Here is a 288,358-nt window from a genome sequence, read left to right on the forward strand (position 1 = left end):
GGTGTGAGCTTGTGCCTGTGCAGAGCGTGCAAAGAATACTGTGGCACATTAGCGGCTCAGTTCATACATGCGCACACTCAGACTTTACCTGGAGCCTCTACTGGGGCTCTAGCTGCATAAAGTTGGCGTGAAGTCCAGGGCTTTACTTTGGGCTGACTATTAATACTTCAGCTCTGCTACATATTTGGATGTAATTGTGATTTTTCATTCATTCATTGTCTGAAACTTTTTATCCAGTTCAGGGTTGCGGTGGGTCTGGAGCCTACCCAGAATCACTGGGCGCCAGTCCTTCGCAGGGTGACACACACTCACATATATGAACACTTTTCAGTAGTCAATCCACCTACCAACATGTGTTTTTGGACTGTGGGAGGAAACCCACGCGGACACAGGAAGAACACACCACACTCCTCACAGACAGTCACCCGGAGGAAACCCACGCAAACACAGGGAGAACACACCACACTCCTTACAGACAGTCACCCGGAGCGGGACTTGAACCCACAATCGCCAGGTCCTTGGAGATGTGTGACTGCGACACCTACCTGCTAATAAAATTAAACTCATGTTCTTCTGCCTAGGACCTCTGTTTTCTACTCAGACAAAAGTGAATGTAAATGTTCATTGTGGTTTTTGCTACTGTCATTTTACTGTCAAAAGAGCCTTTTTTCTCTCTCCATACTTCCAGATAAGACATTCATACATTGCCATAGGTTTGTGATCAGTAATCACTCCGTTGGTCTATTTGTGACCAATTTTGCTTCTACATTCCACCATAAGAGGGCGCCTACAGGACTTCCTCACCAAACTATTCCCACTACTCTCTGAATCACTGTCAGTTGCCATTTTGAGAGAAGAGGAAATGTAAGGAAAAGATGAAACCTTAATGTCTGCCAACAGTGGTTCCACGTGGCCTCCTGAAAAAAATTTGGTTTGTTGCTAATTAAAATTCTTAAACTGTAGAATGATAAAAAAAAATTATTTCTGTTATTAGTAATATCTTAAAGGCCCATATATGTTTGTCTTTGATACTGGGCCTATGAGAAGTTTATATAATTTTGAGACTTTTGGTTTCAATGTATAGATTGTAAGGATGGTATAAGGAATTTTGATAAATGTATTAAGATTTACAGCACTGTTAATTGCACATATTTTTAAACATAATTTACGATGTCATATGGAGTAGTACAAATATAATGTAAATGAATAGTGTAGTTCCATCCATGCTTGATTTATCTCAAGTTGAATAATTAGTTTAACTTCTTACTTGGTAATTATTTTGTAATTTTAATTGGCTCCAAAACTCTCATAAATGTGTAGTTTCTACTTTTTACATTGACAAATGGAAACAAATGAAAGCACATAACTGCAGCATTCTTTCCATCCCACCTTAAATAATGAGTTTCTATTACAGGTGCCAGTTTCAAGTGGTCTGAGACCAGGGATCAACAAGCAGTTTCCAGACAAAGGCAGATATCTGAAGCGCTTTGGTCAATACCACAGGCATGTCTGTGTTTTTTTGTGCCTTTGTCAGTGCTGGGCTCGTCCTTTCTCTTTCTCTCAGCCCTGCTTTAGTCGGATTATGTTTGGAGTGAATCACTGTGTTCCAGGTAGTGTCCCTCGAGGCCTGGACCTTAACACAGCTAGAACCACTCAGCTGAAAAATTGTTTAGATCATTAAGTGGTTCTTCAATTGTATTGCTCCAGATTGGGTTTCATTAACACAAAGATGAACTTTACAGTGGCAAACTCGTGTGTTTGAGAAAATGGATCTAGTGAGTGTTCCTTTTCCTTTATCACATGCATCTAGCTGCTCGTTACATTTTGTTAGTAATGGCAGCACCCACAGTGTATAACATGCCTTTTGCGTTCCTACAGTCGAAATAGTTGTGTTGCAAAACCTTTTGTGCTAAATGTCTCTATAAGAAAGAGATATTAGGCTTTAAGTCTTTATTAATAACTGCAAAATAAGTGAATCACAAGTTAATCTGATTGCTGTTGTCTCACATTCACACATTGCCTCCAATCCATCATATGATCCTTGTTTACATTCAGGCTGTGTAAAAGAAGCAACATTTGCTCAAATACTGTGACTGGAAGTACATAATTATTTCATTAAAAACTACTCCATCCCACCACACTCCACTTATACAATAAAATGTTTTGATAACCCATCAGTAAGGGCAATGACAGACTAAACAATGCACTTTCAGAAGAGTCTTTAGATAAGCTTTCGTCAGAGCATATGAATGAGTATTTTTTTTTAAAAAGGGCTTTGTTTCCCTGCTAATGCATCGTTCAGAACAGGATTACACTCTCACCCACCCAAATATAGACCAAGAGCCAAACCAAGTGTTGTATCTGATATTTAGTACTGTTGTTTTGCACAGGAGCTGCAAGGCTAGCATAGCTAACTACTGTAGCCAAGCTAAGAAATAGAAACGTTTAAATTGCTTATTAGTTATTAGTATTGTCTAAATCATTCACTGACCTAAAAGGATATTTGTGTTTTGGGTAACGTAACACAGACTTGTAAATATAATTTCTGATAGTTCTTAATTTGTGACCATTGCTGTTCACAAATCTTGAAGGTCTGTCTCCACAAACACAACTTCCGTCTCATAAATGGGATACGGGTGGAAAAGGGTGGAAATTTGGCATGTTTTCCATTCAGACACAACTCCTTGTTTTTTCCAACTTCTTGGACCAGGATGTACCTCTTTCCTCTGTGGCTGCAGCAGGGCAGTGTACAAAGGTCTGATGGTACTACTCATGCTTCGTAAGAGCCAACCAATTGATAAGGGATTTATAAGTCTTTTTTTTGAGGGAGGACCAAAATGAGATTATTTCCATAGAGATGGCATTAAGTGTGAGACGAGGTAAAATTACGTGGATAGATGGTAGCACAGTGTATTCCTGCATCCCGGGCGAAAGCGCCCTGATGCCACGTGATGTTTTTCTGCGTTCCTGTGGTCACCTGATGGGGCCGGACTCAATGCAGGGCTATGTGAACAAATCATATTTATGAAAGAGTTATTCTGGCCTGATTAAAAGAATCTCTTAAGCTATTTCACCAGGGTAGCATCTTCACCACTGCCAAGGGCCCACACAGCACCGATGCTGCTCCAAAGCTAGCTGTGCTTTCTGTGGTATAGGTCAAGCCTTGTCCAAATGTTTATGTCTTAAAAAACATAATTTAGATTTGAGATTTTACCTGGTTCTGACACTTTTCAACCAGATTAGCATTAGCATTCAAGAAGAAAATCTTGGCAAGTTTCAATCATGCATGCATTCATTATCTGTAACTTCCTCACTGTGGAAAGGTGTTGGGTCTGGAACCTACGCAGAGACATTGGGCATGAGGCATCACTTCATCGCAGGGCATCACACACTCACCCCGTCGCTCAAACATACCTACAGGCAATTTTACATTTGCACATTTTTCTCATCCTATCTAAACAGCTCTGTGTTAAATGGGGTAAGGGCCTGTTCCTTTAAATAAATTGGAGCCAGAGATCACCCCACCCTCAGAAACACTGCAGCAAGAGGCAAGCAAACAAAAGCCCATTTTCCTGAGTTTTCTCACTTATTTGCTGAAGTTGTACATGTTTTATGCTGACACTCTTTTTTGAGACTTTTGCGAGAATGTTTTTGTGTTACAATTTCAATGACTTCCATAATGAAATCACACGTGCCTGAGCTTTTCATAATATATCAACCCGGCCTCACACTCACTCGTGATATAGGCACATATAAAACATGGGAATTTCTTTTTTAGTTCATCCGAAAACTTACATTTACGTTTTGGCATAGCTGCTCGAGCTGAGGGTGGTACATGAGCTTTGCCTGAGGTAAACAAGGACTACTGATGTGCAGACTGACCAATTAAATATTTACAGAGAAGGTTATCGACCAATAACGGTAGCGCTACAGTCAGACCGTCCAATCAGAAGATTTTATGCTACTTCACCACGCCCCCTTCTCACTCAAGCGAACCAATCGGAGTAGGGGAGGGCGGGACTAGTTTGTGAACGAAACTTCTCGAAGTTCTATGTAAGCTCCAGAAAAACAAATTCCCGGACGTTTGTGAAATTCCGCCCGGACATTTTTTAAAGTCTAAAAAGGAGGACATGTCCGGGTAAAAGAGGACGTCGGATCACCCTAATATATAGGGGACTACAATTCGTGACATAGTCCCATATTTTTGACATTTTATGTGACAATATCACAATCATAAATGTATGGGTAATCACCATAGAAACACTATGCGACAGTAACACGAAAACTCTTCCTCATTACAGGCGTCATTACTGATATAACAGAAAAAGGCATAATGCGAATTTCATAACATAGGTTATTCCAACAAAGGCAAAAAGTATTTTATTATAATATTTATCCTAAGCAATGCTTATTATTGGTGTCCTACTTTAGCTTTAACAAGAACATTTCTTTCACTTAACGTTATTTTAACTAATTTTCAAAAGGTTAATACTGAAAAGGACATTTCTCTAGCCATTATTTGCTTTGATATTTATGCAAATAATGAATTAGTAAGGTTATATTTTCCGTAAATAAAAATAAGACTGTGGTATTAACAGATGGCGTCTTAATGAGGAAGAGTTTTCGTGTAACTGTCGCATAACACGGCGCATGGATATGACAGTTATGACACTTAGAATTGTGATATTGTCACAAAAAAATGTCGAAAATATGGGATTATGTCACAAATTTCAGTCTCCTATATATGTGACTATATCATGAGTTGGTGTGAGACCGGATTGAATATATTATATAGGGAGTGAATACTGAGGAGAGAACGATGCCTGAAGCACATCCTCTGTAATCTTACGTGGAGAAAATGAGACTCCTAACAACTATACAAGTTTTGGTCACTTGGTCCAAATAATTATTAAAAGCTTTTATTTTTGAGAAAAAAAAAGTAGAAAACCAATCTCAATTCTCACTTCAGGTACACTAAAAAACACCCTCTGTGCATTCTAATTCAAACCAGGAGTCACACAGTACAAAGTTCTCAGAGATCTCTCTTCTCTCTCTTTTTTTTCTAGAGAATACAACCTTTCTGAGTTCTGTGTAGTTACTGAATAGTAAGCCTCAGGATGCAAAAAGCTTCGGGCTTCAAAGGGTTAAAACTGAATTTCAGCGGAGTACTGATGCCTTGGCCTCCTGTTTTGAAGTGAGTCTGGCATTGTCTGTTGGAATATTGAAGTCACACATAGTAAAGACGACTGAGACTGTACAAGGTCCAAAATTTCCCTCTGAGATGGAAAAAAACCTACTTTAATCAGAAGCCCTTTAAATTATTCCTTACACATTTTCCTTACACACGATTCTCAAACAGGTCACACTGTAAATGCATTAAGCTCTAAGTATTTGACACTGTTTTTATATAAATCAAAATGCAGAAACCTGTTTACATAATAAAAGTCATAGGCTCCTGATCATGTGGAGAATAAAGTTGATGAGCAGCATGGAAGGTCAGATTTCAATATGATGGTAAATTAGCCCTTATTAAATTCCATATCTTATTTCCTAGACTGTACAGATGAACTACATTTCCATTTAACTGAACATTGCTCGTGTGCAGCTGATTCTGGAAACAAAGGCCACTTCCAAACTCCCCCTCTGCATTGGGAAAACCCCTGGCGCCATCTTGAAGGGCATTCCAGTTTCTAAAAGTGGTGAAAGAATATTGTAACAGCGGCCATTTAAACACTCAGGATGTAGATTCATGAGTAGGAGTTCATAAAGCTAGTATTTAGATGTACCATGTCCTGAGATGCATTTTGATTTTTCATCCCTGACCCAGAGCTGATGTTGCATGTAGTTTATGCTAACTTTAGTCTCTCTCACACACATATGGAGTGTGTGATATCTAACCTAGCCACACTGGCATGATTCAGTTAGCTGCATTCTAACTGGCTGTCCACACCTCTATTTATACACAATTCTCTACATTGTTTTTGTGATGATTCTTCTAAACATCATGCCAAAATAGCAAGCTTGTCATAGGTATATTTGGCAAGTCAGTCAAATGTGCTTTTCCTGCAATAATAATAAGTTTAGTAAACCAAACTGTTATTGTCAGGTTCAAGAAGGTATAGCTTGCTGAAATCAGATGCTAACATTACCCATGTAGCATGTTAAATGTCAGTGTACACAGATTTGCACTTCAAACTTACGGACATGATGTTGGTCATACTTTACTGTGGCTGTGTATTTATAAACTTTTTTGTGTCTTTGTGGTAGAGTAAAGTTTAACTTAATATAGCAGCTCCACAGGCCACAGTTCCTGTTCGTAATTACAGAGGGAGAAGGGTGTTTCTCTCAATGGAGAACCACATCTGTTCATTTATGTCTGCAGCCAGGGAAGTAAACTCTTCTGCTGCTGCATTGAAGAGGATCTGGCCAAAAGCAATCATAAAACAATCTTACCTGCAATACAGAATGTACTGGAAGTCTAATATAGCGTTTTACACTGACATTTACACTCGTATTAGGGCTCTGATGATTACTCAGGTGTACTTTATTGTTCTATAATAAAAGACTGAAGTACATCTGTTGGTCTGTTTTTCTTCTTCTTCTTTATGACTGCATTCATGGAAGGATATGAAGACATTACAGTAAAGTAGATATTCAAACAATAAAAAACAAACAGCATAAAGCATACGGGTAACTTTATTGCCAAAGCAGCAGCGTCTGTATACCACAGACAGCAGGTTTGCTAATAAAGTGAACCTAAACCCATTTCATCTCATAAAATCTGAAACCTAGGAAAAAGACAAAGTGAGCTTACATGAGATGTCCCCATGAGTAAATGGCTGCTAAAAGCATCTGAATCTCAACACATAAATAAACATTATAAAAACACTCAAGGACCTAGCTGTATGCTAAAGTGTCTTACGTGCTAGGCTAACTTGTGTCTGAAGGTTTTGGTTTATAACCTTTCTATAACTTTTATTTAAAAGATGTTACTTTATCGGGCGGCACGGTGGCGCAGCAGGTAGCGTCGCAGTCACACAGCTCCAGGGGCCTGGAGGTTGTGGGTTCGATTCCCGCTCCCGGTGACTGTCTGTGAGGAGTTGGTGTGTTCTCCCCGTGTCCGCGTGGTTTCCTCCGGGTGCTCCGGTTTCCTCCCACAGTCCAAAAACACACGTTGCAGGTGGATTGGTGACTCGAAAGTGTGAGTGAATGTGTGTGTGTCTGTGTTGCCCTGTGAGGGACTGGCGTCCCCTCCAGGGTGTATTCCCGCCTTCTGCCTGATGATTCCAGGTAGGCTCTGGACCCCCCGCGACCCTAAATTGGATAAGCGGTTACAGATAATGGATGGATGGATGTTACTTTATCCAAACTTAATTGTTTAAAAAATATATATATATAAGAAATAAAGTGTGATTAGTCCATTTCCATGAACCATATCCAAGACCCTAGCTCAGGGGGTCAAGAACAGAGAACGCTTTCAATCAGAAAACTCACTGTAAAATGACCAGAAGGCAATTGTTTTTTCAATGTGTAAAACCTGGCAGTTGTTGATAATTTCGTATGAAGAACAGATTATTATCTTGGTTACGGCTGCAGCATTTTGAACCTTACATAATATAGACAAAAGAAACCCAATCATTGTTACCATTATTGCGCAAGTTAAAAGTGTATGATTTACATTTGGATTAACTAAACGGATGTCAATTCCTGTTGTATTCCCGTGGAAATTATGTGCACATTTAAATCAAGTAAGAGGGTTGTTTTCCTGAATGAAACTTCAATGTCTCCGCCTACAACAACAACCAAATGTGGTGCGGCCAATCAGAGTGTTTGTGTGATCATACTTCGCAGAGTAACAGCGTGGGGGCATATTTCAGTCAGTGACATGGCTCAAGAAAAGAAAAACAAAAACCCGCCTGATAAACCGTCCAGCATTCCAGTGGGTGATGGAAAACATTCACACGGCAATGAGTTCTTCCTTCACGATACTCAATGTGTCAGAACATGCCCAGTTTGGTCCTGATGAAATGCAGCAATTCCAGGTTTAAAGGAACACAGGGTTGTCCTCTACTTTTACAAGCAATGAGGGACAAGCAGATGTAGATATGAGGATTTATACTTTGCTTACAAAAAATCTCCCTCTGTATTTCAGTGTAAAGCAGCCTTTGTCAGACTAGATACAAAATGACAGACATTAAAAATCACCATAGATAAACAGTCAAAATATAAAAGGCACTTGTTGGCTATATTTAAACTATCAAAGTACAAATGCAGGGTAAATTTAGCACTGACAAATTTAGCTTTGTTCAAACCTTGGAAGCATTTGCCAATTCCAGATCTCAGCAGATCTGAGAATGTTATTTTAAGTATGACTCTAATTGTTCTTCTTTTTGTAAAGTAAGGATAATGCAATTTATGACAGGTTTTATATAGGCACTTTTTTGCAAAGAATTAGGGGTGGGCAATATGAGCAAATCTTTATTACGATAACTAATGTCTTGCCAATTCTTCTGGAGTAGTTTGCTTGCATCATTTTGCGTTACCTGAACTCTAAACGCAACCCAAGCTATGGTTTCGGGATTTCTTCAATAATTCATTGGTCCATTTCATTGGTTCTTTTCTAAACTAGAATTAATTCATTTGCTGGCTAGATCTTAAATATAGTTGAAATTAAACTCCGCCAAAATTAATTGTTCCATAATACTTCTATAATATTTTTTGACATGGATAATTCCATGTCAGTGTGATAATTCCACATCAGTATTTTCAGTGTGGTAGCACTGCTGCATTCCTGTTCCAACTTACCCCATCATAAACACCAATATTCACTGCGTATTGTTTATCTTTTTGTTGAATTGCCCACCCCCACAGAGAAGCATGATTAGTGATTATCCATCAAACTATGCATAACTTGTTGGTCACTGTTTCTTGTCCCAATAATATGAGTCTCTATTCTGTTGGTGTTTAGGCAGGATGAACGAACAGGTAGAACTTCTTCTTGTACTCCTCAAAGAAGTGAAGCTCTTCTTTAAAGTTCCAGGCGTAGGCCATGTCTTTGCAGGAGTACTTGACGGTATGGACGACACATGCAGGGACCTTTTCAAACAGGAGTTCTGCAACATCTGTAATTGAAGGATTCTTCAGACCCTCGACCAGCTCTTGGATCTGAACTTTGTCTAGCGGTTCTGGGGAGGAACTGTAGGAAATGAATACATTCAATTTATCATCTGACGTAGGCACCTGAAACCTGCTTTTGCCCGTAGCGCAGTCAAAGTCTTTCTTACTCTTGAAAAGAGTCAAGCCTGTGGGTGAGTTAAAGACACGGACAGACCAAAACACCCAGTCATACTTCTTCCGCAGGGCTTCCAGAATCATGTTTGCGAGCTGCTGGTTGGGTTTGTCTTTGTTATCTCTCACCAGCTTCTTCATGTCAATCTCGGCTTGATTTGGAAAACTACTGATGCAGTCTTCAATCACAGCGCTCATTTTCATCTGAACCACCTTCATCTTCTCAGCCCACTCTTTCAGCAGGTCCTCCTCATCTTCGCTGCCTTTTAAGCCAGAGTATCCCATCAGGGCGATGAGACCTATGAGGAACAGCTGGTTCAGCCTGGCGCAGAAGTCCTCCACAGCTCGACGGCTCTTTTGCTCATAGTTGAGGGTGATCTCCAGCACGGACTCACCGGAGAAGTTATCTCCCGTTACTGCATTATACAGCGTGTGCAGGTTTTTGTCACCCCCTGTCTTGCTGAAGTGGTCCATGAACTGCTTCTTTTTGGCCTCCCTGAATTTCGGCTTGGCGTTGAGGATTTCCAAGTACTTGCGGAACAGGTTTGTCAGATTCTCTTCCACTGAGAAATAAGCGGCGTCTGCCCCGCTTTTCTTGACCTCGTCATTTATGCGCTGGATCTCCTCTGACATCACCTCCAGCCGCTCCCGGACCCTTTGGAACTGTTCCCTCATGTATTCCGCTTCTTTGCTCTCCACGTTATCCAGTGCCAGCTTCACAATGGGAGCTGCTATGGAGAAAACTGGAAACAGATCTCCAGCAATGCTGGCCACCACCTCCGCTCCTTGTTCAAATACCTCCATCACTGTCTCCACCACATCCTTTTTGTCTGCAACAAATTTCTGGAGCATATCCGCCATTTTTATGGATCAGGGTGAAGTCAAACTGCGTGAATGTGTGAGAAAACAATTAAAAAGCAGAAGTCAGGCAACAAATTGCAACACAAAATAAAGCAATACCTTAAACTGCATATTGCAAAATGTAATATCTCATACTAAATATTATGCAGCCAGAGAATTACTAATTACTAATTATATTACTAATTACTACTAATAATATTATTAATAATAATAATAATAATAATAATAATAATAATAATTCACACTACTCTTAATATAAATGTATAACAGATTATTAAACTAGCTGTGTACAGTGTTAATTTATCTGTAAGATTTAAATTCTTAATTCAGAAAACTGCATATACACTTGAGTAACAGCTGAGTTACTATGACTTGAAAATATTAAACAAGTAACTTACATATACAGTCCTTGATTGTGATATGTTTTGGAGCCTTTGAGCTGTGTGTTAGTGGAGAAAGATGGGTTCACTGTGTGGAAGAAAAAGAGACGAGCAAGTTAGCTCATTTATCGCAGCATATCACTCCGTGACGGCACACCCCATGAGCAGTGAGGCAATAATTCAGTAGAAACTCATACGGAAGGAGAACAGAATCAATATGGAACATAAAATATGACATGGATAAAGGTCTTAGTGATATCAACAATAAAAGATTATCAAAAACACTATTGTATTGGCAAACTACTATCAAATTTGACCCTCCCTTTTGGGCAGAGCTAGAGTGGAGGAATAGGTAAATAAGTAACACCATAATTTCCACGCCTCCAAAACATTAAAGCATAACACAAAAACACACTTGAAAACATTAATTAACCTGATGGTGTTAAATTAATGACCCATTCAGTGCACATACTTATAAAAAGGAATTAAATATACTTGATATACACTTGTCATATCATTTCCATATGAATAAATCAGATCTGTGTAATCCTTTAATCTTTGCTGACATTATGCCTTCACTAAAATGTATATCACAAATAGGCCAAGGCAGTGTCATTGAGCACGAAGCTGGAAATTATATGCATTTATAAAACACAAGCACTCAAAAATCAGGATAAATGAAGAAATGGATTATTTAAAACACTATAATATGCACACATACAAGTCAGAGTGTCCGTTCTCTATGTGTTAGTGGCACTGTGGGTGGGGAATGATTAATAAGGTAGTTCAACTTGCCCGGCAGGAGAACATTTTCCAAAGCAGCTCAGACGGTAACCATGGAAACTAGACAAAGGAAACCTGGCTGTCAGCTTTGCTTCTGACAGCAATTCGTATTTTGCCCACATTTTTAGGTTAGGGTCTCTGTCTCTCTCTAGTTGCGCAGCATATTTTCCTGAGTCATGTACATTGGTATAAGTATGAACCAAGGGTCTTTAAACTTGTGAATAGTCATGATACTTTATATTCAATTAAATATGTGTAACCTGAACTCAGATAACACTTTGGGCCCTGATGCAGACAAACAAATGTAAGCTGGGGATTCTAAAACCAAAACAAAAATATATGACTCACAAAATATATTACCACGTGTTATAAAATCTGAGGCAATGAAATATTATTACATTCCGCAACAAATATATTGTACCCTAAAATAATTAGAACACTTGTAATGTGTTAAACATTAACACTATGTGTTAAACAGAGGCTTACAATGTGACCGAAATTGATGTTGTAAAACCACAATGCCTGTCATTAGTTAGGGCTATTGGTCGACTGATTGATCAGTTGGCTGATTAATCGTGCCGATTAATGCCATTTTAAGATAACTAGCATTGACCGATGCCCCCTCTCAACGAGACAGATTATTTAAAAATGCCTTCAGGCACAGCCACAGGAAGCCCCATCAGTTGTATAATCAGACTAATTCTGGGAATTTAGTGAGAAAATGCAAGCAATGTTATTTGGGAGTTGTAGTGTTATCAAGCCTTTAACCAGCTAAACTAGCTAGCAAGCTTAAAGGGCTTAAAAATCTATTGTTGTAGATTTCAACTCAACAGTCAGCTAACATAAGTGATGGATCTGATAGTTAAGTTTTAAGATACCCAATGTTGCTTATAGTTGGTTGCATTTGCTAATGGGAGATTTCACTTGTTTTCTTAAGTTAACAGTACGAAAGCTTCTGTCAACATTATCAACTTGCCATCAGCGCTTTTGGGAAACGAACATTATGTAAACAATTAGCGAGATACTGCGAGGACTTTCAGTGAGGGCGGGGCTATTTAAAAGAAGACAGAAAACTTTGTTTACTGCATTACAACTTGCTGCTCTTAACTGGAACTGTGATTAAAGGCTAATCTGTTGCTACCATGTGCACTTCTCTAACATTATTTTGTTTGCAAGTTTTTACAATACACATTGCAGACAATAAAACAACAACAACAATGACAACAACAGCGTTAGAGAAGTGCTAATGCATCTCCCATTAGTAAAGATAAAGTAATTGTGATATTGGCATTATGCAACGACAATCGGTTGCCCTGCTCTTTAAATATCAACATTGGCCATTAAAAAACCCTTCTCGGTTGACCACTAGTTAGAACACACTTAACATTCATTAAAAGAAACGCACTCACTTTCTGAATTTCATGATATTGGAGGCCCATACTGTGACCATGAAGATGTCTACATTGCAATGAAGATAACCTAATTGTATATGTCTAATAACAGTCTACTGTGTTTTTCCTTTGCACCAAAAAGCACGAGACGGAACCAGTACAGCTTTCCTCAGCTAACCCCCTCCTCTAACGTCCCTTGAGTTTCTGCAGCACTTTTCTGAGAGAGGGCATTACACCAGAACACACCACTAATGCAGTGATAATACATTGGGTAGAGGCTGAGGTTTTAGACATCTTATAAGAAAATGGAGGAGCTGTAAAAAAGCTTCTACATAGACTTCTATCAATACTCAACACAATACTGAAAAACAGAGGAATTAGGAAAAAGTGAAAAACAATATATTATTATCATTTGTAAAGACCACAAAATTAGATATTCTGCTTAGTGTTTCAGCATTTAGAAATACATTTAGTGTTCATCTGATTTGAACCTTTCTGTGTTGTGTATGTAAATTGAAAAACAGCTGTTATCTGCATTAATTATCATTAGTACACATAATTTGTCAAAAAGGTTTCTGTCCATGTTCTGATTGGAAAATGCATAATCTTGTGATATAAAACAAAGGTGTTTAAACTGATTCAGCAATAGGTTACACAGTGGCATTAAATGCTATTCAAAAACATTAGTAACACCTGATATTATTAATGTAAGGTCCAAACAATTTGACCAAAAATTATGTGGTCAATCTGCAGGAATATGTGTAATTTATCAGAACATAACTTCACTAAACATTCATTAAAAACAATCCATTTTGTTTACAAAGCTCACAAGTAAAATTCTAGTCTCTGAGTTTCAATGCTTTATATCTGAGGCCTAAATTGTGAAACTGATGTCTTATTTAATGTTATAAACTGACCCTTATTTCTGAACCCCAGTGCTGAGGAAGGGTCTATCAGCTGTAAACATGTCATGAGTTAAGCCTAGCATGCTAGTGTTTAAAGAAAAAACAAGTTCCAACAAATACTTTCCAAAAACTTAGCATATTAAAAATTAGCATAAGAGCTAGCATAATCACTGAGCTATAGCTAAAGAATTATAATCGCCCATGTAAACTGTTATCGAGGAGGAGCCACAGATATTTTCCGTTCCACCTTAAAATCCTGCAGCAGTTACACAGCCCTGATCAGCCTTCAGAAGACAACTACAGCACAGTTTAAGGTGGTATCCGAATTTGGAAATATTACTTACTTCCTGGTTTTCCCAGAAGGAAAATGTAATAGTTTCCGTGATTTATAACGTATTAAAACGTTAAACGTCTTAATGAAGTTTTGTTAAATAAGTTAAATCCACTATAACACACGTACAAACGTATCTTTTGCCTAAATTCCATAACTACGGACTTCAGACAGAACAACGCCCTAAACTTATTTAAAACTAACTGAACGTCTAATCTACAAGTGGATTTATCCACACTGCCTACCTTTAATGTCTACACTGTGTGGGTTACTTAAGTTTATTAACGTCCTTGCAGACCACAAACTCACCTTGAATTCGTTAAAGTATAAAGTAAACACAGCAGTTTTACGCAGTCCAGTTTCGCACGCCTTCTCACCGTGTAGTTTCACTACTAGAGCTCAACTTCAGGCACACCCCATGATCCAAACAGAAAAACCTGCACTAGTCAGCCAACAGGCTTTTACAATACCCAGACTTTAAAGTGGGAATTCCACCAATTTTTCAAATTTTCAGCATATTTTGGTCGTTGAGGTGTAAACGTGGTCATGCAGAGTGGCTTCATGTGGAGTGGTTCACTGCAGAGAAACTTACCAACACAGATTGCTTCACAGTGGTATTCATAGGAACCAGAGATCAGTATATTTGTAACACTTTTATTGCTAGACCACCACCTACTGCCTGACTGACTCTCTGACTGACCCAGCCAACAGACCATGTGTGGTCCACATAGTTTTTCCCCACATACAGGTGTGCTTAGGGGTCATTTGAGATGATACAGGTAGTCTAACATGGCCCTTATAATGACACATGTACCAATGCACTCTATAACTATCTTGGACCCAGCTGCTTCAAGTTTAACCCATGTGGAACTCACTAAGGTGAGATGGCTGGGGATTTACCTTGTTTATTATTCAATGATAAATGTATTGTTATTTATCTCTCTAACATGAGTGGCTTTATCTCAAGATCTTATCTACGATCAAGATCTACGGCAACGCATTCATAACAATTTCATGTAATAGCTTAATGTGAGGTAGTGTTTTAAGGCGGTAAACATACTTCTGCTTCCTATCACCAGTGCCCACTCTCAGCAAAGTAATACATTGTAAATAATACGTGTAATTCTTTAAACTTTTATATGTTTGACGCTTAAAGCTGAATTTATAGTTTCAAATATTTTATTTTCTGAGACACAGATCTTGTTGTGTTCTAAATTTGATGTTTTCAAGCTTAAAATAGCTTTTTCAAACAAAAATCCACAAAACATTTTTGCATGTATTGTATAGAATTATACAGGCTAAATGACATAATACACATTAAAAAAAAACATTATAGGATAATAATTTGGTAACACAATGTAGCTAGGAATAGAAATGTAATGTCCCCCTCATATTGTTGCTAACACTAATATTTCATTATATCATGGCTGCCAGCATCATGTTTTCATTCAGTCAACAAATATTTTTTCATATTTGCATGTTTCACATTAACATGCTTTTTTTTTTTTTTACATAATACAATATCTGCACAGACACATAAATGCAGATAATTCTCTGCAATAGTCTTGAGTTAACATGTTAAAATAAATTCATATATTTTGTAATGCAGCCTCATAAGTGATTATACAGTGATTAAAAGCCATAAAGTAATTGGGTTTCCTCATGCAATCCCCACATTGCTTAATGCTAAGAGTTTCAGTAAAATTTTATACCAAAAAAGGAAGATTGATTGCCATTATGAAATTTTGCTGAAATTGTAATTGGATGTACTCAGCTATTCTGAATGAATGCAAATGTATGCCCTTTTGTGAATCCCATAATAATAGCATTCTGGTTGGAAGTTGTTGGTCTCCTCTACTCTCTTATAGCGACTGACAGCATGCACGAGGCAGTTAGGCATACTGTTGCACAGAGACTGTGCCACAGACACCATGTTGCCCTTGAGCCTTTGCTTCTCAATCTGATCATGCAGCTGGCTTTTGTTGAGAGGTTTTGGGTCCACGCTGAATGAAACCACGATTCGTATGCCGTTTTTGGTCAAAAGATCAAAATAATTGCCACCTCCTCCACTTCCATGGTACTTTTTGCCTGCCAACCAATTCCAGAAAAATATGCCACCATGGTTAAAGACCCTAATGGACCAGCAGACCCAGTCGTATTTCTTGGCAAGGACATCCAGAATGAATTTAGCAAACTCTGGGTCGACACTGCCTGCCTTCTCCAGAAGTTGGTGCTCTACATCCGTCTTGGCTTGCACAGAGAAATTGTCTATACATTCATCCACTGCTGCCTTCATGCGTTTCTCCACATCCTCCATGCGGTCTTGCCATTTCTTTACCATAGCCTCCCCAACTGCCCCATCCTTCAAGGCAGCGTGGCCCATCACTGCTATGATCCCGACCAAAAACAGCTTCTTCAGTTGGGCACAGAATTCTTCCACAGCCCTCCTACTTCGCTGCTCCGTGATCACCACCGTGTCCAGCATTGCATCTCCAGACGTATTTTCCCCTGTGACAGCATTGTATAAAGCATCAATGTTGAGATCGCCATCAGTGTTCTCATAGTGGCTAAGGAACTTCTCCTTCTTCTTCTCCTTGAACTTAGGCTTGGCGAGAATGAACTCTTGGAACTTCTCATACTGGCTGATCATCTGTGCCTCGCGGTCAAAGTTTTGCTTGTTCATCGATGTTCGCTGCAGCTCCAGAGCTATTTTGTCAATTTCATCCTGAATCCCTTCAAGTTTCTGATTGACCCTTTCAAACTGCTCCGCAAGGTACTTGGCCTCTTTGCCCTCAGGATTGCTGAGGATCTCAGCTGAGGCCACGAAAACTGCCTCCAGTATGGGGTGGAACTGGCCCACGGTGGCTGCCAGGATCTCACAGCCTTGACCCATAATCTCCACTCCTTTCTCAATCTTGCTCTTGTTCTCCAGAACCCATTCTTCCACACGATTCATTCTGGATGCCGGGAAAGAGGCCCTGTCTTAATCCTTTAAGGGCCAGGCAAGCTCTCTCTCTGTAACAGAGTGAGATAAGTCATGTAAAACCTCTTTGCCAAGTGATACCCACAATATAAAAATCAATGTCAGAATCAATGCAGGTCATCTCTAAGGGTCATATTTATTTCCCCAACATGAGACCTTTGAGGTAATCTGAGACAATGCCAGCATCTTGATCACAGGAACCAGCCTTTTCTGCATAATGCTGCCGGTTATACAGGTTCCACATTACCAAAGGCCAACAAAATGTGGGAAAATAAAATTCTGGACATGTACGGACATGCCCAGAGTCATAATACGCCACACCCTCCAATTGAGGCTTGGGCAAGATCAGGTGTCTACTGTGTATGAATAAGAACAGGCATACTGAACGTTTACTGTGGTTCAAAGTAAACATCAGAAAGCAATGTATGACTGCATCTCATTATGACAAAGAGGGTTATGAAATAATGCTGGACCAAAGTGGGGGTATTTTCTGTTCTAGTATTAGTCAAAGAGTATAGAACATCTGTTTTCAACATGGTTTTGCTGGAAAAGACATTTAAACACACAAGCTGTTGAACATTTGAGGACATTTCTGGGTAGTTTGATTACACAGGGGAGATGAGCTCACACATATCTCATTTCCCAAGACCCTGCGTACGCTACAGAAAAAAAAGGCACACCCAGATCTGAGAAAATGTGTAACCATTACACTTGTTCAATAATGTAAACCATACTCATTTGACCAATTATCAGAAGACAGTCTGAATTTATAATGAGCTCAATTTTTGGTATTCATGACATATACATATAATCAAGTACCTACCAACTGGTAAAGTAATAACGATTCCCATTATGACGTCGGGATTGGTGTTATTATGTTTATAATTAGGTGGTGTCACTTGCTCTGACAGACACTTAACATTAAGTATTTTCACATAAGGAACCTATTAATCATGCTCATGAAAGCAGTCTAGTAAAATCTGGATTCAAAATAAATCATACTTACTTAAATGATCCTTAATGAGGCTTGGATCAGATCCTCCTTTGCAACAATAACTCCAGGGTGTATCCAATTATAAGAAAAAAGTAAGCAATCTAAGAAGAACTATTTTCAAACTGTAATTGTTATGATTCACTGGATTCAGTCAGACGTAACTGCGCACCAGAACCGTTCACATCATGGCATGAAAGGGAAAAAAAAGAACTGCCTTTGATCATTCTCATTCCTGTTTCCAGCAACTAAGCAAATAACCTTTACAGCTCCAACCACATCCTTGGTTACTAATCCAGCCATATTTACCATGGTAGACAAAGTCTTATACTGGTCAATATTTACTTAAGCTCAAGACTCTTCATATATTCTGCATTACATCTGAAGAACCTTTCAGACAAAACAAGGCAAAATGTATGCATTTCAAAGACCACTGTCAGGTCTGTGTGTCCAAAAAGACTTGTTTTAAGCCTTTTGAACTTTCTTTAATATGATTTTTTGTTTTACAATAAAGCTGAGTAAATAAATTCACAAAAGCAGATAAAAAGAAAAAGTTATTTAAAAAATAAATAAAATAAAATAAACAAAGACTCAGATAAGAGAAGAGCTTACCGTTAGTTGGGTAAAGTGTACTGAGGTGCTCTCACTCTAATGTTCCAGCAGCAGCCAGCTGTGTCGAAGCACCAGCCTCCCAGGGTCCTCATGTATATATAGCCTCTCCCCCTCCTGGCACTCCCCCTTTGGATCGGCTCCATCCCCCTTGTGAACATTCCTGTGAGCCCACTCGGAGAGAGGGACGAGGGGCAGGCAGCGGAGACGGATAACATCCTGTAAACATTCCCTTCTTCTCAAAGCCATCTACATACATTCAGCAGAAAAGAAACTGAAAAGATGAGCGCAGCAGCAGCACTGAGTTACAAGATAGGGAGGGGGAGGGGGGAGGTGTAGGGGTGGTTTGGGGGGGGTTCTTTTGGCCACATACTCAAATGAACCCCTACTTATTATTCTGTGGAGGTTTCCACTAGTGTGGGTCCCTTTTGTAGCTTTTGAGATCATTGTAAAGGTGATTACTGGTTTAATATTAAAATAAAATGATTTATTGTGATTATTGATTTACTAAAAATAGATTTTAAAAATGTATGAAAACTCCACTGAGTAATGAGCATTTATTACACTTGATATTTGGTGAATTTTAAGATGAATCGCTTCCTAATTTAAATTGAATAAATATTGTCGCTTAATAATAACATCAAACTATGAACGTGTTTTCTTTGATTTTCCTTGAACACGTTTCCACTAACCCTTGAACCCAGGGATTTTTATTCATTAACTAAGTTTACACACTGAATCTCTATTACTGAAAATGAACATGAGAGTAAGAAACGCAAGCTATGGCAAGGTTGAACAATACCCACTGATATTCCCTAGAGGCTGCGACAGCCTTGAAATTGTTTTCAAATGGTTTCTGATAATGATTTTGACTTTAGTCTGAAATATGCAGCCATTCAACATCAGGGACAATCTATGAAATTGTTTTCCTGCTGACACTGAACTTGATATAACAAAGTTTCATGGGTCTGGTATTGAATAGCCCTCCATCACTCGAGAGAATGTAGTTTCCCTGCTTTAAATTCAGCAGAGAATTTCCATTTCAGCATCAGGTGATGTGTATCCACATACAGGCCCTTTAAGTTGCAAAAAACTCAGATAATATTCTTGCCAATGAGGAATCAGCCAAAAAAAAGCGGGTACACAGACCTTATCAAGGAATTAAAAAGACTGTGGCCCAAACTAACAGTCATGGCCTACTTTGAGTCACTGGGAATCATCAGTGGGAGCAATGTGAGTGGTATTAGTGCAAGCCCACCCCCCCCAACCCCCTGTGCTTAAGGCTTCTGGGTCACTTCTGTCACAGTGCTCAACAATGCAGTGAAAGGCTCCTCTGTTTCACCATCCACACCATGTCAGAGGCTGACCCAGAGCCTTTGTGTCAGGATGTTTTCTCTGCAACACGCTAGGCTAGAGTGACTAATCACCACATTTAAAGCGAGGTTTATATGAAATCAAATTTATGCAGTTATGCAGTTTCACCCGTTCATTCGGTCTGAGGAGAACCTTTAGGCCTTTGGAGAAATTCAAACGTTTCAATGAAAAACGCTGTCATTTTCAATTCATTTAATTTAATTCAGTAATAATGCGTGTGCAACTAATGTTACTCACTGTTAAGTTTTGTTCAGAAACGATCATGTTAAGGATATTACATTTGATACTTATCCAATCAGTATTTTTTAATATACACTCGTTTACCTAGCCAAGAGAGATCTCCCTTTGGATAGGCCTTCAGGAGCTGAACTGAAGGCTTTGCCAGTTAGATTACCAGCTGACATAATCTGGAAGGGACCGTTTTCAACCAATCACGCTTTGAGATCCACTGGACCTGATCTTGGTCTTGAACTACATCACTGTCTGTGCATAAGAGTGGCAGCATGACCAGTGTTTTTCAGTCAGACAGCTCTATGCCAGGCCTCTTTACAAAATGACTCACTTTAGACCTGCTAAATACAAGGTAAATGATGTTAATGTGAATGTAACAGGTTACAGACTCGAATGTAAATCAAATTTATGTAACGTATCTAAATGCATACTGGCTACAATCCTGAATTACATCTGTACATGTATCATTCAACATAATCTAGTAATTTTGACACAGTTCCCTTTACATAGAAGAGAACCGAAAAACTGTTGACTCAAACAACACTGAAAATAGAAGGCATTTCAGTGAACAGATGCTGAAACTGAAGCATTTCATCACTGACTTCTGTAATTATAAGTGTGTTTTGCATCAACAAGGTTTTCTTTATTGTGATTTAGGTAGGCTGTTTAGATGATACACAGCTCCAGTGCAAAACTAGAAAAAGGACTCGCCAAACCAGTCTTGGGTAATCTGGTATATTTGGGGGTAAGGAGGAAGTTGATTTGAATGTAAATTTGAATGTTTGTTGAACTTCTCACTTTACCATTCACATAAACAGAAGAAAGTTGGTGGTGTTTTGTGGACTCTGCAGAGAGCAGTGAAAGTCATTCGAATCTTCGTGTCTCTGCGATATCTCGCACTGTGCTAACGTGCTACCGTCCGAAATGCGAATACGCCTTTGCAGCAGTGTAACGGTATGTGATGTGAGGGGTGGTTCAGTCTTCAGGATCTTACTGATGCCTAGATTTGTTGTGGTTGTTTTCAGCAAATTACTGAACCTTTAAACCACATTCTTTTCTGAAATATGTATCTACTTTTGCAAAATTAGAATAAACAAACTAACCTATATACTGTAACACACAGACACTAGAGATGAAATGGATAGTATTCATATAACCACTCAGTTACTTAATGTTTGTCCATTAAAGGTTCCATAAATAAATGTAATTCTCACTGTTATGAAATAGGATGAGGTAGTGTCGCAGTCACACAGCTCCATGGACCTGGAGGTTGTGGGTTCGAGTGCCGCTCCAAGTGACTGTCTGTGAGGATTTTGGTGTGTTCTCCCTGTGTCCGCATGGGTTTACTCCCAAGGTCCAAAAACACACATTGGTATGTGGAATTAAAAGTGTGAATATGTGAGTGTGTGTCGCCCTGTGAAGGACTGGTGCCCCCTTCAGGGTGTGTTCCTGCCCTGTACCCAACCGCAGCCCTGAACTGGATAAGCGCTTACAGACAATGAATGAATGAAATAGGAGTCTAGTACCTAAACATTTCTTTACAAGTCTTTAATATATATGGAAAATTATTAGCAAAAATAGCACCATTTAAAAATGGAAAAAATTCACACTAGTACTAGTAATTTTACAGCAGCCCTGCTCAATCATGCTGAATCTACACATCTTCAGAATGAGGCTCGGTACCAACAGCCAATGAGAACACGGCTCATTAACCGTCTTAAAAGCAAAGCTTGTGGACATTACAATCAGACAAAAGATGTTGTCCCTTTACAATTTCTATACAGTCTTTTGACAAGGTCTGTGACACTGACACTAATATGCAAATAATGTGGTGCTATCTGACTACTCTTACTATTTTAGCTACATTACATAACTGTAATTTACATAACTTCAAATGTGCTGATGCGCTTTTAAAGGTAAGAAGAAAAACGCTTTCAAGAAAATACAGGTTTATAGAGCTGCCTGGCCATTCATTATTAGTAACTCTGAACTGATGGAAAAGTGGTTATTCTAATGGCTACCAGATGAGCAAAGGTGTGCCAGAAAAGCTTGTCAGCTGTCCATATTTTGCATGTTTGTGCTTAGATGGCTGTTTTAAGAATACACTAGGCATACAAATGTTTGTGGACACCTTTTATAATGAGCGAATTCAGCAACTTTAAAGTACAATCATGCAAACCTTAAATAGACCCCACCATAAATTAATTAAATCAAATGGGACTCTCTGGAGCAACAGTGCATGAGCCTCACATCTCCATGCTCAGTGCCAAGCGCTGGCAGTGGAAAATGACGCATAACCAGCATGGTGAAGCTCTATCTTATATTTTACATTTATATTTAGCCACTGACTAGAAAGTTAGATAGGGAAACAAATATCGTTCCTCATTTCTTTTCTGAGACACTACAAAAAAACAAAAAACAAAGGACAGCTTCAACAACCAGGCTAAGGGGAAGGTTATGAGCTGTGAGTTACATAAATGAGTCTTAGTGTGCGTATGCTGGCTGTATATTAGCACTAATGTAAGAGGATCCACATTATCAGATGCTAAATCTGTAGACCAGTAATGGTGGCACTTGACCTTGGCTTTGCTCGCACTTAAATGCACCCATTACCACAAGATGCCACTTTTGTTCACAGTAAATGGCATCTTTAAGTCAGATTGATTGTCAGATAAAATGATAATGTCGGCATCAAAAAGTTGAGGAAAACATAGCACTATTTGGGGTCATACTCTGTATTTACCACAGCTTTTACAAAGGCTCAGAAAAGCCACCAAACTACAGCATACTCAACCTCAACTTTGGTGGGGGTTAACACAAAGTGACATGGTGCATGTAGATGCTGGAGACAAACAAACCTTCAAAACCACACACCACGTATATAACACTATAAATACATGCAACAGAAGACTGTTGCTAATTTTGCAGCCACATCCTACTTCTGAAATTAATGTGGCATTGATGTGAATAGAGATGAAGAGGAAAGAAACACAAAGGGACATGATGCCCATTCTGGAGGCATACAAGGAGGCATACGTACACTGGTCAACTATAGTGACGTAACCTGCCAAGTCCTAGCTCACCACCACATGCAGAGCCCCAGCTCAAATGCTAGAGTTTATTATAGAGTTTATTAGAGTTCTACTACCTATGTTCAGACAGTATACAAGTGTACTCTACATCATAGCCATGTCCAATAGTAAACAAGCAGAGACAAGCCTCACATCAGTAAAGAGATGTTTTGTAATTGTCTTAGTAGTGTGAGAATTAGCTTCAGGCTAATTCATTATCACCATTCATACAGGTTTATCTTCTTAACTGACAATAATTTGTCCTGTGTTTTAGAAATTACAGAGAAGTCATTCATGTGTTTAATGAGTACCGTACTAACCTTCTGCTGAGTTCTACTTTCATTTCTTTTTGTTCACTGGAATATACTTGTTGAACATGAGTTTCAATGTGTAAACAATATAAGAAAGGTTATTGTTTTTATTATCTTTCAGTAACATTTTGAATATAGCTGATAATGTAATAAATAATATTTCATACATGAATTAATTAATGTTAATTAATTTTGTTAATATTAATTCTTATTTCCCTGTTGTTGTATGGGTGGATTGGCCTTAAATGCCTTTGAGATGATCACTTTTGCAGAGGCTGCATGAAGGATTAGCTGTTTCCAGCTGTTTCCAAGTGTCCACAGATAGCTCTAATTGAATCGGAAAGGTTGTGATACAGCAAAAAACTGCTTCGATGACTGATGTGATTTTTCAGCCTCTTTTCACCACAGGAAGCAGAAGAGGAAGCAGAAAATGCAGTTTCACCTTTTGACGGTTGAGGACACTTGCTTACAGGTCTGTGAGAAACTACATGGGAAAATAACAAAAAGAATACTGGAGTTCACTATGACATCACTAATTCTAAACAAAAGAGTTAATTCCATTTTCTGTAAATTAGAGGACTTTTATCTTGAAATTTCCAATAATACCCTTAACGTTACTGTCATCTGAGCTTTCTAAAATTATGCTGTCATCAATAAAATAGAGAGAAGTAAACTGCAGCCATCTTGAAGACTAAATATTTGCTAAATCTTTCTATTAGCTTAGCCTAGCCGGCACTTCCAGAAACCAAGTTGTGTGCTGACTGGTATGCTTGCATTTGTAGCAAGATGCAGCTTCCAGATTGCCTTCCAGCACTGACTTAGTAAATCAGTCAGACTTTCAAGATCAATTGCAAGCCTCAGGAAAAAGCTAAACGTCCAAAGCGTGTTAGGTTAGCCATTGATTTCACTCAGGTTCACCTCAGCACGACTTTCAGCTGCTCACGGCAAAAACAACAAAAAAAAAAAAACATAAATGACCGGAGCAACCACAAACCACGGCGCCTGGGCAGATTGCTAACGGGATTACGTTGTAGACCGTGATTGAAGGTGAAGGCCAATGCTTTCCAGTGCTTAATTAAATACTATGCTGCTTTGTGCTCTGTAGGTCACTGAGACTTATTTATGATCATCTGTCAGTAAGTCTGCACTGGTCACCTTAATGTTCTCAGCAGAGGTTAAAAACAATTACCAGACAATTCCCATAATATCAGACAAGACACTAGTACGACTAAGGCATTCAGCCTGGCTGTGTCTCCCTCTGAAGAACATTTGTTGTTAGTTTTATTTGGGTTTAATTGAAGGCCAGGGTCAGATCAGCCAGTAAGGACATTACAACATATGTCTGGAAAATACCAGACTAAACATCCACTCCCTTTAGAAGCCCCTTATTTTATATAGATATTGTATAATTAGCTTTTCTCTGAAGTCCTCTTAGAAGTTTGTGTTGTTTTATGTACTAAAACAATTCAGAGTGCATGTTTACACAACCATTTCCATTGTTTAAATCAATTACACTGCATGTTTACAACAAAATCAATTACATCAAAAACAACAGTTTTTGTTATTGTATTTTAAAGGCTGATATGTAAAAGGTCTCTATTCTGATTTGCTGTCCTGTCTTAAATCAAAAAGCAGTCTGACCTTAAATGTACCCAATCAACCTCAGAAACTGAGAGAATTCATGTACTTCCACACAACTAAGAAAAGCACAATGTTTAAGTGCTTTTTTTATATTTTTGAATGCAATGATTCTGCGCTATGGTGGTGAGGCCTATTGGCCACAGTCCACCTGCATCTTCTCAAGCTTGTGAGTGCCTTTGTCTTGTGTGTTTTTTCTGTAGATTTATCCAGAGCACCATGGTGATCTGTGGTAACCTGAAAATCTGAAAGCTGAATAACGGAATTGTGCAATCATGGTCCGTCCTCCTACACAGCAGAATGCGTATTTAAAGCCAACCATTGAAGCTTTGCACGAACCTATCTGAGTCTATTTAACTCTCCCCTATGTATTCCATTAAAATGGTAGGAGCCAGAAAGCAGTACATTATTGAAAATGGAGTAGAATCTAAACCAACTAGAATCAGTATGTAGCTAACAGCAGATGTAAAAAAGTTCATAATAAAATTACAGCAAAGGATTCTCTTAAATGAATATTATTTGGTTGTGAGAAACATGGTTCACAGGAACTGTGGGAATAGTGCAGTATTTACTTTAAAATGGGTTTGAACAGATTTTTAATGTCAGTATAATTCGATCAAATTCATTCAGAATGGTTTAATATAAAATCAGAACGGCTTGTTTTATGCTGATGTCTGGCTTAGTCAGAGCACCAAAACTGGGTTGTCTTGTTCCACAGTGTGAGGGTTGGTGGGCTCCATATACACACACTAATTTGCAAATGGAGGTCCCCATTAAAGCTCATTACAATTCATGCAAAATTGTTTTCAAAATGGCTAGAATTCCACTGTAAACTAGGAAAAAGCAGCATACGAACTTTATGAAGGTAAATGATTCCCCCCCAACACACACACAAACAGAGACCCACACACACACATCATCATCATCATCCCATAGGCCTTGTAATTGTTGTTTCACATGGAGGGAGGGGGTATTGGATACAGAAGAGCACTCTAACAATAGAAGCCAAGGCAAGATCAATATACAGATTACACTTTTAATACTCTAATGGTTCAGCGGACAGACAAACAGGCCTCCAGTTAATTCTCACTGTCTCAGAGCAAAATGGCTGCTATATAGTGCACTACATGTAAAGGCCATTAGTTCATGCTCCCTGGACAAGCCAATTCATACAGAAGAGGAAACCATTTCATCCTGGGATTTTTATCTTGTAACCCCACACAGTGGTGTTATTTGGCTCTAAGAGGCCACAATTAACTAGGGTCCCCAAAATTAACATGCTTTTATATTTATTAACAATTATTTGAATTATTTCAATTATTTGAACCTTTACATTTTTTTATGGTTGCCAAGTTAGCATCACGATCAGGGACCACTTTTACTAATTGTGAGATGCACAAATAACATAACATTGAAGTCCTGTCTTCATTCTGTAGTCAGTGTCATGCCCATAATAAGAATTCAGAGTCTAAGCTGGATTTCCCTGTGACGGATATGAATGGGATTTAAACACAGCTTTTGTGCCTTCACCTAAATAACAGAGATAAAAACTCTATTAAAATGAAAATGTAACCGAGACAGATGTTCAGGTCAATGTTACTGACAAGGTCAATATTATTAACAATTACTTTCCATGTCCCAGAGTGGACTGGTGGGTTATTTCCTGACTTTCACTTCCTCAACCCCACCCCCACCATTGCTCTCTCTCTCTCTCTCTCTCTCTCTCTCTCTCTCTCTCTCTCTCTCTCTCTCTCTCTCTCTATTTTGTTTCTCTATTTTGCTGAAGGGTGAATGACCCTCAAGTCGTTTCCATGCCCTCTCACAGCACACACACACACACACACAAACTAGCTCTGGGGCTTCTGGGAGCAGAGTTGTCTTAATTAAATGTCCTTGGAAAAGAATCTGTAATTTGCTGCCACGTTTGGCTACAGTTCACTTTAAGGATAACTGTAATCTTACTGAAATCCAAACCGACAGTGTTTTCTTGATGAAAGTGTTTTCTTAAAACATGTAAGTAATACGTAAACATGATAAAGAATATGTTAAAATTTTTTAAATACGTATATGTTTTTTGTGTTATTCAGGCATTCATTCATTGTCTGTAGCTGATTATACAGTTCAGTGTTGCGGTGGGGGTGGAGCCTACCCGGAATCACTGGGCACTCTGGAGGGGGCGCCAGTCATTCACAGGGCGACACACACTCTCACATTCACATCTATTGACACTTTGGTCATTTTAGACAGTCACCCGGAGGAAACCCACACAGACACAGGGAGAACACACCACACTCCTCACAGACAGTAACCCGGAGGAAACCCACGTGGACACAGGGAGAACACACCACACTCCTCACAGACAGTCACCCGGAGGAAACCCATGCGGACACAGGGAGAACACACCACACTCCTCACAGACAGTCACCCGGAGGAAACCCACGCGGACACAGGGAGAACACACCACACTCCTCACAGTCACCCGGAGTGGGACTCGAACCCACAACCTCCATGTCCCTGCAGCTGTGCAACTACGACACTACCTGCTGCGCCACTGTGCCACCCTATTTGTGTTATTTATTTCATCACATTGTTTGACCCTGAGGTCTGCGGGAATAACTAATCATCCAGCATCAGTTGCTGACCTCACAAATACTGTATTTATGTTCAGTGTAAGGCCATGTTATTACTGCAGTAAAGTGTCATAAACAACAAATTAATATACTGGTTTATGTGTCCACAAACTTTTGGCCCATGTAGTGTGTGTGTGTGATCCTGGCGTTGTAGGAAAGCAAGTGTGTGCATGTGTGGCTACAATACCTGTTACATTACAAATCCATATACAAATATGCTTATTTGTATAAGTATTCTGTGCTCTGGATATGTTTGCTTCATAAAGATGGAATGAGAGAGATAACACTGAGCTGTGTGGAGCAGAAGACAGAGACAGGCTGATATACTGCAGAGCTGGGAAGACTCTCTGTGTTTAGAGTCAACACAAGAGAGGGAGGGGTGGGCTTATCTCACCGTGAGAGAGTGTGTATGTGTGGGAGGATGAGAGAGAATGAGCAAGAGAGGGAGTTAAAGCCAGAGGGAGGGCGAGAGAGAGAGAGAGAGAGAGAGAGAGAGAGAGAGAGAGAGAGAGAGAGAGAGAGAGAGATGGAGAGAGAGAGAGAGAGAGAGGGAGAGAGAGAGAGAGAGAGAGTTAAAATCATAGACTGGGTGAGAGAAAGATTGAGAGACAGATTCCTCCATGCTGACGTGTCCCAAGGAGACAGACAATGAAAGATATAGACAAGGATTTCTGTGGTACTGAGAAAGACAGCACTGGTAAACAAAAATGTACAAGCCACAAGTGACAAACTGAAAACTGTGGTTTTAAAGGTGTAATATAATGAAAATACTTAAATAAATAAAATTAACATACTGTGTAAATTTTGTTTCAAAACATGTTCATTCTCATGTGGTCTGTATGTCCAGTAAAACAAGCTACAAAAGCCGCCAATTTAAACATTTTCATGGCTGTGATGTCACAAACATGGATTTTAGTCCCACTCATATAGGTAAAATTATTGGAGTGGAAGTTGGTAGGGGGAAATTATTTAACATTGTGTTGTTCCTGGCTGTCGGGAAGCAGATGTCCAAATGACATGATCTGAATTTCCTGAGAATTTCAGTCAGTTTTCTCTGTAAATGTCAGCCCCAACTGTTTTTTGAATGAAGTACAATACACGGCAAAATAAAGGAATTTACATAGCCTTTTTTGCAACACAAACAGAAAACTCAAGCGGTAGTGAAAGTTATATACATACATATATATATATATATATATATATAGTACACATAGTACACACACAGTACTGTGCAAAAATTTTAGGTACCAGAGATTATGAGATTTAAAAAGCTATTTATCTGAGCAGTGTTTATTTTCTAAACAACAAACAAACAAACAACAAATAATGGCCATTAATATAAAACCAAATAACATTATTCCTGTGATATCCTGTGTGTGAATGTGTTGGTTTAACTTTTTCCAAATCTCTCCTCGTAGAGTCCGTATTATTTGAGGTTATCATCCAATGCCTAGTTTTAGCGGTTAATAAACAATGATTTTAAATAATGTGTGCTGCTGATTTAACAAATTCATGCAGTCAAGGAGAATCTGAACAAAACACTGTTCTTCAAACTCACTCACACCTACTACTTTATAGAAAATTTTTTAAAAAATTATCTTTTATTTCTAATTTGTCTTATATTATTATTTTTTTGTATTTACTATGATTACATATAACTTTATACAAGTACCTTGCGTACTGAGAAGGCCTTAGTTTAAATATATATATAATTATCTTAGGCCCAAGACTTCTGCACAGTACTGTACGTATAAGTGGACTTCAGAGGAGGGAAAATTAAATGCAAAGGAAATTAAAATGACTATGGCCATTTAAAATATGCTATAGATCTTTGGCCAAAAAAAGTACTCCCAATCTATAGTGCTGGCCAGGGTGAGTTGCCGTGTGTCACAGAACAAATGTTTTAATGCTTTTTATCAGATCAGGCCACTTAGGGAGCAGCAAATGGGTCGATGGTCCACTCTGACGGATGGGTAATGTCATTAGCTCTGGCTGCGATTGGCAGACACTGCCGCACCAGTGCATCCTGGGATTGATTGACCGCCTCTAGCACACATCTCTAATGCTGGCCTTCATAAGATCGCTCATTTATGAAATATTGATATTGGCTGATATCTCTTCCTGGCGAAGGAGGGACTCGCAGAGGAATGGATTTGAAAACAGTGACTAAATCATGCTAACATGCTAATGCTGCAAAATCTCTGTTCTGCGTTTCCTTTTATTTTTTTAATGTTTAGACACACTTAGTGGTATATTGTGAGTGAAGTCACACAAACACACACACACACACACAGACTTGTCCATATACACACTCGTACACAGACACACATAAGAATCTCTATGGATTCAGGCATGTGTTGCTAGCGCCATCTGTCACCAGAGGAGGCACAGACACAGAATATAATTCAAACAGAAGGAAGTGGTTGATCAGGTGGGTCAGAAACACATTGTTTATCTTGAAGCAACAGCCAGGGTTAAAGCTAAGCCACAGGGAAACCTTTATCGGAGATAATGCTTTGCAGATCAATAGCAACAACCAGAGCAGAAGCCACTCAACCACTAATGAATACAAGAGTTTTTCCATTGGTTCAGCCTTGGATTTCCCCACAGTCTGTAAAACTGTAGAAGGAATGTGTCTAATGTCTTCACATATTCTAAAAGGAAAACACAAATTTTAGTATTCCACATACTAGAAATAATACAAATAATGTAATGCTAACTTCTGAGTATCTTTGCTAACTTAGCTGTTAGCACAGAGTAAAATAGCTTCCCCATTTGTTTTCAAAAACAAAACTTAGTATGATTTATAAAAAGTTGTAGAATAAAGTCTGACTGGTTTTACGTGATGACATTTTGGTAATAATTAGTAGCCCTATTTATCTAAAAGATAAATTATGTTACTAATATTTAAGAGATATTTAGGACTGGTCAGATTTAAAGATTTTCGTCAGATTTCAGTAAATCTAAAAAAAAAAGTGTTAATCTATAGAGTATTATTTTCTGATATTGATGTTAATTCATGATTCAGGTTAATGAGATGCTGGAAAGTATTTATTCATTTATTATCTGTAACTGCTTCATCTTGCTTTTGGTCAAGCATTGGACGTAAGGCAGAAATACACCCTGGACAAGGCACCAGTCCATTGCAGAGCTACAGATTACTCATGAAAATTCAATTTTAACTTAAAAAAAATACAAATCAGGCATACAGCACTAACCTTCAAACCTGAAATCCATCAGGAGTTCTGAAATTGAATCTATATGGATGGCCCATGTATGCTCTGTCTCCATCTTTAATGTTAGTTTCTTTGATTCAATTTAAAGAGGCAGGGCACTAAATGCAGAATGTTATCTAGGGAACTAGACCTCATTTTCAGTCCATTATAATTTGTCTACTTCGGAACGGTTTTGAGACGAACAAAATAAACCCATAGGCCAGTTTAACAAAGCACATGGTTCAACCAAAACAAGTCTTATTCATTTTGACTATATTGATTTACAGTAGAACTGCACATTACAGTAAGCCTTTACTATACCTCTCTTTCCTGACAAAGAACTGATGGATAGTTCTCCAGGTCTGCACCTCAGCAGCTTTAATGACCAGCTCCATTGAGCTGAGTTCAGCATTCTCTGCTTTGGCTGGCCTGCTCTAAAAGAGTTACTCTGCATCTATTAAAGCAGTGGGAAATGCTGACTTATGTGTAAATGCTGTAATTAAATTAAACACGGATTTGAGTGGTGTATGTGTCCACTGCGGAGATTTAACAGCAATCCATGTCAACAACGGTTTGTTAATCATGGTATTGTGAAACAATACCAGGAAATGGAAATTTTGGCATTATGTATACCATAAATAATTCTGATTGGCTGCTGTATCTGTATTCTGCAGCAATGAAGATAAATCACTGTAGGGCTATCAAAAAATACTGTTTGTACATTTTAGTTATATATTCGATATAGTTTACAATATGTAAACAATCCCTTAAAGAAACAACTTAGCACATTTAAACTATACAATTAAACTAAAGTAAAAGACACGGGGTCCATTTTGAACAAGTATTACTTATCCATGTAGTATGGAGTTCGTGATAGCTTTCAAAAAAATCACCATATATTTTTATCCACATCTTGAAGGCTTAGAAACCTCTCAAACATATTACTGTAATATTATAAATGAAACTGCACATTAATCATAGTGTTCCCAAAAGCTTTGCTTTATTTCTGCAGTCAGCAGGGTTTGCAGTATAAAGGGAGCTTGGAGGCATGTGCACAGCAACCCTGAGCTGCTGACTATTCACATTGGCTTTCCTTTTTACGGCTGAAAAGACATCTTTCATGCCCCCTTTCAGGTCTATATAGGCCAGCCTGAGACAGCAGACTTGGGCAGACAAAAATATGGCAGCATTTTGGCAGCCCAGACACCATGAGAGTGGCCAGTGTACAGTCTAAAGCAATGCTTCTTACTAGAGTCCTCTTGCTTACAGTAATATTCAACAAGCCAATATTAAATGTTTTTGCCCTAGTATTTTGTAAGTGAAGAAATCAGAGCTTCATGCATCACAAGTGAAATGCCACAGGACACTAGGGCTGTCAGGATAGCACACACACACACACACACACACACACACACACACGCATGAAAAAAGAAAACATCTCAAATAAAATTGACTTCTCACTGAATCAGCAGTTGTTACAAGTACACTTCATAATAATAATGCATATTTAACCATATCTTTTTGGTCTTAACATTAATTTTTTATAATTACAGCAGACAAACATGCTTAAATATTAAATATGACATACCATTGCTGGCCAGGTCCAACTGGTAAATGGTATTATAACAAAGAGCTTTTTCCAGTTTCCAAATTAATATGTGCACATTTGGTTGCAGGCCACAGCAATGTTCTTGTCACTTCTTAACAGTATTAAACATAAAAAAGCTTTCCTTAAAGCCTTTTGCTATAACAATGGTAGCATGCAGAGTTTAAAATTTTGCCATAATTGTATCTGAAAAAATGTGTGATGATCATAGACTGTGTGCACATTGTTTTTCTTCTTATATAAGATGTAAGGTCATGAGAACACAAGATCTCAATATTTGTTCCCCCATGTTGTCCTGACAATTTGTAATGTTCTCATTGGCATGGTGGCCTAAGTTTCCCCAGACGTCCAATAACTGATAATCAAATTCATTTATTCATTCATTCTACGAACACTTTTGAGTCGCCAATCCACCTACCAACGTGTGTTTTTGGACTGTGGGAGGAAACCGGAGCACCTGGAGGAAACCCACGCAGACACAGGGAGAACACACCACACTCCTCACAGACAGTCACCCAGAGGAAACCCACGCGGACACAGAGAGAACACACCACACTCCTCACAGACAGTCACCCAGAGCAGGACTCGAACCCACAACTTCCAGGCCGCTGGAGCTGTGTGACTGCAACACTACCTGCTGCGCCACCATGCCGCCCTCATAACCTACTACTGCATAAAGTAATTGACGGTGACAGCCCTATTGGACACATAAAGGACATAAAGTGCAATTCAAGGAGTGACACAAAACACATGCTAAACATTTATTGACAAACATGGATGTTATAATTTTGCTGTCAAGTCCTGAGTAATGGACACAGATTAGTAACAGTGACTAATAAGATTAATATATGCTATGTTACTATACAAGCTAAAGAATGCATTTTGCCCTCTGTCTATGTTTCCATACTTGCAGAAATTTCTAGAAAGTTGCAAACAGAAAAAACTAATTGAATCCATTAGAATGTAGCCTCCTATTTGCCATGAATACGGAGGTATCACTGTATTAGCAGCTGTTAGAATGGCTTACATAGGGAAGGATATATAATCACGTACCAGCAAAGTGTTGTAAGTGTAATATATATTATTATATATTTATATTTTGAATCTCACATGAACATCTCAAAAACCTGAAGATCGCGTTAGCATCACTGCTCATCTGAATGCATGCACAAGGCCACATTTTTGTATCTCTCCCAGTGATGGCAATCTTCTGGAAAGTTCCATGCAGCATAGCTTTCCTTATGACGGCTTACGGCATGGACTACAAAGCCAGGTAGTTGCTTTTCCAGAGTTTCCACCACTGTTTTGGCATCTCCTTTCTTAGCTGGACCTTCCATGATCTGTTGGATGCTCCCCTTAGGAAGGGGCTGGGGGTTGCTGCAGTAGGACACCACCACATTAGTGTCATTCACCTGCAACACATCAAACCAGCTTTGTCCTTTCATGTACTGGAAGTTGTCTCCAGCTCTCCAGTTGCGGTAGCTGCTACCTGACTGGTTGACAACTCTGACAGACCATTTGACCCAGTCATACTTCTTTTCCAAGAATTTGAGCAGCTCTTGGGCTGTATCCTGCAGACTTTGGTTTTCCTGCTCCTGGACCAACCTCTGGATATCCAGCTTTGCCTGCTCAGCGAAGCAGGTCACGCATTCTTCTATGGCAGCCTTCATCTTGGTCTCTACTTCTTGTATCTTCCCGCTCCATTCCTGGATCTTATCCTGCTCTAAGTCTTCTTCTTGAGTGAGGGCACAATGGCCCAACAAGGCGATCAATCCCAGGCAGAAGAGTTCTTTCATCCTCACACAGAAATCCTCCAAGACTCTTCTGTTCCTAGCCTCGTATTTCTCCACCACCTCTAAGATGGACTCTCCGAAGGTGTTGTTCCCCATCAAAGCGTCATACAGAATGCAAAGGTTCTTTTCACCACCTGTCTTGGTATAATGATCCCGGAACAGCTTCATTTTGACTTCACGGAACTGGGGCTTGGCATCCAAGATATCCAAGTATTTACGAAACTGGTTCCGTAGGTTTTCTTCCACAGAAAAGTACTGGGAGTCCACACGTCCCTTCTTAATCTCAGCGTCAAGGTCCTCAAGTTGAGAAGAAATCACATCAAGCCTGTTCCTCACGGTTAGGAACTGTTCTTTGACATAGAACACTTCTTTGCTCTGGACGTTGTCCAGGGCTAGCCTCAGGACGGGAGCAGCAGCTTCACACAGAGGGAACAGTTCCCCAACTGCACTTGCCACTACCTCCGCTCCTCTCTCAAGTGCCTCCATCGCAGCCTCGATGGCCTCCTTCTTCTGTGCCACAACTTTCTCCAGTGGACTCGACATGGCTGAAACAAGGACAACCAAGCAATCTCTGTTAGGAACATGTAGCACATGTAGCTATTTGGAATTCATCAATAAAATACTGAGGTAATAGCAACAGATATTTGTGGCAAAGATGCACTTGAAGATCTAAATCCTAAATGCTTTATAAACTTTGCTGAACATTATTCTGGTTAATGAATGGAATTTAGATTTACACAAACAGGAATATATCAGAAGAAAATGTTATTGCTCATAGGTTGCTCTGTAATAGCTCAGGAAACATAATGGTGTTTCTCCTATAATTCCCTTAGAGAAAAATAATGAGACACAAATTGGAGACATAAGACACAAAAGAGATAAAGGAGAGAGTAGCTTTAACTTATCTGGCAGATCTGAGCAGAGTTTATGACTTTACTGAGATCTCCTCTAAAACTCCAGAGGAGACACCTGTGAGATCGCTGAGGTCTCAGGAGACACATTTGAGCAGCAGGACAACTACAGTCTCTTTTGTCTTTCCATCTGATCTAGTGTAGGAGAAACTATTGAGATCTTAAGGTGATCTCGGTTTTGATCATTCTATCCTCTGGGAAATCAATAAAGTATTAAGATTTATACAATATTAATTTCAGAAAAGGCCCGCACAGCGTCGCAGCAGGTAGTCACACAGCTCCAGGGACCTGGAGGTTGTGGGTTCGATTCCCACTCTAGGTGATTGTCTGTGAGGAGTTTGGTGTGTTCTCCCTGTGTATGCGTGGGTTTCCTCTCTGTGACTGTCTGTGAGGAGTGTGGTGTGTTCTCCCTGTGTCTGCATGGGTTTCCTCCGGGTGACTGTCTGTGAGGAGTGTGGTGTGTTCTCCCTGTGTCTGCGTGGGTTTCCTCTGGGTGACTGTCTGTGAGGAGTGTGGTGTGTTCTCCCCGTGTCTGCATGGGTTTCCTCCAGGTAACTCTCTGTGAGGAGTGTGGTGTGTTCTCCCTGTGCCTGCGTGGGTTTCCTCTGACTGACGGTCTGTGAGGAGTGTGGTGTGTTCTCCCTGTGTCTGCATGGGTTTCCTCCGGGTGACTGTCTGTGAGGAGTGTGGTGTGTTCTCCCTGTGCCTGCGTGGGTTTCCTCTGACTGACTGTCTGTGAGGAGTGTGCTGTGTTCTCCCTGTGTCCGAGTGGGTTTCCTCCGGGTGCTCTGGTTTCTCCCACAGTCCAAAAGCACACGTTGGTAGGAGGATTGGAGACCCAAAAGTGTCTGTATGTGTAAGTCGCCCTGTGAGAGACTAGCGCCCCCTCCAGGGTGTGTTCCTGCCTTGTGCCCAATGATTCCTGCGTAGGCTCTGGACCCACCGGAACCCTGAACTGGATAAGCGTTTATAGAAAAATACTTTTTGCAATACACAAATGATCAAGTATGTTCACAGCCTATGTAATCTTTTGACATCCACTGTGTGCAGGCTGAGTTATCTGACTCTATAAGTCTGCAGACTCTTCCTTTAAACAAGAAATAAGGCCTATTTGCTGTTTTTTAGTGATATTTTAAATATATTGAAGTATAGGTTTAATATACTTTGTACATTGTATGATATATCAATTGCACATCATATAATGCAATATCTAACCCCAGATGAAACACAATACATTATCTGTAGTATTTCCAGCATTCAAAACCATACTTGAAAAGGTCCCCTTAAAAATCCTCACAGCAACAGACCACTATATCTCTACTTTCGTTCAATAGCAAAATCCAGGCAGGATTAGAATTTACAGTGTTTAAATGAGACTGAAACTGCCTCGGTTGTTTACCACTAGTGTCAGGACAAAAATGCAGGGGCGCTCAAAGGACACACCTTGCAAAGCTTCAGCCTCTGAAACTAGCAGAGGGTGTGTGAATATGTAAGTGCACCCCCTCCCTAAAACCACACGGACAGCAGGTTTTTTTTTACCCTCAGAAATGCGTAGATCCTTCTTCACGCCTGCGAGGACGAACAGCTGCTTCAGAAAATATCCCTTAAGTTTCAGCTAAATCAGAGCTCTGTTGATGACACACACAAGACTGGGGAAGAAGGGAATATGATGCATCTGTGACTAGTGAGAGAGAGAGAGAGAGAGAGAGAGAGAGAGAGAGTCGTGCGCTCTGAGCCACGAGAGCGCTCTTGGCACCAGATGGACTGAACCTGCTGCTGTCTGACAGCTGAAAACGAAAAGATGCCACGCTTTTTTTTAAACCACATTTCCTTTTCTTTTTCGAGTTGCTTCGTTTGGAAGAGCAATAGCGCACACAGTAGGATTGTGCGCAGGATAATGGCGCACAGTGCGCCACATCTAATCGTATCCAAACCAAGAGAGTGCGGTAACCAAACCCAAAGGTAAGCCCTTATTACATTGCGTCTGACAGATAGAAAGATATGGTGGAATATTTACTTTGTGTTAGATGTGTGTATTTTGGTGTGCCTTGTTGGTTTGCGGGCATGGTAATGAGGTCAGTCCTTTTTCCCTCCTCCAGTGTAAGTCTTGGTGATTACTGATTCATAGGAATTAAAATCTTATCGACCTGGGGTGTGTGTTGTGGTGAGCACCAGTTATTTAACACGTCTCTGCACAATGTGGCTTCCATTAATATCAAATGTGTAAATAAACTATGTGTACATGTCATTTAAGGACGTCTAATTTTTATCTTAATTTGTGAGTGTTTTTTAAAAATGACCAAGCAATGACTTTTTATATATATATATATATATTTTTTTTAATTTAAGTGAGCTAACATTGATACATTGTTACATTACAAACGAATATGGCTGATAGGTTAGTTGGTGCTAGCCTAGTGCTATCTGCTCTTGTCAGGAAAAGCTGGCCATTTTGACACTGAAGACCTACCTTACTTCGATGTTAAATGCTTTTGAAAACTTAGTAATAACACTCAAGTCATATATTTACAAGTAAACTAATTTTCAGTCAAATTTAAGGAGGGTTAAAACTACAAATTTCTGCCCAAGTGCTTGTCTCTAACCAAATTAGCTTTAAACAGTTATGTTAGTTAAATACATGTGCTATTTAAAGGAGTGTTAACACCGTTTATGTCACATATTAAAACATAAACACTAGTAAAATCAGCTTAAAATCCTATTTTCACCTCGCCATACCCCTGTCCTTTACCAGCGTGTATTTTATTTATATTAAATATTAATCTAATGTGTTTACATATAATTTATGCTATGATTAGTTTATCTTAATGTATCAGTTCACTAGAGTATGTCTGAGGAATGGCCTTTGTCCATATATTTTACCACTTAAGTGAGCTAAATGGATTTCCATCATGCACACAAACATGGCGGATAGATTTTTTGATGCCAGCCCTGATGTTGCTGTCTGCTCTTGAATTAAATAACTGGTTACATTCGACCATACAAACCTTACATATTTCAGTGAGAAACTTTCAGTGAAAAACATTTGAAATATATTTTTTATGTTTAAATAAATACAGAGGGATGACATGTACCTTAGGCTAGCTTAGCTTTCTAAACTAAAGATCATTAGGGGAAAACACAGACAGACGTTTTCTTTTCTGTTACTGAAACTGTCTGGGTTTTCTTAAAACAACAAAACTTTTCTCCATTTCCCTGAAGTGTGGTCCACAAACCTGTTTTACTTGATTTTATAGGAATGTTTGAGGGGCTTAAGTCTGAGTCCTGACCTGTACGAGTGTTTGGGAGGATGCAGCTGTTTAAAACATTACAATCATGGTTTATGGTTATGTAAATAACTGACATTTCTGTTGTATTGTGCTGTACATTAGTGGATAAATAAATCTGTTGGTGTTGGATGGTGGTTTAAAATCTGAGAAGGCTAGAAGTTAATCTCATATGAGTTGGGTATATGTAAGTTACATTATTTACTGAGACAAAGCTAACACTAATTTTGGCTAAAGCAACAGATGGTTTTATCAGTTTTTATATCAGCGTATGGCAGCACGGTGGCGCAGCAGGAAGTGTCGCAGTCACACAGCTCCAGGGACCTGGAGATTGTCGGTTCAAGTTCCGCTCTGGGTGACTGTCTGTGAGGAGTGTGGTGTGTTCTCCCTGTATCCGAGTGGGTTTCCTCCAGGTGACTGTCTGTGAGGAGTGTGGTGTGTTCTCCCTGTGTCTGCGTGGGTTTCCTCCGGGTGCTCCGGGTTTCCTCTCATGGTCAAAAAACACAAGTTGGTAGGTGGATTGGTGACTCAAAATTGTCCGTAGGTGTGTGTTGCCCTGTGAAGGACTGGCGCCCCCTCCAGGGTGTATTCCTGCCTTGTGCCCAATGATTCCAGGTAGGCTCTGGGCCCTCTGCAACCCTGAACTGGATAAGTGCTTACAGATAATGAACGAATATCAGTGTATACCAGTCAGGATTTACTGAATGTTGCATGGAATTGCAAAGGATAACTTATGCATTTGCATAATGCAAGATTTTTCTTTAGCAACTGAATGTTTTGAAATTTGGGAAAAACATAATCAGAATTTGCAGTTATTGTTGATGTGTGGCTGCATTGTGCCTGGCAATTGAAAGCACTGCACTGACACATTTTTTTACACAGGATATGAGAAGGGTGAATACCCATGGCCTATAGGGTAGGCAAAGTGGTTGAGTGAAGGAACAGCTTTTGCTGCTGCCTCAGCATCCATGGCTGAAGTGCACTTGAACAAGGCACCCAAGTGCCACTCCCTCTGTGTGTATGTGGTATATGACAGGAGTTTCATAATAATAAGAAACAGCATCATGTACAACTGATGAGAGATCTACTAATTTGGTGTAAAAATATATAGCACTTTGGGTGTCTATATGTTGCAAAAGTATTCACCAGAAGACATATGTATGGAGGAAGGTGCCCTTTTCATAGGAAACGAAAACTGAACTTTTTGGCCACCAAGGAAAAACGCTTTGTCTGGCGCAAATCCAACCCATCTCAACACCATCCCCACAGTGAAACATGGTGATGGCAGCATCATGCTGTGGGGACGTTTTTCAGCAGCAGGGACTGGGAAACTGTGATGTGATGTGAAACTGTGTCAGTGATGTGAAAGTGGGACGGAGGTTCATCTTCCAACAGGACAATGACCCAAAGCATACTGCTAAAGCAACACTTGAGTGGTTTAAGGGGAAACATGTAAATGTTTTGGCATGGCCTAGTCAAAGCCCAGACCTTAATCCAACTGAGAATCTGTGGTCAGTATTGAAGACTGCTGTTCACCAGTGGAAACCATCTAACTTGAAGGAGTTGAAACAGTTTTGCCTTGAGGAATGGGCAAAAATCCCAGTGGCAAGATGTGGCAAACTCATAGAGACTTATTCAAAGCGGTGTGCAGCTGTTATTGCCGCAAAAGGTGGCTCTTCAAAGTACTGACTTTAGTACTGAATAATTATGTACACTGATTTTTTTTCTTTCAATAACAAGAAAATACATTTTTTAAAGTTGTTCTGTAAATGAAATAATGCAAGTCCTCAAATCATCCATTTTAACTCCAGGTTGTGAGATAGCAAAACATGAAAAATGCCACAGGTAGTGAATACTTTATCAAGTCACTGTAAGCCAAAATGTCTGCTCTGAGAAACATAGAGAGTCATACTGAGGTCTGCTGAGAGAAGTATACATACAGTCACCAGACAACCATACCTGAACCTTTATAACAAGAGAATAGCTGATTTAAATTATGTCTATTTTCTTGAGTATGTTACGGAATTATAATATTAGCCTCTATTATACCTTATATCTGCAGCACATTCTGCACTCTTTACTGACCTCTAAATGCAAAGTGATCACAGAGCATCATCAGCACTAGACTTTGGCCCTTCAGCAATTTGAACCAGCTCTGAGTTAATTGTTCGCACATAAGGTTTAATTACTCCTTGAGCAAATTAATTTAAATTTGTTTACCTGTGCATAATACACAAGTACTGTAACATATGCTCTCACTGACTGCTGTATTACATACAACTACACTGTATCATCATCAAAGCTTATTCAAATATATTATAACCAGTATCTGTAACGATTGACCATTAAGTAGTTATTAACTAAAAGTGGGGCGCTTTTTTTTTCTTTTTTTGTGCAGGTCAAGTGCGGTCCTTTATGACATCAGTTGAAGACTTTTTTGAAGTTTCAAAGAAAATGGCTCTATCTAGAGGTGGTAAGTGGAATGGCATCATATGCCCAATCTGACGTCACACATCTGAAAACCACTGACACGGCAGCGATTCTATTTATAGCATCTGCCACTTTCTCACAACAAGACCCACAAGGTCACACCTATATTTAATATTTTACCTGAGAACAAGTCTGTATTTACCTTTGCTGATATTTAGTGATGGCTGTCTTGACAAAATATTTTTTCTTTATGAAAATAATGGACACATTTGTGTCAAGTAAATTCAGTGTATTATCCAACACTCTTTATTAACTCTTTGTATGATGAAACCGTCCTATGTAAATGAAATAGTTTGACAGAGAGTGTGTTATATGTGGTTCTGCTGGTTAAAACAGAATATCCCATTTTTTGAGGCTATATAGATCTAAAAAGGTGCTATATTTTTTTTTTGTTCTTGAGGGGTGGGTCATTTTCAGACAAAATGTGCTACTTCAAAACCTCTACAGATGCAACAAATGCATCTAGACAGCAAATCCTTATATCGATTTCTGTAAGGGTGTGCTTGGCCTCAGCATCTATGATTTAGGGCTGCTTCTTGTTTGCCAGTGCACTGAGAAGTTTAAGAAACTGTAACTGGGAAGAAATGAGATTGAATTACAGTCGCTGAGTAGGATGAAGCGGTTACAGAAAAAATGAATGAATGATTTTTATGTTTTGGTTAGAAGTAGACTCTAGAGGAAGGTAGATCTCCAGGACCACTGCTCTAGGGAATACACAAAGAGTCTGATGTGAGGAAAAGGAGGTGTGATCACTTGCACCTCCTCAGCACCTCCTGCATCTTCTCCTGCACGTTTTCCATCTTCTCTGACCATTCCTCGCTCAAACCTTCCTCGTCGTCCCCGATGATGGCGGCGTAGCCCATGAGGGCGATGAGGCCGATGCAGAAGAGGTAAGTGAGGCGAGTGCAGAGGCGCTCCATCACCCTCCGGTCTCCATGGCAGTGGGTCATGTACACTTCCAGGATGGGTTTGCTGAAGAGCTTGGGTTTCCCCATCACACCATCGTACAGCGTGTGCAGGTTCTGGTCGCCCATGTCTTGGGCAAAGCTCTCTTCAAATTCGTCTTTCTTGCACTGCTGCCGCTCAGGATTCACCTCCACGATCTCCATGAACTTGCGGAACTGGTTGCGGATGTTCTCCTCCAGGCGGCCGTACTGGTTGTCCAGTGTCTCCTTCTTGATCTGTAGCAGGGTGCTGCGGTTCTGCTGCGAGATCTCGTCCAGCGCCCGGTTCACGCTGCCGAACTCTCGCTTCAGAGTCTGGATCTCTTCGTCATCGATCTGGTGGAGAACCACGCGGATCAGCGAGCCCGCCACTCCAAAGATAGGGTTCACCACCGCTGCTGCTGAGGAGATTGCAGCAACACACTCCAGGACTTTCACCAGCCCTGTCTTCAGCTTGTCCCGATCCTCTAAGATCTCCAAGTCAGCCATGGCAATGATTTCTTCAGAATCCTACTATCTATAAAGAGAAGGAAATGTAGAAATAAAAATATTTACACATAATCTCAACTACTTTCAACACACTCAAACATCCACAACACCTCAGTGTCAGTGCAATGCTGGGATTAGTCCACCACCCAAATCACACCTGCCCTGTGGAGGGTCCTGACCTGTGGGGGCTAACAATGTATGCAGAGCAATAGATCAGTCTGTAATTGTAGAAATGTAAAGTAGAGTAAAGTTATTTTAATGTTATGGCTGATTGGAATGGTTACTTTACAACAGAAGGAACACCATTCTTAATATATACCAGAAAACAATGTAAATAAAGTGTGGAGCATCTTTTCACCTAATGGTTTTTAAAAAATTTGGTTAAAAAAAAAAGTAATTTTCATTCCATAGATATAATACTGCGCAAATGTTTGAAGATTTTTCACAAATTGCTGTATATTTACTAAAGTCTAAATATAAAAAAACAATCAAAGGTAAAAGCATATTATATATTTTTTGATTTCTAATATTTAAAAAAAAATGAAAAGAAAGAAAAACCTCACTAAAATTAGCATGTGGTTCTCAGAGTGTGCATATGGTCACTGTCCAAAAAGACACAAGAACAAAACAAATAAATTTATTAATAAAACAGTAAATTTATAGAAGGAAAATACCTTCTTAACCTTCAATGGAAGTCAGTGTAAAAAAGATTTTGGAGCATTTCTATTGGGCCGTTCAACATGAAAGTTTCACACATTGTAAAGGACAGCTGCTGTGTTCAAATGATACAACAGACTAACAAATCAACAAAAGTGGAGTTATGGATGTTTTTCTTTGGGCAGCGATGATATAACTGTACTTTACTTAAATGAGATTTCATATATGATTTGAAAAAGCAAAAATGAAGGCTTGGTGTACCTTAAAACCATGTATCAACAGATAAAAAGTATTAAGACAATGACTAAATGACTTTGCATGTGGCATGCTGAATCACAGTGTGGTGGAAAAATGGAACCAAGCTAAGAATCTTACCTGCTCTATGTCTGTGGCTGAGCCCTTTTTGATGGTGCTGCTTTCCCGATCACTAAACTGAGCGTCTTTCTCGAAATAATTAAGGCAGAAGTTCTCCAAACATTCTCAAACATAGGGTCTTCTTGAACTGCAAATGACACAGAGATGAAACTTAGGATTGGCTAGAAAGTAAAAAAACATTTAGAAAACATTTAGAAAATGCAAACGTAATCCAGATTAAGTATCATATCTCAGCACTTCAACCGGAAACTTGTGCAATAGCATTTAAATGGTGTTAATATCAGTCAGGAAGTAAACCCACCTGCTGCTTAATGTGGTAATGTTTTTTCCTCTGGAGTGCCTGCAGGGTTTGGTATATTCAAAACATGTAAAAACCAAGTAACATCCATCTAAGCATAGCCCATAGTACAAGCCCAAATGTTTGTACACCTTCGCTGCCTGCAGTAACTACTTCTAATCTCCTGGGAAAGCTTTTTTGGGAATGATGTGATGGCATTCTGAGGTCAGGGCTTAGAAAGCAGTGAGTTGAGGGGAATGAAAATAATCAAAACCTAATGTAAAACCAATAATCGTTTGGTCTGACCCTTTGGGGCCATATGTGCTTATCCTCATCATCCTCACAGACAGAGGTGTATGTCATCAGCACTATGAGGCCAAAAAATCAAACAAAAATTGAGAGAGAATAAAACTTGCTGAAGCAAATAAATATCATCTTAAATGTAATAACAGTGTCAACTACTGGTTTTGTACTAAGTTATTAATAGGTCCATTTGCTGAAAGGTTTCTCTGCTTGTTTCTCAATGGTCAGATTTTGAACTCACAGGTGTTTTTGTGGTTACGCTGCCTGGCGAATAGTTTCCCGTTCTGACACATCTCTGACACTTACGCAGGTTTATTCTAGATGTTTTTGAATGTAGCACATCTATTTATTTCTTCTGAGTCACTGAGCTGTCACTGAGAAAGTCATTAGCCAATAGGGACGCACCCCTGAAAAAGAGGTTTGTGCAGCGTAACCGCAAAAACTGCAGTGAGTTTATATCTGATTAGTGCAAAGCAAGCAGAAAGAAATTGTGCAAGCGGACATGTGAAATTAGTGAAAGACCAATATTTTAAATCGTTTTATCAGTTATAAGTTTGACCTTTGAAATGACGTTTTTTTACACTCTCAAATTCTTGTTTTTGTTTCAGAATTAGGACGTGTTATATCATTTATTTATTTATTTTTATGTTTTTTTTTTTGTTTTTTGTTTTTTGAGGGGTGGGGGGTGGGGGCATAAGTCCGGTTCAAAACAAAGTCCTCCATGTATCGGCTTGTGTTTTGGGAATCCACATTGATACTCTCTCCAGCTTGGAGTTGAAGGACTACCAGTGCTTGATGTATTCCTTGTATGTGTCTTATTGACCTCAGCTGCAGATCTGCATCCCATTTTTTTTCCTCTGTTCCCTTTCTGTGCTTCAACTTTTCCAGTGGACTCAGTATGGCTGTAAAAAGCACAGCTAAGCAATCTCTATTAGGAACATCAAGCCCAGGCTACTCAGCGTACTGGGAATTCATCAACAAAATATTGAGTTAATGGCAACTGACATTTTTAGCCTAAAAGCTTCATATATGAGGCTTTATGAAGCTTTTAGGCTACAAATGTCAGAGTTAAAGCTAACTGCCATGCATTGTTACAAATATATATAAAAACAGCAAAATCCCAGAGAATAATCCCACTATAATTAGCATGTGGTTCTCAGAGTTTGCATATCGTCACTGTCCAAAGAAGACACAAGAACAAAAAATTAATTAATTAATTAATTAAACAGTAACTTTATGGAAGGAAAATACCTTCTTAACCTTCAATTGAAGTCAGTGTAAAAAAGATTTTATTCTGAGTCATTTTGGAGCATTTCTATTGGGCCGTTCAACATGAAAGGTTCACACAATGTGAAGGACAGCTGCTGTGTTCAAATGATACAACAGACTAACAAATTAACAAAAGTGGAGTTATGGATGTTTTTCTTTGGGCAGCGATGGTATAACTGTACTTTACTTAAATGAGATTTCATATATGATTCAAAAAGCAAAAAGTAAAGCTTGGTGTACCTTACACCCATGTATCAACAGATAAAAAGTATTAAGACGATGACTAAATGACTTTGCACGTGGCATGCTGAACCACAGTGTGGTGGAAAAATGGAACCAAGCTAAGAATCTTACCTGCTCTATGTCTGTGGCTGAGCCCTTTTTGATGGTGCTGCTTTCCCAATCATAAAACCTGGCGTCTCTCTCGAAATAATTAAGGCAGAAGTTCTCCAAACATTTTCAAACATATATATACATGTATTACTTAGTCCTTCATTTCCTCGTGTCTGGCAAGTTCCTGTAAATACAAGTGGGTTGCTTATTTATATCATTCACTTTTTCCATGACTCAAAACAGTACACAGGGCTGGTTAAAGAATATAATGGTTGCAAAATGAGAAAATATATAAAGACACAAAACATAGTGGAAATTCTGTCTACATTCTTCTTCATTTTATGCAAAATTTGCTTTAAAATGAAGCTCCTGCAACTTTTGCAGCACCATGTGTGTGAGGAGGGTGCTGCAACAGTTGAAGGAACTTGTTATATATATATATTATGAATGGAAAATAGCTTGGAAAAAAGCAAACAGGAAATATTAGTAACACGTTATGATTGTGGAACTAAAACATGTACCAATGGAATCCTGCAGTCAACAAATATTAGTCACTGATTTTAATTATTTGCATTGTTTGAAAACAAATGCAATAAAGATTCTTACAAATTTGTCCCACAGTTGGAAACAACAGCCAGGTTGGAAAAATTTGAAAATTTGAATATTACTTAAGACCAATACAAAAAAAAAGATTTTTAGAAATGCTGGCCAACTGAAAAGTATGAGCATGTACAGCACTCAGTACTTAGTTGGGGCAGAAATGCTGCGTGGCATGGAGTTGATCAGTCTGTGGCACTGCTCAGGTGTTATGAGAGCCCAGGTTGCTCTGATAGCGTCCTTCAGCTCTTCTGCATTGTTGGGTCTGGTGTATTAAATCTTCCTCTTCACAATACTCCATAGACTTTCTATGGGGTTAAGGTCAGGTGAGATTGCTGGCCAATTAAGAACAGGGACACCATGGTCTTTAAACCAGGTACTGGTAGCTTTGTCACTGTGTGCAGGTGCCAAGTCCTGCTGAAAAATGAAGTCTGCATCTCCATAAAGTTGGTCAGCAGCAGGAAGCATGAAGTGCTCTAAAACTTCCTGGTAGACGGCTGCATTGACCTTGGACCTCAGAAAACACAATGGACCAACACCAGCAGATGACATGGCACCCCAAACCATCACTGACTGTGGAAACTTTACACTGGACCTCAAGCAACGTGGATTCTGTGCCTCTCCTCTCTTTGTCCAGACTCTGGGACCTTGATTTCCAAAGGAAATGCAAAATTTACTTTAATCAGAGAACATCATTTTGGACCACTCAACAGTAGTCCAGTCCGTTTTGTCTTTAGCCCATGCGAGGTGCTTCTGACACGGTCACTTTTTCAAGTGTGGCATTACACAAGGTGTTGGTGGTTCTTGAAGCAGTGACTCCAGCTGCAGTCCAGTCTTTGTGAATCTCCCCCACGTTTTTGAATGGGTTTTGTTTCACAATCCTCTCCAGGGTGCGGTTATCCCTATTTGCTTGTGCACTTTTTTCTACCACATCTTTCCCTTCCCTTCGCCTCTCTATTAATGCGCTTGGACACAGAGCTCTGTGAATGGCCAGCTTCTTTAGCAGTGACTTTTGTGTCTTGTCCTGCTTGTGTAAGGTGTCAATGGTCGTCTTTTGGAAAACTGTCAAGTGATCAGTCTTCCCCATGATTGTGTAGCCTACAGAACTAGACTGAGAGACCATTTAAAGGCCTTTGCAGGTGTTTCGAGTTAATTATCTGATTAGAATGTAGCACCAGGTGTATTCAATATTAAACCTTTTCACAATATACAAATTTTCTGAGATACTGAATTTGGTGTTTTCATTAGTTGTTAGTTATAATCATCAAATTAAAAGATATTAACACTTGAAATATATCAGTCTGTGTGTAATGAGTGAGTATAATATACAAGTTTCACTTTTTGGATGGAATTACTGAAATACATCAACTTTTTCATGATATTCTAATTTTATGACCAGCACCTGTACATGAGTACTATAATATATGCTGTCGTTGGCTGCTTTATTAAATACAGCTACCCTGTATCTGCACTTCTTGTGTGTTTAATCAGGTCCACGTCCCAGATAGTAGGTTATATATTTCACTGTGTAATGCATAGTGAGAGGCTATTGATTGCATATGAAACTATATGCATCACAGAAATCTTTAGCAAAGAGGCTAAAGTAAAGGTTATTTTATCGTGTATGTGAAATAATGACAGTGACGGTTTACAGTTTCAGCACTGACCTGACCTGATGCTTTTTCAAACTTTATTTACATGTCATCTCTTGAGCCTTGCCTAAAAAGCTTATGGAAATATATAATAATCAATATCAGTAACTATTAAGGATTTATCACATATTTTAAGTATTAACCCCAGTGAGGTTGCTTCATTTTATTTCTTGTTCTGCATAATGGCATTTGAAGTATGAGTTTTAAAGAGAATGGCACCATCTAGAAGCAGTACGTGGAATGGCATCAGAGGTCCAATCTGACATCACTGATCCGAAAACCACTGACACTGCATCGCTTCTATTTATAGCCTCTGACACTTTCTTACAACAAGACCCACAACAAGCATATTTCTCATGTTTTAATACACATAGAAATCCCTTAAACGTGACAGAAAGGCTAGAGAAGGCCTGGAGTCGGTCCTCATGTTTATTAACTGAACACACTGAAATGATTCAATTCAGTTCAAATCAATTCACATATGCTGTTTCCACATCAACAAAAATATGACATTTAACATTTTACATCAAATTAACTCTCTTTGCCCTTGTTTACACTGGCAATAAATCATCTTTATCATCTTTGCTGCTTAATCCATTTCAGTGTCTCTGTGATTGACAATACATTTTTTGATGTAATAGATTTCACTGAAGAAATGATGGACACATTTAAGTAAAATCAATAAATTTTCAGAAGGTTTTTTTTTTCTTTTTCAGTTTATTGCAGAAATCAAAGCCTATTTCATTTGTGTCAAGTAAATTCAGTATTACATTTCAATGTTTAATTATGCATCATTTAATTACCCGTTTGCATGTTGTATTAAACTAAACTAAAGAATGGTGAAAGTGTAGTGCAGGAAAATGTACGTTTTAATTAGTTGGCACTAGACTCTTCAGGAAGGTAGATCTGCAGGACCACTGCTCTAGGGAACACACATTGATTCCAATTTGAGGCGAAAGGAGAAGTGATCACTTGCACTTCCCCAGCTCTTCCTTCATCTTCTCCTGCACCGCTATCATATTCTTGGTCCATTCCTTGCTCAAACCTTCCTCGTCATCCCCAATGATGGCGGCGTGCCCCATGAGGGCGATGAGGCCAATGCAGAAGAGGTAAGTGAGGCGAGTGCAGAGGCACTCCATCACCTTCTTGTCTCCATGGCAGTGGGTCATGTACACCTCTAGGATGGGTTTGCTAAAGAGCTTGCGTTTCCCCATCACACCATCGTACAGCGTGTGCAGGTTCTGGTCGCCCATATCTTGGGCGAAGCTCTCCACAAAGTCGTCTTTCTTGCACTGCTGCTGCTCAGGTTTCGCCTCCACGATCTCCATGAACTTGCGGAACTGGTTGCGGATGTTCTCTTCCACGTGGCCGTACTGGTTGTCCAGCGTCTCCTTCTGGATCTGCAGCAGGGTGCTTCGGTTCTGCTGTGAGATCTCGTCCAGCGCCCGGTCCACGCTGCTGAACTCTCGCTTCAGGGTCTGGATCTCTTCATCATCGATCTGGTGGAGAACCACGCGGATCAGCGAGCCCGCCACTCCGAAGATAGGGTTCACCACCGCTGCTGCTGAGGAGATTGCAGCAACACACTCCAGGACTTTCACCAGCCCTGTCTTCAGCTTGTCCTGATCCTCTAAGATGTCAGCCATGGCAAACAGAGCTCTCCAAAGTCTTAATGTCTAAAAGAGGAGGAAAGGCCACAGTACACAAACAAATGTAGTCATGCACTGATCAACCACCCAAATGATACCTGCCCTATGGTGGTCCTGTCAGTTGAAGAACAGGGTGAAAGGGGGCTAACAAAATATGCAAAATATGCTGCCTGTTATACACAATAAAAATGGTTGAAAAAATGTTTTTAGCATCACTTGTAAATTTGTAACCATCAAAAGCATAATCATTTTTTCCTTCTAGTGAGGTGTGCTTGAGGGTTAAAAAAAAAGAAGCTAACATTTAGCTTCCAGCGTTGACCAGCAGGGATTAAAAAAAAATCTCATACCCTGATGAAAAGGAAGAAAATATATTTTGAGGCACTAGGTGCTAAAAATTAGCATGCTGTACCAGCTCTGACCACAAGGGCCAAATCCATACAGCACCCAGAGCCGAAACACAAGCAAACTGGTTGTCATACAGCCACAGGAGAGACAAAAGCTGCATTCCAAAGCCTAGGTTGCAGCCAAGGTAGGACGTGTCTTTGGTAGGTATGAAGACTCATTTTTAGTAACCCGATTACATATATGGAGCGGTCTAAGGAGGCTGCGCCGTGACGTAACCACACAGGTCTTATATGCTTTGAAGCACTAATATTACTAAGTTAAAATAGGTTGTATTTGCTTATTAATATTATTCTTTTTAATATTATTCTGAAGGTCTGTTTTTCACAGTGTCTGGTTTATTTTCTCCAATGTGTCATACGTGTGCAGAGAATAGTGGGTAACTGAGGGCCACGAAGGATCCGTCTGTTGCATCCTTCGAATCACTCTGAACGTAGGCTGCATTTCTTGGCTGTGTAAGATGCTTCACATTGGAGCAGCTTTCTGTGTTGTAGTGGCTGTAGGCTTTGGAATGCAGCTACATTGTTTAGCTGTTCTTAAGAACTGGGTATGAGGGGAAAAAATGTAAATCCCTGCTGGTCAAAACTGGAAGAGCATGCTTCCAGTTAGCCTTTTTTTAAGCCTTCATGTGCACCTCAGTATAAGGAAAAAAGTTGTTATATTTCTGATGGCTAAAATTGTAAAAGTGATGCTAGAAATATTTTATCAACAGTTTTTGGTGTGTATAACAGGCAGAAACAAATATAAATAATGTAGAACTTCTAATGTGAAAGTCTCAGGAATATACATTAAACTTTTTTATTCAACTTGACCTTGAGGGCGTCCATAAGTTTGTCTCTCCTACCTGGTATCGGCAGAATGGTTACTTTACAAGAGAAGGAAATAAGTTGTTAATGTATAACTGAATTCCATGCAAGAATATTTTTGTCCAAGTAATTTTGGAGCAATCCTATAGATCATTATATTATTTCATTTTCACAAAATATTCAGCCTGCATTATCTATATGTGTTTAAAAAAATAATCAAAACTACAAAATGACATATGCAAGATTTTTAGCAAATATGTGACCCTCTAAATACAATGCTGGACAATGCTAAATATAATTACCTGACTAAATTATACATACATACATACATACATATATATATATATATATATATATATATATATATATATATATATATATATATATATATATATATGTATATATATATATATATGCAGATCATATCTGCAGATTCCTTAATCAAAATAAATGAATACATTTACAAACTTTTTAATGCACAAATAGATATTTATTTGCTAAAGTTATGATATTTAATAAAATAAAAAATACAACAAAGCATAGTTTATATTTTATTCTAATATATTAAATGTGCAAATACTAAAGTGCCCTAAAATTAGACATTTAGAAAATTAAATGAGAAAATTCGAAAAATTTGCTAATGTATTTCCCAAGATTTTGCAATGTATTTCCAATTGCACTAAAATCAGATTACACAAGAAAAGCACAAAAATAAAGCTTGGTTTATCTTAAACACATGTTTTAAGACATAAAAGTATCAAGACTTTGACAAAATGACTACACTGGGCATGCTGATTGACAGAGTTAAGAGAAAATGGAGCCAAGGTGAGAATTTTACCTGATTTATGTCTGCAGCTGAGCCCTTTCTGATGGTGTTGTTTTAGATTTATATATATATATATATATATATATATATATATATATATATATATATATACATCTATCTTTCAATAATACTGAAGTTCTCCAAACATTCTCAGATATCAGATTATATATAGTCTCGTTGAACTGCTGATGAAACACAATTTAAAGCTTATGATTGGCTAGAAAGTAAAAGCTTACCATATTTGGACTACCATAATGCGAGACTTTGAAATGTTCTGTTACTTACAAAAACAGGCCTCTTGAGTGCCTACAGTGGTTGGTTCAAGCAAAACATGCAGAAACAACGTTACATGTCCAGCTAAAGTGAGTAGCCCAACAACAATGAACAAGACCAGTATGCACCAAAGAATACTGGAATTTATTGAGAGATTTCCACAATAGCTGTGTAATAGTATAGTTTCTTATTAGATCAACTGGAATATTACACAGCTTTTGTGGAAATCTCTGAATCTGTATCTTAATTCCATATTTTCAGAAGAAGTGGCTAATATAGATAAATATGTATCTCCCAAAATATCAACTTTACAGGAGATGAAAAAATACCTTCTTAACATTCAAAGGAAGTCAGTGTAAAAAGATTCTTATTCCAAGTCACTTTGGAGCATTTCTATTGGTCCATCCATCAAGAAATTTGAAAGTCAATGCTGTGTTCAAAATCCACAAAAATGGGAATGTTTTTAATTGGACAGTGACGATATATAATATTGGCAACTTCTTCTGGAATTAATGACAATAAAATGTTGATTGTCTCACTTTGCTGCAGCAACCATTTTACTTTTCTGCAAAGTGTTTTGGAGATGAATATGTTTTATTTTCTGTCATAAGAAATTTGACATTTAGACTTTTAATTTTACTGACAAGTTTAACAGCCAGGTACAACTCAGAGATGTTTCCTGGTGCCAGAAAGTCTCAGAGTCCACGGATAAGAGATTGGATTAGGTGGGGCCCTGGTTTATCGGAAAATTAAAAGAGTTGAGTCAGTTGCAAACAGTCCAAGGAAACTGACCAGCATGATTGATGGGATGGGCAGAGCCGTTGGCACACAGACTGGGACTGTGAGTAGAAGCTTGGATTCCATCAAGCTCAAGCTCCCATGTTTTTTTGCTTAAATTATTACCAAATTATGTGAATTGAATTACTAATGTCAAAAACTATATTATATCAAATGTTTATCATTCATACTTTCACGCTATTAATATAAAACACTAAAACAGACACGTCTCAATTAGACAAAAGGTCCAATCTCTGATTGTGAATTATTTGTACATGTGTGCAGTGAAACAACACAACATCAATAAAATATAAATGTGCAATATAAAAAGATAAAGCAGCATCCAGGTGACAGTCTGATGTTGTCTTATAAACAGAGGCAGCCATCGCACCATGCATGTGTGCTCACTGCACTTTAGTGTTTACTAGTGTTTGGGAAAATATGTGTTTCACTGCACGAATTGGGCTAAATGTGGAGAACAAATTCCTTCCTGTGTGCAAGCTCAGTGGCCAATAAAGTGATTCTAATTCAAATTCTAATTGGTAGGTGGATTGGAGACTCAAAAGTTAATGTGTGAATGTGTGTTGCCCTGTGAAGGCAACATAAATTCAAGCCAGTGATGTAGCGAAGGTATAGGCCATCAGCACTATAAGGCTGATATGGAAGAGATGGGAGCATCTGGTCTCCATCACCTTTCTGTTCCTGTCACAATGCTCCAAATACTCTTTCAGCAGGGGTCTTCCAAAGACAGATCCAGTCCCCATGATGCCATCCAAGCTCGGGTCTCTCTTGTCCCCCTTTCATAGATCTTCTCAAGTAATGGCTCCATATAATGGCTTGTGTTTTTGGGGTCCACCTTGACTCTCTCCACCAAGGTGTTGAAGGCTTTGTACTCGTACTTGTTGAAAGTCTCGTTGACCTCACCTGCAGATCTGCTCCCTCTTTCGTCTATGCCTCAGTGCCCTCCAGTGAACTCAGCATGAATTCAGAAGGGCCAACTTCAAATCTTTCAAGTATCAATCAATCAATCAATCAATCAAATTTTATTAATATAGTGCTTTTCACAACAAAACGTTGTCACAAAGCAGCTTTACAGAGATCCGTTTCCAAGCCTCCTATGAGCAAGCCAGGGGCAAGAGTGCCAAGGAAAAACTCCCTCAACACACGAGAAAGGAACTTTGGAAGGAACCAAGACTCATACGGGGAACTCATCCTCCTCAGGTCGACACCGGAGAGCACAACAGAGAACAGAACAAAAGTAAAAGTGAACTGATGACAGATGAAGGGGTTATAGTAATGTGAATGTAGAATATTAGTGAATATATGAGTCTGAGGAAGGAGGGGGTGGTCAGTGATTCTGTGCGAGTTAAAAGTAGGTGCAGAGTTAATTTGAGATAAAACAGCATGGCCAAGCGTGATAGTGTAGATGAGACAAGGCCAGAATCTTGTACAGAACACAGGGTCAGGGGCTGGATCAGGGCAACACATGGAAAGCAGCAGAACATCTCAAAGCATGAGAGGGATAGGAGAAAGAAACCAGACAAAGGGAAAAATACAAATAAAGAGGTTAGAAGGTTCATGGTAAAGCACGGGCAAAATTTTCCTGCGAAAAAAGCTTCTACGGGTCAGGCAAGAGAACCCAGCAAGAGACAGCAGGTTGGCGGTTACCAGAAAGCTAACTAAAATAGCTGTAGCTATGGTAATATGACAGGGTTAATACAGAGCAGTGATAATATGAAAACCAGCTTGAACACTAATAGAGAAAGAGTAACCTGACACTGAGTGATTAACCAAAAGCTTGAAAAGGTAGGTTTTTAATCTGGATTTAAAGATTGAGAGTGTGTTTGAGCCCCGAACAGTAACTGAGTAACTATTCCAGAGTTGAGGAGATTTGTGAGAAAACGCATTTTCTTAATGCGAGGAACCAAGAGTAGAGGGGCGTCCTTTGAATTAAGTGTACGTGACTGGCGATAAGGTATGAGAAGTTCAGTAAGATACTGCGGGCCTAAACCATTTAGAGGTTTATAAGCTAAGAGGAATATTTTATAGTCAATGCAAAATTTTACAATGTGACGAGAACTGGGGTTATATGGTTGAATTTTCTAGCTCTAGTGGGCCCTCAGGCTGCTGCATTTTAAACTAACTGAAGCTTGTGTAACCCTTTGCAGGGGCTCCCTGCCAGGAGCGCATTGCAGTAGTCTAAACGTGAATAAATGCATGCACTAATATTTCTGCATCTTTTAAGGATAAAGCATACAGAATTTTGGCAATATTGTGTAGGTGGAAGAAGGCGGTTTGGACTGTATTGGATATGTGGGTATCAAATGTGAGAGTCGAATCAAAGGCTACCCCTAAGTTTTTAATTATGGTACTGTGTTTTACTGTTGAATTATCAAGATTAATAGCAGTGTTTCTGAGTGAATGTTTCTCAGTATCTGTACCTAGGAACAAGACCTTGGTTTTATCAGAATTTAACATGAGAAAATTTTGCATCATCCAGTCTTTCATTTCAGTTAGACATTATGTTATTTTATGTAGACAAACAACATCATTAGGTTTGGCTGACATATACAGTTGTGTGTCATCAGCGTAACAGTGGAATTGAATACCAAGCTTACAGATTAGTCTACCCAGTGGCAGAGTGTTATATAGGCAGTGGTATAGAGTGTGAATAATACAGGGCCAAGCACTGATCCTTGTGGAACACCATATTTAACTAAAGTATGATTTGAGGATTTAGTATTCAGATAAACAAATTGATAACGGTCAGACAAATAGGATCTGAACCAAGAGAGGGCAGATCCTTTTATTCCTACCATATTTTTCAGCCTATCAAGTAGCATCACATGATCTATATTATCAAACGCTGTGCTAAGGTCAAGCAGCACCAGAATAGAGATACAGCCCTTATCAAATGAAAGGATAAGGATACAGCCCTTATCAAGTGAAACAGCTCTTATTAGAGCTTATTAGAGCTGTTTTTGTGCTGATTTGGTCTAAATCCGAACTGAAAAATGTCATGAATGTCTTTGTTTTGTAGGTAAGAGCACAACTGCTGTGATATGACTTCTTTCTAGAATCTTAGCAATAAAAGGGAGGTTTGATACTGGCCTGTAGTTTGCAAGCTCAAGAGGTTCAAGATTGGGTTTTTTATTAATTGGTTTGATTATCGTTAGTTTCAGAGGTTTAGGTACATATCCAATGTTGAGGGATGAGTTGTTTATTGTGAGCAATGGTCTAATGACTTTAGGTAAGATTTGTTTAAATAACTGTGTTGGTATAGGATCCAGTAAACATGAAGATGATTTTAGATGAGCTAATTAAGCAAGTCATTTTTCATTGACAGAATTGAAGTAGTATAAGTGCACCTCAGAGCTGGCGGGGGGTTCATCTACAAGAGCTGATACAACTTTGAACTGATTTTGGATTTAAAGTCAAATGCAATCAATTTTATTAAATAACCTCATAAAGTCATTACTACAGAAATCAGTCGGGACACTGGAGTTGATTTCCTTTTTGTTGGCAATTAGATTTGTGCTAAAAAGGAATCTAGGGTTGTCTTCATTGTTTTCTATAAGAAGAGATGTACTGTGATTTAGCTTTAAATAAGGCATGTTTATAATTGGTAAAGCTGTGCTGCCTTGCAATTCGGAAACATTTTAGTTTTGTATGTCTCCATTTAGGTTCATGGTTATAAGCAGCCAGTTTTAAGACATGTGTGCTGTCACTGTACCATGGAGCAAGCCTTTTCTCTCTAAATTTTTTGGTCTTGACTGGTGCAACACTATCTAGGTTTGTACACAGTAAAGTTTGTAGATTGTGTGTAATGAGCTCAAGGTCATTAGGGTGATTTGGAAAAGAAATGGTGGTAAGGTCTGGATGGTTATTGATAAAATCACTAACGGTTGAGGTTGTTATAGAGCGCTTTCTAATATAATGTGGCTGTGGACAGATATCATGGATTAAAGCAATTTCATATATGATTAGATGGTGATCAGAGATGGTCTCATGTAGCGAGAGATTGGATAGATTCTCTATCGCAATGCCCTGTGTTAACACTAGGTCCAATGTGTGTTTGCTTTGATGAGTGGGCCCAAAAACATTCTGAATGAATCCTAGCGCATCCAAGTGGATCATGATCCTTCTCAAAGTGAATATTGAAATCACCAACTTCTGAAATGATAACTACACTTGAGAGAAAATCAGCAAATTCACAAAGAAATTCTATATAAGGGCGAGGAAGACGATAGATTGTGATGAGCATAAAAGAGTGCTGTCTTTTTGATGCAGTAACTTTAAGAGTAGGCACTTCAAAGGACTTAGCGTCATAACCAGAATTTTTGTTTTGTCTATGGTAGGGTCATAAATTGTGGCTACACCACCACCATGACCAGATGTTCGTGGGCAACTGTAATAGCAGAAGCCAGGGGAGTGGACTCATTCAGGGCAATGTATTCATTGGGTTTAGCCCATGTTTCACAGAGACATAATGCATAAAGTTTGTTATCAGTAATTATATCACTGACAATGAGTGCTTTAGATGCTAGAGATTGTATATTTAAAAGCCCTAATTTAATACTGGAGGTGCTGAAACTTTGCGTTCGCTGCAGTGCGTTGGTGATATTTCTAACTAGGCAGTTAAAACTTATTTTTGGGCGTTTGTGATAACAAGCTTTGCGGGGATCAAATACAGTCTCAATGCTGAAAATTTTATTAGTGTTAATCAGAGTGGGTGATATGGACATGCTACTCATCATACTAACAGCAGAGAGATGGTCAGGTGGAACATTAGGAACTTTAATATTACTTACCTGCTCACTATTCAGTCCACCTACCTGACTGATCTGACTGGGAAAAACCAGTCTGTCCCGGCGCAGAACCACCTCAATGTTCTCAGAGCTACGGATCCTAGATGGCTCGGATGAAGCCCATCCCAACGATACAGGGCTGGATGCTCATGAAAGCACTCCCACTTGTTGATGTAGTCCACGCAGACAGTGCCGCAGCATAATAATGCATATTTAACCATAACTTTTTGGTCTTAACATTAATTTTTTTATAATTACAGCAGATAAATATTAAATATGACACACCATTGCTGGCCAAATGCTGGTAAATGGTATTATAACAAAGAGCTTTTTTCCAGTTTCCAGTTTCCAAATTAATATGTGCACATTTGGTTGCAGGCCACAGAAATGTTCTTGTCACTTCTTAAGCGTATTAAACATAAAAAAAAAAACTTTCCTCAAAGCCTTTTGCTATAACAATAGTAGCATACAGCCTTTAAAATTTTGCCATGATTCGAAAAAATGTGCGTGTCCACATTTATAAAGTGCAATCCAAGGAGTGACACACAACACATGCTAAACATTTATTGGCATACATGGATGTTACAATTCTGCGATCAAGTCCTGAGTAATGGAAACTGAGATTAGTAACAGTGACTAATAAGATTAATATATGGTATGTTAGTATGCAAGCTAAAGAATACATGTTTCCATACTTGCAGAAATTTCTAGAAAGTTGCAAACAGAAAAAAGGAATTGAATCCATGGGAATGTAGCCTCCTATTTGCCAAGTATACGGAGGTATCACTGTATTAGCAGCTGTTAGAATGGCTTATATAGGGAAGGATATATAATCATGTACTGTAATTAACAGCAAAGTGTTGTAAGTGTAATATATATAATTATTTATATCTCATGTGAACATCTCAAAAACTTGAACATCGCGTTAGCATCACTGCTCATCTGAATGTATGCACAAGGCTACATTTTTGTATCTCTCCCAGTGATGGCAATCTTCTGCTAAGTTCCATGCTGCATAGCTCTCCTTATGGCGGCTTACGGCATGGACTACAAAGCCAGGCAGTAGCTTTTCCAGAGTTTCCACCACTGTTTTGGAATCTCCTTTCTTAGCTGGACCTTCCATGATATGTTGGATGCTCCCCTTAGGAAGGGGCTGGGGGTTGCTGCAGTAGGACCACATTAGTGTCGTTCACCTGCAACACATCAAACCAGCTTTGTACTTTCATTTCAGACCATTTGACCCAGTCATACTTCTTTTCCAAGAATTTGAGCAGCACTTGAGCTGTATCCTGCAGACTTTGGTTTTCCTGCTCCTGGGCCAACCTCTGGATATCCAGCTTTGCCTGCTCAGCGAAGAAGGTCACACATTCTTCAGTTGCAGCCTTCATCTTGGTCTCTACATCTTGTATCTTTCCGCTCCATTCCTGGATCTTATCCTGCTCTAAGTCTTCTCCTTGAGTGAGGGCACAATTGCCCAACAAGGCGATCAATCCCAGGCAGAAGAGTTCTTTCATCCTCACACAGAAATCCTCCAAGACTCTTCTGTTCCTAGCCTCGTATTTCTCCACCACCTCTAACATGGACTCTCAGAAGGTGTTATTCCCCATCAAAGCGTCATACAGAAAGCAGAGGTTCTTTTCACCTCCTGTCTTGGTATAATGATCCAGGAACAGCTTAATTTTCACTTCATGGAACTGGGGCTTGGCATCCAAGATATCCAAGTATTTACAAAACTGGTTGCGTAGGTTTTCTTCCACAGAAAAGTACTGGTAGTCCACACGTCCCTTCTTAATCTCAGCGTCAAGGTCCTCAAGTTGAGAAGAAATTACATCAAGCCTGTTCCTCTCGGCTAGGAACTGTTCTTTGACATAGAACACTTCTTTGCTCTGAACGTTGTCCAGGGCTAGCCTCAGGACGGGAGCAGCTGCTTCACACAGAGGGAACAGTTCCCCAACTGCACTTGCCACTACCTCCGCTCCTCTCTCAAGTGCCTCCATCGTGGCCTCGATGGCCTCCTTCTTCTGTGCCACAACTTTCTCCAGTGGACTCGACATGGCTGAAACAAGGACAACCATGTAGCTATTTGGAATTCATCAATAAAATACTGTGGTAATAGCAACTGATATTTTTGGCAAAGATGCACTTGAAGATCTAAATCCTAAAGGCTTTATAAACTTTGCTGAACATTATTCTGGTTAATGAATGGAACTTAGATTTACACAAACATGAATATATCAGAAGAAAATGATATTGCTTATAGGTTGCTCTGTAATAGCTCAGTGTAGTGGAAATTATTATGCACACGTTGCGGTGGCATAAGCACAACATAGCGGAGTCAATGATAATTAATTATTTTATTAATAATTAATTATTTAATTCATTTTGCTAAACTCCATGTTTGGGAGCTATTAGATAATATGAAGTGTCTTTACCTGTCTAATTTCAGCTTAGACAAGTAGGTCATCTTCACATATTATACAGCAGAATTAGCTAGAATTAACTATTATTAATGAATTATGCTCATTGACCCGCCATGGGTTCTTGACTCTGAAATTGAATCTGAACTAGAAGTTATAATTCCATACAAGAAAGGTGTGCACACAAACAAACAACCAAGGATTGGTTTTATCACACAACTAGTTTATTAATTGTAAAATAGAATAATGAATATTAATTACACATTCATATAAAGAAATGGATTACAGCAATATATGAGGGAACAGGGAGATTAAGATATGAGGACACTTCTCTATGATAATTACTTTAGATTCTACAAACCGAATTCCAAAAAAGTTGGGACACTAAACAAATTGTGAATAAAAACTGAATGCAATGATGTGGAGGTGCCAACATCTAATATTTTATTCAGAATAGAACACAAATCACAGATCAAAAGTTTAAACTGAGAGAATGTATCATTTTAAGGGAAAAATATGTTGTTTCAAAATTTCATGGCGTCAGGTTGGGGCAAGGCCATTTTTTACCACTGTGTGGCATCCCCCCTTCTTCTTACAACACTCAACAGACGTCTGGGGACAGAGGAGACCAGCTTCTCAAGTTTAGAAATAGGAATGCTCTCCCATTCATGTCTAATACAGGCCTCTAACTGTTCAATCGTCTTGGGCCTTTGTCGCACCCTCCTCTTTATAATGAGCCAAATATTCTCTATAGGTCAAAGATCTGGACTGCAGGCTGGCCATTTCAGTCCCCGGATCCTTCTCCTATGTAGCCATGATGTTGTGATTGCTGCAGAATGTGGTCTGGCATTATCTTGTTGAAAAATGCAGGGTCTTCCCTGAAAGAGATGACGTCTAGATGGGAACATATGTTGTTCAAGAACCTAAACATAGTTCTCTGCATTAATGGTACCTTTCCAGACATGCAAGTTGCCCATGCCACAAGCAATCATGCAACGCCATACCATCAGTGATGCAGGCTTCTAAACGGAGCGTTGATAACAACTTGGGTTATCCTTGTCCTCTCTGGTCTGGATGACATGGCGTCCCAGTGTTCCTTAAAGAACTTCAAATCGTGACTCATCTGACCACAGAACAGTCTTCCATTTTGCCACACTCCAAGACCCCTGGCCCAGTGCAAACGTCTGAGCTTGTGGAGCTTGCTTAGAAATGGCTTCCTCTTTGCACTGTAGAGTTTCAGCTGGCAACGGCGGATGGCACGGTGGATTGTGTTCACTGACAATGCTTTCTGGGACCATGTTCTACATAATTATTAACCAACTACACACATAGTATGTGGCTACCTTGGTTCTACATAAATACATATAAAACAAAAATGATTTTAAACACATGTAAATTAATCCCACCCATTTTGATTGTCGAAATGGAATTAATTTCAAACAGTTGTGCCCATATGTAACTTCAAATTGTTTTAAACCAATGGGATTTAAGGTTTGTGATTAATTTGGTTAATAATCTTTAAAAATGTGTGAGAAGACATTGTGTGAGTTTCAATCAAAATTGAGTCTGTGTGTCTCTCTGCATTCTTTTCTTGTGAGAGATCACTGAGGTCTTAGGAGACACATTTGAGCAGCAGGACGATTACACTACAGTCTCCTTTGTCTTTTCATCCAAACATTTCAAGGAGAAACTCTTGAGATATTAAGGTGATCTCCTTTTTGATTTTTCAATCCTCTGGGAAAGCAATAAAAAAAATAAGATTTATACAATCTTAATTTCAGAAGCGAGTGGTACGGTGGTGCACCAGGTAGTGTTGCAGTCACACAGCTCCAGGGAACTGGAGGTTGTGGGTTCAAGTCCCCAGGTCTGTGAGGAGTTGTTCTCCCTGTGTAAGTGTGGGTTTGTTCCTGGTGGTCCGGTTACCTCCCATGGTCCAAAAACACGTTGGTAGGTGCACTGGTGACTCAAATTGTAAAGTTACATAATTTTGGGAGTAGGACCACGCCCGAACTCCTCCTCTCAGCCCTATATATACACCCCGTAAATTCACGTCATTTCCACGTCGGACAAACTTGCTCCCACCTCCACCCCATCTCCACCCTTTTCTCATATTTATTTATCCAATGAGGGAGTCCAGCTTCATACACATTCATAAGCCGCTCTGAACTCCTCCCCCAAAGACTTCTGAGTTCACCTCTCTGTTTTAGCCTCTACAGGTTTGGTCCGTACTAGCAAAAGTGTACATAGTTGTAAATGTGTGTGTGTGTGTGTGTGTGTGTGTGTGTGTGTGTTGCCCTGTGAAGGACTGGCGCCCCCTCCAGGGTGTGATCCCGCCTTGTGCCCAGTGTTTCCAGGTAGGCTCCAGACCCACTGCGACCCTAAACTGGATAAGCGGTTACAGATAATGAATGAATGAATGAATGAATGAATAAATGAATAATATCAGAACAGAACAATGTTTTCCCTTATACTGTTTGCATTTCAAAGTGAAGCTAACAGACATTAAGAACAAAAGAGTTAAATTTTATAAGAACGTAAATCTAACATAAATTAGGTAATTAATAAGGAAGAGCCAACAATTACTTTTTGGAATACACTGGTATACTACCAGTGACTTTGTCAATTTGTCTGATGTGGACTTTGACATTTTGTTTCTGAATGTGAACCCCAACGTGGTCGAGTGTTGACTGGCGACACTGTTTGCATTACAGTAATCCCTCGCTACTTCGCAGGTTTTTTCAAGGGGGCTTTTTTATCATTTACATGTATTAGACTAGGCCTGTACGTGACAAAATATATCATTTACAAGTATTTCTTACGTACAGTACATGTATTGTTCATGTCCACATCCGAGTGAAATTTACTTATGCTAAATCACAGCTTAGGGATTATTCTATTAGAGAAATTTGGACCGCATCCCCCGCGAAAAACGAGGGATCACTGTACTGTTAACATTACTGACCTGCGCGCTAGCCCCAACATGTTTTGCGTTGAGGTGGTAACAATGGTGGAAGTGCTCCTGTGATAAGCAAACTCCTTCCTGCATAAAGTGCAAATAACAACATTTTTGTTTGTACTTCGATCTGGAAGTTTCTTGTATTTAAATTTCCCTTCCACAAGCGTAGTCTCTTCCATCGTCTCCATCATTTTCATCACATTGTGCGTCGTTATAATTTGCATGCCTGGCACTTGTGCACTGAGAAACTTTCTATGGTGCAATGTGCGATTAAAATGCTTTAAAATTTTTAATTCGTTACTTTCCCCATAATTAATTAATCGAAATGAACGCGTTAAAGTCCCACCCCTAGAAAATATCCCCTAAGTTTCAGCTAAATCAGAGCTCTGTTGATGACACACACAAGACTGGGGAAGAAGGGAAGATGATGCATTTGTAAAAAGAGAGAGAGAGAGAGAGAGAGAGTCGTGCGCTCTGAGCCATGAGAGGACCCTTGGCACCAGATGGACTGAACATGTAGCTGAATATGAAAAGATGCCATGCTTTTTTACATCACATTTGTCTTTCTTTTTCTAGTTGCTTCATTTGGAAGAGCAGTAGCGCACACAGTAGGATTGTACGCAGGGGAATGACGCACCATGCACAACATCTAATCGTATCCAAACCAAGAATGTGCGCAGAGATTGGACCACTTGTTCAAAAGGTAAGCCCTTATTACATTGCGTCTGGCAGATAGAAAGATATGGTGGAACATTTACTTTGCGTTAGATGTGTGTATTTTGGTGTGCCTTGTTGGTTTGCGGGCATGGTAATGAGGTCAGTCCTTTATTCATATGAATTAAAAATCATTGATTCATAGGAATTAAAATCTTATCGACCTGGGGTGTGTGTTGTGGTGAGCACCAGTTATTTAACACGTAGCTGCACAATGTGGCTTCCATTAATATCAAATGTGTAAATAAACTATGTGTACATGTCATTAAAGGACGTCAAATTTTTATCTTAATTTGTGAGTGTTTTTTAAAAATGACCAAGCAATGACTTTTTATATATATATATATTTAATTTAAGTGAGCTAACATTGATACATTGTTACATTACAAACGAATATGGCTGATAGGTTAGTTGGTGCTAGCCTAGTGCTATCTGCTCTTGTCAGGAAAAGCTGGCCATTTTGACACTGAAGACCTACCTTACTTTGATGTTAAATGCTTTTGAAAACTTAGTAATAACACTCAAGTCATATATTTACAAGTAAACTAATTTTCAGTCAAATTTAAGGAGGGTTAAAACTACAAATTTCTGCCCAAGTGCTTGTCTCTAACCAAATTAGCTTTAAACAGTTATGTTAGTTAAATACATGTGCTATTTAAAGGAGTGTTAACACCGTTTATGTCACATATTAAAACATAAACACTAGTAAAATCAGCTTAAAATCCTATTTTCACCTCGCCATACCCCTGTCCTTTACCAGCGTGTATTTTATTTATATTAAATATTAATCTAATTTGTTTACATATAATTTATGCTATGATTAGTTTATCTTAATGTATCAGTTCACTAGAGTATGTCTGAGGAATGGCCTTTGTCCATATATTTTACCACTTAAGTGAGCTAAATGGATTTCCATCATGCACACAAACATGGCGGATAGATTTTTTGATGCCAGCCCTGATGTTGCTGTCTGCTCTTGAATTAAATAACTGGTCACATTCGACAATACAAACCTTACATATTTCAGTGAGAAACTCTTTTAAAACATTTGAAATATATTTTATATGTTTAAAAAAAATACAGAGGGATGACATGTACCTTAGGCTAGCTTAGCTTTCTAAACTAAAGATCAGTAGGGGAAAACACAGACAGTCGTTTTCTTTTCTGTTACTGAAACTGTCTGGGTTTTCTTAAAACAACAAAACTTTTCTCCATTTCCCTGAAGTGTGGTCCACAAACCTGTTTTACTAGATTTTATAGGAATGTTTGAGGGGCTTAAGTCTGAGTCCTGACCTGTAAAAGTGTTTGGGAGGATGCAGCTGTTTAAAACATTACAATCATGGTTTATGGTTATGTAAATAACTGGCATTTCTGCTGTACTTTGCTGTACATTAGTGGATAAATAAATCTGTTGGTGTTGGATGGTGGTTTAAAATCTGAACGGGCTAGAAGTTAATCTCATATGAGTTGGGTATACGTAAGTTACATTATTGACTGAGACAAATCTAACACTAATTTTGGCTAAAGCAACAGATCAGTTTTTATATCAGTGTATGGCAGCACGGTAGCACAGCAGGAAGGCTCCAAGGACCTGGAGGTTGTGGGTTCAAGTTCCGCTCTGGGTGACTGTCTGTGAGGAGAGTGGTGTGTTCTCCCTGTGTCTGCATGGGTTTCCTCTGGGTGACTGTCTGTGAGGAGTGTGGTGTGTTCTCCCCGGTCCGCATGGGTTTCCTCCAGGTGCTCCGGTTTCCTCCCAAAAACTGGTGGTCCTGGTCCAAAAACACAAGTTGGTAGGTGGATTGGCGACTCAAAGGTGTCTGTAGGTGTGAATGTGTGTGTTGACTTGTGAAGGACTGGCGCCCATTCCAGGGTGTATTCCTGCCTTGTGCCCAATGATTCCAGGTAGGCTCTGTACCCTCTGCAACCCTGAAATGGATAAGTGCTTACATATAATGAATGAATATCAGTGTATACCAGTCAGGATTTACTGAATGTTGCATGGAATTGCAAAGGGTAAGTTATGCATTTGCATAATGCAAGATTTTTCTTGCAAAAAAAATTTGGAAATTTGGGAAAAACATAATCAGAATTTGCAGTTATTGTTGATGTGTGGCTGCATTGTGCCTGGCAATTGAAAGCACTGCACTGACAAATATTTTACACGGGATATTAGAAGGGTGAATACCCATGGCCTATAGTCTAGGCAAAGGTTGTGGGTTCAAGTCTCGCTCCATGTGACTGTCTGTCAGGAGGTTGGTGTGTTCTCCCTCTGTCTGTGTGGGCATGCAACGATTCTGAAAGACCCCAGAGGCTGCAACACCATTAAGCAAGAGGCAACCCTAACCAAAGAACACCATGAAGACTAAGGAGATCATCAAACAAATCAGAGACAAAGATGTTGAGAAGTGCAAGTCAGGGTTGGGTTATAACCCTGGAGCACCATCAAATACATTATCACCAAATGGAAAGAATATGGTACCTCAGCAAACCTGCCAAGTCTCAAAAGGCATGTGGGAGACATATGTATGGAGGAAGGTGCTCTTTTCAGAGGAGATGAAAACTTTTTGGCCACCAAAGAAAAACGCTATGTCTGGCGCAAATTCAACCCATCTCAACACCATCCCCACAATGATACATGATGATGGCAGCATCATGCTGTGGGGATGTTTTTCAGCAGCAGGGACTGGGAAACTGGTCCGAGTCGAGGGGAAGATGAATAGTTTCAGTCTGTCAGTAATTTGAAAGTGGGACAGAGGTTCACCTTCCAACAGGACAATGACCCAAAGCATACTGCTAAAGCAACATGGTTTAAGGGGAAACGTGTAAATGTTTTGGCATGGCATAGTCAAAGCACAGAACTTAATCCAACTGAGAATCTGTGGTCAGACCAGACTTGAAGATTGCTGTTCACCAGCAGAAACCTTCTAACTTGAAGGAGTTGGAGCAGTTTTGCCTTGAGGAATGGGCAAAAATCCCAGTGGCAAGATGTAGCAAACTCATAGAGACTTATTCAAAGCGGTGTGCAGCTGTAATTGTCTCCAAAGTACTTATTTTAGGGGGTGAATAGTTATGCACACTGATTTTTTTCTGTCAATAACAAGAAAATACATTTTTCAAAGTTGTAGGCATGTTCTGTAAATGAAATAATGCAAATACTCAAATCATCCATTTTAATTCCAGGTTGTGAGATAGCAAAACATGAAAAATGCCACAGGTAGTGAATACTTTATCAAGTCACTGTAAGCCAAAATGTCTGCTCTAAGAAACATGGAGTCATACTGAGTTCTGCTGAGAGAAGTATACATACAGTCACCAGACAACCATACCTGAGCCTTTATAACAAGAGAATAGCTGATTTAAATTATGTCTTTTTTCTTGAGTATGTTATGGAATTATAATATTAGCCTCTATTATACCTTACATCTGCAGCACATTCTGCACTCTTTACAGACCTCTAAATGCAAAGTGATCACAGGGCGTCATCAGCACTAGAGTTTGGCCCTTCAGCAATTTGAACCAGCTCTGAGTTAATTGTTTGCACATAACGTTTAATTACTCCTTGAGCAAATGAATTTAAATTTGTTTACCTGTGCATAATACACAAGTAATGTAACATATGCTCTCACTGACTGCTGTATTACATACAACTACACTGTATCATCATGCGTTCATTTAATCAGGTCCACTTTCCAAATGTGTACAGTTTGTAGTTCTACAATTACAGATTCCAGACCCTCTATATCTCCAAATAATGCATGACATGAGGCCAGTGATTGTACAGTGAACAAGTAAATTTCCTGTAAACAAGTAAATTTCGATTTTTCCTGTGTTTAGGAAATCATGAGCTTGTGAGTAGCTGACTTTAACATTATTTACATATGATCTATTGTGCTTTAGTCTTGCCTAAAAAGCTTATTCAAATATATTATAATCAGTATCTGTAACGATTGACCATTAAGTAGTTATTTACTAAAGGTGGGGTGCTTTTTTCTTTTCTTTTTTCTTTTTTTGTGCAGGTCAAGTGCGGTCCTTTATGACGTCAGTTGAAGACTTTTTGAAGTTTCAAAGAAAATGGCTCTATCTAGAGGTGGTAAGTGGAATGGCATCATATGCCCTATCTGACGTCACACATCTGAAAACCACTGACACTGCAACGATTCTATTTATAGCATCTGCCACTTTCTCACAACAAGACCCACAAGGTCACACCTATATTTAATATTTTACCTGAGAACAAGTCTGTATTTACCTTTGCTGATATTTAGTGATGGCTGTCTTGACAAAATATTTTTTTCTTTATGAAAATAATGGACACATTTGTGTCAAGTAAATTCAGTGTATTACCCAACACTCTTTATTAACTCTTTGCATGATGAAACCATCCTATGTAAATGAAATAGTTTGACAGAGAGTGTGTTATATGTGGTTCTGCTGGTTAAAACAGAAGATCGCATTTTTTGAGGCTATATAGATCTAAAAAGGTGCTATATATTTTTTTTTCTTGAGGGATGGGTCATTTTCAGGCAACACGTGCTACTTCAAAACCTCTACAGATGCAACAAATGCATCTAGACAGCAAATCCTTCTATCGATTTCTGTAAGGGTGAGCTTGGCCTCAGCATCTATGATTTAGGGCTGCTTCTTGTTTGCCAGTGCACTGAGAAGTTTAAGAAACTGTAACTGGGAAGAAATGAGATTGAATTACAGTCGCTGAGTAGGATGAGGCGGTTACAGAAAAAAATGAATGAATGATTTTTATGTTTTGGTTAGAAGTAGACTCTAGAGGAAGGTAGATCTCCAGGACCACTGCTCTAGGGAAAACACAAAGAGTCTGATGTGAGGAAAAGGAGGCACAATCACTTGCACCTTCTCAGCACATCCTGCATCTTCTCCTGCACGTTTTTCATGTTCTCTTACCATTGCTCGCTCAAACCTTCCTCGTCATCCCTGATGATGGTGGCGTAGCCCATGAGGGCGATGAGGCCGATGCAGAAGAGGTAAGTGAGACGAGTGCAGAGGCGCTCCATCACCCTCCAGATCTCGTCCAGCACCAGGTTCACGCTTCCAAACTCTCGCTTCAAGGTCTGGATCTCTTCGTCACCGATCTGGTGGAGAACCACACAGATCAGCGAGCCCGCCACTCCAAAGATAGGGTTCACCACCGCTGCTGCTGAGGAGATTGTAGCAACACACTCCAGGACTTTCACCAGCCCTGTCTTCAGCTTGTCTTGATCCTCTAAGATCTCCAAGTCAGCCATGGCAATGATTTTTTCAGAATCCTAATATCTATAAAGAGAAGGAAATGTAGACATAAAAAATCTTGACATAATCTCAACTACTTTCAACACACTCAAACATTCACAACTCCTCAGTGTCAGTTCAGCGCTGAGATTGGTATACCACCCAAATCACACCTGCCCTGTGGAGGGTCCTGACCTGACCTGTGGGGGATAACAATGTATGCAGAGCAATAGATCAGTCTGTAATTGTAGAAATGTAAAGTACACCAATAGGATCATCCATCCATCCATCCATTATCTGTAACCGCTTATCCAATTCAGGGTCACAGTGGGTCCAGGGCTTACCTGGAATCATTGGGCGCAAGGCAGGAATACACCCTGGAGGGGACGCCAGTCCTTCACAGGGCAACACACACACTCACACATTCACTCACACACTCACTGCTACGGTCACATTTGAGTCGCCAGTCAACCTACCAACGTGTGTTTTTGGACTGTGGGAGGAAACCGGAGCACCCGGAGGAAACCCCAATAGGATCAGTGAAGCTAATAAAATGGACAGTGTGTGAAGGAACAATGTTATTTTAATGTTATGGCTGATTAGAATGGTTACTTTACGAGAAAACAATGTAAATATAGTTTGGAGCATCTTTTCACATAATGTTCAGCTTTTTAAAAAATTTGGTTAAAAAAAAGTCATTTTTATTCCATAAATATAATACTGCGCAAATGTTTGAAGATTTTTCACAAATTGCTGTATATTTGCTAAAGTCTAAATATAAAAAACAAAGGTAAAAGTATATTATATATTTTCTGATTTCTAATATTTAAAAAAAATGCAAAGAAAGAAAAATCCCACTAAAATTAGCATGTGGTTCTCAGAGTGTAAATATGGTCACTGTCCAAAGAAAACACAAGAACAAAAAATAAATAAATTAATTAATTAAACAGTAACTTTATAGAAGGAAAATACCTTCTTAACCTTCAATGGAAGTCAGTGTAAAAAAGATTTTATTCTGCGTCATTTTGGAGCATTTCTATGGGGCCGTTCAACATGAAATGTTCACACAATGTGAAGGACAGCTGCTGTTTTCAAATGATACAACAGACTAACAAATCAACAAAAGTGGAGTTATGGATGTTTTTCTTTGGGCAGTGATGATACTCGATGTACGATGAAACTGTACTTTATTCGAAAAGCAAAAAGTAAGGCGTGGTGTACCTTAAAACTATGTATCAACGGATAAAAAGTATTAAGACAATGACTAAATGACTTTGCACGTGGCATGCTGAATCACAATGTGGTGGAAAAATAGAACCAAGCTAAGAATCTTACAATCTATGTCTGTGGCTGAGCCCTTTTAGATGGTGCTGCTTTCTCGATCACTAAACTGAGCGTCTTTCTTGAAAATAATTAAGGCAGAGGTTCTCCAAACATTCTCAAACATAGGGTCTTCTTGAACTGCAAATGACACAGAGATGAAACTTAGGATTGGCTAGAAAGTAAAAAAACATTTAGAAAACATTTAGAAAATGCAAACGTAATCCAGATTAAGTATCATATCTCAGCACTTCAACTGGAAACTTGTGCAATAGCATTTAAATGGTGTTAATATCAGTCAGGAATAGTCAGTCAGCCCCCTTCCCCTCCCCCCTCTCTGTCTTTCTCTCACATGCACGCTCACAGATCACAACTGACAGACTCATGATTCAATGAATTTTGACTGGGGGGTGGACCCTCCAAAAAATCACCCGTAGCTCGAAAACTTTCCCGGGTCCAAAATAGAACGAAACATACCGTAGCGACAAGGAAAGTCTGGCGATCGAGATGGTGTAAAAATGTTTGGACTTTGAGCGAGAATTGATGGTGTAATGACGAGTTAAAAACAGGCAAAATTTTGAAATTCTGCATTCTGACCCGCTCTTAAAATACATTGAGCTCTATGTGAGTGAAACCCTCCCAAGTGTGGAACAAAAATTCATAACTCAAAAACAGTTTCAAATGATCTGCAACTTTCGTCTGCAACGATCTGAAATTTCTCTACCATTTAAAATTTGAATGAAGTCTGTAGGTGAAAGTATACGGAAGTTATGGCGAAATGTTTGGCAGAAAATTTAAAAAAAAATCATTTCAATGCATTCCTATGGGAGCATACCCATCCTCCGAACAAATGCTTATAGCTTGGAAAGATTTCCCCAAATCTGTTAACTGTATATAGCATTGCGACAAGGAGAGTCTGGGAATCGATCTGGTATAAAACATCTGCAGATTGAGTGTGAATTGAACGTGTTATGACGAATTAAAAACAGGAGAAAAATTTAGAAACCGCACTCTGAGCCGCTCTAAAAATACATTGAACTCTATGGGAGCCGAAAACCTCCCTAGTGCCGAACAAAAATTCATAACTTCAAAACCGTATTTTCAAAAATGTTCAGGTGCTAGAAAGGACAAGTGTCTATACCATTTAAAATTTAAATGAAGTTTCTAGGTGAAACTTTAAGGAAGTTATGGCGAATTGCTCGGCTAAAGAGTGAAAAAAACGGTTTTTGGGCAGAGAAGCTAGAGTGCGGTGACATCATGCACTCTAGCTGTCACCCATTCAAATGAATGGAGGGATTTTGAAGGAGGGATACAAAGGGAAGGATGAGTGCAAGAGGTCTGAAAACGGACGTGACGGGTACCAGTGCGCCCGGGCCTGACCGTCTGAAATCTCGTGTCCGTAGCTTGAAAATTGACTTGAAAAGTTAGAGCACTTTGAAAATTAATTCTATAGAAATGACTGGGGGAAAAATGGAGCGAAAAACGAGTGTAGCGGGCGAACGAGTGCGGGTATCAGCAAACTGTATACAAGCTCACATCGTCGCTATAAGACGCACGATTTCCAGGTAGAATGGAGTCGATAGCTCGAAAATTAGCTCGAGTTAAGCGGAAAAAGAAACGCGGAATAATAAGAATACTGAAAAGTAGAAGAACAATATATAAAAATAAATACATTAATTAATAAAACAGTAACTTTATAGAAGGAAAATACCTTCTTAATCTTCAATGGAAGTCAGTGTAAAAAAGATTTTATTCTGAGTCTTTTTGGAGCATTTCTATTAGGCCATTCATCATGAAATGTTCACACAATGTGAAGGACATCTGCTGTGTTCAAATGATACAACAGACTAACAAATCAACAAAAGTGGAGTTATGGATGTTTTTCTTTGGGCAGCGATGATATAACTGTTCTTAAATGAGATTTCATATATGATTCGAAAAGCAAAAATTAAGGCTTGGTGTACCTTAAATCCATGTATCAACGGATAAAAATTATTAAGACGATGACTAAATGACTTTGCACGTGGCATGCTGAACCACAGTGTGGTGGAAAAATGGAACCAAGCTAAGAATCTTACCTGTTCTATGTCTGTGGCTGAGGCCTTTTTGATGGTGCTGTTTTCCTGATCATAAAACCTGCCATCTCTCTCGAAATAATTAAGGCAGAAGTTCTTTCAAACATTCTCAAACATATATATACTACTTAGTCCTCCATTTCGCCGTGTCTGGCAAGTAAATACAAGTGGGTAGCTTATTTATATCATCCACTTTTTCCATGACTCAAAACAGTAGACAGGGCTGGTCAAAGAATATAATGGTTGCAAAATGAGAAAATACATAAAGACATTCTGTCTACATTCTTCTTAATTTTATGCAAAATTTGCTTTAAAAACAAGGGCCAGCAACATGTGTTTGTGGAGGGTGCTGCAACAGTTGAAGGAACTTGTTTTATATATATATATATATATATATATATATATATATATATATACAATGAATGGAAAATAGCTTGGAAATTGGGAAATTGGAAATTTGTGGAATTGTCCTGCAAAAAAACTACAACATGTACCAATGGAATTCTGCAGTAACCAAATATTAGTCACTGATTTTAATTATTTGCATTGTTTGAAAACAAATGCAGTAAAGATTCTTACAAATTTGTCCCACAGTTGGAAACAACAGCCAGGTTGGAAAAACTCAACAGTAACTGACAGTTTACAACAAATATACGAATATATAAAATATATAATTCCAATGACCCTCATTTAACTATGTATCTGTAACACATTCTGCACTCTTTGCACTCTGCACAGTTTATGACCATTAGAAGCAAAGTGATTATAGAGCCATCAGTATGTGAATATGGCCATTCAGCATTATGAACCAGCTGAGTCCGATGTGATGGTCATACTGTTTATTTCTTGCCCTGTGCATAATACAGGTACTGGTCATAAAATTAGAATATTTTGAAAAAGTTGATTTATTTCAGTAATTCCATTCAAAAAGTGAAACTTGTGTATTATACTTATTCATTACACACAGACTGATATATTTCAGGTGTTTATTTCTATTAATTTGATGATTATAACTAACAACTAATGAAAACCCCAAATTCAGTATCTCAGAAAATTTGAATATTACTTAAGACCAATACAAAAAAAATGATTTTTAGAAATGCTGGCCAACTGAAAAGTATGAGCATGTACAGCACTCAATACTTAGTTGGGGCTCCTTTTGCCTGAATTACTGTAGCAATGCGGCGTGGCATGGAGGTGATCAGTATGTGGCACTGCTCAGGTGTTATGAGAGCCCAGGCTGCTCTAATAGTGTCCTTCAGCTCTTTTGCATTGTTGGGTCTGGTGTATTAAATCTTCCTCTACACAATACTCCATAGATTTTCTATGGGGTTAAGGTCAGGTGAGATTGCTGGCCAATTAATAACAGGGACACCATGGTCTTTAAACCAGGTACTGGTAGCTTTGTCACTGTGTGCAGGTGATAGTCCTATTGGAAAATGAAATCTGCATCTCCATAAAGTTGGTCAACAGGAGGAAGCATTATGTGCTCTAAAACGTCCTGGTAGACCTGGTAGGCTGTGTTGACCTTGGACCTCAGAAAACACAGTGGACCAACACCAGCAGATGACATGGCACCCCAAACCATTACTGACTGTGGAAACTTTACACTGGACCTCAAGCAACGTGGATTCTGTGCCTCTCCTCTCTTTCTCCAGACTATGGGACCTTGATTTCCAAAGGAAATGCAAAATTTACTTTCATCAGAGAACAATATTTTGGATCACTCAGCAGAAGTCTAGTCCATTTTGTCCATAGCCCATGCGAGATGCTTCTGACGCAGTCACTTTTTCAAGTGTGGCATTACACAAGGAATGCGACAGCTGAAACACATGTCTTACATACGTCTGTGTGTTGGTGGTTCTTGAAGCACTGACTCCAGCTGCAGTCCAGTCCTTGTGAATCTCCCCCACATTTTTAATGGGTTTTGTTTCACAATCCTCTCCAGGGTGCGGTTATCCCTATTTGCTTGTGCACTTTTTTCTACTACATCTTTTCCTTCCCTTTGCCTCTCTATTAATGTGCTTGGACACAGAGCTCTGTGAACAGCCAGCTTCTTTAGCAGTGACTTTTGTGTCTTGCCCTGCTTGTGTAAGGTGTCAATGGTCGTCTTTTTGAAAACTGTCAAGTGATCAGTCTTCCCCATGATTGTGTAGCCTACAGAACTAGATTGAGAGACCATTTAAAGGCCTTTGCAGGTGTTTTGAGTTAATTAGATAATTAGTGTGTGGCACCAGGTGTCTTCAATATTAAACCTTTTCACAATATTCTAATTTTCTGAGATACTGAATTTGGGGTTTTCATTAGTTGTCAGTTATAATCATCAAATTAAAAGAAATAAACTCTTGAAATATATCAGTCTGTGTGTAACGAATGTGTATAATATACACGTTTCACTTTTTGAATGGAATTACTGAAATAAATCAACTTTTTCATGATATTCTAATTTTATGACCTGCACCTGTACATGAGTACTATAATATATGCTGTCGTTGGCTGCTTTATTAAATACAGCTACCCTGTATCTGCATTTCTTATTTGTTTACTCAGGTCCACTTCCCAGATAGTAGGTTATATATTTCACTGTGTAATGCATAGTGAGAGGCTGTTGATTGCATATGAAACTATATGCATCATAGAAATCTTTAGCAAAGAGGCAACAAGTAAAAGGATATTTTATCGTGTATGTGAAATAATGATAGTGACAGTTTACAGTTTCAGCACAGACCTGACCTGAGTTGCTTTTTCAAACTTTATTTACATGTCATCTCTTGAGCCTTGCCTAAAAACTTATGGAAGTATATAATAATCAATATCAGTAACTATTAACCATTAAGTATTTATCACATATTATTAGTATTAACCCCAGTGAGGGTGCTTCATTTTTTTTCTTGTTCTGCATAATGGCATTTGAAGTATGAGTTTTAAAGAGAATGGCACCATCTAGAAGCAGTAAGTGGAATGGCATCAGAGGCCCAATCTGACGTCACTGATCCGAAAACCACTGACACTGCATCGCTTCTATTTATAGCCTCTGACACTTTCTTACAACAAGACCCGCAACAAGCACATTTCTCATGTTTTAATACACATAGAAATCCCTTAAACGTGACAGAAAGGCTAGAGAAGGCCTGGAGTCGGTCCTCATGTTTATTAACTGAACACACTGAAATGATTCAATTCAGTTCAATTCAATTCACATATGCTGTTTTTCCATATCAACAAAAATATGGTATTTAACATTTTACATCAAATTAACTCTCTTTGCCCTTGTTTACACTGGCAATAAATCATCATCATCATCTTTGCTGCTTAATCCATTTCAGTGTCTCTGTGATTGACAATACATTTTTTGATGTAATAGATTTCACTGAAGAAATGATGGACACATTTAAGTAAAATCAATCAATTTTCAGAAGGTTTTTTTTCTTTTTCAGTTAATTACACAAATCAAGGCCTATTTAATTTGTGTCAAGTAAATTCAGTATAACATTTCAATGTTTTATTATGCATCATTTAATTAACCATTTGCATGTTGTATTAAACTAAACTAAAGAATGGTGAAAATGGCAGGAAAATGTACGTTTTAATTAGTTGGCACTAGACTCTTCAGGAAGGTAGATCTGCAGGACCACTGCTCTAGGGAACACACATGGATTCCAATGTGAAGAAAAGGAGAAGTGATCACTTGCACTTCCCCAGCTCTTCCTTCATTTTCTCCTGCACCGCTATCATATTCTTGGTCCATTCCTTGCTCAAACCTTCCTCGTCGTCCCCAATGATGGCGGCGTGGCCCATGAGGGCGATGAGGCCAATGCAGAAGAGGTAAGTGAGGCGAGTGCAGAGGCACTCCATCACCTTCTTGTCTCCATGGCAGTGGGTCATGTACACCTCCAGGATGGGTTTGCTGAAGAGCTTGCGTTTCCCCATCACACCATCGTACAGCGTGTGCAGGTTCTGGTCGCCCATGTCGTTGGCGAAGCTCTCCACAAAGTCGTCTTTCTTGCGCTGCTGCTGCTCAGGTTTCGCCTCCACGATCTCCATGAACTTGCGGAACTTGTTGCGGATGTTCTCCTCCACGCGGCCGTACTGGTTGTCCAGCGTCTCCTTCTTAATCTGCATCAGGGTGCTTCGGTTCTGCTGCGAGATCTCATCCAGTGCCCGGTTCATGCTGCTGAACTCTCGCTTCAGAGTCTGGATCTCTTCATCATCGATCTGGTGGAGAAACACGCGGATCAGCGAGCCAGCCACTCCGAAGATAGGGTTCACCACTGCTGCTGCTGAGGAGATTGCAGCAACACACTCCAGGACTTTCACCAGCCCTGTCTTCAGCTTGTTTTTATCCTCTAAGAAGTCAGCCATGGCAAACAGAGCTCTCCAAAGTTTTAATGTCCAAAAGAAGAGGAAAGGCCACAATACACATACAAATGTAGTCATTCCCTGAGGATGATCAACCACCCAAATGATACCTGCCCTATGGTGGTCCTGTCAGTTGAAGAACAGGGTGAAAGAGGGCTAACAAAATATGCAGAGAAACTGATTGTAATTGTAAAACTACAAAGTGCACCTATACAGTGAAGCTGACAAACTGAACAATGAGTGTAGAAACAGGTTATTTTAAATATTATGGCTAATTTGTGTATTTTGTATGGAAGCCCTGAAGGTCAAGCTGAATAACAAAAAAATGTATGTATGTTCCTGAGACTAAGTTCCACGGTATTTATTTTTTCTGCCTGTTATACACACCAAAAATGATTGAATAAATGTTTCTAGCATCACCTGTAAAATTTCAGCCATCAAAAGCATAATAATTTTTTCCTTCTAGTGAGGTGTGCTTGAGGGTTAAAAAAAAAAAAGATAACATTTAGCATGCCCTTCCAGCGTTGTCCATCAGGGATTATAAAAAAATCTCATACCCTGATGAAAAGGAAGAAAATATATTTTGAGGCACTAGGTGCTAAGAATTAGCATGCTGTACCAGCTCTGACCACAAGGGTCAACTCCATACAGCACCCAGAGCAACACGACCAAACTGGTTGTCATACAGCCACAGGAGAGACAAAAGCTGCGTTCCAAAGCCTAGGCTGCAGCCAAGGTAGAATGTGTCCTTGGTAGGTATGAAGACTCATTCTTAGTAACCCGATTATACATATGGAGCGGTCTAAGGAGGCTGCGCCGTGACATAACCGCACAGGTCTTATATGCCTTGAAGCACTAACATTACTAAGTTAAAATAAGTTGTATTTGCTTATTAATATTATCCTTTTTAATATTATTCTGAAGGTCTGTTTTTCGCAGTGTCTGGTTTATTTTCTCCAATGTGTCATACGTGTGCAGAGAATAGTGGGTAACTGATGGCCACAAAGGATCCATCTGTTGCATCCTTCAAATCGCTCCGATAGTAGGCTGCATTTCTCGGCTGTGTACGATCCTTCACATTGGAGCAGCTTTCTGTGTTGTAGTGGCTGTAGGCTTTGGAATGCAGCTACATTGTTCAGCTGTTCTTAAGAACTGGGTATGAGGGGAAAAAATTTTATTCCCTGCTGGTCAAAGCTGGAAGAGCATGCTAAATATTAGCCTTTTTTAAAAAACTTCAGGTGCACCTCAGTATATGGAAAAAAGTTATCATACTTCTGATGGCTAAAATTGTAAAAGTGATGCTAGAAATATTTTATCAACAGTTTTTGGTGTGTATAACAGGCAGAAAAAAATATAAATAATGTGGAACTTAGTCTCAGGAATATATGTTAAACTTTTTTATTCAACTTAATTTTGTCTCTCCTACCTGGTATCGGCAGAAAGTTTACTTTACAAGAGAAGAAAATAAGTTGTTAATCTATAACTGAATTCCATGGAAGAATATTTTTTTCCAAGTAATTTAGAGCAATCCTATAGATCATTGTATTATTTCATTTTCACAAAATATTCAGCCTGCATTATCTATATGTGTTTAAAAAAATAATCAAAACTACAAAATGACATATGCAAGATTTTTAGCAAATATGTGACCCTCTAAATACAATGCTGGACAATGCTAAATATAATTACCTGACTAAATTATACATACATATATATATTTGCAGATCATATTTGCAGATTTCTTAATCAAAATAAATGATTACATTTACAAACTTTTTAATGCACAAATAGATATTTATTTGCTAAAGTTATGATATTTCATAAAATAAAACATACAACAAAGCATACTTTATCCATCCATCCATCCATTATCTGTAACCGCTTATCCAATTTAGGGTCGCGGGGGGTCCAGAGCCTACCTGGAATCATTGGGCGCAAGGCGGGAATACACCCTGGAGGGGACACCAGTCCTTCACAGGGCAACACAGACACACACACATTCACACCTAGGGACACTTTCGAGTCGCCAATCCACCTGCAACGTGTGTTTTTGGACTGTGGGAGGAAACCGGAGCACCCGGAGGAAACCCACGCGGACACGGGGAGAACACACCAACTCCTCACAGACAGTCACCCGGAGTGGGAATCGAACCCACAACCTCCAGGCCCCTGGAGCTGTGTGACTGCGACAGTACCTGCTGCGCCACCGTGCCGCCCAGCATACTTTATATTTTATTCTAATATATTAAATGTGCAAATACTAAAGTGCCCTAAAATTAGAAATTTAGAAAATGAAATGAGAAAATTAGAAAAATTTGCTCATGTATTTCCCAAGATTTTGCAATGTATTTCCAATTGCACTAAAATTAGATTACACAAGAAAAGCACAAAAATAAAGCTTGGTTTATCTTAAAACCATGTTTTAAGACATAAAATTATCAAGACTTTGACAAAATGACTACATTAGGCATGCTGATTGACAGAGTTAAGAGAAAATGGAGCCAAGGTCATCATCTTACATGATTTATGTCTGTAAAAGGTCTGAGCCCTTTCTGATGGTGTTGTTTTAGATATATATAGACATCTATCTTTCAATAATACTAAAGTTCTCCAAACATTCTCAGATATCAGATTATATATAGTCTTGTTGAACTGCTGATGAAACACAATTTAAAGCTTATGATTGGCTAGAAAGTAAAAGCTTACCGTATTTGGACTACCATAATGCGAGACTTTGAAATGTTCTGTTACTTACAAAAACAGGCCTCTTGAGTGCCTACAGTGGTTGGTTCAAGCAAAACATGCAGAAACAGCGTTACTTGTCCAGCTAAAGTGAGTAGCCCAACCACAATGAACAAGACCAGTATGCACCAAAGAATACTGGAATTTATTCAGAGATTTTCACAATAGCTGTGTAATAGTATAGTTTCTTATTAGATCAACTGGAATATTACACAGCTAATGTGGAAATCTCTGAATCTGTATCTTAATTCCATATTTTCAGAAGAAGTGGCCAATATATATAAATTAAACATTAAAACACGTATCTCCCAAAATATCAACTTTACAGGAGATGAAAAAATACCTTCTTAACATTCAAAGGAAGTCAGTGTAAAAAGATTTTTATTCCAAGTCATTTTGGAGCATTTCTATCCATCCATCAAGAAATTTGAAAGTCAATGCTGTGTGCAAAATCCACAAAAATTGAGATGTTTTTAATTGGACAGTGGCAATATATAATATTGGCCACTTCTTCTGAAATGAATGACAATAAAATGTTGATTGTTTCACTTTGCTGCTGCAACCTTTTTACTTTTCTGCAAAGTGGTTTGGAGATGAATATGTTTTATTTTCTGTCATAAGAAATTTGACATTTAGACTTTTAATCTTCATAAATTTTACTGACAAGTTTAACAGCCAGGTAGAACTCAGAGATGTTTCCTGGTGCCAGAAAGTCTCAGAGTCCACGGATAAGAGGTTGGATTAGGCGGTGCCCTGGTTTATCGGAAAATTAAAAGAGTTGAGTCAGTTGTAAACAGTCCAAGGAAACTGACCAGCATGATTGATGGGATGGGCAGAGCCGTTGGCACACAGACTGGGACTGTGAGTAGAAGCTTGGATTCCATCAAGCTCAAGCTCCCATGTTTTGTTGCTTAAATTATTACCAAATTATGTGTAAAATGAATTACTAATGTCAAAAACTATATTATATCAAATGTTTATCATTCATACTTTCACGTTATTAATATAAAACACTAAAACAGACACGTCTCAATTAGACAAAAGGTCCAATCTCTGATTGTGAATTTTTTGCACATTTGTGCAGTGAAACAACACAACATCAACAAAACATCAGTCAATAAAATATAAGTTTGCAATATAAAAAGATAAAGCAGCATCCAGGTGACAGTCTGATGTTGTCTTATAAACAGAGGCAGCCATCGCTCCAGGCATGTGTGCTCACTGCACTCTAGTGTTTACTAGTGTTTGTGTAAATATGTGTTTCACTGCATGGATTGGGCTAAATGTGGAGAACAAATTCCTTCCTGTGTGCAAGCTCAGTGGCCAATAAAGTGATCTAATTCTAATTGGTAGGTGGATTGGAGACTCAAAAGTGTGAGTGTGTGTTGCCCTGTGAAGGCAACATAAATTCAAGCCAGTGATATATTTCCATGGTTATTTTTTAGAGGTATAGGTCATCAGCAATATAAGGCCGATATGGAATAGATGAGAGCATCTGGTCTCCATCACTTTTCTGTTCTTGTCACAATGCTCCAAATACTCTTTCAGCAGGGGCCTTCCAAAGACAGATCTAGTCCCCATGATGCCATCCAAGCTCGGGTCTCTCTTGTCCCTTTCATAGATCTTCTCAAGTAATGGCTTGTGTTTTTGGGGTCCACCTTGACTCTCTCCACCAATGTGTTGAAGGCTTTGTACTCGTACTTGTTGAAAGTTTCGTTGACCTCACCAGCAGGTCTGCTCAAAGTATGATTTGAGGATTTAGTATTCAGATAAACAAATTGATAACGGTCAGACAAATAGGATCTGAACCAAGAGAGGGCAGATCCTTTTATTCCTACCATATTTTTCAGCCTATCAAGTCGCATCACATGATCTATAGTATCAAACGCTGTGCTAAGGTCAAGTAGTACCAGAATAGAGATACAGCCCTTATCAAGTGAAAGGATAAGGATACAGCCCTTATCAAGTGAAACAGCTCTTATTAGAGCTGTTTCTTGCTGATTTGGTCTAAATCCAAACTGAAAAATGTCATGAATGTCATTGTTTTGTAGGTAAGAGCACAACTGCTGTGACATGACTTCTTTCTAGAATCTTAGCAATAAAAGAGAGGTTTTTAGTGGCAATTAGATTTGTGCTAAAAAGGAACCTAGGGTTGTCTTCATTGTTTTCTATAAGAGAAGAGATGTACTGTGATTTGGCTTTAGATAAGGCATGTTTGAAATCGGTAAAGCTGTGCTGCCTTGCAATTCGGAAACATTTTAGTTTTGTGTGTCTCCATTTAGGTTCATGGTTACAAGCAGCCAGTTTTAAGACATGTGTGCTGTTACTGTACCATGGCACAAGCCTTTTCTCTCAAAATGCTTTGGTCTTCACTGGTGCAACACTTTCTAAGTTTGTACACAGTAAAGTTTGTAGATTGTGTCAATGTCTCAAGGTCATTAGGGTGAGTTGGAAAAGAAATGGTGATAAGGTCTGGACAGTGTTGTCTTTTAAAATTTGTTCTTTTGTTCCTGCTTTCGTCGCTGGAAGTTGTTTTTCTGCTGGCAAGTTGTTTCTTGAAAATAGGAGAGGAGACTCGAAAAGTTGAGACGAAAATGAAGTTTATTGGGTGCGCATGGGTCTCTTCCTAAACAAGTCTGAAACTCTCTCTGTACAATACCCTTTTAAGAATAACACAGTGATCCTCCCACCCTTAACCACACCTAATCAATTACCATAGCAATCAGGTTAACAGAAATGGAGAACCCCTGCTGTGTTGGGACATCCAGTCTGTCTTCAGCTTGGCCCAAATGGTTGGAACAAAAGGCACCCCATGGTAATTACATTATACAAAGTCACCAAGGTGGTTGCATCCTGAATTATCTTAGAGTTCGTGTGAGGAAGAGAGTGTAAGAAAAATTATTTTCAACAACAGTTATTGATAAAATCATTAACAGCTGAGGTTGTTATAGTGCACTTTCTAATATAGTGTGGCTGTGGAGAGATATCATGGATTAAAGCAGTTTCATATATGATTAGATGGTGATCAGAGATGGTCTCATGTAGCGAGAGATTAGATAGATTCTCTATCGCAATGCACCGCAATGCACAGTGTTAACACTAGGTCCAATGTGTGTTTGCATTGATGAGTGGACCCGAAAACATTCTGAGTGAATCCTAGCTCATTCAAGTGGATCATGATCCTTCTCAAAGTGAATATTGAAATCACCAACAATTAAAGCCTTTTATGAAACGATAACTAAGCTTGAGAGAAAATCAGCAAATTCACAAAGAAATTCTGTATAAGGGCCAGGAGGACGACAGATTGTGATGAGCATAAAAGAGTGCTGTATTTTTGATGCAGTAACTTTAAGAGTAGGCACTTCAAAGGACTTAGCATCATAACCAGAATTTTTGTTGTGTCTATGGTAGGGTGATTAATTGTGGCTACACCACCACCATGACCAGATGTTCGTGGGCAACTGTAATAGCAGAAGCCAGGGGGAGTGGACTCATTCAGGGCAATGTATTAATTGGGTTTAGCCCATGTGTCACAGAGACATCATGCATAAAGTTTGTTTTCAGTAATAATATCACTGACAATGAGTGATTTAGATGCTAGAGATTATATATTTAAAAGCCCTAATTTAATACTGGAGGTGCTGAAACTTTGCGTTCGCTGAAGTGCGTTGGTGTTAATTCTAATTAGGCAAAAACTTATTTTTGGCCGTCTGTGATAACAAGCTTTGCGGGGATCAAACACAGTATAAGTGCTGAAAAATTTATTAGTGTTAATCAGAGTGGGTGATATGGACATGCTACTCATCATACTAACAGCAGAGAGATGGTCGGGTGGAACATTAGGAACTTTAATATTACTTACCTGCTCGCTATTCAGTCCACCTACCTGACTGATCTGACTGGGAAAAACCAGTCAGTCCCAGCGCAGAACCACCTCAATGTTCTCAGAGCTACAGATCCTAGGCGGCTCGGATGAAGCCCATCCCAACAATACAGGGCTGGACGCTCATGAAAGCACTCCCACTTGTCGACGTAGTGCCGCACCATAATAATGCTCATTTAACCATACCCTTTTGTCTTAACATTAATTTTTTATAATTACAGCAGACAAACATGCTTAAATATTAAATATGACACACCATGGCTGGCCAAATTCAACTGGTAAATGGTATTATAACAAAGAGCTTTTTCCAGTTTCCAAATTAATATGTGCACATTTGTTTGCAGGCCACAGCAATGTTCTTGTCACTTCTTAACCGTATTAAACATAAAAAAGCTTTCCTCAAAGCCTTTTGCTATAACAATGGTAGCATACAGCCTTTAAAATTTTGCTATGATCTGAAAAAATGTGCGTGTCCACATTTATAAAGTGCCATCCAAGGAGTGACACACAACACATGCTAAACATTTATTAACAAACATGGATGTTACAATTCTGCGATCAAGTCCTGAGTAATGGACACTGAGATTAGTAACAGTGACTAATAAGATTAATATATGATATGTTAGTATACAAGCTAAAGAATACATGTTTCCATATTTGCAGAAATTTCTAGAAAGTTGCAAACAGAAAAAAACAATTAAATCCATGGGAATGTAGCCTCCCATTTGCCATGGATATGGAGGTATCACTGTATTAGCAGCTGTTAGAATGGCTTACATACGGAAGGATATATAATCATGTACTGTAATTAACAGCAAAGTGTTGTAAGTGTAATATATATAATTATGTTGCGCCTGCTGCTTTAAGCAGTGGCAATACTATACTAAGCAATACTATTTTTCAGTATTCTTATTATTCCTCGTTTCCTTGTCTGCTTAACTCATCCCGCAGTTTCGCTCGTTCACCCGATACACTCGTTTTTCGCTCCGTTTTTCCCCAGTCATTTCTATGGAATTAATTTTCAAAGTGCTCTAACTTCCAAGCTACGGACACGAGCTTTCAGACAGTCGGGCCCAGGCGCACCAGGACCCGTCACGTCCGTTTTGAGACCTCTTGCACTCATCCTTCCTTTCAATATCCCTCCATTCATTTGAATGGGTGACAGCTAGAGTGCGTGATGTCACCGCACTCTAGCTTCTCTGCCCGAAAACCGTTTTTTCACTTTTTAGCCGAACAATTTGCCATAACTTCCTAATAGTTTCACCTAGAAACTTCATTTAAATTTTAAATGGTAGAGACACTTGTCCTTTCTAGCACCTGAACATTTTTGAAAATACGGTTTTTGAGTTATGAATTTTTGTTCGGCACTAGGCAGGGTTTCAGCTCCCATAGAGAGAATTTATTTTTAGAGCGGCTCAGAGTGCAGTTTAGAAATTCTTCTCCTGTTTTTATCTTGTCATAACACGCTCAATTCACACTCAATCTGCAGATGTTTTATACCAGATTGATCCCCAGACTCTCCTTGTCACAACGGTATATACAGTTAAGTGATTTGGGAAAATCTTTCTGAGCTATAAGCATTTGTTTGGAGGATGTGTACACTCCCATAGGAATGCATTGAAATGATTTTTTTTCTTTTTCAATTTTGTGCCAAACATTTTTCCATAACTTCCTTATACTTTCACCTACAGACTTCATTTAAATTTTAAATGGTAGGGAAATTTCCCCCTTTCTCACACATGTAAGTTTCAGATATAATAAATAAAATACTATAAAATATATAAAAAATACTCTTTTTGAGTTATAAATTTTTGTTCCACACTTGGGAGGGTTGCACTCTCATAGACCTCAATGTATTTTAAGAGCGGGTCGGAACGCAGAATTTCAAAGTTTTGCCTGTTTTTAACTCGTCATTACACCATCAATTCTCGCTCAAAGTGCAAAAACATCTCGATCGCCAGACTTTACTTGTCGCTATGGTTTGTTTTGTTCTGTCTGTCAGTTGTGTTCTGTGAGCGTGCGTGTGAGAGAGAGACAGAGAGGGGGGAGGGGAAGGGGGCAGAAGGAGAGATGGAGGGGGAGAGGTGTGAAGGGCAGAGAAATACATCGGCAGTCTCTAAGACTTTAAGGTCACTTTTAAGGTGGACGTCTTAATTATCCAGGGTTTCTTAAGGTGGAATTTTTTAAAAATACCTTGTTCAAAATATACTGGCTGTTTTTTCAAAATTTTTACCTTTATTTACAGTGGTCATTTTTAAATGTGGATATCTCAGTACAATTCCGGGTTTCTTAAGGTGGAATTGTTTTTAAAGGTGGAATTCTAAATTTATCATTTTTCATTCACGGCCTACGGAGCTCCATAGAGTCCAATGTAAACTGCTGTAGGAGACTGCTCTCTTAACATCCCACTACCAACAGCTTAGCAGTCAACTCCTTCACCATAGCGTCACCTAGGGATCCACGCGTTTACCGTATAGATGGCCTCACTTTAAGCGGGAAAGACGCGGATCGGGGGGACGGGGGTTTCTGCGGCTCAACATCTCGCGTTTCCTCCTGGAAATGCAGACCTCTAGTTATTTATTTATATTTTAAATCTCACGTGAACATCTCAAAAACCTGAACGTCGCGTTAGCATCACTGCTCATCTGAATGTATGCACAAGGCTACATTTTTGTATCTCTCCCAGTGATGGCAATCTTCTGGAAAGTACCATGCTGCATAGCTCTCCTTATGGCGGCTTACGGCATGGACTACAAAGCCAGGCAGTAGCTTTTCCAGAGTTTCCACCACTGTTTTGGAATCTCCTTTCTTAGCTGGACCTTCCCTGATCTGTTGGATGCTCCCCTTAGGAAGGGGCTGGGGATTGCTGCAGTAGGACACCACCACATTAGTGTCGTTCACCTGCAACACATCAAACCAGCTTTGTCCTTTCATTTCAGACCATTTGACCCAGTCATACTTCCTTTCCAAGAATTTGAGCAGCACTTGGGCTGTATCCTGCAGACTTTGGTTTTCCTGCTCCTGGACCAACCTCTGGATGGATATGAGCTTTGCCTGCTCAGCGAAGGTCACACATTCTTCAAATGCAGCCTTCATCTTGGGCTCTACATCTTGTATCTTTCCACTCCATTCCTGGATCTTATCCTGCTCTAAGTCTTCTCCTCGAGTGAAGGCGCAATGGCCCAAGAAGGCAATCAATCCCAGGCAGAAGAGTTCTTTCATCCTCACACAGAAATCCTCCAAGACTCATCTGTTCCTAGCCTCGTATTTCTTCACCACCTCTAAGATGGGCTCTCCCAAGATGTTGTTCCCCATCAAAGCGTCAAACAGAATGCAGAGGTTCCTTTCACCTCCTGTCTTGGTATAATGATCCAGGAACAGCTTAATTTTGACTTCATGGAACTGGGGCTTGGCATCCAAGATATCCAAGTATTTACGAAACTGGTTGCGTAGGTTTTCTTCCACAGAAAATTACTCACACGTCCACACGTCCCTTCTTAATCTCAGCGTCAAGGTCCTCAAGTTGAGAAGAAATCACATCAAGCCTGTTCTTCACGGCTAGGAACTTTTCTTTGACATAGAACACTTCTTTGCTCTGGACGTTGTCTTTGCTCTTCACACAGCTTCACAGCAGCTTCACACAGAGGGAACAGTTCCCCAACTGCACTTGCCACTACCTCCGCTCCTCTGTCAAGTGCCTCCATCGCGGCCTCGATGGCCTCCTTCTTCTGTGCCACAGCTTTCTCCAGTGGACTCGACATGGCTGAAACAAGGACAACCAAGCAATCTCTGTTAGGAACATGTAGCACATGTAGCTATTTGTAATTCATCAATAAAATACTGAGGTAATAGCAACTGATATTTGTGGCAAAGATGCACTTGAAGATCTAAATCCTAAATGCTTTATAAACTTTGCTGAACATTATTCTGGTTAATGAATGGAAGTACACAAACAGGAATATATCAGAAGACAAACTTGCTCCCACCTCCACCCCATCTCCACAGTTTTCTCATATTCATTTATCCAATGTGGGAGTCCGACTTCATACACATTCATAAGCCGCACTGAACTCCTCCCCCAAAGAGTTCACCTCCCTGTTTTAGCCTCTACAGGTTTGGTCCGTACTAGCAAAAGTGTACATAGTTGTAAAAATGTGTGTTTGTGTGTGTGTGTGTGTATGTGTGTGTGTGTGTGTGTGTGTGTGTGTTGCCCTGTGAAGGACTGGTGCCCCCTCCAGCATGTGATCCCGCCTTGCGCCCAGTGTTTCCATGTAGGCTCCAGACCCACTGCGACCCTGAGCTGGATAAGCGGTTACAGATAATGAATGAATGAATGAATAATATCAGAAGAGAACAATGTTTTCCCTTATACTGTTTGCATTTCAAAGTGAAGTTAACAGACATTATGAACAAAAGAGTTAAGTTTTATAAGAACAAAAATCTAACATAAATTAGGTAATTAATAAGGAAGAGCCAACAATTACTTTTTGGATTACACAAATGAGCAAGCATGTTCCCAGCCTACGTAAAATTTTGACATCCAATATATCCAATGTACACAGCAAATAATGTTATATCTAACCCCAGATGAAACACAAAACATTATTTGTAACACCTGAATGAATAATGGATATTTCCAGCATTCAAAACCATAAGGCTTGAAAAGGTCCCCTTAAAAATCCCCACAGCAACAGACCACTATATCTCTACTTTCTTTCAATAGCAAAATCCAGGCAGTATTAGAATTTACAGCTGAAACTGCCTCGGTTGTTTACCATTAGTGTCAGGACAAAAATGCAGGGGCGCTCAAAGGACACACCTTGAAAAGCTTCAGCCTCTGAAACTAGCAGAGGGTCTGTGAATATGTAAGTGCACCCCCTCCCTAAAACCACACGGACAGCAGGTTTTTTTTTTTACCCTCAGAAACGCGTAGATCCTTCTTCACGCCTGCGAGGACGGACAGCTGCTTCAGAAATCATTAGGGGTGGGACTTGATTAAAAAAAGTAATCGAATTAATTAGAAGCTTTGTAATTAATTAATCGAAAATTATCACATTTTAATCACATTTCAATATTTAGCATGAGAAATATTGATTTAAGTTTGGTTGATGTTGGTTTGATGAATCAATGAACATAAGCTTAAATTCAAAATCTTGTTTATTTTCCCATGGTCAGATTGTCTGACGTGGACTTTGACATTTTGTTTCTGAATGTGAACCCCGACATGTGTTCGAGTGTTGACTGGCGACACTGTTTGTGTTACAGAAATCCCTCGCTACTTCGTGGGTTTTTTCAAGGGGGCTTTTTTATTATTTACATGTATTAGACTAGGGGCTGTACATGACAAAATATATCATTTACGAGTATTTCTTACATACAGTACATGTATTGTTCATGTCCACATCTGAGTGAAATTTACTTACGCTAAATCACAGCTTTGGGATTACTCTACTAAAGAAACTTGGAATGCATCCCCCGTGAAAAACGAGGGATCACTGTACTGTTAACATTACTGACCTGCGCACTAGCCCCAACATGTTTTGCATTGAGGTGGTAACGAACAGTGGAAGTGATCCTGTGATAAGCAAATTCCTTCCTGCATAAAGTGCAAATAACACCATTTTTGTTTGTACTTCGATCTGGAAGTTTCTTGTATTTAAATTTCCCATCCACCAGCGTAGTCTCTTCCGTCGCCTCCATCATGTTCATCACATTGTGCGACGTTATAATTTGTATACCTGGCACTCTGTCACGCCTTCGTCCTGTCAGTCTGTTGTCCCCGCCATGTGCTTTATTAGCTTCTTTTCGTAGCTTCTTTTCCTCTCTCGTGCCTTCGTTTACTCTGTAGTCTGTCAGTCCCGTTTGCCCTGTTTAGCTCCCCTTGTTTAGTTTAGCCTGCTTGGCTCCCTGTTTTGTTTTCGTTTTGTTAAAGTCTCTTTGTTTTGTTGTTTTCCTTTATTAAATAACCCGTGTTTTAGCGAGTGCGTCCGCCTCCCTCAATCCACCCCTCGCTCCTGGCAGAATGTACGACGCCCAGGACGCAGCTAGCACGGACTATTACCTTAAGGGGTGTGCCGTTCGCCGGACTCCATTCCGCACAGGCCCCAAAGATCCTGTGGGGGAGGCCTTGAAAGCGGCCTCGGAATGGAGTCGCCGGCTCCAGCTCCTGCCTGGCGCTGTTCCGATTCATATACCGGAGGAGTCGACTCGTGAATCGAGTAGTTGCGCCAGCGGGAGTCGAAAGAGCCGGCGGAAGAAGCGTGCTGGAGTTCCCCCCTCGCTGGAGGATTACCCCCTCAGGTCCGGGGAAATTTTTGGGGGGGCGTTAAGGGTAGGGGCTGTTAGCCTCACCTCCGTAGCTCTGAGGTCGGAGGCTAACAGGGGCGCACCTCGAGGGGATTTAAAGGGTGCGCCTGTGAAACCCCCTAAACCCTTTACAGCTCCAGCGCGATCCCGGCGAGCAGCACAAACTCCTGTCCTCGAGAGCGCGGCACCTCCAGCCGCGCCTATCTTCGTGAACGCTTCGTGACTCCTCTGCCTCCGTGGTCGTCGTCGCACATTCCCCAGTCTCCGTGGACGACGGCGCAGATTCCTCTGCCTCCGTGGACGTCGTCGCACGTTCTCCAGTCTCTGTGGACGATGGCGCAGACTCCTCTGCCTCCGTGGTCGTCGTCGCACGTTCCCCAGTCTCCGTGGATGACGGCGCAGACTCCTCTGCCTCCGTGGTCGTCGTCGCACGTTCCCCAGTCTCCGTGGACGACGGCGCAGATTCCTCTGCCTCCGTGGACGTCGTCGCACGTTCCCCAGTCTCCGTGGACGACGGCGCAGACTCCTCTGCCTCCGTGGACGTCGTCGCACGTTCCCCAGTCTCCGTGGACGACGGCGCAGACTCCTCTGCCTCCGTGGACGTCGTCGCACGTTCCCCAGTCTCCGTGGACGACGGCGCAGATTCCTCTGCCTCCTTGGACGTCGTCGCACGTTCTCCAGTCTCCGTGGACGACGGCGCAGACTCCTCTGCCTCCGTGGACGTCGTCGCACGTTCCCCAGTCTCCGTGGACGACGGTGCAGATTCCTCTGCCTCCGTGGATGTCGTCGCACATTCTCCAGTCTCCGTGACGGCGGCACCCGCCGCTCCTGTCTCCGTGACGGCGGCACCCGCCGCTCCAGTCTCCGTGATGGCGGCACCCGCCGCTCCTGTGTCCGTGACAGCGGCACCCGCCGCTCCTGTGTCCGTGACGGCGGCACCCACCGCTCCTGTGTCCGTGACGGCGGCACCCGCCGCTCCTGTGTCCGTGACAGCGGCACCCGCCGCTCCTGTCCCCGTGACTGTGGCTACGGCCGCTCCTGTCCATGTCCGTAGGTCGGCCCGAAGGACTTCAGGGCCGATCCCCAGAACTGTGCCCAGGCTGGTTCCTCAGACTGCCCCACAGACATTAGCCAGTCCTGGGCACCCCCCTGTTATATTGGTTCCCTTGTCTGTCCCTGTCTTGGTTCCTGTCTCTGTCCTTGTCCCAGTACCCGTGTCAGCTTTTGTCTCTGTCCCAGTCCCTGTCACTGTGTTCGTGTCTGTCCCCCTGAATGTCTTGGTCCCTGTTCCCCTACCAAGTCCAGTCCAGTCTCCTGTGAGTCCTATCCAGTCCCCTGTCAGCCCTGTCCAGTCTACATTTCAACCCTCTGTCTTGTCTCATGTCCAGTCCCCTGTTAGTCCTGTCCAGTCCCCGTTTCAACCCTCTGTCTTGTCTCACGTCCAGTTCCCGTATCCGTCCAATGTCCAGTCACCTGTCTTGTCTCCGGTCCAGTTTCCCTTTCAATCCCCTGTCCAGTCTCCAGTCCCGTCTCCGTTTCAGTCTAGTGTCAAGTCACCTGTCTTGTCTTCTGTCCAGTCATGTACCTCTGTCCAGTCTAACGTTCCTATCCTGTCCAGTGTCTTGTCACCAGTCTCTGCTCCCGTCCAGTCCCAGCACCAAGTCCTGTCACCTGTCCCGTCTTCTGTCCAGTCCCTGTTTCCATCCAGTGTCATGTCCAATGTCAAAAACCCTGTCAAGTCTCATGTGTCCAGTCCGTTCCAGTCTTTTGTTACCTCCCGTTTTCAGTCACCTGTCATGTCCCATGTCCCGTCTCGTATATTTGGTTCTGTTGTGTCCCCAGCTCCAGTGTCTTATCCCGTATTGTCCTGAGTCCTGTCACCCGTTGGTTTGTTGTCCTGTCTTGTTTTCCGTGCCCTCTCCTGTGCCAGCTCCTGGGGGGTTTAGGAGTACGCGCCTGGGAGTTGCGCGTTCTTGGGGGGGCATCTGTCACGCCTTCGTCCTGTCAGTCTGTTGTCCCCGCCATGTGCTTTATTAGCACATGGCTATGTTTTGTTTATATCCTTGTCTCCGCCCTCGTCCCGCCTCCTAGTCCGTGTCATGTGTTAACCCGTTCTCGTTATCTGTCCAGGTGTTTCTCATTTGTGTCTGTATTTAAGCCCTCTTGTGTCACGTCCTGTTGGTCGTACATTTCACCTTGGTTCAGTCGTGTTGGTCGTTCATTTCACATTTAACCTATGTCTAGTTGGTCGTGTTTTCGAGTCTGTCCGTCTGTCTCCACAGTTTCTCCGTGTTTGTTTCCCTAGTCGTTGTTTCGTGTCGTAGTTTCTTTTCTTCTCTCGTGCCTTCGTTTACTCTGTAGTCTGTCAGTCCCGTTTGCCCTGTTTAGCTCCCCTTGTTTAGTTTAGCCTGCTTGGCTCCCTGTTTTGTTTTCGTTTTGTTAAAGTCTCTTTGTTTTGTTGTTTTCCTTTATTAAATAACCCGTGTTTTAGCGAGTGCGTCCGCCTCCCTCAATCCACCCCTCGCTCCTGACACACTCGTGCACTGAGAAATTTGCTATGGTGCAATGTGCGATTAAAATGCTTTAAAATTTTTATTTCGTGTTTTTCCCTGTAATTAATTAATCGAAATTAACGCGTTAAACTCCCACCCCTAGAAAATATCCCGTAAGTTTCAGCTAAATCAGAGCGCTGTTGATGACACACACAAGACTGGGGAAGAAGGGAAGATGATGCATTTGTGTAGAGAGAGAGAGAGAGAGAAAGGCACCAGATGGACTGAACATGTAGCTGAATATGAAAAGATGCCATGCTTTTTTACACCACATTTCCCTTTCTTTTTCTAGTTGCTTCATTTGGAACAGCAATAGCGCACACAGTAGGATTGTGCGCAGGGGAATGACGCACGGTGCACCACATCTAATCGTATCCAAACCAAGAATGTGTGCAGAGACTGGACCACTTGTTAAAAAGGTAAGCCCTTATTACATTGCGTCTGGCAGATAGAAAGATATGGTGGAACATTTACTTTGTGTTAGATGTGTGTATTTTGGTGTGCCTTATTAGTTTACGGGCATGGTAATGAGGTCAGTCGTTTTCTTTCCTCCTCCAGTGTAAGTCTTGGTGATTACTGATTCATAGGAATTATAATTTTATTGACCTGGGGTGTGTGTTGAACACCTTTCTGCATAGTGTGGCTTGTAATTAAAGATGTCTAATTTTATCTTAATTTGTGAGTGTTTTTAAAAATGACCGAACAATGACTTATATATCATATATAATAATGACATATTATATATGACTTATATATATATATATTTTAAAATGTAAGTGAGCTAACGTTACAATATAGATTTTCATTATATCCGAATATGGCTGATAGGTTATGGGTAGGTTGATGCTAGCCTAGTGCTGCCTGCTCTTGTCAGGAAAAGCTGGCCATTTTGACACTGAAGACAGGGAGAACACACCACACTCCTCACAGACAGTCACCCGGAGGAAACTCACGCAGACACAGAGAGAACACACCACACTCCTCACAGACAGTCACCCGGAGGAAACTCACGCAGACACAGGGAAAACACAACACACTCCTCACAGACAGTCACCCGGAGGAAACCCACTCAGACACAGGGAGAACACACCACACTCCCCCAGACAGTTACCCGGAGGAAACCCACACAGACACAGGGAGAACACACCACACTCTTCACAGACAGTCACCCGGAGGAAACCCACACAGACACAGGGAGAACACACCACACTCCTCACAGACAGTCACCTGGAGGAAACCCACACAAACACAGGGAGAACACACCACACTCCTCACAGACAGTCACCCGGAGGAAATCCACGCAGACACAGGGAGAACACACCACACTCCTCACAGACAGTCACCTGGAGGAAATCCACGCGGACAACGTGAGAACACACCACACTCCTCACAGACAGTCACCTGGAGGAAACCCACGCAGACACAGGGAGAACACACCACACTCCTCACAGACAGTCCTCACAGTGAAAACACTAAAAAGCTAAATGAAAACAAAATTTTCTACTGGGCTTGAGAAGGGTGAACACCTGTGGCCCATAGGGTAGTCTAAGGACCAGTTTTACAGTTTTAGTACTGATCTGATTTGAGTTGCTGAGTCTAAGTTTTTCTCTCATGCGTATCTGAAAGCTTATGGAAATATAGTATTAACAGTATCTGTAATGATAAAACATTATGTATTCATTAACTCCAGTGAAGGTGAGTTATAGATTTTTTGCAAATCATGTGCAGTTCTACTGTACATCACTTGACATTTTTGAGTTTTAAAGAGAATGGCTCTTAAGGCAGTAAGAGGAATGGCATCACAGTCCCAATCAGATGTCACAGATCTGAATACCACTGGCACTGAAACGCTTCTATTCAGTGGCAAATTTAGGCATGGGTCACATGGGCAGCCACCTGGCATGGCATCGTGCAGGTGGCGGCATGTGACGATGAGCCTGTGGGAGCCCTGTCATCATGATGTTCTCATGAGTCATGTAGCCTCCCAGTTTTTGTCTGTTTTTCTGTCAGTTCCACTATGTGTTTAGTTTACGTTATAACAGCACGAGTCTATTTGCCCCTTGATTTTGACAAGCACTATAGGAGAGAGGGAGGGCTGTGTGTCCTGTCTCTACACTGGAAGGCCGGTTGCATAGGGGAACAGGTAAATGAATCAGATGAATCTGTCCTATTGCACTCTTCCAGGAGAACTAAAACAAGTAAAAACAGGGAGTGACATGCTACCAAATGAACTGCAATTAATTAATAATATACATATTTATATATATTTACTGTACTATATTTAATGACATAATTACACAATTTTTTTCAAGGATATGTGAAGCCTCTATCAGGCCTGTATCACAACTTAAAAGTATATTATTGATTTGGTGAGGTGACATCATAAGGATTTCCTGTATTTGCATTAGCTTCTATGATGTTATTTAGCAAATATATCGCATTAGTTATTATTTTAATAAATGTACAGTGTAGTGTATCTGGCCCTGTAAGTCTTATATACTGTATTTCACTACAAATATAGGGGCACTTCTAAAATGTTTTGGAGCTGGAGCACACTCTGGCTGAGCTCAGGACACAATTCTGCAAAATCTGATTCAGTCCATTACTTCAGAAAACCTTTAAGGGATACCTTTAATTGTCTTCCTTGACCATTTCCCTTGACTAACATTATTGCAATTTATTCAGACTCATCTGTCTTGTATAGAAGTGAATTGGATGGAGCAAGTATTCCTGATTGTGGCTGAAGTAGGTCTGGGACCTGTCCGGTGAAAAAAAATATTTAATTTCATTAAAGAATCAGTCACACAGCTGAGTGGAAAACCTCCTTTATTCCAGCACTGGTGGGAAATTCTGGTCTAAGAACAGAAGATGACCAAGCAGTCAGTTTCCCAATCGGCTTACAAATTATTTTCTGCAAAGCGCAATGTGCTGTTTGATTCATGCTAAATATTTGATTAATATGAATATATAGCTTAGCATTTAATTAGAATATAGGATATTAATATATAAACTAAGGGTCCTTTTTTTAAAACTCAAGTTGGGAGAGGGACTACATAAGGCTGAAGGATTAATAGAATATTCATAATAATAATGATAATAAATGACATTTCAAAAGCGTTTTTCAATAACGCAAAGACACTGTTACAATAGGAGGACATGTAAAGGGCGATCACAGTTGGACAGTAAACAAAATGAAAGGAACAAATAATACATAACAGTACAAAATACAGCAGGAAAAACCAGCATTGGTTGTCCTGGAATAGGCTTCAGGAAACTTAGAGATTATAGGCAACAGAAAACAGGTGTGTTTTAAGGTTGGATTTGTATAGTGATAGAGAGTGAGACTGGAGGGAGAGAGTTCCAAAAGTGTGGAGCATATCTGGAGTCCGCTCAGTCACCAGTCAACACTGCGTAGGTTGGAAGGAGCAATGTTGAGTAAACAGGCTGAAGAAGATCTGAGAGTGTGCTTAGGTTGAAGAAAGTCAGATAAATAAGAAGGAACTAATTTATTAAGAGCTTTGTAGGTGAGCAGGAAGATTTTGAACTGAATACGATATTTTAAAGGGAGCTGGTGGAAGTTTTGGAGAACTGTCTGTTTTGAAACACTCCACGATAAGCAGTTAAATATAAAATGCATATAGGAATATATTTCAGCTTATAATATTGTTTAGCTTTTAATAAGTAATTTTCCTGCAGACTGTTTTTCAGGATTATTGATCATTAGCATAATATAATTTAATGCTTTAATTAGATGGAACTACACTCTTCAGTAAGGTAGATCTCCAGGATCACTGTTCTACACTAGGACAGTGTTTCTCAACTGTGGTCCTTAAGGCATCCTGCTCTTCATGTATGGCATCAAAATATGTTCTAAAGTTCTGAGAACCAAAGAACAGAATCCATAACCAATAAATGTCATTTTATAATTGAGAAAACTCTCATTAATATTGAGTTATAAAATCAGGTTTGTAACGAGGATATTTATGTATATAATCGTATATTATGAGTTCAAAATTCTTGAAGAATTCCTTTTTTACTTTCATTCTGCCTTTTCTCAGTTGTGCCTCTCTCAGTCTTGCTTTCACCTCCGGAAATTTCTCGCTTTTGACTTTTGACGGGGGTCGGGATCTAGACAGTCATTGGCTGCTGAAGTTAAGTCTTGCCCACCCAGCCCATTCTGCACACCCCACTACGTCAGCGAGAGCGTGCCAGTCTTACCCTGATTGGAAAAGGACTGACCGGCAAACACTGGTAAGCCATATCAACTATTTTTAATGATTATATTTTTTAGTAATGCACAGTTCGTCATAGAGGCTTAGAGTCATTTTACAATCAGGGTTAGGGTGTGCAGAATGGGCTGGGTGGGCGGGGCTTAACTTTAGCAACCAATGACTGTCTAGATCCTGACGACCAGCAAAAGCAAGAAACTTCTGGAAACGAAAGCGAGACTGAGAGAAGCGCAACTGAGAAAAGGTGGAGTGAAAGCGAAAACCTATTTATCAAGAATATTAAAATCAAAATAGATGATTATATACCGAAATATTCTTGTTACAAACCTGCTTTTATAACTCTCAGTATTAATGACATTTTTCTCAATTACAATATGCAATTTATTGGTTAGGGATTCAGTTTTTTGGTTCTCAGAAGTTTAGAACCTATTTTGATGCCATATGCACGTTTTAGTGGTTTCCCTGCAACTCTGAAGGACTTGTTTATTAACTGATTAGTTGAATCAGGTGTATTGAAAAAAGGAAAAGCAACAGTGTAGAGTGCCTCCAGGACCAGATTTGTGAAACACTGCACTAGGAGACTGATGTGAGGAAAAGGAGATGGGATTACTCAGACCTCCTCAGAAAGTCTAATATATTCTCCAGAAAGGTTTTTAATTTCTGGAGCCATTCTGTGGCATCATTTATGACGGTGGATACAATGAGGCCCATGCAGAAGAGGCAAGTGAGGAGACTGCAGAAATACTCCATAACCTCCTTGTTGCCTTTGTATTGGTACACCTCCAGGATTGGTCTGATATTTCCTTCTTTCCCCACTATGCCCTCAAACAGTATGTGCAGGTTCTGGTCACCCCTGTTGTTGGTGTAACTTTTCTTATAGTCATCCTTCTTGCGCTGCTGCTGCTTGGGATTCGCCTCCAACATTTCGAGTAACTTGCGGAAATGATTGTGGATGTGCTCCTCCACAAACCAGTAATTTTTCACCAGTTCACAAGTATTGGTCTGAAGGAGGGTCCTTTGCAGGTTCCTGTGCATGCTATCCCAGAACTGGCTTAGCTCATCTATTTCTTCCTTCAGAGTCTTGAATGTTTCCTTTTTGATGTAATGGAGAACCTTGCAGATCAGATACTTTGCGAATTCAGCTATAATTCCATACTTAGAGAGGATTTCAATTAAAGATTCCAGGAATTTCTTCAGCTTGTCCCAATTGTCAGACATGGTCAACAGTTCTCTTCTATGTCCAAAGGTCTAAAAGGGAAGAAAAGGCAACAGAATACAAAAAATGTAGACATAAACCCAACTACTTTCAATACACAAACACAACTACCAGATCAGTTTATACAGCACTGAGAATGATCCACCACCCAAATGATATCTGCTCTGTGGGGGTCCTGACAGAATGTAAAGGGGCTAAGAATGTATGAAGAGCAACAGGTGGACCACAGTCTGCAATTGTTAAGGATGACTGGTATATTTTGTTGTTTTATAGAAGAAGTTTTTAATGTATAACTGAATTCCATGTAAGAATATTTAAGTCAAAGTCATTTTTGACTTTTATTGGTTGTTACATTATTTTCATATAATGTTCAGCCTGTGTTATCAAGTTGTGTTAAAAAATTTGGGCACCCTTGGATTTTTTTATTAAAATAATAACTATTTATAATAGTAATAATAGCTAATTATATGCTAAAGTTATTTGAAAAAAACATGCAAATGTTAAAGCACATTTTATGTTTTCTAATACGTTAAACTGTGAATATGAAAAACTGCACTAAAGTTAGCAAATGTGTTTCCAAAAGGTTTGCATATAACTGTACAGATTACACATGAAAAAACAATAATAAGGGCTGGTTTATCTTAAGTCTGATATAAAGAAATAAATGCATCAAGATGATGACAAAATGACTTTGCACAGGGCATGTTGACTGATAGAGTGAAGAGAAAATGGAGCCAAGTGGAGGATCTTACCTGCTTTGTCTCTGTAGCTGGGCCCTTTCTGATGGTGCTGCTTTAGATAAGCAATAATTTAAGACAGAAGTTCTCCACACATTCTCAGATATCTGATTATATATAGTCTTGTTAAACTGCAGCTGAAACACAATATAAAGCTTATGATTGGCTCCAAAGAAAACCTTACCTTATTTGGACTACCATAATGCGAGACATTTTTAAATGTTCTGTTACTTAGAAAAACAATTTAAAAGTGTGAAAGGAAACCAGGATCCAGTTTCTTATCTCTGTGCTTTAAGAGGAAACTTCGTCAACACATCTTAAAAAAGGTTCAGTGTCGGTTAGTCAGTATCTCTCTGCAAATTATTTTAGTATTGTGTGTTCCTCTTGAGTGCATGCAGTTGTTGGGGCGTCCAAAACATGCAAAAACAGAGTTACATTTTCAGCTAAAGTGAGTAGCACAGCAGTTATGAACAAGACCTGTATGTACCAAAAGATACTGGAATTTATTTAGAGATTTCCAAAATGGCCATGAAATGATCCATCTGATCTTTTCTGAAACTATAATAAATGATATGTCCAAAATATTGGCCACTTCTTCTGAAATCAAGAACAATAGAATGTTTCTCACTTTCTGTGCAGCAACATGTTCTACTGTACTACAAATTTTTAGAGTAGATAAAGAAACGTCTGTAAGGATTTGAAAGCATTCCATCATGAGAAAATATCTGAGGTCAGGAACTGGTGTTGGATAAATACCTTTGGGTTACACATCTGAAAGGTTTTAAATGGAGCTCCATAATTTTAGAGAATGCAGTTCATTGTTACACAGCCCAAGGCCTGGGAGTGTTTATACCCCTCATGTCAACACTTGCTTTGTCTGAATGATATTATTTTGTGTTAACATATAATCTTTTAAGGCTCTGGATCCACCGCGACCCTGACTTGGATAAGCGGTTACAGATAATGAATGAATGAATAAATATAATCTTTTATATTACATCCTAATTAATCTCTCTCAAATATAACCTAAATGTAAACTTTCTTGAAATAACTATGGTCATGTGAGAAAACATTGTTTGATAATAATTGCAAAAGCATTATTCAGAGACTTTGGAAATTCATTCATGAAAAAGATTCCAGGATGCATTTTGCTGTTCCTTTGTCTTGTCAAATGCTGTAAAAGGAGCTCTTGTCACTTCTCTGGCCTTTTCCATTCCGCCACTTTACTGAGCTTGTCTGGGTCAGTTTTAATGCCTTCACTGGACATCACTGGACTTCTCGTCTTAGCAGGTTTCAACTTCAGGCCATACTTTCTCAGTCTGTTAAAGACAATCTGCAGTCTCTCTATGTGGTCCTCGAAGGTCCTGGAGAAAACTACTATGTCATCCAGGTAAATAAGCAAACTTTCAAAGTTGAAGTCACCAAAGCACCAGGTCATTAACCTTTGGAATGTTTATGGGCTGTTCTGTAAGCCAAATGGCATCCAATTTGTCATTCAATGGGCCATCCCCAAACTGTTCCCACAAAGTTGGGAGCATGAAATTGAGCATGAAAATCCCCTAGTACTAACCTGTGTGCTCGCTCTCTCTTTCTCTCTCTCAAATGCACACACATGAATGGATTTCCTTATTTAGCTATTTTCTCTTATGTTGACTGGCATGGTAGTTATTGCGTGATTATTATCTTTTTATACAGGGTATTTATGAATTTGCAGGTTTTTCTACATGTAATAATAATATATTTTGTTTATAAAGCGCTTTTCAATGACCCACAGTGCTGACAATATTAAGACACAGAACAAAAAACATCAAAGGATGAACGGACACACAGCAGTACAAAAAAGCAGGCTCGTTGGTCCACAGTCCCTGTGCACAGAGCAACGAAGGCAGCCAGGCACCTGCTGAACTGTGGCGATGGAAATGGCTCCCACAGTCAGCAGGCCCAGCAGTTAGCATCAGAGGTGGCAAACAGCTAACTTTCGGACAATGATAGGGGTTGCACTGTCATGACTGTCATGTTTGACTAACTTAATCAGGGGGTGAAAATCAGACTCTGCTTAATGTCATGGTTGTTCAAGGTGATCCACCTGCCCCACAGTTCCTGGGCCATTTGAAAGAAAAGGGGGGTGCTTGTAGATTACACCTGACCACAGTCCTGGAAAAGAAGTGTGTACAAGAAGCTCTCTTGGACACTGCAGCAGACATCACTTTGATGTCATCCACTCTTTTTGATGAAGCGCTGGTCGCAGCACACTGCACCACACAGAGATTGCAGCTACAAAACTGTTCTCTCCAAATTATGCCTTATTCCTACACTGGTATAATGTCTGTTGCAAGAGTCTGGTTCACCCTGTAAATATGTCCCCTATTGAAAACATTCCTTCCCTTATTGGCAAAGACCTGTTCAACAGATATCTGGGCACAGGCAAACCCCTGCCCTTCTCACACTAATCTAACCTTGAAGCTCAGTGCTGTCATCTAAATACAAGTCTCACCAGGGCCTTCTGCACCTTTCACACTTCAACAGTTGCAGAAAATGCCATGAGCCAGAGAATCTCAGCTCAAGATGAAAAAATGTCTGTCCACACAGTAATAATTCTTACTTTTAACTCACATCCGGACCTCACATTGTCTCCGGAAAGAGATCAACTAAAAGACCTGACAAAACAGGGTAACCACAAGAACACCCAATATGATTTTGATGCCATTCAATTCACAAATGCAGGACAAAATTAGACTAAAGCAAAACATCACGTAGTCCAGCAAATGGTATACAGCACACATCAGGATAGGGACTGTTTGCAAAACTCCTTATTTGCAGTCAGCCAGCAGAGACTGGGAAAGAACAAAAGGGGGATATGAAAAAGGTTATGACCAAAATGCTTCCATGATAGACTGCAAATGGGGGACAAGTTGCAAAAGTACAGCTTGGTTAAACTAGCCTGAAAGTCCATGAAATGTGAGAAATAAGCTCACAAGCTCCTGCCACATGGGTCAGACCCACACAGGGTCCTAGATTTCCCCCATGATTCATCAGACTAAAGTAGATAAAAATCACCACAGCCAGATGGAACCTCACCAAGTCCCTATGGGGAAAACTCACTTCAGTTAAAGAATAAAGAACAGTAGACACCCAAAACATCTTTAATGGTGTTAATCGTCGGATTACACAACCCAGTATAAACCAATAAACTTTCGTCTGTACTCATGCCGTGGGTGATGGAGGCAAGTCTTAATAAGTTTTTCTGGGAGCAACTTATGACATCTTTCCAACACCGCAAAATATTGGACAGTGGTAAATAAACACTTGAAATATATCAGTCTGTGCGTAATGAATGAGTATAATATACAGGTTTCACATTTTGAATGGAATTCCTGAAATAAATCAAATGGCTTGGAGGAGGGTGGGTCTGGGATGCCATACTTCACTGTTGAACCTCCTGGAGGTGATCCCTGTAAAGAACTAGTGATACAGTGGCTGGTTTGGGCACTCATGGGCTGGGTTCAATGAGTAACCGTAGTTGTTGGTTAGCTGGTTGCTGATTGGATCATAAACAGCCTCTTCAACATTAAGGTTGGGATTCAACAGGAATTTTGGTGGCTGCAGGTAGGAAGAGACTGTTGTGTGCCCTATGTGAAGCTCTAATGGATTGGCATAGGATATACAGGTGCTGGTCATAAAATTAGAATATCATGAAAAAGTTGATGTATTTCAGAAATTCCATTCAAAAAGTTACACACAGACTGGTATATTTCAAGTGTTTATTTTAATTTGATGATTATAACTGACAACTAATGAAACGCCCAAATTCAGTATCTCAGAAAATTAGAATATTGTGAAAAGGTTCAATATTGAAGACACCTGGTGCCACACTCTAATCAGCAAATTAACTCAAAACACCTGCAAAAGTATTTAAATGGTCTCTCAGTTTAGTTCTGTTTAGCTCCACAATCATGGGGAAGACTGATCACTTGACAGTTGTCCAAAAGACGACCATTGACACCTTACACAAGCAGAGCAAGACACAAAAGGTCATTGCTAAAGAGGCTGGCTGTTCACAGAGCTCTGTGTCGCTTTGTGTTAAGCCACTCTTGAACAAGAGACAGCGTCAGAAGCATCTCGCATGGGCTAAACACAAAAGGAACTGGACTGCTACTGAGTGGTCCACAGCTATGTTCTCTGATGAAAGTAAATTTTGCATTTCCTTTGGAAATCAAGGTTCCAGAGTCTGGAGAAAGAGAGGAGAGGCACAGAATCCACGTTGTTTGAGGTCCAGTGTAAAGTTTCCACAGCCAGTAATGGTTTGGGGTGCTATGTCATCTGCTGGTGTTGGTCCACTGTGTTTTCTGAGGTCCAAGGTGAATGCAGCCGTCTACCAGGAAGTTTTAGAGCACTTCATGCTTCCTCCTGTTGACCAACTTTATGGAGATGCAGATTTCATTTTCCAACAGGACTTGGCACCTGCACACAGTGCCAAAGCTACCAGTACCTTGTTTAAGGACCATGGTGTCCCTGTTCCTAATTGACCAGCAAACTCACCTGACCTTATTGTGAAGAGGAAGATGCAATACGCCAGACCCGACAATGCAGAAGAGCTGAACGCCACTATCAGAGCATCCTGGGCTCTCATAACATCTGAACAGTGCCACAGACTGATCGACTCCACGCCATGCCGCATTGCTGAAGTAATTCAGGCAAAATGAGCCCCAACTAAGTATTGAGTGCTGTACATGCTCATACTCTTCATGTTCATACTTTGAGTTGGCCAGCATTTCTAAAAATATTTTTTTGTGTTGGTCGTAAGTAATATTCTAATTTGCTGAGATACTGAATTTGGGGTTTTCATTAGTATAATATGTAAGTTTCACTTTTTGAATGGAAAAACATCCTATCTTGTTTATGATTGTAATAATGCTACTCATCCTAGGGTTTCCAAGTTACAGCCACAAAACTTCATATGATCATAGATCCTATACCTAAATATCCTGTGCTTTTTGGAGCGATTCAACTTATGGATTTAATAATCAAGCTTCAAAATTGGGATTTTTTCCTATAGGAATACATTGGCCAAAATTTCAACCTGCTCTAACTCTGTCAATTTTTAGTTATATGGTCTTTTTAAGCTTGTGGTATTTTAAAGGTAGTATTGGATATTGTTCTATAAATTTAACATCATAGCTATTAAGCCGTATCTAAGCTAATATTGCAATGATGCTAGCAATATGTGACAAGCCAAATTAAAGTTTGATCATAAACTTTCTCCATCTTGTTTTATTTGAAATCTTTAATTTCAAATTTAAATGGCATGGTCACTTCGGGTGGTTGTCTTTACTAGTAGAGGGGATAACATTCCTATTAGGACTTGGCTGGGTCTTGGTGGTGCTTGACACCCATAGCAAAACAGGAGCTTTGTGAGATGGCAGAGACAGAAGCTTTAGAAACAGAATACCCTGAGCTATTTATACTGGCCTTTAATAAATGAAGATGTGGTGGCATCTTGCTGTTCTTGTCATGCTTGTCAGATGGCAGGTAAGCTGAATCACTTGTTTCCGAAATCACCATTGCAGCCAGTGTAAGTTATGGAAGAATCTTTTACAAAGTTCCTCATTGATTGTGTTGGACCTCTGTTTAAAACCAAAAAGGGCAATGAATATTTATTGACTATAATGGATTTAACCACTATGTTTCTGGAGGCAGTGCTGCTGGAAAAAAATAAAGTTAGGAATATAGTCAAAGACTTAATTAATTTTTTCCTTTCATTTCTCAATAAATTAAAATATCATCAAAAAAATATTTATATCAGTAAATCAATTCAAAAAGTGAAACTCATATAGATAATTTACAGAGTGATCAATTTCAAGTTTTTATTTATTTTTATGTTGATGAACCATAAGGCTTAATGCCAATGAAAACCCAAAAGTCATCATCTCAGAAAATTAGAATAATCAGTGGTTTCCTAGTCTTTAAAATGGTCCCTTAGTCGGGTTCCGTAGACTACACAATCATGGGGAAGACACAGTCCTGTTGTATACAAGCATATTAATGGAAAGTTAAGAGGAAAGAAAAAGTGTGGTAGAAAAAGGTGCACAAGCAACAGGTATAACCACAGCCTTGAAAGGATTGTCAAGAAAAGGTCTTTGAAAGATTTGGGGGAGATTCACTAGGAGTGGACAGCTGCTGGAGTCAGTGATTCAAGAGCCACTACACAGTGTTGGTCCGCAGTGTTATATCAAGCACAAAGTCAGCGTAGCCGTCGACCAGGAAATTTTATAGCACATGCTTCCCTCTGCTGACAAGCTTTATGGAGAAGCTGATTTCATATTCCAGCATGACTTGGCACCTATTCACACCGTCAGAAGTAACAATACCTGGTTTAACAACCACAGTATCACTGTGCTTGATTGGCCAGCAAACTCACCAGATATAAACTCGATAGAGTTGAAGGCCACTATCAAAGCAACCTGAACTTCCATAACACCTCAGCGGTCCCTCAGGCTGATTCAGGGCCGTTCAGGGACAGCTTGAGGAAACTGAAAATTGATATCGGCGGTGGAGGACACTACGGCACAGCTCACAATCGATGAAGCAAACCATGGCAAATTGATCGAAACACTCTGGAAATCAACGTCAGACTGGTAGGATTGAAAGAAGGTAGAGGAGGTCAGACCAAATACATCCAGGGCATCCTCATAGATGGCCTGGGCATGGAGCTTAAAAGTGAGCTAGAATATGAGAGAGTCCATCGTTCACTTACCCCTCGAGCAACGATAAACCACCGTGTATGATTCTCATTAGATTTCTGAGATCTGGCACGAGGGAGAGGATCATTCGACTGGGAAGGATGCATATTATTGTTTTTTCCAGATATGTCCTGGGAATTAGCAGAAAAAAGAAAGTTTGCTATGGGAAACGGATGTGAGGTATGCGTTAGTGTACCCTGCAATTCTTAAATTCAATTGGAAAGGGGAACTCCAGAACTTTTGCATCAGCACAGAGGCAGAAGATTTCATAAGACAACACATTGGTGGGTGAATGTGTCATGTGTGGTAAGAGTGGTTTAATATAACAGGTGGCATAATAAGAATAATAAAACATATTTATATCGCGCTTTTCAAGAACTCAAAGAGGCTTACAATAGTTAATACATAGAAAATATTCATCCATCCATCCATTATCTGTAACCGCTTATCCAATTTAGGGTCGCGGAGGGTCCAGAGCCTACCTGGAATCATTGGGCGCAAGGCGGGAATACACCCTGGAGGGGACGCCAGTCCTTAGAAAATATTCAAAGACCTACAAAACAGAGCAAATACAGAATACAAAACATTAACAAACAGTACAAGTATGAACCAATTAAGTTTGAGGTGTATTATAAGCAAGGGAGAAAAGATCTTTTTTGAGGTTTGATTTGAATATAGAGAGAGTTGGAGAATGTTGGACTGAAGGGGGAAGAGTGTTCCAGAGCCGCGGAGCAGATCTAGAGAAAGCGTGATCACCGTAGCTGTGGAGGCTGGAAGGAGGGACAGTGAGCAGCCCGGCTGAGGAAGACCTGAGAGTGCGAGTGGGTTTGTAGGGATGGAGAAGAGCAGACAGGTGTGAAGGAGAAAGGTTTTTTAGAGCTTTGTAAGTAGAAAGAAGTATTTTGAATTGAGTACAGTAGTTTATGGGAAGCAGAGTGAAGATGTTGGAGAACAGGTGTGATGTGTTGGTGAGAGCGAGTGCGAGTGAGAAGGAGGGCAGTAGAATTCTGAACAATCTGAAGTCTGTGGACAGAGCTGATGCAGCAGATTGACAAAGAGATGGCCTGATTTTGGCAATATTACGCAGATGAAAATAAGACGTTTTGATTATAGAACTGATGTGGGCACAAAGTGAAAGAGTTGAGTCGAGGATGACACCCAGATTACGAACCAGGGAAGAAGGAGATACACATGAATTATTAATAGCGAGAGACAGGGAACCAACTTTTTTGAGAATTGATTTGGAACTGATTAGCAAGAGTTCAGTCTTGTTACTATTTAACATGAGAAAGTTCTGATTCATCCATTTCCTGATTTCTGATAGACAGGTCAGGTTTCTAACTGGTCAAGAGGTGGGTTATTAATGGATTTGGTACTAAAATAAATCTGGATATCATCTGCATAGCAGTGAAAATTGAGATTAAAAGGAAGCAAGATATGTCAGAGGGGAAGCATGTATACAATGATAAGAAGGGGCCCAAGGACTGATCCTTGAGGTACCCCTTGAGTAACAGAAGAAGTGTGACCAGAAAGGGTAATGAACTGTTTTCTGTCAGTTAGATAGGATGTGAACCAATTCAGGGCGGAACCATCAACGCCCAGCTCCTGCAGCCTGGATAGAAGAATGGGGTGGCTTACTGTGTCAGAAGCCGCACTCAGATCTAACAGTAATAGGATACAGAGAGAGCCAGAATCCACAGCTAAAAGAAGATCATTCAAAATTTGCATTAAGGCAGTTTCAGTGCTGTGGAAGGGACGGAATCCGGACTAGAATGGTTTCAAGAGATTGTTAGTTTCAAGATAATTATGAAGTTGACTAGCAACAGTACGTTCGAGGACTTTGGCCAGAAAAGGAAGGTTAGAGATGGGCCGAAAGTTAACTAGAGCCAAAGAATCCAAGCCAGGTTTTTTAAGTAGAGGAGTGACTGCAGCAATTTTGTAGACAGATGGAACAAGACCAGTACGCAGTGATTGATTAATAAGAGTTGTGAGATGAGGGACCAGGACAGAATGGAAGGCTTTAGTTAAAGATGAAGGGAGAGGATCTAGTGAGCAAGTTGTAGCTTTAGATCTCACTAAAATATTAGCAATGAAAGAGGAATCAACAGTATGAAAAGCAGAAAGAGAAAAGGAAGATGTGTTAACACCTGGAGAATGGAAGGTTGAGGTGGAAAGTTAAGAGTCATTATCAGCAGAAGACACAAAATCACTGTTGATCTTCGCAAATTTAGATTCAAAGAAATGTAGAAATGAATCACAAAGAGCTGAAGCAGCTATAGCACAGTCAGGAGGTTTAAATAGTTTGGTGACTGTTGAAATAAGATGCGGAGTATTTGTATTAGCATTGATAATAAGGCTGAACATCTGGCATCTCTGTAGGCAGCTAGGTGCTGCTTATAGACCTCAGCATGAACCAAAAGCTTAGATTTCCTGCAGAGTCTCTCCGGTTGACAGCCAGGCTGCTTCATGGTGCGAAATTCAATTAGTGTACCAGGGAGAAGAAGAAGTAAAAGTCACCATTCTAGATTTCACAGGGGCTAGTGTATTAAGAAACTCAAAGAGTGCAGAATTTAACAGTGTGACATGTTCCTCAGGAGAAGGGGGGCAGAATCAATAGGAAAAGTACTGGCAATAGAATGGTTAAGAATAAGAGGATTTACAGAATGTGTCTTACAGAAGAAAATGCATCTTTGATTGGAACAACGAGGGACAGCCATCGTTACTGTGAACAGAATAAGCCTGTGATCAGATAGTGGAAAGTGATGAGGACAAAGATTCAAAACAGGTAAGGCAGACAAACAGACAGGGTAAAGAGTATGACCTTTGTCATGTGTGGGAAAATGTATGTGTTGTATGAATTGAAAACAGTCAAGAAGTGAGAGAAAATCATTCGTAAGGTAGAGGACTAGATTATTCATATGAATAAATGTTCTGTTACTTAGAAAAACAATTTAAAGGTGTGAAAGGAAACCAGCATCCAGTTTCTTATCTCTGTGGTTTAACAGGAAATTCCGTCAATACATCTTAAAGTTTTAAGTCCTGGGTCTTCTTTGCAGTCTCCTCTTCAGTTCACGCCAAATGTTTTCTATTGGGCTGAGGTCTAGGGACTAAGATGGCCATGAGAGAAGCGTGATTTTGTTCCTTGTGAACCATTTTTGAGTAGATTTGGCTACATTTCATTATCTTGCTGAAAGACCCAGTGACGACAACATCTTCAGCTTTCGGGCATAGACCACCAGATTCTGATTCAAAATGTCAGATCCCTTGATTCCATGTGTCCTTACAAGGTTCCCAGGCCCTTAGGAGTAGAAATGGGCCCACGGCATCACCGATCCTCTCCCAAACTTAACAGTGGGCATGAGGTGTTTTTCTGCGTACTCATCCCTGGTGTTACGCCAGAGTATTTGTTGCGAAAAAACTCTAACTTGGTCTTATCTGACCAAAACACACGGTCCCAGTTAAAATCCCAGTACCGCTGTCAAACTCCACCTGTTTACGCTTATGAGTATAACTCAGAGAAGGCTTTCTCCATCCATGCCTCCCAAACAGCTTGTTGTCATGCAGATAGCACCTGATGGTTGTTTGGGGGACCACATAACCCCAAGATACTACCATTTGATTCAGTTCTCTTACAGTGAGCTTTGGAGAACTTTATACTTCTCTTACCATATTTCGCACTGTGCATGATGTCATTTGCATCTGCTTCCAGGCTTGTTTGTCACAGTTCCAGATGATTTGATGATTGCTCTGACTGTAGATAAGGGCATCTGCAGGTGAGTGGCTATTTTCTTGTAGCCATTGCCTGATTCATGAAGGTCGACACACATCTCGTTTATTTGAATTGTGTGTTCTCTTGTCTTTACCATGTTTAAGAGTGAGTAAGAGAAATAGGCCTCTGTGTAACGACATATTTATCCCCCAGGGAAACGGGAAGTGATGAATTACCAATTAAAGGTTCCTAGATACTTTGATCCACTTTATACACTACAGTAGAAATAACGTAAATGGTTCAAATACATTTATTTCCAAGATACTTTTAAGGGTGCCAATAATTGTGGAACAGGTCATTTTATGGGAAATAGTTATTTCTTAGGATTTTTTTTTTTACTTGAGTTGAAGGTTGCTTTTTTTCTCATTTTTTTTCAGAGTGAGATTATGCTTCTGCAATAAAAAAATTATTTATTTTAAGGCTTTTAACACATTTTAACTAGGTGCTCCAATAATTATGGAGGGTGCTGTAGTTAATTTACATCTAAACAAAATGGAGTAATAGTTAAACAAAAAAATAAATTTGGTAGGAAAGAAAAAGGAAATCAAGGACAATATGGAAAAGATTTAATGTATTGAAGTACTTATAAATGGTGTTAAAATGGTCCTGTGTAACATGTATGCAGCAAATAAGACAGAATCTAATTTTTTCCATGACGTAAACAAGATGTTGGGAGAGGTCAGTGGAAAGAATATATTGGCAGGTGATTTTAATCAAGTAATGGATGCTATTTTGGACAAAAGCCGTATGATAGGACCATTATTGCCCAAAGATAGGGCTGCAGTTCGTAAAATATCATGTGACTGGGGTTTAATAGAAATTTGGAGAATAATAAATCCAAAAGCGAGGGATTGCACTTTTTTCTCTAATTGCCATAAATCTGTTTCTAGACTCGATTACTTCTTAATATATAATTTCATGACTGATCAGATTGTACACTGCAGAATTGGAGTAATTTCTTTATCAGACCATGCACCACTGCACTTGGATGTACATTTATTCATGTTTTATTAAAAAAAAAAGTAAAGCAAAAAATAAAATATTTGCTTTGTCACTGGAGGAAGATCTTAATTAATTTTTTAGAATCAATATAGGAAGCACCAATATTTCAACAGTTTGGGAATCCTCAAAGGCATATGTTAGGGGGAAGACAAACAAACAATCAAACAATCAGAAAAAACAAACAATCATTAAAATACAGAAACTTGAGACCTAAATTTCCAAATTAGAAAAAGATCTCGACTGTACTCAAATACAATATTCAAAGAATTCTGTAAGCTTAAGTTCCAGCTAAATAAAATTTATAATAGGTAAGCAGAATATGCTCTATTCAGTTTAAAAACAAATTATTACGAAAGTGGGGAAAAAGCTGGGAAATTTCTTTCTCGGCATTTGAAGATACAAGACACATCCCATATAATACCAGCTATTGAAACACCAAAAGGTCTGGTTTACTCATTGAAAGAAATAAATGAAAATGTTTATCAGTTTTATTCAAATTTATACAGTCCCTCCTCTAATGCCATGCCTAATGAATTAAATGTATACTTACAAAAAATAGACATTCCAAAGTTAACATTGGAACAAATGAAGTTCCTAGACGCCCCAATAACACAAGAGGAAGTACACAGGGCTATTTTGTCAATGTAAATGAGGAAATCATTGGGAGAAGATGGGTTACTGGTAGAATATTTTAAAGCCTATATAAATATTGTTACACCAGTTTTGACAGACGTTTTCTTAGAAACACTAGAAAATGCTCACTCCCACCAACTTTTAATGAAGCACTAATATAGGTAATACACAAAAAGATAAGTCTCTTACAAATCCTGCTAATTATAGGCCCATCAGTTTAATAAATGTAGATCAACAGTAATAATAATTTAAATTCACAAATGTTTGTGTAAGATTTGCATTTGTAAACCAAGTGTCTTGAATGTGTCAATCAGTACCTTCTCAAACGGCTTAAAATGTGCAAGAGCAGACCTTTTTAAGGTTCCAAATGTGACAGTGGGAGTTTTTGAATGAGGTGGAAAAAATCCACACATTCGCCTTCTCTGCTACATGTGCGAATCTCTTTTTGCAGTTGCGGATTATTGATTCTGTTTTGACGGCCAATTGATGGACCAATAGGAAAGCTTTAGCTGGACCAATCGGATTGCGAGGTTTGTTTAACCAATCAGAACATTGATTTGTTACTCTGAGCCATAGCGGTTTCCACCAAATGAACTCCGGTCCTTGAACCGGTTCTGTTCCTGATTCTTGGAACCTTGGTTATTTCCAGTGAACCGCCATGCAACAGATCTGCTGAAACCCCAATTGCTGTATTTCTTTATTTCTTTATGCGTTTGATGGTGTAGAGTGGGGTTTTTTGATTGGAGCCCTAAACAGATTTGGTTATTACAAAATGGATAAGAATTATTTTTTTTTTGTGATCAATTTTTTATTGTTTTAACAAGAACAGTAACCAGTACTACAAAGACATATAACACAAACATAAATCTCACATAAACACACACACCAGAAACACAAATACAAGCATCAACAGAAAAAGGAACCTAACAGGGAAAAAAAAAAAAAAGTAGAGGGAAGGGGGGTTGTTTAACAGCATATTCTTCAGGGAGGCAATTGCATCGTAACAAATATTAACATTAGCACCATTAACTCTGGCAGTAGAGAGTTCTATATACATTATGTCCATGAAAGAAAAAGAGGTTTCCAACGAAATGCAACCAATTTCTTTGCTGCAGTGAGACCTGCTAGAATAATACGTTTCTTACTTTTGGAAAGAGAGAGTTCTGAAAATTATTAAGCAGCAGAGTAGGTATGTTTGCAGGTAACTCCAGCGAAACAAGGTTTGAAAGCCTAGTAGCAACCTTGCCCCAAAATGAAGCTACAGGAGGGTATTTCTAATACATATGTAGAAATGTACCACAAGCCTTTGTAAAACACAGTGTGCACATAGGGTTATTAGGAAACCTAGGGTTAGGGAAAAATCCTACGGGTATGTCCACAACTATGCCTGTTAATAAATAAGGTTGAATTTGAGCTCTTGATTACAGGTTTAGTTACAGGATCAAGAATAAGCAATAAATCAAATAAATTACCAGAGCTAAAGGAATGGTTAAATTTAATGACAGAAACTGCTGCTCATGACAATATGTTAGCTAGAATATCAGGCTATACAAGAAATGAGGCATGGCAAAACCTATGGGTACAAATAAAACTTAAGGGGTAGTGCAATTCGCAATAACCTCATCCATGCCCAGTGTCTCCACTTCCTGTTTCTAAATGTCTGTAATGGATGAATATATTCAGAAATATGTATTTTGTTCTTTCATTCATTTATAAATATGTACGTCTCCTTATATATTTTTTTATTCTGAAATTGTATGTATATATATATATATATATATATATATATATATATATATATATATATTTGCTCTATACTATATGTTATTGATGAAGTGTGAAATAAAAACTTTAAATACAAAAAATAAATACACGCTTGAAATAGATAATATTTATGTAATGAATCTATATATGAGTTTCATTTTTGAATTGAATTACTGAAATAAATTAACTTTTTGATGATTTTCTAATTTATTTATACACAGTACAATCCCGGGCAGGAACATCCATGGCTTAATATGCACATATGCACGGAAATAACAATAGTTTCTGTAATACAATGCTATGATTGACTGTATCTAATGCTTTAGATAGATCAGTGAAGACCCCAATTGTTATTTCATTATTATCAAGTGCTCTGGAATTCTTTCCAGTTAATTGAATTAGGGCCATGTATGTAGAATGTTTTTGCCAGAAGCCATACTGATCATGATATGACAGTTTGTGTTTATTGAGCTGAAGAATAAGTTGGTTGTACACAGATTAATGATGGCTGAAGTAGGGCTGGGGATTAACCTGTCAGGGGATTAAAAAATATTTAAACTCATTAAAGAAACAAGAAGTCACACAGTTGAGTGAAAAACCTTCTTTATTTCAGCACTGGTGAGAAATTTTGGTCTGAGAACAGAAGTTGACCAAACAGTCAGTTTCCCAATCTACTTTGTATATTATTTTTTGCAAAGCACAAAGTGCTATTTAATATAAATATATAGCTCAGCATATAATCAGAAAATAAGAGATTAATATATATTTAGTGGTTTTCCTGCTTCAACACACACACTGCAACTCTGAAGGACTTGTTCATTAACTGATTAGTTTTATCAGGTGTGTTGGGAGAAGGAAAAGCAACAGATGTGCAGTTTGGGGTGCTTCCAGGACGAGGGTTGACAGACATTGCACTAGGAGACTGTTGTGAGGAAAAGGAGGAGCGATCACTTGCACTTCTCCAGCTCTTCCTGCATCTTCTTCTGCACGTTTTCCATCTTCCCAGCCCATTCCTTGCTCAAATCTTCTTCGTCGTCCCCGATGATGGCAGCGTGGCCCATGAGGGCGATTAGGCCGATGCAGAAGAGGTAAGTGAGGCGAGTGCAGAGGCACTCCATCACCCTCCGGCGTCCATGGCAGTGGGTCATGTACACCTCCAGGATGGGTTTGCTGAAGACCTTGGGTTTCCCCATCACACCATCGTACAGCGTGTGCAGGTTCTGGTCGCCCATGTCGTTGGCAAAGCTGTCTTCAAAGTCGGCTTTCTTGCTCGGCTGTTCCACAATCTCCATGAACTTGCGGAACTGGTTGCGGATGTTCTCCTCCACTTGGTGGTACTGGTTGTCCAGCGTCTCCTTCTGGATCTGCAGCAGGGTGCTTTGGTTCTTCTGTGAGATCTCGTCCATCGCCCGGTTCACTTTTCTGAAATCTTGCTTCAGACTCTGGAACTCTTCATCATCAATGTTGTTGAGAACCAAGCGGATCAGCGAGCCCGTCACGCCAAAGATAGGGTTCACCACCGCTGCTGCTGTGGAGATTGTAGCAACACACTCCAGGGCTTTCACCAGTCCTGCTTTCAGCTTTTCCCTATCTTTTGATATCTCATTGACAGCCATGGCAAAGATTTCTTCAACTCCTAATGTCTAAAAGGGAAGAAAAGGCCACAGTACACCAAAAAATTTATTCATAATATAAACTGAACTACTTTCAACACACTAACACCACCACATCTGTTCCACTGCAGCACTAATAATTTTCCACCACCCAATTCATACCTGCTCTGTGGTGGTCTTGACCATTGAGGAACAGAGTGAAAGGGGACTAGCAAAGTATGAAGAGCAACCAATGGACTACAGTTTGTAATTGGAGAAAAACATAGTGCAACTTTAAAGTCAGTGAAGCTGATTAAACGGACAGTGAGTGTAGATACAAGGAGGTTATTTTAATGTTATGGCTGATTGGTGTATTTCATTTCTCTCCTAACGGTACCTGGTATCTACAGAATGGTTACTTTACAAGAGAAGGAGAAACGTTTTTAATGTATATCTGAATTCCATGTAAGAATATTTTTGTACAAGTAATTTTTGAGCAGTTTTTTATTATCATATCATTTTCACAAAGTGTTTAGCCTGTGTCATCTAATTGGGTTAAACAAGCAAAAATACAGAAAGATGCATACAACTTTCAAACCATGATTTGGCTCTAAAAATATAATTTTACAAATGTTTGGGCACCCCTGGATAAATTATATATTTGGCTGATTTTTTAACTAAATTAAAATAATAACTATTTATAATAGCAATAATAGCTAATTAAAAAGTTATTTGAAAAAAACATGCAAATGTTAAAGCACATTTTATGTTTTCTAATACGTTAAACTGTGAATATGAAAAACTGCACTAAAGTTAGCAAATGTGTTTCCAAAAGGTTTGCATATAACTACTTAAATCAGATTACACATGAAAAACACAATAATAAGGGCTGGTTTATCTTAAGTCTGATATAAAGAAATAAATGCATCAAGATGATGACAAAATGACTTTGCACAGGGCATGTTGACTGATAGAGTGAAGAGAAAATGGAGCCAAGTGGAGGATCTTACCTGCTTTGTGTCTGTAGCTGGGCCCTTTCTGATGGTGCTGCTTTAGATAAGCAATAATTTAAGACAGAAGTTCTCCACACATTCTCAGATATCTGATTATATATAGTCTTCTTAAACTGCAGCTGAAACACAATATAAAGCTTATGATTGGCTCCAAAGAAAACCTTACCTTATTTGGACTACCATAATGCGAGACATTTTTAAATGTTCTGTTACTTAGAAAAACAATTTAAAAGTGTGAAAGGAAACCAGGATCCAGTTTCTTATCTCTGTGCTTTAAGAGGAAACTTCGTCAACACATCTTAAAAAAGGTTCAGTGTCGGTTAGTCAGTATCTCTCTGCAAATTATTTTAGTATTGTGTGTTCCTCTTGAGTGCGTGCAGTTGTTGGTGCGTCCAAAACATGCAAAATCAAAGTTATATTTCCAGCTAAAGTGAGTAGCACAGTAGTTATGAACAAGACCTGTAGGTACCAAATGATACTGGAATTTATTTAGAGATTTCCAAAATGGCCATGAAATGATACATCTGATCTTTTCTGAAACTATAAGTGATATGTCCAAAATATTGGCCACTTCTTCTGAAATCAAGAACAATAGAATGTTTCTCACTTTCTGTGCAGTAACAGGTTCTACTGTACTACAAAGTTTTTGAGTAGATAATGAAACGTCTGTAAGGATTTGAAAGCATTCCATCATGAGAAAATGTCTGAGGTCAGGAACTGGTGTTGGATAAATACCTTTGGGTTACACATCTGAAAGGTTTTAGATGGAACTGTAATGTTGCTGAGGCATCTAAAAGCAGGTGGAGGCTTCTAGAGACCATTTCAATGTCCTGGGTTTCCCTTTGAGAAGATAGGTGAGAGGAACTGTGATGCTGCTAAAACCACATATGAATCTTTGGTTGAAATTCGCAAAGCCCAGGAATCTTTGAAGCTCTTTGATGGATTTAGGTTTTGAGGTCATTGTGTAATTGCTGATACCTTGTTCTGGTATGTAGCCAAGAAGGATTATCTGAGTTTTATGGAATACACATTTTTCCAGTTTAACAAACAAATTGTGTTCTTGAAGATGTGTGAGAACTTGCTTGACATGGTGAATGTGTTCTCTGAGGGTCTTAAAGTAAACAAGAATGTCGTCAATGTAACAGATCATCCATTTATTGGGCATATCTCTAAAAATCATATCTCTATCTCTGTGTCATTAATGAAAATTAGAAGACAGAGGGCGCATTGACCAATCCATAACTCATTACCAGATATTCAAAATGACCTGATGATTTCATGAATGCAGTCTTTCATTCACCCCATCACGAATTCTGATAAGGTTATATGTAGTGTTGCACCGATACGGATACCGTATCAGTATTGGCACCATTGCTGGCACTTAAACACAGTATCGTATCGGCTACAGAGAGCACTGATATCATAGGTGTGCTTGAAATGGTTCTCTACTCACTGTTCCCTACATGAAGTACACAGGGCACAGGACACAACCCATGAAGCAGATACTGACACGCATGCGCGCCACTATATGCAGCTCGAGTTTATATTGGAGCAGATTGTAAACAGACTGGATATTTCACACTACACGACTGTTTTTGTCGGTTTTAACATACTACATGACCCCAGACCCCCCAACCAAACACACAACTCACGTTTCCTAGGAGACAAGGATAAATACACTGTACAATCTGTACAAGTATGGTTATTAGTATGGGCACTGCTGTTTGTAAAGATTCACAAAGAAAATAACATGTAAAATTGGGTCGGGGAGGTGAAAATATGGTTAGTGTGGTCTCTACACATTGCACTGTACTACACAATAGTACACAGTTGTGGCTATGTTCTACCTTAAATGGTTCAGAAACTGTGCTAGAGGGAGCCCGTAGCAGTGTTCCATCATTTATGATGAAATGGAAAATTAGAATACAGTAGGAATAAAAGCTGTAACAGCATGTTTTCTGGCTCACTAGGTTCTCCTACAGGTAATGCTCATTACTTGGGGACATATGCATCCAGCACTATGTAATATATTGTAGTTTTTCATAGTTTTACTGTTTAATCTGTCCTCGGCTGTAGAGCTTCAATGAACGTGCCGGTGTTTACTTTCTATTCTCTGTTCTCATTGGCTGTTGAAGGGACTTGTTCAGCCTTGAGTTGGTGGGGAGTCTACACTACGTGACTACATCCAAAGTCGGGTACAAAAATTGTTTGATATACAGCGACTGGTCTGAATTGCAATTTAGAGGCAAAAAATATTTAGAATTGGGCTAAAAGTCATGTAGTGTGACACCAGCTTAAGGCGTGCCAAACACCACGGACTTCATTCAAGCAACCACAAAGAAGCATGCTAACACAGGTCAGCAGCAGTCCTTCAAGTGCATTTCACAGTTGTGACATATATCCTCATGACAGTGTAAAAAGCTGTGGAGCCTGCAACAGGGAAGCTGAGGACTGCTTTGGTGTTACGTCTAGCAGGGATGAGATCAATTTTATGGATAGCTGAACAAACTGTGAATAATTGATCTGGTCTCCTTTACATGATAGCTCTGTTTTGAGACTGCACCTATAAAGAGTGAGTAAAGCACTTTCATCCCAGATGCATTCTGCTGCTAATGTAAGAAACTCCAAAGCATGTTCTGCTGCTGTTTTTCTCACCTGTTTAAGTTGAAGTAATTGTTCTCCTGAATACTTACCACTAACAGAGTGGTCAAAAATATCACGAAAGACAGATACAAAGTTATTATATGGCAGGTCTATAGCATTCTGTGTACCCCACATAGCAGTAGCACAAGTGAGAGCTCATCCGTAGGAAAAGGGGTTCCTGCTGAAATACTTTGGATTACGTCAGAAAACCATTACAGTGACAAGGACTCCCACCATACTTCTCTGGAATGGCTAGATGAGGAGGGATTGACACTGTTTCTGTGAGAGCTGGTCCAGGTGGCAACAGATGTGCTTGCAGGAGTGAGATTCTGCAGCGCCACAAGCAGCTTACACACTGGACCATGTTATTACATCCATAAAATGTAGCTTTGGTGGTAAACTAACCGTTATAATCAGAGTGCAGCAGAGTCTCTATGATAACTACCCTAAATTCTAAAAAGATAATAGTTTATCCTAGCAAAGCATTCAGCACCAATCTCCTAAGCTATGAAAATATGAACCAGTGGCCTTACATGTCCCTGGTGAGGAGTGGAGATGGCTTGCAGGACTTCACAAACATGTAGGACTTTCTGAAGCTCCTGTGCAGACACAGGCCTCATAGCAGTTGAACAGCAGCCATTCTTCTTCTTCCATTGGGCTTTTGGTCAAAAAGGACATAGCCTTAGACATGGCGACCCCTCAGTCGGCGTAGGTGGCATTCTGAGAGTGCATGTGGGGATTCTCCTTTGCAGGATCTGCTTCCTTGTGCGAGCCACAGGCACATTCCGTGGTCTCTTTCATGTTCCAGGCCTGGCGTTGAGCTTTGCTGGATTGAAACTGTAGCTGCCTAATCTTAATTTCTCATTTTTTATTGCCCTGGGGCAACTTTACCATGTTTAAGAGTGAGTAAGAGAAATAGGCCTCTGTGTAACGCCATATTTATTCCCCAGGGAAATGGGAAGTGATGAATTACAAATTAAAGGTTCCTAGATACTTTGATACACTTTATACACTACAGTAGAAATAACGTAAATGGTTCAAATACATTTATTTCCAAGATAAAGTTAAGGGTGCCAATAATTGTGGAACAGGTCATTTTATGGGAAATAGTTATTTCTTAGTCAGGATTTTTTTTTTTACTTGAGTTGAAGGTTGCTTTTTTCTCATTTTTTTTCAGAGTGAGATTATGCTTCTGCAATAAAAAATTTATTTATTTTAAGGCTTTTAACACATTTTAACTAGGTGCTCCAATAATTATGGAGGGTGCTGTAGTTAATTTACATCTAAACAAAATGGAGTAATAGTTAAACAAAAAATTAAATTTGGTAGGAAAGAAAAAGGAAATCAAGGACAATATGGAAAAGATTTAATGTATTAAAGTACTTAGAAATGGTGTTAAAATGGTCCTGTGTAACATGTATGCAGCAAATAAGACAGAATCTAATTTTTTCCATGACGTAAACAAGATGTTGGGAGAGGTCAGTGGAAAGAATATATTGGCAGGTGATTTTAATCAAGTAATGGATGCTATTTTGGACAAAAGCCGTATGATAGGACCATTATTGCCCAAAGATAGGGCTGCAGTTCGTAAAATATCATGTGACTGGGGTTTAATAGAAATTTGGAGAATAATAAATCCAAAAGCGAGGGATTGCACTTTTTTCTCTAATTGCCATAAATCTGTTTCTAGACTCGCTTACTTCTTAATATATAATTTCATGACTGATCAGATTGTACACTGCAGAATTGGAGTAATTTCTTTATCAGACCATGCACCACTGCACTTGGATGTACATTTATTCATGTTTTATTAAAAAAAAAAGTAAAGCAAAAAATAAAATATTTGCTTTGTCACTGGAGGAAGATCTAAATTAATTTTTTAGGATCAATATAGGAAGCACCAATATTTCAACAGTTTGGGAATCCTCAAAGGCATATGTTAGGGGGAAGACAAACAAACAATCAAACAATCAGAAAAAACAAACAATCATTAAAATACAGAAACTTGAGACCTAAATTTCCAAATTAGAAAAAGATCTCGACTGTACTCAAATACAATATTCAAAGAATTCTGTAAGCTTAAGTTCCAGCTAAATAAAATTTATAATAGGTAAGCAGAATATGCTCTATTCAGTTTAAAAACAAATTATTACGAAAGTGGGGAAAAAGCTGGGAAATTTCTTTCTCGGCATTTGAAGATACAAGACACATCCCATATAATACCAGCTATTGAAACACCAAAAGGTCTGGTTTACTCATTGAAAGAAATAAATGAAAATGTTTATCAGTTTTATTCAAATTTATACAGTCCCTCCTCTAATGCCATGCCTAATGAATTAAATATATACTTACAAAAAATAGACATTCCAAAGTTAACATTGGAACAGATGAAGTTCCTAGACGCCCCAATAACACAAGAGGAAGTACACAGGGCTATTTTGTCAATGTAAATGAGGAAATCATTGGGAGAAGATGGGTTACTGGTAGAATATTTTAAAGCCTATATAAATATTGTTACACCAGTTTTGACAGACGTTTTCTTAGAAACACTAGAAAATGCTCACTCCCACCAACTTTTAATGAAGCACTAATATAGGTAATACACAAAAAGATAAGTCTCTTACAAATCCTGCTAATTATAGGCCCATCAGTTTAATAAATGTAGATCAACAGTAATAATAATTTAAATTCACAAATGTTTGTGTAAGATTTGCATTTGTAAACCAAGTGTCTTGAATGTGTCAATCAGTACCTTCTCAAACGGCTTAAAATGTGCAAGAGCAGACCTTTTTAAGGTTCCAAATGTGACAGTGGGAGTTTTTGAATGAGGTGGAAAAAATCCACACATTCGCCTTCTCTGCTACATGTGCGAATCTCTTTTTGCAGTTGCGGATTATTGATTCTGTTTTGACGGCCAATTGATGGACCAATAGGAAAGCTTTAGCTGGACCAATCGGATTGCGAGGTTTGTTTAACCAATCAGAACATTGATTTGTTACTCTGAGCCATAGCGGTTTCCACCAAATGAACTCCGGTCCTTGAACCGGTTCTGTTCCTGATTCTTGGAACCTTGGTTATTTCCAGTGAACCGCCATGCAACAGATCTGCTGAAACCCCAATTGCTGTATTTCTTTATTTCTTTATGCGTTTGATGGTGTAGAGTGGGGTTTTTTGATTGGAGCCCTAAACAGATTTGGTTATTACAAAATGGATAAGAATTATTTTTTTTTTGTGATCAATTTTTTATTGTTTTAACAAGAACAGTAACCAGTACTACAAAGACATATAACACAAACATAAATCTCACATAAACACACACACCAGAAACACAAATACAAGCATCAACAGAAAAAGGAACCTAACAGGGAAAAAAAAAAAAAAGTAGAGGGAAGGGGGGTTGTTTAACAGCATATTCTTCAGGGAGGCAATTGCATCGTAACAAATATTAACATTAGCTTCATTAGCACCATTAACTCTGGCAGTAGAGAGTTCTATATACATTATGTCCATGAAAGAAAAAGAGGTTTCCAACGAAATGCAACCAATTTCTTTGCTGCAGTGAGACCTGCTAGAATAATACGTTTCTTACTTTTGGAAAGAGAGAGTTCTGAAAATTATTAAGCAGCAGAGTAGGTATGTTTGCAGGTAACTCCAGCGAAACAAGGTTTGAAAGCCTAGTAGCAACCTTGCCCCAAAATGAAGCTACAGGAGGGTATTTCTAATACATATGTAGAAATGTACCACAAGCCTTTGTAAAACACAGTGTGCACATAGGGTTATTAGGAAACCTAGGGTTAGGGAAAAATCCTACGGGTATGTCCACAACTATGCCTGTTAATAAATAAGGTTGAATTTGAGCTCTTGATTACAGGTTTAGTTACAGGATCAAGAATAAGCAATAAATCAAATAAATTACCAGAGCTAAAGGAATGGTTAAATTTAATGACAGAAACTGCTGCTCATGACAATATGTTAGCTAGAATATCAGGCTATACAAGAAATGAGGCATGGCAAAACCTATGGGTACAAATAAAACTTAAGGGGTAGTGCAATTCGCAATAACCTCATCCATGCCCAGTGTCTCCACTTCCTGTTTCTAAATGTCTGTAATGGATGAATATATTCAGAAATATGTATTTTGTTCTTTCATTCATTTATAAATATGTACGTCTCCTTATATATTTTTTTATTCTGAAATTGTATGTATATATATATATATATATATATATATATATATATATATATATATATATATTTGCTCTATACTATATGTTATTGATGAAGTGTGAAATAAAAACTTTAAATACAAAAAATAAATACACGCTTGAAATAGATAATATTTATGTAATGAATCTATATATGAGTTTCATTTTTGAATTGAATTACTGAAATAAATTAACTTTTTGATGATTTTCTAATTTATTTATACACAGTACAATCCCGGGCAGGAACATCCATGGCTTAATATGCACATATGCACGGAAATAACAATAGTTTCTGTAATACAATGCTATGATTGACTGTATCTAATGCTTTAGATAGATCAGTGAAGACCCCAATTGTTATTTCATTATTATCAAGTGCTCTGGAATTCTTTTCAGTTAATTAAATTAGGGCCATGTATGTAGAATGTTTTTGCCAGAAGCCATACTGATCATGATATGACAGTTTGTGTTTATTGAGCTGAAGAATAAGTTGGTTGTACACAGATTAATGATGGCTGAAGTAGGGCTGGGGATTAACCTGTCAGGGGATTAAAAAATATTTAAACTCATTAAAGAAACAAGAAGTCACACAGTTGAGTGAAAAACCTTCTTTATTTCAGCACTGGTGAGAAATTTTGGTCTGAGAACAGAAGTTGACCAAACAGTCAGTTTCCCAATCTACTTTGTATATTATTTTTTGCAAAGCACAAAGTGCTATTTAATATAAATATATAGCTCAGCATATAATCAGAAAATAAGAGATTAATATATATTTAGTGGTTTTCCTGCTTCAACACACACACTGCAACTCTGAAGGACTTGTTCATTAACTGATTAGTTTTATCAGGTGTGTTGGGAGAAGGAAAAGCAACAGATGTGCAGTTTGGGGTGCTTCCAGGACGAGGGTTGACAGACATTGCACTAGGAGACTGTTGTGAGGAAAAGGAGGAGCGATCACTTGCACTTCTCCAGCTCTTCCTGCATCTTCTTCTGCACGTTTTCCATCTTCCCAGCCCATTCCTTGCTCAAATCTTCTTCGTCGTCCCCGATGATGGCGGCGTGGCCCATGAGGGCGATTAGGCCGATGCAGAAGAGGTAAGTGAGGCGAGTGCAGAGGCACTCCATCACCCTCCGGCGTCCATGGCAGTGGGTCATGTACACCTCCAGGATGGGTTTGCTGAAGACCTTGGGTTTCCCCATCACACCATCGTACAGCGTGTGCAGGTTCTGGTCGCCCATGTCGTTGGCAAAGCTGTCTTCAAAGTCGGCTTTCTTGCTCGGCTGTTCCACAATCTCCATGAACTTGCGGAACTGGTTGCGGATGTTCTCCTCCACTTGGTGGTACTGGTTGTCCAGCGTCTCCTTCTGGATCTGCAGCAGGGTGCTTTGGTTCTTCTGTGAGATCTCGTCCATCGCCCGGTTCACTTTTCTGAAATCTTGCTTCAGACTCTGGAACTCTTCATCATCAATGTTGTTGAGAACCAAGCGGATCAGCGAGCCCGTCACGCCAAAGATAGGGTTCACCACCGCTGCTGCTGTGGAGATTGTAGCAACACACTCCAGGGCTTTCACCAGTCCTGCTTTCAGCTTTTCCCTATCTTTTGATATCTCATTGACAGCCATGGCAAAGATTTCTTCAACTCCTAATGTCTAAAAGGGAAGAAAAGGCCACAGTACACCAAAAAATTTATTCATAATATAAACTGAACTACTTTCAACACACTAACACCACCACATCTGTTCCACTGCAGCACTAATAATTTTCCACCACCCAATTCATACCTGCTCTGTGGTGGTCTTGACCATTGAGGAACAGAGTGAAAGGGGACTAGCAAAGTATGAAGAGCAACCAATGGACTACAGTTTGTAATTGGAGAAAAACATAGTGCAACTTTAAAGTCAGTGAAGCTGATTAAACGGACAGTGAGTGTAGATACAAGGAGGTTATTTTAATGTTATGGCTGATTGGTGTATTTCATTTCTCTCCTAACGGTACCTGGTATCTACAGAATGGTTACTTTACAAGAGAAGGAGAAACGTTTTTAATGTATATCTGAATTCCATGTAAGAATATTTTTGTACAAGTAATTTTTGAGCAGTTTTTTATTATCATATCATTTTCACAAAGTGTTTAGCCTGTGTCATCTAATTGGGTTAAACAAGCAAAAATACAGAAAGATGCATACAACTTTCAAACCATGATTTGGCTCTAAAAATATAATTTTACAAATGTTTGGGCACCCCTGGATAAATTATATATTTGGCTGATTTTTTAACTAAATTAAAATAATAACTATTTATAATAGCAATAATAGCTAATTAAAAAGTTATTTGAAAAAAACATGCAAATGTTAAAGCACATTTTATGTTTTCTAATACGTTAAACTGTGAATATGAAAAACTGCACTAAAGTTAGCAAATGTGTTTCCAAAAGGTTTGCATATAACTACTTAAATCAGATTACACATGAAAAACACAATAATAAGGGCTGGTTTATCTTAAGTCTGATATAAAGAAATAAATGCATCAAGATGATGACAAAATGACTTTGCACAGGGCATGTTGACTGATAGAGTGAAGAGAAAATGGAGCCAAGTGGAGGATCTTACCTGCTTTGTGTCTGTAGCTGGGCCCTTTCTGATGGTGCTGCTTTAGATAAGCAATAATTTAAGACAGAAGTTCTCCACACATTCTCAGATATCTGATTATATATAGTCTTCTTAAACTGCAGCTGAAACACAATATAAAGCTTATGATTGGCTCCAAAGAAAACCTTACCTTATTTGGACTACCATAATGCGAGACATTTTTAAATGTTCTGTTACTTAGAAAAACAATTTAAAAGTGTGAAAGGAAACCAGGATCCAGTTTCTTATCTCTGTGCTTTAAGAGGAAACTTCGTCAACACATCTTAAAAAAGGTTCAGTGTCGGTTAGTCAGTATCTCTCTGCAAATTATTTTAGTATTGTGTGTTCCTCTTGAGTGCGTGCAGTTGTTGGTGCGTCCAAAACATGCAAAATCAAAGTTATATTTCCAGCTAAAGTGAGTAGCACAGTAGTTATGAACAAGACCTGTAGGTACCAAATGATACTGGAATTTATTTAGAGATTTCCAAAATGGCCATGAAATGATACATCTGATCTTTTCTGAAACTATAAGTGATATGTCCAAAATATTGGCCACTTCTTCTGAAATCAAGAACAATAGAATGTTTCTCACTTTCTGTGCAGTAACAGGTTCTACTGTACTACAAAGTTTTTGAGTAGATAATGAAACGTCTGTAAGGATTTGAAAGCATTCCATCATGAGAAAATGTCTGAGGTCAGGAACTGGTGTTGGATAAATACCTTTGGGTTACACATCTGAAAGGTTTTAGATGGAACTGTAATGTTGCTGAGGCATCTAAAAGCAGGTGGAGGCTTCTAGAGACCATTTCAATGTCCTGGGTTTCCCTTTGAGAAGATAGGTGAGAGGAACTGTGATGCTGCTAAAACCACATATGAATCTTTGGTTGAAATTCGCAAAGCCCAGGAATCTTTGAAGCTCTTTGATGGATTTAGGTTTTGAGGTCATTGTGTAATTGCTGATACCTTGTTCTGGTATGTAGCCAAGAAGGATTATCTGAGTTTTATGGAATACACATTTTTCCAGTTTAACAAACAAATTGTGTTCTTGAAGATGTGTGAGAACTTGCTTGACATGGTGAATGTGTTCTCTGAGGGTCTTAAAGTAAACAAGAATGTCGTCAATGTAACAGATCATCCATTTATTGGGCATATCTCTAAAAATCATATCTCTATCTCTGTGTCATTAATGAAAATTAGAAGACAGAGGGCGCATTGACCAATCCATAACTCATTACCAGATATTCAAAATGACCTGATGATTTCATGAATGCAGTCTTTCATTCACCCCATCACGAATTCTGATAAGGTTATATGTAGTGTTGCACCGATACGGATACCGTATCAGTATTGGCACCATTGCTGGCACTTAAACACAGTATCGTATCGGCTACAGAGAGCACTGATATCATAGGTGTGCTTGAAATGGTTCTCTACTCACTGTTCCCTACATGAAGTACACAGGGCACAGGACACAACCCATGAAGCAGATACTGACACGCATGCGCGCCACTATATGCAGCTCGAGTTTATATTGGAGCAGATTGTAAACAGACTGGATATTTCACACTACACGACTGTTTTTGTCGGTTTTAACATACTACATGACCCCAGACCCCCCAACCAAACACACAACTCACGTTTCCTAGGAGACAAGGATAAATACACTGTACAATCTGTACAAGTATGGTTATTAGTATGGGCACTGCTGTTTGTAAAGATTCACAAAGAAAATAACATGTAAAATTGGGTCGGGGAGGTGAAAATATGGTTAGTGTGGTCTCTACACATTGCACTGTACTACACAATAGTACACAGTTGTGGCTATGTTCTACCTTAAATGGTTCAGAAACTGTGCTAGAGGGAGCCCGTAGCAGTGTTCCATCATTTATGATGAAATGGAAAATTAGAATACAGTAGGAATAAAAGCTGTAACAGCATGTTTTCTGGCTCACTAGGTTCTCCTACAGGTAATGCTCATTACTTGGGGACATATGCATCCAGCACTATGTAATATATTGTAGTTTTTCATAGTTTTACTGTTTAATCTGTCCTCGGCTGTAGAGCTTCAATGAACGTGCCGGTGTTTACTTTCTATTCTCTGTTCTCATTGGCTGTTGAAGGGACTTGTTCAGCCTTGAGTTGGTGGGGAGTCTACACTACGTGACTACATCCAAAGTCGGGTACAAAAATTGTTTGATATACAGCGACTGGTCTGAATTGCAATTTAGAGGCAAAAAATATTTAGAATTGGGCTAAAAGTCATGTAGTGTGACACCAGCTTAAGGCGTGCCAAACACCACGGACTTCATTCAAGCAACCACAAAGAAGCATGCTAACACAGGTCAGCAGCAGTCCTTCAAGTGCATTTCACAGTTGTGACATATATCCTCATGACAGTGTAAAAAGCTGTGGAGCCTGCAACAGGGAAGCTGAGGACTGCTTTGGTGTTACGTCTAGCAGGGATGAGATCAATTTTATGGATAGCTGAACAAACTGTGAATAATTGATCTGGTCTCCTTTACATGATAGCTCTGTTTTGAGACTGCACCTATAAAGAGTGAGTAAAGCACTTTCATCCCAGATGCATTCTGCTGCTAATGTAAGAAACTCCAAAGCATGTTCTGCTGCTGTTTTTCTCACCTGTTTAAGTTGAAGTAATTGTTCTCCTGAATACTTACCACTAACAGAGTGGTCAAAAATATCACGAAAGACAGATACAAAGTTATTATATGGCAGGTCTATAGCATTCTGTGTACCCCACATAGCAGTAGCACAAGTGAGAGCTCATCCGTAGGAAAAGGGGTTCCTGCTGAAATACTTTGGATTACGTCAGAAAACCATTACAGTGACAAGGACTCCCACCATACTTCTCTGGAATGGCTAGATGAGGAGGGATTGACACTGTTTCTGTGAGAGCTGGTCCAGGTGGCAACAGATGTGCTTGCAGGAGTGAGATTCTGCAGCGCCACAAGCAGCTTACACACTGGACCATGTTATTACATCCATAAAATGTAGCTTTGGTGGTAAACTAACCGTTATAATCAGAGTGCAGCAGAGTCTCTATGATAACTACCCTAAATTCTAAAAAGATAATAGTTTATCCTAGCAAAGCATTCAGCACCAATCTCCTAAGCTATGAAAATATGAACCAGTGGCCTTACATGTCCCTGGTGAGGAGTGGAGATGGCTTGCAGGACTTCACAAACATGTAGGACTTTCTGAAGCTCCTGTGCAGACACAGGCCTCATAGCAGTTGAACAGCAGCCATTCTTCTTCTTCCATTGGGCTTTTGGTCAAAAAGGACATAGCCTTAGACATGGCGACCCCTCAGTCGGCGTAGGTGGCATTCTGAGAGTGCATGTGGGGATTCTCCTTTGCAGGATCTGCTTCCTTGTGCGAGCCACAGGCACATTCCGTGGTCTCTTTCATGTTCCAGGCCTGGCGTTGAGCTTTGCTGGATTGAAACTGTAGCTGCCTAATCTTAATTTCTCATTTTTTATTGCCCTGGGGCAACTTTACCATGTTTAAGAGTGAGTAAGAGAAATAGGCCTCTGTGTAACGCCATATTTATTCCCCAGGGAAATGGGAAGTGATGAATTACAAATTAAAGGTTCCTAGATACTTTGATACACTTTATACACTACAGTAGAAATAACGTAAATGGTTCAAATACATTTATTTCCAAGATAAAGTTAAGGGTGCCAATAATTGTGGAACAGGTCATTTTATGGGAAATAGTTATTTCTTAGTCAGGATTTTTTTTTTTACTTGAGTTGAAGGTTGCTTTTTTCTCATTTTTTTTCAGAGTGAGATTATGCTTCTGCAATAAAAAATTTATTTATTTTAAGGCTTTTAACACATTTTAACTAGGTGCTCCAATAATTATGGAGGGTGCTGTAGTTAATTTACATCTAAACAAAATGGAGTAATAGTTAAACAAAAAATTAAATTTGGTAGGAAAGAAAAAGGAAATCAAGGACAATATGGAAAAGATTTAATGTATTAAAGTACTTAGAAATGGTGTTAAAATGGTCCTGTGTAACATGTATGCAGCAAATAAGACAGAATCTAATTTTTTCCATGACGTAAACAAGATGTTGGGAGAGGTCAGTGGAAAGAATATATTGGCAGGTGATTTTAATCAAGTAATGGATGCTATTTTGGACAAAAGCCGTATGATAGGACCATTATTGCCCAAAGATAGGGCTGCAGTTCGTAAAATATCATGTGACTGGGGTTTAATAGAAATTTGGAGAATAATAAATCCAAAAGCGAGGGATTGCACTTTTTTCTCTAATTGCCATAAATCTGTTTCTAGACTCGCTTACTTCTTAATATATAATTTCATGACTGATCAGATTGTACACTGCAGAATTGGAGTAATTTCTTTATCAGACCATGCACCACTGCACTTGGATGTACATTTATTCATGTTTTATTAAAAAAAAAAGTAAAGCAAAAAATAAAATATTTGCTTTGTCACTGGAGGAAGATCTAAATTAATTTTTTAGGATCAATATAGGAAGCACCAATATTTCAACAGTTTGGGAATCCTCAAAGGCATATGTTAGGGGGAAGACAAACAAACAATCAAACAATCAGAAAAAACAAACAATCATTAAAATACAGAAACTTGAGACCTAAATTTCCAAATTAGAAAAAGATCTCGACTGTACTCAAATACAATATTCAAAGAATTCTGTAAGCTTAAGTTCCAGCTAAATAAAATTTATAATAGGTAAGCAGAATATGCTCTATTCAGTTTAAAAACAAATTATTACGAAAGTGGGGAAAAAGCTGGGAAATTTCTTTCTCGGCATTTGAAGATACAAGACACATCCCATATAATACCAGCTATTGAAACACCAAAAGGTCTGGTTTACTCATTGAAAGAAATAAATGAAAATGTTTATCAGTTTTATTCAAATTTATACAGTCCCTCCTCTAATGCCATGCCTAATGAATTAAATATATACTTACAAAAAATAGACATTCCAAAGTTAACATTGGAACAGATGAAGTTCCTAGACGCCCCAATAACACAAGAGGAAGTACACAGGGCTATTTTGTCAATGTAAATGAGGAAATCATTGGGAGAAGATGGGTTACTGGTAGAATATTTTAAAGCCTATATAAATATTGTTACACCAGTTTTGACAGACGTTTTCTTAGAAACACTAGAAAATGCTCACTCCCACCAACTTTTAATGAAGCACTAATATAGGTAATACACAAAAAGATAAGTCTCTTACAAATCCTGCTAATTATAGGCCCATCAGTTTAATAAATGTAGATCAACAGTAATAATAATTTAAATTCACAAATGTTTGTGTAAGATTTGCATTTGTAAACCAAGTGTCTTGAATGTGTCAATCAGTACCTTCTCAAACGGCTTAAAATGTGCAAGAGCAGACCTTTTTAAGGTTCCAAATGTGACAGTGGGAGTTTTTGAATGAGGTGGAAAAAATCCACACATTCGCCTTCTCTGCTACATGTGCGAATCTCTTTTTGCAGTTGCGGATTATTGATTCTGTTTTGACGGCCAATTGATGGACCAATAGGAAAGCTTTAGCTGGACCAATCGGATTGCGAGGTTTGTTTAACCAATCAGAACATTGATTTGTTACTCTGAGCCATAGCGGTTTCCACCAAATGAACTCCGGTCCTTGAACCGGTTCTGTTCCTGATTCTTGGAACCTTGGTTATTTCCAGTGAACCGCCATGCAACAGATCTGCTGAAACCCCAATTGCTGTATTTCTTTATTTCTTTATGCGTTTGATGGTGTAGAGTGGGGTTTTTTGATTGGAGCCCTAAACAGATTTGGTTATTACAAAATGGATAAGAATTATTTTTTTTTTGTGATCAATTTTTTATTGTTTTAACAAGAACAGTAACCAGTACTACAAAGACATATAACACAAACATAAATCTCACATAAACACACACACCAGAAACACAAATACAAGCATCAACAGAAAAAGGAACCTAACAGGGAAAAAAAAAAAAAAGTAGAGGGAAGGGGGGTTGTTTAACAGCATATTCTTCAGGGAGGCAATTGCATCGTAACAAATATTAACATTAGCTTCATTAGCACCATTAACTCTGGCAGTAGAGAGTTCTATATACATTATGTCCATGAAAGAAAAAGAGGTTTCCAACGAAATGCAACCAATTTCTTTGCTGCAGTGAGACCTGCTAGAATAATACGTTTCTTAATTTTGGAAAGAGAGAGTTCTGAAAATTATTAAGCAGCAGAGTAGGTATGTTTGCAGGTAACTCCAGCGAAACAAGGTTTGAAAGCCTAGTAGCAACCTTGCCCCAAAATGAAGCTACAGGAGGGTATTTCTAATACATATGTAGAAATGTACCACAAGCCTTTGTAAAACACAGTGTGCACATAGGGTTATTAGGAAACCTAGGGTTAGGGAAAAATCCTACGGGTATGTCCACAACTATGCCTGTTAATAAATAAGGTTGAATTTGAGCTCTTGATTACAGGTTTAGTTACAGGATCAAGAATAAGCAATAAATCAAATAAATTACCAGAGCTAAAGGAATGGTTAAATTTAATGACAGAAACTGCTGCTCATGACAATATGTTAGCTAGAATATCAGGCTATACAAGAAATGAGGCATGGCAAAACCTATGGGTACAAATAAAACTTAAGGGGTAGTGCAATTCGCAATACCCTCATCCATGCCCAGTGTCTCCACTTCCTGTTTCTAAATGTCTGTAATGGATGAATATATTCAGAAATATGTATTTTGTTCTTTCATTCATTTATAAATATGTACGTCTCCTTATATATTTTTTTATTCTGAAATTGTATGTATATATATATATATATATATATATATATATTTGCTCTATACTATATGTTATTGATGAAGTGTGAAATAAAAACTTTAAATACAAAAAATAAATACACGCTTGAAATAGATAATATTTATGTAATGAATCTATATATGAGTTTCATTTTTGAATTGAATTACTGAAATAAATTAACTTTTTGATGATTTTCTAATTTATTTATACACAGTACAATCCCGGGCAGGAACATCCATGGCTTAATATGCACATATGCACGGAAATAACAATAGTTTCTGTAATACAATGCTATGATTGACTGTATCTAATGCTTTAGATAGATCAGTGAAGACCCCAATTGTTATTTCATTATTATCAAGTGCTCTGGAATTCTTTTCAGTTAATTAAATTAGGGCCATGTATGTAGAATGTTTTTGCCAGAAGCCATACTGATCATGATATGACAGTTTGTGTTTATTGAGCTGAAGAATAAGTTGGTTGTACACAGATTAATGATGGCTGAAGTAGGGCTGGGGATTAACCTGTCAGGGGATTAAAAAATATTTAAACTCATTAAAGAAACAAGAAGTCACACAGTTGAGTGAAAAACCTTCTTTATTTCAGCACTGGTGAGAAATTTTGGTCTGAGAACAGAAGTTGACCAAACAGTCAGTTTCCCAATCTACTTTGTATATTATTTTTTGCAAAGCACAAAGTGCTATTTAATATAAATATATAGCTCAGCATATAATCAGAAAATAAGAGATTAATATATATTTAGTGGTTTTCCTGCTTCAACACACACACTGCAACTCTGAAGGACTTGTTCATTAACTGATTAGTTTTATCAGGTGTGTTGGGAGAAGGAAAAGCAACAGATGTGCAGTTTGGGGTGCTTCCAGGACGAGGGTTGACAGACATTGCACTAGGAGACTGTTGTGAGGAAAAGGAGGAGCGATCACTTGCACTTCTCCAGCTCTTCCTGCATCTTCTTCTGCACGTTTTCCATCTTCCCAGCCCATTCCTTGCTCAAATCTTCTTCGTCGTCCCCGATGATGGCGGCGTGGCCCATGAGGGCGATTAGGCCGATGCAGAAGAGGTAAGTGAGGCGAGTGCAGAGGCACTCCATCACCCTCCGGCGTCCATGGCAGTGGGTCATGTACACCTCCAGGATGGGTTTGCTGAAGACCTTGGGTTTCCCCATCACACCATCGTACAGCGTGTGCAGGTTCTGGTCGCCCATGTCGTTGGCAAAGCTGTCTTCAAAGTCGGCTTTCTTGCTCGGCTGTTCCACAATCTCCATGAACTTGCGGAACTGGTTGCGGATGTTCTCCTCCACTTGGTGGTACTGGTTGTCCAGCGTCTCCTTCTGGATCTGCAGCAGGGTGCTTTGGTTCTTCTGTGAGATCTCGTCCATCGCCCGGTTCACTTTTCTGAAATCTTGCTTCAGACTCTGGAACTCTTCATCATCAATGTTGTTGAGAACCAAGCGGATCAGCGAGCCCGTCACGCCAAAGATAGGGTTCACCACCGCTGCTGCTGTGGAGATTGTAGCAACACACTCCAGGGCTTTCACCAGTCCTGCTTTCAGCTTTTCCCTATCTTTTGATATCTCATTGACAGCCATGGCAAAGATTTCTTCAACTCCTAATGTCTAAAAGGGAAGAAAAGGCCACAGTACACCAAAAAATTTATTCATAATATAAACTGAACTACTTTCAACACACTAACACCACCACATCTGTTCCACTGCAGCACTAATAATTTTCCACCACCCAATTCATACCTGCTCTGTGGTGGTCTTGACCATTGAGGAACAGAGTGAAAGGGGACTAGCAAAGTATGAAGAGCAACCAATGGACTACAGTTTGTAATTGGAGAAAAACATAGTGCAACTTTAAAGTCAGTGAAGCTGATTAAACGGACAGTGAGTGTAGATACAAGGAGGTTATTTTAATGTTATGGCTGATTGGTGTATTTCATTTCTCTCCTAACGGTACCTGGTATCTACAGAATGGTTACTTTACAAGAGAAGGAGAAACGTTTTTAATGTATATCTGAATTCCATGTAAGAATATTTTTGTACAAGTAATTTTTGAGCAGTTTTTTATTATCATATCATTTTCACAAAGTGTTTAGCCTGTGTCATCTAATTGGGTTAAACAAGCAAAAATACAGAAAGATGCATACAACTTTCAAACCATGATTTGGCTCTAAAAATATAATTTTACAAATGTTTGGGCACCCCTGGATAAATTATATATTTGGCTGATTTTTTAACTAAATTAAAATAATAACTATTTATAATAGCAATAATAGCTAATTAAAAAGTTATTTGAAAAAAACATGCAAATGTTAAAGCACATTTTATGTTTTCTAATACGTTAAACTGTGAATATGAAAAACTGCACTAAAGTTAGCAAATGTGTTTCCAAAAGGTTTGCATATAACTACTTAAATCAGATTACACATGAAAAACACAATAATAAGGGCTGGTTTATCTTAAGTCTGATATAAAGAAATAAATGCATCAAGATGATGACAAAATGACTTTGCACAGGGCATGTTGACTGATAGAGTGAAGAGAAAATGGAGCCAAGTGGAGGATCTTACCTGCTTTGTGTCTGTAGCTGGGCCCTTTCTGATGGTGCTGCTTTAGATAAGCAATAATTTAAGACAGAAGTTCTCCACACATTCTCAGATATCTGATTATATATAGTCTTCTTAAACTGCAGCTGAAACACAATATAAAGCTTATGATTGGCTCCAAAGAAAACCTTACCTTATTTGGACTACCATAATGCGAGACATTTTTAAATGTTCTGTTACTTAGAAAAACAATTTAAAAGTGTGAAAGGAAACCAGGATCCAGTTTCTTATCTCTGTGCTTTAAGAGGAAACTTCGTCAACACATCTTAAAAAAGGTTCAGTGTCGGTTAGTCAGTATCTCTCTGCAAATTATTTTAGTATTGTGTGTTCCTCTTGAGTGCGTGCAGTTGTTGGTGCGTCCAAAACATGCAAAATCAAAGTTATATTTCCAGCTAAAGTGAGTAGCACAGTAGTTATGAACAAGACCTGTAGGTACCAAATGATACTGGAATTTATTTAGAGATTTCCAAAATGGCCATGAAATGATACATCTGATCTTTTCTGAAACTATAAGTGATATGTCCAAAATATTGGCCACTTCTTCTGAAATCAAGAACAATAGAATGTTTCTCACTTTCTGTGCAGTAACAGGTTCTACTGTACTACAAAGTTTTTGAGTAGATAATGAAACGTCTGTAAGGATTTGAAAGCATTCCATCATGAGAAAATGTCTGAGGTCAGGAACTGGTGTTGGATAAATACCTTTGGGTTACACATCTGAAAGGTTTTAGATGGAACTGTAATGTTGCTGAGGCATCTAAAAGCAGGTGGAGGCTTCTAGAGACCATTTCAATGTCCTGGGTTTCCCTTTGAGAAGATAGGTGAGAGGAACTGTGATGCTGCTAAAACCACATATGAATCTTTGGTTGAAATTCGCAAAGCCCAGGAATCTTTGAAGCTCTTTGATGGATTTAGGTTTTGAGGTCATTGTGTAATTGCTGATACCTTGTTCTGGTATGTAGCCAAGAAGGATTATCTGAGTTTTATGGAATACACATTTTTCCAGTTTAACAAACAAATTGTGTTCTTGAAGATGTGTGAGAACTTGCTTGACATGGTGAATGTGTTCTCTGAGGGTCTTAAAGTAAACAAGAATGTCGTCAATGTAACAGATCATCCATTTATTGGGCATATCTCTAAAAATCATATCTCTATCTCTGTGTCATTAATGAAAATTAGAAGACAGAGGGCGCATTGACCAATCCATAACTCATTACCAGATATTCAAAATGACCTGATGATTTCATGAATGCAGTCTTTCATTCACCCCATCACGAATTCTGATAAGGTTATATGTAGTGTTGCACCGATACGGATACCGTATCAGTATTGGCACCATTGCTGGCACTTAAACACAGTATCGTATCGGCTACAGAGAGCACTGATATCATAGGTGTGCTTGAAATGGTTCTCTACTCACTGTTCCCTACATGAAGTACACAGGGCACAGGACACAACCCATGAAGCAGATACTGACACGCATGCGCGCCACTATATGCAGCTCGAGTTTATATTGGAGCAGATTGTAAACAGACTGGATATTTCACACTACACGACTGTTTTTGTCGGTTTTAACATACTACATGACCCCAGACCCCCCAACCAAACACACAACTCACGTTTCCTAGGAGACAAGGATAAATACACTGTACAATCTGTACAAGTATGGTTATTAGTATGGGCACTGCTGTTTGTAAAGATTCACAAAGAAAATAACATGTAAAATTGGGTCGGGGAGGTGAAAATATGGTTAGTGTGGTCTCTACACATTGCACTGTACTACACAATAGTACACAGTTGTGGCTATGTTCTACCTTAAATGGTTCAGAAACTGTGCTAGAGGGAGCCCGTAGCAGTGTTCCATCATTTATGATGAAATGGAAAATTAGAATACAGTAGGAATAAAAGCTGTAACAGCATGTTTTCTGGCTCACTAGGTTCTCCTACAGGTAATGCTCATTACTTGGGGACATATGCATCCAGCACTATGTAATATATTGTAGTTTTTCATAGTTTTACTGTTTAATCTGTCCTCGGCTGTAGAGCTTCAATGAACGTGCCGGTGTTTACTTTCTATTCTCTGTTCTCATTGGCTGTTGAAGGGACTTGTTCAGCCTTGAGTTGGTGGGGAGTCTACACTACGTGACTACATCCAAAGTCGGGTACAAAAATTGTTTGATATACAGCGACTGGTCTGAATTGCAATTTAGAGGCAAAAAATATTTAGAATTGGGCTAAAAGTCATGTAGTGTGACACCAGCTTAAGGCGTGCCAAACACCACGGACTTCATTCAAGCAACCACAAAGAAGCATGCTAACACAGGTCAGCAGCAGTCCTTCAAGTGCATTTCACAGTTGTGACATATATCCTCATGACAGTGTAAAAAGCTGTGGAGCCTGCAACAGGGAAGCTGAGGACTGCTTTGGTGTTACGTCTAGCAGGGATGAGATCAATTTTATGGATAGCTGAACAAACTGTGAATAATTGATCTGGTCTCCTTTACATGATAGCTCTGTTTTGAGACTGCACCTATAAAGAGTGAGTAAAGCACTTTCATCCCAGATGCATTCTGCTGCTAATGTAAGAAACTCCAAAGCATGTTCTGCTGCTGTTTTTCTCACCTGTTTAAGTTGAAGTAATTGTTCTCCTGAATACTTACCACTAACAGAGTGGTCAAAAATATCACGAAAGACAGATACAAAGTTATTATATGGCAGGTCTATAGCATTCTGTGTACCCCACATAGCAGTAGCACAAGTGAGAGCTCATCCGTAGGAAAAGGGGTTCCTGCTGAAATACTTTGGATTACGTCAGAAAACCATTACAGTGACAAGGACTCCCACCATACTTCTCTGGAATGGCTAGATGAGGAGGGATTGACACTGTTTCTGTGAGAGCTGGTCCAGGTGGCAACAGATGTGCTTGCAGGAGTGAGATTCTGCAGCGCCACAAGCAGCTTACACACTGGACCATGTTATTACATCCATAAAATGTAGCTTTGGTGGTAAACTAACCGTTATAATCAGAGTGCAGCAGAGTCTCTATGATAACTACCCTAAATTCTAAAAAGATAATAGTTTATCCTAGCAAAGCATTCAGCACCAATCTCCTAAGCTATGAAAATATGAACCAGTGGCCTTACATGTCCCTGGTGAGGAGTGGAGATGGCTTGCAGGACTTCACAAACATGTAGGACTTTCTGAAGCTCCTGTGCAGACACAGGCCTCATAGCAGTTGAACAGCAGCCATTCTTCTTCTTCCATTGGGCTTTTGGTCAAAAAGGACATAGCCTTAGACATGGCGACCCCTCAGTCGGCGTAGGTGGCATTCTGAGAGTGCATGTGGGGATTCTCCTTTGCAGGATCTGCTTCCTTGTGCGAAGCACAAGGTGGTCTCTTTCATGTTCCAGGCCTGGCGTTGAGCTTTGCTGGATTGAAACTGTAGCTGCCTAATCTTAATTTCTCATTTTTTATTGCCCTGGGGCAACTTTACCATGTTTAAGAGTGAGTAAGAGAAATAGGCCTCTGTGTAACGCCATATTTATTCCCCAGGGAAATGGGAAGTGATGAATTACAAATTAAAGGTTCCTAGATACTTTGATACACTTTATACACTACAGTAGAAATAACGTAAATGGTTCAAATACATTTATTTCCAAGATAAAGTTAAGGGTGCCAATAATTGTGGAACAGGTCATTTTATGGGAAATAGTTATTTCTTAGTCAGGATTTTTTTTTTTACTTGAGTTGAAGGTTGCTTTTTTCTCATTTTTTTTCAGAGTGAGATTATGCTTCTGCAATAAAAAATTTATTTATTTTAAGGCTTTTAACACATTTTAACTAGGTGCTCCAATAATTATGGAGGGTGCTGTAGTTAATTTACATCTAAACAAAATGGAGTAATAGTTAAACAAAAAATTAAATTTGGTAGGAAAGAAAAAGGAAATCAAGGACAATATGGAAAAGATTTAATGTATTAAAGTACTTAGAAATGGTGTTAAAATGGTCCTGTGTAACATGTATGCAGCAAATAAGACAGAATCTAATTTTTTCCATGACGTAAACAAGATGTTGGGAGAGGTCAGTGGAAAGAATATATTGGCAGGTGATTTTAATCAAGTAATGGATGCTATTTTGGACAAAAGCCGTATGATAGGACCATTATTGCCCAAAGATAGGGCTGCAGTTCGTAAAATATCATGTGACTGGGGTTTAATAGAAATTTGGAGAATAATAAATCCAAAAGCGAGGGATTGCACTTTTTTCTCTAATTGCCATAAATCTGTTTCTAGACTCGCTTACTTCTTAATATATAATTTCATGACTGATCAGATTGTACACTGCAGAATTGGAGTAATTTCTTTATCAGACCATGCACCACTGCACTTGGATGTACATTTATTCATGTTTTATTAAAAAAAAAAGTAAAGCAAAAAATAAAATATTTGCTTTGTCACTGGAGGAAGATCTAAATTAATTTTTTAGGATCAATATAGGAAGCACCAATATTTCAACAGTTTGGGAATCCTCAAAGGCATATGTTAGGGGGAAGACAAACAAACAATCAAACAATCAGAAAAAACAAACAATCATTAAAATACAGAAACTTGAGACCTAAATTTCCAAATTAGAAAAAGATCTCGACTGTACTCAAATACAATATTCAAAGAATTCTGTAAGCTTAAGTTCCAGCTAAATAAAATTTATAATAGGTAAGCAGAATATGCTCTATTCAGTTTAAAAACAAATTATTACGAAAGTGGGGAAAAAGCTGGGAAATTTCTTTCTCGGCATTTGAAGATACAAGACACATCCCATATAATACCAGCTATTGAAACACCAAAAGGTCTGGTTTACTCATTGAAAGAAATAAATGAAAATGTTTATCAGTTTTATTCAAATTTATACAGTCCCTCCTCTAATGCCATGCCTAATGAATTAAATATATACTTACAAAAAATAGACATTCCAAAGTTAACATTGGAACAGATGAAGTTCCTAGACGCCCCAATAACACAAGAGGAAGTACACAGGGCTATTTTGTCAATGTAAATGAGGAAATCATTGGGAGAAGATGGGTTACTGGTAGAATATTTTAAAGCCTATATAAATATTGTTACACCAGTTTTGACAGACGTTTTCTTAGAAACACTAGAAAATGCTCACTCCCACCAACTTTTAATGAAGCACTAATATAGGTAATACACAAAAAGATAAGTCTCTTACAAATCCTGCTAATTATAGGCCCATCAGTTTAATAAATGTAGATCAACAGTAATAATAATTTAAATTCACAAATGTTTGTGTAAGATTTGCATTTGTAAACCAAGTGTCTTGAATGTGTCAATCAGTACCTTCTCAAACGGCTTAAAATGTGCAAGAGCAGACCTTTTTAAGGTTCCAAATGTGACAGTGGGAGTTTTTGAATGAGGTGGAAAAAATCCACACATTCGCCTTCTCTGCTACATGTGCGAATCTCTTTTTGCAGTTGCGGATTATTGATTCTGTTTTGACGGCCAATTGATGGACCAATAGGAAAGCTTTAGCTGGACCAATCGGATTGCGAGGTTTGTTTAACCAATCAGAACATTGATTTGTTACTCTGAGCCATAGCGGTTTCCACCAAATGAACTCCGGTCCTTGAACCGGTTCTGTTCCTGATTCTTGGAACCTTGGTTATTTCCAGTGAACCGCCATGCAACAGATCTGCTGAAACCCCAATTGCTGTATTTCTTTATTTCTTTATGCGTTTGATGGTGTAGAGTGGGGTTTTTTGATTGGAGCCCTAAACAGATTTGGTTATTACAAAATGGATAAGAATTATTTTTTTTTTGTGATCAATTTTTTATTGTTTTAACAAGAACAGTAACCAGTACTACAAAGACATATAACACAAACATAAATCTCACATAAACACACACACCAGAAACACAAATACAAGCATCAACAGAAAAAGGAACCTAACAGGGAAAAAAAAAAAAAAGTAGAGGGAAGGGGGGTTGTTTAACAGCATATTCTTCAGGGAGGCAATTGCATCGTAACAAATATTAACATTAGCTTCATTAGCACCATTAACTCTGGCAGTAGAGAGTTCTATATACGTTATGTCCATGAAAGAAAAAGAGGTTTCCAACGAAATGCAACCAATTTCTTTGCTGCAGTGAGACCTGCTAGAATAATACGTTTCTTACTTTTGGAAAGAGAGAGTTCTGAAAATTATTAAGCAGCAGAGTATGTATGTTTGCAGGTAACTCCAGCGAAACAAGGTTTGAAAGCCTAGTAGCAACCTTGCCCCAAAATGAAGCTACAGGAGGGTATTTCTAATACATATGTAGAAATGTACCACAAGCCTTTGTAAAACACAGTGTGCACATAGGGTTATTAGGAAACCTAGGGTTAGGGAAAAATCCTACGGGTATGTCCACAACTATGCCTGTTAATAAATAAGGTTGAATTTGAGCTCTTGATTACAGGTTTAGTTACAGGATCAAGAATAAGCAATAAATCAAATAAATTACCAGAGCTAAAGGAATGGTTAAATTTAATGACAGAAACTGCTGCTCATGACAATATGTTAGCTAGAATATCAGGCTATACAAGAAATGAGGCATGGCAAAACCTATGGGTACAAATAAAACTTAAGGGGTAGTGCAATTCGCAATAACCTCATCCATGCCCAGTGTCTCCACTTCCTGTTTCTAAATGTCTGTAATGGATGAATATATTCAGAAATATGTATTTTGTTCTTTCATTCATTTATAAATATGTACGTCTCCTTATATATTTTTTTATTCTGAAATTGTATGTATATATATATATATATATATATATATATATTTGCTCTATACTATATGTTATTGATGAAGTGTGAAATAAAAACTTTAAATACAAAAAATAAATACACGCTTGAAATAGATAATATTTATGTAATGAATCTATATATGAGTTTCATTTTTGAATTGAATTACTGAAATAAATTAACTTTTTGATGATTTTCTAATTTATTTATACACAGTACAATCCCGGGCAGGAACATCCATGGCTTAATATGCACATATGCACGGAAATAACAATAGTTTCTGTAATACAATGCTATGATTGACTGTATCTAATGCTTTAGATAGATCAGTGAAGACCCCAATTGTTATTTCATTATTATCAAGTGCTCTGGAATTCTTTTCAGTTAATTAAATTAGGGCCATGTATGTAGAATGTTTTTGCCAGAAGCCATACTGATCATGATATGACAGTTTGTGTTTATTGAGCTGAAGAATAAGTTGGTTGTACACAGATTAATGATGGCTGAAGTAGGGCTGGGGATTAACCTGTCAGGGGATTAAAAAATATTTAAACTCATTAAAGAAACAAGAAGTCACACAGTTGAGTGAAAAACCTTCTTTATTTCAGCACTGGTGAGAAATTTTGGTCTGAGAACAGAAGTTGACCAAACAGTCAGTTTCCCAATCTACTTTGTATATTATTTTTTGCAAAGCACAAAGTGCTATTTAATATAAATATATAGCTCAGCATATAATCAGAAAATAAGAGATTAATATATATTTAGTGGTTTTCCTGCTTCAACACACACACTGCAACTCTGAAGGACTTGTTCATTAACTGATTAGTTTTATCAGGTGTGTTGGGAGAAGGAAAAGCAACAGATGTGCAGTTTGGGGTGCTTCCAGGACGAGGGTTGACAGACATTGCACTAGGAGACTGTTGTGAGGAAAAGGAGGAGCGATCACTTGCACTTCTCCAGCTCTTCCTGCATCTTCTTCTGCACGTTTTCCATCTTCCCAGCCCATTCCTTGCTCAAATCTTCTTCGTCGTCCCCGATGATGGCGGCGTGGCCCATGAGGGCGATTAGGCCGATGCAGAAGAGGTAAGTGAGGCGAGTGCAGAGGCACTCCATCACCCTCCGGCGTCCATGGCAGTGGGTCATGTACACCTCCAGGATGGGTTTGCTGAAGACCTTGGGTTTCCCCATCACACCATCGTACAGCGTGTGCAGGTTCTGGTCGCCCATGTCGTTGGCAAAGCTGTCTTCAAAGTCGGCTTTCTTGCTCGGCTGTTCCACAATCTCCATGAACTTGCGGAACTGGTTGCGGATGTTCTCCTCCACTTGGTGGTACTGGTTGTCCAGCGTCTCCTTCTGGATCTGCAGCAGGGTGCTTTGGTTCTTCTGTGAGATCTCGTCCATCGCCCGGTTCACTTTTCTGAAATCTTGCTTCAGACTCTGGAACTCTTCATCATCAATGTTGTTGAGAACCAAGCGGATCAGCGAGCCCGTCACGCCAAAGATAGGGTTCACCACCGCTGCTGCTGTGGAGATTGTAGCAACACACTCCAGGGCTTTCACCAGTCCTGCTTTCAGCTTTTCCCTATCTTTTGATATCTCATTGACAGCCATGGCAAAGATTTCTTCAACTCCTAATGTCTAAAAGGGAAGAAAAGGCCACAGTACACCAAAAAATTTATTCATAATATAAACTGAACTACTTTCAACACACTAACACCACCACATCTGTTCCACTGCAGCACTAATAATTTTCCACCACCCAATTCATACCTGCTCTGTGGTGGTCTTGACCATTGAGGAACAGAGTGAAAGGGGACTAGCAAAGTATGAAGAGCAACCAATGGACTACAGTTTGTAATTGGAGAAAAACATAGTGCAACTTTAAAGTCAGTGAAGCTGATTAAACGGACAGTGAGTGTAGATACAAGGAGGTTATTTTAATGTTATGGCTGATTGGTGTATTTCATTTCTCTCCTAACGGTACCTGGTATCTACAGAATGGTTACTTTACAAGAGAAGGAGAAACGTTTTTAATGTATATCTGAATTCCATGTAAGAATATTTTTGTACAAGTAATTTTTGAGCAGTTTTTTATTATCATATCATTTTCACAAAGTGTTTAGCCTGTGTCATCTAATTGGGTTAAACAAGCAAAAATACAGAAAGATGCATACAACTTTCAAACCATGATTTGGCTCTAAAAATATAATTTTACAAATGTTTGGGCACCCCTGGATAAATTATATATTTGGCTGATTTTTTAACTAAATTAAAATAATAACTATTTATAATAGCAATAATAGCTAATTAAAAAGTTATTTGAAAAAAACATGCAAATGTTAAAGCACATTTTATGTTTTCTAATACGTTAAACTGTGAATATGAAAAACTGCACTAAAGTTAGCAAATGTGTTTCCAAAAGGTTTGCATATAACTACTTAAATCAGATTACACATGAAAAACACAATAATAAGGGCTGGTTTATCTTAAGTCTGATATAAAGAAATAAATGCATCAAGATGATGACAAAATGACTTTGCACAGGGCATGTTGACTGATAGAGTGAAGAGAAAATGGAGCCAAGTGGAGGATCTTACCTGCTTTGTGTCTGTAGCTGGGCCCTTTCTGATGGTGCTGCTTTAGATAAGCAATAATTTAAGACAGAAGTTCTCCACACATTCTCAGATATCTGATTATATATAGTCTTCTTAAACTGCAGCTGAAACACAATATAAAGCTTATGATTGGCTCCAAAGAAAACCTTACCTTATTTGGACTACCATAATGCGAGACATTTTTAAATGTTCTGTTACTTAGAAAAACAATTTAAAAGTGTGAAAGGAAACCAGGATCCAGTTTCTTATCTCTGTGCTTTAAGAGGAAACTTCGTCAACACATCTTAAAAAAGGTTCAGTGTCGGTTAGTCAGTATCTCTCTGCAAATTATTTTAGTATTGTGTGTTCCTCTTGAGTGCGTGCAGTTGTTGGTGCGTCCAAAACATGCAAAATCAAAGTTATATTTCCAGCTAAAGTGAGTAGCACAGTAGTTATGAACAAGACCTGTAGGTACCAAATGATACTGGAATTTATTTAGAGATTTCCAAAATGGCCATGAAATGATACATCTGATCTTTTCTGAAACTATAAGTGATATGTCCAAAATATTGGCCACTTCTTCTGAAATCAAGAACAATAGAATGTTTCTCACTTTCTGTGCAGTAACAGGTTCTACTGTACTACAAAGTTTTTGAGTAGATAATGAAACGTCTGTAAGGATTTGAAAGCATTCCATCATGAGAAAATGTCTGAGGTCAGGAACTGGTGTTGGATAAATACCTTTGGGTTACACATCTGAAAGGTTTTAGATGGAACTGTAATGTTGCTGAGGCATCTAAAAGCAGGTGGAGGCTTCTAGAGACCATTTCAATGTCCTGGGTTTCCCTTTGAGAAGATAGGTGAGAGGAACTGTGATGCTGCTAAAACCACATATGAATCTTTGGTTGAAATTCGCAAAGCCCAGGAATCTTTGAAGCTCTTTGATGGATTTAGGTTTTGAGGTCATTGTGTAATTGCTGATACCTTGTTCTGGTATGTAGCCAAGAAGGATTATCTGAGTTTTATGGAATACACATTTTTCCAGTTTAACAAACAAATTGTGTTCTTGAAGATGTGTGAGAACTTGCTTGACATGGTGAATGTGTTCTCTGAGGGTCTTAAAGTAAACAAGAATGTCGTCAATGTAACAGATCATCCATTTATTGGGCATATCTCTAAAAATCATATCTCTATCTCTGTGTCATTAATGAAAATTAGAAGACAGAGGGCGCATTGACCAATCCATAACTCATTACCAGATATTCAAAATGACCTGATGATTTCATGAATGCAGTCTTTCATTCACCCCATCACGAATTCTGATAAGGTTATATGTAGTGTTGCACCGATACGGATACCGTATCAGTATTGGCACCATTGCTGGCACTTAAACACAGTATCGTATCGGCTACAGAGAGCACTGATATCATAGGTGTGCTTGAAATGGTTCTCTACTCACTGTTCCCTACATGAAGTACACAGGGCACAGGACACAACCCATGAAGCAGATACTGACACGCATGCGCGCCACTATATGCAGCTCGAGTTTATATTGGAGCAGATTGTAAACAGACTGGATATTTCACACTACACGACTGTTTTTGTCGGTTTTAACATACTACATGACCCCAGACCCCCCAACCAAACACACAACTCACGTTTCCTAGGAGACAAGGATAAATACACTGTACAATCTGTACAAGTATGGTTATTAGTATGGGCACTGCTGTTTGTAAAGATTCACAAAGAAAATAACATGTAAAATTGGGTCGGGGAGGTGAAAATATGGTTAGTGTGGTCTCTACACATTGCACTGTACTACACAATAGTACACAGTTGTGGCTATGTTCTACCTTAAATGGTTCAGAAACTGTGCTAGAGGGAGCCCGTAGCAGTGTTCCATCATTTATGATGAAATGGAAAATTAGAATACAGTAGGAATAAAAGCTGTAACAGCATGTTTTCTGGCTCACTAGGTTCTCCTACAGGTAATGCTCATTACTTGGGGACATATGCATCCAGCACTATGTAATATATTGTAGTTTTTCATAGTTTTACTGTTTAATCTGTCCTCGGCTGTAGAGCTTCAATGAACGTGCCGGTGTTTACTTTCTATTCTCTGTTCTCATTGGCTGTTGAAGGGACTTGTTCAGCCTTGAGTTGGTGGGGAGTCTACACTACGTGACTACATCCAAAGTCGGGTACAAAAATTGTTTGATATACAGCGACTGGTCTGAATTGCAATTTAGAGGCAAAAAATATTTAGAATTGGGCTAAAAGTCATGTAGTGTGACACCAGCTTAAGGCGTGCCAAACACCACGGACTTCATTCAAGCAACCACAAAGAAGCATGCTAACACAGGTCAGCAGCAGTCCTTCAAGTGCATTTCACAGTTGTGACATATATCCTCATGACAGTGTAAAAAGCTGTGGAGCCTGCAACAGGGAAGCTGAGGACTGCTTTGGTGTTACGTCTAGCAGGGATGAGATCAATTTTATGGATAGCTGAACAAACTGTGAATAATTGATCTGGTCTCCTTTACATGATAGCTCTGTTTTGAGACTGCACCTATAAAGAGTGAGTAAAGCACTTTCATCCCAGATGCATTCTGCTGCTAATGTAAGAAACTCCAAAGCATGTTCTGCTGCTGTTTTTCTCACCTGTTTAAGTTGAAGTAATTGTTCTCCTGAATACTTACCACTAACAGAGTGGTCAAAAATATCACGAAAGACAGATACAAAGTTATTATATGGCAGGTCTATAGCATTCTGTGTACCCCACATAGCAGTAGCACAAGTGAGAGCTCATCCGTAGGAAAAGGGGTTCCTGCTGAAATACTTTGGATTACGTCAGAAAACCATTACAGTGACAAGGACTCCCACCATACTTCTCTGGAATGGCTAGATGAGGAGGGATTGACACTGTTTCTGTGAGAGCTGGTCCAGGTGGCAACAGATGTGCTTGCAGGAGTGAGATTCTGCAGCGCCACAAGCAGCTTACACACTGGACCATGTTATTACATCCATAAAATGTAGCTTTGGTGGTAAACTAACCGTTATAATCAGAGTGCAGCAGAGTCTCTATGATAACTACCCTAAATTCTAAAAAGATAATAGTTTATCCTAGCAAAGCATTCAGCACCAATCTCCTAAGCTATGAAAATATGAACCAGTGGCCTTACATGTCCCTGGTGAGGAGTGGAGATGGCTTGCAGGACTTCACAAACATGTAGGACTTTCTGAAGCTCCTGTGCAGACACAGGCCTCATAGCAGTTGAACAGCAGCCATTCTTCTTCTTCCATTGGGCTTTTGGTCAAAAAGGACATAGCCTTAGACATGGCGACCCCTCAGTCGGCGTAGGTGGCATTCTGAGAGTGCATGTGGGGATTCTCCTTTGCAGGATCTGCTTCCTTGTGCGAGCCACAGGCACATTCCGTGGTCTCTTTCATGTTCCAGGCCTGGCGTTGAGCTTTGCTGGATTGAAACTGTAGCTGCCTAATCTTAATTTCTCATTTTTTATTGCCCTGGGGCAACTTTACCATGTTTAAGAGTGAGTAAGAGAAATAGGCCTCTGTGTAACGCCATATTTATTCCCCAGGGAAATGGGAAGTGATGAATTACAAATTAAAGGTTCCTAGATACTTTGATACACTTTATACACTACAGTAGAAATAACGTAAATGGTTCAAATACATTTATTTCCAAGATAAAGTTAAGGGTGCCAATAATTGTGGAACAGGTCATTTTATGGGAAATAGTTATTTCTTAGTCAGGATTTTTTTTTTTACTTGAGTTGAAGGTTGCTTTTTTCTCATTTTTTTTCAGAGTGAGATTATGCTTCTGCAATAAAAAATTTATTTATTTTAAGGCTTTTAACACATTTTAACTAGGTGCTCCAATAATTATGGAGGGTGCTGTAGTTAATTTACATCTAAACAAAATGGAGTAATAGTTAAACAAAAAATTAAATTTGGTAGGAAAGAAAAAGGAAATCAAGGACAATATGGAAAAGATTTAATGTATTAAAGTACTTAGAAATGGTGTTAAAATGGTCCTGTGTAACATGTATGCAGCAAATAAGACAGAATCTAATTTTTTCCATGACGTAAACAAGATGTTGGGAGAGGTCAGTGGAAAGAATATATTGGCAGGTGATTTTAATCAAGTAATGGATGCTATTTTGGACAAAAGCCGTATGATAGGACCATTATTGCCCAAAGATAGGGCTGCAGTTCGTAAAATATCATGTGACTGGGGTTTAATAGAAATTTGGAGAATAATAAATCCAAAAGCGAGGGATTGCACTTTTTTCTCTAATTGCCATAAATCTGTTTCTAGACTCGCTTACTTCTTAATATATAATTTCATGACTGATCAGATTGTACACTGCAGAATTGGAGTAATTTCTTTATCAGACCATGCACCACTGCACTTGGATGTACATTTATTCATGTTTTATTAAAAAAAAAAGTAAAGCAAAAAATAAAATATTTGCTTTGTCACTGGAGGAAGATCTAAATTAATTTTTTAGGATCAATATAGGAAGCACCAATATTTCAACAGTTTGGGAATCCTCAAAGGCATATGTTAGGGGGAAGACAAACAAACAATCAAACAATCAGAAAAAACAAACAATCATTAAAATACAGAAACTTGAGACCTAAATTTCCAAATTAGAAAAAGATCTCGACTGTACTCAAATACAATATTCAAAGAATTCTGTAAGCTTAAGTTCCAGCTAAATAAAATTTATAATAGGTAAGCAGAATATGCTCTATTCAGTTTAAAAACAAATTATTACGAAAGTGGGGAAAAAGCTGGGAAATTTCTTTCTCGGCATTTGAAGATACAAGACACATCCCATATAATACCAGCTATTGAAACACCAAAAGGTCTGGTTTACTCATTGAAAGAAATAAATGAAAATGTTTATCAGTTTTATTCAAATTTATACAGTCCCTCCTCTAATGCCATGCCTAATGAATTAAATATATACTTACAAAAAATAGACATTCCAAAGTTAACATTGGAACAGATGAAGTTCCTAGACGCCCCAATAACACAAGAGGAAGTACACAGGGCTATTTTGTCAATGTAAATGAGGAAATCATTGGGAGAAGATGGGTTACTGGTAGAATATTTTAAAGCCTATATAAATATTGTTACACCAGTTTTGACAGACGTTTTCTTAGAAACACTAGAAAATGCTCACTCCCACCAACTTTTAATGAAGCACTAATATAGGTAATACACAAAAAGATAAGTCTCTTACAAATCCTGCTAATTATAGGCCCATCAGTTTAATAAATGTAGATCAACAGTAATAATAATTTAAATTCACAAATGTTTGTGTAAGATTTGCATTTGTAAACCAAGTGTCTTGAATGTGTCAATCAGTACCTTCTCAAACGGCTTAAAATGTGCAAGAGCAGACCTTTTTAAGGTTCCAAATGTGACAGTGGGAGTTTTTGAATGAGGTGGAAAAAATCCACACATTCGCCTTCTCTGCTACATGTGCGAATCTCTTTTTGCAGTTGCGGATTATTGATTCTGTTTTGACGGCCAATTGATGGACCAATAGGAAAGCTTTAGCTGGACCAATCGGATTGCGAGGTTTGTTTAACCAATCAGAACATTGATTTGTTACTCTGAGCCATAGCGGTTTCCACCAAATGAACTCCGGTCCTTGAACCGGTTCTGTTCCTGATTCTTGGAACCTTGGTTATTTCCAGTGAACCGCCATGCAACAGATCTGCTGAAACCCCAATTGCTGTATTTCTTTATTTCTTTATGCGTTTGATGGTGTAGAGTGGGGTTTTTTGATTGGAGCCCTAAACAGATTTGGTTATTACAAAATGGATAAGAATTATTTTTTTTTTGTGATCAATTTTTTATTGTTTTAACAAGAACAGTAACCAGTACTACAAAGACATATAACACAAACATAAATCTCACATAAACACACACACCAGAAACACAAATACAAGCATCAACAGAAAAAGGAACCTAACAGGGAAAAAAAAAAAAAAGTAGAGGGAAGGGGGGTTGTTTAACAGCATATTCTTCAGGGAGGCAATTGCATCGTAACAAATATTAACATTAGCTTCATTAGCACCATTAACTCTGGCAGTAGAGAGTTCTATATACATTATGTCCATGAAAGAAAAAGAGGTTTCCAACGAAATGCAACCAATTTCTTTGCTGCAGTGAGACCTGCTAGAATAATACGTTTCTTACTTTTGGAAAGAGAGAGTTCTGAAAATTATTAAGCAGCAGAGTAGGTATGTTTGCAGGTAACTCCAGCGAAACAAGGTTTGAAAGCCTAGTAGCAACCTTGCCCCAAAATGAAGCTACAGGAGGGTATTTCTAATACATATGTAGAAATGTACCACAAGCCTTTGTAAAACACAGTGTGCACATAGGGTTATTAGGAAACCTAGGGTTAGGGAAAAATCCTACGGGTATGTCCACAACTATGCCTGTTAATAAATAAGGTTGAATTTGAGCTCTTGATTACAGGTTTAGTTACAGGATCAAGAATAAGCAATAAATCAAATAAATTACCAGAGCTAAAGGAATGGTTAAATTTAATGACAGAAACTGCTGCTCATGACAATATGTTAGCTAGAATATCAGGCTATACAAGAAATGAGGCATGGCAAAACCTATGGGTACAAATAAAACTTAAGGGGTAGTGCAATTCGCAATACCCTCATCCATGCCCAGTGTCTCCACTTCCTGTTTCTAAATGTCTGTAATGGATGAATATATTCAGAAATATGTATTTTGTTCTTTCATTCATTTATAAATATGTACGTCTCCTTATATATTTTTTTATTCTGAAATTGTATGTATATATATATATATATATATATATATATATTTGCTCTATACTATATGTTATTGATGAAGTGTGAAATAAAAACTTTAAATACAAAAAATAAATACACGCTTGAAATAGATAATATTTATGTAATGAATCTATATATGAGTTTCATTTTTGAATTGAATTACTGAAATAAATTAACTTTTTGATGATTTTCTAATTTATTTATACACAGTACAATCCCGGGCAGGAACATCCATGGCTTAATATGCACATATGCACGGAAATAACAATAGTTTCTGTAATACAATGCTATGATTGACTGTATCTAATGCTTTAGATAGATCAGTGAAGACCCAAATTGTTATTTCATTATTATCAAGTGCTCTGGAATTCTTTTCAGTTAATTAAATTAGGGCCATGTATGTAGAATGTTTTTGCCAGAAGCCATACTGATCATGATATGACAGTTTGTGTTTATTGAGCTGAAGAATAAGTTGGTTGTACACAGATTAATGATGGCTGAAGTAGGGCTGGGGATTAACCTGTCAGGGGATTAAAAAATATTTAAACTCATTAAAGAAACAAGAAGTCACACAGTTGAGTGAAAAACCTTCTTTATTTCAGCACTGGTGAGAAATTTTGGTCTGAGAACAGAAGTTGACCAAACAGTCAGTTTCCCAATCTACTTTGTATATTATTTTTTGCAAAGCACAAAGTGCTATTTAATATAAATATATAGCTCAGCATATAATCAGAAAATAAGAGATTAATATATATTTAGTGGTTTTCCTGCTTCAACACACACACTGCAACTCTGAAGGACTTGTTCATTAACTGATTAGTTTTATCAGGTGTGTTGGGAGAAGGAAAAGCAACAGATGTGCAGTTTGGGGTGCTTCCAGGACGAGGGTTGACAGACATTGCACTAGGAGACTGTTGTGAGGAAAAGGAGGAGCGATCACTTGCACTTCTCCAGCTCTTCCTGCATCTTCTTCTGCACGTTTTCCATCTTCCCAGCCCATTCCTTGCTCAAATCTTCTTCGTCGTCCCCGATGATGGCGGCGTGGCCCATGAGGGCGATTAGGCCGATGCAGAAGAGGTAAGTGAGGCGAGTGCAGAGGCACTCCATCACCCTCCGGCGTCCATGGCAGTGGGTCATGTACACCTCCAGGATGGGTTTGCTGAAGACCTTGGGTTTCCCCATCACACCATCGTACAGCGTGTGCAGGTTCTGGTCGCCCATGTCGTTGGCAAAGCTGTCTTCAAAGTCGGCTTTCTTGCTCGGCTGTTCCACAATCTCCATGAACTTGCGGAACTGGTTGCGGATGTTCTCCTCCACTTGGTGGTACTGGTTGTCCAGCGTCTCCTTCTGGATCTGCAGCAGGGTGCTTTGGTTCTTCTGTGAGATCTCGTCCATCGCCCGGTTCACTTTTCTGAAATCTTGCTTCAGACTCTGGAACTCTTCATCATCAATGTTGTTGAGAACCAAGCGGATCAGCGAGCCCGTCACGCCAAAGATAGGGTTCACCACCGCTGCTGCTGTGGAGATTGTAGCAACACACTCCAGGGCTTTCACCAGTCCTGCTTTCAGCTTTTCCCTATCTTTTGATATCTCATTGACAGCCATGGCAAAGATTTCTTCAACTCCTAATGTCTAAAAGGGAAGAAAAGGACACAGTACACCAAAAAATTTATTCATAATATAAACTGAACTACTTTCAACACACTAACACCACCACATCTGTTCCACTGCAGCACTAATAATTTTCCACCACCCAATTCATACCTGCTCTGTGGTGGTCTTGACCATTGAGGAACAGAGTGAAAGGGGACTAGCAAAGTATGAAGAGCAACCAATGGACTACAGTTTGTAATTGGAGAAAAACATAGTGCAACTTTAAAGTCAGTGAAGCTGATTAAACGGACAGTGAGTGTAGATACAAGGAGGTTATTTTAATGTTATGGCTGATTGGTGTATTTCATTTCTCTCCTAACGGTACCTGGTATCTACAGAATGGTTACTTTACAAGAGAAGGAGAAACGTTTTTAATGTATATCTGAATTCCATGTAAGAATATTTTTGTACAAGTAATTTTTGAGCAGTTTTTTATTATCATATCATTTTCACAAAGTGTTTAGCCTGTGTCATCTAATTGGGTTAAACAAGCAAAAATACAGAAAGATGCATACAACTTTCAAACCATGATTTGGCTCTAAAAATATAATTTTACAAATGTTTGGGCACCCCTGGATAAATTATATATTTGGCTGATTTTTTAACTAAATTAAAATAATAACTATTTATAATAGCAATAATAGCTAATTAAAAAGTTATTTGAAAAAAACATGCAAATGTTAAAGCACATTTTATGTTTTCTAATACGTTAAACTGTGAATATGAAAAACTGCACTAAAGTTAGCAAATGTGTTTCCAAAAGGTTTGCATATAACTGTACTTAAATCAGATTACACATGAAAAACACAATAATAAGGGCTGGTTTATCTTAAGTCTGATATAAAGAAATAAATGCATCAAGATGATGACAAAATGACTTTGCACAGGGCATGTTGACTGATAGAGTGAAGAGAAAATGGAGCCAAGTGGAGGATCTTACCTGCTTTGTGTCTGTAGCTGGGCCCTTTCTGATGGTGCTGCTTTAGATAAGCAATAATTTAAGACAGAAGTTCTCCACACATTCTCAGATATCTGATTATATATAGTCTTCTTAAACTGCAGCTGAAACACAATATAAAGCTTATGATTGGCTCCAAAGAAAACCTTACCTTATTTGGACTACCATAATGCGAGACATTTTTAAATGTTCTGTTACTTAGAAAAACAATTTAAAAGTGTGAAAGGAAACCAGGATCCAGTTTCTTATCTCTGTGCTTTAAGAGGAAACTTCGTCAACACATCTTAAAAAAGGTTCAGTGTCGGTTAGTCAGTATCTCTCTGCAAATTATTTTAGTATTGTGTGTTCCTCTTGAGTGCGTGCAGTTGTTGGTGCGTCCAAAACATGCAAAATCAAAGTTATATTTCCAGCTAAAGTGAGTAGCACAGTAGTTATGAACAAGACCTGTATGTACCAAATGATACTGGAATTTATTTAGAGATTTCCAAAATGGCCATGAAATGATTCATCTGATCGTTTCTGAAACTATAAGTGATATGTCCAAAATATTGGCCACTTCTTCTGAAATCAAGAACAATAGAATGTTTCTCACTTTCTGTGCAGTAACAGGTTCTACTGTACTACAAAGTTTTTGAGTAGATAATGAAACGTCTGTAAGGATTTGAAAGCATTCCATCATGAGAAAATGTCTGAGGTCAGGAACTGGTGTTGGATAAATACCTTTGGGTTACACATCTGAAAGGTTTTAGATGGAACTGTAATGTTGCTGAGGCATCTAAAAGCAGGTGGAGGCTTCTAGAGACCATTTCAATGTCCTGGGTTTCCCTTTGAGAAGATAGGTGAGAGGAACTGTGATGCTGCTAAAACCACATATGAATCTTTGGTTGAAATTCGCAAAGCCCAGGAATCTTTGAAGCTCTTTGATGGATTTAGGTTTTGAGGTCATTGTGTAATTGCTGATACCTTGTTCTGGTATGTAGCCAAGAAGGATTATCTGAGTTTTATGGAATACACATTTTTCCAGTTTAACAAACAAATTGTGTTCTTGAAGATGTGTGAGAACTTGCTTGACATGGTGAATGTGTTCTCTGAGGGTCTTAAAGTAAACAAGAATGTCGTCAATGTAACAGATCATCCATTTATTGGGCATATCTCTAAAAATCATATCTCTATCTCTGTGTCATTAATGAAAATTAGAAGACAGAGGGCGCATTGACCAATCCATAACTCATTACCAGATATTCAAAATGACCTGATGATTTCATGAATGCAGTCTTTCATTCACCCCATCACGAATTCTGATAAGGTTATATGTAGTGTTGCACCGATACGGATACCGTATCAGTATTGGCACCATTGCTGGCACTTAAACACAGTATCGTATCGGCTACAGAGAGCACTGATATCATAGGTGTGCTTGAAATGGTTCTCTACTCACTGTTCCCTACATGAAGTACACAGGGCACAGGACACAACCCATGAAGCAGATACTGACACGCATGCGCGCCACTATATGCAGCTCGAGTTTATATTGGAGCAGATTGTAAACAGACTGGATATTTCACACTACACGACTGTTTTTGTCGGTTTTAACATACTACATGACCCCAGACCCCCCAACCAAACACACAACTCACGTTTCCTAGGAGACAAGGATAAATACACTGTACAATCTGTACAAGTATGGTTATTAGTATGGGCACTGCTGTTTGTAAAGATTCACAAAGAAAATAACATGTAAAATTGGGTCGGGGAGGTGAAAATATGGTTAGTGTGGTCTCTACACATTGCACTGTACTACACAATAGTACACAGTTGTGGCTATGTTCTACCTTAAATGGTTCAGAAACTGTGCTAGAGGGAGCCCGTAGCAGTGTTCCATCATTTATGATGAAATGGAAAATTAGAATACAGTAGGAATAAAAGCTGTAACAGCATGTTTTCTGGCTCACTAGGTTCTCCTACAGGTAATGCTCATTACTTGGGGACATATGCATCCAGCACTATGTAATATATTGTAGTTTTTCATAGTTTTACTGTTTAATCTGTCCTCGGCTGTAGAGCTTCAATGAACGTGCCGGTGTTTACTTTCTATTCTCTGTTCTCATTGGCTGTTGAAGGGACTTGTTCAGCCTTGAGTTGGTGGGGAGTCTACACTACGTGACTACATCCAAAGTCGGGTACAAAAATTGTTTGATATACAGCGACTGGTCTGAATTGCAATTTAGAGGCAAAAAATATTTAGAATTGGGCTAAAAGTCATGTAGTGTGACACCAGCTTAAGGCGTGCCAAACACCACGGACTTCATTCAAGCAACCACAAAGAAGCATGCTAACACAGGTCAGCAGCAGTCCTTCAAGTGCATTTCACAGTTGTGACATATATCCTCATGACAGTGTAAAAAGCTGTGGAGCCTGCAACAGGGAAGCTGAGGACTGCTTTGGTGTTACGTCTAGCAGGGATGAGATCAATTTTATGGATAGCTGAACAAACTGTGAATAATTGATCTGGTCTCCTTTACATGATAGCTCTGTTTTGAGACTGCACCTATAAAGAGTGAGTAAAGCACTTTCATCCCAGATGCATTCTGCTGCTAATGTAAGAAACTCCAAAGCATGTTCTGCTGCTGTTTTCTCACCTGTTTAAGTTGAAGTAATTGTTCTCCTGAATACTTACCACTAACAGAGTGGTCAAAAATATCACGAAAGACAGATACAAAGTTATTATATGGCAGGTCTATAGCATTCTGTGTACCCCACATAGCAGTAGCACAAGTGAGAGCTCATCCGTAGGAAAAGGGGTTCCTGCTGAAATACTTTGGATTACGTCAGAAAACCATTACAGTGACAAGGACTCCCACCATACTTCTCTGGAATGGCTAGATGAGGAGGGATTGACACTGTTTCTGTGAGAGCTGGTCCAGGTGGCAACAGATGTGCTTGCAGGAGTGAGATTCTGCAGCGCCACAAGCAGCTTACACACTGGACCATGTTATTACATCCATAAAATGTAGCTTTGGTGGTAAACTAACCGTTATAATCAGAGTGCAGCAGAGTCTCTATGATAACTACCCTAATAGTTTATCCTAGCAAAGCATTCAGCACCAATCTCCTAAGCTATGAAAATATGAACCAGTGGCCTTACATGTCCCTGGTGAGGAGTGGAGATGGCTTGCAGGACTTCACAAACATGTAGGACTTTCTGAAGCTCCTGTGCAGACACAGGCCTCATAGCAGTTGAACAGCAGCCATTCTTCTTCTTCCATTGGGCTTTTGGTCAAAAAGGACATAGCCTTAGACATGGCGACCCCTCAGTCGGCGTAGGTGGCATTCTGAGAGTGCATGTGGGGATTCTCCTTTGCAGGATCTGCTTCCTTGTGCGAGCCACAGGCACATTCCGTGGTCTCTTTCATGTTCCAGGCCTGGCGTTGAGCTTTGCTGGATTGAAACTGTAGCTGCCTAATCTTAATTTCTCATTTTTTATTGCCCTGGGGCAACTTTACCATGTTTAAGAGTGAGTAAGAGAAATAGGCCTCTGTGTAACGCCATATTTATTCCCCAGGGAAATGGGAAGTGATGAATTACAAATTAAAGGTTCCTAGATACTTTGATACACTTTATACACTACAGTAGAAATAACGTAAATGGTTCAAATACATTTATTTCCAAGATAAAGTTAAGGGTGCCAATAATTGTGGAACAGGTCATTTTATGGGAAATAGTTATTTCTTAGTCAGGATTTTTTTTTTTACTTGAGTTGAAGGTTGCTTTTTTCTCATTTTTTTTCAGAGTGAGATTATGCTTCTGCAATAAAAAATTTATTTATTTTAAGGCTTTTAACACATTTTAACTAGGTGCTCCAATAATTATGGAGGGTGCTGTAGTTAATTTACATCTAAACAAAATGGAGTAATAGTTAAACAAAAAATTAAATTTGGTAGGAAAGAAAAAGGAAATCAAGGACAATATGGAAAAGATTTAATGTATTAAAGTACTTAGAAATGGTGTTAAAATGGTCCTGTGTAACATGTATGCAGCAAATAAGACAGAATCTAATTTTTTCCATGACGTAAACAAGATGTTGGGAGAGGTCAGTGGAAAGAATATATTGGCAGGTGATTTTAATCAAGTAATGGATGCTATTTTGGACAAAAGCCGTATGATAGGACCATTATTGCCCAAAGATAGGGCTGCAGTTCGTAAAATATCATGTGACTGGGGTTTAATAGAAATTTGGAGAATAATAAATCCAAAAGCGAGGGATTGCACTTTTTTCTCTAATTGCCATAAATCTGTTTCTAGACTCGCTTACTTCTTAATATATAATTTCATGACTGATCAGATTGTACACTGCAGAATTGGAGTAATTTCTTTATCAGACCATGCACCACTGCACTTGGATGTACATTTATTCATGTTTTATTAAAAAAAAAAGTAAAGCAAAAAATAAAATATTTGCTTTGTCACTGGAGGAAGATCTAAATTAATTTTTTAGGATCAATATAGGAAGCACCAATATTTCAACAGTTTGGGAATCCTCAAAGGCATATGTTAGGGGGAAGACAAACAAACAATCAAACAATCAGAAAAAACAAACAATCATTAAAATACAGAAACTTGAGACCTAAATTTCCAAATTAGAAAAAGATCTCGACTGTACTCAAATACAATATTCAAAGAATTCTGTAAGCTTAAGTTCCAGCTAAATAAAATTTATAATAGGTAAGCAGAATATGCTCTATTCAGTTTAAAAACAAATTATTACGAAAGTGGGGAAAAAGCTGGGAAATTTTTTTCTCGGCATTTGAAGATACAAGACACATCCCATATAATACCAGCTATTGAAACACCAAAAGGTCTGGTTTACTCATTGAAAGAAATAAATGAAAATGTTTATCAGTTTTATTCAAATTTATACAGTCCCTCCTCTAATGCCATGCCTAATGAATTAAATATATACTTACAAAAAATAGACATTCCAAAGTTAACATTGGAACAGATGAAGTTCCTAGACGCCCCAATAACACAAGAGGAAGTACACAGGGCTATTTTGTCAATGTAAATGAGGAAATCATTGGGAGAAGATGGGTTACTGGTAGAATATTTTAAAGCCTATATAAATATTGTTACACCAGTTTTGACAGACGTTTTCTTAGAAACACTAGAAAATGCTCACTCCCACCAACTTTTAATGAAGCACTAATATAGGTAATACACAAAAAGATAAGTCTCTTACAAATCCTGCTAATTATAGGCCCATCAGTTTAATAAATGTAGATCAACAGTAATAATAATTTAAATTCACAAATGTTTGTGTAAGATTTGCATTTGTAAACCAAGTGTCTTGAATGTGTCAATCAGTACCTTCTCAAACGGCTTAAAATGTGCAAGAGCAGACCTTTTTAAGGTTCCAAATGTGACAGTGGGAGTTTTTGAATGAGGTGGAAAAAATCCACACATTCGCCTTCTCTGCTACATGTGCGAATCTCTTTTTGCAGTTGCGGATTATTGATTCTGTTTTGACGGCCAATTGATGGACCAATAGGAAAGCTTTAGCTGGACCAATCGGATTGCGAGGTTTGTTTAACCAATCAGAACATTGATTTGTTACTCTGAGCCATAGCGGTTTCCACCAAATGAACTCCGGTCCTTGAACCGGTTCTGTTCCTGATTCTTGGAACCTTGGTTATTTCCAGTGAACCGCCATGCAACAGATCTGCTGAAACCCCAATTGCTGTATTTCTTTATTTCTTTATGCGTTTGATGGTGTAGAGTGGGGTTTTTTGATTGGAGCCCTAAACAGATTTGGTTATTACAAAATGGATAAGAATTATTTTTTTTTTGTGATCAATTTTTTATTGTTTTAACAAGAACAGTAACCAGTACTACAAAGACATATAACACAAACATAAATCTCACATAAACACACACACCAGAAACACAAATACAAGCATCAACAGAAAAAGGAACCTAACAGGGAAAAAAAAAAAAAAGTAGAGGGAAGGGGGGTTGTTTAACAGCATATTCTTCAGGGAGGCAATTGCATCGTAACAAATATTAACATTAGCTTCATTAGCACCATTAACTCTGGCAGTAGAGAGTTCTATATACATTATGTCCATGAAAGAAAAAGAGGTTTCCAACGAAATGCAACCAATTTCTTTGCTGCAGTGAGACCTGCTAGAATAATACGTTTCTTACTTTTGGAAAGAGAGAGTTCTGAAAATTATTAAGCAGCAGAGTAGGTATGTTTGCAGGTAACTCCAGCGAAACAAGGTTTGAAAGCCTAGTAGCAACCTTGCCCCAAAATGAAGCTACAGGAGGGTATTTCTAATACATATGTAGAAATGTACCACAAGCCTTTGTAAAACACAGTGTGCACATAGGGTTATTAGGAAACCTAGGGTTAGGGAAAAATCCTACGGGTATGTCCACAACTATGCCTGTTAATAAATAAGGTTGAATTTGAGCTCTTGATTACAGGTTTAGTTACAGGATCAAGAATAAGCAATAAATCAAATAAATTACCAGAGCTAAAGGAATGGTTAAATTTAATGACAGAAACTGCTGCTCATGACAATATGTTAGCTAGAATATCAGGCTATACAAGAAATGAGGCATGGCAAAACCTATGGGTACAAATAAAACTTAAGGGGTAGTGCAATTCGCAATACCCTCATCCATGCCCAGTGTCTCCACTTCCTGTTTCTAAATGTCTGTAATGGATGAATATATTCAGAAATATGTATTTTGTTCTTTCATTCATTTATAAATATGTACGTCTCCTTATATATTTTTTTATTCTGAAATTGTATGTATATATATATATATATATATATATATATATTTGCTCTATACTATATGTTATTGATGAAGTGTGAAATAAAAACTTTAAATACAAAAAATAAATACACGCTTGAAATAGATAATATTTATGTAATGAATCTATATATGAGTTTCATTTTTGAATTGAATTACTGAAATAAATTAACTTTTTGATGATTTTCTAATTTATTTATACACAGTACAATCCCGGGCAGGAACATCCATGGCTTAATATGCACATATGCACGGAAATAACAATAGTTTCTGTAATACAATGCTATGATTGACTGTATCTAATGCTTTAGATAGATCAGTGAAGACCCCAATTGTTATTTCATTATTATCAAGTGCTCTGGAATTCTTTTCAGTTAATTAAATTAGGGCCATGTATGTAGAATGTTTTTGCCAGAAGCCATACTGATCATGATATGACAGTTTGTGTTTATTGAGCTGAAGAATAAGTTGGTTGTACACAGATTAATGATGGCTGAAGTAGGGCTGGGGATTAACCTGTCAGGGGATTAAAAAATATTTAAACTCATTAAAGAAACAAGAAGTCACACAGTTGAGTGAAAAACCTTCTTTATTTCAGCACTGGTGAGAAATTTTGGTCTGAGAACAGAAGTTGACCAAACAGTCAGTTTCCCAATCTACTTTGTATATTATTTTTTGCAAAGCACAAAGTGCTATTTAATATAAATATATAGCTCAGCATATAATCAGAAAATAAGAGATTAATATATATTTAGTGGTTTTCCTGCTTCAACACACACACTGCAACTCTGAAGGACTTGTTCATTAACTGATTAGTTTTATCAGGTGTGTTGGGAGAAGGAAAAGCAACAGATGTGCAGTTTGGGGTGCTTCCAGGACGAGGGTTGACAGACATTGCACTAGGAGACTGTTGTGAGGAAAAGGAGGAGCGATCACTTGCACTTCTCCAGCTCTTCCTGCATCTTCTTCTGCACGTTTTCCATCTTCCCAGCCCATTCCTTGCTCAAATCTTCTTCGTCGTCCCCGATGATGGCGGCGTGGCCCATGAGGGCGATTAGGCCGATGCAGAAGAGGTAAGTGAGGCGAGTGCAGAGGCACTCCATCACCCTCCGGCGTCCATGGCAGTGGGTCATGTACACCTCCAGGATGGGTTTGCTGAAGACCTTGGGTTTCCCCATCACACCATCGTACAGCGTGTGCAGGTTCTGGTCGCCCATGTCGTTGGCAAAGCTGTCTTCAAAGTCGGCTTTCTTGCTCGGCTGTTCCACAATCTCCATGAACTTGCGGAACTGGTTGCGGATGTTCTCCTCCACTTGGTGGTACTGGTTGTCCAGCGTCTCCTTCTGGATCTGCAGCAGGGTGCTTTGGTTCTTCTGTGAGATCTCGTCCATCGCCCGGTTCACTTTTCTGAAATCTTGCTTCAGACTCTGGAACTCTTCATCATCAATGTTGTTGAGAACCAAGCGGATCAGCGAGCCCGTCACGCCAAAGATAGGGTTCACCACCGCTGCTGCTGTGGAGATTGTAGCAACACACTCCAGGGCTTTCACCAGTCCTGCTTTCAGCTTTTCCCTATCTTTTGATATCTCATTGACAGCCATGGCAAAGATTTCTTCAACTCCTAATGTCTAAAAGGGAAGAAAAGGACACAGTACACCAAAAAATTTATTCATAATATAAACTGAACTACTTTCAACACACTAACACCACCACATCTGTTCCACTGCAGCACTAATAATTTTCCACCACCCAATTCATACCTGCTCTGTGGTGGTCTTGACCATTGAGGAACAGAGTGAAAGGGGACTAGCAAAGTATGAAGAGCAACCAATGGACTACAGTTTGTAATTGGAGAAAAACATAGTGCAACTTTAAAGTCAGTGAAGCTGATTAAACGGACAGTGAGTGTAGATACAAGGAGGTTATTTTAATGTTATGGCTGATTGGTGTATTTCATTTCTCTCCTAACGGTACCTGGTATCTACAGAATGGTTACTTTACAAGAGAAGGAGAAACGTTTTTAATGTATATCTGAATTCCATGTAAGAATATTTTTGTACAAGTAATTTTTGAGCAGTTTTTTATTATCATATCATTTTCACAAAGTGTTTAGCCTGTGTCATCTAATTGGGTTAAACAAGCAAAAATACAGAAAGATGCATACAACTTTCAAACCATGATTTGGCTCTAAAAATATAATTTTACAAATGTTTGGGCACCCCTGGATAAATTATATATTTGGCTGATTTTTTAACTAAATTAAAATAATAACTATTTATAATAGCAATAATAGCTAATTAAAAAGTTATTTGAAAAAAACATGCAAATGTTAAAGCACATTTTATGTTTTCTAATACGTTAAACTGTGAATATGAAAAACTGCACTAAAGTTAGCAAATGTGTTTCCAAAAGGTTTGCATATAACTGTACTTAAATCAGATTACACATGAAAAACACAATAATAAGGGCTGGTTTATCTTAAGTCTGATATAAAGAAATAAATGCATCAAGATGATGACAAAATGACTTTGCACAGGGCATGTTGACTGATAGAGTGAAGAGAAAATGGAGCCAAGTGGAGGATCTTACCTGCTTTGTGTCTGTAGCTGGGCCCTTTCTGATGGTGCTGCTTTAGATAAGCAATAATTTAAGACAGAAGTTCTCCACACATTCTCAGATATCTGATTATATATAGTCTTCTTAAACTGCAGCTGAAACACAATATAAAGCTTATGATTGGCTCCAAAGAAAACCTTACCTTATTTGGACTACCATAATGCGAGACATTTTTAAATGTTCTGTTACTTAGAAAAACAATTTAAAAGTGTGAAAGGAAACCAGGATCCAGTTTCTTATCTCTGTGCTTTAAGAGGAAACTTCGTCAACACATCTTAAAAAAGGTTCAGTGTCGGTTAGTCAGTATCTCTCTGCAAATTATTTTAGTATTGTGTGTTCCTCTTGAGTGCGTGCAGTTGTTGGTGCGTCCAAAACATGCAAAATCAAAGTTATATTTCCAGCTAAAGTGAGTAGCACAGTAGTTATGAACAAGACCTGTATGTACCAAATGATACTGGAATTTATTTAGAGATTTCCAAAATGGCCATGAAATGATTCATCTGATCGTTTCTGAAACTATAAGTGATATGTCCAAAATATTGGCCACTTCTTCTGAAATCAAGAACAATAGAATGTTTCTCACTTTCTGTGCAGTAACAGGTTCTACTGTACTACAAAGTTTTTGAGTAGATAATGAAACGTCTGTAAGGATTTGAAAGCATTCCATCATGAGAAAATGTCTGAGGTCAGGAACTGGTGTTGGATAAATACCTTTGGGTTACACATCTGAAAGGTTTTAGATGGAACTGTAATGTTGCTGAGGCATCTAAAAGCAGGTGGAGGCTTCTAGAGACCATTTCAATGTCCTGGGTTTCCCTTTGAGAAGATAGGTGAGAGGAACTGTGATGCTGCTAAAACCACATATGAATCTTTGGTTGAAATTCGCAAAGCCCAGGAATCTTTGAAGCTCTTTGATGGATTTAGGTTTTGAGGTCATTGTGTAATTGCTGATACCTTGTTCTGGTATGTAGCCAAGAAGGATTATCTGAGTTTTATGGAATACACATTTTTCCAGTTTAACAAACAAATTGTGTTCTTGAAGATGTGTGAGAACTTGCTTGACATGGTGAATGTGTTCTCTGAGGGTCTTAAAGTAAACAAGAATGTCGTCAATGTAACAGATCATCCATTTATTGGGCATATCTCTAAAAATCATATCTCTATCTCTGTGTCATTAATGAAAATTAGAAGACAGAGGGCGCATTGACCAATCCATAACTCATTACCAGATATTCAAAATGACCTGATGATTTCATGAATGCAGTCTTTCATTCACCCCATCACGAATTCTGATAAGGTTATATGTAGTGTTGCACCGATACGGATACCGTATCAGTATTGGCACCATTGCTGGCACTTAAACACAGTATCGTATCGGCTACAGAGAGCACTGATATCATAGGTGTGCTTGAAATGGTTCTCTACTCACTGTTCCCTACATGAAGTACACAGGGCACAGGACACAACCCATGAAGCAGATACTGACACGCATGCGCGCCACTATATGCAGCTCGAGTTTATATTGGAGCAGATTGTAAACAGACTGGATATTTCACACTACACGACTGTTTTTGTCGGTTTTAACATACTACATGACCCCAGACCCCCCAACCAAACACACAACTCACGTTTCCTAGGAGACAAGGATAAATACACTGTACAATCTGTACAAGTATGGTTATTAGTATGGGCACTGCTGTTTGTAAAGATTCACAAAGAAAATAACATGTAAAATTGGGTCGGGGAGGTGAAAATATGGTTAGTGTGGTCTCTACACATTGCACTGTACTACACAATAGTACACAGTTGTGGCTATGTTCTACCTTAAATGGTTCAGAAACTGTGCTAGAGGGAGCCCGTAGCAGTGTTCCATCATTTATGATGAAATGGAAAATTAGAATACAGTAGGAATAAAAGCTGTAACAGCATGTTTTCTGGCTCACTAGGTTCTCCTACAGGTAATGCTCATTACTTGGGGACATATGCATCCAGCACTATGTAATATATTGTAGTTTTTCATAGTTTTACTGTTTAATCTGTCCTCGGCTGTAGAGCTTCAATGAACGTGCCGGTGTTTACTTTCTATTCTCTGTTCTCATTGGCTGTTGAAGGGACTTGTTCAGCCTTGAGTTGGTGGGGAGTCTACACTACGTGACTACATCCAAAGTCGGGTACAAAAATTGTTTGATATACAGCGACTGGTCTGAATTGCAATTTAGAGGCAAAAAATATTTAGAATTGGGCTAAAAGTCATGTAGTGTGACACCAGCTTAAGGCGTGCCAAACACCACGGACTTCATTCAAGCAACCACAAAGAAGCATGCTAACACAGGTCAGCAGCAGTCCTTCAAGTGCATTTCACAGTTGTGACATATATCCTCATGACAGTGTAAAAAGCTGTGGAGCCTGCAACAGGGAAGCTGAGGACTGCTTTGGTGTTACGTCTAGCAGGGATGAGATCAATTTTATGGATAGCTGAACAAACTGTGAATAATTGATCTGGTCTCCTTTACATGATAGCTCTGTTTTGAGACTGCACCTATAAAGAGTGAGTAAAGCACTTTCATCCCAGATGCATTCTGCTGCTAATGTAAGAAACTCCAAAGCATGTTCTGCTGCTGTTTTTCTCACCTGTTTAAGTTGAAGTAATTGTTCTCCTGAATACTTACCACTAACAGAGTGGTCAAAAATATCACGAAAGACAGATACAAAGTTATTATATGGCAGGTCTATAGCATTCTGTGTACCCCACATAGCAGTAGCACAAGTGAGAGCTCATCCGTAGGAAAAGGGGTTCCTGCTGAAATACTTTGGATTACGTCAGAAAACCATTACAGTGACAAGGACTCCCACCACACTTCTCTGGAATGGCTAGATGAGGAGGGATTGACACTGTTTCTGTGAGAGCTGGTCCAGGTGGCAACAGATGTGCTTGCAGGAGTGAGATTCTGCAGCGCCACAAGCAGCTTACACACTGGACCATGTTATTACATCCATAAAATGTAGCTTTGGTGGTAAACTAACCGTTATAATCAGAGTGCAGCAGAGTCTCTATGATAACTACCCTAAATTCTAAAAAGATAATAGTTTATCCTAGCAAAGCATTCAGCACCAATCTCCTAAGCTATGAAAATATGAACCAGTGACCTTACATGTCCCTGGTGAGGAGTGGAGATGGCTTGCAGGACTTCACAAACATGTAGGACTTTCTGGAGCTCCTGTGCAGACACAGGCCTCGTAGCAGTTGAACAGAAGCCATTCCTCTTCTTCCATTGGGCTTTTGGTCAAAAAGGACATAGCCTTAGACATGGCGACCCCTCAGTCGGCGTAGGTGGCATTCTGAGAGTGCATGTGGGGATTCTCCTTCGCAGGATCTGCTTCCTTGTGCGAGCCACAGGCACATTCTGTGGTCTCTTTCATGTTCCAGGCCTGGCGTTGAGCTTTGCTGGATTGAAACTGTAGCTGCCTAATCTTAATTTCTCATTTTTTATTGCCCTGGGGCAACAGTTCTAAACTTATTCGAAGTAGATTCATCTTGGTGTAAATCTACTAATTCACTAATTTACATCTTCTGAACCATGCTATTGCAATTATTATCAAACAATGTTGCTTATACTATCTTGTTAAATACGTTATCACAAGAGCACAGTTGTTTCAAGATAGCCTAGAGTAAGTTGATTACATTTGGGAGATCAATTTATTAGGATGTAAAATAAAATGTTTTATGTTAACAAAAAGTAATATTATTCAGAGAAAACAATCTCTACACAATTCTTAACCAAATGGCACACACACAATATCTAGATATAACAGATAACTTCTATGTGAAGATGCTTGTGGTTCCTGAAGAAAGTTCATACAAAGGGTAATATTAAACACATAATTTTTGATTGTCCAACTGAAATTAAATTTATAATATTGAAACTTGTGAAATATAGATCGAATCAATTCCTCAATGGGAATAAAGTAATGTTTGATTCTGTTGTTTTAAGAATCTTTGAGGGTGTAAGAAAAAATAGGGAATTAAGGCTGATCTTTAACCTCTGATTGTAACAGTGTGTTATCATTAAGAATATACTCTGTTCATTAATTCAATCATTCATTCATTGTCCATCACTCTTTCATCCAGGCCATCATAGAGCATCAAACATGCACACTTATGGACACTTTAGAATAGCCAGTTCACATTGCTCTGGCGCTATCGTCCTCATTCAACAGTTTAAGGTTTTGATTCGCAGTTTCCTTTGTTTCCCCCTAACACTGTCCACTCAGATTTGTCACTTAAATATAAGAAAAAACTCCATGTGCACAGCCCACTGTGTATGTTTTCACTGTTCTAGTGTGTGTGCGTGCAACTATTGACCATTAAGTATTCATAAAGTATTATTAGTATAAACTCCAGTGAAAGTAGGCCATATTTAGTCTTCTGCAAATCATGTGTAGTCCTACTTTGTCACGTGATGTCTTTGGGTTTTTAAAGCGAATGGCTCTATCTTGAGGCAATAAGTGGAATGGCATCACAGGCTCAATTTGACTTCACAAATCTGAAAATAAATGGTACGGCAATTCTTCTATTTACTGTACCTGCTTCACCAAGAAAAGTGTTTCTCATTGTTTAGTACATATAGAAATTTATTAAACATAAAAAGGCAGCTTTCCACATAGAGATGGTCTGGAGTAGGCCCAATGTTAATTAAAATACAGTGAAATAATTATCATCAATAAATACACTACATTTAATATATTTAATTTTGGAAACAGTACGTGCATTTAGGTAACATTTTTTCAGTTAAATAAATAAATCAAAGCTAAAATCATGTTATGAGAAGCATGACATTCTTGCCTGTTTTAAACAGTTTAGACTTGATCAGGATTTCATTCCATTACCAATGTATTACTTTCATTCATGTTTTTATTTTTGTAAATAAGCACAGGAAATGGCATAATTTTAGGTTTTAAAATGCTATCTTTATTTGCGGTGCTGCAGTGTTTTATACAATTCTGAACAGCAACAAAAATAGCCACCAATACCAATATTTACAAGAAGCATCTTCATTTTCAGTTAACCTCCTGGTGTTTGCAGTGCAAACTCCAAAACTGATCTGCATTCTGTGCTGGAAAACTGAATAATGTCAGGACGCCACAAAGAGGCAATGAGATGTCTCATTAGAGAAAATGGTTTGTCTGAATTTGAAAGTGCATAATAATGCATATACATACGTTTAAGTGATTTGAAACCAAGCCTACGCAGTCTATTCCTGGACACTGCACCCACCAGAGAAGAGAGAAAGTAATGGATGTAAGCTGAAATACACAGGAGGCACTAGTGGCATGGTTTGGGAAATGGCCCACCAAAGCTGAATACACTTGGAGTGATATATCATAAATCTATATATGAGCAATTAGACCACGTTAGAGCTACTGTGCAGACATCACTACAAAAAAACCCAGAAAAATCCAAAAATATAAAAACCATACACAAATTTAACATAAAATACTATAGGGTTATCGTTTTTTATCAAGTGTAGGACCTCACAATGAAAAAAAAAAGTAACAGACTGAACATATAGACTTGTGATTAAAATTTCCAAATAAGCTGCTCCTCATGTTCTTCCTTTGAAAACTATAAAAGATAAAGATCTAGGAGCATTCTGTGCAAAAATAATAAAAATGCACAAGCACACTTTTTATTTAAATGATCATACAGGACTGCACAACAATCAGAGACCACTCTTTCATTTCACAATTTCCAGTGGCTTTTCAAATGTTTATTTTTATAAATGTATATGTATGCTCCCTTTCTTGTTGGGAGGCTTGTTTTGTTTATTTTTAAAGAAAACCGCATGGATATTTTTCACACTTTCAAAGTTCAGTCCAGGAAGTTGGTTGCAGTTTACAAATATGTTGTTTTGCAGTTTAGATGCACATCAGATAGAAATTTGTGAGGCAGCTGAGGAGTGTGGGGGCAGGTGCATGTGTGTTTGGATACACGAACAGGTAACATGACAGCAGTAAAAAATATAATGGATGGAAAAGGCTCGAAATTATATACTGATGGAAATGATCTGCTAAATATAACTTTCCTGATTTAATGATGATGCTGAAAAATGAACATTGAATCAATTTTTACTGAAAATGAAAAAGGTCTCTGATTTTTTTTGCACAGTACTGTAAGATTTTGATAATATATAAAAAAAATAATTGTCTGCATTTTTATAGCATTATTTATACAAGCACAGATACTCCATACAATAATGTTGATAATGAAATAAAGAGTATGTTATAAGATCACTGTGTAGCAGAGGCATCAAACTTGCAAATTAGCTTTTGGCCATTATAAATGTGTGATTTTTTTTAGTGTTATGGTATATATAGGTCAGGCTTTCTATTGGGCCGTTCATCATGAAATGTTCACACAATGTGAAGGACAGCTGCTGTGTTCAAATGATGCAATAGACTAACAAATCAACAAAAGTGGAGTTATGGATGTTTTTCTTTGGGCAGTGATGATATAACTGTACTTTACTTAAATGAGATTTCATATATGATTCGAAAAGCAAAAAGTAAGGCTTGGTGTACCTTAAAACCATGTATCAACGGATAAAATTTATTAAGACGATGACTAAATGATTTTGCACGTGGCATGTTGAACCACAGTGTGGTGGAAAAATGGAACCATGCGAGATGCTTCTGGTGCTGTCTCTTGTTCAAGAGTGGCTTGACACAAGGAATGCGACAGCTGAAACCCATGTCTTACATATGTCTGTGTGTTGGTGGTTCTTGAAGCGCTGACTCCAGCTGCAGTCCAGTCTTTGTGAATCTCCCCCATGTTTTTCATGGGTTTTGTTTCACAATCCTCTCCAGGGTGTGGTAATCCCTATTTGCTTGTGCTTCCCTTCACCTCTCTATTTTTGTGCTTGGACACAGAGCTCTGTGAATGGCCAGCTTCTTTAGCAGTGACTTTTGTGTCTTGCCCTGTTTGTGTAAGGTGTCAATGGTCGTCTTTTGGAAAACTGTCAAGTGATCAGTCTTCCCCATGATTGTGTAGCCTACAGAACTAGACTGAGAGACCATTAAAGGCCTTTGCAGGTGTTTTGAGTTAATTAGCTGATTAGAGTGTGGCACCAGGTGTTTTCAATATTAAACCTTTTCACAATATTCTAATTTTCTGAGATACTGAATTTGGGGTGTTCATTAGTTGTTAGTTATAATCATCAAATTAAAAGATATTAACACTTGAAATATATCATTCTGTGTGTAATGAATGAGTATAACATACAAGTTTCACTTTTTCAATGGAATTGCTGAAATACATGAAATACTTTTTCATGATATTCTAATTTTATGACCAGCACCTGTACATGAGTACTATAATATATGCTGTCGTTGGCTGCTTTATTAAATACAGCTACCCTGTATCTGCACTTCTTGTGTGTTTAATCAGGTCCACGTCCCAGATAGTAGGTTATATATTTCACTGTGTAATGCATAGTGAGAGGCTATTGATTGCATATGAAACTATATGCATCATAGAAATCTTTAGCAAAGAGGCAACAAGTAAAAGTTTATTTTATCGTGTATGTGAAATAATGATAGTGACGGTTTACAGTTTCAGCACTGACCTGACCTGAGTTGCTTTTTCAAACTTTATTTACATGTCATCTCTTGAGCCTTGCCTAAAAAGCTTATGGAAACATATAATAATCAGTATCAGTAACTATTAACCATTAAGTATTTATCACATATTATTAGTATTAACCCCAGTGAGGGTGCTTCATTTTCTTTCTTGTTCTGCAAAATGGCATTTGAAGTATGATTTTTAAAGAGAATGGCACCATCTAGAAGCAGTAAGTGGAATGGCATCAGAGGCCCAATCTGACGTCACTGATCCAAAAACCACTGACACTGCATCGCTTCTATTTATAGCCTCTGACACTTTCTTACAACAAGACCCACAACAAGCACATTTCTTATGTTTTAATACACATCGAAATCCCTTAAACGTGACAGAAAGGCTAGAAAAGGCCTGGAGTCGGTCCTCATGTTTATTAAAACACACTGAAAAGATTCAATTCAGTTCAATTCAATTCACATATTTTTCCACATCAACAAAAATATGACATTTAACATTTTACATCAAATTAACTCTCTTTGCCCTTGTTTACACTGGCAATAAATCATCATCATCATCTTTGCTGCTTAATCCATTTCAGTGTCTCTGTGATTGACAATACATTTTTTGATGTAATAGATTTCACTGAAGAAATGATGGACACATTTAAGTAAAATCAATCAATTTTCAGAAGGTTTTTTTTTCTTTTTCAGTTTATTGCACAAATCAAAGCCTATTTCATTTGTGTCAAGTAAATTCAGTATAACATTTCAATGTTTTATTATGCATCATTTAATTAACCATTTGCATGTTGTATTAAACTAAACTAAAGAATGGTGAAGTGGCAGGAAAATGTACGTTTTATTTAGTTGGCACAAGACTCTTCAGGAAGGTAGATCTGCAGGACCACTGCTCTAGGGAACACACATGGATTCCAATTTGAGGGGAAAAAAGAAGTGATCACTTGCACTTCCCCAGATCTTCCTTCATCTTCTCCTGCACCTCTATCATATTCTTGGTCCATTCCTTGCTCAAACCTTACTCGTCGCCCCCGATGATGGCGGCGTGGCCCATGAGGGCGATGAGGCCGATGCAGAAGAGGTAAGTGAGGCGAGTGCAGAGGCACTCCATCACCTTCTTGTCTCCGTGGCAGTGGGTCATGTACACCTCCAGGATGGGTTTGCTGAAGAGCTTGCGTTTCCCCCTCACACCATCGTACAGCGTGTGCAGGTTCTGGTCACCCCTGTCTTGGGCGAAGCTCTCCACAAACTCGTCTTTCTTGCGCTGCTGCTGCTCCGGTTTCGCCTCCACGATCTCCATGAACTTGCGGAACTGGTTGCGGATGTTCTCCTCCACGTGGCCGTACTGGTTGTCCAGCGTCTCCTTCTGGATCTGCAGCAGGGTGCTTTGGTTCTGCTGTGAGATCTCGTCCAGCGCCCGGTCCACGCTGCTGAACTCTCGCTTCAGGGTCTGGATCTCTTCATCATCAATCTGGTGGAGAACCACGCGGATCAGCGAGCCCGCCAGTCCGAAGATAGGGTTCACCACCGCTGCTGCTGAGGAGATTGCAGCAACACACTCCAGGACTTTCACCAGCCCTGTCTTCAGCTTGTCCCTATCCTCTAAGATGTCAGCCATGGCAAACAGAGCTCTCCAAAGTCTTAATGTCTAAAAGAGGAAGAAAGGCCACAGTACACAAACAAATGTAGTCATGTGCTGAGGATGGTCAACCACCCAAATGATACCTGCCCTATGGTGGTCCTGTCAGTTGAAGAACAGGGTGAAAGGGGGCTAACAAAATAGGCAGAGAAACTAATTGTAATTGTAGAACTACAAAGTGCACCTATACAGTGAAGCTGACAAACTGAACAATGAGTGTAGAAACAAGGTATTTTAAATATTATGGCTGATTGGTGTATTTTGTATGGAAGCCCTGAAGGTCAAATTGAATAAAAAAAATGTATGTATGTTCCTGAGACTAAGTTCCACGGTATTTATTTTTTTCTGCCTGTTATACACACCAAAAATGGTTGAAAAAATGTTTCTAGCATCACTTGTAAATTTGTAGCCATCAAAAGCATAATCATTTTTTCCTTCTAGTGATGTGTGCTTGAGGGTTAAAAAAAAGAAGCTAACATTTAGCATGCCCTTCCAGCTTTGACCAGCAGGGATTAAAAAAAAGTCTCATACCCTGATGAAAAGGAAGAAATTATATTTTGAGGCACTAGGTGCTAAGAATTAGCATGCTGTACCAGCTCTGACCACAAGGGTCAACTCCATACAGCATCCAGAGCCAAAACACAAGCAAACTGGTTGTCATACAGCCACAGGAGAGACAAAAGCTGCGTTCCGAAGCCTAGGCTGCAGCCAAGGTAGGACGCGTCCTTGGTAGGTATGAAGACTCATTGTTAGTAACTCGATTACACGTATGGAGCGGTCTAAGGAGGCTGCATCGTGACATAACCGGACAGGTCTTATATGCCTTGAAGTACTAACATTACTAAGTTAAAATAAGTTGTATTTGCTTATTAATATTATCCTTTTTAAAATTATTCTGAAGGCCTGTTTTTCACAGTGTCTGGTTTATGTTCTCCAATGTGTCATTCGTGTGCAGAGAATAGTGGGTAACTGAGGGCCACGAAGGATCCGTCTGTTGCATTCTTCAAATCGCTCCGAACGTAGGCTGCATTTCTTGGCCGTGTACGATCCTTCACATTGGAGCAGCTTTCTGTGTTGTAGTGGCTGTAGGCTTTGGAATGCAGCTACATTGTTCAGCTGTTCTTAAGAACTGGGTATGAGGGGAAAAACATTTTAATCCCTATGGGTCAAAGCTGGAAGAGCATGCTAAATGCCTTTTTTTAAGCCTTCAGGTGCACCTCAGTATAAGAAAAGAAGTTATTATACTTCTGATGACTAAAATTGTAAAAGTGATGCTAGAAATATTTTATCAACAGTTTTTGGTGTGTATAACAGGCATACAAAATATAAATAATGTGGAACTTAGTCTCAGGAATACACGTTAAAATTTTTCATTCAACTTGACCTTCAGGGCGTCCATCATTTTGTCTCTCCTACCTGGTATCTGCAGAAAGGTTACTTTACAAGAGAAGGAAATAAGTTGTTAGTGTGTATCTGAATTCCATGTAAGAATATTTTTGTCCAAGTAATTTTGGAGCAATCCTGTTGATCATTTTATTATTTCATTTTCACAAAATATTCAGCCTGCATGATCTAATTGGGTTTAAAAAAATAATCAAAACTACAAAATGACATATGCAAGATTTTTAGCAAATATGTGACCCTCTAAATACAATGGTGGACAATGCTAAATATAATTACCTGACTATCATATTTGCAGATTTCTTAATCAAAATAAATGAATAAAGTTACAAACATTTTAATGACAAATAGATATTTATTTGCTAAAGTTATGATATTTCATAAAATAAAACATACAACAAAGCATACTTTATATTTCATTCTAATATATTAAATGTGCAAATACTAAAGTGCCCTAAAATTAGAAATTTAGAAAATGAAATGAGAAGATTAGAAAAATTTGCTAATGTATTTCCCAAGATTTTGCAATGTATTTCCAATTGCACTAAAATCAGATTACACAAGAAAAGCACAAAAATAAAGCTTGGTTTATCTTAAACACATGTTTTAAGAAATAAAAGTATCAAGACTTTGACAAAATGACTACACTGGGCATGCTGATTGACAGAGTTAAGAGAAAATGGAGCCAAGGTGAGAATTTTACCTGATTTATGTCTGCAGCTGAGCCCTTTCTGATGGTGTTGTTTTAGATTTATATATATATATATATATATATACATCTATCTTTCAATAATACTGAAGTTCTCCAAACATTCTCAGATATCAGATTATATATAGTCTTGTTGAACTGCTGATGAAACACAATTTAAAGCTTATGATTGGCTAGAAAGTAAAAGCTTACCGTATTTGGACTACCATAATGCGAGACTTTGAAATGTTCTGTTACTTACAAAAACAGGCCTCTTGAGTGCCTACAGTGGTTGGTTCAAGCAAAACATGCAGAAACAAAGTTACATGTCCAGCTAAAGTGAGTAGCCCAACCACAATGAACAAGACCAGTATGCACCAAAGAATACTGGAATTTATTCAGAGATTTCCACAATAGCTGTGTAATAGTATAGTTTCTTATTAGATCAAATGGAATATTGCACAGCTATTGTGGAAATCTCTGAATCTGTATCTTAATTCCATATTTTCAGAAGTGGCCAATATATATAAATAAACATTAAAACATGTATCTCCCAAAATATCAACTTTACAGGAGATGAAAAAATACCTTCTTAACATTCAAAGGAAGTCAGTGTAAAAAGATTTTTATTCCAAGTCATTTTGGAGCATTTCTATCCATCCATCAAGAACTTTGAAAGTCAATGCTGTGTTCAAAATCCACAAAAATTGAGATGTTTTTAATTGGACAGTGACAATATACAATATTGGCCACTTCTTCTGAAATGAATGACAACAAAATGTTGATTGTCTCACTTTGCTGCAGCAACCATTTTACTCTTCTGCAAAGTGTTTTGGAGATGAATATGTTTTATTTTCTGTCATAAGAAATTTGACATTTAGACTTTTAATCTTCATAAATTTTACTGACAAGTTTAACAGCCAGGTACAACTCAGAGATGTTTCCTGGTGCCAGAAAGTCTCAGAGTCCACGGATAAGAGGTTGGATTAGGTGGTGCCCTGGTTTATCGGAAAATTAAAAGAGTTGAGTCAGTTGTAAACAGTCCAAGGAAACTGATGAGCATGATTGATGGGATGGGCAGAGCCGTTGGCACACAGACTGGGACTGTGAGTAGAAGCTTGGATTCCATCAAGCTCAAGCTCCCATGTTTTGTTGCTTAAATTATTACCAAATTGTAATGTGTAAAATGAATTACTAATGTCAAAAACTATATTATATCAAATGTTTACTGTTCATACTTTCACGCTATTAATATAAGACACTAAAACAGACACGTCTCAATTAGACAAAAGGTCCAATCTCTGAGTGTGAATTATTTGTACATTTGTGCAGTGAAACAACACAACATCAACAAAACATCACTCAATAAAATATAAATGTGCAATATAAAAAGATAAAGCAGCATCCAGGTGACAGTCTGACGTTGTCTTATAAACAGAGGCAGCCATCGCTCCAGGCATGTGTGCTCACTGCACTCTAGTGTTTACTAGTGTTTGTGTAAATATGTGTTTCACTGCACGGATTGGGCTAAATGTGGAGAACAAATTCCTTCCTGTGTGCAAGCTCAGTGGCCAATAAAGTGATTCTAATTCTAATTCTAATTGGTAGGTGGATTGGAGACTCAAAAGCTAATGTGTGAGTGTTTGTTGCCCTGTGAAGGCAACATAAATTCAAGCCAGTGATGTATTTCCATGATTATTTTTTAGCGAAGGTATAGGCCATCAGCACTATAAGGCCGATATGGAAGAGATGAGAGCATCTGGTCTCTATCACCTTTCTGTTCCCGTCACAATGCTCCAAATACTCTTTCAGCAGGGGTCTTCCAAAGACAGATCCAGTCCCCATGATGCCATCCAAGCTCAGGTATCTCTTGTCCCTTTCATAGATCTTCTCAAGTAATGGCTCCATATAATGGCTTGTGTTTTTGGGGTCCACGTTGACTCTCTCCACCAAGGAGTTGAAGGCTTTGTACTCGTACTTGTTGAAAGTCTCATTGACCTCACCTGCAGATCTGCTCCCTCTTTCGTCTATGCCTCAGTGCCCTCTAGTGAACTCAGCATGATGCAGAAGGGCCAGCTTCAAATCTTTCAAGCATCAATCAATCAATCAATCAATTAAATTGTATTTATATAACGCTTTTCACAACAAAAAGTTGTCACAAAGCAGCTTTACAGAGATCCGTTTCCAAGCCTCTTATGAGCAAGCCAGGGGCAAGAGTGGCAAGGAAAAACTCCCTCAGCACACGAGGAAGAAACCTTGGAAGGAACCAAGACTCATACGGGGAACCCATCCACCTCAGGTCAACTGAGGGGTGAAGGGGTGACAGATGACAGATGAAGGGGTTATAGTAATGTGAATGTAGAATATTAGTGAATATATGAGTCTGAGGAAGGAGGAGGTGGTCAGTGATTCTGTGCGAGTTAAAAGTAGGTGCAGAGTTAATTTGAGATAAAACAGCATGGCCAAGCATGATAGTGTAGATGAGACAAGGCCAGAATCTTGTACAGGACACATAGGGTCAGGGGCTGGATCAGGGCAACACTTGGAAAGCAGCAGGACATCTCAAAGCATGAGAGTGTCACGGGGGCGTGATGAGTGGATTTACGGAGGCGGACACACTCGCTACAACACAGACAGTTTAATAACGAGATGACACAACAAAACGAACTTGACGATAAACACGAAATAACAGTACTTATAAACATAGGAAAGAACAGGAAACAAGCAGAAGACAGAACAAGGAACGAGAAACGAAAAACAAACACTAATATAACAACAAACGAACTAGAGGGTAAACACGAATGGGGCATGAAAGGAGCAAGAGAGACGGGCAAGAAAAAAAAGTCACGGGAGTAGAAATGGCCGAAACCACCTTCACAGGGGCAGAAACGGCCGAAGTCACAGTCACGGAGACAGGAGCAGCTGAGGGAGCCGCACTCACGAAGACAGGATCGGCTGAGGGAGCAGCACTCACGAAGACAGGCGTGGCTCGAGGCGCCGCGCTCACGAAGACAGGCGCGGCCGGAAGTGCCGCGCTCACGGAGACAGGCGCGGCTGGAGGCGCCACGCTCACGAGGACAGGCGCGGCTGGAGGTGCCGCGTTCACGGGAACTGAAGCGGCCGGAGACGCCGCTCTTACGGGAACAGAAGCAGCCGGTGACGCCGCTCTCACGGGAACAGAAGCGGCCGGAAACGCCGCTCTTACGGGAACAGGAGCGGCCGTAGGCGCCGCTCTTCCAGGAACAGGAGCAGCCGGAGACGCCGCTCTCACGGGAACAGGAGCGGCCTGAGACGCCGCTCTCTTAAGAGCTTCCAGATCTGCCAGGAGGCTTGCAAGCTTCTCCTGGACGGCAGAAGAGACTGCAGCGCCGTCTATGGAAACAGGAGGCCCTGCAGCAACGTCCACGGCGGCAGGGGCTCATGCTGTTAAGTCGTGGACTGGAGCTGTTAAGGGTTTAGGGGATCTGATGTTAGCTTCACCTCCGTTGTCCTGAGGTAGGAGGCTAACAGCCCCTACCCTTAACCCCCCCCCCCAAGAATTTCCCCGGACCTGAGGGGGTAATCCACGAGCGAGGGGGAGACTCCAGCCCGCTTCTTTCGGCGACTCCTACGGTTCCCGCTGGAATAATCCTTTGATTCTCGAATCGATTCCTCAGTTAGGTGGGAAGGAACCGCACCGGGCATGAGCTGCAGCCGTCGACTCCATTCCGAGGCCGCTCTTAAAGCCTCCTCCACGGGATCTTTGGGGCCTGTGCGAAACGGAGTCCGGCGAATAACACATCTATTGAAAGAGGAGTCCGTGCTAGCTGTGTCCTTATTGTGATCGGTCATTCTGTCACAGGGGCGTGATGAGTGGATTTACGGAGGCGGACACACTCGCTACAACACAGACAGTTTAATAACGAGATGACACAACAAAATGAACTTGACGATAAACACGAAATAACAGTACTTATAAACATAGGAAAGAACAGGAAACAAGCAGGAGACCGAACAAGGAACGAGAAACGAGAAACAAAAAACAAACACTAATATAACAACTAACGAACTAGAGGGTAAACACGAATGGGGCATGAAAGGAGCAAGAGAGACGGGCAAGAACGAGGACGAAAACACAACAAAATGACCGATACCAGGAAGTGAGGGAAGAGGACTTAAATACACGAACTTAACAAGAGACACCTGACACAGATAACGAAAGACAATGACAAGGAGGCGGAACCAAGGTGGAGCGAGGGCGGAGATGTGAACAATGACAGACAGAAAGAGCCACATAGAAGGGGAAAACAAACAAGAAAGTGCCAGGATGTGACAGAGAGGGATAGGAGAAAGAAACCAGACAAAGGGAAAAAATACAAATAAAGAGGTTAGAAGGTTCATGGTAAAGCACAGGCAAAATTGTCCTGCGAAAAAAGCTTCCACGGGTCAGGCAAGAGAACCCAGCAACAGAAAGCGGGTTGGCGGTTACCAGAAAGCTAACTAAAAAAGCTGTAGCTATGGTAATATGACAGGGTTAATACAGAGCAGTGATAATATGAAAACCAGCTCGAACACTAATAGAGAAGGAGTAACCTGAAACTGAGTGATTAACCAAAAGCTTGAAAAGGAAGGTTTTTAACCTAGATTTAAAGATTGAGAGTGTGTTTGAGCCCCGAACAGTAACCAGAGGCTATTCCAGAGTTGAGGAGATTTGTGAGAAAATGCTCTTCCTCCTGCAGTGTTTTTCTTAATGCGAGGAACCAAGAGTAGAGGGGCGTCCTGTGAACGAAGTGTACGTTACTGGCAATAAGGTATGAGAAGTTAGTAAGATACTGAATGTGAATAATACAGGGCCAAGCACTGACCCTTGTGGAACACCATATTTAACCAAAATATGATTTGAGGATTTAGTATTCAGATAAACAAATTGATAACGGTCAGAGAAATAGGATCTGAACCAAGAGAGGGCAGATCCTTTTATTCCTACCATATTTTTCAGCCTATCAAGTAGCATCACATGATCTATAGTATCAAACGCTGTGCTAAGGTCAAGCAGCACCAGAATAGAGATACAGCCCTTATCATGTGAAAGGATAAGGATACAGCCCTTATCAAGTGAAACAGCTCTTATTAGAGCTGTTTCTGTGCTGATTTGGTCTAAATCCGAACTGAAAAATGTCATGAATGTCATTGTTTTGTAGGTAAGAGCACAACTGCTGTGATACGACTTATTTCTAGAATCTTAGCAATAAAAGGGAGGTTTGATACTGGCCTGTAGTTTGCAAGCTCAAGAGGTTCAAGATTGGGTTTTTTTAATAATTGGTTTGATTACCGTTAGTTTCAGAGGTTTAGGTACAGAGATGTACTGTGGTTTAGCTTTAGATAAGGCATGTTTGTAATTGGTAAAGCTGTGCTGCCTTGCAGTTCGGAAACATTTTAGTTTTGTATGTCTCCATTTAGGTTCATGGTTAAAAGCAGCAAGTTTTAAGACGTGTGCTGTCACTACCATGGAGCAAGTCTTTTCTCTCTAAATGTTTTGGTCTTGACTGGTGCAACACTATCTAGGTTTGTACACAGTTTGTAGATTGTGTGTAATGAGCTCAAGGTCATTAGGGTGAGTTGGAAAAGAAATGGTGGTAAGATCTGGATGGTTATTGATAAAATCACTAACAGTTGAGGTTGTTATAGTGCGCTTTCTAATATAGTGTGGCTGTGGACAGATATCATGGATTAAAGCAATTTCATATATGATTAGATGGTGATCAGAGATGGTCTCATGTAGTGAGAGATTGGATAGATTCTCTATCGCAATGCCCTGTGTTAACACTAGGTCCAATGTGTGTTTGCATTGATGAGTGGGCCCAAAAACATTCTGAGTGGATCCTAGCGTATCCAAGTGAATCATGATCCTTCTCAAAGTGAATATTGAAATCACCAACAATTAAAGCCTTCTCTGAAACGATAACTACACTTGAGAGAAAATCAGCAAATTCACAAAGAAATTCTGTATACGGGCCAGGAAGACGATAGATTGTGATGAGCATAAAAGAGTGCTGTCTTTTTGATGCAGTAACTTTAAGAGTAGGCACTTCAAAGGACTTAGCGTCATAACCAGAATTTTTGTTTTGTCTATGGTAGGGTCATAAATTGTGGCTACACCACCACCATGACCAGATGTTCGTAGGCAACTGTAATAACAGAAGCCAGGGGAGTGGACTCATTCAGGGCAATGTATTCATTGGGTTTAGCCCATGTTTCACAGAGACATAATGCATAAAGTTTGTTATCAGTAATTATATCACTGACAATGAGTGCTTTAGATGCTAGAGATTGTATATTTAAAAGCCCTAATTTAATACTGGAGGTGCTGAAACTTTGCGTTCGCTGCAGTGCGTTGGTGTTAATTCTAACTAGGCAGTTAAAACTTATTTTTGGGCGTCTGTGATAACAAGCTTTGCGGGGATCAGACACAGTCTCAATGCTGAAAATGTTATTAGTGTTAATCAGAGTGGGTGATATGGACATGCTACTCATCATACTAACAGCAGAGAGATGGTCAGGTGGAACATTAGGAACTTTAATATTACTTACCTGCTCACTATTCAGTCCACCTACCTGACTGATCTGACTGGGAAAAACCAGTCAGTCCCGGCACAGAACCACCTCAATGTTCTCAGAGCTATGGATCCTAGATGCCTCGGATGAAGCCCATCCCAACGATACAGGGCTGGACGCTCATGAAAGCACTCCCACTTGTCGACGTAGTCCACGCAGACAGTGCCGCAGCATAATAATGCATATTTAACCATAATGTTTTGGTCTTAACATAAATTTTTTATAATTACAGCAGATAAACATGCTTAAATATTAAATATGACACACCATTGCTGGCCAATTCAACTGGTAAATGGTATTATAACAAAGAGCTTTTTCCAGTTTCCAGTTTCCAAATTAATATGTGCACATTTGGTTGCAGGCCACAGCAATGTTCTTGTCACTTCTTAACCGTATTAAACATAAAAAAAACTTTCCTCAAAGCCTTTTGCTATAACAATGGTAGCATACAGCCTTTAAAATTTTGCCATGATTTGAAAAAATGTGCGTGTCCACATTTATAAAGTGCAATCCAAAGAGTAACACACAACACATGCTAAACATTTATTGACAATTATTGACATGGATGTTACAATTCTGCGATCAAGTCCTGAGTAATGGACACTGAGATTAGTAACAGTGACTAATAAGATTAATATATGGTATGTTAGTATACAAGCTAAAGAATACATGTTTCCATATTTGCAGAAATTTCTAGAAAGTTGCAAACAGAAAAAAGAATTAAATCCATGGGAATGTAGCCTCCTATTTGCCATGGATACGGAGGTATCACTGTATTAGCAGCTGTTAGAATGGCTTACATAGGGAAGGATATATAATCATGTACTGTAATTAACAGCAAAGTGTTGTAAGTGTAATATATATATAATTATTTATTTATATTTAAATAAATCTCATGTGAACATCTCAAAAACTTGAACATCGCGTTAGCATCACTGCTCATCTAAATGTATGCAGAAGGCTACATTTTTGTATCTCTCCCAGTGATGGCAATCTTCTGCTAAGTTCCATGCTGCATAGCTCTCCTTATGGTGGCTTACGGCATGGACTACAAAGCCAGGCAGTAGCTTTTCCAGAGTTTCCACCACTGTTTTGGAATCTCCTTTCTTAGCTGGACCTTCCATGATATGTTGGATGCTCCCCTTAGGAAGGGGCTGGGGGTTGCTGCAGTAGGACACCACCACATTAGTGTCGTTCACCTGCAACACATCAAACCAACTTTGTCCTTTCATTTCAGACCATTTGACCTAGTCATACTTCTTTTCCAAGAATTTGAGCAGAACTTGGGCTGTATCCTGCAGACTTTGGTTTTCCTGCTCCTGGACCAACCTCTGGATATCCAGCTTTGCCTGCTCAGCGAAGAAGGTCACGCATTCTTCAATTGCAGCCTTCATCTTGGTCTCTACATCTTGTATCTTCCCGCTCCATTCCTGGATCTTATCCTGCTTTAAGTCTTCTCCTCAAGTGAGGGCGCAATGGCCCAACAAGGCAATCAATCCCAGGCAGAAGAGTTCTTTCATCCTTACACAGAAATCCTCCAAGACTCTTCTGTTCCTAGCCTCTTATTTCTCCACCACCTCTAAAATGGACTCTCCGACGGTGTTGTTCCCCATCAAAGCGTCAAACAGAATGCAGAGGTTCTTTTCACCTCCTGTCTTGGTATAATGATCCAGGAACAGCTTAATTTTGACTTCATGGAACTGGAGCTTGGCATCCAAGATGTTACGAAACAGGTTGCGTAGGTTTTCTTCCACAGAAAAGTACTGGGAGTCCACACGTCCCTTCTTAATCTCAGCGTCAAGGTCCTCAAGTTGAGAAGAAATCACATCAAGCCTGTTCCTCACGGCTAGGAACTGTTCTTTGACATAGAACACTTCTTTGCTCTGAACGTTGTCCAGGGCTAGCCTCAGGATGGGAGCAGCAGCTTCACACAGAGGGAACAGTTCCCCAACTGCACTTGCCACTACCTCCGCTCCTCTCTCAAGTGCCTCCATCGTGGCCTCGATGGCCTCCTTCTTCTGTGCCACAACTTTCTCCAGTGGACTCGACATGGCTGAAACAAGGACAACCAAGCAATCTCTATTAGGAACATGTAGCACATGTAGCTGTTTGGAATTCATCAATAAAATACTGAGGTAATAGCAACTGATATTTTTGGCAAAGATGCACTTGAAGATCTAAATCCTAAATGCTTTATAAACTTTGCTGAACATTATTCTGGTTAATGAATGGAACTTAGATTTACACAAACAGGAATATATCAGAAGAAAATGGTATTGCTCATAGGTTGCTCCGTAATAGCTCAGTGTAGTAGAAATTATTATGCACACGTTGCGGTGGCATAAGCACAACATAGCGGAGTCAATGATAATTAATTTTTTTATTAATAATTAATTATTTAATTCATTTTGCTAAACTCCATGTTTGGGAGCTATTAGATAATATGTAGTGTCTTTACCTGTCTAATTTCAGCATAGTCAAGTAGGTCACCTTCACATATTATACAGCAGAATTAGCTAGAATTAACTATTATTAATGAATTATGCTCATTGACCCGCCGTGGGTTCTTGACTCTGAAATTGAATCTGAACTAGAAGTTATAATTCCATACAAGAAAGTTGCACACACAAAAAAATAACCAAGGATTGGTTTTTATCACACAACTGGTTTATTAATTGTAAAATAGAATATTACACAATCATATAAAGAAATGGATTACAGCGGTATATGAGGGAACAGGGAGATTAAGATATGAGGACACTTCTCTATGATAATTACTTTAGATTCTACAAACTGGATTCCAAAAAAGTTGGGACACTAAACAAATTGTGAATAAAAACTAAATGCAATGATGTGGAGGTGCCAACATCTAATATTTTATTCAGAATAGAACACAAATCACAGATCAAAAGTTTAAACTGAGAGAATGTATCATTTTAAGGGAAAAATATGTTGTTTCAAAATTTCATGGCGTCAACAAATCCCAAAAAAGTTGAGACAAGGCCATTTTTTACCACTGTGTGGCATCCCCCCTTCTTCTTACAACACTCAACAGACGTCTGGGGACAGAGGAGACCAGTTTCTCAAGTTTAGAAATAGGAATGCTCTCCCATTCATGTCTAATACAGGCCTCTAATTGTTCAATCGTCTTGGGCCTTTGTCGCACCTTCCTCTTTATGATGCGCCTAATGTTCTCTATAGGTGAAAGATCTGGACTGCAGGCTGGCCATTTCAGTACCCGGATCCTTCTCCTACGTAGCCATGATGTTGTGATTGCTGCAGAATGTGGTCTGGCATTATCTTGTTGAAAAATGCAGGGTCTTCCCTGAAAGAGATGACGTCTAGATGGGAGCATATGTTGTTAAAGAACCTAAACATAGTTCTCTGCATTAATGGTGCCTTTCCAGACATGCAAGCTGCCCATGCCACAAGCACTCATGCAACCCCATACCATCAGTGATGCAGGCTTCTAAACGGAGCGTTGATAACAACTTGGGTTATCCTTGGCCTCTCTGGTATGGATGACATTGCGTCCCAGTGTTCCATAAAGAACTTCAAATCGTGACTCATCTGACCACAGAACAGTCTTCCATTTTGCCAGACTCCATTTTAAAAGACCCCTGGCCCAGTGCAAACGTCTGAGCTTGTGGAGCTTGCTTAGAAATGGCTTCCTCTTTGCACTGTAGAGTTTCAGCTGGCAACGGTGGATGGCACGGTGGATTGTGTTCACTGACAATGCTTTCTGGAAGTATTCCTGATCCCATTCTGTTATTTCCTTGACAGTGGCATTCCTGTTTGAGGTGCAGTGACGTTTAAGGGCCCGGAGATCACGAGCATCCAGTCGAGTTTTACGGCCTTGACTCTTACGCACAGCAATTGTTCCAGACTCTCTGAATCTTTTGATGATGTTATGCACGGTTGATGATGATAACTTAAAAGTCTTTGCTATTTTACACTGGGTGACACCATTCTGGTATCGCTGCACTATCTTTTTGCGCAACAATGGTGGAATTGGTGATCCTCTTACCATCTTGGCTTCAGAGAGACACTGACACTCTGAGAAGCTTTTTTTATACCCAGTCATGTTGTCAATTGACCTAATTAGTGTTAATTGGTCTTCCAGCTGTTCGTTATATGCTCAATTTTCTTTTTCCAGCCACTTATTGCTACTTGTCCCTACTTTTTGGGGATTTGTTGACACTGTGAAATTTTGAATCAACATATTTTTTCTTTAAAATGTTACATTTACTCAGATTAAACTTTTGATCTGTCATCTATGTCCTATTACAAATAAAATATGGACATTTGCCATCTCCACATCATTGCATTCAGTTTTTATTTACAATTTGTTTAGTGTCCCAACTTTTTTGGAATCCGGTTTGTAGAAAAGGCTATTGTTTATCCCAGCAAGGGGATTTCAATACCAACCCTGAGCAATGAAAGACATGAGACCATGTGACCTTACGTATCCGGAGATGGACAGGAAGCATGTCACTGACGGTGCTTTCCGGCACGACTTCCTGGAGAATTGCAGACGCGGGCGTTCTTTTTCTCTCCCTGTTCAGACATGATGATGGACCGGATAGCTGGGAGCATGTCGCTGGCGTGCTGTGCTTGTTGGCCTTGTAGTGTTGCAGACGCGGGCTAAAAGAGAAAGCGCCCCAAGTGTCTGGAGCCTTGAAGTGAAGAGTTGAGTAGCGGGAGGGGCAGAGAAGCAGGAGAAGAACGGTGTGTCGTTTGGCGCCACAGGTTTTTAACCAGAGTTTAGAAAACCCGCATTTACTACCGATTGGATAAGATTGGAGACTCTCTTGCTCCTGATTGGCTGCTTCCTGTACCTTGGTACAATTTATGACCCTGGACAAAGGCTTGAAGACCATCTCCTTTGAATGAATCTCCAAGATTTTGAATCATACTTTTGCAATATAAAAGATTAGATGTTAACACAAAGTAATATCCTTAAGACAACCATGTTCTACATAATTATTAACCAACTACACACATAGTATGTGGCTACCTTGGTTCTACATAAATACATATAAAACAAAAATGATTTTAAACACATGTAAATTAATCCCACCCATTTTGATTGTCGAAATGGAATTAATTTCAAACAGTTGTGCCCATATGTAACTTCAAATTGTTTTAAACCATTGGGAATTAGGGTTTGTGATTAATTTGGTTAATAATCTTTCAAAATGTGTGAGAAGACATTGTGTGAGTTTCAATCAAAATTGAGTCTGTGTGTCTCTCTGCATTCTTTTCTTGTGTGAGATCACTGAGGTCTTAGGAGACACATTTGAGCAGCAGGACAATTACACTACAGTCTCCTTTGTCTTTCCATCCAAACATTTCAAGCAGAAACTCTTGAGATATTAAGGTGATCTCCTTTTTGATTTTTTAATCCTCTGGGAAAGCAATAAAAAAATAAGATTTATACAATCTTAATTTCAGAAGCGAGTGGCACGGTGGTGCAGCAGGTAGTGTTGCAGTCACACAACTCCAGGGAACTGGAGGTTGTGGGTTCAAGTCCCGCTTCGGGTCTGTGAGGAGTTGTTCTCCCTGTGTAAGTGTGGGTTTGTTCCTGGTGCTCTGGTTACCTCCCATGGTCCAAGAACACGTTGGTAGGTGCAACGGTGACTCAAATTGTAAAGTTATGTAATAACATAATTTTGGGAGTAGGACCACGCCCGAACTCCTCCTCTCAGCCCTATATATACACCCCGTAAATTCACGTCATTTCCGCGTTGGACAAACTTGCTCCCACCTCCACCCCATCTCCACCCTTTTCTCATATTCATTAATCCAATGTGGGAGTCCGGCTTCATACACATTCATAAGCCGCTCTGAACTCCTCCCCCAAAGACTTCTGAGTTCACCTCTCTGTTTTAGCCTCTACAGGTTTGGTCCGTACTAGCAAAAGTGTACATAGTTGTAAATGTGTGTGTGTGTGTGTGTGTGTGTGTGTGTGTGTGTGTGTGTGTGTGTGTGTGTGTTGCCCTGTGAAGGACTGGCGCCCTCTCCAGGGTGTGATCCCGCCTTGCGTCCAGTGTTTCCAGGTAGGCTCCAGACCCACTGCGACCCTGAACTGGATAAGCGGTTACAGATAATGAATGAATGAATGAATGAATAAATGAATAATATCAGAAGAGAACAATGTTTTCCCTTATACTGTTTGCATTTCAAAGTGAAGTTAACAGACATTAAGAACAAAAGAGTTAAGTTTTATAAGAACGAAAATCTAACATAAATTAGGTAATTAATAAGGAAGAGCCAACAATTACTTTTTGGAATACACTGGTATACTACCAGTGACTTTGTCAATTTGTCTGACATGGACTTTGACATTTTGCTTCTGAATGTGAACCCCGACATGTGGTCGAGTGTTGACTGGCGACACTGTTTGCATTACAGTAATCCCTCGCTACTTCGCAGGTTTTTCAAGGGGGCTTTTTTATCATTTACATGTATTAGACTAGGCCTGTACGTGACAAAATATATCATTTACAAGTATTTCTTACGTACAGTACATGTATTGTTCATGTCCACATCCGAGTGAAATTTACTTATGCTAAATCACAGCTTAGGGATTATTCTATTAAAGAAATTTGGACTGCATCCCCCGCGAAAAATGAGGGATCACTGTACTGTTAACATTACTGACCTGCGCGCTAGCCCCAACATGTTTTGCGTTGAGGTGGTAACAATGGTGGAAGTGCTCCTGTGATAAGCAAACTCCTTCCTGCATAAAGTGCAAATAACAACATTTTTGTTTGTACGTCGATCTGGAAGTTTCTTGTATTTAAATTTCCCATCCACAAGCGTAGTCTCTTCCATCGTCTCCATCATTTTCATCACATTGTGCGTCGTTATAATTTGCATGCCTGGCACTTGTGCACTGAGAAACTTTCTATGGTGCAATGTGCAATTAAAATGCTTTAAAATTTTTATTTCGTTACTTTCCCCATAATTAATTAATCGAAATGAACGCGTTAAAGTCCCACCCCTAGAAAATATCCCTTAAGTTTCAGCTAAATCAGAGCTCTGTTGATGACACACACAAGACTGGGGAAAAAGGGAAGATGATGCATTTGTGAAGAGAGAGAGAGAGAGAGAGAGAGAGAGAGTCGTGCACTCTGAGCCATGAGAGGACTCTTGGCACCAGATGGACTGAACATGTAGCTGAATATGAAAAGATGCCATGCTTTTTTACATCACATTTCTCTTTCTTTTTCTAGTTGCTTCATTTGGAAGAGCAATAGCGCACACAGTAGGATTGTGCGCAGGGGAATGACGCACAGTGCACAACATCTAATCGTATCCAAACCAAGAATGTGCGCAGAGATTGGACCACTTGTTCAAAAGGTAAGCCCTTATTACATTGCGTCTGGCAGATAGAAAGATATGGTGGAACATTTACTTTGCGTTAGATGTGTGTATTTTGGTGTGCCTTGTTGGTTTGCGGGCATGGTAATGAGGTCAGTCCTTTATTCATATGAATTAAAAATCACTGATTCATAGGAATTAAAATCTTATCGACCTGGGGTGTGTGTTGTGGTGAGCACCAGTTATTTAACACGTAGCTGCACAATGTGGCTTCCATTAATATCAAATGTGTAAATAAACTATGTGTACATTTCATTTAAGGATGTCTAATTTTTATCTTAATTTGTGAGTGCTTTTTAAAAATGACCAAGCAATGACTTTATATATATATATATATATATATTTTTTTTTTTTTTTATTTAAGTGAGCTAACATTGATACATTGTTACATTACAAACGAATATGGCTGATAGGTTAGTTGGTGCTAGCCTAGTGCTATCTGCTCTTGTGAGGAAAAGCTGGCCATTTTGACACTGAAGACCTACCTTACTTCGATGTTAAATGCTTTTGAAAACTTAGTAATAACATTCAAGTCATATATTTACAAGTAAACTAATTTTCATTCAAATTTAAGGAGGGTTAAAACTACAAATGTCTGCCCAAGTGCTTGTCTCTAACCAAATTAGCTTTAAACAGCTATGTTAGTTAAATACATTTGCTATTTAAAGGAGTTTTAACACCGTTTATGTCACATATTAAAATGTAAACACTAGTAAAATCAGCTTAAAATCCTATTTTCACCTAGCCATACCCCTGTCCTTTACCAGTGTGTATTTTATTTATATTAAATATTAATCTAATTTGTTTACATATAATTTATGCTATGATTAGTTTATTTTTAATGTATCAGTTCACTACAGTATGTCTGAGGAATGGCCTTTGTCTATATATTTTACCACTTAAGTGAGCTAAATGGATTTCCATCATTCACACAAACATGGCGGATAGATTTGTTGGTGCCAGCTCTGATGTTGCTGTCTGCTCTTGAATTAAATAACTGGTCACATTTGACAATACAAACCTTACATATTTCAGTGAGAAACTCTTTTAAAACATTTGAAATATATTTTTATGTTTAAATAAATACAGAGGGATGACATGTACCTTAGGCTAGCTTAGCTTTCTATACTAAAGATCATTAGGGGAAAACACAGACAGACGTTTTCTTTTCTGTTACTGAAACTGTCTGGGTTTTCTTAAAACAACAAAACTTTTCTCCATTTCCCTGAAGTGTGGTCCACAAACCTGTTTTACTTGATTTTATAGGAACGTTTGAGGGGCTTAAGTCTGAGTCCTGACCTGTACGAGTGTTTGGGAGGATGGAGCTGTTTAAAACATTACAATCATGGTTTATGGTTATGTAAATAACTGGCATTTCTGTTGTACTTTGCTGTACATTAGTGGACAAATAAATCTGTTGGTGTTGGATGGTGGTTTAAAATCTGAACAGGCTAGAAGTTAATCTCATATGAGTTGGGTATACGTAAGTTACATTATTGACTGAGACAAAGCTAACACTAATTTTGGCTAAAGCAACAGATCAGTTTTTATATCAGTGTATGGCAGCACGGTGGCACAGCAGGAAATGTCGCAGTCACACAGCTCCAGGGACCTGGAGGTTGTGGGTTCAAGTTCCGCTCCGGATGAGTGTCTGTGAGGAGTGTGGTGTGTTCTCCCCGTGTCCGCATGGGTTTCCTCCGGGTGCTCCGGTTTCCTCCCATGGTCCAAAAACACAAGTTGGTAGGTGGATTGGCGACTCAAAGGTGTCTGTAGGTGTGAGTGTGTGTGTTAACCTGTGAAGGACTGGGGCCCATTCCAGGGTGTATTCCTGCGTTGTGCCCAATGATTCCAGGTAGGCTCTGTACCCTCTGCAACCCTGAAATGGATAAGTGCTTACATATAATGAATGAATATCAGTGTATACCAGTCAGGATTTACTGAATGTTGCATGGAATTGCAAAGGGTAAGTTATGCATTTGCATAATGCAAGATTTTTCTTTAGCAACTGAATGTTTGGAAATTTGGGAAAAACATAATCAGAATTTGCAGTTATTGTTGATGTGTGGCTGCATTGTGCCTGGCAATTGAAAGCACTGCACTGACAAATTTTTTACATGGGATATTAGAATGGTGAATACCCATGGCCTATAGTCTAGGCAAAGTGGTGAGTGAAGGAACAGCTTTTGCTGCTGCCTCAGCATCCATGGCTGAAGTGCCCTTGAACAAGTCACCTAAGTGCCACTCCCTCCGTGTGTATGTGGTATATGACAGGAGTTTCATAATAATAAGAAAAAGCATCATGTAGAACTGATGAGAGACCCACTAATTTGGTGTAAAAATGTATAGCACTTTGGGTGTTTATATACAGTACCTTGCAAATGTATTTACCCCCATTGGCTTTTTAACTATTTTGTTACATTACAATCTGTATTCATTTTTTAAAAAATCTGAATTGTATGTGATGCATTTGCACAAAATAATCTAAGTTGGTGAAGTGAAATGAGAGAAAAAAAAAAAAAAAAAAAAAAAAAAATATATATATATATATATATATATATATATATATATATATATATATATATATATATATATATATATATATATAATATTTGAAAACAGAAAACTGAAAATAGACATATGCATACGTATTCATGGATGGTATGGTGGCACAGCAGGTAGTGTTGCAGTCACATAGCTCCAGGGACATGGAGGTTGTGGGTTCAAGTCTTGCTCCATGTGACTGTCTGTCAGGAGGTTGGTGTGTTCTCCCACTGTCTGTGTGGGCATGCAACGATTCTGAAAGACCCCAGAGGCTGCAACACCATTAAGCAAGAGGCAACCCTAACCAAAGAACACCATGAAGACTAAGGAGATCATCAAACAAGTCAGAGACAAAGATGTTGAGAAGTGCAAGTCAGGGTTGGGTTATAACCCTGGAGCACCATCAAATACATTATCACCAAATGGAAAGAATATGGTACCTCAGCAAACCTGCCAAGTCTCAAAAGGCATGTGGGAGACATATGTATGGAGGAAGGTGCTCTTTTCAGAGGAGATGAAAACTTTTTGGCCACCAAAGAAAAACGCTATGTCTGGCGCAAATCCAACCCATCTCAACACCATCCCCACAGTGATACATGATGATGGCAGCATCATGCTGTGGGGATGTTTTTCAGCAGCAGGAACTGGGAAACTGGTCCGAGTTGAGGGGAAGATGAATGGTTTCAGTCTGTCAGTAATTTGAAAGTGGGACAGAGGTTCACCTTCCAACAGGACAATGACCCAAAGCATACTGCTAAAGCAACATGGTTTAAGGGGAAACGTGTAAATGTTTTGGCATGGCATAGTCAAAGCCCAGAACTTAATCCAACTGAGAATCTGTGGTCAGACTTGAAGATTGCTGTTCACCAGCGGAAACCTTCTAACTTGAAGGAGTTGGAGCAGTTTTGCCTTGAGGAATGGGCAAAAATCCCAGTGGCAAGATGTGGCAAACTCATAGAGACTTATTCAAAGCGGTGTGCAGCTGTAATTGTCTCCAAAGTACTGATTTTAGGGGGTGAATAGTTATGCAAACTGATTTTTTTCTGTCAATAACAAGAAAATAAATTTTTCAAAGCATGTTCTGTAAATGAAATAATGCAAGTCCTCAAATCATCCATTTTAATTCCAGGTTGTGAGATAGCAAAACATGAAAAATGCCACAGGTAGTGAATACTTTATCAAGTCACTGTAAGCCAAAATGTCTGCTCTAAGAAACATGGAGTCATACTGAGTTCTGCTGAGAGAAGTATACATACAGTCACCAGACAACCATACCTGAGCCTTTATAACAAGAGAATAGCTGATTTAAATTATGTCTATTTTCTTGAGTATGTTATGGAATTATAATATTAGCCTCTATTATACCTTACATCTGCAGCACATTCTGCACTCTTTACTGACCTCTAAATGCAAAGTGATCACAGAGCGTCATCAGCACTAGAGTTTGGCCCTTCAGCAATTTGAACCAGCTCTGAGTTAATTGTTTGCACATAACGTTTAATTACTGCTTGAGCAAATTAATTTAAATTTGTTTACCTGTGCATAATACACAAGTACTGTAACATATGCTCTCACTGACTGCTGTATTACACACAACTACACTGTATCATCATGCGTTCATTTAATCAGGTCCACTTTCCAAATGTGTACAGTTTGTAGTTCTACAATTACAGATTCCAGACCCTCTATATCTCCAAATAATGCATGACATGAGGCCAGTGATTGTACAGTGAACCATATAAATTTGAATCCTCTGTAAACAAGTAAATTACGATTTTTCCTGTGTTTAGGAAATCATGAGCTTGTGAGTAGCTGACTTTAACATTATTTACATATGATCTATTGTGCTTTAGTCTTGCCTAAAAAGCTTATTCAAATATATTATAATCAGTATCTGTAACGATTGACCATTAAGTAGTTATTAACTAAAGGTGGGGTGCTTTTTTCTTTTCTTTTTTCTTTTTTTGTGCAGGTCAAGTGCGGTCCTTTATGTCATCAGTTGAAGACTTTTTGAAGTTTCAAAGAAAATGGCTCTATCTAGAGGTGGTAAGTGGAATGGCATCATAGGCCCAATCTGACGTCACACATCTGAAAACCACTGACACTGCAACGATTCTATTTATAGCATCTGTCACTTTCTCACTCACAACAAGACCCACAAGGTCACACCTATATTTAATATTTTAACTCGGAACAAGTCTGTATTTACCTTTGCTGATATTTAGTGATGGCTGTCTTGACAAAATATCTTTCTTTATGAAAATAATGGACACATTTGTGTCAAGTAAATTCAGTGTATTACCCAACACTCTTTATTAACTCTTTGCATGATGAAACTGTCCTATGTAAATGAAATAGTTTGACAGAGAGTGTGTTATATGTGGTTCTGCTGGTTAAAACAGAAGATCCCATTTTTTGAGGCTCTAAAGATCTAAAAAGGTGCTATATATTTTTTTTTCTTGAGGGATGGGTCATTTTCAGGCAACACGTGCTACTTCAAAACCTCTACAGATGCAACAAATGCATCTAGACAGCAAATCCTTCTATCGATTTCTGTAAGGGTGTGCTTGGCCTCAGCATCTATGATTTAGGGCTGCTTCTTGTTTGCCAGTGCACTGAGAACTGCAACTGTGAAGAAATGAGATTAAATTACAGTTGCTGAGTAGGATGAAGCAGTTACAGAAAAAAATGAATGAATGATTTTTATGTTTTGGTTAGAAGTAGACTCTAGAGGAAGGTAGATCTCCAGGACCACTGCTCTAGGGAATACTCAAAGAGTCCTGTGTGAGGAAAAGGAGGAGCGATCACTTGCACCTCCTCAGCACATCCTGCATCTTCTCCTGCACGTTTTCCATCTTCTCTGACCATTCCTCGCTCAAACCTTCCTCGTCATCCCCGATGATGGCGGCGTAGCCCATGAGGGCGATGAGGCCGATGCAGAAGAGATAAGTGAGGCGAGTGCAGAGGCACTCCATCACCCTCCAGATCTCGTCCAGCACCAGGTTCACGCTTCCGAACTCTCACTTCAGGGTCTGGATCTCTTCGTCACCGATCTGGTGGAGAACCACGCGGATCAGCGAGCCCGCCACTCCAAAGATAGGGTTCACCACCGCTGCTGCTGAGGAGATTGTAGCAACACACTCCAGGACTTTCACCAGCCCTGTCTTCAGCTTGTCTTGATCCTCTAAGATCTCCAAGTCAGCCATGGCAATGATTTTTTCAGAATCCTACTATCTATAAAGAGAAGGAAATGTAGACATAAAAAATGGAGACATAATCTCAACTACTTTCAACACACTCAAACATTCACAACTCCTCAGTGTCAGTGCAGCGCTGAGATTGGTATACCACCCAAATCACACCTGCCCTGTGGAGGGTCCTGACCTGACCTGTGGGGGATAACAATGTATGCAGAGCAATAGATCAGTCTGTAATTGTAGAAATGTGAAGTACACCAATAGGATCATCCATCCATCCATCCATTATCTGTAACCGCTTATCCAATTCAGGGTCACAGTGGGTTCAGAACTTACCTGGAATAATTGGGCGCAAGGCAGGAATACACCCTGGAGGGGACGCCAGTCCTTCACAGGGCAACACACACATTCACTCACACACACATTCACTCACACACTCACAGCTACGGTCACATTTGAGTCGCCAGTCAACCTACCAACGTGTGTTTTTGGACTGTGGGAGGAAACTGGAGCACCCGGAGGAAACCCCAATAGGATCAGTGAAGCTAATAAAATGGACAGTGTGTGAAGGAACAATGTTATTTTAATGTTATGGCTGATTAGAATGGTTACTTTACGAGAAAACAATGAAAATATTGTTTGAAGCATCTTTTCACATAATGTTCAGCTTTTTAAATATTTGGTTAAAAAAAAGTCATTTTTATTCCATAAATATAATACTGCGCAAATGTTTGAAGATTTTTCACAAATTGCTGTATATTTACTAAAGTATAAATATAAAAAACAAAGGTAAAAGCATATTATATATTTTTTGATTTCTAATATTTAAAAAAAATGCAAAGAAAGAAAAATCCCACTAAAATTAGCATGTGGTTCTCAGAGTGTACATATGGTCACTGTCCAAAGAAAACACAAGAACAAAAAATAAATAAATTAATTAATTAAACAGTAACTTTATAGAAGGAAAATACCTTCTTAACCTTCAATTGAAGTCAGTGTAAAAAAGATTTTATTCTGCGTCATTTTGGAGCATTTCTATGGGGCCGTTCAACATGAAATGTTCACACAATGTGAAGGACAGCTGCTGTTTTCAAATGATACAACAGACTAACAAATCAACAAAAGTGGAGTTATGGATGTTTTTCTTTGGGCAGTGATGATACTCGATGTACGATGAAACTGTACTTTACTTAAATGAGATTTCATATATGATTCGAAAAGCAAAAAGTAAGGCGTGGTGTACCTTAAAACCCTGTATCAACGGATAAAAAGTATTAAGACAATGAATAAATGACTTTGCACGTGGCATGCTGAATCACAGTGTGGTGGAAAAATAGAACCAAGCTAAGAATCTTACAATCTATGTCTGTGGCTGAGCCCTTTTTGATGGTGCTGCTTTCTCGATCACTAAACTGAGTGTCTTTCTTGAAATAATTAAGGCAGAAGTTCTCCAAACTTTCTCAAACACAGGGTCTTCTTGAACTGCAAATGACACATAGATGAAACTTAGGATTGGCTAGAAAGTAAAAAAACATTTAGAAAACATTTAGAAAATGCAAACGTAATCCAGATTAAGTATCATATCTCAGCACTTCAACCGGAAACTTGTGCAATAGCATTTAAATGGTGTTAATATCAGTCAGGAAGTAAACCCACCTGCTGCTTAATGTGGTAATGTGTTTTCCTCTGGAGTGCCTGCAGGGTTTGGTATATTCAAAACATGTAAAAACCAAGTAACATCCATCTAAGCATAGCCCAGCAACTGGGAATAAATCTCTGTGCTACAAACTTTATTGATTTTATTCAGAAATGTCCACAATAGTCAGAATACAATTCCAGCGACTCTACTCTAAACTCATAATAAACTACAAATACGGCCAAATGTTTGTACACCTTCGCTGCCTGCAGTAACTACTTCTAATTTCCTGGCAAAGATTTTGGGAATGATGTGATGGCATTCTGAGGTCAGGGCTTAGAAAGCAGTGAGTTGAGGGGAATGAAAATAATCAAAACCTAATGTAAAACCAATAATCGTTTGGTCTGACCCTTTGGGGCCATATGTCCCTGACCTTATCCTCATCATCCTCACAGACAGAGGTGTAGGTCATCAGCACTATGAGGCCAAACAATCAATCAAAAATTGAGAGAGAACAAAACTTGCTGAAGCAAATAAATATCATCTTAAATGTAATAACAGTGTCAACTACTTGTTTTGTACTAAGTTGTTAATAGGTCCATTTGCTTAAAGGTTTCTCTGCTTGTTCCTCACTGATCAGATTTTGAACTTACTGGTGTTTTTGTGGTTACGCTGCCTGGCGAATTGTTTCCCATTCTGATACAACTCTGACACTTACACAGGATTATTCTAGATGTTTTTGAATGCAGCATATCTGTTTATTTCTTCTGAGTCACTGAGCTGTAACCGAAAAAGTCATTAGCCAATAGGGACGCACCCCTGAAAAAGAGGTTTGTGCAGCGTAACCGCAAAAACTGCAGTGAGTTTAAATCTGATTAGTGGGAAGCAAGCATAAAGAAATTGAGCAAGCGGACATGTGAAATTAGTGAAAGACCAATATTTTATATCGTTTTATCAGTTATAAATTTGACGTTCTTTATACACTCTCTCAAATTTTTGTTTTTGTTTCAGAATTAGGACGTTTTATATTATTTATTTATTTTTATGTTTTTTTTGGAGGGGTGTGAGGGGTGTGGGGTGGGGGCATAAGTCTGGTTCAAAACAAAGTCCTCCATGTGTTTTGGGAGTCCACATTGATACTCTCTCCAGCTTGGAGTACCAGTGCTTGATGTATTCCTTGTATGTGTCTTATTGACCTCAGCTGCAGATCTGCATCCCCTTTTTTTCCTCTGTTCCCTTTCTGTGCTTCAACTTTTCCAGTGGACTCAGTATGGCTGCGAACAGCACAGCTAAGCAATCTCTATTAGGAACATCATGCCCATGCTACTCAGCGTACTGGGAATTCATCAACAAAATATTGAGTTAATGGCATCTGACATTTTTAGCCTAAAATCTTCATATATATGAGGTTTTTATGAAGCTTTTAGGCTACAAATGTCAGAGTTAAAGCTAACTCCCATGTATTGTTTTATATATATATTTATTTATATATATATATATATATATATATATATATATATATATTTAAAAAACAGCAAAATCCCAGAGAAAAATCCCACTAAATTTAGCATGTGGTTCTCAGAGTTTGCATATTGTCACTGTGCAAAGAAAACAAAAGAACAAACTAGATGTCTGCATTTCCAGGAGGAAACGCGAGATGTTGCGCCGCTGAAACCCCCGTCCCCCGATCCGCGTCTTTCCCGCTTAAAGCGAGGCCGTCTATACGGTAAACGTGTGGATCCCTAGGTGACGCTATGGTGAAGGAGTTGACTGCTAAGCTGTTGGTAGTGGGATGTTAAGAGAGCAGTCTCCCACAGCAGTTTACATTGCACTCTATGGAGCTCCATAGGCCGTGAATGAAAAACGATACATTTAGAATTCCACCTTTAAAAACAATTCCACCTTAAAAAATCCAGAATTGTATTGAGATATCCACATTTAAAAATGACTGTAAATAAAGGTAAAAATGTTGAAAAAACAGCCAGTATATTTTGAACAGGGTATTTAAAAAAAAAATCCACCTTAAGAAACCCTGGATAATTAAGACGTCCACATTAAAAATGACCTTTAAAGTCTTAGAGACTGCCGATGTATTTCTGTGCCCTTCACACCTCTCCCCCTCCGTCTCTCCCTCTGCCCCCTTCCCCTCCCCTCTCTCTGTCTTTCTCTCACATGCACGCTCACAGAACACAACTAACAGACTCATGATTCAATGAATTTTGACCGGGGAGTGGACCCTCCAAAAAATCACCCGTAGCTCGAAAACTTTCCCGGGTCCAAAATAGAACGAAACATACCGTAGCGACAAGGAAAGTCTGGCGATCGAGATGGTGTAAAAATGTTTGGACTTTGAGCGAGAATTGATGGTGTAATGATGAGTTAAAAACAGGCAAGATTTTGAAATTCTGCATTCTGACCCGCTCTTAAAATACATTGAGCTCTATGGGAGTGAAACCCTCCCAAGTGTGGAACAAAAATTCATAACTCAAAAACAGTTTCAAACGATCTGCAACTTACATGTGTGAGAAAGGGGAATTTTCTCTACCATTTAAAATTTGAATGAAGTCTGTAGGTGAAAGTATATGGAAGTTATGGCGAAATGTTTGGCAGAAAATTGAAAAAAAAAATCATTTCAATGCATTCCTATGGGAGCATACCCATCCTCCGAACAAATGCTTATAGCTTGGAAAGATTTTCCCAAATCTGTTAACTGTATATAGCGTTGCGACAAGAAGAGTCTGGGGATCGATCTGGTATAAAACATCTGCAGATTGAGTGTGAATTGAACGTGTTATGACGAATTAAAAACAGGAGAAAAATTTAGAAACCGCACTCTGAGCTGCTCTAAAAATACATTGAACTCTATGGGAGCCGAAACCCTCCCTAGTGCCGAACAAAAATTCATAACTTCAAAACCGTATTTTCAAAAATGTTCAGGTGCTAGAAAGGACAAGTGTCTCTACCATTTAAAATTTAAATTAAGTTTCTAGGTGAAACTTTAAGGAAGTTATGGCGAATTGCTCGGCTAAAGAGTGAAAAAACGGTTTTCGGGCAGAGAAGCTAGAGTGCGGTGACATCATGCACTCTAGCTGTCATCCATTCAAATGAATGGAGGGATTTTGAAGGAGGGATACAAAGGGAAGGATGAGTGCAAGAGGTGTGAAAACGGACGTGACGGGTACCGGTGCGCCCGGGCCCGACCGTCTGAAATCTCGTGTCCGTAGCTTGAAAATTGACTTGAAAAGTTAGAGCACTTTGAAAATTAATTCTATAGAAATGACTGGGGGAAAAATGGAGCGAAAAACGAGTGTAGCGGGCGAACGAGTGCGGGTATCGGCAAACTGTATACAAGCTCACATCGTCGCTATAAGATGCACGATTTCCAGGTGGAATGGAGTCGATAGCTCGAAAACTTCGGGACGAGTTAAGCGGAAAAAGAAACGCGGAATAATAAGAATACTGAAAAGTAGAAGAACAATATATTAAAATAAATACATTAATTAATAAAACAGTAACTTTATAGAAGGAAAATACCTTCTTAATCTTCAATAGAAGTCAGTGTAAAAAAGATTTTATTCTGAGTTTTTTTGGAGCATTTCTATTAGGCCATTCAACATGAAATGTTCACACAATGGGAAGGACACCTGCTGTGTTCAAATGATACAACAGACTAACAAATCAACAAAAGTGGAGTTATGGATGTTTTTCTTTGGGCAGCGATGATATAACTGTACTTAAATGAGATTTCATATATGATTCGAAAAGCAAAAATTAAGGCTTGGTGTACCTTAAATCCATATATCAACGGATAAAAATTATTAAGACGATGACTAAATGACTTTGCACGTGGCATGCTGAACCACAGTGTGGTGGAAAAATGGAACCAAGCTAAGAATCTTACCTGTTCTATCTCTGTGGCTGAGGCCTTTTTGATGGTGCTGTTTTCCTGATCATAAAACCTGCCATCTCTCTCGAAATAATTAAGGCAGAAGTTCTTTCAAACATTCTCAAACATATATATATGTCACGCCTTCGTCCTGTCAGTCTGTTGTCCCCGCCATGTGCTTTATTCGCACATGGCTATGTTTTGTTTATGTCCTTGTCTCCGCCCTCGTCCCGCCTCCTCGTCCGTGTCATGTGTTACCCGTCCTCGTTATCTGTCCAGGTGTTTCTCGTTTGTGTGAGTACTTAAGCCCTCTTGTTTCACGTCCTGTTTGTCGTTCATTTCACTTCATTATGTATTGTTCTCCGGTCTTGTCATGTCGCGTCGTTTATCTCTCGTTTCTAGTCAAGTCATGTTTGTTTCCTAGTTTTGTCGTTTAGTGTATTTTCTGTCTCAGTATTTTATGTCCTCGTCTTGTAGTTCCCTTTATAGTTTGCCTGTGTTTTGTTATATCTTTGGTTATTAAATATATCCCGTGTTTTAGCGAATGCGTCCGCCTCCTTCAATCCGCCCCTCGCTCCTGACAGAATGAACGACCCACTAAAGGACGCAGCTAGCACGGACTATTTTCTCAACGAGGCGTTCAGGAGAGTACAGGAGTTTCTAGCGGCAAAGGTGGGCGATCAACCTGCTGCCCTGCAATCTCATATGGGAGTTCCCCCCGAGTTTGAGGGGACTTCAAACGTTGAGGGTTTTCTGCTCCAATGCCGCTTATACTTTGACTATCTGACTGTTCCTGCGCCACACGAATTTATTAAGGTAATGTTCATGAGATCTCTTCTTAAAGGGATAGCACTGCAGTGGGCTGATCGCGTGCTGAGAGAGAGAGGCCTGCAGATTTCGGTGGAGACTTTCAGAGATCTATTGAGAGCCAGATTCTCCCGATCGGCTCTCGAGGTCAGCTCCGCAGGACCCTCTGTTCCCGAGGATTGCCCCCTCAGGTCCGGGGAAATTTTTGGGGGGGCGTTAAGGGTAGGGGCTGTTAGCCTCACCTCCGTACCTCTGAGGCCTGAGGCTAACAGGGGCGCACCTCGAGGTGATCTAATGGGTGCGCCTGTGAAACCCCCTAAACCCTTTACAGCTCCAGCGCGAGCCCGGCGAGCAGCACAAACCCCTGTCCTCGAGAGCGCGGCGCGCGGCTCTCCTGTCTTCGTGAGCGCGACGCGCGCCTCTCCTGCCTCCTTGGACGTCGTCGCAGGTCCCCCTGCCTCCTTGGACGTCGTCGCAGGTTCCCCTGCCTCCGTGGACGACGTCGCAGGTTCCCCTGCCTCCGTGGACGACGTCGCAGGTTCCCCTGCCTCCGTGGACGACGTCGCAGGTTCCCCTGCCTCCGTGGACGACGTCGCAGGTTCCCCTGCCTCCGTGGACGACGTCGCAGGTTCCCCTGCCTCCGTGGACGACGTCGCAGGTTCCCCTGCCTCCGTGGACGACGTCGCAGGGCTTCCTGTCCCGGTGATGGCGGCACCCGCCGCTCCTGTCCCGGTGATGGCGGCACCCGCCGCTCCTGTCCCGTTGATGGCGGCACCCGCCGCTCCTGTCCCGTTGATGGCGGCACCCGCCGCTCCTGTCCCGTTGATGGCGGCACCCGCCGCTCCTGTCTCGTTGATGGCGGCACCCGCCGCTCCTGTCCCGTTGATGGCGGCACCCGCCGCTCCAGTGTCCGTGATGGCGGCACCCGCCGCTCCAGTGTCCGTGATGGCGGCACCCGCCGCTCCAGTGTCCGTGATGGCGGCACCCGCCGCTCCAGTGTCCGTGATGGCGGCACCCGCCGCTCCAGTGTCCGTGATGGCGGCACCCGCCGCTCCTGTCCCGGTGATGGCGGCACCCGCCGCTCCTGTCCCGGTGATGGCGGCACCCGCCGCTCCTGTCCCGTTGATGGCGGCACCCGCCGCTCCAGTGTCCGTGACGGCGGCATCGGCCGCTCCAGTGTCCGTGACGGCGGCTACGGCCTCTCCTGTCCCCGTGACGGCGGCTACGGCCTCTCCTGTCCCCGTGACGGCGGCTACGGCCTCTCCTGTCCCCGTGACGGCGGCTACGGCCTCTCCTGTCCCCGTGACGGTGGCTACGGCCTCTCCTGTCCCCGTGACGGTGGCTACGGCCTCCCCTGCCCATGTCCGTAGGTCGGCCCGAAGGACTTCAGGGCCGATCCCCAGAACTGTGCCTAGGCTGGTTCCTCAGACTGCCACACAGACATTAGCCAGTCCTGGGCACCCCCCTGTTATTTTGGTCCCCTTGTCAGTCCCTGTCCTGGTTCCCGTCTCTGTCCTTGTCCCTGTACCCGTGTCTGCCTTTGTCTCTGTCCCTGTCCCGGTCACTGTGTTTGTGTCAGTCCCTGTAAATGTCCTTGTACCTGTTCCCCTACCAAGTCCAGTCCAGTCTCCTGTCAGCCCTGTCCAGTCTCTGTTTCAGACCCCTGTCCAGTCTCAAGTCCCGTCTCCTGTCCAGTCCCCGTTCCAACCCTCGGTCCTGTCTCAAGTCCCGTCTCCTGTCCAGTCCCCTGTCAGTCCTGTCCAGTCCCTGTTTCAACCCTCTGTCTTGTCTCACGTCCAGTTCCCGTATCAGTCCAATGTCCAGTCACCTGTCTTGTCTCCGGTCCAGTTTCCCTTTCAATCCCCTGTCCAGTCTCCAGTCCCGTCTCCGTTTCAGTCTAGTGTCATGTCACCTGTCCTGTCTTCTGTCCAGTCACGTACCCCTGTCCAGTCCAGTGTCTTGTCACCAGTCTCTGCTCCCGTCCAGTCCCAGCACCGAGTCCTGTCACCTGTCCCGTCTTCCGTCCAGTCCCTGTTTCCATCCAGTGTCATGTCCAATGTCAAAAATCTCGTCAATTCCCATGTGTCCACTCCTGTCCTGTCCAGTCCGTTCTCGTCTCTTGTTGCCCCCCTTTGTCAGTCTCCTGTCATGTCCCGTGTCCCGTCTAGTATATTCGGTCCTGTCGTGTCCCCAGCTACTGTGTCTGTTCCCGTCCTGTCCTGAGTCCTGTCACCTGTTGGTTTGTTGTCCTGTCTTGTTTTTCGTGCCCTCTCCTGCGCCAGCTCCTGGGGGGGTTTAGGAGTACGCGCCCGGGAGTTGCGCGTTCTTGGGGGGGGCATCTGTCACGCCTTCGTCCTGTCAGTCTGTTGTCCCCGCCATGTGCTTTATTCGCACATGGCTATGTTTTGTTTATGTCCTTGTCTCCGCCCTCGTCCCGCCTCCTCGTCCGTGTCATGTGTTACCCGTCCTCGTTATCTGTCCAGGTGTTTCTCGTTTGTGTGAGTACTTAAGCCCTCTTGTTTCACGTCCTGTTTGTCGTTCATTTCACTTCATTATGTATTGTTCTCCGGTCTTGTCATGTCGCGTCGTTTATCTCTCGTTTCTAGTCAAGTCATGTTTGTTTCCTAGTTTTGTCGTTTAGTGTATTTTCTGTCTCAGTATTTTATGTCCTCGTCTTGTAGTTCCCTTTATAGTTTGCCTGTGTTTTGTTATATCTTTGGTTATTAAATATATCCCGTGTTTTAGCGAATGCGTCCGCCTCCTTCAATCCGCCCCTCGCTCCTGACAATATACTACTTAGTCCTCCATTTCGCCGTGTCTGGCAAGTAAATACAAGTGGGTAGCTTATTTATATCATCCACTTTTTCCATGACTCAAAACAGTAGACAGGGCTGGTCAAAGAATATAATGGTTGCAAAATGAGAAAATACATAAAGACACAAAACATAGTGGAAATTCTGTCTACATTCTTCTTAATTTTATGCAAAATTTGCTTTAAAAACAAGGGCAAGCAACATGTGTGTGTGGAGGGTGCTGCAACAGTTGAAGGAACTTGTTATATATATATATTTTATATATATAGATCTATATATATATATATATATATATATATATATAGTTATATATATAGATTTTAATTATTTGCATTGTTTGAAAACAAATGCAGTAAAGATTCTTACAAATTTGTCCCACAGTTGGAAACAACAGCCAGGTTGGAAAAACTCAACAGTAACTGACAGTTTACAACAAATATACGAATATATAAAATATGTAATTCCAATGACCCTCATTTAACTATGTATCTGTAGCACATTCTGCACTCTTTGCACTCTGCACAGTTTATGACCATTAGAAGCAAAGTGATTATAGAGCCATCAGTATGTGAATATGGCCATTCAGCATTATGAACCAGCTCTGAGTCCGATGTGATGGTCACACTGTTTATTTCTTGACCTGTGCATAATACAGGTGCTGGTCATAAAATTTGAATATCTTGAAAAAGTTGATTTATTTCAGTAATTCCATTCAAAAAGTGAAACTTGTGTATTATACTTATTCATTACACACAGACTGATATATTTCAGGTGTTTATTTCTATTAATTTGATGATTATAACTAACAACTAATGAAAACCCCAAATTCAGTATCTCAGAAAATTTGAATATTACTTAAGACCAATACAAAAAAAAAGATTTTTAGAAATGCTGGCCAACTGAAAAGTATGAGCATGTACAGCACTCAATACTTAGTTGGGGCTCCTTTTGCCTGAATTACTGTAGCAATGCGGCGTGGCATGGAGGTGATCAGTATGTGGCACTGCTCAGGTGTTATGAGAGCCCAGGCTGCTCTAATAGTGTCCCTCAGCTCTTCTGCATTGTTGGGTCTGGTGTATTAAATCTTCCTCTTCACAATACTCCATAGATTTTCTATGGGGTTAAGGTCAGGTGAGATTGCTGGCCAGTTAAGAACAGGGACACCATGGTCTTTAAACCAGGTACTGGTAGCTTTGTCACTGTGTGCAGGTGATAGTCCTATTGGAAAATGAAATCTGTATCTCCATAAAGTTGGTCAACAGGAGGAAGCATTATGTGCTCTAAAACTTCCTGGTAGACCTGGTAGGCTATGTTGACCTTGGACCTCAGAAAACACAGTGGACCAACACCAGCAGATGACATGGCACCCCAAACCATTACTGACTGTGGAAACTTTACACTGGACCTCAAGCAACGTGGATTCTGTGCCTCTCCTCTCTTTCTCCAGACTATGGGACCTTGATTTCCAAAGGAAATGCAAAATTTACTTTCATCAGAGAACATAATTTTGGACCACTCAGCAGAAGTCTAGTCCATTTTGTCTTTAGCCCATGCGAGATGCTTTTGACGCAGTCACTTTTTCAAGTGTGGCATTACACAAGGAATGCGACAGCTGAAACACATGTCTTACATACGTCTGTGTGTTGGTGGTTCTTGAAGCACTGACTCCAGCTGCAGTCCAGTCTTTGTGAATCTCCCCCACGTTTTTAATGGGTTTTGTTTCACAGTCCTCACCAGGGTGTGTTTATCCCTATTTGCTTGTGCACTTTTTTCTACCACATCTTTTCCTTCCCTTCGCCTCTCTATTAATGTGCTTGGACACAGAGCTCTGTGAACAGACAGTTTCTTTAGCAGTGACTTTTGTGTCTTGCCCTGCTTGTGTAAGGTGTCAATGCTCGTCTTTTTGAAAACTGTCAAGTGATCAGTCTTCCCCATGATTGTGTAGCCTACAGAACTAGATTGAGAGACCATTTAAAGGCATTTGCAGGTGTTTTGAGTTAATTAGATAATTAGTGTGTGGCACCAGGTGTCTTCAATATTAAACCTTTTCACAATATTCTAATTTTCTGAGATACTGAATTTGGGGTTTTCATTAGTTGTCAGTTATAATCATCAAATTAAAAGAAATAAACTCTTGAAATATATCAGTCTGTGTGTAACGAATGTGTATAATATACACGTTTCACTTTTTGAATGGAATTACTGAAATACAACTTTTTCATGATATTCTAATTTTATGACCTGCACCTGTACATGAGTACTATAATATATGCTGTCGTTGGCTGCTTTATTAAATACAGCTACCCTGTATCTGCATTTCTTATTTGTTTAATCAGGTCCACTTCCCAGATAGTATGTTATATTTTTCACTGTGTAATGCATAGTGAGAGGCTGTTGATTGCATATGAAACTATATGCATCATAGAAATCTTTAGCAAAGAGGCAACAAGTAAAAGGATATTTTATCATGTATGTGAAATAATGATAGTGACAGTTTACAGTTTCAGCACTGACCTGACCTGAGTTGCTTTTTCAAACTTTATTTACATGTCATCTCTTGAGCCTTGCCTAAAAACTTATGGAAGTATATAATAATCAATATCAGTAACTATTAACCATTAAGTATTTATCACATATTATTAGTATTAACCCCAGTGAGGGTGCTTCATTTTTTTCTTGTTCTGCATAATGGCATTTGAAGTATGAGTTTTAAAGAGAATGGCACCATCTAGAAGCAGTAAGTGGAATGGCATCAGAGGCCCAATCTGACGTCACTGATCCGAAAACCACTGACACTGCATCGCTTCTATTTATAGCCTCTGACACTTTCTTACAACAAGACCCACAACAAGCACATTTCTCATGTTTTAATACACATAGAAATCCCTTAAACGTGACAGAAAGGCTAGAAAAGGCCTGGAGTCGGTCCTCATGTTTATTAACTGAACACACTGAAATGATTCAATTCAGTTCAATTCACTTCACATATGCTGTTTTTCCATATCAACAAAAATATGGTATTTAACATTTTACATCAAATTAACTCTCTTTGCCCTTGTTTACACTGGCAATAAATCATCATCATCATCTTTGCTGCTTAATCCATTTCAGTGTCTCTGTGATTGACAATACATTTTTTGATGTAATAGATTTCACTGAAGAAATGATGGACACATTTAAGTAAAATCAATCAATTTTCAGAAGGTTTTTTTTCTTTTTCAGTTAATTACACAAATCAAGGCCTATTTAATTTGTGTCAAGTAAATTCAGTATAACATTTCAATGTTTTATTATGCATCATTTAATTAACCATTTGCATGTTGTATTAAACTAAACTAAAGAATGGTGAAAATGGCAGGAAAATGTACGTTTTAATTAGTTGGCACTAGACTCTTCAGGAAGGTAGATCTGCAGGACCACTGCTCTAGGGAACACACATGGATTCCAATGTGAAGAAAAGGAGAAGTGATCACTTGCACTTCCCCAGCTCTTCCTTCATTTTCTCCTGCACCGCTATCATATTCTTGGTCCATTCCTTGCTCAAACCTTCCTCGTCGTCCCCAATGATGGCGGCGTGCCCCATGAGGGCGATGAGGCCAATGCAGAAGAGGTAAGTGAGGCGAGTGCAGAGGCACTCCATCACCTTCTTGTCTCCATGGCAGTGGGTCATGTACACCTCTAGGATGGGTTTGCTAAAGAGCTTGCGTTTCCCCATCACACCATCGTACAGCGTGTGCAGGTTCTGGTCGCCCATATCTTGGGCGAAGCTCTCCACAAAGTCGTCTTTCTTGCGCTGCTGCTGCTCAGGTTTCGCCTCCACGATCTCCATGAACTTGCGGAACTGGTTGCGGATGTTCTCCTCCACGTGGCCGTACTGGTTGTCCAGCGTCTCCTTCTGGATCTGCAGCAGGGTGCTTCGGTTCTGCTGCGAGATCTCGTCCAGCGCCCGGTTCACGCTGCTGAACTCTCGCTTCAGGGTCTGGATCTCTTCATCATCGATCTGGTGGAGAACCACGCGGATCAGCGAGCCCGCCACTCCGAAGATAGGGTTCACCACCGCTGCTGCTGAGGAGATTGCAGCAACACACTTCAGGACGTTCACCAGCCCTGTCTTCAGCTTTTCTTTATCCTTTAAGATGTCAGCCATGGCAAACAGAGCTCTCCAAAGTCTTAATGTCTAAAAGAGGAGGAAAGGCCACAGTACACAAACAAATGTAGTCATGCGCTGATCAACCACCAAAATGATACCTGCCCTATGGTGGTCCTGTCAGTTGAAGAACAGGGTGAAAGGGGGCTAACAAAATAGGCAGAGAAACTAATTGTAATCGTAGAACTACAAAGTGCACCTATACAGTGAAGCTGACAAACTGAACAATGAGTGTAGAAACAAGTTATTTTAAATATTATGGCTGATGAGGTGTATTTTGTATGGAACCCCTGAAGGTCAAGCTGAATAAAACATTTTTATGTATGTTCCTGAGACTAAGTTCCACAATATTTATTTTTTTCTGCCTGTTATACACACCAAAAATGGTTGAAAATTAAATTTCTAACATCATTTTCAAATGGATTAAAATTTCAGCCATCAAAAGCATAATAATTTTTTCCTTCTAGTGAGGTGTGCTTGAGGGTTAAAAAATATTTAAGCTAATATTTAGCATGCCCTTCCAGCTTTGACCAGCAGGGATTTAAAAAAAATCTCATACCCTGATAAAAAGGTTGAAAATATATTTTGAGGCACTAGGTGCTAAAATTTAGCATGCTGTACCAGCTCTGACCACAACTCCATACAGCACCCAGAGCCGAAACACGAGCAAACTGGTTGTCATACAGCCACAGGAGAGACAAAAGCTGCGTTCCAAAAGCCTAGGCTGCAGCCAAGGTAGGACGTGTCCTTGGTAGGTATGAAGACTCATTCTTAGTAACCCGATTACACATATGGAGCGGTCTAAGGAGGCTGCGCCATGACATAACCGCACAGGTCTTATATGCCTTGAAGCACTAACATTACTAAGTTAAAATAAGTTGTATTTGCTTATTAATATTATTCTTTTTAATATTATTCTGAAGGCCTGTTTTTCACAGTATCTGGTTTATTTTCTCCAATGTGTCATAGGTGTGCAGAGAATAGTGGGTAACTGAGGGCCACGAAGGATCCATCTGTTGCATCCTTCAAATCACTCCGAACGTAGGCTGCATTTCTTGGCTGTGTACGATCCTTCACATTAGAGCAGCTTTCTGTGTTGTAGTGGCTGTAAACTTTGGAATGCAGCTACATTGTTCAGCTGTTCTTAAGAACTGGGTATGAGGGGAAAAAAATTAAATCCCTGCTGGTCAAAGCTGGAAGAGCATGCTAAATATTAGCCTTTTTTTTAAAACTTCAGGTGCACCTCAGTATAAGGAAAAAAGTTGTTATATTTCTGATGGCTAAAATTGTAAAAGTGATGCTAGAAATATTTTATTAACAGTTTTTGGTGTGTATAACAGGCATAAAAAATATAAATAATGTGGAACATTGTCTCAGGAATATACGCTTAACTTTTTTATTCAACTTGACCTTCAGGGCGTCCATAAGTTTGTCTCTCCTACCTGGTATCTGCAGAATGGTTACTTTACAAGAGAAGGAAATAAGTTGTTAATGTATAACTGAATTCCATGTAAGAATATTTTTGTCCAAGTGATTTTGGAGCAATCCTGTTGATCATTTTATTATTTCATTTTCACAAAATATTCAATCCTGCATTATCTAATTGTGTTTGAAAAAATAATCAAAACTACAAAATGACATATGCAAGATTTTTAGCAAATATATGACCCTCTAAATACAATGCTGGACAATGCTAAATATAATTACCTGACTAAATTATATATATTTGCAGATTTCTTAATCAAAATAAATGAATACATTTACAAACTTTTTAATGCACAAATAAATTTCGAAAATTTTTACTTGCTAAAGATATATTTCCTAAAATAAAACATACAACAAAGCTTACTTTATATTTTATTCTAATATATTAAATGTGCAAATACTAAAGTGCCCTAAAATTAGAAATTTAGAAAATGAAATGAGAAAAGTAAAATAAATTTGCTAATGTATTTCCCAAGATTTTGCAATGTATTTCCAATTGCAGATTACACAAGAAAAGCACAAAAATAAAGCTTGGTTTATCTTAAAACCATGTTTTAAGACATAAAAGTATCAAGACTTTGACAAAATGACTACATTGGGCATGCTGATTGACAGACTTAAGAGAAAATGGAGCCAAGGTGAGAATCTTACCTGATTTATGTCTGTAGCTGAGCCCTTTCTGATGGTGTTGTTTTAGATATATATAGACATCTATCTTTCAATAATACTGAAGTTCTCCAAACATTCTCAGATATCAGATTATATATAGTCTTGTTGAACTGCTGATGAAACACAATTTAAAGCTTATGATTGGCTAGAAAGTAAAAGCTTACCATATTTGGACTACCATAATGCGAGACCTTGAAATGTTCTGTTACTTACAAAAACAGGCCTCTTGAGTGCCTACAGTGGTTGGTTCAAGAAAAACATGCAGAAACAAAGTTACATGTCCAGCTAAAGTGAGTAGCCTAACAACAATGAACAAGACCAGTATGCACCAAAGGATACTGGAATTTATTGAGAGATTTCCACAATAGCTGTGTAATAGTATAGTTGCTTATTAGATCAACTGGAATATTACACAGCTATTGTGGAAATCTCTGAATCTGTATCTTAATTCCATATTTTCAGAAGAAGGAAGAAGTGGCCAATATAGATAAATTAAACATTAAAACACATATCTCCCAAAAAATCAACTTTACAAGAGATGAAAAAATACCTTCTTAACATTTAAAGAAAGTCAGTGTAAAAAGATTTTTATTCCAAGTCATTTTGGAGCATTTCTATTGGTCCATCCATCAAGAAATTTTCACACATTGAAAATCAGATGCTGTGTTCAAAATCAACAAAAATTGAGATGTTTTTAATTGGACAGTGACGATATATAATATTGGCCACTTCTTCTGCAATTAATGACAATAAAATGTTGATTGTCTCACTTTGCTGCAGCAACCATTTTACTTTTCTGCAAAGTGTTTTGGAGATGAATATGTTTTATTTTCTTATTGTCATAAGAAATTTGACATTTAGACTTTTAATCTTCATAGATTTTACTGACAAGTTTAACAGCCAGGTACAACTCTGAGATGTTTCCTGGTGCCAGAAAGTCTCAGGGTCCACGGATAAGAGTCATGAATTAAATCATAAAGACAAGATGCCAGGCTCTGTTTATAGCATGTTGTCTTTGCCAGTCAGCTTAGTATTTATGGCCCAAGCCAGAGACTTTGAAAATAATCAACCTTTGAAACAGCTTACTCCAAAGGTCTTTAAAACTACAGAATCAACCTTTTAATTCCGTTGCAGCTCGTCATAATGTGTTTGATTCTTGAGCTGATGCAAGACCTGTAGAAATTCAAGTCTCTTGGACAAGCGGAAATTTAATTATAATAATTATTATGTGATTAAAATTTGAATCATGAACCACCATATGGCAGAGATCAAAAGTGTCTGCCTCTAGATATTACTTCTGTGCCACTTGATTAAGAATAACATAACATATAGTCTGAAAATTACTTTGTGGGCACAAGCCAGGAACATACCCTGAAGGGGGCGCCAGTCCTTCACAGGGCCACACTCACACTAACGTGTGTTTTGAAGCGTGGGAGGAAACCGGAGCACCCGGAGAAAACCCACGCAGACACAGGGAGAACACACCACACTCCTCACAGACAGTCACCTGGAGGAAACGCACGCAGACACAGGGAGAACACACCACACTCCTAACAGTCACTCAGAGGAAACCCACGCAGACACAGGGAGAACACACCACACTCCTAACAGACAGACACTTGGAGGAAACCCACGCAGACACACCACACTCCTCACAGACAGTCACCCGGAGGAAACCCACACAGACAGGGAGAACACTCCACTCTCCTCACAGACAGTCACCCGGAGGAAACCCACCCAGACACAGGGAGAACACACCACACTCCTCACAGACAGTCACCCGGAGCAGGGCTTGACCCCACAACCCTATGACCCTGGAGCTGTATGTTGCACAACAAAAAGTCGTCAAAAAGCAGCTTTACAGAGATCCGGGTCCAAGCCTCCTATGAGCCAGGGGCAACAGTGGCAAGGAAAAACTCCCTCAGCACATGAGGAAGAAACCTTGGAAGGAACCAAGACTCATACGGGGAACCCATCCTCCTCAGGTCGACACCGGAGACACAACAGAGAACAGAAGTAAAAGTGAACTGATGACAGATGAAGGAGTTATATTAATATGAATGTAGAATATTAGTGAATATGTGAGTTGAGGAAGGAGGAGGTGATCAGGGATTCTGTGTGAGTTGAAAGTAGGTGCAGAGTTAATCTGAGATAAAACAGCATGGCCAAGCATGATAGTGTAGATGAGACGAGGGCAGGATTTTGTACAGGACACACGGGCTGGATCAGGACAACACTTGGAGAGCAGCAGGACATCTCAAAGCATGAGAGAGACAGGAGAAAGAAAACCAGACAAAGGGAAAAAATACAAATAAAGAGGTTAGTATGTTCATGGTAAAGCACGGACAAAATCTTCCTGCGATAAAAAAGAGCTTCCACAGGTCAGGCAAGAGAACCCAGCAACAGACAGCGGGTTGGCGGTTACCAGAAAGCTAACTAAAAAAGCTGTAGCTATGGTAGTATGACCGGGTTAATACAGAGCAGTGATAATATGAAAACCACCTCTAACACCAGTAGAGAAGGAGTAACCTGAGATAAGTATTGATTGACAAGTATTAAAGGTTGAGGGGGCAGAAAAAAATATGAAAGGATACTGTTTCCAGCTAAACTCATGGCAAGTTCAGACGATGCATGATTGTGGCCTGCACAACTTGGGTTTATGAATGTCTTATCTGTCTGGCACCCACTATAATGCCTCGTTCAAACTTGATATGAGCCATTCATTTAGTTGTCCTTTCAGTTTTATTTGTGCTCAGTGTGGCAGTTCCAATGAAATGGAAATAATTTATAATAAGAATGAAATAAAGAATGTTACAATAAATGGGGGGAATGAGGGAATGTGCACGCCGGAACAAGAGTTTGTGCGCCACGAACCGGAGAGGTGGTGGTGGTGGTGGGGGTGGTGAGTGGGGTTGGGGTGGGGTAGAATCTCATCCATCTGTCATTCGCTGTTATGCTTCATTCAAACATGCCATGAGACACTCATTTAGTTGGAATCAGTGTCTGCTCATTTTTCAAATGTACTCCTCAATCATCAATTCATGAAAAATGTAAAGTGGCAGTTCCAGCTGAATGGAAAAGGGCAGTAGTTTATTCTAAAGCCTGAAATCAGCTTAGACCAGAGCAAATGGGACAAATGGGTAAATGCTGGAATGTGCACGCCGGAGAAGAGTTCATGCGTAGTGTGCATTTAGCAAAGAAAGGTAGAGGAGGTGTCAGTGTTCACAATGCATTATGGGAGCAATGGAACTGCGGGTTCACGGCACACGTTTCACGTTCAGTTCTTCTCTAACACTACATTCACATCAGATTGACAAGTTGCTAATGTCGCTCCAAATTTGTCTCTTATGGTTGTGTTCGTGGCCGCTCGTGTTGTCGTGTGGGCGTGTACAAGGTCCAAGCTTCACGCTTCACCAAGCAACACAAGTATCCACTTCTTTATACCATGCTTCATGACATTTTTTTGAATGTGTGTATAGATGCATTATATAAAACAGGAAAAGAGCACACAGCGGTTATGAGCCTCACTTCTGCGTTTATTGAAATATTGTGAAATAATTACAATGGGTATTGGGCCTGCTGAGTACAGGTTCATTTGCAGCTACTCCAGAGCCCATGCCTTTCTATGGAGTTTAAACACTGAAGTGGCAAATGTAATGACACAAGCAGTAGAATTGTGTAGGCGTCTGTGACTTATTGGAACACTCCACATGTTACTAGTCCTCTAGGGTCCAGTTAGCATCTGAAGTGTCCGGTGTCGTGATGTTAGCAGAGGTAGCTCCCATGGAAGCTAAAGAATGCTGCACTGACATGCAGTATGTGCGTGAGAGGCCTCCTTCATTGAATATAGATGTGATTTTGATTGCATGGACAATTCTAGAGAGAGAAGCTGGCAGTTACCAACATTAAACCTTTGTGGGAGCCCAAGGCGATGTCCCATTTGTGTGGTAGTGCCTTCCTTCTAAGATCTATTCCTGAGAAATGCCAAATGCCTGAACAACTTTGGAAATGGAAAGTCCTATCCATCTGGCACCGCAATCATGCATTCTTCTAAATTTTCCCCAAATAGCACCCCTGCCCAAACCTGTATCAGCTGAGCTGTGTTATCTTGTGGGTGAGGGTGAACATTGGCCTGCGTGCTCATGGCAATTTCAAACAAGGAATGATATTATACTGTAGTTTTTTACAAAAAGGATGTCTCATCCATCATCCATCTGGCACTCACTATTATGCTTCGTTCAGTGTTGCCATAAATGAGGCACTCATTTAATCGTAAATAATTTCCTTTCATTTTTTTAGTTGTGCTCCTCAGTCATCAATATGTGACAAACGTAAAGTGGCAGTTGCAACTATATGGAAAAGGGCAATAGTTTATTATACTGAACAAATATATAAGCACAATACTTTTGTTTTTGCTCCTATTTTTCATGAGCTGTCCTTAGAGGTCTCAGACTTTTTCACTGTACACAAAAGGCCTTTTTCTCTCAGATATTGTTCACAAATTTGTCTAAATCTGTTTTAGTGAGCACTTCTCCTTTGCCGAGATAATCCATCCACCTCACAGGTGTGGCATATCAAGATGCTGGTTAGACAGCATGATTATTGAACAGGTGTGCCTTAGGATGGCAACAATAAAAAGCCTCTCTAAAATGTGCAGTTGTATCACACAGCACAATGCCACAGATGTCGCAAGTTTTGAGGGAGCATACAGTAGGCATGCTGACTGCAGGACTGTCCACCAGAGCTGTTGCCCGTGAATTGAATGTTAATTTCTTTACCATAAGTCGTCTCCAAATGCGTTTCAGAGAATTTGGCAGTACATCCAACCGGCCTCGCAAATGCAGACCATGTGTAATAACACCAGCCCAGGACCTCCACATCCAGCATCTTCTCCTCCAAGATCGTCCGAGATCAGCCAACCCAAACAGCTGCTGCAACAATCGGTTTGCATGACCAAAGAATTTCTGCACAAACTGTCAGAAACCATCTCAGGGAAGCTCATTTGAATCTGCTCGTCGTCCTCATCGGGGTCTCCACCTGACTGCAGTTCGTTGTCATAACCAGCTTGTGTGGGCAGATACGCACATTCGATGGCATATGGCATGGTGTAGAGGTGTTCTCTTCACAGATGAATGTGTATGCCGTTTTGTGGGTGAGCGGTTTGCTGATGCCAACGCCGTGGATCAAGTGGCCCATGGTGGCAGTGGGGTTATGGTATGGGCAGGCGTATGTGATGGACACTGCGTGAGCCAAATGTTGGTCAAACCAGATGCTGACTGTGTTGTGTTTATATTTTTGTTCATGTAAAGCCTGAAATCAGCTTAGACCAGAGCAAATGGGACAAACTGGTAAATGCGGGAATGTGCACACCAGAGCAAGGGTTTGTGCCAGAGGCGATTGCTCTAAGACTAAAATGTCAAAAGAATAAGTGATCAAATATATACTGTTGTGTGTACATGTCATTGAATAAATATGCACTACAACGCACTCAACTTTTGTTCAGAATCAGCTTCTCATCACTGGTAAAGACACGGCTTTCCTCTCAGTCATTCCCGCAGCTTCACAGTGCTTTAAACAGCGTCCACATAGTTCAATAGCGAAGCAGCAAGTGCAGCGAAACGAGACAAGTCATTGGATAAATGCTGGGCTTTGTCCCGCCCATCAGACGCTCAGCGTCTCTGGGGGTCTATGGGGCAGTGGGCTGGCCTCGGCCGGCCCGGACGCTCAGCTTCTGCATAATGATTGGATGATCTGTCTGAGGCTGAATCCCTTTTTGATTGACAGCGAAAGGAGCGAATCAGCGATCCTTTGGTGTAAAGATCCGTGGGAGCATTATATTTTCATTCTGTTCTGACTTGAACCGGAGACTTTCTTAATCCTCTTAGCGTCATTTTCTTTGTTACCGTCACAAAGCACTCACAGGCGGACACACTTCACATGGGCCAAGGCCGTTTAAGCAGCCTAGCTCTGCTGGCCATTGAGAGGACACTAGTCAAGTCCCTGGAAAAGACGCCTTGTTGGTACGACAGGGTCACAGATAATTTTCTTGAAAAGGAACGGAGGATAGAATTTACGTATAAATAAACCGACAAATTTTATGATGTAGACCGAAATTGAGCTTCCCCTACTTGAAAGACCAGCATCTGCCACTGGTTTGTGCGTAGTGTGTGTTTAGCAAAGAAAGGTGGTCAGTGTTCACAGTGTATTATGGGAGCAATGGAACTGTGGGTTCACGGCATGTGTTTCACGTTCAGTTCTTCTCTAACCCTACATTCACATTTGCAAACGACAAGTCGCTCATGTTGCTCCAAATTTGTCTCTTATAGTTGTGTTCGTGGCCGCTTGTGTTGTCATGTGAGGACGTGTACAAGGTCCAAGCGTTACAGTTCACCAAGAGACACAATTATCTGCTGCATCTTCCTTCTATGCCTCATTGTCCTCCAGTGAACTTAGCATGCTGAAGGGCCAACTTCAAACCTTTTATGTATTGAAGATTGAGGAGCACAAATACAAATGAAAGGACACTGATTCCAACTAAACGAGTGGCTCATGGCAAGTTTGAACAATGCATGATCGTGGCCTGCACAACTAGGGTTTATGAATGTCTTATCTGTCTGGCACCCACTATCATGCCTCGTTGAAACTTGCTATGAGCCATTCATTTAGTTGTCCTTTCAGTTTTATTTCTGCTCAGTGTGGCAATTCCAACCAAATGGAAAAGAGTAATAGTTTATAATAAGAATGAAAACAAAGCATGTTACAGTAAATAGGGTGAAATAGGGTGCACGCCGGAACAAGAGTTTGTGCGCAGCGAACTGGGGAGGTGGTGGTGGTGAGTGGGGTTGAGGTGGGATAGAATCTCATACATCTGGCATTCGCTGTTATGCTTCATTCAAACGTGCCATGAGGCACTAATTTAGTTGGAATCAGTGTCTGTTCATTTTTCAAATGTACTCCTCAAACATCAATTCATGAAAAAACGTTTATAGAGCAGAATCTGGGAATTTTGTCCCATTGCGTCTGTTCATTCCAGACGGAAAATGTGGCTTCACCATGTCATAACTAATTTGCATAAAGTTGAGAAAATCTCAACTCGATTTGTTGCTCTGTCGCTTGTTACTGAAGCGTGGCTATGAATCACATTCGAAATGATGGGTCACTTGTCGTCTGTCGCCTGCTAGTGTGAACGCACTGTAACAAAAAGTGTCTTTAGGTCCCCTGTCAGTCACAGGCTCTTAGAATCAGCCTCACTTTCCCCCCTCCCCCCATATGGCAGCATCAAACCCCAGTAAATATTTGGCAAATCATGTGTAGTTCTATATTACATCAGTTGAAGTCTTTGCGTTTTAAAGAGAATGGCGCCATCTAGATTTCAATGACATAACAGACCTAATCTGACGTCACAGATCTGAAAACCAATAGCGCTGCAAAGGGTTCTGCCACTTTCTCCAAAGGAGAGACCAAGAAGAGCATATTTCAGTTTTTAGTAGGCAGCTTTCCATGTAACGATGGCCTGGAGTTGGCCTGTTTATTAAAATATAGTGAAATTACTCATTTAAAATATGCACTGTTCCCTATCGTTTGAATGTAAAACTGCATTAAAACAACTGTTTTACTTTGCTTACTTTTGCAATTAATGTAGATTGATAATAATGTAGACGTTTTTACGTAAACACATATTCAAACTTTCTTCAATTGAATGGACTAATGAAGTCTTATATCAGCTTAGCTTCAACATCATTTCTTGCCTATTTTAAGTGGTCTCGACTTGATCATGATTTCAATCCATTACAAATGCATTACATTCGTGTTAATATGATTTTGTGAATAAGTAAACCCCCCCCCCCCCCCCCGCCAACAAAAAAACACATTTTTGGTTTAAAATGCTATCTTTATTTGCGGTGCTGCAGTATTTTATACAATTCTGAACAGCAACAAAAATAGCCACCATTACCAATATTTACAAGAAGCATCTTCATTTTCAGTTAACCTCCCGCTGTCTGCAGTGCAAACTCCAAAACTGATCTGCATTCTGTGATGTCAAGACGCCACAGCCGACGTCTCATAAAAGAAAATGCTATTGTTCGTCTGAATTTGAAAGTGCATAATAACTGAATTAAGCGCATATACATACATTTAAGTGATTTGAAACCAAGCCTACGCAGTCTATTCCTGGATACTGCACCCACCAGAGAAGAGAGAAAGTAATGGATGTAAGCTGAAATACACAGGAGGCACTAGTGGCATGGTTTGGGAAATGGCCCACCAAAGCTGAGTACACTTGGAGAGATACATCATAAATCTATATATGAGTAATTAGACAACGTTGGAGCTACTGTGCAGACATCACTACAAAAAAACAAAAAACAAAAAAAAAAACAGAAAAATCCAAAAATATAAAAACCACACAAATTTAACATAAAATACTATAGGGATATTGTTCTTTATCAAGTGTAGGACCTCACAATGGAAAAAAAAGTAACAGACTGAACATATAGACTTGTGATTAAAATTTCCAAATAAGCTGCTCTTCTTCACGTTCTTCCTTTGAAAACTATAAAAGATAAAGATCTAGGAGCAATCTGTGCAAAAATAATAAAAATGCACAAGCACAACTTTTTTTTGTGTGATCATACAGGACTGCACAACAATCACTGTGTTTTTGCACAGTGCTGTAGGATGTTGATAATATATTTAAAAAATAACTGAATTTTTATAGCATTATTTATACAAGCACAGATGCTCCATACAATAATGTGGATAATGAAATAACGAGTATGTTATAAGATCACTGTGTAGCAGAGGCATCAAACGTGCAAATTAGCTTTTGGCCATTATAAATGTGTAATTGTTTTTTTTTTTAGTGTTATGGTATATATATGTATATATAGGTCAGGCTTAAACTAGGCTAATATTCCTTTAGTGTTTTATTTCCAGCATTTAAGGACATGTTAGTGAAGGCATGCCTTATAAACATAAAGGGTTGTTTTCCAGGAATTTTTTTAACCTAGTCTTGTACGACATCTACCTTTTAAAGTGCAATCTCCATTCAGAATGATGCGTAGTCCAGGACTTGGATTAATTCCTTGTATTGGAAACTGAACCCTAGTGTTATTTCTGTATGATCTATGATTGTAAACTGCAAAATATGTCAATAATTCACAAGTATTTTGTGTGGAAAACAGTCCAGCCAAACCGTATTAGGTTTACAAACGAAAGAAGTAGTGTTAACCCCCTAAAAGCAACTTTTTAGAGTCTTTACTTAGTGTCATAGGACGTTGTAGGATGACAGCATCATATCAAGGTTTATGTCGCTTCACGGAGTCAGGGTTTGGCTCATGGCACAAAGCCTATAGAGCCAGCAGTTTACAAAGGGCTTTTGAATAACTGTTTGGGATTGGTCTTGATTTTCTAAGACAAATCCCTAGCAAGTCACTGGGTGTGATCATGACGCAGTGATACTATTCATTATAACAGGGTAGACATTTTGTTATCTGCAAGTATAGACAGAGGCCTTTAAGCCCTCTGGCTTTGTTTGGGTGAGCTAATTTGTGGTTGGAAATCCTTTACGTATACACACAAGCGGTTCTTCATTTTGTTCTTGTGGTATACACTGGCATTTTGAGACTTCCTCAACTGTAACCATTAGCAAGGCCTCCAGGCGTGGGAAAGGTTGGGTAATATACAATAAGACAATCAAGGAATAAAAGGATTGGCATTGCACGAAAATATATTCTACATAACAGGTGCATTAATGACACCAAACCCTTTGATTACAACTTGGACAGATGTTCTGTCTTGATGGCTTCGGTTTTGGGCCATGTTTAGTGTTTGTCAACGAGACTGAATCACAGTGTGTGCATTTGTAGCAGGATTCATGAGGCTATTGATAACACACAAAAAGAGACAGAAAAGTAGAAGAATAACATAGAAAAAACAATAGAAAGGAAGTAGAGGGGGACAGGGAGACTTCCTTAGAGCCATGGTCCATGACCCTTCTACCTTCCTGCAGAGTTCAGTGGGAAGCCAAAACTGTAGAATCTAAGTAAATGGCTTTATAAGACTTTTTAGGGCTAGTTTGACATAGATATAGATGCCCCAAATGGCAGTATATTATTTGCATAATGCAAATTGCTAACTTAGCACTACTTTTTGGTTCTTTGATTATTTAATCACCTGGAATAGATGTTGTCAGGTTGACACTAAATTGCAGGTTGGCAGATCTTTAGGAGCTGACTTATCTATTATTATTATCCAAAAACAACAGTGAGTTTTATTCTTAATCTTAGCCCTAGTTGCTACTAGATTCTTCAGGAAGGTAGATCTGCAGGACCACTGCTCTAGGGAATGCACAAAGAGTCCTATGTGAGGAATAGGAGGAGCGATCACTTGCATCTCCTCAGCACCTCCTGCATCTTCTCCTGCACGTTTTCCATCTTCTCTGACCATTCCTCGCTCAAACCTTCCTCGTCGTCCCCGATGATGGCGGCGTAGCCCATGAGGGCGATGAGGCCAATGCAGAAGAGGTAAGTGAGGCGAGTGCAGAGGCGCTCCATCACCCTCCGGTCTCCATGGCAGTGAGTCATGTACACTTCCAGGATGGGTTTGCTGAAGAGCTTGGGTTTCCCCATCACACCATCGTACAGCGTGTGCAGGTTCTGGTCACCCATGTCGTTGGCGAAGCTCTCTTCAAAGTCGTCTTTCTTGCGCTGCTGCTGCTCGGGTTTCGCCTCCACGATCTCCATGAACTTGCGGAACTGGTTGCGGATGTTCTCCTCCACGCGGCCGTACTGGTTGTCCAGCGTCTCCTTCTTAATCTGCAGCAGGGCGCTTCGGTTCTGCTGCGAGATCTCGTCCAGCGCCCGGTTCACGCTGCCGAACTCTCGCTTCAGAGTCTGGATCTCTTCGTCATCGATCTGGTGGAGAACCACACGGATCAGCGAGCCCGCCACTCCAAAGATAGGGTTCACCACCGCTGCTGCTGAGGAGATTGTAGCAACACACTCCAGGACTTTCACCAGCCCTCTCTTCAGCTTGTCCCGATCCTCTAAGATTTCCAAGTCAGCCATAGCAATGATTTCTTAATGCCTAAAAGGGAAGAAAAGGTTCACATGAGCTACTTTAATGTCAATCCACATTCACTGAAAGCACTCTATCTGTATTGTAGTAATATACAATTGTATATGAACAGGCAGAACACAACATATATACACACAAAATACTCTTAACCTAGTATAAAGTGCACAAATTCATGGTTTTGTCCCAGCAGCATATTCATTTACAGTGGTCAAATTATTTTCTTGAGTTAACATAAATGCATACTTTCCATTTGCTTTTTTAAGGGCAAAGTTAATTAAAATTTTGCTAAATGCAAGTTATTTTAACATGTCTGGACACAGCATATATTGTTACCCATATGTTGAAATAGTGCACTAAAACGAGTAAAACTGCAAAAAGTGGTGGCCAAAGTTTAGCATGTAACTGTATTAACAAAATTTAAAACCCAGTGTACCTTAAAACAATCCAGTCTGGCTTCGCTCATTTAAACCGTTATAAGATAACGGTCACCTTACGTGAGGTCGAATCCATCACTTGCATGGACGTTAGTCACATTGAGGCATTGAGGTAAGCTAACATTTGCTTGGCAGTTTGAGAATATCATGGCTGTTTGCCACAGGCATCAGTTTAAGTTTAGTTGTCATGGTAATGTGTAAAGATGTAAACCTCTGGAGTGCCAGTAGTGGTTGGTGCATGCAAAACATGCAAAAGAAACATTTACATATCCAGCTAAAATGAGTAGCTCAGCAAATATGAATGAGATCTTTTTTCAACTGATATTTATTCAGAGACTTCCACAATAGCCATATAAATGTTACATATATAGCATACTATATGGCAGAAATCCAGGGCAATAAGACATAATTTGTCCCTTTTTGGAGCAGTCTACTCTTAATGGTTGGGTGATGGCATTTAACCATGAGGTCATTTCTGATGTTAGACGACTAGTTTTTGGTCACAAATCCCATTCCATCAAACCTCAAGTTCTGAATGGAGTTGTATCACACTAGAGCAGGGGTCATGAATAGGCGGATCATGGTCTGAGTCCGGACCCAGATGCTGTTCTATCCGGACCTGGACCTGTAACTGATTTTGAACCGTGTGTTTATTTTTAAAATGGTGCATTTTTACTGTTCAGGTTTAGCGCTCCAGGAAACTCTCAGACTAATCACATGCGTTTCTGCATATCACATGAGAGGTTACTCAGCCAATCAGATCTGTGCATTATGATGAACACTGTGACTCGAATGAGTGACTCCAGGACACCGCTGTCTTGAGGCCAGTAAATAGAGTCCAAGGGATGTGATAAAAGCACTTTTGGGACACATTCAGGAAAACAGTGTTGTGTTGAGTTAAAACCAGAAACTTTAATAAGAAGGGAACAATTACTGGTTTAAATTCTCATAACGCTGAACATGGATTCTGTTTATGGATAAAGTTCAAGCCTCCTGCATAAACATCCAATCAGCTTGTAGTTAATGGATAAAGTCCCACCCTCAAGCAGTAAGAGCTAATCAGATTGCTGGTTATGGAAAAGCAGTAAAGTCAACTCCAAAGTCATTAGGAACTTAGTTTAAATGATTTTTTTTTTCAGAATCATAATTTTATTTGAAATGAAAAAAGGGCATTTTATTTAGAGTATTTATTTGTAATATTTATAAATATTGTCAACGTAATTGGAAAGTGTAATTTGATTAGACATTTAGTCGTTAACTACATAAACTGATGCTATAATTGTAAGGCTATGGCACTGATCATAATGCAAGTTATACATTATGTTCCAGACCTGAGATTGGGAAAATCTTCTCTAAATGGACCTTAATGAATTTTTAGTTAATTACCCCTGCTCTAGAAAATAGTTACACTGCTCCACAGCTTTACACCCCAATAAATTGTCATTGTAACATCACACTCATGTAAGACTGCAGAGCATCCCCTATTGTTTTATGCTTCCTTCTGTAGATCATACAAGCTGCACAACCTGTGTCCTCCATGAGGCCATATTAAAGTTGCTGAATTTACTAGTTATATAAATTTGCCTACACACTTTTGGACATATATTGTATTTTTAGATATATTTTATTAACAAATAATTGCAGCTGCAACTGAAAGCCAATACAGACAGAGGCTAAGTTCAGAATGTTCTGGAAATGGCAAATATTTATTTTTCTGCAAACAAAATAGTGTGGTACACAGTTGTAATGACATGAACAACAGTAAAAACTGCATGTAAAATCAAATACAAATATCTATCAACGCAAAGCTGCCTGCTTTACTATACATTCAGCCACAATATAAGGTTCAGCATATCAGCATACGTCATATTTTGTGTCTATAATCTTGTGGAATGTAAAGGAAAATAGTAAAGACGTTTTAAGTGCTATACAAAAATTAAACATTATATAGGAAAGAGCACAGAAAGAGGAAAAGGTTTCTTGATACCCATAATAAGTCACTTTGGCTTCTTTGATTGCTTTGTTCCATTACACAGAATAATAGATACCTATATCTTAAAATATGTTTCAGTGCATCTGATCTCAGTCCTCATCCTGACACTGGTCCAGGATCTCTTGCATCTTGTCCTGAATGTCAATGACCCTTTGGGCCCATTTCTCCCTGACCTCATCCTCGTCATCCTCAGTGACGGAGGTGTAAGCCATTAACGCTATGAGGCCGATATGGAAGAGATGAGCCAGGTGAGAGCATCTGGCTTCCATCACCTTCCTGTCCCCTTCGCAGTGCTCCAAGTACACTTTCAGCAGGGGTCTTCCAAAGACAGATCCAGTCCCCATGACTCCACGATAGTACACATCCAAGCTCATGTCGCTCTTGTCCCTTTCATAGATCTTCTCAAAATCCCTCATGAACTTGCTTGCGTTTTCAGGATCCACCTTGACCCTCTGAACCATGGTGTTGAAGGCACCGTACTGATGCTTGATGTATTCCTCATACTTGCCGAAGGTCTCGTTGACCTCGTCTATGTGGATCTGCCGCAGGGTCTGCTTGTTCTTCGCAGAGATGCTCTCCAGTTTATCATGGACCTGGCGGAAGTCATTATCCACCTCTTTAACTTCTTCGTCCCCCAGCCCCTTTCTCACGACCCCGATCAAGGAGGTCACGATCCCGAAGAGGGGGTCTATGGAGGAGGCAAACGAGGAGAGCTTCTCCACATAGCCCAGCACCTTGACCGCAGTCTGTTTGATTTGTTCCTTGTCGGCCATGAATGCAAAGAGTCACCAGCCTTTCATCCAGATAGTCTTTGGTCCCCTGTGGTTCTGAAAGAAGAAAACAATCCATGGTTAATAGGATACTCAACTCTCATGGTATGGTAGCAATGGTCAGCATGACAAAAATGTGTAATTACATCACATTCAGACCTTTAACATCTGCAGCAACTGTGGCATGTCAAACTCTGATAGTCTGATCCGACTTATCAAACAAAATATCATAACGCATACTTAATATGCGGTAAATATCTTGTCATGATAAATATCGCAATGCATATTGTTACATTCCCACCATCTCTCGCACACCTACTGCAAGAAATATCATTAATCATTATCTATATCAGTCAAGACACACTACACAATCAGGTTTTTTTTTTATTATTTCAGTTCCTCTTAATTTTTACTGACCCAAATTTTTCCATTAGCAGTTAGCGTGATGTCAAAAATCCATCTCCTTAGTGAAAAAGCAATCCACTACAACCCCCCTCCCCACCCCAATGGGTGTAGTAGGTTGCTGTCCAGTTCTGAAACAGCTGAGAGAAACGTGGCAGTTACCTTTATATAGATATATATGAGACCTGTCTTTTTCAAACACTAAATTGGCCATAATTTCCAAACTCTTTTCTCATACAGAACTAAAGTTGAGGTGGTAACGCCTGCTATCCTTTAAGAATCTTTGGCCCAGTACTTAGCTTAACCTGTTTCACCACTACAAGGTCTCCTGAAAACCTGAAATAATGCTTCAGATCTTGGGAGGAAGCTTGTGCCAGTTCCTGAAGAGGAACGTAAATAAAGGGTAGAGACTTAATCGCATATTCACATAATGGCTGTTAGTTGCAGCTAAGGATCGATTTTCAAGCCAACAGGCATTCTAAGACATATGAAACTCCCACTGTTATCCCCAAGCTAAAACTAGTTAGCAGATTGCCACCCTCTGATAGGGTCAGATATCTGATACTGTTCATATTAAAGAAAAAACAGAACTTCCACCAGCAAAATAAATAGATAAATAAAAGGTTAAATACGTTTCATTCATTTTTTCCATTACACAAGGCGAGGAGTGGAGCTACAGAGCACTACCCATATCAGGCTAAACTGGTTAGCTTCAGAGGAAAAACAACAGCCCAACTGCAGCCTGAATAAACACATTAAACATGAAGACAATCACAAAACCTCTTTGCAGGAGGCATGTTGATTAAAAGCGTGAAGAGAAAATGGGGCCAAGCTAAGAATCTTACCTGGTTTTCGTCTGTAGCTGTTCCCTTCCTAATGGTGCTGCTGCTGTTTTTGTACAGGCAGCCACCATTTCAGTCTCCTGCTGGAGAGAAAGCGCCTGCCTCTGAGCCATATAAGGGCAGGGTGTGGGAGTGACTCATGTCTGTGCAATGCTGATTGGGTTAGGGAAGGAAAAAAAGAAAATGCAGCTGTTCCGCAATCCCTTGTCACTGCACAGAAAATGGCTGCGACGCGCTTTGCCTTGATTGGTCATAAATCCCCAACTGCAGAAGTATTTACTCACTCAGTTAACACAAATATTACATTTAGACACAACACGATACAGGGCACAAAGAAGAGCAGGAAATGAATGGCTTTGTTGTTTGAGGCTTTGCCAAAAGTTATGCAGCAGTTCTACAACTGTTCTCAGCTGCTGCCTGAAAAGAACAGCTGAGAGGGACACTACAGACAAAGCCTGTTTTCTCTGAATGTATGGGATTTGTTTTTTTTTGTTTTTTTGCAGACAGTCCAGTTTTGCTTGATAGTCTAGAGACAAAATATGACCATGCTTGATGATCTAGTTCTGCTTCATTCATTTATAGAGAGAAACACCTAATCATTTCAGATGATGACCCTTAAACACCTTAAAAACCGTGGAGTCACTGAGAATCGCCTGCTGTTTTCAAATACATACATGTTGCAATGTTGCAGCATGACAAAGGAACTTGTGGTTAAATGCTGTCCTCTGACAGAGAGGTCAGAGAAAAGGCAGCAAAACCACAAATAAAAAGATGGTTAAAAAAAAGGGAGGAACAACTTCACAGAAGGAAAGCCAGACTGTAATTGTCTGGCAGTGTCTTATTGTCTACCATAGCATTTATGAAAACGGGGTCCTGGGGGAAGTAACAAGATCTACTTTTGATTTATTAACTTCTTTTATTTGTGTATGTGTTATTCTTGGTCAAAATATTTCTGAAATATTAACCTAGAATTTAAAAATAAATAGATTTAAAAAAAACTGGGGGATGCAGAACTTCCACCTAGGGCTGGACAATAATTTAATATCAATATACATCACAATATAAATGTTATTATAACAATGATATATGATTTTTAAACACATTTTCACTATTTCAACATACATTATTTACAGCGTCTATCACTGACTGGCGTTCCTTCCAGGGGGCTTCAGTTTATCGTGCACAATTTTAAAGTTACTTTAAAAGTATTAATATTGACAAAGCCAATAGGTTTATGTTTGATGGTGATGTCATGTTTCTTGTTTGATCTTGGCAGTTTTTCTGTGGCTTTTACACTGTTCATATCAATATCGGAATTGCATCATATCGCCCCGAATTTAGGAAATATATCATGATATAAATTTTGCTCATATCGTCCAGCCCTACTTCCATAATATTTAAGGGAATTTTTCCCAAGATGTTTGGGAAGCCCTGCACTATGACTTTACATTTCAAACCAATATTTAAGAATAATAAACAGGATCCTAGGATGGATATAACACATGCATGGACTCTGTAGCCACCACCATTTCCAGTGTATTACAGCGAGAGGGGAAAGTTGGGTCTTACGTTGCAGTTGTCTCTGAAGGTGTAGACCCAGGATATTTGTCAGGTGATTGGTGTTCCTGTGGAAAAATAAAACGAGATAACATGGAATCACTTGTTAACTACTGATAAATATAATATTACACAGAACTGATATGAGATATTTACTGTGTAAAACCAAACCTTCAAAAATGGTTAATGGTTAACATTATTGTCAAATGATATTGAAAAATTAAAAGGTGTGCGCTCTTCTGTGGACATCAAAGATAAAGTTTACTGCTCAGTATTTGACTGGTGTAGACCAAAATACTACATTTCTATATAGAAGAATAAGGTGTTAGACTTTTGGTAAATGTTTCATTTACTTTCTTTACAATGAAAGTTAATGAAAAACTCAAAAATGTCTCATGAAAATGTTTAGTTGCTGCTTCTCTCAGTGCAGAATTAACACAGTCCTTAAGAAATTGACCAACGTTCGGACATATATCAAACAGCCATCTGTGCTGACTGTGGTCTGAGTGCACAACAGGCAGATGAAAGTCAGAATGATATTTCTCGATTATGAACAATGACTTCACAATAAAAGATTAGAAAAATAGCAACAGGAATTTAGTTGGTCTCATCCTTTGCCTTTTCTACTCTTCCTTTGTGAGATGTGTGACAAAACAACGTGCAGTGGGCTACAAAGGCTTTCAAACGTTAGAACCTGAGAAACAGGGGTAGGCGATATGGCAAATATATAACATCACGATACTTCTAGACATGTTCACAATGTGTTTTTCAATTAAATATTATTTGGTCAATGTTTTTTTTGACTACTGATAATTCCCTTGATTAGATTAGAAAAGGAAAACTAACATTAAAGCTTAATGGACTCATTTCCAGCGTATACAGTGGAAGAGAAAGTTTGATTGGGTATAAACCCAGGTTAGTGCTCAGGTGATAGGAGTTCCTGGGAAAAAATGAAAGCGATTACAAGGAATCATTTTAATGCCATTTACAAATGTAATGTTCTGTAGAAGTGCACACATACTGTGTGTTATCCTCACTGTGGAGAAAAGCTTCTCCAAAAAACGTACAGAATTTACACAAGAAGAAAAAAAACAGCACTTATATTGGTCTCAATATTGTTGTCACTATTGTCAGATGATGTCAAAAACTGGAAAAAAATGAAGGTACTTGCTTTTTTATTGACATCAACAATATGAAATGTTTATTTCACAGTATTTGGCTGGTGTAGTTCACAATGTTACATATCTCTTTCATTCTTGTTTCCATTCTTTTGTGATGACTAAAGCAGAGGGTCACTAAGCTGCTATATTTATGGCAAATGTTTCACTTATTTTTTTTCCTCCGATGAAAGTAAAATGTGATTAAATGCTTCACTAGAAATATTTCAAAATCAACTTAAACTAAGGCTTAAAAACACACTTTGGTTTGACTGTACTGTGTCCCAAAGTGACCCCCACAAGGTGGACTCTCTCTGTTCAAAAAATAAGTGATAAACATTTGACCTAAACTATTCCTCAAACTCTGATCAGGACCAAATTCCCCAAAGCAGGATTTCTCAGTTTAGTCCAAAGCCCAAAGTCAAGCTTGTCTGATCAGAAAACAGCTGAGGAACATTCCTATTAGACAATCCTCAGTTTTTATGAAGGGGTTTATAGACTATAGGCGTATTCGACACTGCATGAGAATGGCATGAATGATATATCAAACAAGATGTTTGGGATGGGCGTGGACAGAGGTTTTTTTTTCCAAAGAATCATGTAAAGAAAAACAGCTCTTGTATTTCTAAATAGCTACAAGAATTAGACTGGAACTGTTTGAGGTAAAGCCACTTTAAAGATAACTAGGCTGCCTATTTATCATACTTCCAAGTGGTTTCCATCAACTCAGTATCCCAACAAGGCTCAGGGAGTGAAGTGGAGAACTGACAGATGCTAAACTGAGTGCACAGGGCTTGGACTTGACTCCAACTCTTGACACTTGCAGCTCACACCTACTCACATACCACTGGGGGGAGGTCTTAGGTTCATGGTGTGTCTTTGCTTGCAGTGGCTTCTAAAGAAAAGCTGCCCTCAGGGCTGCTCCAAACATGTCTGTAGGTGTTATATTTCTTTTTTCTTATTTTTTTTATCCAAGAGCTGTACTTTACTAATTCACAGAGTGACGGCTTTCAAAATTACCGTGCCTCACCAGAGGGGGCAGTGATTTACATTTTTTACATTAATGACCGAAATATGTGACACTGAACACAGACACAACTTGATTGGCAGGCCACCAGGAGAGTTCAGAATTAACCCTTTACATCCTGGACACTTTTAGGTCCTGAGAATCAAAGATGAACACAAAGGTTGTGGATGTGATTTCTTCAAATCCAACACTGGGTCACTGTTTAAGTGTGAATAATAAGATAAGATAATAAGATAAGATCATTTTTAAGAGAGATTATTCGTTTTTTAGATATATTTTCCAACATGTACTTCTTTAACATGCTGTTTCTTGAGATTTAATCACTTCCTTTTTTCATTATGGCTTCCTCTATGTATTTGACAATATATTGGCATTCATTAGAAATATGTTAATTATTTAATATGTTAAATTTCATGTTTGTTCCTGACAGAACAGAGACTATAATGAAGTTTTAAACATAAAACTGAGCTAAATCAAATATGTTGGCCGATATAAATCCACATTCAGGAAACGGGACGTTTCAAAAAGGTCATAATTCGTGGGCGATGAAAGGGTTAATGTGTTTAATTTAATTTGTAATTAATATATAAACATATAGAATTAATGTTGTGTTTCTAGAGTATTTTAATTATGTAACTGAAGCAAAAACAGAATATTAATTTAAAATTTTATACAAAAACATCCACCTTCAGGTCATTTTAACCCTTTGAGGGGTTTAAGGGCCTTGACTCCCATGCCCCCTTTGAATGTAAAGGCATTGTTAGGAATGAATTGACCTTGTATGAACTTCTGTGATCTCTGCTGAGCCTCAAACAGTCTAAAAACAATAGTCTTAGGAATATGAGACTATCCAAACTAGTCATTGTTTACACACAATAAAACTGTTAAACGGTTAAAAGGTTAAACAGGTTCCCGCTCGGTCTCCGGTGACTTTGTACACAATCGATCCCTTCACAGCATGTGAACCACGAGGACTGAGGCTACTCCACAACAAACACAGTCAGAATAAATCAAAACACACTATCCCCCAGGCTAATTAGCCTCACAAAAATGTTAAAAATTTAAATTAAATCACAATTCTCATCAATTAATTATACATTTTAATATGTCCTCTTGTAGGAAACTTTGGAATGCAATGCAGAATGGGGCTTGAGTCAGGAAGTAAGCAACTTCAACTGCTCTCACTCCACTGAGGAGCGGCCATCTTTAAAGCTCTCTGTCAATACACAGAGAGGGAGTTAATCTGTTAAATTTGACTGGCAAAATGACACAAAAACACACTAGAGGAGATCATTTGCATAAACATATTTACATTGAATGTCTGTCCTTCCTCATGAGTGTCTTTTCTAACAGTATTCTCTCTTTCTTTCACAGAGGATAGCCTACTTGCTAATCTTGGCACTCCCCATGGACAGCAGCCCTGGGACCAAGACAGAAGTATTGTATAAAACAACTTTCCAGAGCCATAACACAACTACACAACACTTTTCCATGTTTTGTCCAACAATGTGAGTAGCTCAGTGGGTCCACATCCCCTCCAGATCAGATCACAATCAAGCCTGTGCCTGGCCAGCTTAGCTCTAGCTCCCCCTAGCAGGCTGCCCATAGTTCCTTATACAAGCTGAGCCACATATCCTTTTTTCAACCCAATATAGACCCAATATAACACCTCAAAACATGCATCCACTAGCATGGATGTGAGCCATAGAGCCTCCCAATGCACCCCATCCATCCTTTGGCAGCCTAGCCATGGGACATCATAGACTTTCTTACCTCTTTAGAGAGCTACCTCCCTCTCCAAATTCCCAATCTCGACTGTACTTCTTCTTCCCAGCAATCCCTGCAACAGGGCCACTTCCATGTCAGCTCTCAAAGCAGGGGTGTTCATATTGGACTATACCATTTTGGAGCCCAACAGAAGGCCCTGGTGCCTCAAAAAGGGCCCAATAGGCACCACACAAGCACAAGCCTCCACTTGCTCCAGTCAAATGGCATGCATGCAAGCTTCTATTGAGCAGCCCCCTCCTCAAGCCACCCTGGTCCTCCCCCAATGACATTCAAATATTCCAGTCTTCCAACAGTCAAATAGCCCATAGAGCAAAGCAACTGTCACGTTGGAGACAGCTGGAGGCGCACAGAGTCTCCAAAGAGCCTTTGATAGCCTCCCAGACACTGGCACTGACTCCAAAAGGTCAGAATTTATAATAAGGCACAATTTTGAGTTCAGCTTCAGAGGATTTGGTGGTATTAAAACGAAAAAATGGTGGAGAAAAATCAGTAAAAATATTAGGTATCCACAGGGAAAGGCTGGAGGTACGTGAACCAAAGAACCTCTCCAAAAGGTGCAGGTGCGTATCCAGAAAAAGACCTTATTGTTGCACTAAATTAGAGCATCTGAGACTGTTTTTTTACATCCTAAAAATATATTTAATTTACAATTTATAAGAATTTATGTCAGATATGAACTGTGCCAAATCATAATATATATGTGTTTAATGAGGTTTCATATTTATGACCGTTTTTCAGTGTCAGTTCCGACAGCACACACTGGAGTGCACTCTCCAGAGCATTCCTATTACATTTGTAAAGTTTATTTTAACTTATTAATTTAACTTTTTTTTTTTTTTAATTCCTACAAAATGTGAAAACATTTCAGAATATTAGAAGCTCATGGGGGGTAATTTAGCTCAGGTGTGGTCATACTGCAGCTAAATATGGGAGCCTACTTAAAACATAAAATTCTTTATAATATGAAAACAAAATGAGGGTAATATAGTCTTAAATTATCTTTGTAGCCAAGACTGAGAAGTTATTATAATTCTTCTTTGAGTTTCTAGGCTGTTTAAGTATATAACTGCAACACAGAGCAGAACAATTCAACAAGCATCAATCCACACAGCTTCAAACCATATCCTATTTCATAGCACACCACTTATATTTGAAAATTAGACCTGGAAATAGAACAAAGTTTCTGCCTAAGAATTCAAAGGAAAGTCAGAATACGCCAAAAAATACCAAACGCAGGGACAGAAGACGAGTCTAGGCATGTTGTGTGTCCTTTATCTCGTCCCTTTACAGCCCACCCTTAAAACAGAATCCTCCCAGCTCCATTTAATGGTCCATGTACAAAGATAAGCAAGAAAATATGCAAACCCATGCGCAAAATTAGGCTGAAACATCATGCCTAATTCATACAGTCCTCAGTGTCCATATGGCATCTCATAGAGGCGTCCACAAAGAAGGATACAGCACACAATAGCAGCTGAGAAACGGACAGACAGGTGCTGAAGCCGAGAGAGGAGACAGTTGTAGCTCTCTCTCTCTCTCGTGTTTCACTGAAACAAACAAAGCCAAAATGATTCACAGAAAACATACGAGTCCTCACTAATATAATCCCCTCGTGTTCCCCTCCCTCTCCACAGGCTGTTGTTAGCTGTTACAGTTATGCTCTGTACGTTACAGCTCAGTGTAAATCCGTGTTTACATTTCTACCGTCATCCATAAAGACCGTAGCCTTGAGCAACACCGGCTTTTGTGGGTGGGTTGCGCCATTAGCAATTAGCTCCCACTGTTATTACCATCAACAACAGCAGCGGCTCACAAACACTGGCTTGTGTAAATGTGTAGTGTTCACATATTTATATCAGTACAAATACAATAAACCTAAGTTCAATAATAAAAAAATGTAGCTATGTTTTAATTAAAAAACGTAATTGATCAATTTTATGTTGATTATTGTAACTGACATGCGTAATATATAAATGTTAAAAAAGCATAGCTGATATATAACTTAAAATGTACTTTTATTCAATAAAAACATTATTAAAATGATTTATATTATATGAAGGGTGGCACAGAAGGTAGTGTTGCAGTCACGGCTCCATGGATCTGGAGGTTGTGGGTTCAAGTCCTGCTCTGAGAGACTTGTGGGGTTTCCTCCTAACAGAGGGGTTATATCGGTCCATTAGCATAAAAAGGCTGCCACACCACTGACTGTAGACCACTGCTGGTCCACCATCGGACCACTCAGATTACTGTCCTGTACAGGATATAACTCATTTATAATCTCCTCAAACAGATTTTACATTCACAGAGGCTTTTATTCTGGAAAACAAACTAATACGAATATTACCAACAACTATGAGAGATATAGTAATGAGTATAAACCTGATATAAAATGATTAAATGCTAAAAATGTTGACACTGTGCTGATTAAAATTATTTACTAATCTTATGTATAAAAGGTAACAAAATAACCTAATGAAGGAGAAATATGTAAATTGGATTGTGAATGGAATGGCATTTTGTCTAAAATTCTGTTTAATCACCAGCGGTCCGCCCAGAAAATGCTGTGCAAAACACCAGTGGACATCCAATGTTGCCCTCAGTGGGCCAACAGTGGTCTGCCATATCCTTGCTATCAGGGACATGTTGGAAGGTGGATTGGCGACTCATAGGTGCGAGTGTGTATGAGTAAATGTGTGTGTCGCCCTGTCAAGGACCTGCGCCTCCTCCAGTGTGTGTTCCTGCCTCACTCCCAGTGATTCCAGAAAGACTCCAGACCCACTGTGACCCTGAACTGGACAAGCGGTTACAGACAATGGATGAAAATCTGTAATTAAACTGAGAAGTTATTATTTTTACAAATAAATATTTCATAAGGCTGCGCAGTGGCACAATAGGTAGCTTTGCCTTCACACAGCTCCTGGGTTATGAGTTTGTGGGTACGAGACTCACCTTGGCTCACTGTGAGGAGTGTAGTGTGTTCTCTCTCTGTGTGTGTGTGTGGTTTTCCTCCAGGTGCTCCAGTTTCCTCCCACAGTTAAAAACACGGTTGTAAGTGGAGTGGATTAAGTGTCCATAAGTGTGAGTGACTGGGTGAGTGTGTGATGCCCTGTGATCGAATGGGGCTCATGTAGGGTGTGGTCCTGCCTTGTGCCAAGTGATTTTGTGAATATGCCCCAGACACACCCCAATCCTGAGCAGTAAGAAATGGTTACAAGAATTAATGACTGAATATTTCCTAATTTTTATAACTGTTAAATATTGTGTGCATAAATATTTTTTTTTACCCATATCCTACCATTATTTTCCCTTCACGAGTCACAAATGTGTATACAGTAACACACATGACACTATATAGCTTTGTTAGGCCTTTAACTGCCAATAGATGCATGAAAGATATTTAAAAATACACTTAGATAGATTTTTTTTAATGAAATATAAATCTTGTTAACAGGCCATTTTTGCTTCCAATAAAGTTATTTTACAAATAAATATAATTTGTATTTGTGTATTTTATTTCTCTTAGGATTGGGTTTAATTCTCTGCTCAAAATCTTAATTACAAAAATAAATTGTGTTGTTCCTGTTAGTGTTGACATAGGTCACTGTACAATGAATGTGGATATTTACAAAAGCACACCAAATTATTCATATTTTTATATTTTCACTCATCTCACCTCCCAGATTTAAATGTTTGTGGACATCTTCTCATCCAATATTTCGTCTGAAACAAAAAGGTATTAATAGGTGTTTGGCCCCCCTTTTACTTAAATTGCAGCCTCTACTCTCTTGTAGGAAGTCCGGAGTCTAGACGCTCAAACACTTGTTTGAGGATATGATGGCATTCCGCTGTGAGATCCTTAGTTAGGCCACTGATATTAGATGATTAATTCTGAGTCAAAACCACAGCACAATACAAATGAATTTATACCCTTCTAGCCCACACCTGGCACTGGGCGTCAAGACCTTAAGTCATTGGTGGAAATAATAGCTATCAACATTTGGATATACAGATTAGGGCAACAATATTTATTTATGCTTCTTTGTGTTAGTTTTATCATAAATTATGAGTTTAATATTATATTTGTACGAGATTGTTTATTTAAACAGGTCATGCCATTGAGTGACTGTAGTACACAGACCAAGATACCTGGGAGTAATCAACTGTATCTTGAAAATCAATTATGCTCTAAAACTATTACAACAGTCTTAATGGTACTGAGTGAACAGGAGTGCCATAAAACGTGACGAGCAATCAGTCTGTACAAACAATGATGTTCAATTAATGCATAACCTTTGTAATAAGTGCAAGCTTTGCCACACCAGCCTGTTATTAGATTAGCCAGTCAACAAAATATAATTTGACCAGAGGCGCCCAGACCTTGGACAAAAAACTGTATCCAATAATAAAATATAACATTTAATTCCAAATCATTTTGGGCCAATTCTGTTGGTCCAATTATAATGAAACATTTATAAAAAATAAAAATAAAAACAAAGGCAGCTGGTGCTTTAAATCTGTATAATTCAATAAAATATTTTGGGCTATTTGGCTGTGACCGAAAGGCATTGCGAGTTTCTTTATTGCTCAGCAACAGACAGAAGTGTCTGAAGTGTCTGGAAGTGTACTTTAGTTCACTGTGTGAACTAAAGTAAGTGCCTCACTATACAGCACAACACTAATGAGGGAGTGGTGGGCCGTTTTGGTCACAACTGATGGCATATGCATATATAAACAAACAAAATTCATTCACAGCTTGTGTAAATTCAACATTCCTCTCATTTTACCTAAATCATTACATTGTCATTATTTACACCTCAGAATTATAATCTGAAACATTCAAATCAACCTGAAATAAACATTGGACTTAAATTCCTGTTAATACTACATTGCTATGAAAAGACAAACTGTAATGACTTTTGTCCCAACTCTAAACAGTCTCCCAAGTGTTGTTTATATCATCATTTGATTACACACCTTTCCTGCACCATAGGCCATGCTGAGAGGAGTTATACCCCTCAAGTAGACTCCTGGAATTGAGCATGATTACCTTACCATTATGGGTAGCTGCTGCTTAGAGCAACATTAGAAGGTCAATAGAGAAGAGGGGAGTGCTTTTGGACACACCCATTTTAGTCATTGAAATAATTTTAAATATTTTCGGACCAAGGCACTGGGGCACCATATAAATATGAACGCTCACCTTCAAAATCTGACTTCAACGAATTCCCCAAATACTACATGCGGCTTAAAGACTCGGGTATTAATTATTTACAACCTAATTACAGTGGATACATTTACAAATGTATACAAGTTAGTGCACCGTTCCAGGCAAAGGTTGTAGACTACAGTGTGCATAAAATGTCTCAGTCATTTATTGGTTGGTCATTTATTATCAGCCTTTTACTGGTCAAGTGAGAGCCATCTGGGCTTGTTTTCTGGCTCTGTGCCGCCTTGCTGCCTCTCTCCAAGCTTTTCTCTTCAGGTTCTTCATGGGTTCAGACAGATCTGCAATAGTTTTTCTCCTTCGTAGATACCTGGACAGTAAAATAATGAGGTCAACCACTGATGTTTAGGTACCAAAAGCAGCCATAATTCATTTTTACATGATTTCAAACTTTCCAATGTATATATGTGTGAAAATGTGATATATGTAAATGCTTCCTAGTATAGGTTTCAATAAAAAAAAATTCAGACCATCTTTCTCTTATTTTAAAGTGAGGGTAGTTTATTTTTCACAATTTATATAAACTAGGGCTGTCCCAAATACAATGTTTTAGGCTTTGGAGCTTCAGCCGGAGTGTTCAGAGAGTGTGGTGCTGTATATTGTTGTCATTAACAAAATCTGCTTCTGACCCCTACTTTAATATCCCTCTCTCCAGGCTGCGCTGTGGCTCAGAGCATCGCTCGCTAACCTGCTAACTAGCTCAATAACCTGCTAACTAGCTCACTAACTAGGAGCACAGAGTATATATAATTTAACCTGTTTAAGTGGAGGTGCTCTAATTTCAGGGACAGAGCTTCGTTGTGTATTGTTTTAGCATGTTAGGCTGTTTTACGTGACCGAGTTTTAGTCTTCATTTGCATAGACTTTTATGTTATAGACTTATATGTTAGAAGCCAAATACATACCCAATTAACAAATATCTGAATACCTGAATATTTGGGGCCAGCCCTATTGTTCAGAAACTCAGCTCCCACCGTAAAATTAAAGCTGCACTTTGGTTCCCAGCATGGCTCTGAGTTGTTCGCTAACTCCTGTGCTACACGGTGCCACTAAGGGCACAGAGTGTACACAAATAAATCAGAGCTTCTTGTATGTGTTCTAATTTGAGGTGTAAAGCTGACGAAATGAACTGTAGCTTTGCCATGCTTCGTTGTAAGTAGGTTGCTGTAGGGTTTTAGACTGTTTTAGGCTTCGTTCAACACTTATGTTGACAAGGCTGAATACATGTGGAGTGGAGGGTTGCTTTTATCACCACATTTATCAAAAAATAAAATAAATAAAAATCTCAAAATTATAAACCAAATACCTACCTAACGAATGAATATTCGGGGCCAGCCCTATTAAAAACATCTAACAATAAATGTTAATTAGTAATATTAATACCTCAAGCGCTCCTTTTCCTTCAATATCAGGTACCTCTCAGGGTCAGCGCGTATCCTTTCTCTATATCGCTTCACTCGTTCACTGCTTTTCAGTTTCCCTGAAAGTGCAATCAAAAAGGGTCAGTGAAAGACCATAAAATGTAATGTGTTAAGAAAGGTCTTTAAAAATCTAATTAACTGCCAATACTTTACTAAATCTAATACTCAGCACAATGTAGTCAGCTAAGACATGGTTTTCACTAAGGTCAGGGACTTCTATTGGAAGGTGCTTTATCACTCCAGAGAAAGCCCACACATTTCATAGAGAAATTTACTGCTCCAAAACCCAATTTTGAGGGCTTTAATCCCCTCTAGATGGCACTAGGTACTGACCATGGTGAATTTAGATTAATGTACTGCTGCTTTAGAGCATCTCATTCAAATAGCAAAATTAGACAATATAGGCATACAGAGTATATTTGGTTTGATGTTCTCCCCAGCATACTAGCTATACTGTCAACACACTCCTACAGAACTGCATACTTCTCTCTTCACTTGTGACAACTATATTATCCTCCTGAAGAGGAGGATGGAAAGTGCTGAACGGTCCAAATCTCTGCACAGACATGGCCTCTTGCTGATGTTGGCCACTAACTGTCCTGCCCACATGAGCCAGAACATGATACTGGTACTCAAAGTCCACTGGCTCGCTGTCTTTATGCATTTCATTCTTGATCCAAAATGTGTCTTCATACGCGGGCTCTTCTTTAAAAGGTTTACTCTCTGAAACCTCCAGACAGGCCTCTCTCTCTGAGAGATTTTGAGAGGATCCCACAGCTCCTGTGTCCTCTTCTTCATCCATCTCAGTGCTGGAACTCTGGTTGGACTCTGGGGAGAAGGTGAGATCGGCAGAGATTTCGTAACTGTCTCTGGAAGAACTCAAACAAAGCTGTCTTTCAGCCGCCTTTAACTTCAGTCTGAGCTGTATGTTCTCCTTTTCCATTTGGGAGAGTTTCAGCTGATAACTCTTGGCTCTCGTCTCGTTAACCTCCAGAAAGACCTTCATAATAGACATTACAGCTGACCGCACAGCTGCCTCTAATAAAACCGCCTCATCGTCACTTTGAAAAGGGGAAAACATATCTGGGTTTTGTGGCAAATTCATCTTCGCTTAGGCACAGCTGGCTGAGGCTCTCTTCCCTGCAGTCGAATTCGGATTCAAAACGGCTTACTCTGAATTATGTTGCCGTAAATCTGTATGTTCTCTGAAATTTGCAGTTTAAAAAAGTTATTTGGCTTCTTAATACGTTAATTTTTTGTTAAAAGTGACGGTTATCTTCTCGTGCAGCGCTGGCTGGGTTTGAACAGCGCTGTGTTTATTTCCGTTGGTCTGAATCTCCTGCTGTTTCCCGCGCAGCGCCATCTTGTGAGGACCTCCCAAGTCACAACAGGATTATTTCATTTTTAAACGAGCTTTATAAAGATTTCATTAATATAACAAGTGAATTTAATAAATTAAATAGATTCAGCAAAGAATTGTGCATTTAAATGTATTTTTGAATACTGCATAAACAAAAGAGGTTTATGAATCGACAATGAGGGACATTGTTAAAAATATATATATATATATATATAAAAAAACAATTAATTAAAAATGAAATCATATTAGCTCATTTAAGTTGGGAATTAAATTGGGACACTCTAGTATTTTTTTGTATTTTCCCTGTTTACTGTTGCATGTTTTCCTTTTTTTATACTCAGTACTCACATTGTGTGTTATGGTGCTTAATACAAAATAAATATATATAAATAAAAAGATTATCACGGTGCATATATTATTTAATTCATGATAGAAAATGTGTAATCAAATATTACAACGAACTAAAAAGAAAGCGCATCGTTCCTTAAAAATTAATTCTATATTAAGGCCATCACCTTCGACATTTGTCCGTTAGAGGGAGCTGTCTTACAGGCAAAGTAGCTATATTTGTTTCTCTTTTATTATTTGGCTGTCCAGGAATAACTCTTAATTCTACTCCCCTTGGGGTGCTTCATGATTGAAATGTTCAGTCTTTATTTACCTCCGTGTGCTAAATGTACAATGTCTAAACTCATATGAAGAACGAATCTCAGGTTGAATGGAAAATGTGGTGTAGAATTCACTGTCAAAAGTTTAAATTAAGGGTGGACAATAAAAAATAAAATACACAATACTTATCATACATAGCTATTTAATTGCATATAACCCTCCAGCAAAACAGCTGTTACATTTTTAAAGACCAAAAATGAGTACAGTGAATTTTGTAATTTAACAGTTTTAAAACAAATAATGGAAGAAAATTGAACTCCATACAGTATCCAGTCTTGTTGCTATGCAGTGTATGCAGTTACTATGCACTGATTGGTGTTGTTACATGTGCTTTGTAATGGGTCAAAATCTTCCTCTGTCTTTACTGTGAGGCATGTAGTAATTTACGTTTTATAGACTTCTGAAGGTGTGTGACACTATGTGGTCAGCATTATGACCATATTAGGATATCTGGAAAAGCTAAGCTGGTTTTCACCTTTGAGGAAAACAAACCTTATTTTAGATATCAACAGCAAAGGAACAATTATTAGCCGATGTATATGTGATGACTAAATTATTAAAAGTCACAAAATAAATTGCCTGAAATATTATTGTATTAAGAAAAATTGATTATGATTAGTACAGTGACACAGTTTTAATCACTTTTTCCAATGGTGGTGAAAGTGCACAAATGCAGTTTAATAAAATTATGGTTTAAGAACAGTTTTTGTTTATTGATTGTCTGATGTTTGAAGGCCCAGGAGCCTTGTGAGATTCTGATCTATTTCTGATTATAATACATTGTTTTATTGCCCAAAGTAATTCAATAAATCCTTCATGATTATAATGAATGGGAAGAATTAGTTTGTGGCCTTAGCGCACAGTTCCCAGTGCGACTTGTGTGACATTTGTGTGGTAGTTGCTGGAAGTGTTCGTTTTTATCAGATGCACTTGCAGCTCTGAGGGCTTTATCACTCTTGAGGCTGCTTTGCCAAGTTGTTCTGTGAAGTGACCCGAATTGTAAAGCAAAGTGGTGGAGGTGTTGTGGAGTGGGAACAAGGATGTGTGTCGATGTGTGTATGCTGAGGGGGTGGGCTTGTATGTAGAGAGTGGATGGAATGGGCAGAGTGTTGGGGAGGGGGAGCATGCCATGTTGCAGCTGTGCGTGTGTGTGAGTGTGTGTGTGATTAAGGGGTGGGGGGGCAGGAAAGGTTCAGAAGTGTTGGAGCAGAAAATCTCCCCTCTCTCTCTCCTCTTTTTCTCCCTCCGTTTTTCTTTCTCTCCCTCTGTTCGCCGGGGCCAGACGTAAAGCAATAGCAATTTGTGCGATTTCACAGCTCGCTGGGTTCTAAAAAACTCTGACAGCCTTCAACTGAGAGAGAGAGAGAGAGAGAGGGAACAGAGAAAAGATGGTGCAAAGCGCAAACAGCTGAAGATTTGAAGAATGCTTAAAGATGAGTGGATTACATTTTTCCAAGTTATTTAAGAAATACATCCAAATTAAAGCTACAGAATGTGTTCATCATTTGAGGGAGAATAACTGCATACGGCAATGCTTTTAGAGTTGATAAACTCGTATAAATATTGCATTTACAAACAGCTAAACTTAAACTGAAACCTGCTTTTAAAGACTTTTAATTGTTATGTTTTTCTTTGTTTGTTGTGTAGAACTTCACATGTGCTTGAGAAAGACAAAACCACCTAAGTACTAAATCTGACCCTGAAGAGCACCTAATCCCTGCATTGCCCCATGTGGTTCCACTGATCAATGGGGATCTATTTGGGTGGCCTGTCCACTGCTGAGAATCAGATTCCTACAGCAGTAGTTTGGCAAAAATTTAATTTAAACTCTTTTCCCCTGCTCCAAGTTTAGTTGATTGCATAAAATGTGTTGTGTTGCCTTAGTTTTGTACTGAAGCTATGAGGCTAATGTAGCTAACAAGCAATGAAAGTTTACCTCATTTACTTATCAGCGTAATGCTAACAGCTTGTTCATATCATTAGGTAAAGGACACAATTCTGTCAAGGTTGCTTCTACTGCTGTTTTTAGTTATTTAAGATATTTTTAACACATAGATAAATGCTGTGCCAAAAATCACATAAGCAAGATATTGTTCAACAGTTTGAAGGATCAAGTTAGTTACATGGAAAACAACTTTCATCATGTTAGCTAAATTAGCATTGTAGCATTGAGGTATAAGCTTTGTGTACATGTTAGTTACATTAGCATTTTTAGCTTTAGTGTGAAACTAAAGCAGCGAATAGACATTAACCATATCTTAACTGTTCGCATACAATTGGAGCTATAAGAATTATCTGTAAATTTGATTTTCTTCAAAACTTTTCAAACTAGGTCACGCTAATACCTAAATCCATAAAAATACATTGCCCATATCTCAAAAGTTCATGTTCTTTCTTCAGATGAGATACTAGAGTCTCTAAAGTTAAGAAGTGTCACCTGAAGCCTTTGTTTCAAAGGATGCAGAACATCTGGCCTGGCTTTGAAGGTCAGCCATGGGACAGGAAGCCCTTTTAATCCATCCAGCTGTAAGCAGGGGCGGATTTAACACAGCTCGACCTGTTTCCACCAAACAGTAGCTGACCACTATGTCTGATCACATGCAGCACATCATCAGTTCCTCATCTTTAACTCCATTGAACTTTGCCTGCTTTGGGAGGAGAGGGAACAGGTGTGAAAGTCTTAAAGCAATAGGCCAGCACACCTAATCTTACACTAAGTTTAAATCAAGCCATATTTGCATTAAAATGTGTTTTCTTTGTTTTGCTTTGCTGCATTTAGCTTCATACACAATTAGTTCCATACAAACTGCCCACACATATTGGCACTACATCAGATTATTACTTAACATTACTGTTTGTAGCTATGCAGGACACTTGTATCCTTTCTTTAAAATAACAGTATCTAGAAGTATCTGTATCTATTAGAGACTGTTTAATGAATGAACATGTAGTTGACACAGTGCTAATTGTAGGTATATAAGCTCTTGTTGATTGTTAGCTACATTAGCCTCTTAGCCCCAGTCTGAATTTAAAAGAACACTCTTGGGTTGATAGAAGAACCACTTTTGGTTCCATGTAAAACAAACAAACAAATATCCTTTCTTGCTAATACTTTTCAATGGATTTTTAAACATTTTAACAAGTTCTTAACAAAAATGGTTGCTTATGGAATCAAAGGTGGTTCTTCTATGGCATCGCTCAAAAAACCCTTTTTAGCACCTTTATTTGAAATAGTGAAGGCTAAACTTAACCTGTCTTGGCTTTAAGGCAATATACTTCAAACTGTGTAGTGTAAAATGTGCTTATTTTATTTAATTGTTGTTATTATTATTATTTGAGGAAACATGGCATAACTAAATTAGCACTGGTGAATATAAGATATTAGCTGATATTAACAAAATTAAAATGTCTATATACACACATTGAAGGACCTATAAATGTAAAAGAAGGTCACAAAGGTACATGGAGCTGTGATTAAACATTGGCCTTGGAAGCGCTCTGTGTGGCCCCTGTTCTGTCACACGACTGTGGAATTACCATACAGAGTTAAGGGGTCAAGTGAAGGTGGCATCCCTAACCAGCCAACTGGAAACCTTTAAGTTCAGAGGTCACAGAAAAGCTGTCTTACTGGATGACTGCTTATACAAATCAGATGACCCACTTGCTGTCCCCTCATTTAGGCTGAAGAGGGAAACTAAGGGCATATAATATCTCTGTAATATGTAATATGCACATTCTGAAATTAGCATTGGGCGTAACATTCAAACAAACTGTACAGTGACTTATTTTGAAGTAAATTTGTCGGCCTGAGCTCGGGTGTCACTCTTTTACGCTAAAACTGGTCGGGGGAAATGTTGATGTCAGAAGCTTTAAGTATGTTATTATACATTCCCAACAAATTTCAAGGCTAAACTGATAATGACTAAGTCCTTCAGATCTCTGTAATCTTTAATCTAACGCTATAAAACCTCTCATGAAACTATAATCTGATGTTGAAAAATAACAAAATAACATCCAGATATTTTGATGCTATATATTTTATTGCTTTGTGTCTTATGTAAAACACCCTCAGGGTTGTTGAATATAAAGTCTGTTCCCGCATTACACAGTACATGCTCATTTAGAAATATTGTTTGAACGTCATTAATTAGCGAAATGTGAACTGCAAAAATATCAATTACTTATTGCAAATTTTAGGATATGAATGTGATGCATTTTTTTGTAGATCTGTACAACTGTAGAGAGAGTGAGACCCATGCTATACTGTCCTCTGTGGTTACAGTATACATGTAGTGCTTAAAGGGAAATTTAGAGTTTTCCAAATCTCTACATTATTCAAATACAGAGATGTAAATGAAGTCATTCAAATTGATTTGATGTGAGATGCATATAGAGAATCTTGCCAAATCGTATTTCATAATGGTGGTGGTGAATAGAACCAAAAATCTACTATTTACAAGCAGTGGATACATATTGTCACTGTCCAATGAAAAACGTGTGTCTCCAAAATAGCAACTTTATAGGAGAAAGGCTTTAATTTCAATGAAAGTCAATGTATATAATTTGTTTTTCTCTTTTCTTCAGAGTAATATTGGAGCATTTCTATTGGTCCATTCATCATGATGTAACAATGAAAAATGGTCTAAAATAGAAACGTTTTTAATTGGAGAGTGACATTATGGAAAAGCAGTGTTTTGGACACAGTTTAGATTTGTTTTGAATGTCCTTACACTTTGGAGACATTAGTCTATTTTATCTCTCGTCATGGACTCGATATTTGTTGCTTTGGCCCAAATGAAGCAAAAAGAGATAACAGCAAAGCAATGATTTGTGTGATGCACATTGATCCAGACTGGGCATTTGTTGGAGCCTAGTGGAGGATGTAAATGTAGTGGCTGGAAAATCTGACCAGATGTCAACAGCTCGCCATTAATAAGGCTTAATCACTAATTAATGCCTTGATGAAGGCCTGCTGGCTACTGCCGCTCACCAGAATTTGCTTCTAAAATCCTTAAAACCTGGGATAGAAAGGGATCATCCTGTTGTTTTCTACATTCCCCCCATTATTACTGGCAGAAATATGTTAAAATATGTTAAATAAAGCTAAAATTAGGTATTTAATCATTGTGAATTAAACGCGCAGACATTTGTTGTCTTTAGAGGATGAATATTTATTGGAAAACACATAGTATTATGAACATCCAAACTCTGGTATAGAGGTGTGTGTTGTACCATTTAGATGGTAACAAAAAGGCAGCGCAACAGATGGAGCCACAGAGGGATGGATTAGCCACTGAGGCAGATGTTTATGATCCATTATTCTCCTGCACTTTATTCTTGTTCTATTTCCTCGCCCTTGGCCATGGAGTGGCCCTTGGGTCACTTCGGCTGAACCCCAAGTCCCCGCTTGCCATTCATCTCTCTGTGGGCAGCTAATGTGGTGGAGTCACTCGAGTGAAAAGCTGTCAGGGCCACGTTCCATTCATCGTCCCCCTTTTTCTTTTTTTTTTTTCTTTTTTCTTTTTTTTTTATCTCTCATATGTTTCAATTAGACATGGGTAAAACTCTCAGGCAAACTGAGGGGAGAGCCCAGGCCCTGCCCTCGCTTAATTTTCCCATTTGTAAGATGAATATTAGCCGCGATGCTGTCCGAATCGATTTGGGCCGGGGTTAAAAGCCTAGCAGACCTCGTCTGGAGCGCAGGTTGCCCGGCAACCGCCCCTCTTCAGACCGGACCCTGGCCTAGTCCCAGACGGCCGAAGCTTTGGGCCTTGATTTCTGTGATTAAATGCTGCCCCGTCCCTCGTCACCCCGACCTTAACCCTGCACCTCGCTGCTCCTGGGTCACTTAACCTTGAACCCAATTACAAGATAAGGTTACTTAAGGGGGACCCTAGCTTTGCTTTACTCAGCTAATAGGACAGTGCAGAAAAGGGCCAGCGCAGCTGATATGCTTCTAGCTAATTCGCGGGGTTGACAAAGGTCGCTCTCGGACCATAAAGAACAGCTTCGATCTGTCATGCAAAAAGAAACTCAGCAATACACGGCGAAAGCAGCCGGGCAAAGAGCCAGGTTTGGAACCTCTTATTCAAATAAGATGAGTTGGCTACATTGCAATCAACCGCCAGGTAATCTTGCACTTCGAACATTTGTGCACATCTATGGTACTTTCAATCGTGTGCTGATTGCTTGCATGAAAAGGACCCCAATTTACTGCTAGTATTGGACAGTCAGTACCACTTTATTAAGACTGATATAGTCTTCTTAATCCTGCTATATCCTTCTTGGCATTTACAGTCACTTACCTAGAGTTTGCAAGCCTTGAATCAAGTTACCTTTGCTGATTTTCTATGTTAAATTAATATGAATCTTCTAGTTATAGCAGAAGATTATTAGGCACCATGACTTGTCATTGCTAGTTATTGTTTATTTGCTGAATGTTGCATGAATATCACCTACGTAAACATTAAACTAAACTAAGCAACAAGTATTCATTCATTATCTGTAAGCACTTATCCAGTTCAGGGTCACGGTGGGTCCAGAGCCTACCTGGAATCATTGGGCGCAAGGCGGGAACACACCCTGGAGGGGGCGCCAGTCCTTCACAGGGCAACACAGACACACACATTCACTCACACCTACGGACACTTTTGAGTCACCAATTCACCTACCAACGTGTTTTTGGACTGTGGGAGGAAACCAGAGCACCTGGAGGAAACCCACGCGGACACAGGGAGAACACACCAACTCCTCACAGACAGTCACCCGGAGTGGGAATCGAACCCACAACCTCCAGGTCCCTGGAGCTGTGTGACTGTGACACTACCTGCTGCGCCACTGTGCCGCCCCTAACAAGTATTGAAAAATTTGTATCCATTCAGGTCGTTCAACCAGTGCTCAAACGAATTACAACCACTGATGAAAAGAGGGACGTACATTCACCAAAACTACACTGCCAAACAGTTATTATCAGAAAGAGGCAATAGATTATTTCTGGATGTCAAGAACCAAATGAGGTCACATAAATTCTGCAGCATCTGTCTTGGGTTCAGGGACATTACATTGATCACAGAATTAACAACAACCTGCTCAGCTTTGGTCCGATAACAGAAGGACATATCTGTTAAAGCGCACCTCAGCTGCTCTGTTACGTCTTGCTAATATTGGTGGAATGCCTCTAGTGCAAGGATTAAACCTTCTACACGCCGTTACTGAGAAGAACCACTTCAGTGGTGTGTACATATACACACACAGACACATGACGGCTAAATGATGTAACCAGCTAATAGCTTCACTTAGTTTTTCAATGCAGAACTAAACGGAACAAACTGGAGCTGAAGGAAAAGCTCAGCCTTTTATGGGTTCATGGCTCCAGGTTGAGCAATAAAACAGAAAATGGGAACAACAATGAAACTGAAAATATAAATCATCCTTAATTATTCCAGAACATTACATCAAAGACTCTTTAATAGCATTTTTTTAGGGTTCTTATTGTGTCATGCCCTTACTAGGAATTCTAAGTTTGGGCTCAATTTCAGATTGAGGTTCAAAATCTGAATAATCCTAGACTCAAGCTGCAAAGTAATACAACTGTGCACTGAAATAATGATGAAAAATAGTAAGGCTTCTAATAAACTTCAGCAGAATTCCATAACGTCAGCTACACAAACTGGATTTGACAGCGCCAAAGCAACTAAATGTTACCACCCACATCTGTCCAAACTTGCTGGTTTATCTGACCCCTTTTATCCTCTGTTAGGGTCTAATCTTATATCATTAGCAACATCTGTTCTTTGTATTTGATGAAATTCTGTAAATATTATCTTAATGACATACGCTCAGTCTACATTTACTGCACATAGCTCTGCGCATATAAACAAAATATAACCATCAAATTCTCACCTTTCTACTGGAAGGGTCTGTAAAATTAAGCTTACTGTAGAGTTTAATATGTCAGTGTTTTAGTGCAGTCTGATTGCTTAACGTTAGAGAGGGAGAGAGAGAAAGAAGAGAGAGTGTATCCTGCTGACCGGTGTTTGAACTCCCTCTGAACTGAGGATGAACCCTCAACTTGAGGATGGCCGGTCACACATCTCCCTGAGAGCCTGACGCTGGAACCAACACACAGCCGTGTAACAACCCCTCACACACACACACATACTGTACACACACACTTTCTCACACATCCGCACAAACAAAAACGCACACACACAAAGGCAGTGAAATCATGAAGGTCGACCCTGTTCTCTCTCTCTCTCTCCCTCACACACACACACTCATTAACAGGTAGAGGTGTTTGTGTGTAAGCAAAGCTATACATACAAACGCACTCGCAAAATCCATGAACTGGACTACAATAATGTACTGTATAAAACGTTTACAGGCCACGGTTTATTTAACAAACAGTTGCCTTTATAATAGCTTCAGTTCTGTTCATGAGGAATGCTTTCAATTTCTCAAAAGAAAAAGGTAATCTAACTCCAAATGTCATTCTTAGAAATTGGTTGAATCTTTACTTCTCAGCTGTAGGTCTGACGTGGAAGGACTGTTTTTCTGAGCAACTTCTAAAGCATTCATAGCTTATTTATAATCTCCTCAGCATTATTTTCTGAAAAGGAATGACTTGTACTAAATGTCCATAAATATATATATATATATATATATATACATGGACCAATATGTAATATGAATTTTTAATTTTACTCTTGACCTTAACTTATGTAACCAAATAGAAATGCCCTTTCAGTAACACACACACACCTTCAGCACTCATAACCCAAAGCACAGTGCAGACATGCACAAAAGAATACATTCTCTTTCACACACATACACACACACACACACCTCTAAACATACACTTGAGTAACACTTCACCAATCACACACAGCAGCCTTTAAAGCGGCCCACTCTGACACGCCCAGTGGGGGAGTGTAAAGTGCTGCTGAGGGGTCATGGACAGGTCATTGTCGAACATACCATCCCCGGCTCCGTTTGGCATTCAGCTGCAAAATGTCAGCAGGAGGAGAGTGGGCCGTTCTCTCCTGAAAAGCTGAGGGTTCCATCAGACACCAGCTCTGACCATGTGAAGTGGGGCAAATACAAGCCCTGGGGTGAGAAAGGAGGGCAGGACTGGGATTCTTGCCCCACAGAGCGAAGCAAAACCCAACATGGGCCTCTGACCACGCGCTACTTACAAAACATACACCAATAACACACCTCACCAACCAAATCTAAGAGTTTTCCACACGCTAACACTTCAATCCCTTATAATCTACATAACTTTATAACATAATAGCTCCATCATGCATAATTCATAGTATCTACTGAATAATACGTCTTGAAGCATTCTAGCATAGAACTAGCATTCAGTCTGTGACTGGTGTGACAAAACAAAACCTTGTATTTCCAAAATGCTTGGTAATATTCAATGGCTAATTTCAATTTTAAATAATGTGCCTAAAAATTGTTTTCAATTTTGAAAAATTAATAACATTTTCATGTAGTGAAAGTCAAAAGTGACTTGGAGATTAAGGAAAACATGTTAAAACACCCAAGAAAAATAACCTAAATAACTGTGTTCAACCACTACCTCCATTAATGCAGATGGAGGAAATGACAATTCTGTATTAAAGCAACACACGATAAACACCACAAAGACAATTGTTTTCTACCTCAGCCAGAAAATGTAGCCAAACTGAGGTAAATCGTTTAGCTAGCTAACTTGCTATGCTAATCTTGTCTTTTAGCTTGTCCTCCTCTTCATGAAGTGATTTATTTCAGTCAAATGTAACAATGATTTGAAAAGACTTTGCAAAGTTGCATGTTTGAAATAAAATACTCTGCTTCCAGCACTGGCTATCTGGCTTCTATCTGTGTTTGCCTAATGGCATTAGCTTTTGAGCCAGAAAGACACTGGCTCAAAACTGTTCTGTCCCAAAGTGAAGGTAGCCTTTTGCAGTTCAGATTCTGAAAATTTTATACTACAAACTACCTTAGAAGTAAGAGTGGTTAATTTTTTAAACCTTTGGCCAAAGTGAATAATTAAACCACCTATAGATTAGCTTGAATGTTACCTACAAAACTTTATTTCAGTGCTGTAAAAAGGTTAACAGTTGTTCCAATGCCACCCACCAACTTGACTGGGATTTGAACCTATAACCTTTAACAGAAGCTTTAAATACCTATACAAACACAGAGTGTTGTATATTTCAGAAGCCATATTTAACCTGAGGGCACAAAGATCACCACATGCCCCAGTGCTAATATGTAAACAAATGGAACTTGACACTGGAGACCTGTAAGAGAAAAGCCGAGGAAAAAAATAAAGTCCTATTTACTCACACAGGAATGTCCCTTTCTGTTGCTAGGCATTTAAATTTTTTTGTGTATGCATATATAATACAGGGCCAAATGAACACCTGTAAAAAAATATTAAACATGTATCCATTTATTGTCTGTATGCCCTTATCCAGTTCAGGGTCACGGTGCGTCTGGAGCCTACCCAGAATTACTGGGTGCAAGGCAGGAACACACCCTGGAGGGGCACCAATCCTTCACAGGGTGACACACACTCAGACATTCACGCCTATGGACACTTTTGAGTCGCCAATCCACCTACCAACGTGAGTTTTTTGGACTGTGGGAGGAAACAGGAGCACCTGGAGGAAACCCATGCAGACACTGGGAGAACACACCAGACTCCTCACAGACAGTCACCCAGAGGAAACCCACACAGACACAGGGAGAACACACCACACTCCTCACAGACAGTCACCCAGAGGAAACCCACACAGACACAGGGAGAACACACCACACTCCTCACAGACAGTCACCCAGAGGAAACCCACGCAGACACAGGGAGAACACACCACACTCCTCACAGACAGTCACCCGGAGGAAACCCACGCAGACACAGGGAGAACACACCACACTCCTCACAGACAGTCACCCGGAGCGTAACTCGAACCCACAACCTCGAGGTCTCTGGAGCTGTGTGACTGCGACACTACCTGCTGTGGCACCCCAATAGTAAACATTATTAATTTAAAACTTTTGTTATTAAAGATCTACATATTAGTGACTCTCATGGATGATATCTCCATTACCAATAATCGAAAGTACTAAAAAGCTGGGGAGTGGGTTACAACTTTTATAGAACTCACGTCTGGGTCAGGCAGATCCCAGGAAACTATTTTTATAGTTAATGCTTATTTCATGATTCAGATGAAGTGTTTTCGTTTAACACGCACTTCTTGGAAGGAATGTCTCAGCATTTAATGTGATATTTTATTCAAATCCCACTGGGGAAAATGGGACGAGATGAGTGTTTCCGGAGGAAGATTGCAATGTCCTGAACTAGCACAAATCGGCCTGCTTTCATGATCTGACAAACACTCCTGTAATCTTATGCAAAGTCACTGATAGTTTCTAGTTTATGAATCAAGATTGGAACTGAACATGTGCAAGCTTTAAAAGCAGTAATTTTCTCAGAAATTCTATTTTTGAGGAATTCTGTTGTTCAGAAAAGTCTGTTTTCATCATGATGAATGGACTTTGGCAAGTTGTCATGTACAATGACAACATGCAGCTGGAGGAGCCCTTAAAAAGCACAGAAAAGAGCACTGCACCCTGTTGTGTCTGGATTCAGCTTGTAATCTCAAAGTCAAGCAAGGTTCATGGGAGCAACTATTTTGTGTATTTAAAAGGACAACATGAAAACACATTAGACTGATCCCTACGGAGCCTCTAAGGTGACATGGTGGGTTTATTTAGCAAGTCGTGGCCACTATATAGTATGTTGAGGCCAAAAAAATAATATATTGAGGCCACAAAATATTATATTGAGGCCATGAAATGACTGCGCACCCTGACAAAACTTGTACAAACCAACATTGTGTTCCACCATTTTTGTTGTTTGATTCTCCTCCATAAATCTCTCCTGGAGAAAGTTCTCTAATTCCCACTGCTTTTACATGTCGTCCATTAACCTCAAGACAATGTGCATTAACGTTAACCAATTTGCAATGGCTAACAATCCGTTGCAATCTGGTGTTAGTCTTAATCTCAAAGGTTAGTTGTGTGGTTGTTCAGCTGCTATGTGTGTGTTGCAAATGCAGGTTCCTTGGTCCAAGCTTCAAAATACTAGTTTGTGGCCTCAAAATACTATTTCGTGGCCTCAAAATACTGTCTTGTGGCTTCAATGTATTATTTTTTATCCTCAAAATACTATCTTGTGGCCTCAATATATTATTTTGTTGGCTCAAAATACTATCTTGTGGCCTCAACGTATTATTTTGTGGCTTCAAAATACTATCTTGTGGCCTCAATATATTATTTTGTGGCCTCAAAAGTCTCAATATATTATTTAGTGGCCTCAAAATACTGTCTTGTGGTCTCAATATATTATTTAGTGGCCTCAAAATTCTCAATATATTATTTAGTGGCCTCAATGTATTATTTGTGGCCTCCATATATTATTTAGTGGCCACAAAATGCTATCTTGTGGCCTCAACATATTATTTTGTGGCTTCAAAATACTATCTTGTGGCCTCAATATATTATTTTGTGGCCTCAAAAGTCTCAATATATTATTTAGTGGCCTCAAAATGCTATCTTGTGGCCTCAATTTATTATTTTGTGGCCACGACTTGCTAAATAAACTCACCATGTCACCTTAGGGGCTCCGTAGATCCCCACAATGCTTCTTTCACACTTTGATTACAGCTGGAGAGACGTGAAAAGCCCAAGCTTTCCTATCCAGAGCTTTTGAACAGAGTGTTCCCACAACGCAAGCCGTATGTGCCAAAACAAACAGCCTGTAAGTTATTTGGGACAGAGGGGACAATATCAGCCGAGCTGCTCTCTCTGTTGTCCCGACTGGGTTGATTTGCCCCCTCCCAAAGAAGCTCTCACCGTACAAGTCAAGGGTTCACGCTGGAGGCCCAGAGCCCTGGTGTTGTTCCCATAGAGGAATGTGAGCATTGTGGACCACTAAAGACTGCATGGTACTGCCATTAATGTGATCAAAGCTTCACACTGTCCTCTCAGTCTGAAAGGGTCATTCCTACCATTGTATCACACCTCGATAGCTTCAAGATGCTCTAGTTTTTGAATCATTTGAAATAAGATTATTGAAAGCTTTTAACCTGCTATTTAACTCTCATATCGTCAAGTGTTTTAGGTTGTATTAAAAACGTTTGATTTCTGACAGTGTTTAAACTTAAGGGTTTAAAGATGAAGTGTTTGGGGAAAAACACCTTCAAAATAAAACATGCAAACTTTTATACACCTTCAGTATAATGGTATCAAAAATGCTCTTAGCAGCAATCCATCTTGGGTTCCCTGAGATTCCTTTTAATAGGGTCCTAAAGTATAATTTTTTTTTTCATAAATTCTATCCAAGTTCCAAGTAAATATTTTTTTTCTTCCTATTTTTGTTTCCTTGGATAAATATTTTTACCATTCAAATAAAAATAGAGCTAGTAGACAATATCAAAAATGGCACATTTATATTAGTTAAAATTGCTGTTATAATTTAATAATCGCAAAAAAATTACTATTTGAATTCAATAAACTTTGTCCAGTATCTGCAAGCCAAACTTTGTTTAGTGTTGCAGTGTACCAGACTTGGTTAAGTCAGTAGCTACAGTAGCTAACAGCATTGCACAGGCTGCATGGCTACATTGCTCATAACAAAGTAGTGGTGGATTGTGTGTGTGTCCATGTTGGTCTCTTTATTATTACTATTATTATTATTTATGTGGGTTCAAGTTCCGCTCTGGGTGACTGTCTGTGAGGAGTGTGGTGTGTTCTCCCTGTGTCTGCGTGGGTTTCCTCCGGGTGACTGTCTGTGAGGAGTGTGGTGTGTTCTCCATGTGTCTGCGTGGGTTTCCTCCGGGTGCTCCGGTTTCCTCCCACATTCAAAAAACATACTTTGGTAGGTGGATTGGCGACTCAAAAGTGTGTGTGTGTGTTGCCCATTGAAGGACTGGCACCCTCTCCAGGGTGTGTTCCCATATTACACCCAGTGACTCCGGGTAGGCTCAGGAGCCACCGCGACCCAGAATTGGATAAGCGCTTACAGACAAATTCATACATTTTTAATATATGAATGTTTTTAATCTTCAAACGATTTCATGATTCTGGAATTCCATCCTCAAAGGGCCCCTCTTTAGGCAAATGTTTCCCTATTGCGTATGACTTTCAGGCTTTCATATCCTCATGTTTATTGTTCAGTAATTACAACATCATGTAACCTTTTCAAGACTACAGGAACTTCAAAGTGTTTTCAAAAAAAATTACAGGTTTTTTTTTTGTTTGTTTGTTTTTTTAACGATACATCCAAGCTTTGAACATTTTAGCAACTTTTTAATGTTTTTTAAAAGTTTTAATGTAGCTGTACTGTTGTCTGTATTTACCTCATCTTTTTTTTTTTTTAACAGTGCACGGGCAGACTTTGTAAATAATCTTTCCAGCTCTGGACGCTTTAAATCATTATGTTCTCACTGCGTGCCGAAGCAGCTGAGAGCCGAGGTGTCCAGCACACGGCCAAAACAAGCGGAACACCAACTGGACACTAAGAGACCCTGAGACTGTAACAGGTGTGGTGGGACACAGCTGTGTGGGTTAATGGCAGTGGGACAGGTGAAGGACCCCTCAGGGTCCAGGGTCAGGTTTCAGCCCCAGGAGGCCAGAGATGCTCACCACTTTGGGACAAAACAGTGATTTATTGATCTTCACACAGATATAAACAACTGGTGAATAGTGTGCAGTTCTACAGAGAGTGAGATCATAGCCTTTAATTGGCCAGTTATAATACTGTGTAAAACATTCCTGAAAAATAAAGTTTGAAAGTTTTCAATGGTTTTTAATAATATAATAACTCCAGACCCCAGACCCAAAACTGGCCACCTCAGAATCCAGACCTCACCATCACTGAAGGTGTTACTGATCATTTGGATTGTGAGAAGCAGAGAATGCAACCAACATCTAGGCAAGGTATTTGAGTTGTGAATAAATTAACCCCTTTTCCAAATATAATAGAATATTTGAATTTGAATAAAACAAACAAACAAATGAAACACATTGAAATGTTGTCCTTTAGATAATATGCATAATACGTACCTAATATAAATCTGTGCATACACTGTATACTGTATTACAGTATAAAATGCCAAAAAAGTGGGTCTATTAGTATGACAAATGATTCCAAACTTTTGAACAGGAGTCCATCCATCCACACGTACACAAAGGAAACTCAGTGTAAAAAAAAAAAAACAATTTGAGGGGGAAAAAAAAAGACAAACCCACTGAGAATCATGCAGCTGCAACACCCTGCGCCAATTAACATGGCTGTGACCTCACACATCCGGGTCAGTGAATTCAGCTGGGGAACAAAGACAAAGCTGGTCCCAGAATGTGAGTCCCCAATTACCCTCCAACGAGCCGCCAGGGCCACAATGCTGCAGGTGAGAAGTTGGACAGGACCCTTGCTCATGGCCTGGCACTCACACAATGGACCTCTATGGCTCTGCCTGGAAAGGCCTCACGTCTGGGACGGAAAATAATCACCAAGCCGAGCATGTATGCATTCTTCTTGTTGTTGATGATGTTGTTGCTGCTGCTGTTAAAGCCCAAATTACAGTGGGACGTTCTTGTGTGTGTTTTAGTTGGAGTAATACATCAGAAAGTTTATAAGATCGTCTCCCAGGTAGAGCACTGAATGCATGTTTATAAGTGAGAAATAATAAGGTAATGGCATCGAGTTATATCCACCCATAAAATAAATTGACAGTTTTCTTTTGGGATAAATAAAGTGTTATCTTAAAGCGCAGGTATTGACGCAGTCACACAACTTCAGGGACCTGGAGGGTGTGGGTTCTAGTCCCGCTCCGGATGACTGTCTGTGAGGAGTGTGATGTGTTCTCCCTGTGTCTGCGTGGGTTTCCTCCGGGTGACTGTCTGTGAGGAGTGTGGTGTGTTCTCCCTGTGTCTGCGTGGGTTTCCTCCGGGTGACTGTCTGTGAGGAGTGTGGTGTGTTCTCTCTGTGTCTGCGTGGGTTTCCTCCGGGTGACTGTCTGTGAGGAGTGTGGTGTGTTCTCCCTGTGTCTGCATGGGTTTCCTCCGGGTGCTCCGATTTCCTCCCACGGTCCAAAAACACAGGTTGGTAGGTGGATTGGCGACTCAAGAGTTTTCCGTAGGTGTGAGTGTTTGTGTATGTGAAGGTGGGAGTGTGTGTCGCCCTGCGAAGGGCAGGTGCCCCTTCCAGGGTGTGTTCCTGCCTTGCGCCCAATGATTCCGGGTAGGCTCCAGACCCACCGTGACCCTGAACTGGATAAGTGCTTTCAGACAGTGAATGAATGAATGAATGAATGTACTTTTAACACTAAGAAACAGTTGACTTACCTGCATTTTCTGTAATCCGTCACATTTTTCGTGACTTTGAAGCCTGGGCTCTGGGGTGATAAGTCCATGGTTCTGAAAATCCCCATGTTGTTGTTGGATTTGCAAATTCTCTTTTCTTTATATTAAAAAAGAAAGTTCAAAACAGTTGTGATATATTTTTTAATCAAAGTCCCATTTTCTCTTTGTTGATTAATATTTTTAGAACTCCTTTGAAACAGAAGTTGTACTTTTGGCCATTTACACTGGAAATACAACAAAAAGAATGGTCTCTGATTTAATTAGTGTGAGCAACACCTAAATATGCCGACAAGTATATAAATATAAATATAAAATGTATAGATCTCTGGATTGAGTTTTTATAGAAAACAGAAGCCGAATTGATTAGAACACGTTTGCTTAGAAAAGCATGGCAGACCTTTGGCCTTTGGGCCATTGGGAATGATTGGGAGTATCTGGAAATTTGTGTTTGTGGAATCTCATCGTTGCAGCAATTACCCTGGCCTCAGTACACCCTGGAACTCAATAGCGCGCGGCTGTGATCTAATGCAGCTGATCCATCAGAGTGGGGCTTAGAGCTGCAGAGTGAAAGAATCAATGTTTATAACTGCTCATTATATTTCTAAATTATAATACAGTGTAGTGACTAAATGTATTCTGGATTGTATATGAATAGTGCATATACATGAGGAGTATTGTCGTGTTTAATGGGTCACTATTTTCTGTCACTGTTCTGTTTGACACTGATGGTTCATCTCTCTTTTAGCATTGCCACCCCTCAGGGCCATGCAACCATGACTTAGTGGGTCAAATGGTGCCTTAGGATATGAGAGAGAGAGGAGTGGGGGAGCAAATGTGAGGTAGAGAGAGAAAAAGAGAGGCGGAGAGGGAGAGTGACAGTGTGTTGGGCTACACACAGGAGAACATACACAAAGTGGAAACAGAAGCGGCTAAAAATACACCATCTGAAATATTTAACTTACTGGCCCAGAAACTTCCAGAGTGTAAATCGCATTGGCTTTCCAGCAGAGAGACGACTCCGGAAGACCATGATATGATTAGTGTTGGATCACAGAGGTTTCAATGAAACAGCATGGAAAAAAAAAAAATAACCCACTACCCAGAGTGAACTACAGCGCAATCACACCAATCAGGCATATATCACTGCTCTATTCATGCTATAGAATCACAGGAACTGATGAAACCTACATGAAGTCATGTGACATGCTTCAAGCATGGCTGTAAATGGCCTTGGAAACACTTACATATTTTATGTCTAGGCTGCTAAACATATATAGACTTAGTCTTCCCTTTTAAATTAATAATGTTTTTCCTAAATTTGATATATTTAGCCAACAACATACACTCCAAATGCAGTCCATTGGTCGAAATTTGTTTTGTTGTTACTGAAGAAGAGGCTCAAGGAAAGCTAAAGTAACTTTTAAAGCATTAATGCTTTATTTAGCCCATTTAGCATCATGCTAACTGAAATCTCTACTCACTTGCTTCACACTAATTACATAAGAAACCTCAAGTAGACTTTGTTTATATGGTTTTTAACACCTTTTGGACAAAAAAATGTGTACAATAGTACATTAGTATAATTAAAAACAGCAATAGCAGCTATTTCAAAGGCTAGCAATTAGCTGCACATAAGTGTAGAGGACATGATAAAGGAATTAGCTGGGGTTAGCAGCTCATTTCGTGCCAGGTTATTCTAGGTGAATTCTACCTTAGAAGTGTGAGCCAGTATTAAATGAGATTAAATGGGGATACAGCTCCTCTGTCAGCAAAATGTCACTTTTTAAATTAATTTAAAAGCTAGCATGAGTTTTCACTAAACTGTATCTTTCTTTATCACCTATAGGCTCACACATTTGCCTGATCCTTGTGATAAATTATATTAATTGCATACGTTTTTGTCTGACTAAGCCTAATCAGTGAACAGATATTCCACTTTAATATAATAAATAACATTTTTGGACCATCCTTGGAATCCTTTCCTCATGAATATCCATTGCCCAGTCCACATTCTTCTGCAGTCTAAATACAAATGTTTTTTAGCCATAATGCACTCAATAGGAAAAATGGCAGACTGAACACTGAGTGTGTTTTCACTGGCTCTGAAACATGTGCCCTCCAGTAATTACCATCAGAGGGTTCCTGTAGGTGGCAGGGATGTAGCACAAGCCCATCAATATTGATGCTGAGGGGCTTAACAAGGCTTTGGAGGAACTTTCTCCCACGTTAATATTGATGTTGTTGCCATATATTGGAGTCAGGGCCCGTTTAAGGATTTATAACTGGAAAGCAGGGGCGTGTGTTTTGATTAAAACGCAATGGAATGCATTTTGGTCTTTAGGTTTGTGGCAGGGGCAATTTATTGGTCTCGCTCCCTCTGTGATTTCTCTATGGGATCAAAAGAGACTTGGAATTTTCCTGAAGAATGCTATGGTAAAGAAACCCATCCTCATCTTCATCAATGTGTCTGGATTGCAAAGGTCTCAAGATTCCTTGGTGTTGCTGAGCAGAAAAGGGGCAATAGTCTTGAATAGTTTGATGGAAGCTTTAATTTGCAAAATTCGTTTTGTGTCCAAATTTTGTTTCTTTAGTTTAGAACTGAAGCTTTGAAGCTAACCCTGCTAACAAACACGAGAAGTCAGTACTCACCCACACCTTGTTGTCTAAAATGGCTGACATCCACCTTGCCAAGCCTTTTTGACCGTAATTTAGACCTCAATGTGGGTTGAGAGACGTTCTAAGAATATTTGAGTGACTCTGGAGCATTTTTTAGCTATTTCTTAGCCAGCGCTTTTATATTACATGCAAATGTATTAAAAAAATATAGAAAACACAAAAATACAGTTGTGAGCTTTTGTTATAACACCAAAAATATATCAAAAAATTACATATTCAAATATATTTCGAAGGTTCTACCAGACACTTTCCAGGGACGTGTCCTTCTCTATCTCTATTTATCTATCTCAAGATTAAAGAAGAGAGCACTCACTAGAGGTAAACCTCTAACCCCCTCGATTGTCCCAGCTGCCTTTTTGACAGTCAGCCAGAAAAGCAGGACCCCTTATGGACAAACAGTGACCTCAATTCAATTTGCCTATTGATCTGGACACCAAGGGCTAGTCAATCCTCCAGAGACGGGGGCGGCTCGCCCTTGTGGCTAGCGTTCATGTTTAAAAGTGATAGCCGCAGGCCGTCTTCATTCATCCACTTACTGCGCGAGACAGATCCCTATTGGAGTCGTGCCCTCCGAGCGCCCCAATTGGTGGGGTCCACCCAAGTCTCTGGTTAAATTGAAATGGTGTCATAACAGATCGAGGTGTCGGGGTTAAACATGAACAACTGGCAGATATAGACACTGTTTGTTTGGGACGGTGAGGTCTGGGTCTGGGAGAATTAATGTCAGCCGAGAGTGATTTATAGCCAGGGACACTGGATTTGGCATTGCGGCTATTGGCTGTTCCACTGAAACCATTTGAACATAACTCAATGAATGCCTTTGTATATTAACCCTCTAATGAACGGCTCTTCTTTTGCTTTACTTAATGCACTCATAGCTCAGTCAAATAAAGGAATTCTGTTGTATGCCCTGTCTCTTCAATCCATTACACATTTAGCGTGTGTGTCATTTCTAGAACTATGACTTAAAATGGCCAACATCCTTCTTTCAACATAGGATTAATCTGGATATTTGTTACTGTCGCCTGCAAGACTGATGTGTGTAAAGATGCATCAACAAAAAGTATTCTGGGCTGAAACACTCTTTATAACGTGACTTGTCAGAGTTTAAGTGCTGTGGGCTCCATATGTAAATCTGTGGATTTATGAAAAATGTAACAATGTAAAGGCAACATTTTTAAAAAAGGGAGGAAATATATTTTATAATTTGTATGTTGCTCTTCACCTTTACCTTGCCTTTAGCTTTAACTGAAAATAAAACCTAGACCTCTCAGTACAGAACATCAGTTGAATATAAATAGAATTTCCATAGCTATCAATTATATATATTTTATTTTTATATTTAATGCAAACTGAATGTATATAAAAACAGACCTTAATAACTCTGACCATAATGGTTTCCCCATAAAAAACCGATGGTAAATACACAGAAAGATGAGATCTTTTATATATATTTCAAAGACATGCTTGGCTCAGGTTACACTTCAGTACACCGCATAGACCCACACGATCTCCGCTATAGGCAACACATGTGTTTTATATTCACGAGGATGAAACATGTTGTGGGCAGGAGTGGCTAGGTCACTGTGTCAGCTGGCGACTGACAGCTTTGAAATGAAGGCATAAGTCATCTTCATATGAGCTGCTCTATAGCCACAGCGTGGGAGGGGCCAGGAGACAAGGCCACGCTGAGGGGACAGTGGGGGGAAGGACAGGAACTCTGAGACAAACATCTCTGCAATTGGGGTCTGCCATTACAATGGGCAGCATGAAGCTTAATAAATTCTCAGTATTCTGAACGCTTGGGGTAAAAACCTTCATACAAATAAAAGTCTAATAACCCCATCCACATTAATCTGAACTTTTAAATTCATCAAAAATAATGCACATTTTTGAATGAATATGATCAGTTTTTAAGCTAGCTGAGCGTTCTCTCTCTGTGGCTATGTTTACATGCGATGATTTTCACCAATCCAGTCAGATACGTTAATTCCAGCTGTAGATCATGACTGAGCAGTTATGCACACATTCTAATTGAAAGTCTAAATCAGGTCCAACGCTACAGCCATGCATAGAGCTAATCTAGTGTAACTGTACCCTAATAAGAAGCACACCAATCCAGTCAAAGTGTGAGGCATACCTTAGTTTTTAGTCAAAGCACTTTTTTTTAAATAATCTAAAATGATCTCCAGCTCTGGAAAATGAATTGTAGATTTTACTTTTTGACTATTTTTCGGTCATTTAAAAAAAATTGAAGTCTGATGCAAATGCACAGAACATGCCGTTTGTAACTGGGAATGTAACACGTCAATTAAAGTATTTCGAGTTTCAAGGCACTGACTGAAGATTACCAAGCAGCGGTGACAAGACGACAGAAAAGGTTATGTTTTTGCTTTTATTCCATGGATTCCTTTTTTTTCCAAACCTAAAATACAGAAGAAAAACCTCTTATAGAAATATTCTGTGAACTAATACAACAGGTCCTGCTTTCCAAGGCCCCTATGGCTTATAGACCCAAACGTTGCCTTTGAAAAGCTGTAGTGCCAAGTTAAAAACAGTGACAACTGGATTTTCGACAGATAGTCAAACGAACTGCCAGGAGGATAACAAAATACTTGAGATATATCTATTGCTACATACAGCAAAGGCGTCTTGGCCACAGGAGCCGACTATACATTTCGCTGAGGTTCTGATACATCTTTCAGTGTTTTCCCTTGATAAAAGGAACAAGAGCTTGAAAATGTACAGTAAGCACTACAGACAGACCTTACATGGCGACTACAGTGTGTCTATCTAGCTGTGCTGAATTTTTGGTGGTAGCTGAAAAGAGCATAGAGAGAGTGGGGTCCCCGGCTGGTTTCAAATTTCAAGTGCCTCTTTCACATCTTTAAACTCCTTCAGAGATTTAAAACACAAGTGTCAATGCTGAGACAAACCAAAACTTGTGGCTGAAGCAGGGAAAAGGTTCCACAGTTCGTAGGCCGCCTCTGCTTTGGCAATGGCTTGCTTTCAGCATTTTCAGAGTCTCGTGGACCTCTCTTTGTCAACCTCTATCCAACCTCCTCTTGAATTCAGCTGCAGTTTGTGCCCACACTTTCTTTTCCAACTTCCTTGCAGTCTTCAAGCCCCCACCCCAGTACAGACAATAGCTAACGTCAAACAAAACAAAACAAAAAAAAAAAAAATAAGCAACACATTTTGGCATTGGCTTTAATGGCTTCGGGTTTGTTTGAAAATCAGGAACGGACTCAGCCCTTTTAAGTCAGTACTATGGTAGAGTCCTCAAGTCACGGAGATCGTAAACATCGCTTTAGAAAGGTGGTGACGGCTGTGAAAGGCCGGTCTAAGTGAGTTCCGGCGAGTTCCATACCTAGACGGCTGGAGGGTCAGAAAAGCAAGTGGTGCTGATTGGGTACTGAAGAGGGCATGACCAATGAACAGAGTTTAAGTAGTGGACATGACCCCACAGAGGAGGCGAGATCAGGGTCCGTTCTCGTTGTAGTGGAGGGAGATTGGACGGTCCCTCTGGACGGGCATGTAGGGCCAGTTGTAGCTGGAGCCGGACAGCAGCATGTCCCTCAGGAGAGTCTCGATGGGGGTCTTGCCCACCAGACGCACGAAGAAGAGCTGCTCGATGACTGGCGAGGAGACGATGCGCAGAGAAGGCAGACGCAGCAGCAGCCGGCCAAAGCGGTTGGGCTGGTTGGGGTACTGATTCCGGACGTACTCTTCCAGGGCACATTGAGATTTCTCCTGGATGCTTTCCACGTGGGCCACATCTGACAGGCCCATGGCATCTAGAAGAAGCAGAGAGATTTTTTTTTGGTCACATCATGAATTTGAACAAAAAATACCAACGGGAAACGGCATCATTACCAAAACAATATAAATTGAAAGTATAATATATTACAATATAAAATATATTGGGCATACCTAGTGGGTATGAGTACTTTATGCACCCTAATTTAGTAATGGGCCATCTACAAAATGGTTAATGAACTGTTATCTGATCTATTAATGACACTTTTCCACTGCATGCTACCTACTCTACTCGACTAGTCTCAGGTTTTTTGCTTTGGCTCAAAGCGAGCCGAGTCGTGTTTAAACAGTGATGTGTAAATCATGCAGAACGCATTAAGAGAGTTGTCACTCTACGCCACCAATGCAGGCGTCCAGCCCATACTCTCCATCTGTAAAATCTCCAGCAGAGATCACTTTTTTTTTTTGTCCGATCAACAATAGCAGCTACTGGATCTTTTGCTGAAGAAATCTCCTGAGCTGTGTTCAGTCCCAAACAACAACACCACAAAAATACACCGAGTAAACACAGCTGTTATGGATTCCAAAGCCTGCTGTAGTTTCCAAGCTACATTTTGGGGGAGCTGTTGTAATGGAAAAAGGACCAGGTACCAGAAAGCCAGAATAAAGCAGAGTAAAGTTGAGTAGAGTAGGTACCATGCAGTGGAAAATCATCATGAGAGCAAGTACTAGGCCGTTTCATGACAGCGTACAACTCAATCTGAACATCCCTAATTAAAATTCAATGCCGCTCACGATGGAGACAAGCCAATTGAATCTGACCAAGAGGAGGGATAGATTTCTATGCAGTTCAAAAAAATTAAAGTTAATTTCATTAGAAGCACTCGTCTTTTGGATGAGTGCCATTTGCCTTTTATAATTTCTTCAGATTTGGCTGAGCCCTAAAAAAACACTGGATAAGCATTCAAAAAATTGTCTTGAGATTTCACCCTGTGTCCTCCTTCCTCGTTATCTGTTGGTTTACGTGTTAATAGCCCAGGAATAAAGTGACCATGCTGAGTGTGTTTGTAGGAACAAAAGATAAATTGCTTCATGTTTGTGAGGATACAACTGCCCCATCTGTCCCTGTCACATTAGTGCCGATGAAGACATCTTTGGTTACTGTACCCGGGAATTCTCAAGCCCAGACACCAGCTATTTCAGCTCCTCCCTGTTCCAACTTATAAAGGCCAAGAAAAAGTCAGTGGTACCAAGAGCCGAGAGCCCTTGACCCAGATCCGATCCATGGTCTTGGGAATAATTTCAATGCTTGCAAGCTGCAAGCTTTCCCTGTTAGGGGCAGCAGGCACTCTCTCATCCTTTGTGTCTCACAGTAAGAGCACGCGTGGGGCAGCCCCCAAGGCCAAGCGTCCATGGACCGGGTGCGGGTTGCTGACATTGGACGCCCGTTGGACAATTGAGGGGAGCGATGGGGTTGGGGTGCAGAGCTCTGTGCGCTGGTCTCAGCTGGCGGTGGGGGGTTGGGGACTGTGGCCAGGATTTGCAGGACGGATCACGCCCTGGGCTACAGGGGTTATGTAGGTCAGGGCAGGGGATGGGGCGAATCCCTCTTGCTGTAACTCAGCATGCATAATTCAGGCATGTTGGTGGGAGTAAAGGGGAGGGAGGGGAAGAAGGGTCTGCCTGGCTGGTTTCAATAATAGATGGAAGAACAGAGAAAAGAGGGATGGAAAAAATGAGTGGGTTCAGGCAGCCGTTCGGAAGAGTGCAGGTCCGAGCATGGGGCTAGGGAAGTCTGACAGGAGCCAGGAGTTGGAGAGGGAGAAGGAGAAGAATTGTTGGAAAGAAAATGTTCAGTGGTTGTGTGTTTGGCATTTGCGCACACGCAGACTGCCACTAGTGGCTTGTCTCTAGCCAAAAGTGGCAACGTACGGGCAACATTAACTGGGGATGTGTGAATAAAAGTATAGAGTTTTGCTGGACTTCAAGCAACGATGGAAGCTAGGAATGTCACAATAGCCGTTTATTGTTGATGACATTGTCCCAGAAATAATAGCATTGACAAAATTGTTGCTTTAAATCCATTTTATGCCACTGAGGTAATGTTGTGAACAAATAAGTTTGAAAGCATCTTATTCTGTGTAACGTATTACTGTAATTCCAAATTCAAATATTCTCCTACATTTGTCATTTTATGGTTATTGTGGCATAGCATTAAATATTTTCATTTTAACAAAAATAAATTAAACAAAGTAGTTTGAAAGGTGATTTGATCTGTTTGAGAGAAAATGTATCCAAATGTGAGTTTTTGATTTGAACAATTTAAAAAAAAAAAAAGGGTGATTTTGATGTTAGCGTTTGAAAAATATACGTAGTGTTTAAATTCAAAATGACAGTTGTCATTTATAATACTAGCCAAGATTTACCATAAAAATAGGCAATAAAACAGGAGAATGTTTACATTACAGAAACTTATTTCTATATTTAATAATAGAAGAGAACCCATATAAAATATTCTTCTCCAGAAAAAAAAAAAAAGAAAATTGGACATTGAACAGACATTGGAATTGAAATATCCTCAATAAATAAAACAAGTCAATGTTTTTAAACAAATACTCATTAGAATATCGACAGCCTGACATTATGTAAACAAACATGCAAATTAGCACCGTGGGCAATACTAAAGCAGCAAAAATTATAAAGGAAATGTCTATGTATTGTACGCTAAATCACTAACGTAATTGTGACAGTGTAGTTGTGTTCTCCAACCACTGAAAAATAAATGTTACTCAATTTTTGGATTTGACCAGTGCTGGACACGCGAGTGTAAGATTTATGAACACGTAATGAACCTGATTCAAATCATTTCATCTCATTTGCTTAGTCCATTTAGGAAAATGTATAAATTAATTTGTGTATGTAATTCAAGATTCAGAAGTTGCAAACACAGTTAGCGGTGACAGTGTGTGACTAAGACACCCCTTAAATAAGGGATTTAGGGATGCGGCTTACATTCCATTATTTTTAGCCACATTTGTCTCAGAGCTTCTAGAAAAAAATTATAGAAGCAAACATTAGATTAACATAAGTCTGTGACCTGCTTCGTACCTGAAGTGAAGAGCACAATGGATTTGAGGCAGGAGTACTCGGCCGTGTCCACCTGCAGGGCCTTCAGCTTCTCCACCTGCTCCTGGAAAACGCGGATGTGGTCCATGAAGGCCACCACGCGCTCTGCGGACATGGGGGAGGCGTGAAGGCCAGCGGCAGCCAGGAGGGGCGCTACATGCAGTGGCATGGAACACTGCGCTGCGTTCAACACAAACAGCTCACTCCACGACATGCGCAACAGCGCCACCTATGAGCACAGGACACAGTGATGAGAAGACTTAGTCAGTGACAATGAGCTGGAGTATACAATCTAAAGAAACTGTTTCTACTGGCATTAAAAGTATACTAAACAAAGTGTTATCAAATTTTAAACTGTTCTGTTTAAATGGTTCATTTTCCACTACCATAGCGCCCCCCCATATGTACTCTAATCACACAAAACCCCATCTTGGGAACAGTAGGCTTTGGAAACCACAACAATAGCTGAGGTAATGTTAAGTCATTTATTTACCTATTGTTGTATTTTGTGACTGAACACAGCCCCGCCATTATTTGAGACCGATCAGTAAACCTTTTCCTTTACTTGTTAGTGTCTGGCTCTTACTGGGTTCCTTCATCACCCAGTCCAAATCCAAAAGACAATGGTGTATTTTTACAAGCTGTTGTTGTGAGTCAGATAACAATGACATGCTAGGTTTACACGCCACGTTTTAGTCCCTACTCAACTCACTACGAGAGAGCAGATAAAGAAAGCACCTAGATTCAGATGCTAGGTACCACTTTTGCCTAATGGAAAAGCAAAAAATTTGAGGACAGCCTAGTCAAGTAGAGAAGGTACCATGTAGTGGTAAAGCACCATGGTGTCTAAAGCAAAACAATGGTCCCAAATTTAAAAACAAACTGTTTTTAATGTCTGGGTTTGAAGACATCTGGTGCGAAGTGTTGTGTCTGACCACAAACACTTGGTCAGCATGGGATTGACCATCTATGATTTGTCAAAACTAAAATGTTCAATGCCATGGTAAATAGCAGTACTACTACAGCCACTACAAGTCTGGTGGTTTTACCTGATCCATGAGTTGCAGGTCAGGAAAGAAGGGGATATTCTTGGCCCACTCCACAGCACTGAAGAGCAGACGAGCTGCCAGTTCACAGATGTTCTCGATGCCCATGAGGTTGTTGGACTGCATGCACTGGGCTCCATAACGGGACGTGGGGTAGGGCTCGGCTCTCAGCAGCAGGGATATAAACCCAGACAGATACGGCTGGCCATTGTACGGGTCATTGCCATTGGTCAGGTACTGGCCTGGACTGGACTGTGAGCTCGACATGCGGCCTCGCTGGACAGCTGCAGGGCAAAGAACAACAACAACAAATATAGTGACAGTGAGACTAGTGTCCTCAATTGATTTTACAAACAGGGTGCAACCCAACATTCAATTATAATACATGAAAACCTCATATTGCTGTTTTCCAACAAAACAACTATGGTTCTTGAACTGGTTCCATTCAAGACTCTCGGATCCTTGGTGCTGTCCAGTGAAACAGCCCTTGGTTCCACCAGTTTTGATGGGAAACAAATGTGGTCAGGATACCAAGATTCATACTGCTGAGCTTGTATAGATTGAAAAAAATCATTGTCATATTGAGCACAGCCCCAGAAATCAAAGATAAAAGAGCATTTCCTTGTTTTTATTTCCTATCATTTTCCTGTATTCTTTCCGCATCAGAAATCTGATGACAGGTTATTTTCCCCTACTTTAAATGTGTGTGTGTGTGTGTAATGTGATAGAATACCCAGGGAGGGGTTAAAGCCAAGGAACCCTGAGTGAGCTACTAGTGGAATAGTTCGTTCCACTAAAAAAACAAAAAGGAACTTCCCAAATTAAAGGAGGAAAAGACAAATAAAAAGGTGAAGAGACCAAACCAAAAGATTTGAGAAAAGAAGAAACACAATAAGTTTAAAAATCCTTTTTTTGTAAATAAAAGAGATAAACAAAGAACAAAAGACTCAAGAAGATTTAACAGGAGAGAGACCCAGGAGAACACTCTAGGGACTTTACCAAAATTACCAGCTAGTGCTTGTGTGGTACTCTCAAAAAGAGAAACCCAAGACTGAGCACTGAGGTGTGTGTTGGCTTTCCTTAAGTAGGAGAGAAACAGGTGCTGCTGATTTCTCTTAATTAAGGTGTGTTGGCTCCATGTCTCCCTCTGCTGGCTGGGGTTGGCCTAGTGGGCAACTGGGCCCCTGTCTGAACCCTGACAGTGTGTGTCTTGTTTCACTGGATTGTTCCCTAGAACACCAACGTGCAAAATACAACACACTGCAAATGACACTGTCTAGCTCTGTTTGAGGCTCTGTGCTCTGAGCTCCACGTGCCCATGGACGCCATCAAGGTTCACACTGAAGAACCCAATATTGTTTAGTTCCAGCTGGTTCTGGAAACGATTTACGCTGGTGAAGGCATGCCAAAGGGTTGCAAATTAGGTCGCCGATGGGAATTAAACCGGTTCCACATTGGTGAAAAAGGACACACAATCTAAGTTATGGTAAACATCTGAAGCATGTTGTATCCTGCCAAACAAAAATTTGACTACATCACTTTTCAAAACCACCTCACTCTGTGGTAAAGTGATGACACTGACCCCTTGCTGAGTGTGTGCAGTATCTGTGGAGTCCATCCAAAAGATTGAACCCCCCTTTGCTCTCCATCAATGAGTAATGAGCGAGTCAAGCCTGCTAAAGCGGAATGGTTTTTCGCACCTCCCCTCGACAAATGGCTCAGCCAGAGGCCAAGGGCCAAACAGAGGCCAGTTCTGCCGCCATGCCACTCAAAGGCCATTTGGAAAACACCTGTTCAGCCGTCCCCCTGTCCGGCTAATAACTCCATCTACTGTTACATGCTACGACCATGGTCAGGAAAGAACAGAAAGAGAGAGAGAGGTGTCTGAGATGGAAAATGTTTTAAACCCCAGCGTCTCCTGCTCTCACAATAGAACAGCTGTGCCACTCAAAGACTTTGAGGTATGACTGGAGTCATGACCTTCTTCTTAATCAAAGTAGAGACTGTCCTCAGTCATCGGTAGAAGCAGACACCATACCATAGGGCTGCACATGATATTGTTTGTTAAATTGATCGTTTCATACCGGCATTTCCAGATCATAATCACCATTGTGCAGTTATAACAGATGGCATCGTATTACAGGTTATCCCCCAATGTCAACGGCTCTGTGTTCTGGATCATTGTCAGGTTTGTGTCCATCAGTGTTCTCACACTACAATACCCAGCATGCATTACTCAAATGCACTATACAACATGCCTGCCTAAAAATATCCCCCCTACTGTACTTACAGTATTTCAAAAGTAGGCAGATGTAATATAATTACTATATAGCAACATGCTGCACAATACCCAGTGCCAAGCATAGAACAGAGGGGTATAAATCCCTCCAAGTTTGGGCTGCAGCGCGGTGGAAGTGTGTTCTCTGAAGTGAAGGATGACTTGGAGTGGTGTTTATGACCCATAACTGTACATCCACCCTTAGTACATGACCTCTAATTCTCTTGAGGCTGAATCCAATCCAGTCCTCACAGAAATGTTCTGACATTTCATCTAAAGCCTTCCCAGAAGAGTACTAATACCCTTCGTTTCAGAAGGAAGGAATGTTGGACGAGCATGTGTCCACAAGCTTTTGGTGATATAGTGTATCATATTTGTTTGAAGAAGGCTCTTAAAACTTCCTGCAAAGGGACAGCAGGACTTTATGACCCTTGACTCTGCGAGAAGGTGGGAGTGGTGTGTGAGGAAGGTTGGGGAGATGAAGAGAGAGGACTGAGTGAAAGGAAACATAACAGTAAAAAAAAAAAGGAAAGAAGAGAAAGGAAAAGAAAACCTGGCCAGGTGCCAGAGTGTGCTGTGGGTGGTTAGTTCCAGCAGGGGATGAAGTGTCCGAGCATGACTGTTCACTAGGAGTGTAAATCTCTGACCTCCCAATTCAGTTCTTTGAGAACCAGTGTATCATAAAATCTCCATTTGATTCGATTACTTTGGGACAATTCAGAAGTATTTATATACATACAGTGGCTACATAAAGGTGACTGGAGATGTACACAGCAGTGGAATATAGATACAATCATTTAAATGTATGGCGTTTGGCAGACATGTTTACCTAGAGCTGTGTGTTGCAAAAAAATGCAAATGAGTGTTAGGAGTCTTGCCCAAGGACTCCTACTGGTAGTATGTTGTTTGTGTACAAGCTGAGATTCAAACGCTAGTGTGCTTGTGTGGAGGGTCTGTTACCCGCTACATCAACCAATCCTTAACCATCGTAGAACAGCCAAAGATTAGTGTATCATTATAAACACGTATAATATTCCAAAATCAATACAGCTATCAAACCATTTGAATGATATTTATCATTACTGTCATAAATTATGATAAATTACACTGACATAAAATCATATAAACGTCTATAAAACTTTATTCGAACAATGCTTGTTGGAATGGGACTTTATAGATGTTTATGTTGGCTTTTGTTAGCTGTAACGTTAGCTGTAATGTAGCCTTGACAATATCCAAGTTTAAAACATTTGTTAGGCCCTTCCAAAAATATGAGTTCAAACAAAGAAGTATTTAGAAACCTTTTATTTTTGATAGTTATTCACTCTATTAGAACTGGACACATTAGATAGTTTGTCCTGACCTTACCCCACTGTTCTGCTCAGTCAGAGACACACGCAAATGCTCGGGGGGCAGGGGGGGTTACAACATAGCAGATGATTCACTGAAGTGTTTATTTTATCAATAGCTGTCCGTCCTTTTCTGAGTGACCTACAGCCGGACAGATTCCTGTAACAATGATGTCATCTCTTCTAACAAATTCCCCTTTAAACAAATTCCCCTGTGCCAATCTTTGACCAAAGATCAGTGAGTCACGGTCAGAACGGCTGCGCTCAAGAGAACAGACACCTGATCCAGGTCACTGTACTCCACTTAATATCCACAGCTTTAGATTACAGGCTAGATATGATGAAAGGGACTTGCGTAGCACACAGAGGACCCTGGGAACGCAGTGAAAACTACAAGTTATGTAATGAGCATGTAAGTGCTACATATATAGCTTTCATAACTTACTCGGTTAGTAATCATTTCACAAGTGAGTCCAATGGAAATGTGGGCCCAAGTGCAGTTTCTTAAATTTTTAACAGGTTTACATGACCTGAGTACAATCATTATCACAGATAAAGGCTAGTCTTGGACCAAACTGACGTGTCAAAGGTGAAGCACCATAATCTGGGTCTTAGAAACGAGCTCTGTGTTCAGAAACCAGGGCTGATTCTTGTTACTCAAAAAAAGAGGGAAAGGAATACCATCAAAATTCCACTTAAACATAGGCTGCAAATTGTTTTATTTATATTCACTTTACCTCTTATATTCCATAAATACAACTTTCTGCTTGTGGTTCGTGCATCGTTTAAGACCACCTTGTTCTTTAGAAGCAGACCTAAGCTACAGCAATTAAAACAAAAGTTCTTAATCATTCTGAAAGAGGTTGCCATCTGCATCTGACGCTAAAACGCTCACTGGAAAGAATCTCAGCGAACAGGACTGAGGACCACTGTCTCAGATCTATTAAACAAGGGCTAATGGTAGTGGAAATGGGCCCTTTGAGACAAAATCCATCTTTGCTTTCTCTCTGCAGTACAGTGAGACTCTGTGTGTGAGCAGACTCTGGCACAAGCCTCCACACATCCCGTAATAGCAACAGCACTCTTATGAAGCGCTGATGAATTAATAAGAGAATATGCTAAACGTGTGGCAGAGAGCTAGGGGAAGTGTCTTGCTGTAGGTCAAGTGTCTCAGCAGCTGGACTTCCCCCTTTCTGTCTGTCTCTCTCTCTCTCTCTCTCTCTCTCTCTCTCTCTTTCTCAAATTCTTTTATCCCTCCAAACTAGCAGATCAACATTGTTATTCACGCATGCAAGGATACAAAGAATAATATCAGAAACATGCGCACTTCTCCTGAGTGAAGGTACAGTTCTGCATGTCAAAAGTATCAAAACAATCATTCAGTCATCAACAAAACCCAAAAAGCCTTGAGGGTTAACAGTATTGAACACAACATTAATTAGCTTCTCCTTAAAAAAAGATATAACACATCACTAATGACTAATAGTTTAAAACTAGGGCTGGATGATATTTCCAAAAATTTATATCATATTTCTTAAGTTCTGACAATACCATATGATACTGATATCGATATGAACAGTATAGAAGCCATGGAAAAACTACCAATAACTAGTAGGAAAAATGACATCACTGTCAAAAATAAACCTCTTGACTTTGCAAATGTCAAGTTTTTTTTTATATAACTTTAAAATTAAGTGCAATGGACTGGGCAGCACCCTGTAATAAACGTCAGTGAAAGGTGCTGTAAATAACGTGTACTGAAATATTGAACATGTATAAAAATCATAGAATTGTTATTGAAACTCTTTATATTGCGATAATATATAAATATATTGTTATTGAACTATTGACCCAAGAGTCTCATCCAAAAATCAGCCAGGGGCTGAAACACTCTTTATAACGTCAGACTTCGTCATCTACAATGCATCAGACTTCAAAGAACGTCTAGGTTTAGCGAAGCAGAAAGCAGGTGTATGTTCGATGAAAGGGCTAGGGAGCAAGTGTGAGCTTTAGCCGTTCTTGCTAGCTGTTCTGCAGCAGTTCTCCAGGCCTGGAGATGATGTAACGTTACTTAAACAGAACCTTAGAGGCTTGTGATAAACTGCACATCAGGGCAAAACAAGAAGGCCTCCAGCTTTGTTTGAGGGCAGTTATCAGTGCAGGTGCATTAGCAGAGTTAGCAGGTTAGGCAACAACCGCACAAATAGTGTGGTGATATTTACCCAAACCCTGTGGAGAGCTGTCACATTTGGACTTTGCCTTTAAACCTGTCTATTATTAATGTTTACTTTCCATTGACCTATATTTCACCCTGTGTGTGTGTGTGTGTGTGAATGTGTGTATTAAATGTCGTAGGAGGGATGATGCCTGTGTGTGTATATATATATATATATATAGTGTGTGTGTGTTTTGTAATTTCAGCAGCAGCAGGCAATGTGTATATGCACCGTTAGCCCGCTTTAGCGCTAACGCCGGCTTGTTCAGATGATGTCCTACAGGGATCTGAAATTTTCACACCCCCGCCATAGCAATGAATTCACCTCAACACACACAAGCTTTTTTTAGAGAGAGAGAGAGAGAGAGAGAGAGTGTGTCCAATGCTAATCATTGCAGCATTTCCACAAACTTCCATTGCTGTACCATGACATTTGATTTGCTTTTCTTAACTTAAAATGCCGAATAACATATAACAACAACTTCACATGATTTAAAGAGAATTTCACACCATTTAAACACTTCGATATAAACTAAAGTATTCAGAGTGGTTTAATACCGAATGTTTCATTTCTAAGTAAAAGAGAATCCTATGTTCAGAATATAAAATTTAGCCCTATTAGCAGTGTAAAGCTAACATGGCCCCCGTGTTTCTACACTCCTTGTCCATTTTATCTGCTCCATTTAGTATTTTTAACTTTGTACTTCTACAACTTCTTCAAACTCCAGCAGCACTGCTGCAATCCATCCACTCGTACCAGCGCAACACACTCTAACACACCACCAACTTGTTAGTGTCACTGCAGCACTGAGAATGATCCACCACCCAAACCGTACCTGCTCTGTGGTGGTCCTGTTGGGGGGGGGTCCTGACTACTGAAAAACACAATGGAAGAGGGACAACAAGGAATGAATGTGCAGACCAACATATGGACTATAGTTTGTAAATGTAGAACTAAAATGTGCACATTATATATGTATATATATCAATTGAGAGAGAGAGAGAGATCAGCCATGACATCACAATGACTGCCTTGTTTCAATTCTTATCCTCCTTTCTTTCTATTCTTATTCTCCTGTAGGTGCACTTTGTAGTTCTACATTTACAAGGCAGTCATTTACCAGGCAGTCTTTTTGATGTTTTATATATAACATCAAAACGACTGCCTTGTTTGTGTTAATTGTCCTATTAATTTAATAAAGGTCTCTGAGTGCACAGGAAACATTCCTGCTGGTGTGGATCTGCTGCAGTTAGCCGGTCACACTCGCTCTTTTTCTCTCTCTGTTTCTCTGTCACAGGAGACCTTTTGTCAGCCTGGAATGTCAGTCATGTAGAGAGGAGCCTGAGGTGCTAAAACAGGTAGAGCAATCAAGAGAAAGAGAGAGAGAGAGACAGAGAGAGAGAAACAGAAAGAGAGAAGGATACAGAAGGAGACGGCACACAGTTGTGGTTTGGTGGTTTGCCGAAGGGGGAAAAAAAGCTCCCAGAGTGCAGCCCTTTGACCCATTTTCAACAGCAGTCTCATCTTGGGTCTCATTCAGCTGTTAAAAAAAAACCTCACTGTCGAAATACTTGAGAATCAAGAGAAAAAATAAGTTTGGTTTGGTTTTATTTGTAGTGCTTTTAAACGGATTTATAGATATCAAGGTCCTTGCCCCAGGTGAGAGACGCTGAGGGCAACAGAGGCAGGAAACCTCTATCAGAACCTGAGTAAGAACCACTGAGAGGAACAAAGGACCCATACTCCTCTTGGTGAGACCAGAACACAGCAATAACACAGTAAGAGCATTATGGATTTACCTTGAGTGCACAATAGTGAATTTAGAGCAAAACAACATAGTGAAGTCTGTCATTGGACAGAAATGTATAGTAGACCACCGAAATTGGCGACTACGGTTAGAAGCGTGAAAATATTTAGATAAACGAGAACAAGAATAAAGTCCATGAAACCAATAACTACTATTGGATCATAACAGAGTGAAGATAAAAATACAGTCCAAGTAAGTACTCTGGGACTGAAGGTCTTTAGGAAAGCACAAAGGAGTCCGCTTCATGATTCAGCCTCATTCATCGGCAAAACACATGTGATGCGTCAGTAGGAGTTGAGAGTGGGATTTCAGAACACTTCAGATTACAAAGAGCTCAGTGAATTCACGCTCTTCAGAAGCGGTCATAAGCCACGCAGCGATTCAGACTTGTTTGTCTCCTTGCCAAACAAGTGCTGCCTTTTTCATGGCTATAAATCACTGTCTGTTAATCAGTGTCAACACCTACGAAATCTTTCATCTTTTACTCTGGAAAGCAGCATCACAAAGTTTCTATCAACTTTTCTTTGCTTTAGAAGAGGTGGACAGTAACTCATTCAAGTCAAGAACAAATGATTTAGTGCATGCTTTAAGAAGCTCTATCGATGGATAAACTACGGTGCTATTTGTGCTTTAAAATTGTATTCGCCTTTTTCTTGTAGATTATATGTTAGAAAAACATGAGTTCAGATTAGTCTCAGTTTTCCACTGAGTGTGAACAGAACATATGCAACTGATTTTGTGTAATTTGTAATTTTAGAATGACATCAAGAACAAAAACTGGTACCTCCACAAGTGTAACTTTCTAGAAGATGGAAAAATATTCTTGGTTGTGGAAGTTGGTTGGTAATGGAAGTTGATAAATCAAGAGTTTTTTCACGTTCTGTTTGTTTACATGTCATGACATTTTCCCACCAAAATATGTCACCAAAAAATAAAAATACAAGGTCTTGTTCGGAGAGTGAATATATGTTTCAAACAATTTACATTGTTTTATCTTTTCATTGGTAATTCATGGGTTAATACTATTTCTGCAAAAACGAATGCATTTCCAAAGTGAAGCGTCATCGATAAGAGACAAATGCCACGTAGACCATATCACTAGAAGATGATAGAAAACAGAGTTTTATGACTAATAAATGCTATATAAAGTATATTCCTATACCATAGTTGTTGGGTACCTATACCAAACTGTACGGGCTTTTGTTTTCAGCATTTGGAGGCACACACCGACATTGAGTGAGAATTCAATAAAAGACAGGCAGAGAGAAGTGGGCAAGAAGGGCTTGGAAAGAACTACTTAGAGTAGTTGGGAACATTTAGGAAGATTATAACATTTTGAAACTAATCTGTACTATAACCCTCATATAATATCTGATATCACATTGAGGATGGTGGAGTTTGACAAAATTTGGACTTCCAGTCACAGTGATGGTTAGTTTACTTGGCACAAGCCTCAGTCTCTACATAAATGTTACAACAGCGTAATGACCTGCAGAGCAAAACACCTAGAAGTGCACGAAAGCGCATCACACAACACGAGGCACTTGTCTATGCGTTTCTTGTCAGGCAAGCATGCTGCATAATTCAGAGGAAGCATAACTAATGTATGAACTCAAAGATGGAAAGAGAGGGATATGGTGTATATATATGTGTGTGTGTGTGGGTCTCTATCGGTGAGTCCTATGTTAACTGTAACACAAGACATCATTAGGATATTAGGGAAGAATAATAACTCATGTAGAACAACACTGATTTCCTGGACAATGCAGGTTGGGACTAACGTTCAGCATAAAGACCAAATATTTATGTGATTAACACATTTCTGACATATTTTCAAGACTAAAATAAATAAATATATAAAATGAATGTGTGATGCTAAAGTACAGTAATGTGTCATGAAATAAGCAGGCTATTATAATGAGCTAAGACTGGAGCCAAATGTCTGGGGGGGAAATCCATTCTGTATAAATTTGTACTGTTTATGAATTGATATGTTTTGATTTAAATGCATCTATGAAATATTACATGAGCAGAAAAGCAACAATTTAGAAACTGGATAAATATGGCTTTCTTGTGGTAATTTTATTATTTAAATGGCCTATATGTATCCACAAGAGATAGTAGTAAAGACGCATTCTGAGTCGTTTTTCTATTTATTTATTTTTTTTTTAACTCAGTTTGGTCATGTATTTGTCTCCTATGCATTTAGCACATCTTCTCAGGACATTGTCATATAAATATCTCTTGAGTATTACACACCTTAAGCTTTATTAAGCTTTAATTTTTATAACATTATGCCTAATATACACAACTGAATACAACACCTATGACCAAGTTTCCTTCACAGATTCCCTCACTGTGTCAGTGGTTAGCTATTTTGCTACAAAAACAACCCACAGAACCACAACCGTCAATGCTGTGGGAAAAAAAGAAAACAAAGCTGTGCCAAATGTGTCACAAATGGAGCAATCATATTTCCAACATGAATGTAAATATATAATGCTCTGTGAAACATTTCAGTCTAACCGAACAGTGTTTTAAGCTAATGTTAGCCGTGTTTTGATTGTATGTAATGGTTTGTTTTGGTTAAATGCAGCCAATGATTTCTGACTTATGAGAAAATGAACAGTGCTACTGAAAGATGAAATGCTACTCTTCTATTTCAGGGTTTCAAGAGCCAACCACTATCACTAATGAGAAAACAAAAAGGTTCCTCTTTGAAGGAAAAGCTAAAAACACTGAACTGAGAAACACTTGAGTTCAGGCAAATTCGAGACTTTAGGGTTCAGACTATGGTAATAATAATAATGCAGTAAAATGTACTGAGACGCTTTTTGGCAGTCAGAGAAGAATCAGGAGCCAAACACCATCATTAATGAGAAAACAAAAGGGTTCCTCATCCAAGAAAAACTTGAACTGAGAAAAACTTTAGTTAGCTACAGAACTGTAACTAGCTGAACACTTCTGAGCATGTTGCTCATTATTATATTGATGTTTGCAGCGATTCTGACAAGACAAAACACTTGCTAGCACTCTCTTATATGCTGTCATATGGGCTAAACTGCTGCCTGGTGTGGGTTGCAAGAATTGTTTTTATTTATTTATTATATTATTTTCCTGAGAAATACTAGTTTTTCGCCATTTAATTTCAGAGGTTGGTATTTAGCACCAGCTTCTATGCTAACTGCTAACACATGCTGTGAACACATTGTGAAATACACTGGAAAAGTTAGCATTGTTTTGACGGACTGAAATGTATATTAACTGATAGATTTGTGAATAAAATAGACTACATCAATACACTTTGATCAAAATTCAAAAAATTTACTTTGATAACTTGGTTGAGGTCAGGTCTGTATTTCATATTTACTGTGGATAAATGAGGCTTTCATTTATTCTACACTCATCTAACTGCCATTTATATATGTCCACAGAATATAAACATTAAAGAAGGTATATATAATTTGAAAAGAAAATAATTTGGAGGATGTAACAAACCGTTTTACATTGATTTGTGTCTGTGCTTCACAGAAGGAACCAATTATTTACTTGAGGAGAGGCATTTATAAACCCCAGGCTAAATGGTTCTATTAAGCTTCAAAACAGAACAGAATCCTAATACAGAACCCTATAAAATGTATAAAAATGTCAAACCAGTTACAGCTTTTTTTTCATTCGACGTGGCAAAAACCAATCATATGCTTCTTTGAGTTTTCACAGTTCTACAGCTTTGTGCAAAAGTTTGGACACAGCTGAAGGACAGTGTTTTGTTGATGTAGAAAACAATGTTAACGCACTACAGAACGAAATTGTATATATTTAAATTCTTAATTTCTGTGTGTTTTCTATTAGTTTCTATTCTGAACAAATAAACATGACAGCATAATATATTTTTAAACACTACATGTATTACAGATTTAGTCATCAGAGTGTGTGTGTTTGTATGTGGGCTTCTCTACACACTGGGAAAAATAAAAGAAATTTTTGTGCAGGGCTTCTTTAGTAACATTATTGGTCCCACAGAGAACCGGGAACTTTCAAAGAACCCAAGTTCTTCTGCTAATTGCTCATTTTAGGTCTCCTGCTAATGACCACCTTTCTCTGCAAGACGTAGAAACCTTTCCCCACCTTTGGCTTTGACTGTAAAATACTGTTATTGTGTTTTGACGTCAATTTAAGGACTACCTTAAAAATTTTGAAATTTGAAAATGGTTTGTTACCAAAAAGAAGCCTGTCTATTAAAGTAGAAGTGTGGGTAACCGTGCTACCTTAAATTTCGAGTGAGACATTAATTTAAAAATGATAGTACCATAACAGAACTCAAACCTATGTTGTTGTTTTTTTTAAAAAGTTCTGTTCCCTCAAAATGTTAAGGTAGCGCAGGGATACCGCTTCTACCGGCAGGACATAAATGACCGTTTTATTATGAGGAAACCTACCATTAGCCTTGCACTATTAAAAATAGAGGTGCTACAAAAGATACTTTGAGCGGTGCACTAGAAAAAACACCATTGTTCACGTTTAAAAAACGTATTTGTTAAAGAGGTGATTGTGACGTAAGAGTTCTTTATCCATTTAAAAGTTATTTGCCGAAAAGTAGTTCTTCTATGAGTTCAAAAACCCTCGTACCTATATTTTTAAGAGTGTGTATCACTTATCTAAAGTTCAAAAAACGCATGTTAACCGAGCTGAAAGTCAGGAGGCCATTATTGTTTACAGTGTAGCGTGCACCAGGAAAGCGCTTTCCGGGACTCACCCTCTCGCCTCATGCCGACCTTGAGGCACTTTTTCAGACGGCAGTACTGGCACTGGTTGCGGTGGTGCTGGTCTATGGGGCAGTCCCGGTTTCCGCGGCACGTGTAGCTGAGGTTGCGGCGCACGGAGCGCTTGAAGAAGCTCTTGCAGCCCTCGCAGGTGAACTGGCCGTAGTGTTTCCCGCTGGACTTGTCCCCGCACACCATGCAGTCTACGTTGGGGATCTTGTCCGCGGAGAGCGCGTCGTTGCCAGGCGTGGAGGCGGACGGCGTGCCGCTGCCCGGAGGCTCCGGAGCGCACAGTTGCAGCTGCGAGCCAGCGTCCGCAGAAATGTTCTCCTGCCACTGGCTTACTACCATTGCCATGCTATCCACGTACAGAGTCGCTCCTTTGGGTTTGTCGTGTGTGAGTTCAGGCTTAAACGGAGCAATCCGAGCTGATGTCCCGGGGCCAAAAGAAACACAGAGGCTTCTCCCCAAAGTGAGAAAGTAATGCGCGCTTCTTTACTTTCTTATTGCACCGGTTGCAACCCTTGCAACTTGTACGTTTCTATTTAAACGACTTCAGAAGTTTGCCGTATGCTGGCATCATGGCATGAATGCAACAAGAGCTCTGCAAGCGTTTCATCTATGTCTGCCTCTTTTTCCACGTGAAAATCCACCTTAATACACGCACACACTCAGATACACACTAGCGGCGCGCTCTGAGGCTTCACGTGCCTCTCACGAGCGCAACATAATACAAAAAGCGCAACAGAAGCACTAGTGTCAGTATAAAGACGACGAACCCGAAGCCTTCCGTATGGTATCTGTCAGCCAAACGCGTCAAAGTGACGTTAACTGCAAAATAAAGACCACCCAATAATAAGTACAGCACGCGATGCAAAGTACTCGCTACAGTAAGCAATGCATTGACTATTTAATTCACGCACACACTCTTTTCGTTATGTGCGAGACGAACGATTAAGAGGAAAAACCGTCAAGTCCTGAAAGAACTATCCGTTAAAAGCAGCGAGCGAAGATGTGTGCTCTCCCCGAGCCGCGCGCTTCTCCCCGCGGCTGTCACTCCGTCTCTCTCCCGCTTCGAGTTCACAATCCGGTGAAAGTGACACTAAACTGCCCCGGAGCCTCGAGGCCACGCCCACTGCGCTCCATATAAGGATATGCGCGCCCTATAACGACACGACCGCCCGCGATCAAAGCCGAGTATCACAAGTTTATTGGTCAATGGGCGGGGATCAAACAAGCAGCCGACCAATCAGAGAGCAGCCGCGAATGTCCTATTGAATAATAGGTGTTTTTTTTAAAAAAAAGAACATGAAATGAAATAACAGATCCCGTATCAGTTTTTTTTGTGATATTAATTATTAAATATACCACTGATAGAAGCGTATGAGGAAGCGTACATTTTAAATTAATTAAACTTAACGGTTTTTGATTTGTGAACTTTGAAGAAAACGTGTGTGTATATGTATATGTGACCAAAGAAACCAATTAGTTCAAGCTACAAGTTTTTAAACTATATTTCTCATAAGCTGAATAAGTTTAAAACAGGACCAGTGCTTATGTACTTGTTCTGACAGGGAGGACTTTATTTATCATGCTAATATTGGGCTCCTGAGGTTGTACCCACTGGTGTCGAATGGTTTGTTTGTGTAATGGAGGCTGTGATTTAGACCAAAAGGAGGTGACTAAGTTTTCACCCTGGGGGACATTATAGACCTTAACAGGGGTCCAGAGCTTCTGCTGTTGTTTTTTGTCAGTTTGCTGCTTCTCTCTGGAAGCAAACAAAAGGCTAGCCGCCTGCTAACACCCTTTAATGAAGATGGACATTATAAACACGCAGGTTTCAAGCTAATGGATGACAGGAGATTCCCCAAAATACACATAAGAAGGACTAGAGATGTTTATTGGAGGAGTTACCTGAGGAAATTAACTCATTAGTTATTAGCATGGTGTAAAACATTATATAAATTAGCCACAAGTGAGAATGTGGCTAGTACGATAAAAGTTTGTGCTAAGGCGATGTCACATGAGTATCAGTGTAGCTAGAAACTAGCTGTGTGCTTAAAAGACGGCCTAGATGCGATGATAGTCAATACTGAATCTAATTTTGTATTTGTTTTGCTAACGTTAGTGGCAAAGAATGTACTTTTACAAGATTTATACTATTTTATCAGACATTTATCCACACATTCACTAAAAACTACTCTGCAGAAAAGTATGTTACACTATTATTTACTTCTGTACTCTTACTGCCTTCATGTAATTAGACTCCCTATAGCCAAAATTATAATGAGATAAACACAATAACTGCAAAATATTTATATGTATTACTTTGTGTTTAAGTACTAACCACACTCTTAAAAATGATGGCTCGTTAAGGGTTCTTTATTAAAGAGCATGGCTCTATACAGAACCCTAAACACACAGAGAAACCTTAGCATGATTAAATGGTTCTTTGCATGATGAAGGGGTTCTTCAGATCAATGGAGAATGTGCTATAGATGGTTCTATATAGCACCTTACAGTGTTCTATATTGCACCAAAAACTGTTCTTCTATCATCTCAATGTCAAGCTGGTTACAATCGAAAACCTTTTTGGTGGCATATAGAACCCTTTTTTAAAGGTCCAGTTTATAACAATCTATACCACATCCTGCATTAATGTGTAGAACCCCTTCACAAGGCAAATAACCCTTTCTTCAAATGTTCAGGGTTCTATAAAGGACATAAAGAACCCTTGTAGAAACATAATTTCTAGTGTGTGTTGCACGTACAGCAAGAACCTCTTTTGTAATTCTTGTGCTTTATTAAGCGTTCAATGAAGTTCAGGGTAAACTGATTTTAAATACTTATACAGGAAGTCAATACTTCTGATGTGAAACATACCACTCTAGAAAAAATAACCAAATCTACCAAAAGATAATTATTCACAAACTGGTGATAGGAACTAGACTTCCAAATCTTTAGAGAAATGTATTATATGGAAAGATTACGGACATGCCGACTGATGTCTGAGACGTTGTTTTTTGAACAGAGTTGAAATGTACATGCTGGAAATAGTGAGGCAAACGGTTCCCAAAGAGAGCTTTCTTTAAACATATAATAACTCACAAGACACATGCAGATCCACCGGTCTTAAAATGGCTTGTAGATACAGAAACCCCAACTCAGAATGTGTCTCCAAACACTCTCACCATTTCACATTAAGCCACTCTGAGTTAGCCTTAGTTAGTTAGTGGAATTCCCTTTAGGTAACAGAATAAAAGTTAAAACATATTGGTTTGCATTATCTTTCAGAGCTGACAGCTACAACTATTATATTTTTAAGATGATGTCTAATGATATTTTCAGCAAAATATGTCCTTTCACAAAATGCCAGAAATAGTCAATCAATTCTGACTTTAGTGCACTGCAGTGACTTTAGTCAACTTCCTGCACTATGCACTTTCTACATTTAGTCTTCCAAACTAATTCTTTTATGTTGTTTCTCTCACAGAAGCCTTCTTCTACGATAAGAGAACCAGTAAACCAAATAAGACACTAAAGACTGCCCATCCAGGTTGTTAAATCCCGACTGACGTAGTAAATCCACCTAAATATCACATTACGTCCTCATTAGGATTGCCTCGAGATTTTAATTCACAAATGAAAGTATGTGTAGAGTAAGTGGCAACAAATGAAGGAAAATAAGCGCTCGAGTTACACACATGGAACATATAGTGTCCCTTTAAAAAGCAACAAAGAAAAAGGCTCCACTTCACTCCTGCCCCTTGTTGCGCACAGTGCTTCAAATGCCGGAGGCTATATTGTTGGCCTTTAGCTTGGCTTAATTGTTGTCACATGTAACCCTACCTGTTGTCCAATTAGCCCCTTGACTTGCTATTAGATCATTCCGCAGGCTGTGGTTGGACTGACTAAGGGCATTATTTTGGCAGGGGCCAGTGATTAAGTGTAATTCTATACAGTGCAGCCTTTTAAGAAAGTCCAAAAGAATTCTGATGAATTTTATCATGACATCTAATATACTAAGTATTGTGTGTTCAAGAAGATAAAGGCAGGTAATAAAAGGGCATTAGTCAAACAAATGGTAATTCCCAAACCCAGAGACTGCCTGTCTTTTATTAACTTTTCAGTCAAAATGGCATTTAAACACATATTATACGTTGTTTGTTTTTCAGGAGATATTAAAAAAAAGGTTTGCACAGGGAAGGGGTAAAATCAAAGACAAATAATTGGAATTTGTCCAAAACAGGAATGATGTAATGATAAAAAATACTTAAAGTAAAGAAAATGACATCTGTATTTTAACTTTTATCATTGAGAATCAGGTGAAAATCCAGCTCACTCTTGCTTCAAATCCATAGGTGACTGTGTCCATTTTGAAAGGTCAAGAAGCCATTGCTAAGAAATAGAAAAGTGACGAGCAAGGGCACATGGTGTCAGTGTCAGGTGAGTGAGTTTAAAGCCAGTGATAGCGAATGATTTTTCATCCTAACGGAAGAAAAATGGAAAATCGAACAAAGAAGCTGCTGACGGTTTTCGAACAACAAACTGACCACCACAGAGCCCAGACTTTCTTCAAATTTGGGCGCAGGTAAAAGCCCCTCAGGGCTGAGCACAGACTGTAGGGTGGAGGACTAAAGCCCTGGAGTCCACTGTCACACACACAGCACTGTGCTCAAGTGTCCTCAACACACCGGTGATCCTCAGAACGGTGCCATTGCAACAAAACAAAAAATCTCATTTTCTTTATACACAATGTCTCACTTCCTAGAACCATTAAAAATGATCGGATTAGTAGATTATATCCATATAGTCTGAATTTAGAAGGTGTGAAATATATCCCTGCAGATTTCTATGGAAAACCTGTCAAAAGGTCCTCAAAAGCTGTATAAAATATAAATATATTTTAGATTGATGCTTCTGTGTATATTTAAGTTAAGGATATGCGTGGTACGGTAGAATATATATTAAAAAAATATCTCTCACTGCATAATAACAGTTTTCTATCAAATGTTAAAGTCGTGAATGAAGATGAACTGAGGTCGAGGGTGTTTTGTGATAAAATTAGACCACTATGGAAGTGCGCATTGCATGAAGCGATGATAAATGGAAAGGAAAGAACAGTTAGTACCTGCAGGGTGATGGACGACCACAGCAACTGGCACACTGCCGCTAAGAATGGGGTCGAGCAGTAAGAGTGGACACACAGAATGGGCCAGGAAGAGAGAAGGCCAGTGGTTTACTGGATAATTTATGAAGCTTCTGACATTGCTTGACACTGGAGTCACTGCTCTCCTCTGACATCAGACTACACTGTTCAGAGAGAATGGCTTAGGTAACGTGAACGAGGAGAAAGCCTGCCTTCGGGACCCGTTGGGCAAGTTGAAGTCCCAGCATTGGTAGTTCAAACAAATGCTTTCTCAACTTCGGTGTCTTTGCAGTTGATAAGACGCAAATCGGCAAGTGCCTTTCACCTTTGGAAGTTGTAATTCAAAATGCTTTAGTTTGGTTAGCCATTGAGTTAAATAGGCCATTGTGTGACTCTATTAGACTAACAAGAAATAGGTCTTCGCTGGCTCGGCTATTGTTGCTGATAATGCAAGCTAATCGTTTTGTGGGTGAGTGTTTGAGCCAGCTCATTCTTCTTTAACCATCTGGTCACTGCACTCGGCCCATTTGTAGCAGCAGCACACACAAACATGTTTGTATTTTTAGTAATTCGAGTTTGGCTTTGTGGGACTGGACAATAACATCTGATCTCCAAAGTAATTTTACATGAGCTGGAAAAACCTTACACCTTATTAGAACGGGAATTAGTGTAACATCATTTTTACCAAGAGGTTTTGATCCATTTTTATTCATTAGAATAACTTTCGCACAGCACAAGCCTGTATTTTCAAATCAAGTTAAAAAAACAATAAGAAACAAAACACATTATACAAGGTTTTGTTCTAACAGCAATGATATATACACGTAGACAAATTAGTAAATGTAGTAAACATGAGACAAAGGGTGTTAAAATATGTAAATAATAATAATAGTAGCGCTTGACTAATGACAACATTTCAGAAAAGACAACTTCACTGCATTTATTTGGGACAAAAAGTGAAATGCCATTTACATTTTAAATTTTAGAGTATAATTCCTTTAAAATCCTAGAATGTCTGGTTTCTATCATCACCACTGTGAACAATTCTGACCTTCTAGTTCCTCTGGAACATCACACATCACGTCAGAACACTCTCAACGACTTCACTTACATCTATATGACTTAATTATGACAAACTTTAGAGAAGAAAAATGTTTAAACTAGTGAAAGAACATCATATGCCTCAGTATCTTTAATGAAGAGTGCCTTTTCACATAGCTGTAGCACATTTATGTTTTACTGTAGTTTAATCCAGATTAGTCTGAGTTAGTCCGAGGATGTAGTTTACGCCACGTTCTTCGTACAGTAGTCAGCACTGACAATTTTAGAGTGCGCTCCTTCCTTTGTTTGACTGGGGTTGATTAAGAGGTTAAATACTAAGAATCATGGCGTCCTTAACTGAGATTTATCTGTTCCTGTACTGACCTCCTCTGGGGTTGCGAACCTCAGCTCACTGGCCTCCAGATTTATTTGGTTATTTGTTTGTCTATTCAGAGGGGGTCCTGCGTTAGGGTTAGGGGTCTTCCCCTAATTTTTTTTCATTCCTGTTTATGCAACCGAGTTTCATATTTCACACCGGTCGAGGCCGTGACGCTGATGCTGATTCAGCTAAAACAGCAAAAGCCATGAAGACACCCACCCTCCCCCCACTCACCCCCAGAGCCATCTCTGGACGAGCTAACAGATCCTCCTAAATAGCACAGAGATACATATGCATGCAAAAGTGTGGGTGCCTCTGGTAGAGTAATGTGTTTTGTTGAGTTTCTAAATGAACATATGAACATACTACTGTGCGGTAGTAGAAATACTACTTTAAAGTAGAAATACTGTTCCTGTTCTGAATGTAACACATCGGAGAGATGATAAACACATGAAACGTGTTCTATGCAAAAGTTACATTTCAAACTGTGAACCAAAATAGGGAGAAACGTGTCTTATTTATGTTTGCTGCCTATAGATGTTAAAGGCTAAGCAGCAGCTCTATGAAAGTGTCAAACAAATAAATACAGTGGAATTTGAGTTCCTAACTTGTGTTTATTGATAGTCAGAAAACATGTTATTTCTTACTAATTCGAGGAATAAGGTTTAAAAGACCGTTGGTCCCCCCCCCCCCAACGGTGTTGGGAAACTCTAATAGGCGTCTTGCCTGTGACGTAGATGGTGGACAACAACTCTAGAAGTTGCACTTAATTTAATGCAAAATGACGAAAAGATGTGTTGTTTTTGGCTGCAATCATTCAATGTACAGTGGGACATCTGTGAACAAATGGCCCAAAGATCCCAAAATATCCAGAAACATGACATTGCTATGATATTAGTTTTTGTCATTGCTGTCATCAGAATTGTTTTTCTAAGGTTTGTATTTAGAAGAAGTGTCTATTTTTACGTTGTGAACGTTTCAAGTTGAAACAACCAATAGAAATGGAATGATGTCAACGTGGATTAAAGCTAACATTCCCCTCTCATAAAGTTCAACTTTGGAAATTGTGGCAATTTAAGTGAAACCGACCACCGGGAATATATTAATATAATTAAACATTCACCCTCTAAGTTTCACTTGCTCCATGACTCGTACCATGTGGCGTGGTAAATGCACACCTCCACAGCTCTGCTCTAGGTGTGGAGTCAGGCGCTTTTTTCAGAGCTAAACAGGGAGCGCTACAGCATGTGGCTAGCATGACCTGACATGTCTCTGAAGCTGGAGGGGGTCTTGACCTTTGCTCCCAGGCTCCAAAACTAGGGAGATGATAAAAAAGGGCTTTGGATGGGGAGGGTGGCTCCTAAACAAGAGCTTCTGTTTCGGCCGGCCCAGGAATGTCAGCTCCATAAAAAGATGCCTACAGAGACAGCTAAGCGAGAGACAAGAGTGAAAGAGACGAGAGAATAGACAGAGAGAGAGAGAGATGCAAAGGTCGAGGTACAGGGTAATTCTTTTGTCCATTAAAATCATTAGGGCACACGCTGAATTCTGAACGCACGATGGATCCGGTTTTGAAACATCTAGCTGTAAACAATCACCTTTAGATTTGATTGCTTTTTTTATCGTATATCATCGCTGTCACCAAAAACCCATAACTCCATTTGAAACTGAAAGTCGCCTATTTATTTTGTGAACGTCATGGTGAATAGCTTGGTAGAAATGGTCCAAAATACCATTAAATGAACTCACTCACACAGGGTATTTATGGTGTTAAATAGATTCCAGTAAAACATTGATTTGGTCATTTTTATAGCAACATGATTTTCCAAAAAAGTAAGTTCATTTAGAAGAGAAGTGTGTACTTTGCTGTACAGAAAGCCACCTTCCTTAAATGTATATAGAGCCACGATTATTGTGCACTGTCCCCTACATTAAAGTTAAGGTCATTTATCGCAGTATTTTTGTTTCTTTGCGACAGCAAGGATGTGCATGGCTTCCAACGAATCCACCCTTCCTTGTGCACAAACGCAGCTTTGGAAAACCGCAAGCAGGCCACAAGAAGGAAAACACAACATTATAAATCATCAGGAAAGGAGACTGTGACCAATGAGCTTAACAAGGCAGAATACTGGGCTGTAACACATTTGCTTTGTCCCCCCACCACCCCACCCCAGCTTTACTCCCTCCCTAGCGCTTCCATCACTATAATGCAATGTTTATGGGCATTTTTACCCAAGGACTTAAGTCATGCGATCAGGCTGTAAATTTCTCCAGCAGGTCGGCCCGAGGGGAGAGCCTTGTGACTGAGCGTTATGGCGGCAGTGGAACAGGCGTGACACCAAGGGTCACATCTGCTGATAACCTTGTGTTTTCTCGCTGCTTTTCCCCCCGTGGTGGCAGCGGCCCGTGGAAGCGCTCTGCCGCCCACGCCGCCAGGGCCAACACGTAACAGCGATACATCTTCAGCAGCGAGCCTTTGTCCGTGTCATCTCCATGTCCATCAGCAGATAACAAGGCCGAGAAGAGGAAATGAAAGGGAACAGTAAGACAATTGGAAGGAATTAAGATCTCGGGAAGAGATTAGAGAGTAGAGCTGAATGGTTTGGGCAAAATTGAAATTTATGATTATTTTCCACAGGTTGAGGTCCAGGCCTTTACTTCGACCGGAAAGCCAGCCATATTCACTTGTTCCTTCTTGAGGTTTGAATGCTGTGCTTAGTGATATGTGGTTGTGTCATGTAAGCAGCACATGCACGTTTGGTTATATCTGGTTGTTCAGACAGGATTGTTGATGTTGTGGCACTTTTTTTGCAGTTGGAAAATGTCACTCGTATAAAAACAAATACACTTCATCTTTCAGCTCCAGATGAGGGATTCCTCTGCAGTTTTCCTCTGCGTCAAGCCTTTTGTGTCTGTGATACAAGCGCAGTGATTGAAGATCACAAGGGCTTTCCTGTGATATAACTATTTTCTGTCATAAATGACAGCTCTATTTAAAAAAAAAAAAAACCTAAAACTGACCAAAAGCATAATTTTGTTTGCGTGAACGTGTGTCACACGCGGTTCAAGAAACATTTGTCACACCAATGACGGCCAATGAAGCCTAGGTCTCTGTGCTAACTCCAGCCGAACTGGACTTAACTTGGCGAAAGAGGTGGGGGCCAAATTCCCTGCAGTTAAAATCTCAGACGGTGGTCTTTAACGCATTCTCCCTTCGTCTTTCCCTCTCCCTCTCAATCCCAATAAAAATCTTCTGACCACCAGCTGACCTTTTGCCGTTCTCTCCCTTTCCAGTGCTCCCTGCTCTTTCTCTCTTGCTCTTACTGCAGCTCACTGGAGGCCGGTGGGGGCCAGCAGCTGTGGGGAGGGGAGGCGGGAGTATGAGGTCAAAAGGGTCACGGTACTGGTAAAGTCATCATTGAGGCTCCAATGTGGGGCATCATTTCCCCCCTTCAAAGGCAGCCCTGGACGTCCGTGGGGGCCGCTCCCGATGGCCCCGCTGTTCCCGAGCGTTCGGGGGTCGCGACGGACGAGGGTTAATAAAGTGATACCAGGTGTCGACCAGAGAAAATCCACCAAACCGGGGCCTCCTTTCCCACTAAGCAGCCCCTGTCCAACCGGATGAGCAATGGCAGTCCGGCAGATACGGCCTGCAGCTACTTACCAAAACAACCACCCTTGGGTACTGCCTTCTCGAAGACCTACCACGCAAATAACTTAAAGAATTCTGAGTTGTGAAGAGGCTTTACCATCATGTGACTCCTTCCAAATGGAATCAAAGCAGGGCAGACCGCCAAAACAAAGAGGGGGTTAACCAAACCAACAAAGCGTCGGATTATAGAGCAGAAGATTTTGGGCAAACGATGCAGAACCCAGCTGAAATCCCTTCCCAGCTGAGGAGGGAAGCACAAACACTGATGATGTGTAGGACAAGCTTGGGGAGATTGAGGCCTTAAAAAAACGATGACCCCTTAAATGGCTGTGAAGATCAAGCCTGTCAAATGGGAGTCAATACAGCAACGGCAAATTAGTTCTGACAGCAAGAGAAGAGCCAAACAGGGGGACGCTGTCAGAGGACGAGTCACTGCTGGCCTGGTGTTAAGCAA

At 39.5% G+C, this 288,358-nt stretch overlaps 17 protein-coding genes, 1 long non-coding RNA gene and 3 pseudogenes across 34 annotated transcripts; 1 reads left to right on the forward strand and 20 right to left on the reverse strand.

Annotated features, from left to right (window-relative positions):
• Positions 1-6,578: 6,578 nt before the first annotated feature.
• Positions 6,579-15,386, reverse strand: rpz4 (rapunzel 4). Of its 2 annotated transcripts, none has more exons than XM_066644987.1 (3): positions 14,532-15,386; positions 10,548-10,617; positions 6,579-10,174 (listed from the first exon to the last, which is right to left on the reverse strand). In XM_066644987.1, the coding sequence occupies exon 3, from the start codon at positions 10,147-10,149 to the stop codon at positions 8,965-8,967; it is 1,185 nt and encodes a 394-aa protein (XP_066501084.1). In that variant the 5' UTR covers positions 10,150-10,174; positions 10,548-10,617; positions 14,532-15,386; the 3' UTR covers positions 6,579-8,964. The 2 variants fall into 2 exon arrangements, with proteins under 2 accessions (XP_066501084.1, XP_066501083.1); XM_066644986.1 differs by lacking the exon at positions 14,532-15,386 and adding an exon at positions 14,249-14,525.
• A 149-nt stretch (positions 15,387-15,535) lies between these two features.
• rpz5 (rapunzel 5) lies at positions 15,536-18,608 on the reverse strand. 2 transcript variants are annotated; one of them, XM_066644989.1, is made up of 3 exons: positions 18,526-18,562; positions 17,929-18,077; positions 15,536-16,954 (listed from the first exon to the last, which is right to left on the reverse strand). In XM_066644989.1, exon 3 carries the CDS (start codon positions 16,893-16,895, stop codon positions 15,714-15,716), a length of 1,182 nt encoding a protein of 393 aa, XP_066501086.1. In that variant the 5' UTR covers positions 16,896-16,954; positions 17,929-18,077; positions 18,526-18,562; the 3' UTR covers positions 15,536-15,713. The 2 variants fall into 2 exon arrangements, with proteins under 2 accessions (XP_066501086.1, XP_066501085.1); XM_066644988.1 differs by lacking the exon at positions 17,929-18,077 and having other exon boundaries at positions 18,526-18,608.
• A 14,748-nt stretch (positions 18,609-33,356) lies between these two features.
• On the reverse strand, positions 33,357-36,978 carry LOC136667088 (protein rapunzel-like). The gene is made up of 2 exons (XM_066644992.1): positions 36,842-36,978; positions 33,357-34,936 (listed from the first exon to the last, which is right to left on the reverse strand). The coding sequence occupies exon 2, from the start codon at positions 34,932-34,934 to the stop codon at positions 33,744-33,746; it is 1,191 nt and encodes a 396-aa protein (XP_066501089.1). The 5' UTR covers positions 34,935-34,936; positions 36,842-36,978; the 3' UTR covers positions 33,357-33,743.
• A 157-nt stretch (positions 36,979-37,135) lies between these two features.
• Positions 37,136-229,544, forward strand: LOC136667207 (uncharacterized). The gene is made up of 8 exons (XR_010795423.1): positions 37,136-37,264; positions 40,985-41,059; positions 63,463-63,589; positions 67,617-67,690; positions 92,371-92,497; positions 187,190-187,316; positions 191,851-191,924; positions 229,154-229,544. It is a non-coding gene; the product is annotated as an uncharacterized lncRNA (long non-coding RNA).
• On the reverse strand, positions 41,374-43,664 carry LOC136667191 (protein rapunzel-like). Its single transcript, XM_066645002.1, has 2 exons — positions 43,542-43,664; positions 41,374-42,537 (listed from the first exon to the last, which is right to left on the reverse strand). Exon 2 carries the CDS (start codon positions 42,507-42,509, stop codon positions 41,826-41,828), a length of 684 nt encoding a protein of 227 aa, XP_066501099.1. The 5' UTR covers positions 42,510-42,537; positions 43,542-43,664; the 3' UTR covers positions 41,374-41,825.
• On the reverse strand, positions 48,941-49,618 carry LOC136694963 (protein rapunzel-like). Its single transcript, XM_066668778.1, has one exon. The coding sequence runs from the start codon at positions 49,616-49,618 to the stop codon at positions 48,941-48,943; it is 678 nt and encodes a 225-aa protein (XP_066524875.1).
• On the reverse strand, positions 58,445-59,567 carry LOC136701989 (protein rapunzel-like; annotated as a pseudogene).
• LOC136693338 (protein rapunzel-like) lies at positions 75,921-76,598 on the reverse strand. The gene has a single exon (XM_066666750.1). The coding sequence runs from the start codon at positions 76,596-76,598 to the stop codon at positions 75,921-75,923; it is 678 nt and encodes a 225-aa protein (XP_066522847.1).
• Positions 85,855-86,981, reverse strand: LOC136701997 (protein rapunzel-like; annotated as a pseudogene).
• On the reverse strand, positions 112,692-119,800 carry LOC136710068 (protein rapunzel-like). Of its 2 annotated transcripts, XM_066685700.1 has the most exons (3): positions 117,950-119,800; positions 114,771-114,892; positions 112,692-113,811 (listed from the first exon to the last, which is right to left on the reverse strand). In XM_066685700.1, exon 3 carries the CDS (start codon positions 113,782-113,784, stop codon positions 113,116-113,118), a length of 669 nt encoding a protein of 222 aa, XP_066541797.1. In that variant the 5' UTR covers positions 113,785-113,811; positions 114,771-114,892; positions 117,950-119,800; the 3' UTR covers positions 112,692-113,115. The 2 variants fall into 2 exon arrangements, with proteins under 2 accessions (XP_066541797.1, XP_066541806.1); XM_066685709.1 differs by lacking the exon at positions 117,950-119,800 and having other exon boundaries at positions 114,771-114,928.
• On the reverse strand, positions 121,837-129,257 carry LOC136709740 (protein rapunzel-like). Of its 2 annotated transcripts, XM_066685202.1 has the most exons (3): positions 127,410-129,257; positions 124,231-124,352; positions 121,837-123,271 (listed from the first exon to the last, which is right to left on the reverse strand). In XM_066685202.1, the coding sequence occupies exon 3, from the start codon at positions 123,242-123,244 to the stop codon at positions 122,576-122,578; it is 669 nt and encodes a 222-aa protein (XP_066541299.1). In that variant the 5' UTR covers positions 123,245-123,271; positions 124,231-124,352; positions 127,410-129,257; the 3' UTR covers positions 121,837-122,575. The 2 variants fall into 2 exon arrangements, with proteins under 2 accessions (XP_066541299.1, XP_066541307.1); XM_066685210.1 differs by lacking the exon at positions 127,410-129,257 and having other exon boundaries at positions 124,231-124,388.
• On the reverse strand, positions 131,277-137,003 carry LOC136664665 (protein rapunzel-like). The gene is made up of 3 exons (XM_066641996.1): positions 136,850-137,003; positions 133,671-133,792; positions 131,277-132,711 (listed from the first exon to the last, which is right to left on the reverse strand). The coding sequence occupies exon 3, from the start codon at positions 132,682-132,684 to the stop codon at positions 132,016-132,018; it is 669 nt and encodes a 222-aa protein (XP_066498093.1). The 5' UTR covers positions 132,685-132,711; positions 133,671-133,792; positions 136,850-137,003; the 3' UTR covers positions 131,277-132,015.
• LOC136709298 (protein rapunzel-like) lies at positions 140,709-148,129 on the reverse strand. Of its 2 annotated transcripts, XM_066684449.1 has the most exons (3): positions 146,282-148,129; positions 143,103-143,224; positions 140,709-142,143 (listed from the first exon to the last, which is right to left on the reverse strand). In XM_066684449.1, exon 3 carries the CDS (start codon positions 142,114-142,116, stop codon positions 141,448-141,450), a length of 669 nt encoding a protein of 222 aa, XP_066540546.1. In that variant the 5' UTR covers positions 142,117-142,143; positions 143,103-143,224; positions 146,282-148,129; the 3' UTR covers positions 140,709-141,447. The 2 variants fall into 2 exon arrangements, with proteins under 2 accessions (XP_066540546.1, XP_066540552.1); XM_066684455.1 differs by lacking the exon at positions 146,282-148,129 and having other exon boundaries at positions 143,103-143,260.
• On the reverse strand, positions 150,375-157,258 carry LOC136664374 (protein rapunzel-like). 2 transcript variants are annotated; one of them, XM_066641535.1, is made up of 3 exons: positions 155,708-157,258; positions 152,545-152,666; positions 150,375-151,583 (listed from the first exon to the last, which is right to left on the reverse strand). In XM_066641535.1, the coding sequence occupies exon 3, from the start codon at positions 151,554-151,556 to the stop codon at positions 150,888-150,890; it is 669 nt and encodes a 222-aa protein (XP_066497632.1). In that variant the 5' UTR covers positions 151,557-151,583; positions 152,545-152,666; positions 155,708-157,258; the 3' UTR covers positions 150,375-150,887. The 2 variants fall into 2 exon arrangements, with proteins under 2 accessions (XP_066497632.1, XP_066497640.1); XM_066641543.1 differs by lacking the exon at positions 155,708-157,258 and having other exon boundaries at positions 152,545-152,702.
• Positions 159,575-162,128, reverse strand: LOC136665981 (protein rapunzel-like). The gene is made up of 2 exons (XM_066643901.1): positions 161,971-162,128; positions 159,575-161,009 (listed from the first exon to the last, which is right to left on the reverse strand). Exon 2 carries the CDS (start codon positions 160,980-160,982, stop codon positions 160,314-160,316), a length of 669 nt encoding a protein of 222 aa, XP_066499998.1. The 5' UTR covers positions 160,983-161,009; positions 161,971-162,128; the 3' UTR covers positions 159,575-160,313.
• LOC136692344 (protein rapunzel-like) lies at positions 170,648-171,247 on the reverse strand. Its single transcript, XM_066665667.1, has one exon. The coding sequence runs from the start codon at positions 171,245-171,247 to the stop codon at positions 170,648-170,650; it is 600 nt and encodes a 199-aa protein (XP_066521764.1).
• LOC136702007 (protein rapunzel-like) lies at positions 180,884-182,002 on the reverse strand (annotated as a pseudogene).
• Positions 205,581-206,443, reverse strand: LOC136687282 (protein rapunzel-like). The gene has a single exon (XM_066661632.1). It carries the CDS (start codon positions 206,362-206,364, stop codon positions 205,687-205,689), a length of 678 nt encoding a protein of 225 aa, XP_066517729.1. The 5' UTR covers positions 206,365-206,443; the 3' UTR covers positions 205,581-205,686.
• Positions 216,400-231,537, reverse strand: LOC136667105 (protein rapunzel-like). 8 transcript variants are annotated; one of them, XM_066644995.1, is made up of 4 exons: positions 231,165-231,536; positions 225,608-225,663; positions 224,042-224,118; positions 221,726-222,851 (listed from the first exon to the last, which is right to left on the reverse strand). In XM_066644995.1, exon 4 carries the CDS (start codon positions 222,795-222,797, stop codon positions 222,114-222,116), a length of 684 nt encoding a protein of 227 aa, XP_066501092.1. In that variant the 5' UTR covers positions 222,798-222,851; positions 224,042-224,118; positions 225,608-225,663; positions 231,165-231,536; the 3' UTR covers positions 221,726-222,113. The 8 variants fall into 8 exon arrangements, with proteins under 8 accessions (XP_066501098.1, XP_066501092.1, XP_066501091.1 ...); XM_066644994.1 differs by lacking the exon at positions 231,165-231,536 and adding an exon at positions 229,553-230,069; XM_066644996.1 differs by lacking the exon at positions 231,165-231,536 and adding an exon at positions 229,553-230,069 and having other exon boundaries at positions 224,042-224,191.
• A 2,072-nt stretch (positions 231,538-233,609) lies between these two features.
• LOC136705541 (uncharacterized) lies at positions 233,610-237,585 on the reverse strand. Its single transcript, XM_066679171.1, has 3 exons — positions 236,696-237,585; positions 236,175-236,271; positions 233,610-235,101 (listed from the first exon to the last, which is right to left on the reverse strand). The coding sequence occupies exons 1-3, from the start codon at positions 237,315-237,317 to the stop codon at positions 234,975-234,977; spliced, it is 846 nt and encodes a 281-aa protein (XP_066535268.1). The 5' UTR covers positions 237,318-237,585; the 3' UTR covers positions 233,610-234,974.
• A 21,172-nt stretch (positions 237,586-258,757) lies between these two features.
• On the reverse strand, positions 258,758-278,735 carry nr2f5 (nuclear receptor subfamily 2, group F, member 5). 4 transcript variants are annotated; one of them, XM_066645003.1, is made up of 5 exons: positions 277,677-278,735; positions 271,949-271,987; positions 265,274-265,554; positions 264,207-264,453; positions 258,758-261,136 (listed from the first exon to the last, which is right to left on the reverse strand). In XM_066645003.1, the coding sequence occupies exons 1-5, from the start codon at positions 278,038-278,040 to the stop codon at positions 260,820-260,822; spliced, it is 1,248 nt and encodes a 415-aa protein (XP_066501100.1). In that variant the 5' UTR covers positions 278,041-278,735; the 3' UTR covers positions 258,758-260,819. The 4 variants fall into 4 exon arrangements, with proteins under 4 accessions (XP_066501100.1, XP_066501101.1, XP_066501103.1 ...); XM_066645004.1 differs by lacking the exon at positions 271,949-271,987 and having other exon boundaries at positions 258,759-261,136; XM_066645006.1 differs by lacking the exons at positions 271,949-271,987; positions 277,677-278,735 and adding an exon at positions 266,270-266,312 and having other exon boundaries at positions 258,762-261,136.
• Positions 278,736-288,358: the final 9,623 nt, after the last annotated feature.

This window comes from Hoplias malabaricus, chromosome 1 (assembly GCF_029633855.1).
Source record: "Hoplias malabaricus isolate fHopMal1 chromosome 1, fHopMal1.hap1, whole genome shotgun sequence".
NCBI classification, from domain to species: Eukaryota; Metazoa; Chordata; class Actinopteri; order Characiformes; family Erythrinidae; genus Hoplias; species Hoplias malabaricus.

What these genes read in the sequence shown, in the direction of transcription:
- LOC136664374 (XM_066641535.1), bottom strand. Translation starts at nt 151,556, where the DNA reads ATGGCTGTCAATGAGATATCAAAAGATAGGGAAAAGCTGAAAGCAGGA.
- LOC136709298 (XM_066684449.1), bottom strand. Translation starts at nt 142,116, where the DNA reads ATGGCTGTCAATGAGATATCAAAAGATAGGGAAAAGCTGAAAGCAGGA.
- LOC136709740 (XM_066685202.1), bottom strand. Translation starts at nt 123,244, where the DNA reads ATGGCTGTCAATGAGATATCAAAAGATAGGGAAAAGCTGAAAGCAGGA.
- LOC136687282 (XM_066661632.1), bottom strand. Translation starts at nt 206,364, where the DNA reads ATGGCTGACATCTTAAAGGATAAAGAAAAGCTGAAGACAGGGCTGGTG.
- LOC136667088 (XM_066644992.1), bottom strand. Translation starts at nt 34,934, where the DNA reads ATGTCGAGTCCACTGGAGAAAGTTGTGGCACAGAAGAAGGAGGCCATC.
- LOC136693338 (XM_066666750.1), bottom strand. Translation starts at nt 76,598, where the DNA reads ATGGCTGACTTCTTAGAGGATAAAAACAAGCTGAAGACAGGGCTGGTG.
- nr2f5 (XM_066645003.1), bottom strand. Translation starts at nt 278,040, where the DNA reads ATGGCAATGGTAGTAAGCCAGTGGCAGGAGAACATTTCTGCGGACGCT. An exon ending in GGTCGGCATGAGGCGAGAGG is followed by an intron (nt 271,988 to 277,676) that starts GTGAGTCCCGGA and finishes TGTGTTTTTCAG; the next exon opens with TAGTCAGGACCCCCCCCCAA. An exon ending in ACAGGACCACCACAGAGCAG is followed by an intron (nt 265,555 to 271,948) that starts GTACGGTTTGGG and finishes TTTGCCCTGCAG; the next exon opens with CTGTCCAGCGAGGCCGCATG.
- LOC136667191 (XM_066645002.1), bottom strand. Translation starts at nt 42,509, where the DNA reads ATGGCTGACTTGGAGATCTTAGAGGATCGGGACAAGCTGAAGACAGGG.
- rpz4 (XM_066644987.1), bottom strand. Translation starts at nt 10,149, where the DNA reads ATGGCGGATATGCTCCAGAAATTTGTTGCAGACAAAAAGGATGTGGTG.
- LOC136705541 (XM_066679171.1), bottom strand. Translation starts at nt 237,317, where the DNA reads ATGAATTTGCCACAAAACCCAGATATGTTTTCCCCTTTTCAAAGTGAC. An exon ending in TGTCACAAGTGAAGAGAGAA is followed by an intron (nt 236,272 to 236,695) that starts GTATGCAGTTCT and finishes TTGCACTTTCAG; the next exon opens with GGAAACTGAAAAGCAGTGAA. An exon ending in AAGGAAAAGGAGCGCTTGAG is followed by an intron (nt 235,102 to 236,174) that starts GTATTAATATTA and finishes TTTACTGTCCAG; the next exon opens with GTATCTACGAAGGAGAAAAA.
- LOC136667105 (XM_066645001.1), bottom strand. Translation starts at nt 219,587, where the DNA reads ATGGCTGACTTGGAAATCTTAGAGGATCGGGACAAGCTGAAGAGAGGG.
- LOC136694963 (XM_066668778.1), bottom strand. Translation starts at nt 49,618, where the DNA reads ATGGCTGACATCTTAGAGGATCAGGACAAGCTGAAGACAGGGCTGGTG.
- LOC136692344 (XM_066665667.1), bottom strand. Translation starts at nt 171,247, where the DNA reads ATGGCTGACATCTTAGAGGATAGGGACAAGCTGAAGACAGGGCTGGTG.
- LOC136664665 (XM_066641996.1), bottom strand. Translation starts at nt 132,684, where the DNA reads ATGGCTGTCAATGAGATATCAAAAGATAGGGAAAAGCTGAAAGCAGGA.
- LOC136710068 (XM_066685700.1), bottom strand. Translation starts at nt 113,784, where the DNA reads ATGGCTGTCAATGAGATATCAAAAGATAGGGAAAAGCTGAAAGCAGGA.
- LOC136665981 (XM_066643901.1), bottom strand. Translation starts at nt 160,982, where the DNA reads ATGGCTGTCAATGAGATATCAAAAGATAGGGAAAAGCTGAAAGCAGGA.
- rpz5 (XM_066644988.1), bottom strand. Translation starts at nt 16,895, where the DNA reads ATGAATCGTGTGGAAGAATGGGTTCTGGAGAACAAGAGCAAGATTGAG.